The sequence below is a fragment of the Eleutherodactylus coqui genome, chromosome 4, assembly GCF_035609145.1.
Source record: "Eleutherodactylus coqui strain aEleCoq1 chromosome 4, aEleCoq1.hap1, whole genome shotgun sequence".
In the NCBI taxonomy this organism is placed as follows: Eukaryota; Metazoa; Chordata; class Amphibia; order Anura; family Eleutherodactylidae; genus Eleutherodactylus; species Eleutherodactylus coqui.
The window spans coordinates 1,673,231-1,961,588 of NC_089840.1; positions in this window are offsets into that span (position 1 = coordinate 1,673,231).

Here is a 288,358-nt window from a genome sequence, read left to right on the forward strand (position 1 = left end):
AGACCTCAGAGAGGTGGCGGCGGGTTGCCACTCAGCTGGTAAGTCATTGGCGCAGCCAGGATTTATTTTTTACCAGCCATATTATTGATAAATAAAAAATAATTGCCAGCTGCGAGACATTCCAGCAGCAACCCTGTAGGGGCCCGAACCCTATATATCTGGCCCCTCCATAATTGTCATACATGTCATGTCTTCAATGTGGATGCGCTGTGCAAAGTGTCCTGCCTGCTGTTATGTGTATTGCACAGCTGCAGCATGTAAGAGGTTAATGTCTGAAAGTGGCTGGGATATGTCTGGAAATGTATCAATATCTGTCTAGTCATGTGATGTCTGTACCCTATTAATGTGAGTGATTGGGGTGTGGTGCGGTAGTGAGAGAAGTGCTGGCCACTTGGAGGTACCTTTAACCCTCATGTGGGGAAGTGATGGAAGAAGAGAAGTGGTATCCTGATGTCCCCATCCCAGGAACCTTCATCTGAAAAACGAGTGAAGTAAGGAGCCCACCGTGCAGAGTGTCTACAAATGCTGAGTGAGTGTCTGTGGAGTGATCCTACCCCCATCCTCCTCCGGAGTGTTCCCCTTCCAGAAGCGGTACCTTACAGATAACATGGACTGTAGGACTGGTGTCACCCTTTGTCTCCTCCCTGACCTCAAGCCTACGGTCCTGCCTGCACTGGTGTGTAATAGGCTGTATGCTGTCAAGCTTCAAGTAAAGTTCACCAGTCATTGCTGTCCCAGCGTTGCCTGGAAGATGCCAAGCGGTACTTGGGCCGAGGTTGTGTGCATCCCTCTGGGGAGCAGCCTAGTAAGAGCCATCGTGACAAGTGCCAATTCTACCCTCCCAGCTCCTCAGCGCCAGCACTGTGTATAGGTGGCTGCTGGGATGCTGCAACCCAACAAGCATTTCATTCACGGGGTCTGTAGCTACGCTCTGGCTGCCACTGCTGTCATCATTCTGTGACTCCTGACCTTCCCAGTGTTTGCAGCACAGAGGCCATGGGGAAAGGTCAGGGGTCACAGATGGAACAAGGCTACAGATGAAGCGTGTGAAATGCCTCTCAGGCTGCTGCCCATCTGGAGGTCTACTGCAGTGCACTGCTGGAGCCAGTATTAATGTTACTATTACTTACCTGGGTGACAGGTGATCATCACCAACCTGCGACGTTCACCACCCAGGAACAGACTGCAGGGTCAACTTATTTCTGGCCAAGATGGGCCCATATTGCAGGCTGCACAGCCTAGCATGTCCAACACCCCTCGCAACCACCACTGACCATTTTAGACAGGTAGGTCAGCCACCTCGACTCCACCAGCATACAAAAGGTTAATTCACTTTTGAGTTATGAATCCCTAAAAGGACGACTAATAAACTTTTGTCACCAGTCAAACCGAGGAAGGAGTGCAGAGATGCTGTATAAAGATTACAATAGACAACTCACCGAGTCCCGTTGGCTACACCCCCGGGCTCTAAGGGAAGGAATTAAGTAATGTGATACACAGACACTTTCTTATATTTAAAGGGGTTGTCCAGCGAAACCAAGTGGGTCTATACACTTCTGTATGGCCATATTAATGCACTTTGTAATATACATCGTGCATTAATTATGAGCCATACAGAAGTTATTCACTTACCTGCTCCGTTGCTGGCGTCCCCGTCTCCATGGTGCCGTCTAATCTTCAGCGTCTAATCGCCCGATTAGACGCGCTTGCGCAGTCCGGTCTTCTCCCTTCTGAATGGGGCCGCTCGTGCCAGAGAGCGGCTCCTCGTAGCTCCGCCCCGTCACGTGTGCCGATTCCAGCCAATCAGGAGGCTGGAATCGGCAATGGAACGCACAGAAGACCTGCGGTCCACCGAGGGTGAAGATCCCGGCGGCCATCTTCACAAGGTAAGTAAGAAGTCACCGGAGCGCGGGGATTCGGGTAAGTACTATCCGTTTTGTTTTTTTTTTATCCCTGCATCGGGTTTGTCTCGCGCCGAACGGGGGGGCTATTGAAAAAAAAAACAAAAAAACGTTTCGGCGCGGGACAACCCCTTTAAGGACTCTATAGTGACAGGGTCTGTTCTCCCCGGTCCAATCTAGTACTTACCTCCTCGTAGAAGCTGATCAGGTCATGTGACGGAGATATACATCTATTTTCCTTGAGATCCTCCAAGATAGCATCTCTTAGACACCCTTCAAGCATTGTACCCACAATAGAAGTCAGACTTGGAGGGGTCACCACTTCACACTCAATGGAAAACTACTGGGGACACCGACATGGAGAAGAACTTGGGGGTTTATAACTGTAAGCTTAACTGGAGCAACCAGTGTCAGGCAGCTGCTGCCAAGGCAGATAGGAAAATGGGGGCATCAGAGGAGGTCTAGGGGCGCAAGACAAGAACATTGTTCTTCCTCTTTACAAGATGGGTCAGGAGCACTCTAAAAACTATGTATAGATATATCAGGTGTCAGTACAGAGATCTCTCCCATCATCTTTTATACACAGGACTGTAACAAGGGGGTTCTCTAATAACTATGTATAGATATATCAGAGGTCAGTACAGAGATCTCTCCCATCATCTATTATACCCAGGACTGTAACAAGGGGGCGCTCTAATAACTATGTATAGATATATCAGGGGTCAGTACAGGGATCTCTCTCATCATCTATTATACCCAGGACTGTAACAAGGGGGCACTCTAATAACTATGTATAATATAGCGGGGGTCAGTACAGAAATCACCCATCATCTATTATACCCAAAGATGTAACAAGGGGGCACTCTAATAACTATGTGTAGATATATCAGGGGTCAGTACAGAGATCTCACCCATCATCTATTATACCCAGGAGTGTAACAAGGGGGCGCTCTAATAACTATGTGTAGATATATCAGGGGTCAGTACAGAGATCTCTCCCATCATCTATTATACCCAGGACTGTAACAAGGGGGCGCTCTAATAACTATGTATAGCTATATCCGGGGTCAGTACAGAGATCTCCCATCATCTATTATACCCAGGACTGTAACAAGGGGGCACTCTAATAACTATGTATAATATATCAGGGGTCAGTGCAGAGATCTCTCCCATCATCTATTATACCCAGGACTGTAACAAGGGGGCGCTCTAATAACTGTGTATAGCTATATCCGGGGTCAGTACAGAGATCTCCCATCATCTATTATACCCAAAGATGTAACAAGGGGGCGCTCTAATAACTATGTATAATATATCAGGGGTCAGTACAGAGATCTCTCCCATCATCTATTATACCCAGGACTGTAACAAGGGGGCACTCTAATAACTATGTATAATATATCAGGGGTCAGTACAGAGATCTCTCCCATCATCTATTATACCCAGTACTGTAACAAGGAGGCGATCTAATAGCAATGTATAATATATCAGGGGTCAGTACAGAGATCTCTCCCATCATCTATTGTACCCAGGACTGTAACAAGGGGGTGCTCTAATAACTATGTATAATATATCAGGGATCAGTACAGAGATCTCTCCCATCATGTATTGTACCCAGGACAGTAACAAGGGGGCCCTCTAATAACTATGTATAATATATCAGGGGACAGTACAGAGATCTATCCCATCATCTATTATACCCAGGAGTTTAACAAGGGGGTGCTCTAATAACTATGTATAGATATATCAGGGACCAGTACAGAGATCTCTCTAATCATCTATTATACCCAGGACTGTAACAGGGGGGCGCTCTAATAACTATGTATAGATATATCAGGGGTCAGTACAGAGATCTCTCCCATCATCTATTATACCCAGGACTGTAACAAGGTGGTGCTCTAATAACTATGTATAGATATATCAGGGGCCAGTACAGAGATCTCTCCATCATCTACTATACCCAGGACTGTAACAAGGGGGCGCTGTAATGACTATGTATAATATATGATGGGGTCAGTACAGAGATCTCCCATCATCTATTATACCCAGGACTGTAACAAGGGGGCGCTCTAATAACTATGTACACATATATCAGGGATCAGTACAGAGATCTCCCTCATCATCTACTATACCCAGAACTGTAACAAGGGGGCGCTCTAATAACTGTGTATAGCTATATCCGGGGTCAGTACAGAGATCTCTCCCATCATCTATTATACCCAGGACTGTAACAAGGGGGCACTCTAATTACTATGTATAATATATCAGGGGTCAGTACAGAGATCTCTCCCATCATCTATTATACCCAGGAGTGTAACAAGGGAGTGCTCTAATAACTATGTATAGATATATCAGGGGTCAGTACAGAGATCTCTTCCATCATCTATTATACCCAGAGCTGTAACAAGGGGGCGCTCTAATAACTGTGTATAGCTATATCCGGGGTCAGTACAGAGATCTCCCATCATCTATTATACCCAGGACAGTAACAAGGGGGCGCTCTAATAACTATGTATAATATATCAGGGGTCAGTACAGAGATCTCTCCCATCATCTATTATACCCAGGAGTGTAACAAGGGAGTGCTCTAATAACTATGTATAGATATATCAGGGGTCAGTACAGAGATCTCTCTCATCATCTATTATACCCAGGACTGTAACAAGGGGGCACTCTAATAACTATGTATAATATATCAGGGGTCAGTACAGAGATCTCTCCCATCATCTATTATACCCAGGAGTGTAACAAGGGAGTGCTCTAATAACTATGTATAGATATATCAGGGGTCAGTACAGAGATCTCTCTCATCATCTATTATACCCAGGACTGTAACAAGGGGGCGCTCTAATAACTATGTATAGATATATCAGGGGTCAGTACAGAGATCTCTCCTATCATCTATTATACCCAGGACCGTAACAAGGGGGCGCTCTAATAACTATGTATAGATATATCAGGGGTCAGTACAGAGATCTCCCATCATCTATTATACCCAGGACTGTAACAAGGGGGCACTCTAATAACTATGTATAATATATCAGGGGTCAGTACAGAGATCTCTCCCATCATCTATTATACCCAGGAGTGTAACAAGGGAGTGCTCTAATAACTATGTATAGATATATCAGGGGTCAGTACAGAGATCTCTCCCATCATCTATTATACCCAGAGCTGTAACAAGGGGGCGCTCTAATAACTGTGTATAGCTATATCCGGGGTCAGTACAGAGATCTCCCATCATCTATTATACCCAGGACAGTAACAAGGGGGCGCTCTAATAACTGTGTATAGCTATATCCGGGGTCAGTACAGAGATCTCCCATCATCTATTATACCCAAAGATGTAACAAGGGGGCACACTAATAACTATGTATAATATATCAGGGGTCAGTACAGAGATCTCTCCCATCATCTATTATACCCAGGACTGTAACAAGGAGGCGCTCTAATAACTATGCATAATATATCAGGGGTCAGTACAGAGATCTCTGCCATCATCTATTCTACCCAGGACTGTAACAAGGGGGCTCTCTAATAACTATGCATAATATATCGGGTCAGTACAGAGATCTCTCCCATCATCTATTGTACCAAGGACTGTAACAAGGTGGCGCTCTAATACCTATGTATAGATATATCAGGGGCCATTACAGAGATCTCCCATCATCTATTATACCCAGGACTGTAACAAGGGGGTGCTCTAATAACTGTGTATAGCTATATCCGGGGTCAGTACAGAGATCTCTCTCATCATCTATTATACCCAAAGATGTAACAAGGGGGCACACTAATAACTATGTATAATATAACAGGGGTCAGTACAGAGATCTCTCCCATCATCTATTATACCCAGGACTATAACATGGGTGCGCTCTAATAACTATGTATAGATATATCAGGGGTCAGTACAGAGATCTCTCCCATCATCTATTCTACCCAGGAGTGCAACAAGGGGGCTGGAGTAGGTTCGGAGTAGGTGGAGCCTTGCAGTCTGAGCTACTGAGCAGACGTGTCTGGAGCCCTTTCCCTCTCCCTGGAGAGGTGAGGGCGCCTCCATGAGTGTGCAACCTAGCACATCCTCCACCGTTCCCCGGGTGAGACCAGCGGGGAATGACGGTGTGTTAGTGGTCTCAGGAGGAGAGAGACTTGGAAGATCCCAAAGGCTGATGCAGCAAGACTCCATGGAGAGTGCAGGCCAACCTGGAAAGAAAGGTGAGTCTTCCCAAGGACGGGATGGTGGCGATTCCCTTATCCAGTACAAGGGGTGGGGTGGGCGCCGTCCCGGGGAGACCACCAACAAGTATAGTACCAGAATTCATCTATGTACTAATGAATTTGAGGCATGCGGTCAGAAGCTTAAGGAGCTGCAGATGGAGCTGAAATCTTTGAAGGCTCGGGCAGAGAGATTGGACAGCATGAGGAACCTCTCTGGGAAGGAGTTGGCAGTGACCTCTGTGTCTGACAGTGAGGAGGATGAGGCAGGTGTAATGGCATCTCCAGGTGTGATGTCCTGCAGGGCGTCTCCAGATCTATCACCTGTGGAGATTAACCAGCCCAAGGCTGAGTGCTTCTTACTCCTCAGATGAGGAGGAAAGGGAGGGAGAAGGTGGTTATTTAATGGCAGAAATTAAAAGAATGGAATCCCCTACTAATATGTCCAATCTTTCTTTTGGGGACGACCTACCTGAGGAGGGCAAAGAAAGATCAGGAAAAGGCAAGCAGAAGAAAAACAAGAAGAAGAAGCAATTACAGGTCGTATGCACCCGTTTTGTACCATTTCCTAGCCCCTCTGGTCAAACAGACTCGGCATCTGTGGTGGTCCCGGGAATGGATCAGAGGGAGAGAATCTTTCCCAGCGGCACCCAGGGGGAGGATGGGAAAGACCCCCCTGCTCAGCCGACCCCAGTACCAGTAATGGTGTTGGATGCTGAGCAGGGAGGGAAAGGTATGGCATCCGTTTTTAGTCAGGCACCTGCGGTGGGTGTTGAGACTCCCATGGACTGCACGCTCGTGGGTGGCGTGCCGTCTTCCGAGATAGACCCCGCCCCCGGGGCACGCAGGCATCCGGGGAGGGGGTGCAGGCTATCACCTTGATGAATCCTGATGCCCAGAGCAGGCATACATCAGCGGCGGTGTCAGAGTCTGGGCGCGGGATCGCAGCTGCTCCGGCAGCACGGGACACCAGGGCATCGGCGGCGGTGTTGGCATCTAGGAAGGGGGCGGAGCCTAGTGACGTTACAGTGGCAAAATCGGTGACATCAGGTCATGGAGGTCAAATAGCAGTTGGAGTGAAGAAGGCTTCTCCTGTTTCAGGGGTACCAGTGTCAATAGGGATGCAGGTGGTGGGACGTGAAAGTGCGAAGGAGGTCCCGAGGAAGGGGCTATTTAAGGGTGGGTGTAGCATATCTACTGTGGTTGCAGAGGAGGAGGGTGGTAGTAGGAATGCTGGTAGGAGCACTGAGGATGGTAGTGAATCCGGAGTCACAGGAGGGGAGGAGAGGATGTCTGGGATAGTAGTGGCAGATGCAGTGGGAAGGGAAACCGTGAGTGATGTAAAGAGTGTGAGTGATGTTGAGAGTGTTTCTTCTGGATTAGGAAAGTCAGGAGGGTGTCCGGCTGTGCAGGCTAGCCCGGCCATTATAATGGTGACCGGGGGGTCCATGCAGGGTGTAGTTGGTCCTAGATTGTGGGGAGAGACTCAAAACCGGGTCACCTCCTCTGCCGATGTACAACAGCAGGAGTCTAGGGATGGGAGGGCGGTGTGGGGATGATGGCCCACCCATCTGGTGCTATGGTTAGTGGTGCTGCATCTTCAGATGGTTTTGGTGGAGATGCTGCATTATCTACAGATAATAGGACTGGTGCCCAGGAACAGGCCAGGGCTGATGTTGCCGTGGTGGGGGGGTGCGGTGGGGGAAAGGGTCTGACCCATCTCTCCTCCCGGTGGTGCCTGGCCCCAAAAGTTTTGCTGGAGCGGTTACCGGGGGGGCAGAGAGGCCTTTTTCCCGTGGGGCTGGACAGAAAAAATTACAGCGGTGTCTCTTGGAGGCCCTGAGGCGGGGAGAAAAGACGGCCAATATAGAGGGTGAGCAGGTTAACCTCGAGTTCTGGATCCAGCGGCATGGATTTGGGGCCTTCCGAGAGAATAGAGGGAATTGGTCGCTCCCAACAGGCAGGCCATCGGGGGCCAGAAGGAATGTAGTCCGTCTTCGGCATATAGGTAGCAGAGATACATGCCCAAAACGGGGAAGGTGGTTGAGCTCCTGCTGAATATGGGCTTCAGGGCATATGACATCTTTGCCCTGATCCATCCGTTTGGCACCTCGGAGTTTGATATCAGCTTTGTTCGGTCAGAAGGTCTTGAACTTTTCTGGTCGAATTATAAGCTGGTTCAGACTAGGCCCGACTGGCGGGAGTTCGAGGTGATTCCTGTTTCCCGCCAGGACACGGTGAAGTTAGTGACCGTTTTAACCCGTAATGAGTCACTGTCCTTCATTGACATCATGACCTGGATATCTCGTTACAGGGAGGTGCAGGGCAACCCCACAAAAAACTGTGATGAGTACGGCATCTGGTCTGGAGCCTGGACTTTCCTGGTGAAATTGAGGTGGTCCGGAAACTCTGTCACCCACATTCCCTCCTCTGCTTTCTTGGGAAGAGATAGGATCCTGGCCTTTTACCAGGGGCAGCCGAAGGTCTGTCACAAGTGCGGTGACCCCACACATTTCAGTGCGGCATGTACCAAAGTGATGTGTACATTGTGTGGGGGAGAGGGTCACCATGCCGCCTTGTGTACAAACATTCGCTGCAACCTGTGTGGTGTCCTAGGACACCCCTTCAGTCGCTGTCCTCAGCATGCCCGTACTGATGTTGCTCCTGATCCGACTGGGGTACCTCGAGGCAGCGGGGCCTCAGCTGGAGAGGGGGAGGGCGGAAGTTGGGGGTCTGGAGGTCCGGTAATGGAAAAAGGTGGAAGAGTAAGACCAGACAGCAGATGTCCCGAAAGGAGGCAGGGGAAAGGGGGGAATCAAGTAGGATGACCCTGGTCCCTGTTTCCCAAGGGCCAGTGACCACCTCTGAGGACATAAGGGGCAGCGATTTGGAGGAAGAGGTCAGGAGACTGGCGAGAGAGGAGGAGGAAAGGTCCAGTTCCCTATCAAGTTCTCATCCAGAAGACAGTTTGGATGAGGAGAGTAGGGAATGGCAAAAGGAAAAACATAAGAAGGGTAAACAGAATAAAAAAGAAGCGGAAAAAGAAATCTTCTCCCCCTCCAGGTCAGATGCTAAAGGAGGGCCAAACCGGCTCCCCTCTGGTCATCTTAACAAACCGCTTTCAGACTCTGGAAGGGGGCGACCCTGAATCCACCTCATTAGAGGAGGAGAAGGAGGGGGAGCCAAGGAATAGAGTAGTGCCAGTGGGGGACGTCGCTCCCCGCCCTCCTGGGGGGCCACAAGTTCTTCCGGGGGTTAGGGGAGACTCAGTGCCACGGGACAAAGGTGAATCATGTAAAAAATATAAATATTGTAGAAATGGATATGTCGGAGTGTTTAAAAAGGGGTGGTAGGGATTCTGGTGGGGAATCGGGTAATGTAAAGAAGAGAGCTGTCCAACTCTATCACCCTTGATGGCGGCACTCACCCCGTTGACGTTGGCGACCATTAATGTCGCTAGCATTAAGTCTGATATGGCTCGCTTTATGGCCTTTGATTTTTTCAGCCGGAATGAAGCTGATATTTTGTTTTTGCAAGAGACCAGGCTAACAGACCTGGCCAGTATCCATAAAGCAAAGAGGGAGTGGACTCATGGGCCCTCCTATTGGTCTCTTGCGGCCGAACCATATAGCGGGGTGGCGGTTCTTTTTAAAACCACAGCAGTTGAATGCAGACAGGTAATCGAGGTGGAAATGGGGAGGTGCTTGGTCTTGAACATCCTTATGAGAGGTCAAGAGCTTCGGCTCATAAATATTTATGGTCCTCAGAGCAAGAACGAGAGGAAGGGCCTCTTCATAAGGATCAAGCCCTTTCTTTTTACGAGTCGACTGCTGATCTTTGGCGGAGACTTCAATAATGTCTCGAGGCTCTGTGATAGGGGAGGTGCCAGAGACAAGTTGGCTTACGACAGCGTCGCTTTGAATAATATAGTGAGTGAGGCTCGCCTGGTGGATGTCCACGTTCGGCACACCACAGGCGACACGGGGTTCACTTTTTATCGAGGTAGTTGTAGATCTAGAATAGATAGGTTTTATTTAAAGGAGGAGGCTGTCTCCTCACCAATTCTGGTGGTGGAGGTGGAATTCTCCGATCACTGTTTAATTATGTTTTCTCTGAATGCTTCAGAAACCCCTCGGATGGGAAGAGGTTTATGGAAGTTAAATTCGGCACTCCTGGAGGAGGAGGAAATAAGACAGTCCCTTGAGGATTTTCTGCAGAGCCAGCTTCCACTAATGGGCCTTTGTAACAGTAAGTCAGAGTGGTGGGAGATCTTCAAGAAACGGGTTGCAAAATATTTCCGTGAGCTCTCAAACCTCAGAAGTTTGACCTAGTACCGTTTATATCAAGCTTTGAGGAGGAAACTCGAGCAAATTGTCTCGACTGGGGGCAGCCGTGAGGAGGCCTCCAGGGTGAAAGCCTTGCTGAAGGGATGTCAGTATGATAGGCACACATCTTTAGTTTTTGAGAGGGATTTCGGGATATTCAGCTCGCCCGACCCCTACAGAAACTGTAAGTTGTCAGTGAATAGTACAGTTGGTAGCGGGTCTGGTTGATAGTACAGGATCTCTGAAAAGGTCCAGTTCAGGGATCCTGGAGGTCATCAGATCTTTCTACTCGCACCTTTTGGCAAGGAAGGATCTAGATCGAGTCAAGATGTTGGCTTTCCTGGCTGATACCATCCCTGAGCAGGGGGCGGCATCGTCGCTTGACGTTTTGACGGAACCAATCAGGGAAGAGGAAGTGAGACTGGCCTTTGATGGGCTTGCGCTCAAGAAAACGCCAGGTCCGGATGGCCTAACATCCGAGTTTTATAAGACCTTTAAGGAGCTGTTGGCTCCCCTGTTGACCGAGATAGTTAATGAATGTCTATCCTCGGGCATTCTGCCAGAGTCAATGAGGAGGTAAAGATTAGAGATGAGCGAGCGTACTCATCCGAGCTTGATACTCGTTCGAGTATTAGGGTGTTCGAGATGCTTTTTTACTAGAGGCGAGTACAACGCGATGTTCAAGTTACTTTCACTTTCATCTCTGAGACGTTAGCGCGCTTTTCTGGCCAATAGAAAGACAGGGAAGGCATTACAACTTCCTCCTGTGACGTTCCAGCCCTATACCACCCCCCTGCTGTGAGTGGCTGGCGAGATCAGGTGTCACCCGAGTATATAAATCGGCCCCTCCCGCGGCTCGCCACAGATGCATTCTGACAGAGATCAGGGAAAGTGCTGCTGATGCTGCTGCTGCTATAGGGAGAGCGTTAGGAGTTATTTTAGGCTTCAAGAACCCCAAGGGGTCCTTCTTAGGGCCACATCTGACCGTGTGCAGTACTGTTGAGGCTGCTTTTAGCAGTGTTGCACAATTTTTTTTTTTGTATATCGGGCGTGCAGACCATTGCGTCCTCAGTCTGCAGTCATTGTACAGAGTATAGGGCCAGTACTGGTGAGGCAAGGACAGTGGGAAAGGTGAAAGAGATATACTGTCTATAGGCAGTGGGCATTTTCAAAAAAATTGGGGAAAAATACTATATTTGGGCTGCCTGTGACCGTCTTCAGTGTACTGCGTGTCTGCTGGGGGTAGTAGTCCTAATTAATACGCAGCAAAGCGTTACAGCAGGCTTGCGCAAAATTGTTTCCTGGCTCTGCTGTGCCTGTTACATTACCGCCGTCATAGCGCCAGAGGGAAACAGTATACATAATATACGCTGCATACAGTATCTGTTGGCTGTTTTTAGCTCACCATTTAAAAAAATTGAAGCAAATTACTTAAGGCGTACCACTGCCCTTTGGCGACTTGACTGGTTCTGCGCTGTGAATTCCACTAGCTGAGTCATACGCACCTACGTCTCACTACAGGCGTGTGCATAATTGTTTCCTGGCTCTGCTGTGTGTTCTGTAAGCGAAGTCAGCCACCAACCACAGGCCAATAAGCGGCATATTTAATTACAGCGTTCTGTTTCTGCTCTACTGGTAATCCACCATGCTGAGGGGTAGGGGTAGGCCTAGAGGACGTGGACGCGGGCGAGGACGCGGAGGCCCAAGTCAGGGTGTGGGCACAGGCCGAGCTCCTGATCCAGGTGTATCACAGCCGACTGCTGCGGGATTAGGAGAAAGGAAAGTTTCAGGGGTCCCCAGATTCATCTCACAATTAATGGGTCCACGCGGGAGACCTTTATTAGAAAATGAGCAGCGTGAGCAGGTCCTGTCGTGGATGGCAGAAAGTGCATCCAGCAATCTATCGACCACCCAGTCTTCTACGCCGTCCACAGCTGCAACTCTGAATCCTCTGGCTGCTGCTCCTCCTTCCTGCCAGCCTCCTCACTTCATGAAAATGACACATTCTGAGGAGCAGGCAGACTCCCAGGAACTGTTCTCGGGCCCCTGCCCAGAGTGGGCAGCAATGGTTCCTCTCCCACCAGAGGAGTTTATCGTGACCGATGCCGAACCTTTGGAAAGTTCCCGGGGTCCGGGGGATGAGGCTGGGGACTTCCGGCAACTGTCTCAAGAGCTTTCAGTGGTGAGGAGATCGATGACGATGAGACACAGTTGTCTATCAGTGAGGTAGTAGTAAGGGCAGTAAGTCCGAGGGAGGAGCGCACAGAGGATTCGGAGGAAGAGCAGCTGGACGATGAGGTGACTGACCCCACCTGGTTTGCTAAGCCTACTGAGGACAGGTCTTCAGAGGGGGAGGCAAATGCAGCAGCAGGGCAGGTTGGAAGAGGCAGTGCGGTGGCCAGGGGTAGAGGCAGGGCCAGACCGAATAATCCACCAACTGTTTCCCAAGGCGCGGAACTGTGGTGTGCAAGATTTGTCGCGCCAAGATCAGCCGGGGAGCCACCACCACCAGCCTCACCACCACCAGCATGCGCAGGCATATGATGGCCAAGCACCCCACAAGGTGGGACGAAGGCTGTTCACCATCTCCGGTTTGCACCACTGACTCTCCCCCTGTGCCCAAACCTTCCACTGAGATCCAACCCCCCTCTGAGGACACAGACACTACCGTCTCCCGGCCTGCACCAACACCCTCACCTCCGCTGTCCTCAGCCCCATCCAGCAATGTCTCTCAGCGCAGCGTCCAGCCGTCGATAGCGCAACTGTTTGAGCGCAAGCGCAAGTACGCCACCACGCACCCGCACGCTCAAGCGTTAAACGTGCACATAGCCGAATTGATCAGCCTGGAGATGCTGCCATATAGGCTTGTGGAAACGGAGGCTTTCAAAATCATGATGGCGGCGGCGGCCCCGCGCTACTCGGTCCCCAGTCGCCACTACTTTTCCCGATGTGCCGTCCCAGCCCTGCACGACCACGTCTCCCGCAACATTGTACGCGCCCTCACCAACGCGGTTACTGCCAAGGTCCACTTAACAACAGACACGTGGACAAGCACAGGCGGGCAGGACCACTATATCTCCCTGACGGCACATTGGGTGAATTTAGTGGAGGCTGGGACCGAGTCAGAGCCTTGGACCGCTCACGTCCTACCCACCCCCAGAATTGCGGGCCCCAGCTCGGTGGTGGTATCTGCGGCGGTGTATGCTTCCTCCACTAAACCACCCTCCTCCTCCAACGCAACCTCTGTCTCGCAATCAAGATGTGTCAGCAGCAGCACGTCGCCAGCAGTCGGTGTCGCGCGGCGTGGCAGCACAGCGGTGAGCAAGCGTCAGCAGGCCATGCTGAAACTACTCAGCTTAGGAGAGAAGAGGCACACGGCCCACGAACTGCTGCAGGGTCTGACAGAGCAGACCGACCGCTGGCTTTCGCCGCTGAGCCTCCAACCGGGCATGGTCGTGTGTGACAACGGCCGTAACCTGGTGGCGGCTCTGCAGCTCGGCAGCCTCACGCACGTGCCATGCCTGGCCCACGTCTTTAATTTGGTGGTTCAGCGATTTCTGAAAAGCTACCCTCGCTTGTCAGACCTGCTCGGAAAGGTGCGCCGGCTCAGCGCACATTTCTGCAAGTCCAAGACTGACGCTGCCACCCTGCGGACCCTGCAACATTGGTTTAATCTGCCAGTGCACCGACTGCTGTGCGGCGTGCCCACACGGTGGAACTCTACGCTCCACATGTTGGCCCGGCTGTATGAGCAGCGTAGAGCTATAGTGGAATGCCAACTCCAACATGGGTGGCGTAGTGGGAGTCAGCCTCCTCAATTCTTTACAGAAGAGTGGGCCTGGTTGGCAGACATCAGCCAGGTTCTTGGAAACTTTGAGAAGTCTACCCAGATGGTGAGCGGCGAAGCTGCAATCATTAGCGTCACCATTCCTCTGCTATGCCTCTTGAGAAGTTCCCAGCAAAGCATAAAGGCAGACGCTTTGTGCTCGGAAACGGAGGCGGGGGAAGACAGTATGTTGCTGGATAGTCAGAGCACCCTCATGTCTATATCTCAGCGCGTTGAGGAGGAGGAGGGGGAAGAGACAGCTTGGCCCACTGCTGAGGGTACCCATGCTGCTTGCCTGTCATCCTTTCAGCGTGTATGGCCTGAGGAGGAGGAGGAGGAGGAGGATCTTGAAAGTGATATTCCTAATGAGGACAGCCATGTGTTGCGTACAGGTACCCTGGCACACATGGCTGACTTCATGTTAGGATGCATTTCTCGTGACCCTCGCGTTACACGCATTCTGGCCACTACGGATTACTGGGTGTACACACTGCTCGACCCACGGTATAAGGAGAACCTTTCCACTCTCATACCTGAAGAGGAAAGGGCTTCGAGAGTGATGCTATACCACAGGACCCTGGTGGACAAACTGATGGTAAAATTCCCATCCGACAGCGCTAGTGGCAGAAGGCGCAGTTCTGAGGGCCAGGTAGCAGGGGAGACGCAAAGATCAGGCAGCATGTACAGCGCAGGCAGGAGAACATTCTCCAAGGCCTTTGCCAGCTTTATGGCTCCCCAGCAAGACTGTGTCACCACTCCCCAGTCAAGGCTGAGTCAGCGGGAGCACTGTAAAAGGATGGTGAGGGAGTATGTAGCCGATCGCACGACCGTCCTCCGTGACGCCTCTGCCCCCTACAACTACTGGGTGTTGAAGCTGGACACGTGGCCTGAACTCGCGCTGTATGCCCTGGAGGTGCTTGCTTGTCCTGCGGCTATCGTCTTGTCAGAGAGGGTGTTTAGTGCGGCTGGGGGAATCATCACGGATAAGCGTACCCGCCTGTCAACCGACAGCGCCGACAGGCTTACACTCATCAAGATGAACAAAGCCTGGATTTCCCCAGACTTCTCTTCTCCACCAGCAGACAGCAGCGATACGTAAGCAATACGTAGGCTGCACCCGCGGATGGAAGCATCGTTCTCTCTCACCATCCAAAACGGGGACCTTTTAGCTTCATCAATCTGTGTATAATATTCCTCCTCCTCCTCCTCCTGCTCCTCCTCCTGAAACCTCACGTAATCACGCTGAACGGGCAATTTTTCTTAGGCCCACAAGGCTCAGTCATATAACTTTAGTAAACAATGTTTATACGTTTCAATTCTCATTAAAGCGTTGAAACTTTCACCTCAACCAATTTTTATTTTAACTGGGCTGCCTCCAGGCCTAGTTACAAATTAAGCCACATTAACCAAAGCAATTAATGGGTTTCACCTGTCCTCTTGGTTGGGCATGGGCAATTTTTCTGAGGTACATTAGTACTGTTGGTACACCAATTTTTTGGGTCCCTCGCCTACAGTGTAATCCTAGTCATTTTTATGGGCTTCACCTGCACTCATGGTACAGCAAGGTGTGTGGGGTTGGCCTACACTTTTGCTACATATATGTAACTGGGGCCTTGTCTATACTGCAACTACTGAAATGTGCAAGAGACTGTTATCTCCCTAAACTGCTGCAACGGGAATTGTTACTGGGGCCTGTCCAGACTGCTACTACTACTGAAATGGAACTAATACTGTGCTCCCCCTAAATTGCTGCTAGTGATATGTTACTGGGGCCTGTCCCTAATGCTACCGCTGAAATGTTACTAATTCTGGGCTCTGCCTATACCGCTGCTAATGCTATGTCACTGGGGTGTGGAAACGGAGGCTTCCCAAAGACGTGATGGTGGCGAGGCCATTTCCCACCAACGCGGTTACTGTTAAGGTGCATATAACCACGGACACGTGGAGAGGACACGTAGTGCCTCAAAAACATCCCCCTTCTCCTCCAACAATGAAAACATTCTTGGCAAATGCCTTTGCATTGGTCCGTCTGGTGGCAGTCCACGAATTTCACCTTTACCGACACAACAAGAGAGACCCCCCCCCCACCATCCCCCCGCCACGGCCCACTTAATCCTGGCCACATTCCGAAAACCAACTAAGTAAAACCGCGCTACTAGGTCCGCAGTCGCAACCACATTCCCACCAACGCGGTTACTGATGAGGTACATATTACCACTCTGACTGGGGCATGCACTGTGGACCGAAGCCCACCTGTATTGTATGTGACGTTAGCTCTGCAATGGGATACATTTATGTACCACCGATCGGTTTCAGGGAGCCACCCATGCTGTGGGTCCACAGGGACTTCACATTAGGGATTTGTACCTGCCAGTGTCTATGTATTAAAAACCCCGGTCAGACTGGGGCATGCAGTGTGGGCGGAAGACCACCTGCATTTAATCGGGCGTAACCTCAGCTGTGATGGGCGCTGCAATGGGTCCACAGGGAGTTGTAACTGCATGTGTCCACTTCTAAAGAACCCCGGTCTGACTGGGGCATGCAGTGTGGGCCGAAGCCCACCTGCATTTAATCTGACGTTAGCTCTGCTGTCCAGGGCACTGCAATGGGATACATTTATGTACAGCCAGTGGGTTCCAGGGAGCCACCCATGCTGTGGGTGCACACGGAATTCCCATTGCGGAGTTGTACCTGCCTGTGACTATTTATAAAAAACCGCGGTCTGACTGGGGCATGCAGACACCTTGACAGAATGAATGGTGTGTGGCACATAGGTTCCCCATTGCTATGCCCACGTGTGCAGCTCCTGATGGAGGTGGCACAGGATTGGATTTCTCATTGCTTCTGTACAGCATTGTTGGCTATCGCCCCGCCCCTTTTAAAGAGGGTCGCTGCCTAGCCGTGCCAACCTCTGCAGTGTGTGCCTGCGGTTCCTCTGGCAGACGCACTTATAAATAGACATGAGGGTGGTGTGGCATGAGGGCAGCTGAGGGCTGCGCAGGGACACTTTGCTGTGCGCTGTGGACACTGGGTTGTGCGGGGGAGGGGCAGCATGTTACCCAGGAGAAGTGGCAGCGGAGTGTCATGCAGGCAGTGATTGTGCTTTGTTGGAGGTAGTGTGGTGCTTAGCTAAGGTATGCCATGCTAATGAGGGCTTTTCAAAAGTAGAAATTGTTGGGAGGGGGGGGGGCACTCTTGCCGCTATTGTGGCTTAATAGTGGGACCTGGGAACTTGAGATGCAGCCCAACATGTAGCCCCTCGCCTGCCCTATCCGTTGCTGTGTCGTTTCCAGCACTTTCTTGGGTTTTGCAGATTTTCACAAATGAAAACCTTAGCGAGCATCGGCGATATACAAAAATGCTCGGGTCGCCCATTGACTTCAATGGGGTTCGTTACTCGAAACGAACCCTCGAGCATCACGAAAAGTTCGTCTCGAGTAACGAGCACCCGAGCATTTTGGTGCTCGCTCATCTCTAGTAAAGATCCATCCCGGATTGAGAATTGGCGTCCCATAGCGCTTCTCAATAAGGACCGGAAGGTTCTTGCAAAGATCATTTTTAACAGGCTGGTGCATTTTGCACCCGAACTACTTTCGGGGGACCAGCACTGCTCTGTTCCTGGCCGAAGTACTTTCAGTGCTGTACTGAGTGTCCGGGAGGCTGTGGAACAGGGTAGGGCCGGTAATTGGAAAGGGTTCTTGCTGTCCTTGGATCAGGCCAAGGCCTTTGATAGGGTTGACCATGAGTACCTCTGGTCAGTCCTTCTGAGATACGGTTTACCAATAGGGTTTATTGATTGGCTTAAAGTTTTGTATGCAGGGGCTGAGAGTTTCCCGCTGGTGAACGGTTGGGTCGGGCGCCCCTTTGGTGTGGGGTCCGGTGTCCGCCAGGGTTGTCCTTTGAGCACGTTGCTATATGTGTTCGCAATTGACCCCTTTTTAAGGCGGTTGAGTGGCGGACAATTGGCGGGGGTCGGGATGGGCCTGGAGGGGCCGGAGTCTGCACTTAGGGCGGTGGCCTACGCTGACAATGTCACTGTCTTTGTCTCGTCCAAGGAGGAGGCTGGATGGGTGATGTCGGAGGTGGTTAGGTATTCGGAGGCTTCCGGATCCTGAGTCAATTGGGACAAGTATGAAAGTCTCTGGCTGGGGGGAGGAGATCCTGATTTCAGTCTCCTGGACACTCTCCCGGAGCCTCAAGAATTTGCAAAAGTTTTAGGCATCCAATTTGGCCAGGGTGATTACCCAGGGAGAAATTGGGACGGTAAACTGAAAGATGCCAGTCAGAAGGTTGACCAGTGGAAGGGATGGTCTTTGTCCCTGAGAGAAAGGGTTAGCCTTATCAAGACTTTCCTGCTCCCGTTGTTAATCTATTTGGGCAGTGTATGTATCTTGCCGGAGCCTCTCTGGACACGGGTCTATAGTCTGTTCTTCCAGCTGTTGTGGGGGAACCGACTAAACCTAGTAAAGCGGGAGGTCACATACCGCACAAGGAGACTAGGGGGGTTGTGTATGGTCAACCCCGTGGTATTGCTAGTGAATACCTTTCTTAAAACCAATATAGCAAACTTCTGGAATACAGGAAGGGCTCCTTTGTGGGTAGTCTCCTCTAAGGCATGGTTTCAGCCTTTCTTCCAGGAATGGGAGACAGGAGGGCGTGTGAAAGATTTTCGTTCAACCCATGGACATCTCCCGGCTTACGTAGCGCCGGTTCTGAAGGTTATCCGTCGCTGGGGCTTGGGGGCTGAGGAGATTAGGACTCTGTCAAGGAGGTTCCTTGACAATAGGGTTCTGGTTACCTGCTTCCAAAATCCAATGGCCCTCAGGGACTGCCCAGGTCAGGACCTAGAGGTAGGGTTAGTTTTGTTAAATTCAGTAAGGGTCCCATTAAAGTTTTGGGATTTGGCCTGGCGCTCCTTCCATGGTAAGTTGTATGTGAGGGATAACTTGAAGTACAGAAAGGTGGAAGAGAGGGACTGTCCCCGGGAGGAGTGTGGCTCTGTAGTGGAAACTATGGAGCATTTCTTACTTCAGTGTCCCTTTAATACAGAGGTCTACAGAAGGGTAGGGGCTTCCATTGGTTGGCCTAGGCTGGCTGTCCTCTCCTATCCTGAGTGGGCCTATGGGGCATTCAGAGATCTGGGTGGACGGGACAGGTGCACATTATATCTAGTTAGTCTAGTGGTTAGGTACTACACGTGGCACGCGCGGTGTTTAGTTTCGACGCGTCAAAAAATCCTCCCTGTGGAAGTGGTGTGTAGGGACATCCTCGGTGACCTGGTGAAGGTGCGTTCTTTGGAGTTCAACAGGTTGGGTCCACTCAGGGCCTCTCGCCTATGGAGGGGTCTTTCGTTTGGAGTGCCCTAGCCTGGGGTCTCCTTTCCCGGTGATGGGCTAATTTTATTCTATTCACTTGATAGCTTTTTGTTTTAGTAAATAGAGGAAGAAAAGAGGGCTTGTAAGCACTGAACTTGGGCTTCTTAATGGCATAAGGTGTGTGGTATGTAGGGTATAAGGTGTGTGGTATGTAGGGTATAAGGTGTGCGGTATGTAGGGTATAAGGTGTATGGTATGTAGGGTATAAGGTGTATGGTATGTAGGGTATAAGGTGTATGGTATGTAGGGTATAAGGTGTGCGGTATGTAGGGTATAAGGTGTATGGTATGTAGGGTATCAGCTGTGCGGTATGTAGGGTATAAGGTGTGCGGTATGTAGGGTATAAGGTGTATGGTATGTAGGGTATAAGGTGTGTGGTGTGTAGGGTATAAGGTGTGTGGTATGTAGGGTATAAGGTGTGTGGTGTGTAGGGTATAAGGTGTGTGGTATGTAGGGTATAAGGTGTGCGGTATGTAGGGTATAAGGTGTGTGGTATGTAGGGTATAAGGTGTGTGGTATGTAGGGTATAAGATGTGTGGTATGTAGGGTATAAGATGTGTGGTATGTAGGGTATAAGGTGTGTGGTATGTAGGGTATAAGGTGTGCGGTATGTAGGGTATAAGGTGTGCGGTATGTAGGGTATAAGGTGTGCGGTATGTAGAGTATAAGGTGTGTGGTGTGTAGGGTATAAGGTGTATGGTATGTAGGGTATAAGGTGTGTGGTATGTAGGGTATAAGGTGTGTGGTATGTAGGGTATAAGGTGTGTGGTGTGTAGGGTATAAGGTGTACGGTATGTAGGGTATAAGGTGTGTGGTATGTAGGGTATAAGGTGTGTGGTATGTAGGGTATAAGGTGTGTGGTATGTAGGGTATAAGGTGTGCGGTATGTAGGGTATAAGGTGTGTGGTGTGTAGGGTATAAGGTGTGCGGTATGTAGGGTATAAGGTGTGCGGTATGTAGGGTATAAGGTGTGCGGTATGTAGGGTATAAGGTGTGTGGTATGTAGGGTATAAGGTGTATGGTATGTAGGGTATAAGGTGTGTGGTATGTAGGGTATAAGGTGTGTGGTATGTAGGGTATAAGGTGTGCGGTATGTAGGGTATAAGGTGTGTGGTGTGTAGGGTATAAGGTGTGTGGTATGTAGGGTATAAGGTGTATGGTATGTAGGGTATAAGGTGTGCGGTATGTAGGGTATAAGGTGTGCGGTATGTAGGGTATAAGGTGTATGGTATGTAGGGTATAAGGTGTGTGGTATGTAGGGTATAAGGTGTATGGTATGTAGGGTATAAGGTGTGCGGTATGTAGGGTATAAGGTGTGCGGTGTGTAGGGTATATGGTGTGTGGTATGTAGGGTATAAGGTGTATGGTATGTAGGGTATAAGGTGTGTGGTATGTAGGGTATAAGGTGTGTGGTATGTAGGGTATAAGGTGTATGGTATGTAGGGTATAAGGTGTGCGGTATGTAGGGTATAAGGTGTGTGGTATGTAGGGTATAAGGTGTGTGGTATGTAGGGTATAAGGTGTATGGTATGTAGGGTATAAGGTGTGTGGTATGTAGGGTATAATGCGCGGTATGTAGGGTATAAGGTGTGTGGTATGTAGGGTATAAGGTGTGCGGTATGTAGGGTATAAGGTGTATGGTATGTAGGGTATAAGGTGTGTGGTGTGTAGGGTATAAGGTGTGTGGTATGTAGGGTATAAGGTGTGTGGTATGTAGGGTATAAGGTGTGCGGTATGTAGGGTATAAGGTGTGTGGTATGTAGGGTATAAGGTGTGTGGTGTGTAGGGTATAAGGTGTGTGGTGTGTAGGGTATAAGGTGTATGGTATGTAGGGTATAAGGTGTGTGGTGTGTAGGGTATAAGGTGTATGGTATGTAGGGTATAAGGTGTATGGTATGTAGGGTATAAGGTGTGTGGTATGTAGGGTATAAGGTGTGTGGTATGTAGGGTATAAGGTGTGCGGTATGTAGGGTATAAGGTGTGCGGTATGTAGGGTATAAGGTGTGCGGTATGTAGGGTATAAGGTGTGCGGTATGTAGGGTATAAGGTGTGTGGTATGTAGGATATAAGGTGTGTGGTATGTAGGGTATAAGGTGTGCGGTATGTAGGGTATAAGGTGTGTGGTATGTAGCATATAAGGTGTATGGTGTGTAGGGTATAAGGTGTGTGGTATGTAGGGTATAAGCTGTGTGGTATGTAGGGTATAAGGTGTGTGGTATGTAGAGTATAAGGTGTATGGTATGTAGGGTATAAGGTGTGTGGTGTGTAGGGTATAAGGTGTGTGGTATGTAGGGTATAAGGTGTGCGGTATGTAGGGTATAAGGTGTGCGGTATGTAGGGTATAAGGTGTATGGTATGTAGGGTATAAGGTGTGCGGTATGTAGGGTATAAGGTGTGTGGTATGTAGGGTATAAGGTGTGTGGTATGTAGGGTATAAGGTGTGCGGTATGTAGGGTATAAGGTGTGTGGTATGTAGCATATAAGGTGTATGGTGTGTAGGGTATAAGGTGTGTGGTATGTAGGGTATAAGGTGTGCGGTATGTAGGGTATAAGGTGTGTGGTATGTAGGGTATAAGGTGTGCGGTATGTAGGGTATAAGGTGTGTGGTATGTAGGATATAAGGTGTGTGGTATGTAGGGTATAAGGTGTGCGGTATGTAGGGTATAAGGTGTGTGGTATGTAGCATATAAGGTGTATGGTGTGTAGGGTATAAGGTGTGTGGTATGTAGGGTATAAGGTGTGTGGTATGTAGGGTATAAGGTGTGCGGTATGTAGGGTATAAGGTGTGCGGTATGTAGGGTATAAGGTGGGTGGTATGTAGGGTATAAGGTGTATGGTATGTAGGGTATAAGGTGTGCGGTATGTAGGGTATAAGGTGTGCGGTATGTAGGGTATAAGGTGTGTGGTATGTAGGGTATAAGGTGTGTGGTATGTAGGGTATAAGGTGGGTGGTATGTAGGGTATAAGGTGTATGGTATGTAGGGTATAAGGTGTGCGGTATGTAGGGTATAAGGTGTGCGGTATGTAGGGTATAAGGTGTGTGGTATGTAGGGTATAAGGTGTGTGGTATGTAGGGTATAAGGTGTGTGGTATGTAGGGTATAAGGTCTGTGGTATGTAGGGTATAAGGTGTGTGGTATGTAGGGTATAAGGTGTGCGGTATGTAGGGTATAAGGTGTGTGGTATGTAGGGTATAAGGTGTATGGTATGTAGGGTATAAGGTGTATGGTGTGTAGGGTATAAGGTGTATGGTGTGTAGGGTATAAGGTGTGCGGTATGTAGGGTATAAGGTGTGCGGTGTGTAGGGTATATGGTGTGCGGTATGTAGGGTATAAGGTGTGTGGTATGTAGGGTATAAGGTGTGTGGTATGTAGGGTATAAGGTGTATGGTGTGTAGGGTATAAGGTGTGTGGTGTGTAGGGTATAAGGTGTGTGGTGTGTAGGGTATAAGGTGTGCGGTATGTAGGGTATAAGGTGTATGGTATGTAGGGTATAAGGTGTGTGGTATGTAGGGTATAAGGTGTGTGGTATGTAGGGTATAAGGTGTGTGGTGTGTAGGGTATAAGGTGTGCGGTATGTAGGGTATAAGGTGTATGGTATGTAGGGTATAAGGTGTGTGGTATGTAGGGTATAAGGTCTGTGGTATGTAGGGTATAAGGTGTGCGGTATGTAGGGTATAAGGCGTGTGGTATGTAGGGTATAAGGCGTATGGTATGTAGGGTATAAGGTGTGCGGTATGTAGGGTATAAGGTGTGCGGTATGTAGGGTATAAGGCGTATGGTATGTAGGGTATAAGGTGTGTGGTATGTAGGGTATAAGGTGTGCGGTGTAGGGTATAAGGTGTGCGGTATGTAGGGTATAAGGTGTGCGGTATGTAGGGTATAAGGTGTGCGGTATGTAGGGTATAAGGTGTGCGGTATGTAGGGTATAAGGTGTGTAGTATGTAGGGTATAAGGTGTGTGGTATGTAGGGTATAAGGTGTGTGGTATGTAGGGTATAAGGCGTATGGTATGTAGGGTATAAGGTGTGTGGTGTGTAGGGTATAAGGTCTGTGGTGTGTAGGGTATAAGGTGTGCGGTATGTAGGGTATAAGGTGTGCGGTATGTAGGGTATAAGGTGTGTGGTATGTAGGGTATAAGGTGTGTGGTGTGTAGGGTATAAGGTGTGTGGTATGTAGGGTATAAGGTGTGTGGTATGTAGGGTATAAGGTGTGTGGTATGTAGGGTATAAGGTGTGTGGTATGTAGGGTATAAGGTGTGTGGTATGTAGGGTATAAGGTGTGTGGTATGTAGGGTATAAGGTGTGTGGTATGTAGGGTATAAGGTGTGTGGTATGTAGGGTATAAGGTGTATGGTATGTAGGGTATAAGGTGTGTGGTATGTAGGGTATAAGGTGTATGGTATGTAGGGTATAAGGTGTGTGGTATGTAGGGTATAAGGTGTGTGGTGTGTAGGGTATAAGGTGTGTGGTGTGTAGGGTATAAGTTGTGTGGTGTGTAGGGTATAAGGTGTGTGGTATGTAGGGTATAAGGCGTATGGTATGTAGGGTATAAGGTGTGCGGTATGTAGGGTATAAGGTGTGTGGTATGTAGGGTATAAGGTGTGTGGTGTGTAGGGTATAAGGTGTGTGGTATGTAGGGTATAAGGTGTGCGGTGTGTAGGGTATAAGGTGTGTGGTGTGTAGGGTATAAGGTGTGTGGTATGTAGGGTATAAGGTGTGCGGTATGTAGGGTATAAGGTGTATGGTATGTAGGGTATAAGGTGTGTGGTATGTAGTGTATAAGGTGTGCGGTATGTAGGGTATAAGGTGTGCGGTATGTAGGGTATAAGGTGTGTGGTATGTAGGGTATAAGGTGTATGGTATGTAGGGTATAAGGTGTATGGTATGTAGGGTATAAGGTGTGTGGTATGTAGGGTATAAGGTGTGTGGTATGTAGGGTATAAGGTGTGCGGTATGTAGGGTATAAGGTGTGTGGTATGTAGGGTATAAGGTGTGTGGTGTGTAGGGTATAAGGTGTATGGTATGTACGGTATAAGGTGTGTGGTATGTAGGGTATAAGGTGTATGGTATGTAGGGTATAAGGTGTATGGTATGTAGGGTATAAGGTGTATGGTATGTACGGTATAAGGTGTGTGGTATGTAGGGTATAAGGTGTATAGTATGTAGGGTATAAGGTGTGCGGTATGTAGGGTATAAGGTGTGTGGTATGTAGGGTATAAGGTGTGTGGTATGTAGGGTATAAGGTGTGCGGTATGTAGGGTATAAGGTGTGTGGTATGTAGGGTATAAGGTGTGTGGTATGTAGGTTATAAGGTGTGCGGTATGTAGGGTATAAGGTGTGTGGTGTGTAGGGTATAAGGTGTGTGGTATGTAGGGTATAAGGTGTGTGGTGTGTAGGGTATAAGGTCTGTGGTATGTAGGGTATAAGGTGTGTGGTATGTAGGGTATAAGGCGTATGGTATGTAGGGTATAAGGTGTGTGGTGTGTAGGGTATAAGGTCTGTGGTATGTAGGGTATAAGGTGTGTGGTATGTAGGGTATAAGGCGTATGGTATGTAGGGTATAAGGTGTGTGGTATGTAGTGTATAAGGTGTGTGGTATGTAGGGTATAAGGTGTGTGGTGTGTAGGGTATAAGGTGTGTGGTATGTAGGGTATAAGGTGTGCGGTATGTAGGGTATAAGGTGTGTGGTGTGTAGGGTATAAGGTGTGTGGTATGTAGGGTATAAGGTGTGCGGTATGTAGGGTATAAGGTGCGGTATGTAGGGTATAAGGTGTGTGGTGTGTAGGGTATAAGGTGTGTGGTGTGTAGGGTATAAGGTGTGCGGTATGTAGGGTATAAGGTGTGCGGTATGTAGGGTATAAGGTGTGCGGTATGTAGGGTATAAGGTGTATGGTATGTAGGGTATAAGGTGTGTGGTGTGTAGGGTATAAGGTGTGTGGTATGTAGTGTATAAGGTGTGTGGTATGTAGGGTATAAGGTGTGTGGTATGTAGGGTATAAGGTGTGCGGTATGTAGGGTATAAGGTGTGCGGTATGTAGGGTATAAGGTGTGTGGTGTGTAGGGTATAAGGTGTGCGGTATGTAGGGTATAAGGTGTGTGGTGTGTAGGGTATAAGGTGTGTGGTATGTAGGGTATAATGCGCGGTATGTAGGGTATAAGGTGTGCGGTATGTAGGGTATAAGGTGTGTGGTATGTAGGGTATAATGCGCGGTATGTAGGGTATAAGGTGTGTGGTATGTAGGGTATAAGGTGTGTGGTATGTAGGGTATAAGGTGTATGGTATGTAGGGTATAAGGTGTGTGGTATGTAGGGTATAATGCGCGGTATGTAGGGTATAAGGTGTGTGGTATGTAGGGTATAAGGTGTGCGGTATGTAGGGTATAAGGTGTGCGGTATGTAGGGTATAAGGTGTGTGGTGTGTAGGGTATAAGGTGTGTGGTATGTAGGGTATAAGGTGTGTGGTATGTAGGGTATAAGGTGTGCGGTATGTAGGGTATAAGGTGTGCGGTATGTAGGGTATAAGGTGTGTGGTATGTAGGGTATACGGTGTGTGGTATGTAGGGTATAAGGTGTGTGGTATGTAGGGTATAAGGTGTGCGGTATGTAGGGTATAAGGTGCGGTATGTAGGGTATAAGGTGTGTGGTATGTAGGGTATAAGGTGTGTGGTATGTAGGGTATAAGGTGTGCGGTATGTAGGGTATAAGGTGTGTGGTATGTAGGGTATAAGGTGTGTGGTATGTAGGGTATAAGGTGTGTGGTATGTAGGGTATAAGGTGTATGGTGTGTAGGGTATAAGGTGTGTGGTATGTAGGGTATAAGGTGTGTGGTATGTAGGGTATAAGATGTGTGGTATGTAGGGTATAAGATGTGTGGTATGTAGGGTATAAGGTGTGCGGTATGTAGGGTATAAGGTGTGCGGTATGTAGGGTATAAGGTGTGCGGTATGTAGGGTATACGGTGTGTGGTATGTAGGGTATAAGGTGTGTGGTATGTAGGGTATAAGGTGTGCGGTATGTAGGGTATAAGGTGCGGTATGTAGGGTATAAGGTGTGTGGTATGTAGGGTATAAGGTGTGTGGTATGTAGGGTATAAGGTGTGCGGTATGTAGGGTATAAGGTGTGTGGTATGTAGGGTATAAGGTGTGTGGTATGTAGGGTATAAGGTGTATGGTGTGTAGGGTATAAGGTGTGTGCTATGTAGGGTATAAGGTGTGTGGTATGTAGGGTATAAGATGTGTGGTATGTAGGGTATAAGGTGTGTGGTATGTAGGGTATAAGGTGTGCGGTATGTAGGGTATAAGGTGTGTGGTGTGTAGGGTATAAGGTGTGTGGTATGTAGTGTATAAGGTGTGTGGTATGTAGGGTATAAGGTGTGTGGTATGTAGGGTATAAGGTGTGCGGTGTGTAGGGTATAAGGTGTATGGTATGTAGGGTATAAGGTGTGTGGTATGTAGGGTATAAGGTGTGCGGTATGTAGGGTATAAGGTGCGGTATGTAGGGTATAAGGTGTGTGGTGTGTAGGGTATAAGGTGTGTGGTATGTAGGGTATAAGGTGTGTGGTATGTAGGGTATAAGGTGTGCGGTATGTAGGGTATAAGGTGTGCGGTATGTAGGGTATAAGGTGTGCGGTATGTAGGGTATAAGGTGTGCGGTATGTAGGGTATAAGGTGTGTGGTATGTAGGGTATAAGGTGTGTGGTATGTAGGGTATAAGGTGTGTGGTATGTAGGGTATAAGGTGTATGGTGTGTAGGGTATAAGGTGTGTGCTATGTAGGGTATAAGGTGTGTGGTATGTAGGGTATAAGATGTGTGGTATGTAGGGTATAAGGTGTGTGGTATGTAGGGTATAAGGTGTGCGGTATGTAGGGTATAAGGTGTGCGGTGTGTAGGGTATAAGGTGTGTGGTATGTAGGGTATAAGGTGTGTGGTATGTAGGGTATAAGGTGTGTGGTATGTAGGGTATAAGGTGTGTGGTATGTAGGGTATAAGGTGTGCGGTATGTAGGGTATAAGGTGTGTGGTATGTAGGGTATAAGGTGTGCGGTATGTAGGGTATAAGGTCCGGTATGTAGGGTATAAGGTGTGTGGTATGTAGGGTATAAGGTGTGCGGTATGTAGGGTATAAGGTGTATGGTGTGTAGAATATAAGGTGTGTGGTATGTAGGGTATAAGGTGTGTGGTGTGTAGGGTATAAGGTGTGTGGTATGTAGGGTATAAGGTGTATGGTGTGTAGGGTATAAGGTGTGTGGTATGTAGGGTATAAGGTGTATGGTGTGTAGGGTATAAGGTGTGTGGTATGTAGGGTATAAGGTGTGTGGTATGTAGGGTATAAGGTGTGTGGTATGTAGGGTATAAGGTGTGCGGTATGTAGGGTATAAGGTGTGCGGTATGTAGGGTATAAGGTGTGTGGTATGTAGGGTATAAGGTGTGTGGTGTGTAGGGTATAAGGTGTATGGTATGTAGGGTATAAGGTGTGTGGTATGTAGGGTATAAGGTGTGTGGTATGTAGGGTATAAGGTGTGCGGTATGTAGGGTATAAGGTGTGTGGTATGTAGGGTATAAGGTGTATGGTATGTAGGGTATAAGGTGTGTGGTATGTAGGGTATAAGGTGTATGGTATGTAGGGTATAAGGTGTGTGGTATGTAGGGTATAAGGTGTGTGGTATGTAGGGTATAAGGTGTGTGGTATGTAGGGTATAAGGTGTGCGGTATGTAGGGTATAAGGTGTGTGGTATGTAGGATATAAGGTGTGTGGTATGTAGGGTATAAGGTGTGCGGTATGTAGGGTATAAGGTGTGCGGTATGTAGGGTATAAGGTGTGCGGTATGTAGGGTATAAGGTGTGTGGTATGTAGGGTATAAGGTGTGTGGTATGTAGGGTATACGGTGTGTGGTGTGTAGGGTATAAGGTGTGCGGTATGTAGGGTATAAGGTGTGTGGTATGTAGGGTATAAGGTGTATGGTGTGTAGGGTATAAGGTGTGTGGTATGTAGGGTATAAGGTGTGCGGTATGTAGGGTATACGGTGTGTGGTATGTAGGGTATAAGGTGTGTGGTATGTAGGGTATAAGGTGTGCGGTATGTAGGGTATAAGGTGTATGGTATGTAGGGTATAAGGTGTGTGGTATGTAGGGTATAAGGTGTGTGGTATGTAGGGTATAAGGTGTGTGGTATGTAGGGTATAAGGTGTGCGGTATGTAGGGTATAAGGTGCGGTATGTAGGGTATAAGGTGTGTGGTATGTAGGGTATAAGGTGTGCGGTATGTAGGGTATAAGGTGTGGTATGTAGGGTATAAGGTGTGCGGTATGTAGGGTATAAGGTGTGTGGTATGTAGGGTATAAGGTGTATGGTGTGTAGGGTATAAGGTGTGTGGTATGTAGGGTATAAGGTGTGTGGTATGTAGGGTATAAGGTGTGTGGTATGTAGGGTATAAGGTGTGCGGTATGTAGGGTATAAGGTGCGGTATGTAGGGTATAAGGTGTGTGGTATGTAGGGTATAAGGTGTGCGGTATGTAGGGTATAAGGTGCGGTATGTAGGGTATAAGGTGTGTGGTATGTAGGGTATAAGGTGTGCGGTATGTAGGGTATAAGGTGTGCGGTATGTAGGGTATACGGTGTGTGGTGTGTAGGGTATAAGGTGTGCGGTATGTAGCGTATAAGGTGTGTGGTATGTAGGGTATAAGGTGTGCGGTATGTAGGGTATAAGGTGTGTGGTATGTAGGGTATAAGGTGTGTGGTATGTAGGGTATAAGGTGCGGTATGTAGGGTATAAGGTGTGCGGTATGTAGGGTATAAGGTGCGGTATGTAGGGTATAAGGTGTGTGGTATGTAGGGTATAAGGTGTGCGGTATGTAGGGTATAAGGCGTATGGTATGTAGGGTATAAGGTGTGTGGTGTGTAGGGTATAAGGTCTGTGGTATGTAGGGTATAAGGTGTGTGGTGTGTAGGGTATAAGGTCTGTGGTATGTAGGGTATAAGGCGTATGGTATGTAGGGTATAAGGTGTGTGGTGTGTAGGGTATAAGGTCTGTGGTATGTAGGGTATAAGGTGTGCGGTATGTAGGGTATAAGGTGTGTGGTATGTAGGGTATACGGTGTGTGGTATGTAGGGTATAAGGTGTGTGGTATGTAGGGTATAAGGTGTGCGGTATGTAGGGTATAAGGTGCGGTATGTAGGGTATAAGGTGTGTGGTATGTAGGGTATAAGGTGTGTGGTATGTAGGGTATAAGGTGTGCGGTATGTAGGGTATAAGGTGTGTGGTATGTAGGGTATAAGGTGTGTGGTATGTAGGGTATAAGGTGTGTGGTATGTAGGGTATAAGGTGTATGGTGTGTAGGGTATAAGGTGTGTGGTATGTAGGGTATAAGGTGTGTGGTATGTAGGGTATAAGATGTGTGGTATGTAGGGTATAAGGTGTGCGGTATGTAGGGTATAAGGTGTGCGGTATGTAGGGTATAAGGTGTGCGGTATGTAGGGTATAAGGTGTATGGTATGTAGGGTATAAGGTGTATGGTATGTAGGGTATAAGGTGTGTGGTGTGTAGGGTATAAGGTGTGTGGTGTGTAGGGTATAAGGTGTGTGGTATGTAGGGTATAAGGTGTGCGGTATGTAGGGTATAAGGTGCGGTATGTAGGGTATAAGGTGTGTGGTATGTAGGGTATAAGGTGTGCGGTATGTAGGGTATAAGGTGTATGGTGTGTAGAATATAAGGTGTGTGGTATGTAGGGTATAAGGTGTGTGGTGTGTAGGGTATAAGGTGTGTGGTATGTAGGGTATAAGGTGTATGGTGTGTAGGGTATAAGGTGTGTGGTATGTAGGGTATAAGGTGTATGGTGTGTAGGGTATAAGGTGTGTGGTATGTAGGGTATAAGGTGTGTGGTATGTAGGGTATAAGGTGTGTGGTATGTAGGGTATAAGGTGTGCGGTATGTAGGGTATAAGGTGTGCGGTATGTAGGGTATAAGGTGTGTGGTATGTAGGGTATAAGGTGTGCGGTATGTAGGGTATAAGGTGTGTGGTATGTAGGGTATAAGGTGTGTGGTGTGTAGGGTATAAGGTGTATGGTATGTAGGGTATAAGGTGTGTGGTATGTAGGGTATAAGGTGTGTGGTATGTAGGGTATAAGGTGTGCGGTATGTAGGGTATAAGGTGTGTGGTATGTAGGGTATAAGGTGTATGGTATGTAGGGTATAAGGTGTGTGGTATGTAGGGTATAAGGTGTATGGTATGTAGGGTATAAGGTGTGTGGTATGTAGGGTATAAGGTGTGTGGTATGTAGGGTATAAGGTGTGTGGTATGTAGGGTATAAGGTGTGCGGTATGTAGGGTATAAGGTGTGTGGTATGTAGGATATAAGGTGTGTGGTATGTAGGGTATAAGGTGTGCGGTATGTAGGGTATAAGGTGTGCGGTATGTAGGGTATAAGGTGTGCGGTATGTAGGGTATAAGGTGTGTGGTATGTAGGGTATAAGGTGTGTGGTATGTAGGGTATACGGTGTGTGGTGTGTAGGGTATAAGGTGTGCGGTATGTAGGGTATAAGGTGTGTGGTATGTAGGGTATAAGGTGTATGGTGTGTAGGGTATAAGGTGTGTGGTATGTAGGGTATAAGGTGTGCGGTATGTAGGGTATACGGTGTGTGGTATGTAGGGTATAAGGTGTGTGGTATGTAGGGTATAAGGTGTGCGGTATGTAGGGTATAAGGTGTATGGTATGTAGGGTATAAGGTGTGTGGTATGTAGGGTATAAGGTGTGTGGTATGTAGGGTATAAGGTGTGTGGTATGTAGGGTATAAGGTGTGCGGTATGTAGGGTATAAGGTGCGGTATGTAGGGTATAAGGTGTGTGGTATGTAGGGTATAAGGTGTGCGGTATGTAGGGTATAAGGTGTGGTATGTAGGGTATAAGGTGTGCGGTATGTAGGGTATAAGGTGTGTGGTATGTAGGGTATAAGGTGTATGGTGTGTAGGGTATAAGGTGTGTGGTATGTAGGGTATAAGGTGTGTGGTATGTAGGGTATAAGGTGTGTGGTATGTAGGGTATAAGGTGTGCGGTATGTAGGGTATAAGGTGCGGTATGTAGGGTATAAGGTGTGTGGTATGTAGGGTATAAGGTGTGCGGTATGTAGGGTATAAGGTGCGGTATGTAGGGTATAAGGTGTGTGGTATGTAGGGTATAAGGTGTGCGGTATGTAGGGTATAAGGTGTGCGGTATGTAGGGTATACGGTGTGTGGTGTGTAGGGTATAAGGTGTGCGGTATGTAGCGTTTAAGGTGTGTGGTATGTAGGGTATAAGGTGTGCGGTATGTAGGGTATAAGGTGTGTGGTATGTAGGGTATAAGGTGTGTGGTATGTAGGGTATAAGGTGCGGTATGTAGGGTATAAGGTGTGCGGTATGTAGGGTATAAGGTGCGGTATGTAGGGTATAAGGTGTGTGGTATGTAGGGTATAAGGTGTGCGGTATGTAGGGTATAAGGCGTATGGTATGTAGGGTATAAGGTGTGTGGTGTGTAGGGTATAAGGTCTGTGGTATGTAGGGTATAAGGTGTGTGGTGTGTAGGGTATAAGGTCTGTGGTATGTAGGGTATAAGGCGTATGGTATGTAGGGTATAAGGTGTGTGGTGTGTAGGGTATAAGGTCTGTGGTATGTAGGGTATAAGGTGTGTGGTGTGTAGGGTATAAGGTGTGTGGTATGTAGGGTATAAGGTGTGCGGTATGTAGGGTATAAGGTGTATGGTATGTAGGGTATAAGGTGTGCGGTATGTAGGGTATAAGGTGTGCGGTATGTAGGGTATAAGGTGTGCGGTATGTAGGATATAAGGTGTATGGTATGTAGGGTATAAGGTGTGTGGTATGTAGGGTATAAGGTGTGCGGTATGTAGGATATAAGGTGTATGGTATGTAGGGTATAAGGTGTGTGGTATGTAGGGTATAAGGTGTGTGGTATGTAGGGTATAAGGTGTGCGGTATGTAGGGTATAAGGTCTGTGGTATGTAGGGTATAAGGCGTATGGTATGTAGGGTATAAGGTGTGTGGTGTGTAGGGTATAAGGTCTGTGGTATGTAGGGTATAAGGTGTGGTATGTAGGGTATAAGGTGTGTGGTATGTAGGGTATAAGGTGTGCGGTATGTAGGGTATAAGGTGTATGGTATGTAGGGTATAAGGTGTGCGGTATGTAGGGTATAAGGTGTGCGGTGTGTAGGGTATAAGGTGTGCGGTATGTAGGGTATAAGGTGTGCGGTATGTAGGGTATAAGGTGTGGTATGTAGGGTATAAGGTGTGTGGTATGTAGGGTATAAGGTGTGCGGTATGTAGGGTATAAGGTGTGCGGTATGTAGGGTATAAGGTGTATGGTATGTAGGGTATAAGGTGTGCGGTATGTAGGGTATAAGGTGTGCGGTATGTAGGGTATAAGGTGTGCGGTATGTAGGGTATAAGGTGTGTGGTATGTAGTGTATAAGGTGTATGGTATGTGGGGTATAAGGTGTATGGTATGTAGGGTATAAGGTGTGTGGTATGTAGGGTATAAGGTGTGTGGTATGTAGGGTATAAGGTGTGCGGTATGTAGGGTATAAGGTGTGCGGTATGCAGGGTATAAGGTGTGCGGTATGTAGGGTATAAGGTGTGTGGTATGTAGGGTATAAGGTGTGTGGTATGTAGGGTATAAGGTGTGCGGTATGTAGGGTATAAGGTGTATGGTGTGTAGGGTATAAGGTGTGTGGTATGTAGGGTATAAGGTGTATGGTATGTAGGGTATAAGGTGTATGGTGTGTAGGGTATAAGGTGTGTGGTATGTAGGGTGTAAGGTGTGTGGTATGTAGGGTATAAGGTGTGTGGTATGTAGGGTATAAGGTGTGCGGTATGTAGGGTATAAGGTGTGCGGTATGTAGGGTATAAGGTGTGTGGTATGTAGGGTATAAGGTGTGCGGTATGTAGGGTATAAGGTGTGCGGTATGTAGGGTATAAGGTGTATGGTATGTAGGGTATAAGGTGTGCGGTATGTAGGGTATAAGGTGTGTGGTATGTAGTGTATAAGGTGTATGGTATGTGGGGTATAAGGTGTATGGTATGTAGGGTATAAGGTGTGTGGTATGTAGGGTATAAGGTGTGTGGTATGTAGGGTATAAGGTGTGCGGTATGTAGGGTATAAGGTGTGCGGTATGCAGGGTATAAGGTGTGCGGTATGTAGGGTATAAGGTGTGTGGTATGTAGGGTATAAGGTGTGTGGTATGTAGGGTATAAGGTGTGTGGTATGTAGGGTATAAGGTGTGCGGTATGTAGGGTATAAGGTGTGTGGTATGTAGGGTATAAGGTGTGTGGTATGTAGGGTATAAGGTGTGTGGTATGTAGGGTATAAGGTGTGTGGTATGTAGGGTATAAGGTGTGTGGTATGTAGGGTATAAGGTGTGTGGTATGTAGGGTATAAGGTGTGTGGTGTGTAGGGTATAAGGTGTGTGGTATGTAGGGTATAAGGTGTGTGGTATGTAGGGTATAAGGTGTGTGGTGTGTAGGGTATAAGGTGTATGGTATGTAGGGTATAAGGTGTGTGGTATGTAGGGTATAAGGTGTGTGGTATGTAGGGTATAAGGTGTGCGGTATGTAGGGTATAAGGTGTGTGGTATGTAGGGTATAAGGTGTGTGGTGTGTAGGGTATAAGGTGTATGGTATGTAGGGTATAAGGTGTGTGGTGTGTAGGGTATAAGGTGTGCGGTATGTAGGGTATAAGGTGTGTGGTATGTAGGGTATAAGGTGTGTGGTATGTAGGGTATAAGGTGTGTGGTATGTAGGGTATAAGGTGTGTGGTGTGTAGGGTATAAGGTGTATGGTATGTAGGGTATAAGGTGTGCGGTATGTAGGGTATAAGGTGTGTGGTATGTAGGGTATAAGGTGTGTGGTGTGTAGGGTATAAGGTGTGCGGTGTGTAGGGTATAAGGTGTGCGGTATGTAGGGTATAAGGTGTGCGGTATGTAGGGTATAAGGTGTGTGGTATGTAGGGTATAAGGTGTGTGGTATGTAGGGTATAAGGTGTATGGTATGTAGGGTATAAGGTGTATGGTATGTAGGGTATAAGGTGTGTGGTATGTAGGGTATAAGGTGTGTGGTATGTAGGGTATAAGGTGTGTGGTATGTAGGGTATAAGGTGTGTGGTATGTAGGGTATAAGGTGTGTGGTATGTAGGGTATAAGGTGTGTGGTATGTAGGGTATAAGGTGTATGGTATGTAGGGTATAAGGTGTGTGGTGTGTAGGGTATAAGGTGTGCGGTGTGTAGGGTATAAGGTGTGCGGTATGTAGGGTATAAGGTGTGCGGTATGTAGGGTATAAGGTGTGTGGTATGTAGGGTATAAGGTGTGTGGTATGTAGGGTATAAGGTGTATGGTATGTAGGGTATAAGGTGTATGGTATGTAGGGTATAAGGTGTGTGGTATGTAGGGTATAAGGTGTGTGGTATGTAGGGTATAAGGTGTGTGGTATGTAGGGTATAAGGTGTGTGGTATGTAGGGTATAAGGTGTGTGGTATGTAGGGTATAAGGTGTGTGGTATGTAGGGTATAAGGTGTGTGGTATGTAGGGTATAAGGTGTGTGGTATGTAGGGTATAAGGTGTATGGTATGTAGGGTATAAGGTGTATGGTATGTAGGGTATAAGGTGTGTGGTATGTAGGGTATAAGGTGTGTGGTATGTAGGGTATAAGGTGTGCTATTAGTATAAACAAAGAAGAAAGAAAAATAAATAAATAAAAAATAAAATAAATAAAAGAGGGGAAAAAAAGGTTTATATTTCTGCCCATTATTTCTGTAGACGGGTATTTGGGTTGTTTTCTTCTTGAGATATGGTTTTGTTTTTAGGTTTTATATTTGGGCTACATGGGGGAGAGAGCGGGGGGGGGGGGGGGGAAGAGGGGAAAAAATAAATAAATAAAAAAAATCTATATATATAGTGTATGGTAAACTGTATTATGGAGAGTATAATGATCACAAATGATGTATATATTCACGGTGTAAGAGAGATGGGTCGGTGCAGCTTCTGCCGTGGCTTCTGCTACAATTTCTGTAACACATCTTTGTGCAGCATCGGTCTTGGTGGGGTATGACCTCGTTAGTAATTGCATCCTTCTCTATTCTGTTTCCGGACGGACGGTAAATACCTGAGGAACACCTGGAGTCCGAACAAAAGGTCTCTAACCGGAAAAGATCTGGCTTACAAGGAAGTCTGAAGGGCGCATACTGGAGGTCCCATGGATACCTGTTTATGTTGTCTTGGACATTTCTGTTGTTTTCTTGGCTTAGTCCAAAAGGCTTGTTTTGTTATGTTTTTCATTTTTCTAATAAAATAGTGTTACAGAGATCTCTCCCATCATCTATTATACCCAGGACTGTAACAAGGGAGCGCTCTAATAACTATGTATAGATATATCAGGGGCCAGTACAGAGATCTCTCCCATCATCTATTATACCCAGGACTGTAACAAGGGGGCGCTCTAATAACTATGTATAGATATATCAGGGGATACTATAGAGATCTCTCCCATCATCTATTATACTCTGGACTGTAACACGGGGGCACTCTAATAACCATGTATAGATATATCAGCGGTCAGTACAGAGATCCCTCCAATCGTGCATTATATCCAGGACTTTAACAAGGGGGGGTTCCAATAGCTACGTGTATCATCTGAGGGGTCAGTACAGAGATCACTCCCATCATCACTTTTTTATGCCCAAGACTGTAACAAGGGGGTGCTCTAATGACTATGTATAATATATCCGGGTTCAGTACAGAGATCTCACCCAACAAGTATTATACCCAGGACAGTAGCAAGGGGGCGCTCTAATAACTCTGTATGGATATATCAGGGGTCAGTACAGATATCTCTCCCATCATCTATTTATACCCAGGACTGCAGCAAGGGGGCGCTCTAATAACATTGTAAAATATATCAGGGGTCAGTACAGAGATCTCTCCCATCATCTATTATGCTCAGGACTGCAACAGGGGGGTGTTTTGATAACTATATGTATCATCTGAGGGGTCAGAACAGAGATCTCTACCATCATTTATTTATACCCAGGACTGTAACAAGGAGGCCCTCTAATAACTATGTATAATATATCAGAGGTCAGTACAGAGATCTCTCCCATCATCTATTATACCCGGGACTGTAACAAGGGGGCGCTCTAATAACTATGTGTAATATATCAGGGGTCAATACAGAGATCGCTCCCATCATCTGTTATACCCGGGACTGTAACAAGGGGGTGCTCTAATAACTATGTGTAATATATCACGGGTCAGTACAGAGATCTCCCATCACCTATTACACCCAGGACTGTAACAAAGGGCGCTCTAATAACTACGTATACATATATCAGGGATCAGTACAGAGATCTCTCCCATCATCTATTATACCCAGGACTGTAACAAGAGGGCACTCTAATAACTATGTGTAGATATATCAGGGGTCAGTACAGAGATCTCTCCTATCATCTATTAAACTCAGTACTGTAACAAGAGGGCGCTCTAATAACTATGTGTAGATATATCAGGGGTCAGTACAGAGATCTCTCCTATCATCTATTAAACTCAGTACTGTAACAAGAGGGCGCTCTAATAACTATGTATAGATATATCAGGGGTCAGTACAGAGATCTCTCCCATCATCTATTATACCCAGGACTGTAACAAGGGAGCGCTCTAATAACTATGTATAATATATCAGAGGTCAGTACAGAGATCTCTCCCATCATCTATTATACCCGGGACTGTAACAAGGGGGCGCTCTAATAACTATGTGTAATATATCAGGGGTCAATACAGAGATCGCTCCCATCATCTGTTATACCCGGGACTGTAACAAGGGGGTGCTCTAATAACTATGTGTAATATATCACGGGTCAGTACAGAGATCTCCCATCACCTATTACACCCAGGACTGTAACAAGGGGGCGCTCTAATAACTATGTATAGATATATCAGGGGTCAGTACAGAGATCTCTCCCATCATCTATTATACCCAGGACTGTAACAAGGGAGCGCTCTAATAACTATGTATAATATATCAGAGGTCAGTACAGAGATCTCTCCCATCATCTATTATACCCGGGACTGTAACAAGGGGGCGCTCTAATAACTATGTGTAATATATCAGGGGTCAATACAGAGATCGCTCCCATCATCTGTTATACCCGGGACTGTAACAAGGGGGCGCTCTAATAACTATGTATAGATATATCAGGGGTCAGTACAGAGATCTCTCCCATCATCTATTATACCCAGGACTGTAACAAGGGGGTGCTCCAATAACTATATATAGATATATCAGGGGTCAGTACAGAGATCTCTTCCATCATCTATTATACCCAGGACTGTAACAAGGGGGTGCTCTAATAGCTATGTATAATATATCAGGGGTCAGTACAGAGATCTCTCCCATCATCTCTTATACCCAGGACTGTAACAAGGTGGCGCTCTAATTACTATGTAGGATATATCAGGGGTCAGTACAGAGATCTCTCTCAACATCTATTATACCCAGAACTGTAACAAAGGGGTGCTCTAATAACTACGTATAGATCTATCCGGGAACAGTACAGAGATCTCTCCCATCATCTATTTTACCAAGGACTGTAACAAGGGGTGCTCTAATAACTATGTATAATATATCAGGGTTCAGTACAGAGATCTCTGCCATCATCTTTTATACCCAAGACTGTAACAAGGGGGGGGGGGGCGCTCTAATAACTATGTTTACATATATCACGGGTCAGTACAGAGATCTCTGCCATCATGTATTATACCCAGGACTGTAACAAGGAGGCGCTCTAATAACTATGTGTAATATATCAGGGGTCAGTACAGAGATCTCTCCTATCATCTCTTATACCCAGGACTGTAACAGGGGGGGGGGGGGGGGGGGGTGTCTAATAACTATGCACAATATATATGGAGTAGATACAGAGATCTCTACCATCACCTATTATACTCAAGACTATGACAAGGGGGCATTCTAATACCTTTGTATGGATATATCAGGGGTCAGTAGAGAGATCTCTCCCGTCATCTGTTATACCCATGACAGTATCAAGGGGCACTCTAATAACTATGTATGGATTTATCAGAGGACAATACAGAGATCTCTCCCATCATCTATTATACCCAGGACTGTAACAAGGGGGCGCTCTAATAACTATGTATAATATATCAGGGGTCAGTACAGAGATCTCTCCCATCATCTTTTCCACCCAGGACTTTAACAAGAGGGCGCTCTAATATCTATGTATAATTAACCAGGGGTCAGTACAAAGATCTCTGCCTTCATCTATTATTCCCCAGACAGTAACAATGGGTCGCTCTAATAACTATGTATAGATATATCAGAGGTCAGTACAGAGATCTCTCCCATCATCTATTATACCCAGGATTGTAACAAGTGGGCGCTCTAAAAACAATGCATAGATATATCAGGAGTCAGTACAGAGATCTCTACCATCATCTATTTTACCCAGGACTGTAACGAAGGGGTGCTCTAATAACTATGTATTATATATCAGGGTTCAGTACAGAGATCTCACCCAACAAGTATTATACCCAGGACTGTAGCAAGGGGGCACTCTAATAACTCTTTATTGATATATCAGGGGTCAGTGCAGAGATCTCTCCCATCATCTATTTATACCCAGGACTGTAGCAAGGGGGCGCTCTAATAACATTGTATAATATATCAGAGGTCAGTACAGAGATCTCTCCCATCATCTATTATACTCAGGACTGCAACAAGGGGGTGTTTTGATTACTATATGTGTCATCTGAGGGGTCAGAACAGAGATCTCTACCATCATCTATTATACCCAGGACTGTAACAAGGGGGTGCTCTAATAACTATGTATAATATATCAGGGGGCCAGTACAGAGATCTCTCCCATCATCTATTATACCCAGGACTGTAACAAGAGGGTGCTCTAATGACTATGTATAATATATCAGAGGTCAGTACAGAGATCTCACCCAACAAGTATTATACTCAGGACTGTAGCAAGGGGGCGTTCTAATAACTTTGTATAATATATCAGGGGTCAGTACAGAGATCTCTCCCATCATCTATTAGAATTGTAACAAGGGGGTGTTTTGATAAATCTATGTATCATCTGAGGGGTCAGAACAGAGATCTCTACCATCATTTTTTTATACCCAGGACTGTAAGAAGGAGGCCCTCTAATAACTATGTATATTATATCAGGGGTCAATACAGAGATCTCTTTAATCATCTATTATACCCGGGACTTTAAAAAGTGGGTGCTCTCATAACTATGTGTAATATATCAGGGGTCAGTACAGAGCTCTCTCCCATCATCTATTATAATCAGGACTGTAACAAGGGGGTGTTTTGATTACTATATGTCTCATCTGAGGGGTCAGAACAGAGATCTCTATCAAGGGGGCATTCTAATAACTATGTATGGATATATCAGGGGTCAGTAGAGAGATCTCTCCCATCATCTGTTATACCCATAACAGTATCAAGGGGGCACTTTAATAACTATGTATGGATTTATCAGAGGACAATACAGAGATCTCTACCAGCATCTATTATACCCAGGACTGTAACAAGGGGGTGCTCTAATAACTATGTATAATATATCAGGGGGCCAGTACAGAGATCTCTCCCATCATCTATTGTACCCAGGACTGTAACAAGGGGGTGCTCTAATAACTATGTATAAATATATCAGGGGTCAGTACAGAGATCTCCCATCACCTATTATACCCAGGAGTGTAACAAGGGGGCGCTCTAATAACTATTTATAATATATCAGAGGTCAGTACAGAGATCTCTCCCATCATCTATTATACCCAGGACTGTAACAAGGGGGTGCTCTACTAACTATGTATAATATATCAGAGGTCAGTACAGAGATCTCTACCATCATCTATTATACCCAGGACTGTAACAAGGGGGTGCTCTAATAACTATGTATAATATATCAGAGGTCAGTACAGAGATCTCTCCCATCATCTATTATACCCAGGACTGTAACAAGGGGGTGCTCTAATAACTATGTATAATATATCAGAGGTCAGTACAGAGATCTCTCCCATCATCTATTATACCCAGGACTGTAACAAGGGGCGCTCTAATAACTATGTATTATATATCAGAGGTCAGTACAGAGATCTCTCCCATCATCTATTATACCCAGGACTGTAACAAGGGGCGCTCTAATAACTATGTATTATATATCAGGGGTCACCTTTAAACTTCTTTACCATTTGATATTGTCATTCTGTCACGGTATGAGTTGTGTCCAGTGAGACTGATGAAGAGGCCCACGTCCCCTGAAGCACTTGACATTTTATGCAGGTTTTTACCAAATAAAAATATATTCTTTTTTAAAGCCAGACATACTCATCTAACAGGTCGCGCCAAAGTATCCGTGTTTTTTATTTCCTATCCGCGCATTCCAAGAAGAGCTAGCAGTGATTAGATAAAAATATACAAAGGTGATAATTACAGAAGGGGGAGGAGCTACAAATATACACAAAAGGGATACATTAATAGAAGATTGCAGTCTATGAAGTTGTTTCACAGAATCATGTGAGCAGGCGGGGCAGGGAACAGAGCCCTATTAGATGGCACTCCAGGGTCTGACTATTTTGGGAGAGGACCACCCATCATTTTAAAGCCCTCTTTGAACCCCAGCTTCGCCATCTTCCTTTTTGACATCATTAGTGGGCGGGCTCAGTAAATGCGCAGATTTTCTGGATGAAACCCCACTTAAACATTTTGCCATCCTTCCCCTGGGACGCTCCACCAGGGCTGCTGTATCTCATGCATTGTTAGCCGACAGCCCATATTTATCAGTCTTTTTGCAGCAGCAGGTGTGGCCCTAAATACTGGGGGAGCCCAGGGTGCCAGTGTGGCTCATTGTTAAGGTGCAGGGTAACCCACCAGGCGGAATTATATGTGGCATCACTAATAGGCTGGCATGGCACCCTGTTTATCTATCTATATATATAAAGCTGAAAGCCCTCACTGACTGACTGACTGACTGACTCGCCAAAAATTCTCCAACTTCCCGATGTCGTAGAAACATGAAATTTGGCACGAGCATAGATTATGTCCAAAATAGGAAAAGTAAATGGGTCCCAACTGGATTATTCAATTCTATGCGCAAAAGAATTAGCGTCCAAATTTTACGTACGGAATCTAATTCTCTCATTTCCGATTTCGTAGAAATATGAAATTTGGCACAAGCATTGATTATGTCAGAAATAGAAAAAATTAATAGGTCCCAACTCGATTATTCAATTCTAAGCGCCAAAGAATTAGCGTCCAAATTTTACGTATGGAATCTAATTCTCTCACTTTCCAATGTCATAGAAACTTGAAATTTGGCACAGGCGTTGACTATGTCATAAATAGGAAAAGCTAATGTGTGCCAACTCAATTATTTAATTCTAGCGCAAAAGAATAAGCGTCCAAATTTTACGTACGGAATCTAATTCTCTCACTTCCCGATGTCATAGAAACTTGAAATTTGGAACGAGCATTTATTATGTCATAAATAGGAAAAGCTAATGGGTCCCAACTCGAATATTCAATTCTAAGCGCAAAAGAATTAGCCTCCAAATTTTACGTACGTAATCTAATTCTCTCACTTCCTGATGTCCTTTTATATAAAGGAAACATCGTATGGTTACCTCCACGTGGTGTTTCCTGGGTAACGCAAAGAACCATGCAAAATGGTGAACATATTTTTTTCCTCGGTATCTCTAAAGTAACCACGACTTAATAAGATTTTGCGTATGAACACCAGATAAACACCAGTACCAAATTAACTCGGGCGAAGCCGGGTATATCAGCTACTCTATATATATAAAGACGAAAGCCCTCACTGATTCACTGACTGACTGACTCGCCAAAAATTCTCCAACTTCTCGATGTCGTAGAAACATGAAATTTGGTAAGAGCATAGATTATGTCCAAAATAGGAAAAGTGAATGGGTCCCAGCTCGATTATTCAATTCTAAGGGCAAAATAATTAGTGTCCAAATCTTACGTACATAATCTAAATCTCTCACTTCCCAATGTCATAGAAACTTAAAATTTGGCACGAGCATCGATTATGTCATAAATAGGAAAAGTTAATGGGTCCTAACTCGATTATTCAATTCTAGCACAAAAGAATTAGCGTCCAAATTTTACGTGTTGAATGTAATTCTCTCACTTTCCGGTGTCATAGAAACGTGAAATTTTGCATGGGCATTGATTATGTCATAAATAGGAAAAGTTAATGGGTCCCAACTCGACTATTCAATTCTAAGTGCAAAAGAATTAGCATCCACATTTTACGTACGAAATCTAATTCTCTGAATTCTTGGTGTAATAGAAACTTAAGATTTGGCACGGGCATTGATTATGTCATAAATAGAAAAAGCTAATGGGTCCCAACTCGATTATTCAATTCTATGCGCAAAAGAATTAGCGTCCAAATTTTATGTAGATAATCTAATTCTCTCACTTCCTGATGTCATTTAGTATAAAGGAAACGTCGCATGGTTACCTCCACATGGTGTTTTCTGGGTAACGCAAAGAACCATGCAAAATGGTGAACATATGTTTTTCCTCGGTATCTCTAAAGTAACGACGACTTCATAAGATTTTCCGTGTGAACACCAGATAAACACCAGTACCAAATTAACTCGGGCGAAGCCGGGTATATCACCTAGTATATATATAAAGACGAAAGCCCTCACTGACTGACTGACTGGCCAATAATTCTCCAACTTGCCGATGTCATAGAAACATGAAATTTGGCACAAGTATAGATTATGTCCAAAATAGGAAGAGTAAATGGTCCCAACTCGATGAATCAATTCTAGCGCATAAGAATTAGCATCCAAATTTTATGTATGCAATCTAATTCTCTCACTTCCCAATGTCAAAAAACTTGAAATTTAGCAAGAGCGTTGATTATGTCATAAATAGGAAAAGCTAATGGGTCCCAACTCCATTATTCAATTCTAAGTGCCAAAGAATTAGCGTCCAAATTTTACGTACGAAATCTAATTTTCTCACTTCCCAATGTCATAGAAACTTGAAATTTGGCACAAGCATTGATTATGTCATAAATATTAAAAGCTAATGGGTCCCAACTCGATTATTCAATTTTAAGCGCAAAAGAATTAGCGTCCAAATTTTACGTACGGAATCTAATTCTCTCACTTCCTGATGTCATTCTATATAAAGGTAGCGTTGCATGGTTACCTCCACATAGTGTTCCCCGAGTAACCCAAAGAAACATGCAAAATGGTGAACATATTTTTTCTCGGTATCTCTAAAGTAACCCCGACTTCATAAGATTTTCCGTGTGAACACCAGATGAACACCAATACCATATTACCATATGCGGTGGTATATCAGAGCCCTCACCTGTGCAGTGGCTCATCAGTACCATCAGTGCCCTCACCTGTGCAGTGGCTCATCAGTGCCCTCACATGTGCAGTGGCTCATCAGTACCCTCAGTGCCCTCACCTATGCGGTGGCTCGTCAGTGCCTCACCTGTGCGGTGGCTCGTCAGTACCCCCACCTGTGCAGTGGCTCATTAGTACCCCCACCTGTGCGGTGGCTCTTCCGTCCCCTCACCTGTGCAGTGGCTCATCAATGCCCTCAGTGCCCTCACCTGTGCAGTGGGTCATCAGTGCCCTCAACTGTGCGGTGGTATATCAGTACCCTCAGTGCCCTCACCTGTGCAATGGCTCATCAATACCCTCACCTGTGCAGTGGCTCATCAGTACCCTCAGTGCCCTCACCTATGTGGTGGTTCGTCAGTGCCTCACCTATGCGGTGGCTCGTCAGTGCCCTCACCTGTGCAGTGGCTCATCAGTACCCCCACCTGTGTGGTGGCTCATTAGTACCCTCAATGCCCTCACCTGTGCGGTGGCTCATCAGTACCCTCACCTGTGCATTGGCTCATCAGTGCCCTCACATGTGCAGTGGCTCATGACTACCATCAGTGCCCTCACCTGTGCAGTGGCTCATCAGTGCCCTCACATGTGCAGTGGCTCATCAGTACCCTCAGTGCCCTCACCTATGTGGTGACTCGTCAGTGCCTCACCTGTGCAGTGGCTCATCAGTGCCCTCACCTGTGCGGTGGTATATCATTGCCCTCACCTGTGCGGTGGTTTATCAGTACCCTCAGTGCCCTCACCTGTGCAGTGGCTCATCAGTGCCCTCACCTGTGCAGTGGCTCATCAGTACCCTCACCTGTGCAGTGGTTCATCAGTCCCCCCAGTGCCCTCACCTATGCGGTGGCTCGTCAGTGCCTCACTTATGCAGTGGCTCGTCAGTGCCCTCACCTGTGCAGTGGCTCGTCAGTGCCCTCACCTGTGCGGTGGCTCGTCAGTGCCCTCACCTGTGTGGTGGCTCGTCAGTACCCCCACCTGTGCGGTGGCTCATCAGTACCCTCACCTGTGCGGTGGCTCATCAGTACCCTCACCTGTGTGGTGGCTTGTCAGTGCCCTCTCTTGTGCAGTGGCTCATCAGTACCCCCACCTGTGCGGTGGCTCATCAGTACCCCCACCTGTGTGGTGGCTCATTAGTACCCTCAATGCCCTCACCTGTCCGGTGGCTCATCAGTACCCTCACCTGTGCATTGGCTCATCAGTACCCTCAGTGCTCTCACCTTTGTGGTGGCTCATCAGTATCCTCACCTGTGTGGTGGCTCATCAGTATCCTCACCCGTGCGGTGGCTCATCAGTACCCTCACCTGTGTAGTGGCTCGTCAGTACCCCCACCTGTGCGGTGGCTCATCACTACCCCCACCTGTGCGGTGGCTCATCAATGCCCTCACCTGTGCAGTGGCTCTTCAGTACCCTCACCTGTGCGGTGGCTTGTCAGCGCCCTCAGTGCCTTCACCTGTGCGGTAGCTCGTCAATATCCTCACCTGTGCAGTGGCATTTCAGTACCCCCACCTGTTCAGTGGCTCATCAATGCCCTCACCTGTGCAGTGGCTCATCAGTACCCTCACCTGTGCGGTGGCTTGTCAGTGCCCTCAGTGCCTTCACCTGTGCGGTAGCTCGTCAATATCCTCACCTGTGCGGTGGCTCTTCAGTACCCCCACCTGTTCAGTGGCTCATCAATGCCCTCACCTGTGCAGTGGCTCATCAGTACCCTCACCTGTGCGGTGACTTGTCAGTGCCCTCTCCTGTGCAATGGCTCATCAGTACCCTCAGTACCCCCACCTGTGCGGTGGCTTATCTCTACCAGTTAGCAATTTGGCCATCTGCATGCTTCTACCTCTCCCTCTATTTTTACTAGTGTTTGATGAGTATATGGCCTTCTTGTGATTCTTCTGTAAGGTCTCTTTTTTGGCTTTGTGTATACAGGATGGGATGAGGGAGGGGGACAGATGGTTGGGGGGAGGGGGGCTGGGTGTAACGACTGGCATCTCGTTACTTACTTGGCGATCCCAGAAAGAGCAAGTGACATCAAAGACCCCTCTGAGGCCGGTGTGAGCGGAGGGGGAACATTGAGCTCTGTTGTCCAAACATCCACTTCCGTCTATCTAAATTCACTCAGCTTTTCCCGGACCAGAAAGATGGGTGCCGATCTACCAGTATCTTCACATCACAACTACGGTGGACGCGATGACCACTGGTGTCACTATGGGGGTCATTATTCCTACTAAGGCCGTTGTGTGCGGTCCTTTCAGTGCCCGTAAAATCTGTGGGTTTTTTTTAGGGAGGATGGGAGAAGGTGGGGCGCCATCTCACACAGCAGAGAGACTTGGGGTGCCCTGCCTCTGGTCTATATGTGACGGTGGAAGATCTATGCATTATATGGACAGCCCAAGAGCAGTGTAATGCTTCCATTCTCCTGCGGACAAGAGCCCCATGGAAAGAAGAGGAAGTCTTTCTATTGTTATGAGCGGTTTTACCTAAAGTGGATTTGACCTCAGGTCGGGAGCTGGAGCCCCGATGATGATTTGTCCTCGGGTCAGGGAGCTGGAGCCCCGCTGATGATTTGTCCTCGGGTCAGGAGCTGGAGCCCCGCTGATGATTTGTCCTCGGGTCGGGAGCTGGAGCCCCGCTGATGATTTGTCCTCGGGTTGGTAGCTGGAGCCCCGCTGATGATTTGACCTCAGGTCGGGAGCTGGAGCCCCGATGATGATTTGTCCTCGGGTCAGGGAGCTGGAGCCCCGCTGATGATTTGTCCTCGGGTCAGGAGCTGGAGCCCCGCTGATGATTTGTCCTCGGGTTGGTAGCTGGAGCCCCGCTGATGATTTGTCCTCGGGTCGGGAGCTGGAGCCCCGCTGATGATTTGTCCTCGGGTCGGGAGCTGGAGCCCCGCTGATGATTTGTCCTCGGGTCAGGAGCTGGAGCCCTGCTGATGATTTGTCCTCGGGTTGGTAGCTGGAGCCCCGCTGATGATTTGTCCTCGGGTTGGTAGCTGGAGCCCCGCTGATGATTTGTCCTCGGGTCAGGAGCTGGAGCCCTGCTGATGATTTGTCCTCGGGTCGGGAGCTGGAGCCCCGCTGAAGATTTGACCTCGGGTCGGGAGCTGGAGCCCCGCTGAAGATTTGACCTCGGGTCGGGAGCTGGAGCCCCACTGACTACACAGCAGCTTGTCTGGTTTCTCTACCTCGATCGTCCATTGTTGGTTCTAGAGCCCAAAGCTGTGAATATGTCAAGTGGGCGGTGTCCTCAGCTAATTGTCAATGAGTGGAAAGGGACCTGCCTAAGTTGTGAGCAAGAAGCCGAAAGAGGTTAACCCCATGCCTGCCGGGGAAGAGGAGGAAGAAGGTTAACCCCGCGCCTGCCAGGGAAGAGGCGGAAGGAGGTTAACTCCGCGCCTGCCGCGGAAGAGGCGGAAAGAGGTTAACCCCGCACCTGCCAGGGAAGAGGTGGAAGGAGGTTAACCCCGCGCCTGCCGAGGAAAAAAGAAGGAGGTTAACCCTGCACCTGCCTAGGAAAGGCGGAAGGAGGTTAATCCTGTGCCTGCCGGGGAAGAGACGGAAGGAGATTAACCCCACGCCTGTCAGGGAAAAGGTGGAAGGAGATTAACCTTGCGCCTGCCACGGAAGAAGAGGAAGAAGGTTAACCCCGCGCCTGCCAGGGAAGAGGCGGAAGGAGGTTAACCCAGTGCCTGCCGGGGAAGAGGCGGAAGGAGGTTAACCCAGCGCCTGCCATGGAAGAGGAGGAAGAAGGTTAATCCCGCGCCTGCCAGGGAAGAGGGGGAAGGAGGTTAACCCCATGCCTGCCGGGGAAGAGGCGGAAGGAGGTTAACCCAGCGCCTGCCGGGGAAGAAGGGAAGGAGGTTAACCCCGTGCCTGCCAGGGAAGAGGCGTTAGGAGGTTAACCCCGTGCCTGCCAGGGAAGAGGCGGAAGGAGGTTAACTCTGCGCCTGCTGAGGAAAAAAGAAGGAAGTTAACCATGTGCCTGCCACGGAAGAGGAGGAAGTAGGTTAACCCCGCACCTGCTGGGGAAGAGGTGGAAGGAGGTTAACCCCGTGCCTGCCAGGGAAGAGGCAGAAGGAGGTTAAACCTGCGCCTGCCGAGGAAGAGGAGGAAGAAGGTTAACCCCGCGCCTGCCGGGGAAGAGGAGGAAGAAGGTTAACCCTGCGCCTGCCAGGGAAGAGGTCGAAGAAGGTTAATCCTGCACCTGCCAGGGAAGAGGTGGAAGAAGGGTAACCCCGCGCCTGCCGGGGAAGAGGAGGAAGAAGGTTAACCCTGCGCCTGCGAGGGAAGAGGTGGAAGAAGGTTAATCCTGCACCTGCCAGGGAAGAGGCGGAAGAAGGGTAACCCTGCGCCTGCCAGGGAAGAGGCGGAAGGAGGTTAACCCTGCGCCTGCCGTGGAAAGGCGGAAGGAGGTTAAGCCCCCATGCCTGCCAGGGAAGAGGCGGAAGGGAGTTAACCCTGCGCCTGCCGGGGAAGAGGAGCAGGGGGGCTATCTCTGTGCCTGCTGGAGAGGAGGAGGAGGGTTAACTCCACATCTGCCGGGGAGGAGTAGGCAGGGGGTTAACCCCGTGTCTGCCGGAGAAGAGGAGGAAGGAGGTTAACCCTCTGTCTATGTAAAGCCTGTCTTGCTTTCAGTTGTAATTAAACATTGTATCCCTCCATATGCAGGGCGACCAAAAAGTCTGAACATTATTGCACAAACACGACTTATAGATGGCACACATACAGCGCTTATAGAAATCCTGGCTGACAAGAGCAATAGCAAGCAAGGTAGGATCTGCAAGTTGGAGTATGTGAATGAGCGGGCCCTGAGGGAAAGGTCCTGCCCTCCATACAGTCCCATCCATTCAAGAAGTAAACCTTTGAGTCTTGTTTTTTGACCCTCTTAGGCCTCTATAGTTTTTACAAATAACGTGGCTGATTGCTGCGAGCAGTAGCAGGCAAGGTAGGGTCTATATATGTATTTGTAGATCTGTGACGTTACTTGATTAGTACCTCCCGAGCTCCATATACCCGGTCTGTATATAAAGTTATGATCCTGGGAAGAAGCTGCCACTGCGATGATCTGTGTGCTGCTGATGGGGGTAGGTGTCCTTGCATGAAGCATCTGAGAAGTTGTAGTAGGTTGGTGTCTCCTGACACAATGTATCAAGCTGCTTCCAATTCTTAAATCAAGGAGTTGTATGAACGCGTATGCTGCTTGTAAAGTGCATGAGGGGATAGAGGAAGCGATGTTTTGCAGGTAATGGCGCCTTTTGCATTTAGGATAATATCTATTATGACAGTGTGGGGGATGGGGAGGAGAGGAAGCCACTATTACAGGGGGCTGTATGACAGTGCGGGGGATGGGGAGGAGAGGAAGCTACTATTACAGGGGGCTGTATGACAGTGCGGGGGATGGGGAGGAGAGGAAGCCACTATTACAGGGGGCTGTATGACAGTGCGGGGGATGGGGAGGAGAGGAAGCAACTATTACAGGGGGCTGTATGACAGTGTGGGGGATGGGGGAGAGGAAGCTGCTATTACAGGGGGCTGTATGACAGTGTGGGGGATGGGGGAGAGGAAGCTACTATTACAGGGGGCTATATGACAGTGCGGGGGATGGGAGGAGAGGAAGCTACTATTACAGGGGGCTGTATGACAGTGTGGGGGATGGGGGAGAGGAAGCTGCTATTACAGGGGGCTGTATGACAGTGCGGGGGATGGGAGGAGAGGAAGCTACTATTACAGGGGGCTGTATGACAGTGTGGGGGATGGGGAGGAGAGGAAGCTACTATTACAGGGGGCTGTATGACAGTGTGGGGGATGGGGAGGAGAGGAAGCTACTATTACAGGGGGCTGTATGACAGTGCGGGGGATGGGGGAGAGGAAGCTGCTATTACAGGGGGCTGTATGACAGTGTGGGGTATGGGGGAGAGGAAGCTGCTATTACAGGGGGCTGTATGACAGTGCGGGGGATGGGAGGAGAGGAAGCTACTATTACAGGGGGCTGTATGTCAGTGTGGGGAATGGGGAGGAGAGGAAGCTACTATTACAGGGGGCTGTATGACAGTGCGGGGGATGGGAGGAGAGGAAGCTACTATTACAGGGGCTATATGACAGTGCGGGGGATGGGAGGAGAGGAAACTACTATTACAGGGGGCTGTATGACAGTGCGGGGGATGGGGAGGAGAGGAAGCTACTATTACAGGGGGCTGTATGACAGTGCGGGGGATAAGGAGGAGAGGAAGCTACTATTACAGGGGCTATATGACAGTGCGGGGGATGGGAGGAGAGGAAACTACTATTACAGGGGGCTGTATGACAGTGCGGGGGATGGGGAGGAGAGGAAGCTACTATTACAGGGGGCTGTATGACAGTGCGGGGGATAAGGAGGAGAGGAAGCTACTATTACAGCGGGCTATATGACAGTGCGGGGGATGGGAGGAGAGGAAACTACTATTACAGGGGGCTGTATGACAGTGTGGGGAATGGGGAGGAGAGGAAGCTACTATTACACAGGCTGTATGACAGTGCGGGGGATGGGGAGGAGAGGAAGCTACTATTACAGGGGGCTGTATGACAGTGCGGGGGATAGGGAGGAGAGGAAGCTACTATTGCAGGGGGCTATATGACAGTGTGGGGAATGGGGAGGAGAGGAAGCTACTATTACACAGGCTGTATGACAGTGCGGGGGATGGGGAGGAGAGGAAGCTACTATTACAGGGGGCTGTATGACAGTGCGGGGGATGGGGAGGAGAGGAAGCTACTATTACACAGGCTGTATGACAGTGCGGGGGATGGGGAGGAGAGGAAGCTACTATTACAGGGGGCTGTATGACAGTGTGGGGGATGGGGAGGAGAGGAAGCTACTATTACACAGGCTGTATGACAGTGCGGGGGATGGGGAGGAGAGGAAGCTACTATTACAGGGGGCTGTATGACAGTGCGGGGATGGGGAGGATCGGAAGCTACTATTACACAGGCTGTATGACAGTGCGGGGGATGGGGAAGAGAGGAAGCTACTATTACAGGGGGCTGTATGAGAGTGCTGGGATGAGGAGGAGAGGAAGCTACTATTACAGGGGGCTGTATGACAGTGCGGGGGATGGGGAGGAGAGGAAGCTACTATTACAGGGGGCTGTATGACAGTGCGGGGATGGGGAGGAGAGGAAGCTACTATTACACAGGCTGTATGACAGTGCGGGGGATGGGGAAGAGAGGAAGCTACTATTACAGGGGGCTGTATGAGAGTGCTGGGATGAGGAGGAGAGGAAGCTACTATTACAGGGGGCTGTATGACAGTGCGGGGGATGGGGAGGAGAGGAAGCTACTATTACAGAGGGCTGTATGACAGTGCGGGGGATGGGGAGGAGAGGAAGCTACTATTACAGGGGGCTGTATGACAGTGCGGGGGATGGGGGAGAGGAAGCTGCTATTAAAGGGGGCTGTATGAAAGTGGGGGGATGGGAGGAGAGGAAGCTATTATTACAGGGGGCTGTATGATAGTGTGGGGGATGGGGAGGAGAGGAAGCTACTATTACAGGGGGCTGTATGACAGTGTGGGGGATGGGAGGAGAGGAAGCTACTATTACAGAGGGCTGTATGACAGTGCGGGGGATGGGGGAGAGGAAGCTGCTATTACAGGGGGCTGTATGACAGTGTGGGGGATGGGGGAGAGGAAGCTGCTATTACAGGGGGCTGTATGACAGTGTGGGGGATGGGGGAGAGGAAGCTGCTATTACAGGGGGCTGTATGACAGTGTGGGGGATGGGGGAGAGGAAGCTACTATTACAGGGGGCTATATGACAGTGCGGGGGATGGGAGGAGAGGAAGCTACTATTACAGGGGGCTGTATGACAGTGTGGGGGAAGGGGGAGAGGAAGCTGCTATTACAGGGGGCTGTATGACAGTGCGGGGGATGGGAGGAGAGGAAGCTACTATTACAGGGGGCTGTATGTCAGTGTGGGGAATGGGGAGGAGAGGAAGCTACTATTACAGGGGGCTGTATTACAGTGCGGGGGATGGGGAGGAGAGGAAGCTACTATTACAGGGGGCTGTATGAGAGTGCGGGGGATGGGAGGAGAGGAAGCTACTATTACAGGGGCTGTATGACAGTGGCGGGATGGGGAGGAGAGGAAGCTACTATTACAGGGGGCTGTATGACAGTGCGGGGGATGGGGAGGAGAGGAAGCTACTATTACAGGGGGCTGTATGACAGTGTGGGGGATGGGGAGGAGAGGAAGCTACTATTACAGGGGGCTGTATGTCAGTGTGGGGAATGGGGAGGAGAGGAAGCTACTATTACAAGGGGCTGTATGTCACTGTGGGGAATGGGGAGGAGAGGAAGCTACTATTACAGGGGGCTGTATGACAGTGCGGGGGATGGGAGGAGAGGAAACTACTATTACAGGGGGCTGTATGACAGTGCGGGGGATGGGGAGGAGAGGAAGCTACTATTACAGGGGGCTGTATGACAGTGCGGGGGATAAGGAGGAGAGGAAGCTACTATTACAGGGGCTATATGACAGTGCGGGGGATGGGAGGAGAGGAAACTACTATTACAGGGGGCTGTATGACAGTGCGGGGGATGGGGAGGAGAGGAAGCTACTATTACATGGTGCTGTATGACAGTGCGGGGGATAAGGAGGAGAGGAAGTTACTATTACAGGGGCTATATGACAGTGCGGGGGATGGGAGGAGAGGAAACTACTATTACAGGGGGCTGTATGACAGTGCGGGGGATGGGGAGGAGAGGAAGCTACTATTACACAGGCTGTATGACAGTGCGGGGGATGGGGAGGAGAGGAAGCTACTATTACAGGGGGCTGTATGACAGTGCGGGGATGGGGAGGAGAGGAAGCTACTATTACACAGGCTGTATGACAGTGCGGGGGATGGGGAGGAGAGGAAGCTACTATTACAGGGGGCTGTATGAGAGTGCTGGGATGGGGAGGAGAGGAAGCTACTATTACACAGGCTGTATGACAGTGCGGGGGATGGGGAGGAGAGGAAGCTACTATTATAGAGGGCTGTATGACAGTGCGGGGATGGGGAGGAGAGGAAGCTACTATTACACAGGCTGTATGACAGTGCGGGGGATGGGGAGGAGAGGAAGCTACTATTACAGGGGGCTGTATGAGAGTGCTGGGATGGGGAGGAGAGGAAGCTACTATTACAGGGGGCTGTATGATAGTGTGGGGGATGGGAAGGAGAGGAAGCTACTATTACAGGGGGCTGTATGACAGTGTGGGGGATGGGAGGAGAGGAAGCTACTATTACAGGGGCTGTATGACAGTGTGGGGGATGGGGAGAAGAGGAAGCTACTATTACAGGGGGCTGTATGACAGTGGCGGGATGGGGAGGAGAGGAAGCTACTATTACAGGGGGCTGTATGACATTGTGGGGGATGGGGAGGAGAGGAAGCTACTATTACAGGGGCTGTATGTCAGTGTGGGGAATGGGGAGGAGAGGAAGCTACTATTACAGGGGGCTGTATGTCACTGTGGGGAATGGGGAGGAGAGGAAGCTACTATTACAGGGGGCTGTATGACAGTGCGGGGGATGGGGAGGAGAGGAAGCTACTATTACAGGGGGCTGTATGACAGTGCGGGGATGGGGAGGAGAGGAAGCTACTATTACAGGGGGCTGTATGACAGTGTGGGGGATGGGGAGGAGAGGAAGCTACTATTACAGGGGGCTGTATGACAGTGTGGGGGATGGGGAGGAGAGGAAGCTACTATTACAGGGGGCTGTATGACAGTGCGGGGGATGGGGGAGGGGAAGCTGCTATTACAGGGGGCTGTATGACAGTGTGGGGGATGGGGGAGAGGAAGCTGCTATTACAGGGGGCTGTATGACAGTGCGGGGGATGGGAGGAGAGGAAGCTACTATTACAGGGGGCTGTATGTCAGTGTGGGGAATGGGGAGGAGAGGAAGCTACTATTACAGGGGGCTGTATGTCACTGTGGGGGATGGGGAGGAGAGGAAGCTACTATTACAGAGGGCTGTATGACAGTGGCGGGATGGGGAGTAGAGGAAGCTACTATTACAAGGGGCTGTATGACAGTGGGGGGGATGGGAGGAGAGGAAACTACTATTACAGGGGGCTGTATGACAGTGCGGGGGATGGGGAGGAGAGGAAGCTACTATTACAGGGGGCTTTATGACAGTGCGGGGGATAAGGAGGAGAGGAAGCTACTATTACAGGGGCTATATGACAGTGCGGGGGATGGGAGGAGAGGAAACTACTATTACAGGGGGCTGTATGACAGTGCGGGGGATGGGGAGGAGAGGAAGCTACTATTACAGGGGGCTGTATGACAGTGCGGGGGATAAGGAGGAGAGGAAGCTACTATTACAGGGGCTATATGACAGTGCGGGGGATGGGAGGAGAGGAAACTACTATTACAGGGGGCTGTATGACAGTGCGGGGGATGGGGAGGAGAGGAAGCTACTATTGCAGGGGGCTATATGACAGTGTGGGGAATGGGGAGGAGAGGAAGCTACTATTACACAGGCTGTATGACAGTGCGGGGGATGGGGAGGAGAGGAAGCTACTATTACAGGGGGCTGTATGACAGTGCGGGGATGGGGAGGAGAGGAAGCTACTATTACACAGGCTGTATGACAGTGCGGGGGATGGGGAGGAGAGGAAGCTACTATTACAGGGGGCTGTATGAGAGTGCTGGGATGGGGAGGAGAGGAAGCTACTATTACAGGGGGCTGTATGATAGTGTGGGGGATGGGAAGGAGAGGAAGCTACTATTACAGGGGGCTGTATGACAGTGTGGGGGATGGGAGGAGAGGAAGCTACTATTACAGGGGCTGTATGACAGTGTGGTGGATGGGGAGAAGAGGAAGCTACTATTACAGGGGGCTGTATGACAGTGGCGGGATGGGGAGGAGAGGAAGCTACTATTACAGGGGGCTGTATGACATTGTGGGGGATGGGGAGGAGAGGAAGCTACTATTACAGGGGCTGTATGTCAGTGTGGGGAATGGGGAGGAGAGGAAGCTACTATTACAGGGGGCTGCATGTCACTGTGGGGAATGGGGAGGAGAGGAAGCTACTATTACAGGGGGCTGTATGACAGTGCGGGGGATGGGGAGGAGAGGAAGCTACTATTACAGGGGGCTGTATGACAGTGCGGGGATGGGGAGGAGAGGAAGCTACTATTACAGGGGGCTGTATGACAGTGTGGGGGAAGGGGAGGAGAGGAAGCTACTATTACAGGGGGCTGTATGACAGTGTGGGGGATGGGGAGGAATGGAAGCTACTATTACAGGGGGCTGTATGACAGTGCGGGGGATGGGGGAGGGGAAGCTGCTATTACAGGGGGCTGTATGACAGTGTGGGGGATGGGGGAGAGGAAGCTGCTATTACAGGGGGCTGTATGACAGTGCGGGGGATGGGAGGAGAGGAAGCTACTATTACAGGGGGCTGTATGTCAGTGTGGGGAATGGGGAGGAGAGGAAGCTACTATTACAGGGGGCTGTATGTCACTGTGGGGGATGGGGAGGAGAGGAAGCTACTATTACAGAGGGCTGTATGACAGTGGCGGGATGGGGAGTAGAGGAAGCTACTATTACAAGGGGCTATATGACAGTGGGGGGGATGGGAGGAGAGGAAACTACTATTACAGGGGGCTGTATGACAGTGCGGGGGATGGGGAGGAGAGGAAGCTACTATTACAGGGGGCTTTATGACAGTGCGGGGGATAAGGAGGAGAGGAAGCTACTATTACAGGGGCTATATGACAGTGCGGGGGATGGGAGGAGAGGAAACTACTATTACAGGGGGCTGTATGACAGTGCGGGGGATGGGGAGGAGAGGAGGCTACTATTACAGGGGGCTGTATGACAGTGCGGGGGATAAGGAGGAGAGGAAGCTACTATTACAGGGGCTATATGACAGTGCGGGGGATGGGAGGAGAGGAAACTACTATTACAGGGGGCTGTATGACAGTGCGGGGGATGGGGAGGAGAGGAAGCTACTATTGCAGGGGGCTATATGACAGTGTGGGGAATGGGGAGGAGAGGAAGCTACTATTACACAGGCTGTATGACAGTGCGGGGGATGGGGAGGAGAGGAAGCTACTATTACAGGGGGCTGTATGACAGTGCGGGGATGGGGAGGAGAGGAAGCTACTATTACACAGGCTGTATGACAGTGCGGGGGATGGGGAGGAGAGGAAGCTACTATTACAGGGGGCTGTATGACAGTGTGGGGGATGGGAAGGAGAGGAAGCTACTATTACAGGGGGCTGTATGACAGTGTGGGGGATGGGAGGAGAGGAAGCTACTATTACAGGGGCTGTATGACAGTGTGGGGGATGGGGAGAAGAGGAAGCTACTATTACAGGGGGCTGTATGACAGTGGCGGGATGGGGAGGAGAGGAAGCTACTATTACAGGGGGCTGTATGACATTGTGGGGGATGGGGAGGAGAGGAAGCTACTATTACAGGGGCTGTATGTCAGTGTGGGGAATGGGGAGAAGAGGAAGCTACTATTACAGGGGGCTGTATGTCACTGTGGGGAATGGGGAGGAGAGGAAGCTACTATTACAGGGGGCTGTATGACAGTGCGGGGGATGGGGAGGAGAGGAAGCTACTATTACAGGGGGCTGTATGACAGTGCGGGGATGGGGAGGAGAGGAAGCTACTATTACAGGGGGCTGTATGAAAGTGTGGGGGATGGGGAGGAGAGGAAGCTACTATTACAGGGGGCTGTATGACAGTGTGGGGGATGGGGAGGAGAGGAAGCTACTATTACAGGGGGCTGTATGACAGTGCGGGGGATGGGGGAGGGGAAGCTGCTATTACAGGGGGCTGTATGACAGTGTGGGGGATGGGGGAGAGGAAGCTGCTATTACAGGGGGCTGTATGACAGTGCGGGGGATGGGAGGAGAGGAAGCTACTATTACAGGGGGCTGTATGTCAGTGTGGGGAATGTGGAGGAGAGGAAGCTACTATTACAGGGGGCTGTATGTCACTGTGGTGGATGGGGAGGAGAGGAAGCTACTATTACAGGGGTCTATATGACAGTGTGGGGGATGGGGGAGAGGAAGCTGCTATTACAGGGGGCTGTATGACAGTGCGGGGGATGGGAGGAGAGGAAGCTACTATTACAGGGGGCTGTATGTCAGTGTGGGGAATGGGGAGGAGAGGAAGCTACTATTACAGGGGGCTGTTTGTCACTGTAGGGGATGGGGAGGAGAGGAAGCTACTATTACAGAGGGCTGTATGACAGTGGCGGGATGGGGAGTAGAGGAAGCTACTATTACAAGGGGCTATATGACAGTGGGGGGGATGGGAGGAGAGGAAACTACTATTACAGGGGGCTGTATGACAGTGCGGGGGATGGGGAGGAGAGGAAGCTACTATTACAGGGGGCTTTATGACAGTGCGGGGGATAAGGAGGAGAGGAAGCTACTATTACAGGGGCTATATGACAGTGCGGGGGATGGGAGGAGAGGAAACTACTATTACAGGGGGCTGTATGACAGTGCGGGGGATGGGGAGGAGAGGAAGCTACTATTACAGGGGGCTGTATGACAGTGCGGGGGATAAGGAGGAGAGGAAGCTACTATTACAGGGGCTATATGACAGTGCGGGGGATGGGAGGAGAGGAAACTACTATTACAGGGGGCTGTATGACAGTGCGGGGGATGGGGAGGAGAGGAAGCTACTATTGCAGGGGGCTATATGACAGTGTGGGGAATGGGGAGGAGAGGAAGCTACTATTACACAGGCTGTATGACAGTGCGGGGGATGGGGAGGAGAGGAAGCTACTATTACAGGGGGCTGTATGACAGTGCGGGGATGGGGAGGAGAGGAAGCTACTATTACACAGGCTGTATGACAGTGCGGGGGATGGGGAGGAGAGGAAGCTACTATTACAGGGGGCTGTATGAGAGTGCTGGGATGGGGAGGAGAGGAAGCTACTATTACAGGGGGCTGTATGATAGTGTGGGGGATGGGAAGGAGAGGAAGCTACTATTACAGGGGGCTGTATGACAGTGTGGGGGATGGGAGGAGAGGAAGCTACTATTACAGGGGCTGTATGACAGTGTGGGGGATGGGGAGAAGAGGAAGCTACTATTACAGGGGGCTGTATGACAGTGGCGGGATGGGGAGGAGAGGAAGCTACTATTACAGGGGGCTGTATGACATTGTGGGGGATGGGGAGGAGAGGAAGCTACTATTACAGGGGCTGTATGTCAGTGTGGGGAATGGGGAGGAGAGGAAGCTATTATTACAGGGGGCTGTATGTCACTGTGGGGAATGGGGAGGAGAGGAAGCTACTATTACAGGGGGCTGTATGACAGTGCGGGGGACGGGGAGGAGAGGAAGCTACTATTACAGGGGGCTGTATGACAGTGCGGGGATGGGGAGGAGAGGAAGCTACTATTACAGGGGGCTGTATGACAGTGTGAGGGATGGGGAGGAGAGGAAGCTACTATTACAGGGGGCTGTATGACAGTGTGGGGGATGGGGAGGAGAGGAAGCTACTATTACAGGGGGCTGTATGACAGTGCGGGGGATGGGGGAGGGGAAGCTGCTATTACAGGGGGCTGTATGACAGTGTGGGGGATGGGGGAGAGGAAGCTGCTATTACAGAGGGCTGTATGACAGTGGCGGGATGGGGAGTAGAGGAAGCTACTATTACAGGGGGCTGTATGACAGTGCGGGGGATGGGAGGAGAGGAAGCTACTATTACAGGGGCTATATGACAGTGCGGGGGATGGGAGGAGAGGAAACTACTATTACAGGGGGCTGTATGACAGTGCGTGGGATGGGGAGAAGAGGAAGCTACTATTACAGGGGGCTGTATGACAGTGCGGGGGATAAGGAGGAGAGGAAGCTACTATTACAGGGGCTATATGACAGTGCGGGGGATGGGAGGAGAGGAAACTACTATTACAGGGGGCTGTATGACAGTGCGGGGGATGGGGAGGAGAGGAAGCTACTATTACAGGGGGCTGTATGACAGTGCGGGGGATAAGGAGGAGAGGAAGCTACTATTACAGGGGCTATATGACAGTGCGGGGGATGGGGAGGAGAGGAAGCTACTATTACAGGGGGCTGTATGACAGTGCGGGGGATGGGGGAGAGGAAGCTGCTATTACAGGGGGCTGTATGACAGTGTGGGGGATGGGGGAGAGGAAGCTGCTATTACAGGGGGCTGTATGACAGTGCGGGGGATGGGAGGAGAGGAAGCTACTATTACAGGGGGCTGTATGACAGTGCGGGGGATGGGAGGAGAGGAAGCTACTATTACAGGGGCTATATGACAGTGCGGGGGATGGGGAGGAGAGGAAGCTACTATTATACAGGCTGTATGACAGTGCGGGGGATGGGGAGGAGAGGAAGCTACTATTACAGGGGGCTGTATGACAGTGCGGGGATGGGGAGGAGAGGAAGCTACTATTACACAGGCTGTATGACAGTGCGGGGGATGGGGAGGAGAGGAAGCTACTATTACAGGGGGCTGTATGAGAGTGCTGGGATGGGGAGGAGAGGAAGCTACTATTACAGAGGGCTGTATGACAGTGCGGGGGATGGGGAGGAGAGGAAGCTACTATTACAGGGGCTGAATGACAGTGTGGGGATGGGGAGGAGAGGAAGCTACTATTACAGGGGGCTGTATGACAGTGCGGGGGATGGGGGAGAGGAAGCTACTATTACACAGGCTGTATGACAGTGCGGGGGATGGGGAGGAGAGGAAGCTACTATTACAGGGGGCTGTATGACAGTGCGGGGATGGGGAGGAGAGGAAGCTACTATTACACAGGCTGTATGACAGTGCGGGGGATGGGGAGGAGAGGAAGCTACTATTACAGAGGGCTGTATGACAGTGCGGGGATGGGGAGGAGAGGAAGCTACTATTACACAGGCTGTATGACAGTGCGGGGGATGGGGAGGAGAGGAAGCTACTATTACAGGGGGCTGTATGAGAGTGCTGGGATGGGGAGGAGAGGAAGCTACTATTACAGGGGGCTGTATGATAGTGTGGGGGATGGGAAGGAGAGGAAGCTACTATTACAGGGGGCTGTATGACAGTGTGGGGGATGGGAGGAGAGGAAGCTACTATTACAGGGGCTGTATGACAGTGTGGGGGATGGGGAGAAGAGGAAGCTACTATTACAGGGGGCTGTATGACAGTGGCGGGATGGGGAGGAGAGGAAGCTACTATTACAGGGGGCTGTATGACATTGTGGGGGATGGGGAGGAGAGGAAGCTACTATTACAGGGGCTGTATGTCAGTGTGGGGAATGGGGAGGAGAGGAAGCTACTATTACAGGGGGCTGTATGACAGTGTGGGGGATGGGAGGAGAGGAAGCTACTATTACAGGGGCTGTATTACAGTGCGGGGGATGGGGAGGAGAGGAAGCTACTATTACAGGGGGCTGTATGACAGTGCGGGGGATGGGGAGGAGAGGAAGCTACTATTACAGGGGGCTGTATGACAGTGCGGGGATGGGGAGGAGAGGAAGCTACTATTACAGGGGGCTGTATGACAGTGTGGGGGATGGGGAGGAGAGGAAGCTACTATTACAGGGGGCTGTATGACAGTGTGGGGGATGGGGAGGAGAGGAAGCTACTATTACAGGGGGCTGTATGACAGTGCGGGGGATGGGGGAGGGGAAGCTGCTATTACAGGGGGCTGTATGACAGTGTGGGGGATGGGGGAGAGGAAGCTGCTATTACAGGGGGCTGTATGACAGTGCGGGGGATGGGAGGAGAGGAAGCTACTATTACAGGGGGCTGTATGTCAGTGTGGGGAATGTGGAGGAGAGGAAGCTACTATTACAGGGGGCTGTATGTCACTGTGGTGGATGGGGAGGAGAGGAAGCTACTATTACAGGGGTCTATATGACAGTGTGGGGGATGGGGGAGAGGAAGCTGCTATTACAGGGGGCTGTATGACAGTGCGGGGGATGGGAGGAGAGGAAGCTACTATTACAGGGGGCTGTATGTCAGTGTGGGGAATGGGGAGGAGAGGAAGCTACTATTACAGGGGGCTGTTTGTCACTGTGGGGGATAAGGAGGAGAGGAAGCTACTATTACAGGGGCTATATGACAGTGCGGGGGATGGGAGGAGAGGAAACTACTATTACAGGGGGCTGTATGACAGTGCGGGGGATGGGGAGGAGAGGAAGCTACTATTGCAGGGGGCTATATGACAGTGTGGGGAATGGGGAGGAGAGGAAGCTACTATTACACAGGCTGTATGACAGTGCGGGGGATGGGGAGGAGAGGAAGCTACTATTACAGGGGGCTGTATGACAGTGCGGGGATGGGGAGGAGAGGAAGCTACTATTACACAGGCTGTATGACAGTGCGGGGGATGGGGAGGAGAGGAAGCTACTATTACAGGGGGCTGTATGAGAGTGCTGGGATGGGGAGGAGAGGAAGCTACTATTACAGGGGGCTGTATGATAGTGTGGGGGATGGGAAGGAGAGGAAGCTACTATTACAGGGGGCTGTATGACAGTGTGGGGGATGGGAGGAGAGGAAGCTACTATTACAGGGGCTGTATGACAGTGTGGGGGATGGGGAGAAGAGGAAGCTACTATTACAGGGGGCTGTATGACAGTGGCGGGATGGGGAGGAGAGGAAGCTACTATTACAGGGGGCTGTATGACATTGTGGGGGATGGGGAGGAGAGGAAGCTACTATTACAGGGGCTGTATGTCAGTGTGGGGAATGGGGAGGAGAGGAAGCTATTATTACAGGGGGCTGTATGTCACTGTGGGGAATGGGGAGGAGAGGAAGCTACTATTACAGGGGGCTGTATGACAGTGCGGGGGACGGGGAGGAGAGGAAGCTACTATTACAGGGGGCTGTATGACAGTGCGGGGATGGGGAGGAGAGGAAGCTACTATTACAGGGGGCTGTATGACAGTGCGGGGATGGGGAGGAGAGGAAGCTACTATTACACAGGCTGTATGACAGTGCGGGGGATGGGGAGGAGAGGAAGCTACTATTACAGAGGGCTGTATGACAGTGCGGGGATGGGGAGGAGAGGAAGCTACTATTACACAGGCTGTATGACAGTGCGGGGGATGGGGAGGAGAGGAAGCTACTATTACAGGGGGCTGTATGAGAGTGCTGGGATGGGGAGGAGAGGAAGCTACTATTACAGGGGGCTGTATGATAGTGTGGGGGATGGGAAGGAGAGGAAGCTACTATTACAGGGGGCTGTATGACAGTGTGGGGGATGGGAGGAGAGGAAGCTACTATTACAGGGGCTGTATGACAGTGTGGGGGATGGGGAGAAGAGGAAGCTACTATTACAGGGGGCTGTATGACAGTGGCGGGATGGGGAGGAGAGGAAGCTACTATTACAGGGGGCTGTATGACATTGTGGGGGATGGGGAGGAGAGGAAGCTACTATTACAGGGACTGTATGTCAGTGTGGGGAATGGGGAGAAGAGGAAGCTACTATTACAGGGGGCTGTATGTCACTGTGGGGAATGGGGAGGAGAGGAAGCTACTATTACAGGGGGCTGTATGACAGTGCGGGGGATGGGGAGGAGAGGAAGCTACTATTACAGGGGGCTGTATGACAGTGCGGGGATGGGGAGGAGAGGAAGCTACTATTACAGGGGGCTGTATGACAGTGTGGGGGATGGGGAGGAGAGGAAGCTACTATTACAGGGGGCTGTATGACAGTGTGGGGGATGGGGAGGAGAGGAAGCTACTATTACAGGGGGCTGTATGACAGTGCGGGGGATGGGGGAGGGGAAGCTGCTATTACAGGGGGCTGTATGACAGTGTGGGGGATGGGGGAGAGGAAGCTGCTATTACAGGGGGCTGTATGACAGTGCGGGGGATGGGAGGAGAGGAAGCTACTATTACAGGGGGCTGTATGTCAGTGTGGGGAATGTGGAGGAGAGGAAGCTACTATTACAGGGGGCTGTATGTCACTGTGGTGGATGGGGAGGAGAGGAAGCTACTATTACAGGGGTCTATATGACAGTGTGGGGGATGGGGGAGAGGAAGCTGCTATTACAGGGGGCTGTATGACAGTGCGGGGGATGGGAGGAGAGGAAGCTACTATTACAGGGGGCTGTATGTCAGTGTGGGGAATGGGGAGGAGAGGAAGCTACTATTACAGGGGGCTGTTTGTCACTGTGGGGGATAAGGAGGAGAGGAAGCTACTATTACAGGGGCTATATGACAGTGCGGGGGATGGGAGAAGAGGAAACTACTATTACAGGGGGCTGTATGACAGTGCGGGGGATGGGGAGGAGAGGAAGCTACTATTGCAGGGGGCTATATGACAGTGTGGGGAATGGGGAGGAGAGGAAGCTACTATTACACAGGCTGTATGACAGTGCGGGGGATGGGGAGGAGAGGAAGCTACTATTACAGGGGGCTGTATGACAGTGCGGGGATGGGGAGGAGAGGAAGCTACTATTACACAGGCTGTATGACAGTGCGGGGGATGGGGAGGAGAGGAAGCTACTATTACAGGGGGCTGTATGAGAGTGCTGGGATGGGGAGGAGAGGAAGCTACTATTACAGGGGGCTGTATGATAGTGTGGGGGATGGGAAGGAGAGGAAGCTACTATTACAGGGGGCTGTATGACAGTGTGGGGGATGGGAGGAGAGGAAGCTACTATTACAGGGGCTGTATGACAGTGTGGGGGATGGGGAGAAGAGGAAGCTACTATTACAGGGGGCTGTATGACAGTGGCGGGATGGGGAGGAGAGGAAGCTACTATTACAGGGGGCTGTATGACATTGTGGGGGATGGGGAGGAGAGGAAGCTACTATTACAGGGGCTGTATGTCAGTGTGGGGAATGGGGAGGAGAGGAAGCTATTATTACAGGGGGCTGTATGTCACTGTGGGGAATGGGGAGGAGAGGAAGCTACTATTACAGGGGGCTGTATGACAGTGCGGGGGACGGGGAGGAGAGGAAGCTACTATTACAGGGGGCTGTATGACAGTGCGGGGATGGGGAGGAGAGGAAGCTACTATTACAGGGGGCTGTATGACAGTGTGGGGGATGGGGAGGAGAGGAAGCTACTATTACAGGGGGCTGTATGACAGTGTGGGGGATGGGGAGGAGAGGAAGCTACCATTACAGGGGGCTGTATGACAGTGCGGGGGATGGGGGAGGGGAAGCTGCTATTACAGGGGGCTGTATGACAGTGTGGGGGATGGGGGAGAGGAAGCTGCTATTACAGGGGGCTGTATGACAGTGCGGGGGATGGGAGGAGAGGAAGCTACTATTACAGGGGGCTGTATGTCAGTGTGGGGAATGGGGAGGAGAGGAAGCTACTATTACAGGGGGCTGTATGTCACTGTGGGGGATGGGGAGGAGAGGAAGCTACTATTACAGAGGGCTGTATGACAGTGGCGGGATGGGGAGTAGAGGAAGCTACTATTACAAGGGGCTATATGACAGTGGGGGGGATGGGAGGAGAGGAAACTACTATTACAGGGGGCTGTATGACAGTGCGGGGGATGGGGAGGAGAGGAAGCTACTATTACAGGGGGCTTTATGACAGTGCGGGGGATAAGGAGGAGAGGAAGCTACTATTACAGGGGCTATATGACAGTGCGGGGGATGGGAGGAGAGGAAACTACTATTACAGGGGGCTGTATGACAGTGCGGGGGATGGGGAGGAGAGGAAGCTACTATTACAGGGGGCTGCATGACAGTGCGGGGGATAAGGAGGAGAGGAAGCTACTATTACAGGGGCTATATGACAGTGCGGGGGATGGGAGGAGAGGAAACTACTATTACAGGGGGCTGTATGACAGTGCGGGGGATGGGGAGGAGAGGAAGCTACTATTACAGGGGGCTGTATGACAGTGTGGGGAATGGGGAGGAGAGGAAGCTACTATTACACAGGCTGTATGACAGTGCGGGGGATGGGGAGGAGAGGAAGCTACTATTACAGGGGGCTGTATGACAGTGCGGGGATGGGGAGGAGAGGAAGCTACTATTACACAGGCTGTATGACAGTGCGGGGGATGGGGAGGAGAGGAAGCTACTATTACAGGGGGCTGTATGACAGTGCGGGGGATGGGGGAGAGGAAGCTGCTATTACAGGGGGCTGTATGACAGTGTGGGGGATGGGGGAGAGGAAGCTGCTATTACAGGGGGCTGTATGACAGTGCGGGGGATGGGAGGAGAGGAAGCTACTATTACAGGGGGCTGTATGTCACTGTGGGGGATGGGGAGGAGAGGAAGCTACTATTACAGAGGGCTGTATGACAGTGGCGGGATGGGGAGTAGAGGAAGCTACTATTACAGGGGGCTGTATGACAGTGCGGGGGATGGGAGGAGAGGAAGCTACTATTACAGGGGCTATATGACAGTGCGGGGGATGGGGAGGAGAGGAAGCTACTATTATACAGGCTGTATGACAGTGCGGGGGATGGGGAGGAGAGGAAGCTACTATTACAGGGGGCTGTATGACAGTGCGGGGATGGGGAGGAGAGGAAGCTACTATTACACAGGCTGTATGACAGTGCGGGGGATGGGGAGGAGAGGAAGCTACTATTACAGAGGGCTGTATGACAGTGCGGGGATGGGGAGGAGAGGAAGCTACTATTACACAGGCTGTATGACAGTGCGGGGGATGGGGAGGAGAGGAAGCTACTATTACAGGGGGCTGTATGAGAGTGCTGGGATGGGGAGGAGAGGAAGCTACTATTACAGAGGGCTGTATGACAGTGCGGGGGATGGGGAGGAGAGGAAGCTACTATTACAGGGGCTGAATGACAGTGTGGGGATGGGGAGGAGAGGAAGCTACTATTACAGGGGGCTGTATGACAGTGCGGGGGATGGGGGAGAGGAAGCTGCTATTAAAGGGGGCTGTATGAAAGTGGGGGGATGGGAGGAGAGGAAGCTACTATTACAGGGGGCTGTATGATAGTGTGGGGGATGGGGAGGAGAGGAAGCTGCTATTACAGGGGGCTGTATGACAGTGTGGGGGATGGGAGGAGAGGAAGCTACTATTACAGGGGCTGTATGACAGTGTGGGGGATGGGGAGAAGAGGAAGCTACTATTACAGGGGGCTGTATGACAGTGGCGGGATGGGGAGGAGAGGAAGCTACTATTACAGGGGGCTGTATGACAGTGTGGGGGATGGGGAGGAGAGGAAGCTACTATTACAGGGGGCTGTATGTCAGTGTGGGGAATGGGGAGGAGAGGAAGCTACTATTACAGGGGGCTGTATGTCACTGTGGGGAATGGGGAGGAGAGGAAGCTACTATTGCAGGGGGCTATATGACAGTGTGGGGAATGGGGAGGAGAGGAAGCTACTATTACACAGGCTGTATGACAGTGCGGGGGATGGGGAGGAGAGGAAGCTACTATTACAGGGGGCTGTATGACAGTGCGGGGATGGGGAGGAGAGGAAGCTACTATTACACAGGCTGTATGACAGTGCGGGGGATGGGGAGGAGAGGAAGCTACTATTACAGGGGGCTGTATGACAGTGCGGGGGATGGGGTAGAGGAAGCTGCTATTACAGGGGGCTGTATGACAGTGTGGGGGATGGGGGAGAGGAAGCTGCTATTACAGGGGGCTGTATGACAGTGCGGGGGATGGGAGGAGAGGAAGCTACTATTACAGGGGGCTGTATGTCAGTGTGGGGAATGGGGAGGAGAGGAAGCTACTATTACAGGGGGCTGTATGTCACTGTGGGGGATGGGGAGGAGAGGAAGCTACTATTACAGAGGGCTGTATGACAGTGGCGGGATGGGGAGTAGAGGAAGCTACTATTACAGGGGGCTGTATGACAGTGCGGGGGATGGGAGGAGAGGAAGCTACTATTACAGGGGCTATATGACAGTGCGGGGGATGGGAGGAGAGGAAACTACTATTACAGGGGGCTGTATGACAGTGCGGAAGATGGGGAGGAGAGGAAGCTACTATTACAGGGGGCTGTATGACAGTGCGGGGATGGGGAGGAGAGGAAGCTACTATTACAGGGGGCTGTATGACAGTTCGGGGGATGGGGAGGAGAGGAAGCTACTATTACACAGGCTGTATGACAGTGCGGGGGATGGGGAGGAGAGGAAGCTACTACTACAGGGGGCTGTATGACAGTGCGGGGGATGGGGGAGAGGAAGCTGCTATTACAGGGGGCTGTATGACAGTGTGGGGGATGGAGGAGAGGAAGCTACTATTACAGGGGGCTGTATGACAGTGCGGGGGATGGGAGGAGAGGAAGCTACTATTACAGCGGGCTGTATGTCACTGTGGGGGATGGGGAGGAGAGGAAGCTACTATTACAGAGGGCTGTATGACAGTGGCGGGATGGGGAGTAGAGGAAGCTACTATTACAGGGGGCTGTATGACAGTGCGGGGGATGGGAGGAGAGGAAGCTACTATTACAGGGGCTATATGACAGTGCGGGGGATGGGAGGAGAGGAAACTACTATTACAGGGGGCTGTATGACAGTGCGGGGGATGGGGAGGAGAGGAAGCTACTATTACAGGGGGCTGTATGACAGTGCGGGGGATGGGGGAGAGGAAGCTGCTATTACAGGGGGCTGTATGACAGTGTGGGGGATGGGGGAGAGGAAGCTACTATTACAGGGGGCTGTATGACAGTGCGGGGGATGGGGAGGAGAGGAAGCTACTATTACAGGGGGCTGTATGACAGTGTGGGGGATGGGGAGGAGAGGAAGCTACTATTACAGGGGGCTGTATGACAGTGTGGGGGATGGGGAGGAGAGGAAGCTACTATTACAGAGGGCTGTATGACAGTGGCGGGATGGGGAGTAGAGGAAGCTACTATTACAGGGGGCTGTATGACAGTGCGGGGGATGGGAGGAGAGGAAGCTACTATTACAGGGGCTATATGACAGTGCGGGGGATGGGAGGAGAGGAAACTACTATTACAGGGGGCTGTATGACAGTGCGTGGGATGGGGAGAAGAGGAAGCTACTATTACAGGGGGCTGTATGACAGTGCGGGGGATAAGGAGGAGAGGAAGCTACTATTACAGGGGCTATATGACAGTGCGGGGGATGGGAGGAGAGGAAACTACTATTACAGGGGGCTGTATGACAGTGCGGGGGATGGGGAGGAGAGGAAGCTACTATTACAGGGGGCTGTATGACAGTGCGGGGGATAAGGAGGAGAGGAAGCTACTATTACAGGGGCTATATGACAGTGCGGGGGATGGGGAGGAGAGGAAGCTACTATTACAGGGGGCTGTATGACAGTGCGGGGATGGGGAGGAGAGGAAGCTACTATTACACAGGCTGTATGACAGTGCGGGGGATGGGGAGGAGAGGAAGCTACTATTACAGGGGGCTGTATGACCGTGTGGGGGATGGGGGAGAGGAAGCTGCTATTACAGGGGGCTGTATGACAGTGCGGGGGATGGGGAGGAGAGGAAGCTACTATTACAGGGGGCTGTATGACAGTGTGGAGATGGGAAGGAGAGGAAGCTACTATTACAGGGGCTATATGACAGTGCGGGGGATGGGAGGAGAGGAAACTACTATTACAGGGGGCTGTATGACAGTGCGGGGGATGGGGAGGAGAGGAAGCTACTATTGCAGGGGGCTATATGACAGTGTGGGGAATGGGGAGGAGAGGAAGCTACTATTACACAGGCTGTATGACAGTGCGGGGGATGGGGAGGAGAGGAAGCTACTATTACAGGGGGCTGTATGACAGTGCGGGGATGGGGAGGAGAGGAAGCTACTATTACACAGGCTGTATGACAGTGCGGGGGATGGGGAGGAGAGGAAGCTACTATTACAGGGGGCTGTATGACAGTGCGGGGGATGGGGAGGAGAGGAAGCTACTATTACAGGGGCTGAATGACAGTGTGGGGATGGGGAGGAGAGGAAGCTACTATTACAGGGGGCTGTATGACAGTGCGGGGGATGGGGGAGAGGAAGCTGCTATTAAAGGGGGCTGTATGAAAGTGGGGGGATGGGAGGAGAGGAAGCTACTATTACAGGGGGCTGTATGATAGTGTGGGGGATGGGGAGGAGAGGAAGCTACTATTACAGGGGGCTGTATGACAGTGTGGGGGATTGGAGGAGAGGAAGCTACTATTACAGGGGCTGTATGACAGTGCGGGGGATGGGAGGAGAGGAAGCTACTATTACAGGGGCTATATGACAGTGCGGGGGATGGGAGGAGAGGAAACTACTATTACAGGGGGCTGTATGACAGTGCGGGGGATGGGGAGGAGAGGAAGCTACTATTACAGGGGGCTGTATGACAGTGCGGGGGATGGGGGAGAGGAAGCTGCTATTACAGGGGGCTGTATGACAGTGTGGGGGATGGGGGAGAGGAAGCTACTATTACAGGGGGCTGTATGACAGTGCGGGGGATGGGAGGAGAGGAAGCTACTATTACAGCGGGCTGTATGTCACTGTGGGGGATGGGGAGGAGAGGAAGCTACTATTACAGAGGGCTGTATGACAGTGGCGGGATGGGGAGTAGAGCAAGCTACTATTACAGGGGGCTGTATGACAGTGCGGGGGATGGGAGGAGAAGAAGCTACTATTACAGGGGCTATATGACAGTGCGGGGGATGGGAGGAGAGGAAACTACTATTACAGGGGGCTGTATGACAGTGCGTGGGATGGGGAGAAGAGGAAGCTACTATTACAGGGGGCTGTATGACAGTGCGGGGGATAAGGAGGAGAGGAAGCTACTATTACAGGGGCTATATGACAGTGCGGGGGATGGGAGGAGAGGAAACTACTATTACAGGGGGCTGTATGACAGTGCGGGGGATGGGGAGGAGAGGAAGCTACTATTACAGGGGGCTGTATGACAGTGCGTGGGATGGGGAGAAGAGGAAGCTACTATTACAGGGGGCTGTATGACAGTGCGGGGGATGGGGAGGAGAGGAAGCTACTATTACAGGGGGCTGTATGACCGTGTGGGGGATGGGGGAGAGGAAGCTGCTATTACAGGGGGCTGTATGACAGTGCGGGGGATGGGGAGGAGAGGAAGCTACTATTACAGGGGGCTGTATGACAGTGTGGAGATGGGAAGGAGAGGAAGCTACTATTACAGGGGCTATATGACAGTGCGGGGGATGGGAGGAGAGGAAACTACTATTACAGGGGGCTGTATGACAGTGCGGGGGATGGGGAGGAGAGGAAGCTACTATTGCAGGGGGCTATATGACAGTGCGGGGGATGGGGAGGAGAGGAAGCTACTATTACAGGGGGCTGTATGACAGTGCGGGGATGGGGAGGAGAGGAAGCTACTATTACACAGGCTGTATGACAGTGCGGGGGATGGGGAGGAGAGGAAGCTACTATTACAGGGGGCTGTATGACAGTGCGGGGGATGGGGAGGAGAGGAAGCTACTATTACAGGGGCTGAATGACAGTGTGGGGATGGGGAGGAGAGGAAGCTACTATTACAGGGGGCTGTATGACAGTGCGGGGGATGGGGGAGAGGAAGCTGCTATTAAAGGGGGCTGTATGAAAGTGGGGCGATGGGAGGAGAGGAAGCTACTATTACAGGGGGCTGTATGATAGTGTGGGGGATGGGGAGGAGAGGAAGCTACTATTACAGGGGGCTGTATGACAGTGCGGGGGATGGGGGAGAGGAAGCTGCTATTAAAGGGGGCTGTATGAAAGTGGGGGGATGGGAGGAGAGGAAGCTACTATTACAGGGGGCTGTATGATAGTGTGGGGGATGGGGAGGAGAGGAAGCTACTATTACAGGGGGCTGTATGACAGTGTGGGGGATTGGAGGAGAGGAAGCTACTATTACAGGGGCTGTATGACAGTGCGGGGGATGGGAGGAGAGGAAGCTACTATTACAGGGGCTATATGACAGTGCGGGGGATGGGAGGAGAGGAAACTACTATTACAGGGGGCTGTATGACAGTGCGGGGGATGGGGAGGAGAGGAAGCTACTATTACAGGGGGCTGTATGACAGTGCGGGGGATGGGGGAGAGGAAGCTGCTATTACAGGGGGCTGTATGACAGTGTGGGGGATGGGGGAGAGGAAGCTACTATTACAGGGGGCTGTATGACAGTGCGGGGGATGGGAGGAGAGGAAGCTACTATTACAGCGGGCTGTATGTCACTGTGGGGGATGGGGAGGAGAGGAAGCTACTATTACAGAGGGCTGTATGACAGTGGCGGGATGGGGAGTAGAGGAAGCTACTATTACAGGGGGCTGTATGACAGTGCGGGGGATGGGAGGAGAGGAAGCTACTATTACAGGGGCTATATGACAGTGCGGGGGATGGGAGGAGAGGAAACTACTATTACAGGGGGCTGTATGACAGTGCGGGGGATGGGGAGGAGAGGAAACTACTATTACAGAGGGCTGTATGACAGTGCGTGGGATGGGGAGAAGAGGAAGCTACTATTACAGGGGGCTGTATGACAGTGCGGGGGATGGGGAGGAGAGGAAGCTACTATTGCAGGGGGCTATATGACAGTGTGGGGAATGGGGAGGAGAGGAAGCTACTATTACACAGGCTGTATGACAGTGCGGGGGATGGGGAGGAGAGGAAGCTACTATTACAGGGGGCTGTATGACAGTGCGGGGATGGGGAGGAGAGGAAGCTACTATTACACAGGCTGTATGACAGTGCGGGGGATGGGGAGGAGAGGAAGCTACTATTACAGGGGGCTGTATGACAGTGCGGGGGATGGGGAGGAGAGGAAGCTACTATTACAGGGGCTGAATGACAGTGTGGGGATGGGGAGGAGAGGAAGCTACTATTACAGGGGGCTGTATGACAGTGCGGGGGATGGGGGAGAGGAAGCTGCTATTAAAGGGGGCTGTATGAAAGTGGGGGGATGGGAGGAGAGGAAACTACTATTACAGGGGGCTGTATGATAGTGTGGGGGATGGGGAGGAGAGGAAGCTACTATTACAGGGGGCTGTATGACAGTGTGGGGGATTGGAGGAGAGGAAGCTACTATTACAGGGGCTGTATGACAGTGCGGGGGATGGGAGGAGAGGAAGCTACTATTACAGGGGCTATATGACAGTGCGGGGGATGGGAGGAGAGGAAACTACTATTACAGGGGGCTGTATGACAGTGCGGGGGATGGGGAGGAGAGGAAGCTACTATTACAGGGGGCTGTATGACAGTGCGGGGGATGGGGGAGAGGAAGCTGCTATTACAGGGGGCTGTATGACAGTGTGGGGGATGGGGGAGAGGAAGCTACTATTACAGGGGGCTGTATGACAGTGCGGGGGATGAGAGGAGAGGAAGCTACTATTACAGCGGGCTGTATGTCACTGTGGGGGATGGGGAGGAGAGGAAGCTACTATTACAGAGGGCTGTATGACAGTGGCGGGATGGGGAGTAGAGGAAGCTACTATTACAGGGGGCTGTATGACAGTGCGGGGGATGGGAGGAGAGGAAGCTACTATTACAGGGGCTATATGACAGTGCGGGGGATGGGAGGAGAGGAAACTACTATTACAGGGGGCTGTATGACAGTGCGTGGGATGGGGAGAAGAGGAAGCTACTATTACAGGGGCTATATGACAGTGCGGGGGATGGGAGGAGAGGAAACTACTATTACAGGGGGCTGTATGACAGTGCGGGGGATGGGGAGGAGAGGAAGCTACTATTACAGGGGGCTGTATGACAGTGCGTGGGATGGGGAGAAGAGGAAGCTACTATTACAGGGGGCTGTATGACAGTGCGGGGGATAAGGAGGAGAGGAAGCTACTATTACAGGGGCTATATGACAGTGCGGGGGATGGGAGGAGAGGAAACTACTATTACAGGGGGCTGTATGACAGTGCGGGGGATAAGGAGGAGAGGAAGCTACTATTACAGGGGCTATATGACAGTGCGGGGGATGGGAGGAGAGGAAACTACTATTACAGGGGGCTGTATGACAGTGCGGGGGATGGGGAGGAGAGGAAGCTACTATTGCAGGGGGCTATATGACAGTGTGGGGAATGGGGAGGAGAGGAAGCTACTATTACACAGGCTGTATGACAGTGCGGGGGATGGGGAGGAGAGGAAGCTACTATTACAGGGGGCTGTATGACAGTGCGGGGATGGGGAGGAGAGGAAGCTACTATTACACAGGCTGTTTGACAGTGCGGGGGATGGGGAGGAGAGGAAGCTACTATTACAGGGGGCTGTATGACCGTGTGGGGGATGGGGGAGAGGAAGCTGCTATTACAGGGGGCTGTATGACAGTGCGGGGGATGGGGAGGAGAGGAAGCTACTATTACAGGGGGCTGTATGACAGTGTGGAGATGGGAAGGAGAGGAAGCTACTATTACAGGGGCTATATGACAGTGCGGGGGATGGGAGGAGAGGAAACTACTATTACAGGGGGCTGTATGACAGTGCGGGGGATGGGGAGGAGAGGAAGCTACTATTACAGGGGGCTGTATGACAGTGCGGGGGATGGGGGAGAGGAAGCTGCTATTACAGGGGGCTGTATGACAGTGTGGGGGATGGGGGAGAGATAGCTACTATTACAGGGGGCTGTATGACAGTGCGGGGGATGGGAGGAGAGGAAGCTACTATTACAGCGGGCTGTATGTCACTGTGGGGGATGGGGAGGAGAGGAAGCTACTATTACAGAGGGCTGTATGACAGTGGCGGGATGGGGAGTAGAGCAAGCTACTATTACAGGGGGCTGTATGACAGTGCGGGGGATGGGAGGAGAAGAAGCTACTATTACAGGGGCTATATGACAGTGCGGGGGATGGGAGGAGAGGAAACTACTATTACAGGGGGCTGTATGACAGTGCGTGGGATGGGGAGAAGAGGAAGCTACTATTACAGGGGGCTGTATGACAGTGCGGGGGATAAGGAGGAGAGGAAGCTACTATTACAGGGGCTATATGACAGTGCGGGGGATGGGAGGAGAGGAAACTACTATTACAGGGGGCTGTATGACAGTGCGGGGGATGGGGAGGAGAGGAAGCTACTATTACAGGGGGCTGTATGACAGTGCGTGGGATGGGGAGAAGAGGAAGCTACTATTACAGGGGGCTGTATGACAGTGCGGGGGATGGGGAGGAGAGGAAGCTACTATTACAGGGGGCTGTATGACCGTGTGGGGGATGGGGGAGAGGAAGCTGCTATTACAGGGGGCTGTATGACAGTGCGGGGGATGGGGAGGAGAGGAAGCTACTATTACAGGGGGCTGTATGACAGTGTGGAGATGGGAAGGAGAGGAAGCTACTATTACAGGGGCTATATGACAGTGCGGGGGATGGGAGGAGAGGAAACTACTATTACAGGGGGCTGTATGACAGTGCGGGGGATGGGGAGGAGAGGAAGCTACTATTGCAGGGGGCTATATGACAGTGCGGGGGATGGGGAGGAGAGGAAGCTACTATTACAGGGGGCTGTATGACAGTGCGGGGATGGGGAGGAGAGGAAGCTACTATTACACAGGCTGTATGACAGTGCGGGGGATGGGGAGGAGAGGAAGCTACTATTACAGGGGGCTGTATGACAGTGCGGGGGATGGGGAGGAGAGGAAGCTACTATTACAGGGGCTGAATGACAGTGTGGGGATGGGGAGGAGAGGAAGCTACTATTACAGGGGGCTGTATGACAGTGCGGGGGATGGGGGAGAGGAAGCTGCTATTAAAGGGGGCTGTATGAAAGTGGGGGGATGGGAGGAGAGGAAGCTACTATTACAGGGGGCTGTATGATAGTGTGGGGGATGGGGAGGAGAGGAAGCTACTATTACAGGGGGCTGTATGACAGTGCGGGGGATGGGGGAGAGGAAGCTGCTATTAAAGGGGGCTGTATGAAAGTGGGGGGATGGGAGGAGAGGAAGCTACTATTACAGGGGGCTGTATGATAGTGTGGGGGATGGGGAGGAGAGGAAGCTACTATTACAGGGGGCTGTATGACAGTGTGGGGGATTGGAGGAGAGGAAGCTACTATTACAGGGGCTGTATGACAGTGCGGGGGATGGGAGGAGAGGAAGCTACTATTACAGGGGCTATATGACAGTGCGGGGGATGGGAGGAGAGGAAACTACTATTACAGGGGGCTGTATGACAGTGCGGGGGATGGGGAGGAGAGGAAGCTACTATTACAGGGGGCTGTATGACAGTGCGGGGGATGGGGGAGAGGAAGCTGCTATTACAGGGGGCTGTATGACAGTGTAGGGGATGGGGGAGAGGAAGCTACTATTACAGGGGGCTGTATGACAGTGCGGGGGATGGGAGGAGAGGAAGCTACTATTACAGCGGGCTGTATGTCACTGTGGGGGATGGGGAGGAGAGGAAGCTACTATTACAGAGGGCTGTATGACAGTGGCGGGATGGGGAGTAGAGGAAGCTACTATTACAGGGGGCTGTATGACAGTGCGGGGGATGGGAGGAGAGGAAGCTACTATTACAGGGGCTATATGACAGTGCGGGGGATGGGAGGAGAGGAAACTACTATTACAGGGGGCTGTATGACAGTGCGTGGGATGGGGAGAAGAGGAAGCTACTATTACAGGGGGCTGTATGACAGTGCGGGGGATGGGGAGGAGAGGAAGCTACTATTGCAGGGGGCTATATGACAGTGTGGGGAATGGGGAGGAGAGGAAGCTACTATTACACAGGCTGTATGACAGTGCGGGGGATGGGGAGGAGAGGAAGCTACTATTACAGGGGGCTGTATGACAGTGCGGGGATGGGGAGGAGAGGAAGCTACTATTACACAGGCTGTATGACAGTGCGGGGGATGGGGAGGAGAGGAAGCTACTATTACAGGGGGCTGTATGACAGTGCGGGGGATGGGGAGGAGAGGAAGCTACTATTACAGGGGCTGAATGACAGTGTGGGGATGGGGAGGAGAGGAAGCTACTATTACAGGGGGCTGTATGACAGTGCGGGGGATGGGGGAGAGGAAGCTGCTATTAAAGGGGGCTGTATGAAAGTGGGGGGATGGGAGGAGAGGAAACTACTATTACAGGGGGCTGTATGATAGTGTGGGGGATGGGGAGGAGAGGAAGCTACTATTACAGGGGGCTGTATGACAGTGTGGGGGATTGGAGGAGAGGAAGCTACTATTACAGGGGCTGTATGACAGTGCGGGGGATGGGAGGAGAGGAAGCTACTATTACAGGGGCTATATGACAGTGCGGGGGATGGGAGGAGAGGAAACTACTATTACAGGGGGCTGTATGACAGTGCGGGGGATGGGGAGGAGAGGAAGCTACTATTACAGGGGGCTGTATGACAGTGCGGGGGATGGGGGAGAGGAAGCTGCTATTACAGGGGGCTGTATGACAGTGTGGGGGATGGGGGAGAGGAAGCTACTATTACAGGGGGCTGTATGACAGTGCGGGGGATGAGAGGAGAGGAAGCTACTATTACAGCGGGCTGTATGTCACTGTGGGGGATGGGGAGGAGAGGAAGCTACTATTACAGAGGGCTGTATGACAGTGGCGGGATGGGGAGTAGAGGAAGCTACTATTACAGGGGGCTGTATGACAGTGCGGGGGATGGGAGGAGAGGAAGCTACTATTACAGGGGCTATATGACAGTGCGGGGGATGGGAGGAGAGGAAACTACTATTACAGGGGGCTGTATGACAGTGCGTGGGATGGGGAGAAGAGGAAGCTACTATTACAGGGGCTATATGACAGTGCGGGGGATGGGAGGAGAGGAAACTACTATTACAGGGGGCTGTATGACAGTGCGGGGGATGGGGAGGAGAGGAAGCTACTATTACAGGGGGCTGTATGACAGTGCGTGGGATGGGGAGAAGAGGAAGCTACTATTACAGGGGGCTGTATGACAGTGCGGGGGATAAGGAGGAGAGGAAGCTACTATTACAGGGGGCTATATGACAGTGCGGGGGATGGGAGGAGAGGAAACTACTATTACAGGGGGCTGTATGACAGTGCGGGGGATAAGGAGGAGAGGAAGCTACTATTACAGGGGCTATATGACAGTGCGGGGGATGGGAGGAGAGGAAACTACTATTACAGGGGGCTGTATGACAGTGCGGGGGATGGGGAGGAGAGGAAGCTACTATTGCAGGGGGCTATATGACAGTGTGGGGAATGGGGAGGAGAGGAAGCTACTATTACACAGGCTGTATGACAGTGCGGGGGATGGGGAGGAGAGGAAGCTACTATTACAGGGGGCTGTATGACAGTGCGGGGATGGGGAGGAGAGGAAGCTACTATTACACAGGCTGTTTGACAGTGCGGGGGATGGGGAGGAGAGGAAGCTACTATTACAGGGGGCTGTATGACCGTGTGGGGGATGGGGGAGAGGAAGCTGCTATTACAGGGGGCTGTATGACAGTGCGGGGGATGGGGAGGAGAGGAAGCTACTATTACAGGGGGCTGTATGACAGTGTGGAGATGGGAAGGAGAGGAAGCTACTATTACAGGGGCTATATGACAGTGCGGGGGATGGGAGGAGAGGAAACTACTATTACAGGGGGCTGTATGACAGTGCGGGGGATGGGGAGGAGAGGAAGCTACTATTGCAGGGGGCTATATGACAGTGCGGGGGATGGGGAGGAGAGGAAGCTACTATTACTGGGGGCTGTATGACAGTGCGGGGATGGGGAGGAGAGGAAGCTACTATTACACAGGCTGTATGACAGTGCGGGGGATGGGGAGGAGAGGAAGCTACTATTACAGGGGGCTGTATGACAGTGCGGGGGATGGGGAGGAGAGGAAGCTACTATTACAGGGGCTGAATGACAGTGTGGGGATGGGGAGGAGAGGAAGCTACTATTACAGGGGGCTGTATGACAGTGCGGGGGATGGGGGAGAGGAAGCTGCTATTAAAGGGGGCTGTATGAAAGTGGGGGGATGGGAGGAGAGGAAGCTACTATTACAGGGGGCTGTATGATAGTGTGGGGGATGGGGAGGAGAGGAAGCTACTATTACAGGGGGCTGTATGACAGTGTGGGGGATTGGAGGAGAGGAAGCTACTATTACAGGGGCTGTATGACAGTGTGGGGGATGGGGAGAAGAGGAAGCTACTATTACAGGGGGCTGTATGACAGTGCGGGGGATGGGGAGGAGAGGAAGCTACTATTACAGGGGGCTGTATGACAGTGTGGGGGATGGGGGAGAGGAAGCTGCTATTACAGGGGGCTGTATGACAGTGCGGGGGATGGGGAGGAGAGGAAGCTACTATTACAGGGGGCTGTATGACAGTGTGGAGATGGGAAGGAGAGGAAGCTACTATTACAGGGGGCTGTATGACAGTGTGGGGGATGGGGAGGAGAGGAAGCTACTATTACAGGGGGCTGTATGACAGTGCAGGGGATAAGGAGGAGAGGAAGCTACTATTACAGGGGCTATATGACAGTGCGGGGGATGGGAGGAGAGGAAACTACTATTACAGGGGGCTGTATGACAGTGCGGGGGATGGGGAGGAGAGGAAGCTACTATTACAGGGGGCTGTATGACAGTACGGGGGATAAGGAGGAGAGGAAGCTACTATTACAGGGGCTATATGACAGTGCGGGGGATGGGAGGAGAGGAAACTACTATTACAGGGGGCTGTATGACAGTGCGGGGGATGGGGAGGAGAGGAAGCTACTATTGCAGGGGGCTATATGACAGTGTGGGGAATGGGGAGGAGAGGAAGCTACTATTACATGGGCTGTATTACAGTACGGGGGATGGGGAGGAGAGGAAGCTACTATTACAGAGGGCTGTATGACAGTGTGAGGGATGGGAGGAGAGGAAGCTACTATTACAGGTGACTGTATGACAGTGTGGGGGATGGGGAGGAGAGGAAGCTACTATTACAGGGGGCTGAATGACAGTGTGGGGGATGGGAGGAGAGGAAGCTACTATTACAGGGGGCTGTATGACAGTGTGGGGGATGGGGAGGAGAGGAAGCTACTATTACAGGGACTGTATGACAGTGCGGGGGATCGGGAGAGGAAACTACTTTTACAGGGGGCTGTATGACAGTGGGGGGATGGGGAGAGGAAGCTACTATTACAGGGGGCTGTATGACAGTGTGGGGGATGGTGGAGAGGAAGCTGCTATTACAGGGGGCTGTATGACAGTGCGGGGGATGGGGAGAAGAGGAGGCTACTATTACAGGGGGCTGTATGTCAGTGTGGGGGAAGGGGAGGAGAGGAAGCTACTATTACAGGGGCTGTATTACAGTGCGGGGGATGGGGAGGAGAGGAAGCTACTATTACAGGGGGCTATATGACAGTGCGGGGGATGGGGAGGAGAGGAAGCTACTATTACAGTGGGCTAAATGACAGTGGGTGGGATGGGGTGGAGAGGAAGCTACTATTACAGGGGCCTGTATGACAGTGTGGGGGATGGGGAGGAGAGGAAGCTACTATTACAGGGGGCTAAATGACAGTGCGGGGGATGGGGAGGAGAGGAGGCTACTATTACAGGGGGCTGTATGACAGTGCAGGGGATGGGGAGGACAGGAAGCTACGATTACAGGGGCTGTATGACAGTGCGGGGGATGGGAGGAGAGGAAGCTACTATTACAGGGGACTGTATGACAGTGTGGGGGATGGGGAGGAGAGGAAGCTACTATTACAGGGGCCTGTATGATAGTGAGGGGGATGGGGAGGAGAGGAAGCGACTGTTACAGGGGGCTGTATGACAGTGTGGGGGATGGGGAGGGGAGGAAGCTACTATTACAGGGGGCTGTATGACAGTGCGGGGGATGGGGAAGAGAGGAAGCTACTATTACAGGTGGCTGTATGACAGTGTGGGGGATGGGGAAAAGAGGAAGCTACTATTACAGGGGGCTGTATGACAGTGTGGGGGATGGGAGGAGAGGAAGCTACTATTACAGGGGGCTATATGACAGTGTGGGGGATGGGGAGGAGAGGAAGCTCCTATTACAGGGGGCTGTATGACAGTGCGGGGGGATGGGGGGGAGAGGAAGCTACTATAACAGGGGGCTGTATGACAGTGCGGGGGGATGGGGGGGAGAGGAAGCTACTATTACAGGGGGCTGTATGACAGTGTGGGGGATGGGGAGGAGAGGAAGCTACTATTATAGGGGGCTGTATGACAGTGTGGGGGATGGGAAGGAGAGGAAGCTACTATTACAGGGGCCTGTATGACAGTGTGGGGTATGGGTAGGAGAGGAAGCTACTATTACAGGGGGCTGTATGACAGTGTGGGGTATGGGGAGGAGAGGAAGCTACTATTATAGGGGGCTGTATGACAGTGTGGGGGATGGGAAGGAGAGGAAGCTACTATTACAGGGGCCTGTATGACAGTGTGGGGTATGGGTAGGAGAGGAAGCTACTATTACAGGGGGCTGTATGACAGTGTGGGGTATGGGGAGGAGAGGAAGCTACTATTACAGGGGGCTGTATGACAGTGTGGGGGATGGGGGGGAGAGGAAACTACTATTACAGGGGCTGCATTACAGTGTGGGGGATGGGGAGAAGAGGAGGCTACTATTACAGGGGGCTGTATGACAGTGCGGGGGATGGGAAGGAGAGGAAGCTACTATTACAGGGGGCTGTATGACAGTGTGGGGTATGGGGAGGAGAGGAAGCTACTATTACAGGGGGCTGTATGACAGTGTGGGGGATGGGGGGGAGAGGAAGCTACTATTACAGGGGGCTGTATGACAGTGCGGGGGGATGGGGGGGAGAGGAAGCTAGTATTACAGGGGGCTGCATTACAGTGTGGGGGATGGGGAGAAGAGGAGGCTACTATTACAGGGGGCTGTATGACAGTGCGGGGGATGGGGAGGAGAGGAAGCTACTATTACAGGGGGCTGTATGACAGTGTGGGGTATGGGGAGGAGAGGAAACTACTATTACAGGGGCTGCATTACAGTGTGGGGGATGGGGAGAAAAGGAAGCTACTATTATAGGGGGCTGTATGACAGTGCGGGGGATGGGGGGGGGGGAAGCTACTATTACAGGGGGCAGTATGACAGTGCGGAGGATAGGAAGTACAGCAGGCTACTATTACAGGGGGCTGTATGTTAGTGTGGGGGATGGGGAGGAGAGGAAGGTACTATTACAGAGGGCTGTATGACAGTGTGGGGGATGGGAGGAGAGGAAGCTACTATTACAGGGGGCTGTATGTCAGTGTGGAGGATGGGGAGGGGAGGAAGATACTATTACAGGGGGCTATATGACAGTGCGGGGGATGGGGAGGAGAGGAAGCTACTATTTCAGGGGGCTGTATGACAGTGTGGGGGATGGGGAGGAGAGGAAGCTACTATTACAGGGGGCTGTATGACAGTGCGGGGGATGGGGAAAAGAGGAAGCTACTATTACAGGGGGCTGTATGACAGTGTGGGGGATGGGAGGAGAGGAAGCTACTATTACAGGGGGCTATATGACAGTGTGGGGGATGGGGAGGAGAGGAAGCTCCTATTACAGGGGGCTGTATGACAGTGCGGTTGGATGGGGGGGAGAGGAAGCTACTATTACAGGGGGCTGTATGACAGTGCGGGGGGATGGGGGGGAGAGGAAGCTACTATTACAGGGGGCTGTATGACTGTGCAGGGGGATGGGGGGAGAGGAAGCTACTATTACAGGGGCTGCATTACAGTGTGGGGGATGGGGAGAAGAGGAGGCTACTATTACAGGGGGCTGTATGACAGTGCGGGGGATGGGAAGGAGAGGAAGCTACTATTACAGGGGGCTGTATGACAGTGTGGGGTATGGGGAGGAGAGGAAGCTACTATTACAGGGGGCTGTATGACAGTGTGGGGGATGGGGGGAGAGGAAGCTACTATTACAGGGGGCTGTATGACAGTGCGGGGGGATGGGGGGGAGAGGAAGCTACTATTACAGGGGGCTGCATTACAGTGTGGGGGATGGGGAGAAGAGGAGGCTACTATTACAGGGGGCTGTATGACAGTGCGGGGGATGGGGAGGAGAGGAAGCTACTATTACAGGGGGCTGTATGACAGTGTGGAGTATGGGGAGGAGAGGAAACTACTATTACAGGGGCTGCATTACAGTGTGGGGGATGGGGAGAAGAGGAAGCTACTATTATAGGGGGCTGTATGACAGTGCGGGGGATGGGGGGGAGAGGAAGCTACTATTACAGGGGGCAGTATGACAGTGCGGAGGATAGGAAGGACAGCAGGCTACTATTACAGGGGGCTGTATGTTAGTGTGGGGGATGGGGAGGAGAGGAAGGTACTATTACAGGGGGCTGTATGACAGTGTGGGGGATGGGAGGAGAGGAAGCTACTATTACAGGGGGCTGTATGTCAGTGTGGAGGATGGGGAGGGGAGGAAGATACTATTACAGGGGGCTATATGATAGTGCGGGGGATGGGGAGGAGAGGAAGCTACTATTTCAGGGGGCTGTATGACAGTGTGGGGGATGGGGAGGAGAGGAAGCTACTATTACAGGGGGCTGTATGACAGTGCGGGGGATGGGGAAAAGAGGAAGCTACTATTACAGGTGGCTGTATGACAGTGTGGGGGATGGGAGGAGAGGAAGCTACTATTACAGGGGGCTGTATGTCAGTGTGGGGGATGGGGTGGAGAGGAAGCTACTATTACACGTGCTGTATGACAGTGCGGGGGATGGGGAGAGGAAACTACTATTACAGGGGGCTGTATGACAGTGCAGGGGGTGGGGAGAGGGAGCTACTATTACAGGGGCTGTATGACAGTGGGGGAGATGGGGAGGAGAGGAAGCTACTATTAGAGGGGGCTGTATGACAGTGCGGGGGATGGGGAGGAGAGGAAGCTACTATTACTGGGGCTGTATGACAGTGGGGGGATGGGGTGGAGAGGAGGCTACTACTACAGGGGGCAGTATGACAGTGCGGGGGATGGGGAGCAGAGGAAGCTACTATTACATTGGGCTGTATCACAGTGCGGGGGATGCGGGGGAGAGGAAGCTACTACTACAGGGGGCAGTATGACAGTGCGGGGGATGGGGAGCAGAGGAAGCTACTATTACATTGGGCTGTATCACAGTGCGGGGGATGCGGGGGAGAGGAAGCTATTATTACAGGGGCTGTATTACAGTGTGGGGGATGGGGAGCAGAGAAAGCTACTATTACAAAGGCTGTATTACAGTGTGGGGGATGGGGAGGAGAGGAAGCTACTATTACAGGGGGCTGTATGACGGGGGGGATGGGGAGGAGAGGAAGCTACTATTACAGGGGTCTGTTTGACAGTGTGGGAGATGGGGTGGAGAGGAAGCTACTATTACAGGGGGCTGTATGACAGTACGGGGGATGCGGAAAAGAGGAAGCTACTATTACAGGGGGCTGTATGACAGTGTGGGGGATGGGAGGAGAGGAAGCTACTATTACAGGGGACTGTATGATAGTGCGGGGGATGGGGAGGAGAGGAAGCTCCTATTACAGGGGCTGTATGACAGTGCAGGGGGATGGGGATGATAGGAAGCTACTATTACGGGGGCTGTATGACATTGCGGGGGATGGGGAGGAGAGGAAGCTACTATTACAGGGGACTGTATGACAGTGCGGGGGATGGGGATGATAGGAAGCTACTATTACGGGGGCTGTATGACATTGCGGGGGATGGGGAGGAGAGGAAGCTACTATTACAGGGGGCTGTATGACAGTGTGGAGATGGGAAGGAGAGGAAGCTACTATTACAGGGGACTGTATGACAGTGCGGGGGATGGGGATGATAGGAAGCTACTATTACGGGGGCTGGGGGAGAGGAAGCTACTATTACAGGGGCTGTATGACAGTGCGGGGGATGGGGAGAGGAAACTACTATTACAGCGGGCTGTATGATCGTTGGGGGATGGGAGGAGAGGATGCTACTATTACAGGGGGCTGTATGACAGTGCGGGGGATGGGGAGGAGAGGAAGCTACTATTACAGGGGGCTGTATGACAGTGCGGGGGATGGGGAGGAGAGGAAGCTACTATTACAGGGGGCTGTATGTCAGTGTGGGGGAAGGGGAGGAGAGGAAGCTACTATTACAGGGGGCTGTATGACAGTACGGGGGATGCGGAAAAGAGGAAGCTACTATTACAGGGGGCTGTATGACAGTGTGGGGGATGGGAGGAGAGGAAGCTACTATTACAGGGGACTGTATGATAGTGCGGGGGATGGGGAGGAGAGGAAGCTACTATTACAGGGGCTGTATGACAGTGCAGGGGGATTGGGATGATAGGAAGCTACTATTACGGGGGCTGTATGACATTGCGGGGGATGGGGAGGAGAGGAAGCTACTATTACAGGGGACTGTATGACAGTGCGGGGGATGGGGATGATAGGAAGCTACTATTACGGGGGCTGTATGACATTGCGGGGGATGGGGAGGAGAGGAAGCTACTATTACAGGGGGCTGTATGACAGTGTGGAGATGGGAAGGAGAGGAAGCTACTATTACAGGGGCTGTATGACAGTGCGGGGGATGGGGAGAGGAAACTACTATTACAGCGGGCTGTATGATCGTTGGGGGATGGGAGGAGAGGACGCTACTATTACAGGGGGCTGTATGACAGTGCGGGGGATGGGGAGGAGAGGAAGCTACTATTACAGGGGGCTGTATGACAGTACGGGGGATGGGGAGGAGGGGAAGCTACTATTACAGGGGGCTGTATGTCAGTGTGGGGGAAGGGGAGGAGAGGAAGCTACTATTACAGGGGGCTGTATGACAGTACGGGGGATGCGGAAAAGAGGAAGCTACTATTACAGGGGGCTGTATGACAGTGTGGGGGATGGGAGGAGAGGAAGCTACTATTACAGGGGACTGTATGATAGTGCGGGGGATGGGGAGGAGAGGAAGCTACTATTACAGGGGCTGTATGACAGTGCAGGGGGATGGGGATGATAGGAAGCTACTATTACGGGGGCTGTATGACATTGCGGGGGATGGGGAGGAGAGGAAGCTACTATTACAGGGGGCTGTATGTCAGTGTGGGGGAAGGGGAGGAGAGGAAGCTACTATTACAGGGGCTGTATGACAGTGCGGGGGATGGGGAGGTGAGGAAGCTACTATTACAGGGGGCTGTATGATAGTGTGGGGGATGGGGGAGAGGAAGCTACTATTACAGGAGCTGTATGACAGTGTGGGGGATGGGGAAGAGAGGAAGCTACTATTACAGGGACTGTATGACAGTGTGGGGGATCGGGAGAGGAAACTACTATTACAGGGGGCTGTATGATAGTGGGGGGATGGGAGGAGAGGAAGCTACTATTACAGGGGGCTGTATGACAGTGTGGGGGATGGGGAAAAGAGGAAGCTACTATTACAGGGGGCTGTATGACAGTGTGGGGGATGGGAGGAGAGGAAGCTACTATTACAGGGGGCTATATGACAGTGTGGGGGATGGGGAGGAGAGGAAGCTCCTATTACAGGGGGCTGTATGACAGTGCGGGGGGATGGGGGGGAGAGGAAGCTACTATTACAGGGGGCTGTATGACAGTGCAGGGGGATGGGGGGGAGAGGAAGCTACTATTACAGCGGGCTGTATGACAGTGTGGGGGATGGGGAGGAGAGGAAGCTACTATTATAGGGGGCTGTATGACAGTGTGGGGGATGGGAAGGAGAGGAAGCTACTATTACAGGGGGCTGTATGACAGTGCGGGGGATGGGGAGAGGAAACTACTATTACAGCGGGCTGTATGATCGTTGGGGGATGGGAGGAGAGGATGCTACTATTACAGGGGGCTGTATGACAGTGCGGGGGATGGGGAGGAGAGGAAGCTACTATTACAGGGGGCTGTATGACAGTGCGGGGGATGGGGAGGAGAGGAAGCTACTATTACAGGGGGCTGTATGTCAGTGTGGGGGAAGGGGAGGAGAGGAAGCTACTATTACAGGGGCTGTATGACAGTGCGGGGGATGGGGAGGTGAGGAAGCTACTATTACAGGGGGCTGTATGATAGTGTGGGGGATGGGGGAGAGGAAGCTACTATTACAGGGGCTGTATGACAGTGTGGGGGATGGGGGAGAGGAAGCTACTATTACAGGGGCTGTATGACAGTGTGGGGGATGGGGAAGAGAGGAAGCTACTATTACAGGGACTGTATGACAGTGTGGGGGATCGGGAGAGGAAACTACTATTACAGGGGGCTGTATGATAGTGGGGGGATGGGAGGAGAGGAAGCTACTATTACAGGGGGCTGTATGACAGTGTGGGGGATGGGGGAGAGGAAGCTACTATTACAGGGGCTGTATGACAGTGTGGGGGATGGGGAAGAGAGGAAGCTACTATTACAGGGACTGTATGACAGTGTGGGGGATGGGGAAAGGAAACTACTATTACAGGGGGCTGTATGATAGTGCGGGGGATGGGGAGGAGAGGAAGCTACTATTACAGGGGACTGTATGACAGTGCGGGGGATGGGGAGGAGAGGAAGCTACTATTACAGGGGGCTGTATGACAGTGTGGGGGATGGGGTAGAGAGGAAGCTACTATTACAGTGACTGTATGACAGTGCGGGGGATGGGGAGAGGAAACTACTATTACAGGGGCCTGTATGACAGTGGGGGGAAGGGAGGAGAGGAAGCTACTATTACAGGGGGCTGTATGACAGTGCGGGGGATGGGGAGAAGAGGAGGCTACTGTTACAGGGGGCTGTACGACAGTGCGGGGGATGGGGTAGAGAGGAAGCTACTATTACAGGGGGCTGTATGACAGTGGGGGGATGGGGAGAGGAAACTACTATTACAGGGGGCTGTATGACAGTGTGGGGGATAGGGAGGAGAGGAAGCTACTATTACAGGGGGCTGTATGACAGTGCGTTGGATGGGGAGGAGAGATAGCTACTATTGCAGGGGGCTGTATGACAGTGCGGGGGATGGGGAGGGGAGGAAGCTACTATTACAGGGGGCTGTATGACATTGCGGGGATGGGGAGGGGAGGTAGCTACTATTACAGGGGGCTGTATGGCAGTGCGGGGGATGGGGAGGAGAGGAAGCTACTATTACAGAGGGCTGTATGACAGTGTGGGGGATGGGGAGGAGAGGAAACTACTATTACAGGGGACTGTATGACAGTGTGGGGGATGGGGAGGAGAGGAAGCTACTATTACAGGGGCCTGTATGATAGTGTGGGGGATGGGAGGAGAGGAAGCTACTATTACAGGGGGCTGTATGACAGTGCAGGGGGATGGGGGGGAGAGGAAGCTACTATTACAGCGGGCTGTATGACAGTGTGGGGGATGGGGAGGAGAGGAAGCTACTATTATAGGGGGCTGTATGACAGTGTGGGGGATGGGAAGGAGAGGAAGCTCCTATTACAGGGGGCTGTATGACAGTGCGGGGGGATGGGGGGGAGAGGAAGCTACTATTACAGGGGGCTGTATGACAGTGCAGGGGGATGGGGGGGAGAGGAAGCTACTATTACAGCGGGCTGTATGACAGTGTGGGGGATGGGGAGGAGAGGAAGCTACTATTATAGGGGGCTGTATGACAGTGTGGGGGATGGGGAAAAGAGGAAGCTACTATTACAGGGGGCTGTATGACAGTGTGGGGGATGGGAGGAGAGGAAGCTACTATTACAGGGGGCTATATGACAGTGTGGGGGATGGGGAGGAGAGGAAGCTCCTATTACAGGGGGCTGTATGACAGTGCGGGGGGATGGGGGGGAGAGGAAGCTACTATTACAGGGGGCTGTATGACAGTGCAGGGGGATGGGGGGGAGAGGAAGCTACTATTACAGCGGGCTGTATGACAGTGTGGGGGATGGGGAGGAGAGGAAGCTACTATTATAGGGGGCTGTATGACAGTGTGGGGGATGGGAAGGAGAGGAAGCTACTATTACAGGGGGCTGTATGACAGTGCGGGGGATGGGGAGAGGAAACTACTATTACAGCGGGCTGTATGATCGTTGGGGGATGGGAGGAGAGGATGCTACTATTACAGGGGGCTGTATGACAGTGCGGGGGATGGGGAGGAGAGGAAGCTACTATTACAGGGGGCTGTATGACAGTGCGGGGGATGGGGAGGAGAGGAAGCTACTATTACAGGGGGCTGTATGTCAGTGTGGGGGAAGGGGAGGAGAGGAAGCTACTATTACAGGGGCTGTATGACAGTGCGGGGGATGGGGAGGTGAGGAAGCTACTATTACAGGGGGCTGTATGATAGTGTGGGGGATGGGGGAGAGGAAGCTACTATTACAGGGGCTGTATGACAGTGTGGGGGATGGGGGAGAGGAAGCTACTATTACAGGGGCTGTATGACAGTGTGGGGGATGGGGAAGAGAGGAAGCTACTATTACAGGGACTGTATGACAGTGTGGGGGATCGGGAGAGGAAACTACTATTACAGGGGGCTGTATGATAGTGGGGGGATGGGAGGAGAGGAAGCTACTATTACAGGGGGCTGTATGACAGTGTGGGGGATGGGGGAGAGGAAGCTACTATTACAGGGGCTGTATGACAGTGTGGGGGATGGGGAAGAGAGGAAGCTACTATTACAGGGACTGTATGACAGTGTGGGGGATGGGGAAAGGAAACTACTATTACAGGGGGCTGTATGATAGTGCGGGGGATGGGGAGGAGAGGAAGCTACTATTACAGGGGACTGTATGACAGTGCGGGGGATGGGGAGGAGAGGAAGCTACTATTACAGGGGGCTGTATGACAGTGTGGGGGATGGGGTAGAGAGGAAGCTACTATTACAGTGACTGTATGACAGTGCGGGGGATGGGGAGAGGAAACTACTATTACAGGGGCCTGTATGACAGTGGGGGGAAGGGAGGAGAGGAAGCTACTATTACAGGGGGCTGTATGACAGTGCGGGGGATGGGGAGAAGAGGAGGCTACTGTTACAGGGGGCTGTACGACAGTGCGGGGGATGGGGTAGAGAGGAAGCTACTATTACAGGGGGCTGTATGACAGTGGGGGGATGGGGAGAGGAAACTACTATTACAGGGGGTTGTATGACAGTGTGGGGGATAGGGAGGAGAGGAAGCTACTATTACAGGGGGCTGTATGACAGTGCGTTGGATGGGGAGGAGAGATAGCTACTATTGCAGGGGGCTGTATGACAGTGCGGGGGATGGGGAGGGGAGGAAGCTACTATTACAGGGGGCTGTATGACATTGCGGGGATGGGGAGGGGAGGTAGCTACTATTACAGGGGGCTGTATGGCAGTGCGGGGGATGGGGAGGAGAGGAAGCTACTATTACAGAGGGCTGTATGACAGTGTGGGGGATGGGGAGGAGAGGAAACTACTATTACAGGGGACTGTATGACAGTGTGGGGGATGGGGAGGAGAGGAAGCTACTATTACAGGGGCCTGTATGATAGTGTGGGGGATGGGGAGGAGAGGAAGCTACTGTTATAGGGGGCTGTATGACAGTGTGGGGGATGGGGAGGGGAGGAAGCTACTACTACAGGGGGCTGTATGACAGTGCGGGGGATGGGGAAGAGAGGAAGCTACTATTACAGGTGGCTGTATGACAGTGTGGGGGATGGGGAAAAGAGGAAGCTACTATTACAGGGGGCTGTATGACAGTGTGGGGGATGGGAGGAGAGGAAGCTACTATTACAGGGGGCTATATGACAGTGTGGGGGATGGGGAGAAGAGGAAGCTCCTATTACAGGGGGCTGTATGACAGTGCGGGGGATGCGGGGGAGAGGAAGCTACTACTACAGGGGGCAGTATGACAGTGCGGGGGATGGGGAGCAGAGGAAGCTACTATTACATTGGGCTGTATCACAGTGCGGGGGATGCGGGGGAGAGGAAGCTATTATTACAGGGGCTGTATTACAGTGTGGGGGATGGGGAGCAGAGAAAGCTACTATTACAAAGGCTGTATTACAGTGTGGGGGATGGGGAGGAGAGGAAGCTACTATTACAGGGGGCTGTATGACAGTGTGGGGGATGGGGGGGAGAGGAAACTACTATTACAGGGGCTGCATTAGAGTGTGGGGGATGGGGAGAAGAGGAGGCTACTATTACAGGGGGCTGTATGACAGTGCGGGGGATGGGAAGGAGAGGAAGCTACTATTACAGGGGGCTGTATGACAGTGTGGGGTATGGGGAGGAGAGGAAGCTACTATTACAGGGGGCTGTATGACAGTGTGGGGGATGGGGGGGGAGAGGAAGCTACTATTACAGGGGGCTGTATGACAGTGCGGGGGGATGGGGGGGAGAGGAAGCTACTATTACCGCGGGCTGTATGACAGTGCGGTGGGATGGGGGGGAGAGGAAGCTACTATTACAGGGGGCTGCATTACAGTGTGGGGGATGGGGAGAAGAGGAGGCTACTATTACAGGGGGCTGTATGACAGTGCGGGGGATGGGGAGGAGAGGAAGCTACTATTACAGGGGGCTGTATGACAGTGTGGGGTATGGGGAGGAGAGGAAACTACTATTACAGGGGCTGCATTACAGTGTGGGGGATGGGGAGAAGAGGAAGCTACTATTATAGGGGGCTGTATGACAGTGCGGGGGATGGGGGGGAGAGGAAGCTACTATTACAGGGGGCTGTATGACAGTGTGGGGGATGGGGGAGAGGAAGCTACTATTACAGGGGGCTGTATGACAGTGTGGGGGATGGGAGGAGTGGAAGCTACTATTACAGGGGGCTGTATGACAGTGCGGAGGATAGGAAGGACAGCAGGCTACTATTACAGGGGGCTGTATGTTAGTGTGGGGGATGGGGAGGAGAGGAAGGTACTATTACAGGGGGCTGTATGATAGTGTGGGGGATGGGAGGAGAGGAAGCTACTATTACAGGGGGCTGTATGACAGTGCGGGGGATGGGAAGGACAGGAGGCTACTATTACAGGGGGCTGTATGACAGTGCGGGGGATGGGAGGAGGGGAAGCTACTATTACAGGGGGCTATATGACAGTGCGGGGATGGGAAGGACAGGAGGCTACTATTACAGGGGGCTGTATGACAGTGCGGGGGATGGGGAAAAGAGGAAGCTACTATTACAGGTGGCTGTATGACAGTGTGGGGAATGGGAAGCTACTATTACAGGGGGCTGTATGTCAGTGTGGGGGATGGGGAGGGGAGGAAGATACTATTACAGGGGGCTGTATGACAGTGCGGGGGATGGGGAAAAGAGGAAGCTACTATTACAGGGGGCTGTATGTCAGTGTGGGGAATGGGGTGGAGAGGAAGCTACTATTACACGGGCTGTATGACAGTGCGGGGGATGGGGTTGAGAGGAAGCTACTATTACAGGGGGCTGTATGACAGTGCGGGGGATGGGAAGAAAGAGGAAGCTACTATTACATTGGGCTGTATCACAGTGCGGGGGATGCGGGGGAGAGGAAGCTATTATTACAGGGGCTGTATTACAGTGTGGGGGATGGGGAGCAGAGGAAGCTACTATTACAAAGGCTGTATTACAGTGTGGGGGATGGGGAGGAGAGGAAGCTACTATTACAGGGGTCTGTTTGACAGTGTGGGGGATGGGGTGGAGAGGAAGCTACTATTACAGGGGGCTGTATGACAGTGCGGGGGATGCGGAAAAGAGGAAGCTACTATTACAGGGGGCTGTATGACAGTGCGGGGGATGGGGAGGAGAGGAAGCTACTATTACAGGGGCTGTATGACAGTGCAGGGGGATGGGGATGATAGGAAGCTACTATTACGGGGGCTGTATGACATTGCGGGGGATGGGGAGGAGAGGAAGCTACTATTACAGGGGGCTGTATGACAGTGTGGAGATGGGAAGGAGAGGAAGCTACTATTACAGGGGGCTGTATGACAGTGCGGGGGATGGGGGAGAGGAAGCTACTATTACAGGGGCTGTATGACAGTGCGGGGGATGGGGAGAGGAAACTACTATTACAGGGGGCTGTATGATAGTGGGGGCATGGGAGGAGAGGAAGCTACTATTACAGGGGGCTGTATGACAGTGCGGGGGATGGGGAGGAGAGGAAGCTACTATTACAGGGGGCTGTATGACAATGCGGGGGATGGGGAGGAGAGGAAGCTACTATTACAGGGGGCTGTATGTCAGTGTGGGGGAAGGGGAGGAGAGGAAGCTACTATTACAGGGGCTGTATGACAGTGCGGGGGATGGGGAGGTGAGGAAGCTACTATTACAGGGGGCTGTATGATAGTGTGGGGGATGGGGGAGAGGAAGCTACTATTACAGGGGCTGTATGACAGTGTGGGGGATGGGGGAGAGGAAGCTACTATTACAGGGGCTGTATGACAGTATGGGGGATGGGGAAGAGAGGAAGCTACTATTACAGGGACTGTATGACAGTGTGGGGGATGGGGAGAGGAAACTACTATTACAGGGGGCTGTATGATAGTGGGGGGATGGGAGGAGAGGAAGCTACTACTACAGGGGGCTGTATGACAGTGTGGGGGATGGGGGAGAGGAAGCTACTATTACAGGGGCTGTATGACAGTGTGGGGGATGGGGAGAGGAAACTACTATTAAAGGGGGCTGTATGATAGTGGGGGGATGGGAGGAGAGGAAGCTACTATTACAGGGGGCTGAATGACAGTGCGGGGGATGGGCAGGAGAGGAAGCTACTATTACAGGGGGCTGTATGACAGTGCGGGGCATGGGGAGGAGAGGAAGCTACTATTACAGGGGCTGTATGACAGTGCGGGGGATGGGGAGAGGAAACTACTATTACAGGGGGCTGTATGACAGTGGAGGGAAGGGAGGAGAGGAAGCTACTATTACAGGGGGCTGTACGACAGTGCGGGGATGGGGTAGAGAGGAAGCTACTATTACAAGGGGCTGTATGACAGTGGGGGGATGGGGAGAGGAAACTACTATTACAGGGGGCTGTATGACAGTGTGGGGGATAGGGAGGAGAGGAAGCTACTATTACAGGGGGCTGTATGACAGTGCGGGGGATGGGGAGGAGAGGAAGCTACTATTACAGGGGGCTGTATGACAGTGCGGGGGATAAGGAGGAGAGGAAGCTACTATTACACGGGCTGTATGACAGTGTGGGGGATGGGGAGGAGAGGAAGCTACTATTACAGGGGGCTGTATGACAGTGTGGGGGATGGGGAGGAGAGGAAGCTACTATTACAGGGGACTGTATGACAGTGTGGGGGATGGGGAGGAGAGGAAGCTACTATTACAGGGGGCTGTATGACAGTGCGGGGCATGGGGAGGAGAGGAAGCTACTATTACAGGGGCTGTATGACAGTGCGGGGGATGGGGAGAGGAAACTACTATTACAGGGGGCTGTATGACAGTGGAGGGAAGGGAGGAGAGGAAGCTACTATTACAGGGGGCTGTACGACAGTGCGGGGATGGGGTAGAGAGGAAGCTACTATTACAAGGGGCTGTATGACAGTGGGGGGATGGGGAGAGGAAACTACTATTACAGGGGGCTGTATGACAGTGTGGGGGATAGGGAGGAGAGGAAGCTACTATTACAGGGGGCTGTATGACAGTGCGGGGGATGGGGAGGAGAGGAAGCTACTATTACAGGGGGCTGTATGACAGTGCGGGGGATAAGGAGGAGAGGAAGCTACTATTACACGGGCTGTATGACAGTGTGGGGGATGGGGAGGAGAGGAAGCTACTATTACAGGGGGCTGTATGACAGTGTGGGGGATGGGGAGGAGAGGAAGCTACTATTACAGGGGACTGTATGACAGTGTGGGGGATGGGGAGGAGAGGAAGCTACTATTACAGGGGGCTGTATGACAGTGCGGGGGATGGGGAGAAGAGGAGGCTACTATTACAGGGGGCTGTACGACAGTGCGGGGGATGGGGAGGAGAGGAAACTACTATTACAGGGGGCTATATGACAGTGTGGAGATGGGAAGGAGAGGAAGCTACTATTACAGGGGGCTGTATTTCAGTGTGGGGGATGGGGAAGAGAGGAAGCTACTATTACAGGGACTGTATGACAGTGCGGGGGATGGGGAGAGGAAAATACTATTACAGGGGGCTGTATGACAGTGGGGGGATGGGAGGAGAGGAAGCTACTATTACAGGGGGCTGTATGACAGTGCGGGGGATGGGGAGAAGAGGAAGCTATTATTACAGGGGCTGTAAGACAGTGGGGGGATGGGGAGGAGAGGAAGCTACTATTACAGGGGGCTGTATGACAGTGTGGGGGATGGGGAGGAGAGGAAGCTACTATTACAGGGGGCTGTATGACAGTGTGGGGGATGGGGAGGAGAGGAATCTACTATTAGAGGGGCTTTATGACAGTGCGGGGGATGGGAGGAGAGGAAGCTACTATTACAGGGGGCTGTATGACTGCGGGGGATGGGGAGGAGAGGAATCTACTATTAGAGGGGCTTTATGACAGTGCGGGGGATGGGGAGAAGAGGAGGCTACTATTACAGGGGGCTGTATGTCAGTGTGGGGGAAGGGGAGGAGAGGAAGCTACAATTACAGGGGGCTGTATGACAGTGTGGGGGATGGGGAGGAGAGGAAGCTACTATTACAGGGGGCTGTATTTCAGTGTGGGGGATGGGGAGGAGAGGAAGCTACTATTACAGGGGACTGTATGACAGTGTGGGGGATGGGGAGAAGAGGAAGCTACTATTACAGGGGGCTGTATGACTGCGGGGGATGGGGAGAAGAGGAGGCTACTATTACAGGGGGCTGTATGACAGTGTGGGGGATGGGGAGGAGAGGAAGCTACTATTACAGGGGGCTGTATGACAGTGTGGGGGATGGGGAGGAGAGGAATCTACTATTAGAGGGGCTTTATGACAGTGCGGGGGATGGGGAGAAGAGGAGGCTACTATTACAGGGGGCTGTATGTCAGTGTGGGGGAAGGGGAGGAGAGGAAGCTACTATTACAGGGGGCTGTATGACAGTGTGGGGGATGGGGAGGAGAGGAAGCTACTATTACAGGGGGCTGTATTTCAGTGTGGGGGATGGGGAGGAGAGGAAGCTACTATTACAGGGGACTGTATGACAGTGTGGGGGATGGGGAGAAGAGGAAGCTACTATTACAGGGGGCTGTATGACTGCGGGGGATGGGGAGAAGAGGAGGCTACTATTACAGGGGGCTGTATGTTAGTGTGGTGGAAGGGGAGGAGAGGAAGCTACTATTACAGGGGCTGTAAAACAATGCGGGGGGATGGGGAGGAGAGGAAGCTATTATTACAGGGGGCTATATGACAGTGTGGGGGATGGGGAGGAGAGGAAGCTACTATTACAGGGGGCTGTATGACGGTGCGGGGGATGGGAGGAGAAGAAGCTACTATTACAGGGGGCTAAATGACAGTGCAGGGGATGGGGAGGAGAGGAAGCTACTATTACAGGGCCGGTATGACAGTGGGGGGGATGGGGAGGAGAGGAAGCTACTATTACAGGGGGCTGTATGACAGTGCGGGGGATGGGGAGGAGAGGAAGCTACTATTACCGGGGCTGTATGACAGTGGGGGGATGGGGTGGAGAGGAAGCTACTATTACAGGGGGCTGTATGACAGTGTGGGGGATGGGGTGGAGAGGAAGCTACTATTACAGGGGGCTGTATGACAGTGCGGGGGATGCGGAAAAGAGGAAGCCACTATTACAGGGGGCTGTATGACAGTGTGGGGGATGGGGAGGAGAGGAAGCTACTATTACATGGGGCTGTATGATAGTGTGGGGGATGGGGATGATAGGTATCTACTATTACGGGGGCTGTATGACAGTGCGGGGGATGGGGAGCAGAGGAAGCTACTATTACAAAGGCTGTATTACAGTGTGGGGGATGGGGAGGAGAGGAAGCTATTATTACAGGGGCTGTATTACAGTGTGGGGGATGGGGAGCAGAGGAAGCTACTATTACAAAGGCTGTATTACAGTGTGGGGGATGGGGAGGAGAGGAAGCTACTATTACAGGGGTCTGTATGACAGTGTGGGGGATGGGGTGGAGAGGAAGCTACTATTACAGGGGGCTGTATGACAGTGCGGGGGATGCGGAAAAGAGGAAGCCACTATTACAGGGGGCTGTATGACAGTGCGGGGCATGGGGAGGAGAGGAAGCTACTATTACAGGGGCTGTATGACAGTGCGGGGGATGGGGAGAGGAAACTACTATTACAGGGGGCTGTATGACAGTGGAGGGAAGGGAGGAGAGGAAGCTACTATTACAGGGGGCTGTACGACAGTGCGGGGATGGGGTAGAGAGGAAGCTACTATTACAAGGGGCTGTATGACAGTGGGGGGATGGGGAGAGGAAACTACTATTACAGGGGGCTGTATGACAGTGTGGGGGATAGGGAGGAGAGGAAGCTACTATTACAGGGGGCTGTATGACAGTGCGGGGGATGGGGAGGAGAGGAAGCTACTATTACAGGGGGCTGTATGGCAGTGCGGGGGATGGGGAGGAGAGGAAGCTACTATTACAGAGGGCTGTATGACAGTGCGGGGGATGGGGAGGAGAGGAAACTGCTATTACAGGGGGCTGTATGACAGTGTGGGGGATGGGGAGGAGAGGAAGCTGCTATTACAGGGGGCTGTATGACAGTGTGGGGGATGGGGAGGAGAGGAAGCTACTATTACAGGGGGCTGTATTACAGTGCGGGGGATGGGGAGGAGAGGAAGCTACTATTACAGGGGCCTGTATGACGGTGTGGGGGATGGGGAGGAGAGGAAGCTACTATTACAGGGGTCTAAATGACAGTGCAGGGGATGGGGAGGAGAGGAAGCTACTATTACAGGGGGCTGTATGACAGTGCGGGGGATGGGAGGAGAGGAAGCTACTATTACAGGGGCTGTATGACAGTGTGGGGGAAGGGGAGGAGAGGAAGCTACTATTACAGGGGCCTGTATGATAGTGTGGGGGTTGGGGAGGAGAGGAAGCTACTATTACAGGGGGCTGTATGACAGTGTGGGGGATGGGAGGAGAGGAAGCTACTATTACAGAGGGCTGTATGACAGTGCGGGGGGATGGGGGGGAGAGGAAGCTACTATTACAGGGGGCTGTATGACAGTGCGGGGGGATGGGGGGGAGAGGAAGCTACTATTACAGCGGGCTGTATGACAGTGCGGGGGATGGGGAGAAGAGGAGGCTACAATTACAGGGGGCTGTATGACAGTGTGGGGGATGGGGAGGAGAGGAAGCTACTATTACAGGGGGCTGTATGACAGTGCGGGGGGATGGGGAGGAGAGGAAGCTACTATTACAGGGGACTATATGACAGTGCGGGGGGATGGGGAGGAGAGGAAGCTACTATTACAGGGGCTGTATGACAGTGCAGGGGATGGGGAGGAGAGGAAGCTACTATTACAGGGGCTGTATGACAGTGTGGGGGATGGGGAGGAGAGAAAGGTACTATTACAGGTGGCTGTATGACAGTGCGGGGGATGGGGAGGAGAGGAAGCTACTATTACAGGGGACTGTATGACAGTGTGGGGGATGGGAGGAGAGGAAGCTACTATTACAGGGGGCTGTATGACAGTGCGGGGGATTATAAGGACAGCAGGCTCCTATTACAGGGGGCTGTATGTTAGTGTGGGGGATGGGGAGGAGAGGAAGGTACTATTACAGGGGGCTGTATGACAGTGCGGGGGATGGGAAGTACAGGAGGCTACTATTACAGGGGGCTGTATGACAGTGCGGGGGATGGCAGGAGAGGAAGCTACTATTACAGGGGGCTGTATGACAGTGTGGGGGATGGGGAGGAGAGGACGCTACTATTACAGGGGGCTGTATGACAGTGCGGGGATGGGAAGGAGAGGAAGCTACTATTACAGGGGGCTGTATGACAGTGTGGGGGATGGGGAGGAGAGGACGCTACTATTACAGGGGGCTGTATGACAGTGCGGGGGATGGGGAGGAGAGGACGCTACTATTACAGGGGGCTGTATGACAGTGTGGAGATGGGAAGAAGAGGAAGCTACTATTACAGGGGGCTGTATGACAGTGTGGGGGATGGGGAGGAGAGGAAGCTACTATTACAGGGGGCTGTACGACAGTGTGGGGGATGGGGTAGAGAGGAAGCTACTATTACAGGGACTGTATGACAGAGCGGGGGATCGGGAGAGGAAACTACTATTACAGGGGGCTGTATGACAGTGCGGGGGATGGGGAGGAGAGGAAGCTACTATTACAGGGGGCTGTATGACAGTGTGGGGGATGGGGAGGAGAGGAAGCTGCTATTACAGGGGGCTGTATGACAGTGTGGGGGATGGGGAGGAGAGGAAGCTACTTTTACAGGGGGCTGTATGACAGTGGGGGGATGGGGAGGAGAGGAAGCTACTATTACAGGGGGCTGTATTACAGTGCGGGGGATGGGGAGGAGAGGAAGCTACTATTACAGGGGCCTGTATGACGGTGTGGGGGATGGGGAGGAGAGGAAGCTACTATTACAGGGGCCTGTATGATAGTGTGGGGGTTGGGGAGGAGAGGAAGCTACTGATACAGGGGGCTGTATGACAGTGTGGGGGATGGGGAGGGGAGGAAGCTACTATTACAGGGGCCTGTATGACAGTGCGGGGGATGGGGAAGAGAGGAAGCTACTATTACAGGTGGCTGTATGACAGTGGGGGGGGGGTAGGGGAAAAGAGGAAGCTACAATTACAGGGGGCTGTATGACAGTGTGGGGGATGGGAGGAGAGGAAGCTACTATTAGAGAGGGCTGTATGACAGTGCGGGGGGATGGGGGGAGAGGAAGCTACTATTACAGGGGGCTGTATGACAGTGCCGGGGGATGGGGGGGAGAGGAAGCTACTATTACAGCGGGCTGTATGACAGTGCGGGGGATGGGGAGAAGAGGAGGCTACTATTACAGGGGGCTGTATTACAGTGCGGGGGATGGGGAGGAGAGGAAGCTACTATTACAGGGGCCTGTATGACAGTGCGGGGGATGGGGAAGAGAGGAAGCTACTATTACAGGTGGCTGTATGACAGTGGGGGGGGGGTAGGGGAAAAGAGGAAGCTACTATTACAGGGGGCTGTATGACAGTGTGGGGGATGGGAGGAGAGGACGCTACTATTAGAGAGGGCTGTATGACAGTGCGGGGGGATGGGGGGAGAGGAAGCTACTATTACAGGGGGCTGTATGACAGTGCCGGGGGATGGGGGGGAGAGGAAGCTACTATTACAGCGGGCTGTATGACAGTGCGGGGGATGGGGAGAAGAGGAGGCTACTATTACAGGGGGCTGTATGACAGTGTGGGGGATGGGGAGGAGAGGAAGCTACTATTACAGGGGGCTGTATGACAGTGCGGGGGGATGGGGAGGAGAGGAAGCTACTATTACAGGGGACTATATGACAGTGCGGGGGGATGGGGAGGAGAGGAAGCTACTATTACAGGGGCTGTATGACAGTGCGGGGGATGGGGAGGAGAGGAAGCTACTATTACAGGGGCTGTATGACAGTGTGGGGGATGGGGAGGAGAGAAAGGTACTATTACAGGTGGCTGTATGACAGTGCGGGGGATGGGGAGGAGAGGAAGCTACTATTACAGGGGACTGTATGACAGTGTGGGGGATGGGAGGAGAGGAAGCTACTATTACAGGGGGCTGTATGACATTGCGGGGGATGGGAAGGACAGCAGGCTACTATTACAGGGGGCTGTATGTTAGTGTGGGGGATGGGGAGGAGAGGAAGGTACTATTACAGGGGGCTGTATGACAGTGTGGGGGATGGGAGGAGAGGAAGCTACTATTACAGGGGGCTGTATGACAGTGCGGGGGATGGGAAGGACAGGAGGCTACTATTACAGGGGGCTGTATGTTAGTGTGGGGGATGGGGAGGAGAGGAAGGTACTATTACAGGGGGCTGTATGACAGTGTGGGGGATGGGAGGAGAGGAAGCTACTATTACAGGGGGCTGTATGACAGTGCGGGGGATGGGAAGGACAGGAGGCTACTATTACAGGGGGCTGTATGTTAGTGTGGGGGATGGGGAGGAGAGGAAGGTACTATTACAGGGGGCTGTATGACAGTGTGGGGGATGGGAGGAGAGGAAGCTACTATTACAGGGGGCTGTATGACATTGCGGGGGATGGGAAGGACAGCAGGCTACTATTACAGGGGGCTGTATGTTAGTGTGGGGGATGGGGAGGAGAGGAAGGTACTATTACAGGGGGCTGTATGACAGTGTGGGGGATGGGAGGAGAGGAAGCTACTATTACAGGGGGCTGTATGACAGTGCGGGGGATGGGAAGGACAGGAGGCTACTATTACAGGGGGCTGTATGACAGTGCGGGGGATGGCAGGAGAGGAAGCTACTGTTACAGGTGGCTGTATGACAGTGCGGGGGATGGGAAGGACAGGAGGCTACTTTTACAGGGGGCTGTATGACAGTGTGGGGGATGGGAGGAGAGGAAGCTACTATTACAGGGGGCTGTATGTTAGTGTGGGGGATGGGGAGGGGAGGAAGCTACTATTACAGGGGGCTGTATGACAGTGCGGGGGATGGGGAAGAGAGGAAGCTACTATTACAGGTGGCTGTATGACAGTCGGGGGGATGGGGAAAAGAGGAAGCTACTATTACAGGGGGCTGTATGACAGTGTGGGGGATGGGAGGAGAGGAAGCTACTATTACAGAGGCCTGTATGACAGTGCGGGGGGATGGGGGGGGAGAGGAAGCTACTATTACAGGGGGCTGTATGACAGTGCGGGGGGATGGGGGGGAGAGGAAGCTACTATCACAGGGGGCTGTATGACAGTGCGGGGGATGGGAAGGACAGGAGGCTACTATTACAGGGGGCTGTATGACAGTGCGGGGGATGGCAGGAGAGGAAGCTACTGTTACAGGTGGCTGTATGACAGTGCGGGGGATGGGAAGGACAGGAGGCTACTATTACAGGGGGCTGTATGACAGTGTGGGGGATGGGAGGAGAGGAAGCTACTATTACAGGGGGCTGTATGTTAGTGTGGGGGATGGGGAGGGGAGGAAGCTACTATTACAGGTGGCTGTATGACAGTGCGGGGGATGGCAGGAGAGGAAGCTACTATTACAGGTGGCTGTATGACAGTGGGGGGGATGGGGAAAAGAGGAAGCTACTATTACAGGGGGCTGTATGACAGTGTGGGGGATGGGAGGAGAGGAAGCTACTATTACAGAGGGCTGTATGACAGTGCGGGGGGATGGGGGGGAGAGGAAGCTACTATTACAGGGGGCTGTATGACAGTGCGGGGGGATGGGGGGGAGAGGAAGCTACTATTACAGCGGGCTGTATGACAGTGCAGGGGATGGGGAGAAGAGGAGGCTACTATTTCAGGGGGCTGTATGACAGTGTGGGGGATGGGGAGGAGAGGAAGCTACTATTACAGGGGGCTGTATGACAGTGCGGGGGATGGGGAAGAGAGGAAGCTACTATTACAGTTGGCTGTATGACAGTGTAGGGGGTGGGAGGAGAGGAAGCTACTATTACAGGGGGCTGTATGTCAGTGTGGGGGATGGGGTGGAGAGGAAGCTACTATTACACGGGCTGTATGACAGTGCGGGGGATGGGGAGAGGAAACTACTATTACAGGGGGCTGTATGACAGTGCAGTGGGTGGGGAAGAGAGGGAGCTACTATTACAGGGGGCTATATGACAGTGCGGAGGATGGGAGGAGAGGAAGCTACTATTACAGGGGGCTGTATGACAGTGTGGGGGATGGGGAGGAGAGGAAGCTACTATTACAGGGGCTGTATGACAGTGTGGGGGATGGGGAGGAGAGGAAGCTACTATTACAGGGGCTGTATGACAGTGGGGGGATGGGGAGGAGAGGAAGGTACTATTACAGGGGGCTGTATGACAGTGCGGGGGATGGGGAGGAGAGGGAGCTACTATTACAGGGGCTGTATGACAGTGTGGGGGATGGGGAGGAGAGGAAGCTACTATTACAGGGGGCTGTATTACAGTGTGGGGGATGGGGAGCAGAGGAAGCTACTATTACAAAGGCTGTATTACAGTGTGGGGGATGGGGGGAGAGGAAGCTACTATTACAGGGGGCTATATTACAGTGTGGGGGATGGGGAGCAGAGGAAGCTACTATTACAAAGGCTGTATTACAGTGTGGGGGATGGGGAGGAGAGGAAGCTACTATTACAGGGGGCTGTATTACAGTGTGGGGGATGGGGAGGAGAGGAAGCTACTATTACAGGGGTCTGTATGACAGTGTGGGGGATGGGGTGGAGAGGAAGCTACTATTACAGGGGGCTGTATGACAGTGCGGGGGATGGGGAAAAGAGGAAGCTACTATTACAGGGGGCTGTATGACAGTGCGGGGGATGGGGAGGAGAGGAAACTACTATTACAGGGGACTATATGACAGTGCAGGGGATGGGGAGGAGAGGAAGGTACTATTACAGGGGGCTGTATGACAGTGTGGGGGATGGGGGAGAGGAAGCTACTATTACAGGGCGCTGTATGACAGTGTGGGGGATGGGGAGGAGAGGAAGCTACTATTACAGGGGGCTGTATGACAGTGCGGGGGATGGGGAGGAGAGGAAGCTACTATTACAGGTGGCTGTATGACAGTGTGGGGGATGGGGAGGAGAGGAAGCTACTATTACAGGGACTGTATGACAGAGCGGGGGATGGGGAGGAGAGGAAGCTGCTATTACAGGGGGCTGTATGACAGTGGGGGGATGGGGAGGAGAGGAAGCTACTATTACAGGGGGCTGTATTACAGTGCGGGGGATGGGGAGGAGAGGAAGCTACTATTACAGGGGCCTGTATGACGGTGTGGGGGATGGGGAGGAGAGGAAGCTACTATTACAGGGGGCTAAATCACAGTGCAGGGGATGGGGAGGAGAGGAAGCTACTATTACAGGGGGCTGTATGACAGTGCGAGGGATGGGAGGAGAGGAAGCTACTATTACAGGGGCTGTATGACAGTGTGGGGGAAGGGGAGGAGAGGAAGCTACTATTACAGGGGCTGTATTACAGTGCGGGGGATGGGGAGGAGAGGAAGCTACTATTACAGGGGCCTGTATGATAGTGTGGGGGTTGGGGAGGAGAGGAAGCTACTGATACAGGGGGCTGTATGACAATGTGGGGGATGGGGAGGGGAGGAAGCTACTATTACAGGGGCTATATGACAGTGCGGGGGATGGGAGGAGAGGAAACTACTATTACAGGGGGCTGTATGACAGTGCGGGGGATGGGGAGGAGAGGAAGCTACTATTGCAGGGGGCTATATGACAGTGTGGGGAATGGGGAGGAGAGGAAGCTACTATTACAGAGGGCTGTATGACAGTGCGGGGGGATGGGGGGGAGAGGAAGCTACTATTAAAGGGGGCAGTATGACAGTGTGGGGGATGGGGAGGGGAGGAAGCTTTTATTACAGGGGGCTGTATGACAGTGCGGGGGATGGGGAGAGGAAGCTACTATTACAGGGGCCTGTATGACAGTGGGGGGATGGGAGGAGAGGAAGCTACTATTACAGGAGGCTGTATGACAGTGCGGGGGATGGGGAGAAGAAGAAGCTATTATTACAGGGGCTGTAAGACAGTGGGGGGATGGGAGGAGAGGAAGCTACTATTACAGGGGGCTGTATGACAGTGCGGGGGATGGGGAGAAGAGGAGGCTACTATTACAGGGGGCTGTATGTCAGTGTGGGTGAAGGGGAGGAGAGGAAGCAACTATTACAGGGGCTGTATTACAGTGTGGGGGATGGGGAGGAGAGGAAGCTACTATTACAGGGGGCTGTATGACAGTGTGGGGGATGGGGAGGAAAGGAAGCTACTATTACAGGGGGCTGTATGTCAGTGTGGGGGATGGGGAGGAGAGGAAGCTACTATTACAGGGGACTGTATGACAGTGTGGGGGATGGGGAGGAGAGGAAGCTACTATTACAGGGAGCTGTATGACAGTGCGGGGGATGGGGAGAAGAGGAGGCTACTATTACAGGGGGCTGTATGACAGTTCGGGGGGATGGAAGGAGAGGAAACTACTATTACAGGGGGCTGTATAACAGTGTGGGGGATGGAGAGGAGAGGAAGCTACTATTACAGGTGGCTGTATGACAGTGTGGGGGATGGGAGGAGAGGAAGCTACTATTACAGGGGGCTATATGACAGTGTGGGGGATGGGAGGAGAGGAAGCTACTTTTACAGAGGGCTGTATGACAGTGCGGGGGATGGGGAGGAGAGGAAGCTACTATTACAGGGGGCTGTATGACAGTGCGGGGGATGGGGTGGAGAGGAAGCTCCTATTATAGGGGGCTGTATGACAGTGCGGGGGGATGGGGGGGAGAGGAAGCTACTATTACAGGGGGCTGTATGACAGTGTGGAGATGGGAAGGAGAGGAAGCTACTATTACAGGGGGCTGTATGACAGTGTGGGGGATGGGGAGAGGAAACTACTATTACAGGGGCTGCATTACAGTGTGGGGGATGGGGAGGGGAGGAAGCTACTATTACAGGGGGCTGTATGACAGTGTGGGGGATGGGGAGGGGAGGAAGATACTATTACAGGGGGCTGTATGACAGTGTGGGGGATGGGGAGGGGAGGAAGATACTATTACAGGGGGCTGTATGACAGTGCGGGGGATGGGGAAGAGAGGAAGCTACTATTACAGGTGGCTGTATGACAGTGTGGGGGATGGGGAAAAGAGGAAGCTACTATTACAGGGGGCTGTATGAAAGTGTGGGGGATGGGAGTAGAGGAAGCTACTATTACAGGGGGCTGTATGACATTGCGGGGGATGGGGATGATAGGAAGCTACTATTACAGGGGCCTGTATGACAGTGTGGGGGATGGGGAGGAAAGGAAGCTACTATTACAGGGGGCTGTATGTCAGTGTGGGGGATGGGGAGGAGAGGAAGCTACTATTACAGGGGACTGTATGACAGTGTGGGGGATGGGGAGGAGAGGAAGCTACTATTACAGGGGGCTGTATGACAGTGCGGGGGATGGGGAGAAGAGGAGGCTACTATTACAGGGGGCTGTATGACAGTTCGGGTGAAGGGGAGGAGAGGAAGCAACTATTACAGGGGCTGTATTACAGTGCGGGGGATGGGGAGGAGAGGAAGCTACTATTACAGGGGGCTGTATGACAGTGTGGGGGATGGGGAGGAAAGGAAGCTACTATTACAGGGGGCTGTATGTCAGTGTGGGGGATGGGGAGGAGAGGAAGCTACTATTACAGGGGACTGTATGACAGTGTGGGGGATGGGGAGGAGAGGAAGCTACTATTACAGGGGGCTGTATGACAGTGTGGAGATGGGAAGGAGAGGAAGCTACTATTACAGGGGGCTGTATGACAGTGTGGGGGATGGGGAGAGGAAACTACTATTACAGGGGCTGCATTACAGTGTGGGGGATGGGGAGGGGAGGAAGCTACTATTACAGGGGGCTGTATGACAGTGTGGGGGATGGGGAGGGGAGGAAGATACTATTACAGGGGGCTGTATGACAGTGTGGGGGATGGGGAGGGGAGGAAGATACTATTACAGGGGGCTGTATGACAGTGCGGGGGATGGGGAAGAGAGGAAGCTACTATTACAGGTGGCTGTATGACAGTGTGGGGGATGGGGAAAAGAGGAAGCTACTATTACAGGGGGCTGTATGAAAGTGTGGGGGATGGGAGTAGAGGAAGCTACTATTACAGGGGGCTGTATGACATTGCGGGGGATGGGGATGATAGGAAGCTACTATTACAGGGGCCTGTATGACAGTGTGGGGGATGGGGAGGAAAGGAAGCTACTATTACAGGGGGCTGTATGTCAGTGTGGGGGATGGGGAGGAGAGGAAGCTACTATTACAGGGGACTGTATGACAGTGTGGGGGATGGGGAGGAGAGGAAGCTACTATTACAGGGGGCTGTATGACAGTGCGGGGGATGGGGAGAAGAGGAGGCTACTATTACAGGGGGCTGTATGACAGTTCGGGTGAAGGGGAGGAGAGGAAGCAACTATTACAGGGGCTGTATTACAGTGCGGGGGATGGGGAGGAGAGGAAGCTACTATTACAGGGGGCTGTATGACAGTGTGGGGGATGGGGAGGAAAGGAAGCTACTATTACAGGGGGCTGTATGTCAGTGTGGGGGATGGGGAGGAGAGGAAGCTACTATTACAGGGGACTGTATGACAGTGTGGGGGATGGGGAGGAGAGGAAGCTACTATTACAGGGGGCTGTATGACAGTGCGGGGGATGGGGAGAAGAGGAGGCTACTATTACAGGGGGCTGTATGACAGTTCGGGGGGATGGAAGGAGAGGAAACTACTATTACAGGGGGCTGTATAACAGTGTGGGGGATGGGGAGGAGAGGAAGCTACTATTACAGGTGGCTGTATGACAGTGTGGGGGATGGGAGGAGAGGAAGCTACTATTAAAGGGGGCTATATGACAGTGTGGTGGATGGGAGGAGAGGAAGCTACTTTTACAGAGGGCTGTATGACAGTGCGGGGGATGGGGAGGAGAGGAACCTCCTATTACAGGGGGCTGTATGACAGTGCGGGGGGATGGGGGGGAGAGGAAGCTACTATTACAGGGGGCTGTATGACAGTGCGGAGGGATGGGGGGAGAGGAAGCTACTATTACAGCGGGCTGTATGACAGTGCGGGGGGATGGGGGGGAGAGGAAGCTACTATTACAGGGGGCTGTATGACAGTGTGGGGGATGGGGAGAGGAAACTACTATTACAGGTGGCTGTATGACAGTGTGGGGGATGGGGAGGGGAGGAAGATACTATTACACAGGCTGTATGACAGTGTGGGGGATGGGGAGGGGAGGAAGATATTATTACAGGGGGCTGTATGACAGTGCGGGGGATGGGGAAGAGAGGAAGCTACTATTACAGGTGGCTGTATGACAGTGTGGGGGATGGGGAAAAGAGGAAGCTACTATTACAGGGGGCTGTATGACAGTGTGGGGGATGGGAGGAGAGGAAGCTACTATTACAGGGGGCTGTATGACAGTGCGGGGGATGGGAAGGACAGGAGGCTACTATTACAGGGGGCTGTATGACAGTGCGGTGGATAGCAGGAGAGGAAGCTACTGTTACAGGGGCTGTATGACAGTGCGGGGGATGGGGAGAGGAAACTACTATTACAGGGGCTGTATGACAGTGGAGGGATGGGAGGAGAGGAAGCTACTATTCCAGGGGCTGTATGACAGTGCGGGGGATGGGGAGGAGAGGAAGCTACTATTACAGGGGCTGTATGACAGTGCAAGGGATGGGAGGAGAGGAAGCTACTATTACAGGGGGCTGTATGACAGCGGGGGGATGGGGAGGAGAGGAAGCTACTATTACAGGGGGCTGTATGACAGTGTGGGGGATGGGGGAGAGGAAGCTTCTATTACAGGGGACTGTATGACAGTGCGGGGGATGGGAGGAGAGGAAGGTACTATTACTGGGGGCTGTATGACAGTGTGGGGGATGGGAAGGACAGGAGGTTACTATTACACGGGCTGTATGACAGTGCGGGGGATGGGGAGGAGAGGAAGCTACTATTACAGGGGGCTGTATGACAGTGTGGGGGATGGGGAGAGGAAGCTACTATTACAGGGGGTGTATGACAATGCGGGGGATGGGAGGAGAGGAAGGTACTATTCCAGGGGCTGTATGACAGTGCGGGGGTTGGGAGGAGAGGAAGCTACTATTACAGGGGGTGTATGACAATGCGGGGGATGGGAGGAGAGGAAGCTACTATTCCAGGGGCTGTATGACAGTGCGGGGGTTGGGAGGAGAGGAAGCTACTATTACAGGGGGCTGTATGACAGTTGGGGGATGGGAGGAGAGGAAGCTACTATTACAGGCGGCTGTATGACAGTGTGGGGGATGGGGAGAGGAAGCTACTATTACAGGGGGCTGTATGACAGTGCGGGGGATGGGGAGGAGAGGAAGCTACTATTACAGGGGGCTGTATGTTAGTGTGGGGGATGGGGAGGAGAGGAAGGTACTATTACAGGGGGCTGTATGACAGTGTGGGGGATGGGAGGAGAGGAAGCTACTATTACAGGGGGCTGTATGACAGTGGGGGGGATTGGGAGAGGAAGCTACTATTACAGGGGGCTGTATGACAGTGCGGGGGATGGGGAGGAGAGGAAGCTACTATTACAGGCGGCTGTATGACAGTATGGGGGGATGGGGAGAGGAAGCTACTATTACAGGGGGCTGTATGACAGTGCGGGGGATGGGGAGGAGAGGAAGCTACTATTACAGGGGGCTGTATGTTAGTGTGGGGGATGGGGAGGAGAGGAAGCTGCTATTACAGGGTGCTGTATGACAGTGTGGGGGATGGGAGGAGAGGAAGCTACTATTACAGGCGGCTGTATGACAGTGTGGGGGGATGGGGAGAGGAAGCTACTATTACAGGGGGCTGTATGACAGTGCGGGGGATGGGGAGGAGAGGAAGCTACTATTACAGGGGGCTGTATGTTAGTGTGGGGGATGGGGAGGAGAGGAAGCTGCTATTACAGGGTGCTGTATGACAGTGTGGGGGATGGGAGGAGAGGAAGCTACTATTACAGGGGGCTGTATGACAGTGTGGGGGATGGGAGGAGAGGAAGCTACTATTACAGGGGGCTGTATGACAGTGTGGGGGATGGGAGGAGAGGAAGCTACTATTACAGGCGGCTGTATGACAGTGTGGGGGATGGGGAGAGGAAGCTACTATTAGAGGGGGCTGTATGACTGTGTGGGGGATGGGGAGGAGAGGAAGCTACTATTACGGGCGGCTGTATGACAGTGGGGGGATGGGGAGGAGAGGAAGCTACTATTACACGGGCTGTATGACAGTGTGGGGGATGGGGAGGAGAGGAAGCTACTATTACATTGGCTGTATGACAGTGGGGGGATGGGAGGAGAGGAAGCTACTATTCCAGGGGCTGTATGACAGTGGGGGGATGGGGAGGAGAGGAAGCTACTATTACACGGGCTGTATGACAGTGTGGGGGATGGGGAGGAGAGGAAGCTACTATTACACGGGCTGTATGACAGTGGGGGGATGGGAGGAGAGGAAGCTACTATTACAGGGGCTGTATTACAGTGCGGGGGATGGGGAGGAGAGGAAGCTACTATTACAGGGGGCTGTATGACAGTGTGGGGGATGGGGAGGAGAGGAAGGTACTATTCTAGGGGCTGTATGACAGTGGGGGGGGATGGGGAGGAGAGGAAGCTACTATTACAGGGGCTGTATGATAGTGTGGGGGATGGGAGGAGAGGAAGCTACTATTACAGGTGGCTGTATGACAGTGGGGGGATGGGGAGGGGAGGAAGCTACTATTACAGGGGGCTATATGACAGTGTGGGGGATGGGGAGGAGAGGAAGCTACTATTACAGGGGGCTATATGACAGTGTGGGGGATGGGGGAGAGGAAGCTTCTATTACAGGGGACTGTATGACAGTGCGGGGGATGGGAGGAGAGGAAGGTACTATTACTGGGGGCTGTATGACAGTGCGGGGGATGGGGAGGAGAGGAAGCTACTATTACAGGGGGCTGTATGACAGTGTGGGGGATGGGGAGAGGAAGCTACTATTACAGGGGGTGTATGACAATGCGGGGGATGGGAGGAGAGGAAGGTACTATTCCAGGGGCTGTATGACAGTGCGGGGGTTGGGAGGAGAGGAAACTACTATTACAGGGGGCTGTATGACAGTGCGGGGGATGGGAGGAGAGGAAGCTACTATTACAGGCGGCTGTATGACAGTGCGGGGGATGGGGAGGAGAGGAAGCTACTATTACAGAGGGCTGTATGACAGTGGGGGGATGGGGAGGAGAGGAAGCTACTATTACACGGGCTGTATGACAGTGTGGGGGATGGGGAGGAGAGGAAGCTACTATTACACGGGCTGTATGACAGTGGGGGGATGGGAGGAGAGGAAGCTACTATTACAGGGGCTGTATTACAGTGCGGGGGATGGGGAGGAGAGGAAGCTGCTATTACAGGGGGCTGTATGACAGTGTGGGGGATGGGGAGGAGAGGAAGGTACTATTCTAGGGGCTGTATGACAGTGGGGGGGGATGGGGAGGAGAGGAAGCTACTATTACAGGGGCTGTATGATAGTGTGGGGGATGGGAGGAGAGGAAGCTACTATTACAGGTGGCTGTATGACAGTGGGGGGATGGGGAGGGGAGGAAGCTACTATTACAGGGGGCTATATGACAGTGTGGGGGATGGGGAGGAGAGGAAGCTACTATTACAGGGGGCTATATGACAGTGTGGGGGATGGGGGAGAGGAAGCTTCTATTACAGGGGACTGTATGACAGTGCGGGGGATGGGAGGAGAGGAAGGTACTATTACTGGGGGCTGTATGACAGTGCGGGGGATGGGGAGGAGAGGAAGCTACTATTACAGGGGGCTGTATGACAGTGTGGGGGATGGGGAGAGGAAGCTACTATTACAGGGGGTGTATGACAATGCGGGGGATGGGAGGAGAGGAAGGTACTATTCCAGGGGCTGTATGACAGTGCGGGGGTTGGGAGGAGAGGAAACTACTATTACAGGGGGCTGTATGACAGTGCGGGGGATGGGAGGAGAGGAAGCTACTATTACAGGCGGCTGTATGACAGTGCGGGGGATGGGGAGGAGAGGAAGCTACTATTACAGAGGGCTGTATGACAGTGGGGGGATGGGGAGGAGAGGAAGCTACTATTACAGAGGGCTGTATGTCAGTGTGGGGGATGGGGAAGAGAGGAAGCTACTATTACAGGGGGCTGTATGACAGTGTGGGGGTTGGGGAGGAGAGTAGAGCTGGGAATGCTGTACATTTTCTGCTCTTATTAGCAGTTAGGGAGAATAGACCAGAATCTAGTCAGAGAGGATGAGGTAGAGAGCTAGCTGTGTAGTATTACGTGGGTATGGTTATGCTACACAGCCTCTAATAGAGGAAAGGGGAGGGGCAGCTGAGCTCATGCATGTGACATACCACCTGGTCAGCGCCGGGACACCCCCAGCTACAACTTTTAACGTTGGAAAACCTGCAAAGCAAATGTGAGGCTTCCTAAATCCTTTGTGTCTGCAGGAACGTAGTGGGATGTGTGCATTCATTTGCTTTCCCGCCGGGTACTTCCTGCTCAGTATTTACTGTGGTAAGCAACGTGCCAAATGGTTACAAGTGGAGGCTGTTTTATCCTTGCCATTTCAGAAGTGCAGCCGTCACCCCAGCTGATGAGCATGCCCACTGTGCCCGCACCGTGCCCGCTGTGCCCATTTATAGCGCTCTGCATTAATGCTTTACATGCAGGAAGGACTTCATCTAACTCCATCTTTTTACAGAAAAATCCATAATGCTTTATCTGCTGCTTCCCGTTTCTATTGTCGTGGCCATACATTTATATTCCAATCAGGCGGCCGCCAAGTAATGTAGTCAGCGCTGCGCTCCTCAGGGACATCTCTGAATATCAAAAACTACAAGCAGATACAGGATAAACAAAGGGAGCCAAAGTTCTGCAAGGTCATGTCAGCCGTGCGCAGGCGAATGTCGCCCCCCCCCCCCCCCCCCCAAAGCTATAATCCTTTATAATAGATTATGGTCTCCTCGACTCCATTCTGGGTGACAGTGATTAATGTGTGTGTGTGTGTATATATATATATAATATATATATATATATATATATATATATATATATATATATATATACTGTGCGCAGACGCCACATACAGCGGACTGCACCGAGCACCGATCACAGAATAGAGACTCTCTTATAGCCAGTTAGACCCACAGGCAGTCCGAGGGTTCATGGACAATCCCACTACACTAGAAGGGCCCCCGACAATAAACTGATCACAATTTATCCTGCTGCCGGACCCCAGGGCAATCAGCTGTAATCTCTGGCAGAACAGGACAGCAAGTACTTAAACAGTGCCCCCACAGGAGACGTCCTGTATTGCACAGTTTTTATTAAAGGGACCCTCCAACTCTTGTATAAAGAACAACTGCAAATGTTGTAGAAGAATAAAGGTGCTGCTGGTCTCTCATATCCCTCAGGGGTCCAGCGCTGCAGCGGACACAGTCCCCCCGCCCTACAGCCAATCACTTATGTGCTGCATTCCTGGCATCACCACTCTGATGCCGAGAGCCATGATGCCAGGTCTATGACACTTGACTGGGAGAGCAGGAGGATTGCCAGAGCTGCAGGCTGGATAGCAGGGGAGAACTCGCTTAACGTCAATAGCTGTTAGTGTCAGACCCCCGAGACCCTCTTCCTGGTCACTCTCTAGGCTGATGCAGTATACCTCATTCTGGTAGGAACATGTAACACGTATGAACAGAAGTGCTGCAAGGATAGCTGGATGTTCGGCTTCTCTCCTTGCTGGAAAACACAGGAGGACCAAGAGAGTTGCGGTTTTATGTCGCCATCTATATAAATTCTATCTTAAACCATCTGGAGGGTGGGGGGTATGCCTGCAGGTCTTATCACAGTCCTGGAGGGTGGGGGTATACCTGCAGGTCTTATCACAGTCCTGGAGGGTGGGGGGTATACCTGCAGGTCTTATCACAGTCCTGGAGGGTGGGGGGTATACCCGCAGGTCTTATCACAGTCCTGGAGGGTGGGGGTATACCTGCAGGTCTTATCACAGTCCTGGAGGGTGGGGGGTATACCTGCAGGTCTTATCACAGTCCTGGAGGGTGGGGGTATACCTGCAGGTCTTATCACAGTCCTGGAGGGTGGGGGGTATACCTGCAGGTCTTATCACAGTCCTGGAGGGTGGGGGGTATACCCGCAGGTCTTATCACAGTCCTGGAGGGTGGGGGTATACCTGCAGGTCTTATCACAGTCCTGGAGGGTGGGGGGTATACCTGCAGGTCTTATCACAGTCCTGGAGGGTGGGGGGTATACCTGCAGGTCTTATCACAGTCCTGGAGGGTGGGGGGTATGCCTGCAGGTCTTATCACAGTCCTGGAGGGTGGGGGTATATCTGCAGGTCTTATCGCAGTCCTGGAGGGTAGAAGGTATACCTGCAGGTTTTATCGCAGTCCTGGAGGGGGGTATACATGCAGGTCTTATCAGAGTCCTGGAGGGTGGGGGGTATACCCGAAGGTCTTATCACAGTCCTGGAGGGTGGGGGGCATACCTGCAGGTCTTATCACAGTCCTGGAGGGTGGGAGGTATACCTGCAGGTCTTATCACAGTTATGGAGGGTGGGGGGTATACCTGCAGGTCTTATCACAGTCCTGGAGGGTGGGAGGTATACCTGCAGGTCTTATCACAGTCCTGGAGGGTGGGGGGTATACCTGCAGGTTTTATCACAGTCCTGGAGGGTGGGGGGTATACCTGCAGGTCTTATCAGAGTCCTGGAGAGTGGAGGGTATACCTGCAGATCTTATCGCAGTCCTGGAGGGTAGGAGGTATACCCGCAGGTCTTATCGCAGTCCTGGAGGGTAGGAGGTATACCCGCAGGTCTTATCGCAGTCCTGGAGGGTGGGGGGTATACATGCAGGTCTTATCAGAGTCCTGGAGGGTGAGGGGTATACCCAAAGGTCTTATCACAGTCCTGGAGGGTGGGGGATATACCCGAAGGTCTTATCACAGTCCTGGAGGGTGGGGGGTATACCTGCAGGTCTTATCACAGTCCTGGAGGGTGGGGGGTATACCTGCAGGTCTTATCACAGTCCTGGAGGGTGGGGGGTATACCTGCAGGTCTTATCACAGTCCTGGAGGGTGGGGGGTATACGTGCAGGTCTTATCATCGTCCTGGAGGGTGGGGGGTATATCTACAGGTCTTATCGCAGTCCTGGAGGGTAGGAGGTATAGCCGCAGGTCTTATCGCAGTCCTGGAGGGTAGGAGGTATGCCCGCAGGTCTTATCGCAGTCCTGGAGGGTGGGGGGTATACCTGCAGGTTTTATCACAGTCCTGGAGGGTGGGGGACCTGCAGGTCTTATCACAGTCCTGGAGGGTGGGGTGTATACTTGCAGGTCTTATCACAGTTCTGGAGGGTGGGGGGTATACCTGCAGGTTTTATCACAGTCCTGGAGGGTGGGGGGTATACCTGCAGATCTTATCGCTGTCCTGGAGGGTAGGAGGTATACCCGCAGGTCTTATCGCAGTCCTGGAGGGGGGGTATACATGCAGGTCTTATCAGAGTCCTGGAGGGTGGGGGGTATACCCGAAGGTCTTATCACAGTCCTGGATGGTGGGAGATATACCCGCAGGTCTTATCACAGTTCTGGAGGGTGGGAGGTATACTTGCAGGTCTTATCACAGTTCTGGAGGGTGGGGGGTATACCTGCAGGTCTTATCGCCATCCTGGAGGGTAGGAGGTATAGCCGCAGGTCTTATCGCAGTCCTGGAGGGTAGGAAGTATACCCGCAGGTCCTATCGCAGTCCTGGAGGGTGGGGGTTATACCTGCAGGTCTTATCACAGTCCTGGAGGGGGGGGGGGGGTATACCTGCAGGTCTTATCAGAGTCCTGGAGGGTGGGGGGTATACCTGCAGGTCTTATCACAGTTATGGAGGGTGGGGGGTATACCTGCAGGTTTTATCACAGTCCTGGAGGGTGGGGGGTATACCTGCAGGTCTTATCAGAGTCCTGGAGGGTGGAGGGTATACCTGCAGATCTTATCGCAGTCCTGGAGGGTAGGAGGTATACCCGCAGGTCTTATCGCAGTCCTGGAGGGTAGGAGGTATACCCGCAGGTCTTATCGCAGTCCTGGAGGGTGGGGGGTATACATGCAGGTCTTATCAGAGTCCTGGAGGGTGAGGGGTATACCCAAAGGTCTTATCACAGTCCTGGAGGGTGGGGGATATACCCGAAGGTCTTATCACAGTCCTGGAGGGTGGGGGGTATACCTGCAGGGCTTATCACAGTCCTGGAGGGTGGGGGGTATACCTGCAGGTCTTATCACAGTCCTGGAGGGCGGGGGGTATACCTGCAGGTCTTATCACAGTTCTGGAGGGTGGGGGGTATACCTGCAGATCTTATCACAGTCCTGGAGGGTGGGGGATATACCTGCAGGTCTTATCACAGTCCTGGAGGGTGGGGGGTATACGTGCAGGTCTTATCATCGTCCTGGAGGGTGGGGGGTATATCTACAGGTCTTATCGCAGTCCTGGAGGGTAGGAGGTATAGCCGCAGGTCTTATCGCAGTCCTGGAGGGTAGGAGGTATGCCCGCAGGTCTTATCGCAGTCCTGGAGGGTGGGGGGTATACCTGCAGGTTTTATCACAGTCCTGGAGGGTGGGGGACCTGCAGGTCTTATCACAGTCCTGGAGGGTGGGGTGTATACTTGCAGGTCTTATCACAGTTCTGGAGGGTGGGGGGTATACCTGCAGGTTTTATCACAGTCCTGGAGGGTGGGGGGTATACCTGCAGGTCTTATCACTGTCCAGGAGGGTGGGGGGTATACCTGCAGATCTTATCGCTGTCCTGGAGGGTAGGAGGTATACCCGCAGGTCTTATCGCAGTCCTGGAGGGGGGGTATACATGCAGGTCTTATCAGAGTCCTGGAGGGTGGGGGGTATACCCGAAGGTCTTATCACAGTCCTGGATGGTGGGAGATATACCCGCAAGTCTTATCACAGTTCTGGAGGGTAGGAGGTATACCCGCAGGTCTTATCGCAGTCCTGGAGGGGGGGTATACATGCAGGTCTTATCAGAGTCCTGGAGGGTGGGGGGTATACCCGAAGGTTTTATCACAGTCCTGGATGGTGGGAGATATACCCGCAGGTCTTATCACAGTTCTGGAGGGTGGGAGTTATACTTGCAGGTCTTATCACAGTTCTGGAGGGTGGGGGGTATACCTGCAGGTCTTATCGCCGTCCTGGAGGGTAGGAGGTATAGCCGCAGGTCTTATCGCAGTCCTGGAGGGTAGGAAGTATACCCGCAGGTCCTATCGCAGTCCTGGAGGGTGGGGGTTATACCTGCTGGTCTTATCACAGTCCTGGAGGGGGGGGGTATACCTGCAGGTCTTATCAGAGTCCTGGAGGGTGGGGGGTATACCTGCAGGTCTTATCAGAGTCCTGGAGGGTGGGGGGTATACCTGCAGGTCTTATCGCAGTCCTGGAGGGTAGGAGGTATACCCGCAGGTCTTATCGCAGTCCTGGAGGGTGGCCCCTGACAATGTGGCCCCTGCTGTATTGACAAGTTTCAGTCCAGTCGTCTCCACAATGTCCTCCAGCTGCTGTGACTTCTCTTGACCTTCATCATCATCTACTACTGCGCACAACTCCATTGGACATCCCACACTTTATGGCTTCATCCTCCATACAGATCTGTGGACTGCAGTTCTCCTTCCTTTAACCTGTTTAGGACCAGGCACTGTAAGATTACGGCAGTGCTTTAAGGCCTCGTGTCCACGGGGAAAGTCAGGCCTGCACGGATTCTCTATGCCGAATCTCGCTGTGGGTCCCTCCTTTCCCGCAGACATGAGGCCACAAAATCAGAAATACTCACCTGTCCGGACGCTGTGGATCTCCCCTCCATCTTGCCTGGATTTTCTTTCTTCGTCCCGGCGGATGTGCTCGGCATGCTGGAAGCATGCTGCGCGCATGTGCCGTGCACACTTTTGTTTTTTTTCTGAATGCCTGCTCTATAGCGGTCCCGCAGCACAGCAGAAATACAGCTGCGGGTATGCGGCAGGACCGGACGGCTTCCATAGGCTTCAATAGAAGCCGCGGGAGACCCGTACTAAAATGGAGCATGCTGTGGGTGATTTCCCGCACATCCAATCCGCGCCTCAGGGGAAAATGACATCCGCAGGTATTTAATTACCTGCGGGTGTCCAATGCATCCCTATGGGGCTCAGATCACGCGTCCGGGTGATCCGCTGTGGATATTTCCCTGTGGACATGAGGCCTAAGCCTCCTGCTTCTGCAATCAATCAGAGAGCAGGTTGGGTTGTCAGCTGTTAGTGACCGCTGATAACATGGGGAGAAGGCAGCAGGAGTTTTTAACCCTTTCTGTCTTCTTCTTCCCCGAGTACACAGCGCTCAATGAGCACTGTGTACTGAAAGTGAAAGCGGAAGTGTAACTTCCACTCCGGGAGTCCAGGGGTCATGTGACTGCTGGGAGTCCCTGCTATAGCAGAGCTGCAGGGTCATACTAGACCTAGACCAGCTCTGCCAGTGACTAATATCACTACAGGGGATGTCTCCCTGTAACTGGGGCTCCTGTGGACACCTGAGCTGCAGTAGGAAAGGGTCAAAAAAAAAAAAAAACAATATGTGACTGTCCCCCAGAGGTCTTGTCAGGAAAATTCTGTGTACAGCACCAATCAGGTCCACCCCAATGCCCCATTGCCGTCGGTAAAGAAAAAACACCACACAAGGATTGCCTCCTCCATTGCCTTTTTGTATCTTAAATTTCAGGGTAGCGTTCATGCTTTCTACTTTCCCCCTACTCCGTGGATGGTAGAGTGTGTGAAAGGCCTGGGATATACCCAGAGCAGACATGATGTGTTACATTATTTCACCTGTGAAGTGTGTACCTTTGTTTGACTCAATCACTTCCGGTACCCCGTATCTGCAGATTACCTCGTTCATGAGCTTCTTTGCGGTTACCTACTTGTTTGCCTTGGTAACAGGGTAGGTCTCCAACCTGAAAAACAACAACAAGCACATATTCATACTTCCCAACAAGTGGGAGATGAATGTAGTCAATTTGCAATCCCTGAAATGGGTAGAGTGCCCCGGCAAGTGTTATGTGGCAATTTTACTTCTGCCCTGTTGCATATGGCATAGATCATCCAAGATTGGACAAATAATGCAGCAGCTGCAGAGAACCCAGGAGCCACCTGTCCTTGTTCAAGTGCCGACATCATTGCTGCTTTGATAGGTGTGTCTTTCCGTGCATCAACTGGGCCATCATGGGGCATAGTGACCGTGTAAGGCAAGTTCTGTTGACTATTCGCCATACGCCGTCCTGTTCTGTTGCTCCCATTTTTAGTCTATTTTTTTCCTTTTCTTTGCTGGCTTGTAACTGTAAAGTCCTTAGCATATCAATGTCCAAAGTTTTGTCAATGTCCAAAGTTTTTGTCAATGTCTTCTTTTCTTCCACGGCTTGAGACCCGCTGCCTTTGCTGTGTGATCTGTGAGGGTGTCGCCTCTTACTTCTCCAGTGTAGGAATTGGTGTGAGCTCTCCACTTTTTCAGGTAGAAGTAGGACCTCCATGAGACTCTGCACCGCTGCACCATTCTTAAAGGGGTTGTCCCGCGAAAGCAAGTGGGTCTATGCACTTCTGTATGGCCATATTAATGCACTTTGTAATGTACATTGTGCATTAATTATGAGCCATACAGAAGTTATAAAAATGTTTCACTTACCTGCTCCGTTGCTAGCGTCCTCGTTTCCATGGAGCCGCCTAATTTTCAGCGTCTAAGCTCCAAATTAGACGCGCTTGCGCAGTCCGGGTCTTCTTCTTTTCTCAATGGGGCCGCTCGTGCCGGAGATCAGCTCCGTGTAGCTCCGCCCCGTCACGTGCCGATTCCAGCCAATCAGGAGGCTGGAATCGGCAATGGACCGCACAGAAGCCCTGCGGTCCACCGAGGGAGAAGATCCCGGCGGCCATCTTCAGCAGGTAAGTAAGAAGTCACCGGAGCGCGGGGATTCAGGTAAGCGCTGTCCGGTGTTCTTGTTTAACTCCTGCATCGGGGTTGTCTCGCGCCGAACGGGGGGGCTGTTGAAAAAATAAAAACCCGTTTCGGCGCGGGACAACCCCTTTAATTGGCTGTCCTGCTGAGGTAAGAAACTGTCTGGCCTTCCATATTGGGCCGTACTTATGAGCTATGCCATATACATACCGGGAATCGGTGTAAATGTTTGCTGTCTTACCTTCTACCACTCTACATGCCTCAGTGAGGGCCTTTAGTTCCGCTTCTTATACTGAGACATGCGGAGGCATTCTGCTTTTAGGACATTTGTTGTGTGACCACTGCATATCCGGTGTGGAGTCGTCAATCTTCACCCTGGTACCATCTGCAAAAAGCTCAAAATATGCATTGTTAACAAGGGGTTTCAGTAACTGTTTTTAAAACCTGAATTTTCTTGTTGCATCAATGTTAGACAGTCTGTGATAAACATAATGATTAGTTAGTATAAAATGTCTATCGCTTTGTATAAACTAAATGTATTATGCTGTTGTAATGACTTTTAGCCCTGTGGAGTTTAATGGACACACAATCTAATCATGGTATTTGCTCTGATTACACAAGTTGCACAACCAGCCTCTAAGAGTTAAAGGTTATAGGATTATATATATATATATATACTTGTCCAATACTGAGTGTTTTCCTAGCACTTTACCACCCCTCCCATCCTGAAGTTAGTTAAACAATGATTTATCACTACACAGAAATGACTTCAGCTAGGACAGAGTCCACGCCACATCAACACTTGGAGAGGGTGGGCAGAGAGGCGGGAGATTCTCTATGATCCGACAAATGAGAATCCTATATGTTACTGATGTAACCTGTTGCACGCCCATTGTATGTCTTTACAATAAAAGGGGCTGTCTGGCTGTTTCTGAGCAGAGAGCCATTTTGGATATGAGACTGATCGCTTGTGTCTAATCTGCTCGATGATGTGTGCACACTATACAATTAGGAAGCTACAAAATACCCCGAAACCTGCTGGAGAAAACAATAATCCAGATCAGTGGCGTCCTTGTGGGTGGACCGAGTTAGAGATTTTGATTTCTTTCATTCTGGAAAAATACAGAGATCGGCAGATAGCACGCAGAACTCAGGGGCCCGAAAATCTACAGAGCACGGTAAGATTGCTTTATGAAAATCTACCGATGTGAGATGATTTCTAACTTGCTATTCTGCCTGTTTCTGATCCAGAGTGATAAATCAATGAAAGGCAGGTAATATAGTTCTTTCTTACTCGGAAAAAAAGACCACAGTTTTAACCTGCTTAAGGGGTATTTTGTATGCTGTGGCTGCTATGTCTGAGACGGTTAAAAATTGTGTATACAAGACCAAGAGATAAATTCTGTGAGGGTTAATGTGTCAGAAGGGCGGACTCGGCTGTTTAAGTCTGAGGGAGCACGCCGGAGAGAGACACTTACTCCTAGGCAACTAGTGTGAGGTTAGGAAGATTTATGATACGCATATTTACCTTTATGATTGAGCGTGTTATGTTCTCATATGTGAAAAGGTATATACGCGGGAAGTATAGCCGTGCTTTGTGACGGCCGATGTCTCCAGAATATTGTTGAAGTTTTGGTCATTGAAAATAATCGTCAGTCTCTGTGTATAGCTAAAATGTCCTGTCCAGATGGATTACTAGTAGAGGGTGGGTTGTTATAAAGGTAGATGAGATATATACCTTGAGCCATTGTGGGTATTCTCCAGTAATCCCGTCTGTTTGGTATTATAGAAAAAATGTGCAGTGTTTATTATTGGGGAGGGTTGCTGATAAGAGAGTGGACTGAAAGCTTTTCTCAATTAACCCTTCCGTTCCCGTTGTCTTGTGTTTTGTAGAATTAATGTGCATTGTAATCTGAGTGGGAAAGAGAGGTTATATTGGAAGGATTTGAAGAAAGCAGATTTTACAAGAGGAGTTTTATTGTGTCCAGAAACTTCGGATAGGATAGAATAAACAGGCAGAATAGAATGAGGGATCAGTACAGGATGTTTTGGAATATGCAAAACATGTAGAAACGTTTTACAAAGAAATGTCAGGTTATGGACAGATAAGCAGAAATGAGAATGGTAAGATAGATTGTAGAAAGTTTTCAGAAGATGAGCAGGAAGCCTAGCAGAAAGAAAGGTGTTTTTAGCTAGCTTTTTGGTATAACGTAGTTAAGAGATTCAAGAGGGGAAAGCATGTAGGGGGGTATGTGTATTGCTTATGAACAATGTAATGCCTTTGTGTTGACTACAGCCCCTCCCTGTAATGGCAGCCGCACTTGCAATGTTTATAACCCCACATAGTGTGACTCTGCAGTAAATGTGGTGAGCCCTGCCCCCATCCTGAAGTTACTTCCCCCCATGTGCTCACTTTCCGGGTGTGTGATGTTACTTCCGGTCCCTCCCCATCCGGGACAGGACCTGGCCCTGCCCCTTCCTCCTCCAGCGGCCATTTTGCCTCACCTGGGAGATTTGTAGCCCCGCCCCTTTCTGCCTCTGGCGGCCATTTTGCTGCACTTGGGAGGCCTATATTCCCCAATGCCACTGTATCCAGTGCTAACATCATGATTGTCTGAAGAAAGGTTTTGTTTGACCGGACTTTGTTACGCTCCAAGATGTGGCCACTTTGGATGTGTGATAAGTTCAGGGAAACAAACCTTTGTGAAGATGCAGCTTGGGACATAGTAGACGACTAAGCTGGTTTATAGTGCATGGAAGATTGGAGTTGATGCATGGGGGGCAGAGGCCAGAAATACATGACAGGGGACGCTCTCTCATGTTCCCAGGGGCTCTGTTTTCCACTGCCCGCTTCTCCAATGGATGCTCAGACAGATGATGTTATGGAAGGCTCCTACAGATGGAATAATTTCCCTATAGTCACCCAGCAAACTTTTTCACGCAATTTGATGAAATAATTTTACTTTTTATGTGAAGAAAGAGGGACTGAATTGCCCAGAGTAGGATGTTAATTCGTCCGTATTCTTTAGTTTTTTCCTTTAGTCTTTTGTATATTCTAGTGTCAGTCTACACTGAAGCTATAATTATATTCCACAGGAGAGTAAAAGCTAAACGCTGGACTTTCCCTGAAATACTATTACACTGGGTGACTAAAATTTTACTTGTGTTGCGCCCCCTTGTGCTAAAAAATGCTAACTGCGACCTGAAGGAAAAAAAAAAAAAAAATCTAAAGGATATTTTCGCTCAGACTTCGCTGCATACAATGTCACCTTGACCTACAAAGTGCTTGTTTTTGTGCCTCTTGGTTTACTAGTTTGAACGCAATTACTCTTTTTTCCATTGAGTATTCCGGTTCAAAAGGGGGGAGGCATAGGTGATCTGGGTCATAGATGATCTAGGTGTTGTAGATCAGCTATTGGGTTTAAAAAAAATAAATAAATGAAATAAGATAAAAAGGAAATAAATGATTTTCTGCTAGAAGGTTCCGAGCCATGTGAAATAGAACATCAGCACGATTATTTAGTACTAATTCAGTAAGAAACTGCAGGTATGCAAACAGTTACCAGAACCTCTGTTGATAATGCATATGTTGAGCTTTTTGCAGATGGTACCAGGGTGAGGATTGATGACTCCACATCGGATATGCAGTGGTCACACAACAAGATGTCCTAGAAGCAGAAAATCTGCATCCACATGTCTCAGCACAAGAAGCGGAATGGAAGGCCCTCACTGAGGCGAGTAGAGTGGCGAGAGGTAAGACGGCAACCATTTACACTGACTCCTGGTATGCATTTGGCATAGCTCATGATTACGGCCCAATATGGAAGGCCAGACAGTTTTTTACCTTAGCAGGACAACCAATTGTGAATAGTGCAGCGGTACAGAGTCGCATGGAGGCCCTACTTCTACCTGACAAAGTTGAGAGTTCGCACCGATTCCTACACTGGAGAGGCGAGAGACGACACCCTCGCTGACAGCATAGCAAAGGCAGCGGCCCTCAAGCCGTGGAAGAAAGAAGAAAGATACTGACAGCATGAGTCAGTGGTAAAAACTTTGGAAATTGACAAAATTTGGACTTTGATATGCTAAAGACTTTTACAGTTACAAGCCAGCAAGGAAGGAAAGGATAAATGGACTAATATGGGAGCAGCAGAAACAGGACAGCGTGTGGTGAACAGTCAACAGCACTTGCCCACCACAGTTCCTGTATCCCATGATGGCCCAGCTGATGGATGGAAAGACCCACCTAGTAAAGCAGCAATGACGACGACGCTTGAAAGAGGATGGGCGACTTCTGGGTTCTCTGTAGCTGCTGCATCATTTGTCCAGTTTAGCATGATCTATGCCATGGGTAAGTCAGGGCAGAAGTAAATTTACCACATCACACTTGCCGGGACCACCCTACCCATTTCAGGGATTGCAAATTGACTACGTTCAGCTCCCACTTGTTGGGAAGTATGAATACGTGCTTGTTGTTGTTGATGTCTTTTCAGGTTGGAGGCTGACCCTGTTACCAAGGCAAACAAGTAGGTAACCGCAAAGAAGCTCATGAATGAGGTAAACTGTGAATATGGGGTACCAGAAGTGATTCAGAGTCAGATAGAGGTATAAACTTCACAGGTGAATGTAACATGTCATGTCTGCTCTGGGTGTATCCCAGGCCTTTTACATACTCTACCATCTTTAGAGTAGTGGAAAGGTGGAGAGACTTAGTGGCACGCTAAAAAGTAAGATACTTAAAAATGATGCCACTTTGGAAAGATTGTCATCCAATAGCCCTATTCAGTGTTAGATATGAACCCAGGGGGGATCATACATTATCTCCCTACGAGATTGTTTGGGCTAGCCCCAAGACTAGGTCGTTACTATCCTCAGTAGTTACAATTACAATCTGATGTGTTGACTAAGTATGTGATTTCCCTTGTTAAAGCACTAACCAAAGCCTATGCACAGGTGTTCTCTTTCAGACTTAGAGGCAGACACTGGGACACATATCTTGCAGCCTGGGGATTGGGTGTGCGTCAAGAAGCTCCCCAGGAAGCACCCTCCTGAGCCCCGATTTGATGGCCCCTACCAGGTGCTTCTGACTACTGCCACAGCTGTGAAACTAGCCGAAAGACTTACATGGATCCATGCTTCATACTGTAAGAAAGCTTCAGATCCGGGAGACCAGTCTTAGTTGTGCCAAAGACATTACTCTGGTTAGGGCTAGTGAGAGAGGAGGGTGGCAACTGGAATCCTTAGTCGGAAGAATATGAGGGTATGGTTACCTTCTAGTATAACTCGTCCAATGCTCAAGTAGCTGCATATTCCTTCGACTATTGTACTGTGGCCCCGTGTCTAGGCGCAAGATCCCACCGCAGGCCAGATTTAGCCCAGTCCAGCTGGTTATATGACTTATATACCCGGGGAATACAATATGTTTGCGCCACTGATAATGTCTGGGGAGAAGACTGCCGTTATTGGGGATTAGTGGGATGTAACGCAGGAATAGACTGGTCCTATAAACCGCAAAGTGCCTTAAATAAGAAAGATAAGAGCGGGAAATCCCTAATCAGTCGTATAACCCTCCTCGAGAATAATAAGGACAGCAGGTATTGGAAGGCTGAACTTAGTATGTTGCTTGGTTTTAATGCGGTTTTTACATTAACTATGGGAGATCCAAGCCCAGGGGGGGGGGGAAGGGGATGGGGGGGAGGGGGGACTTACAGTCTGGGGACATACCGGTACGGGAGGACAGATCCCTTAGGGAAGTTTAAAATAAGGGATATGGTAGATGCACCCGAATGGAAGCCTTCACTTAGTCCCGTGCCCATAATTAACCCCCTCCGTCGTAAGATAAAGACCTTGACGAACATGATGATCATAGCCGACCCTACCTTTGAGGATACCTTGACAGTAGCGACTGGCTACTCTGACCAGAATCTCTGGTTGGAGTTGATGAGGTACAATGCTAACGGGAGCAACAAGTCTAACTGTTGCGTGTGCGGTAGTGCCCGACTACACTCGGGGATGGTCCCCCTAAATCTCCCTGTAGATGCTTAGTCTCTTCACGAACATTTCCGCTAATTACACTGTCCGTGAGAAGTGGAAGAAGGAATACTCTATAACTACTTAAGTGTTTGCACCGGAGAGAGTATTACTGACTACCCTGGAAACTACACCTGCCAGGCAAATAGGCAGGGTGGAGGGAGATTTTTGGGGAACTCACCAACGGGTATTGCTCCTCCTACAGTACGATAGGAGGGGAATGGATCCAGAATCAGGTCCACTCCTTTGGAGACGTTTACTGGCTTTGTAGTGACATGAGGTAGAGGACCCGCCTGGAGGGTAATTGGACAGGGGAGTGTGCCTTAGTAAAGCCCTTATGCTCCTCCACACCCTTTCGGACAACATTGAGGATAATGAGGTTACCCCCAATAGTTAATTTATCTCGATCCAACTCAGTCTGTGTTTTGTGGTTATCCTGTCATGTTGGTCTATCCTTGTTTTCCGCATAGGTACGGCGGTTCCTTCCAGTCTTGTCACTAGGTAGTGTAGGGTCAGGGTGAGGCGACCTGGACGTGTTCACCATTAGGACTATCTCCAGGAGGGACATTGGTGTGGGTGAAGATTAGGGAGTCCCAGGCCGTGCGTACCTGTGCACACTACTAGTATTGTAACATTATACTAGAGCGAGAAGAGAGACCCCTGGTGGTAGTTTTGATCTACACGTATACATTGACGTCATAGGATAGCCAAGGGGGGTACCTGACGAGTTTAAAAAAAAATAGAGACCAAGTTAAAACTAGATTCGAGTCCATTTTCCTGATCATTATGGTAAATAAACGTTGATTGGATTAATTATGTTTATTATAATTAGCAGTGGTTTATAAATTATACTAGAGACGCCTTATAGGGACTAGTCGACTAATAGGACCTACCTCGACTATGACTTTTCAAAATAGAATGGCCTTAGATATGACTTTAACTAAAAAAGGGAGTGTCTGTAAGATGATAGGGGAGACTTGTTGTACCTACATCCCAGACGACACGTGACCCGCGGGTAAAGACGCACTTGCCATTAAGAAGCTGACCGCACTAACTAAAAAGAGCTAACCTTTGGGACCAGCACTCGTCATGGATGAGTGGGTGGTAAAGGATCCTGGCACAGACGGGCGTCGCTGTTGTATGTGAACTGATGGTTACCTTCTCTGTTCTAGTCTGCTGTGTTAGCCCCTGTGTCAGAAAGACCTGTGAAACTGATGCTGGAAAAGCTACTCCCACAATGAGTTCGCTGGATGCATCCCCAGAAGGAGTGGACAAGTCCTACACCCCCCTTGAAGACTCTAAATGAACCTTCAACGCGCTCCAGTTATAGGCTCACACGCAGAGAACTGTGAAAATCAGATAGAGAGTTAGAGGATAGACATTTTAAGGGGGGATTGTGATAGACATGATGATTAGTTAGTATAAAATGTCTATCGATTTGTATAAACCAAATGTATTATGCTGTTGTAATGACTTTTAGCCCTGTGGAGTTTAATGGACACACAATCTAATCATGGTATTTGCTCTGATTACACAAGTTGCACAACCAGCCTCTAAGAGTTAAAGGTTATAGGATTATATATATATATATATATATATATATATATATATATATATATATATATACTTGTGCAATACTGAGTGTTTTCCTAGCACTTTACCACCCCTCCCATCCTGAAGTTAGTTAAACAATGATTTATCACTACACAGAAATGACTTCAGCTAGGACAGAGTCCACGCCACATCAACACTTGGAGAGGGTGGGCAGAGAGGCGGGAGATTCTCTATGATCCGACAAATGAGAATCCTATATGTTACTGATGTAACCTGTTGCACGCCCATTGTATGTCTTTACAATAAAAGGGGCTGTCTGGCTGTTTCTGAGCAGAGAGCCATTTTGGATATGAGACTGATCGCTTGTGTCTAATCTGCTCGATGATGTGTGCACACTATACAATTAGGAAGCTACAAAATACCCCGAAACCTGCTGGAGAAAACAATAATCCAGATCAGTGGCGTCCTTGTGGGTGGACCGAGTTAGAGATTTTGATTTCTTTCATTCTGGAAAAATACAGAGATCGGCAGATAGCACGCAGAACTCAGGGGCCCGAAAATCTACAGAGCACGGTAAGATTGCTTTATGAAAATCTACCGATGTGAGATGATTTCTAACTTGCTATTCTGCCTGTTTCGGATCCAGAGTGATAAATCAATGAAAGGCAGGTAATATAGTTCTTTCTTACTCGGAAAAAAGTCCACCGTTTTAACCTGCTTAAGGGGTATTTTGTATGCTGTGGCTGCTATGTCTGAGACGGTTAAAAATTGTGTATACAAGACCAAGAGATAAATTCTGTGAGGGTTAATGTGTCAGAAGGGCGGACTCGGCTGTTTAAGTCTGAGGGAGCACGCCGGAGAGAGACACTTACTCCTAGGCAACTAGTGTGAGGTTAGGAAGATTTATGATACGCATATTTACCTTTATGATTGAGCGTGTTATGTTCTCATATGTGAAAAGGTATATACGCGGGAAGTATAGCCGTGCTTTGTGACGGCCGATGTCTCCAGAATATTGTTGAAGTTTTGGTCATTGAAAATAATCGTCAGTCTCTGTGTATAGCTAAAATGTCCTGTCCAGATGGATTACTAGTAGAGGGTGGGTTGTTATAAAGGTAGATGAGATATATACCTTGAGCCATTGTGGGTATTCTCCAGTAATCCCGTCTGTTTGGTATTATAGAAAAAATGTGCAGTGTTTATTATTGGGGAGGGTTGCTGATAAGAGAGTGGACTGAAAGCTTTTCTCAATTAACCCTTCCGTTCCCGTTGTCTTGTGTTTTGTAGAATTAATGTGCATTGTAATCTGAGTGGGAAAGAGAGGTTATATTGGAAGGATTTGAAGAAAGCAGATTTTACAAGAGGAGTTTTATTGTGTCCAGAAACTTCGGATAGGATAGAATAAACAGGCAGAATAGAATGAGGGATCAGTACAGGATGTTTTGGAATATGCAAAACATGTAGAAACGTTTTACAAAGAAATGTCAGGTTATGGACAGATAAGCAGAAATGAGAATGGTAAGATAGATTGTAGAAAGTTTTCAGAAGATGAGCAGGAAACTCAGCAGAAAGAAAGGTGTTTTTAGCTAGTTTTTTGGTATAACGTAGTTAAGAGATTCAAGAGGGGAAAGCATGTAGGGGGGTATGTGTATTGCTTATGAACAATGTAATGCCTTTGTGTTGACTACAGCCCCTCCCTGTAATGGCAGCCGCACTTGCAATGTTTATAACCCCACATAGTGTGACTCTGCAGTAAATGTGGTGAGCCCTGCCCCCATCCTGAAGTTACTTCCCCCCATGTGCTCACTTTCCGGGTGTATGATGTTACTTCCGGTCCCTCCCCATCCGGGACAGGACCTGGCCCTGCCCCTTCCTCCTCCAGCGGCCATTTTGCCTCACCTGGGAGATTTGTAGCCCCGCCCCTTTCTGCCTCTGGCGGCCATTTTGCTGCACTTGGGAGGCCTATATTCCCCAATGCCACTGTATCCAGTGCTAACATCATGATTGTCTGAAGAAAGGTTTTGTTTGACCGGACTTTGTTACGCTCCAAGATGTGGCCACTTTGGATGTGTGATAAGTTCAGGGAAACAAACCTTTGTGAAGATGCAGCTTGGGACATAGTAGACGACTAAGCTGGTTTATAGTGCATGGAAGATTGGAGTTGATGCATGGGGGGCAGAGGCCAGGAATACATGACAGGGGACGCTCTCTCATGTTCCCAGGGGCTCTGTTTTCCACTGCCCGCTTCTCCAATGGATGCTCAGACAGATGATGTTATGGAAGGCTCCTACAGATGGAATAATTTCCCTATAGTCACCCAGCAAACTTTTTCACGCAATTTGATGAAATAATTTTACTTTTTATGTGAAGAAAGAGTGATGAATTGCCCAGAGTAGGATGTTAATTCGTCCGTATTCTTTAGTTTTTTCCTTTAGTCTTTTGTATATTCTAGTGTCAGTCTACACTGAAGCTATAATTATATTCCACAGGAGAGTAAAAGCTAAACGCTGGACTTTCCCTGAAATACTATTACACTGGGTGACTAAAATTTTACTTGTGTTGCGCCCCCTTGTGCTAAAAAATGCTAACTGCGACCTGAAGGAAAAAAAAAAAAAAAATCTAAAGGATATTTTCGCTCAGACTTCGCTGCATACAATGTCACCTTGACCTACAAAGTGCTTGTTTTTGTGCCTCTTGGTTTACTAGTTTGAACGCAATTACTCTTTTTTCCATTGAGTATTCCGGTTCAAAAGGGGGGAGGCATAGGTGATCTGGGTCATAGATGATCTAGGTGTTGTAGATCAGCTATTGGGTTTAAAAAAAATAAATAAATGAAATAAGATAAAAAGGAAATAAATGATTTTCTGCTAGAAGGTTCCGAGCCATGTGAAATAGAACATCAGCACGATTATTTAGTACTAATTCAGTAAGAAACTGCAGGTATGCAAACAGTTATCAGAACCTCTGTTGATAATGCATATGTTGAGCTTTTTGCAGATGGTACCAGGGTGAGGATTGATGACTCCACATCGGATATGCAGTGGTCACACAACAAGATGTCCTAGAAGCAGAAAATCTGCATCCACATGACTCAGCACAAGAAGCGGAATGGAAGGCCCTCACTGAGGCGAGTAGAGTGGCGAGAGGTAAGACGGCAACCATTTACACTGACTCCTGGTATGCATTTGGCATAGCTCATGATTACGGCCCAATATGGAAGGCCAGACAGTTTTTTACCTTAGCAGGACAACCAATTGAGAATAGTGCAGCGGTACAGAGTCGCATGGAGGCCCTACTTCTACCTGACAAAGTTGAGAGTTCGCACCGATTCCTACACTGGAGAGGCGAGAGACGACACCCTCGCTGACAGCATAGCAAAGGCAGCGGCCCTCAAGCCGTGGAAGAAAGAAGAAAGATACTGACAGCATGAGTCAGTGGTAAAAACTTTGGAAATTGACAAAATTTGGACTTTGATATGCTAAAGACTTTTACAGTTACAAGCCAGCAAGGAAGGAAAGGATAAATGGACTAATATGGGAGCAGCAGAAACAGGACAGCGTGTGGTGAACAGTCAACAGCACTTGCCCACCACAGTTCCTGTATCCCATGATGGCCCAGCTGATGGATGGAAAGACCCACCTAGTAAAGCAGCAATGACGACGACGCTTGAAAGAGGATGGGCGACTTCTGGGTTCTCTGTAGCTGCTGCATCATTTGTCCGGTTTAGCATGATCTATGCCATGGGTAAGTCAGGGCAGAAGTAAATTTACCACATCACACTTGCCGGGACCACCCTACCCATTTCAGGGATTGCAAATTGACTACGTTCAGCTCCCACTTGTTGGGAAGTATGAATACGTGCTTGTTGTTGTTGATGTCTTTTCAGGTTGGAGGCTGACCCTGTTACCAAGGCAAACAAGTAGGTAACCGCAAAGAAGCTCATGAATGAGGTAAACTGTGAATATAGGGTACCAGAAGTGATTCAGAGTCAGACAGAGGTATAAACTTCGCAGGTGAATGTAACATGTCATGTCTGCTCTGGGTGTATCCCAGGCCTTTTACATACTCTACCATCTTTAGAGTAGTGGAAAGGTGGAGAGACTTAGTGGCACGCTAAAAAGTAAGATACTTAAAAATGATGCCACTTTGGAAAGATTGTCATCCAATAGCCCTATTCAGTGTTAGATATGAACCCAGGGGGGATCATGCATTATCTCCCTACGAGATTGTTTGGGCTAGCCCCAAGGCTAGGTTGTTACTATCCTCAGTGGTTACAATTACAATCTGATGTGTTGACTAAGTATGTGATTTCCCTTGTTAAAGCACTAACCAAAGCCTATGCACAGGTGTTCTCTTTCAGACTTAGAGGCAGACACTGGGACACATATCTTGCAGCCTGGGGATTGGGTGTGCGTCAAGAAGCTCCCCAGGAAGCACCCTCCTGAGCCCCGATTTGATGGCCCCTACCAGGTGCTTCTGACTACTGCCACAGCTGTGAAACTAGCCGAAAGACTTACATGGATCCATGCTTCATACTGTAAGAAAGCTTCAGATCCGGGAGACCAGTCTTAGTTGTGCCGATGACATTACTCTGGTCAGGGCTAGTGAGAGAGGAGGGTGGCAACTGGAATCCTTAGTCGGAAGAATATGAGGGTATGGTTACCTTCTAGTATAACTCGTCCAATGCTCAAGTAGCCGCATATTCCTTCGACTATTGTACTGTGGTCCCGTGTCTAGGCGCAAGATCCCACCGCAGGCCAGATTTAGCTCAGTCCAGCTGGTTATATGACTTATATACCCGGGGAATACAATATGTTTGCGCCACTGATAATGTCTGGGGAGAAGACTGCCGTTATTGGGGATTAGTGGGATGTAACGCAGGAATAGACTGGTCCTATAAACCGCAAAGTGCCTTAAATAAGAAAGATAAGAGCGGGAAATCCCTAATCAGTCGTATAACCCTCCTCGAGAATAATAAGGACAGCAGGTATTGGAAGGCTGAACTTAGTATGTTGCTTGGTTTTAATGCGGTTTTTACATTAACTATGGGAGATTCAAGCCCAGGGGGGGGGGGGGGGGGGAAGGGGATGGGGGGGGGGGAAGGGGATGGGGGGGGGGGGGACTTACAGTCTGGGGACATACCGGTACGGGAGGACAGATCCCTTAGGGAAGTTTAAAATAAGGGATATGGTAGATGCACCCGAATGGAAGCCTTCACTTAGTCCCGTGCCCATAATTAACCCCCTCCGCCGTAAGATAAAGACCTTGACGAACATGATGATCATAGCCGACCCTACCTTTTGTGGACACCTTGACAGTAGCGACTGGCTACTCTGACCAGAATCTCTGGTTGGAGTTGATGAGGTACAATGCTAACAGGAGCAACAAGTCTAACTGTTGCGTGTGCGGTAGTGCCCGACTACACTCGGGGATGGTCCCCCTAAATCTCCCTGTAGATGCTGAAGAGTGGTTTATTAGTCTCTTCACGGACATTTCCGCTAATTACACTGTCCGTGAGAAGTGGAAGAAGGAATACTCTATAACTACTTAAGTGTTTGCACCGGAGAGAGTATTACTGACTACCCTGGAAACTACACCTGCCAGGCAAATAGGCAGGGTGGAGGGAGATTTTTGGGGAACTCACCAACGGGTATTGCTCCTCCTACAGTACGATAGGAGGGGAATGGATCCAGAATCAGGTCCACTCCTTTGGAGACGTTTACTGGCTTTGTAGTGACATGAGGTAGAGGACCCGCCTGGAGGGTAATTGGACAGGGGAGTGTGCCTTAGTAAAGCCCTTATGCTCCTCCACACCCTTTCGGACAACATTGAGGATAATGAGGTTACCCCCAATAGTTAATTTATCTCGATCCAACTCAGTCTGTGTTTTGTGGTTATCCTGTCATGTTGGTCTATCCTTGTTTTCCGCATAGGTACGGCGGTTCCTTCCAGTCTTGTCACTAGGTAGTGTAGGGTCAGGGTGAGGCGACCTGGACGTGTTCACCATTAGGACTATCTCCAGGAGGGACATTGGTGTGGGTGAAGATTAGGGAGTCCCAGGCCGTGCGTACCTGTGCACACTACTAGTATTGTAACATTATACTAGAGCGAGAAGAGAGACCCCTGGTGGTAGTTTTGATCTACACGTATACATTGACGTCATAGGATAGCCAAGGGGGGTACCTGACGAGTTTAAAAAAAAATAGAGACCAAGTTAAAACTAGATTCGAGTCCATTTTCCTGATCATTATGGTAAATAAACGTTGATTGGATTAATTATGTTTATTATAATTAGCAGTGGTTTATAAATTATACTAGAGACGCCTTATAGGGACTAGTCGACCAATAGGACCTACCTCGACTATGACTTTTCAAAATAGAATGGCCTTAGATATGACTTTAACTAAAAAAGGGAGTGTCTGTAAGATGATAGGGGAGACTTGTTGTACCTACATCCCAGACGACACGTGACCCGCGGGTAAAGACGCACTTGCCATTAAGAAGCTGACCGCACTAACTAAAAAGAGCTAACCTTTGGGACCAGCACTCGTCATGGATGAGTGGGTGGTAAAGGATCCTGGCACAGACGGGCGTCGCTGTTGTATGTGAACTGATGGTTACCTTCTCTGTTCTAGTCTGCTGTGTTATCCCCTGTGTCAGAAAGACCTGTGAAACTGATGCTGGAAAAGGTACTCCCACAATGAGTTCGCTGGATGCATCCCCAGAAGGAGTGGACAAGTCCTACACCCCCCTTGAAGACTCTAAATGAACCTTCAATGCGCTCCAGTTATAGGCTCACACGCAGAGAACTGTGAAAATCAGATAGAGAGTTAGAGGATAGACATTTTAAGGGGGGATTGTGATAGACATGATGATTAGTTAGTATAAAATGTCTATCGATTTGTATAAACCAAATGTATTATGCTGTTGTAATGACTTTTAGCCCTGTGGAGTTTAATGGACACACAATCTAATCATGGTATTTGCTCTGATTACACAAGTTGCACAACCAGCCTCTAAGAGTTAAAGGTTATAGGATTATATATATATATATACTTGTCCAATACTGAGTGTTTTCCTAGCACTTTACCACCCCTCCCATCCTGAAGTTAGTTAAACAATGATTTATCACTACACAGAAATGACTTCAGCTAGGACAGAGTCCACGCCACATCAACACTTGGAGAGGGTGGGCAGAGAGGCGGGAGATTCTATATGATCCGACAAATGAGAATCCTATATGTTACTGATGTAACCTGTTGCACGCCCATTGTATGTCTTTACAATAAAAGGGGCTGTCTGGCTGTTTCTGAGCAGAGAGCCATTTTGGATATGAGACTGATCGCTTGTGTCTAATCTGCTCGATGATGTGTGCACACTATACAATTAGGAAGCTACAAAATACCCCGAAACCTGCTGGAGAAAACCATAATCCAGATCAAGTCATGCAGATATTCTATTTCATATAGATCAGAATCTTGTTGCAAAAAATTTAAAAATAGCTGATCTGTAATACCTAGATCACCTATTCCTTCTCCTCTCACATTTGAACCAGGATACTTAATTGGAAGAAGAGTAGCCGGGTTCAAAGTAGTACAACATTGGAAAAAAATGCTATGAGCCATGAAGAGGGCTGGATCTGACAGGCCAGAGATAAGTGCTTGGGTTGCACTTGCATGCATATACTCTGGATGTCATGAGGGGTGAGGACCACTAGGGATTAGTCCAGAACCGTAACCTTGTTCCCCTCGCAGAGGCTTTGGACCATGCGGTAGGTGTCCACATGGACACCTCTTTGTGCATTTTCTTGACTGGAAAAGAAAGTTTTTTGCTGGAGGACATATCTTGCGCTAAACCCCATTGGAACCAAGTCTCCCACTTGTCCCCTATCAACAGTTCTTGTGGGAAACTAAAAGGATACTGTTTGACCCAGGGGTGTGTATCCTGGTTTCAAACATACCATCATAGGGGGTACAATCAATTTCCCTATGTCTGTCTTGGAGGTGGCCAACAATTTGTCAGGACTTGCGGAAAACTGAGTTTCTGCAGCAGCAGTCAGGACAAACACGTGAGTCGGATCCACCAAGAGAGCAGTTAGTTTACAAATCTCTTCTGAACTGGCATCTGAGGTCTCAACCCGTACCGATCCATCTGGTGAGAATTTGATGGATGGAGATAAGGCTTGTAAGATGTTAGCGCCAATAACAGAGACATGAGTTACATCGGGGCAGAAAAATCTACAAACCTCTATCCATATTTGAAATGTGATATCCTTTAAGCAAATTCATTATTTATCTGATCCGGCCTGCAACGTCTCCTTAAATTTGAGAAGAAAAAAAACTTACTGGCTGCTCAAGATTCTCACGCCCTCCTTGTGGACAAGAGAAGGATGACCCATTACGTTCTTTTATATCATCTAGCTCCACCCCTTCGATTGTGGCTGTTTGCATGTTTCTTCATGCTTTCATTTAAATTTTACTTATTTGTGATGTGGATGTGCTGATTGCAAAGTCTTATGCAGAGGGGGGAGGAACACTTTTATCCCCAGTCAATATCTGCATCACACATTTTACATTCATCACAGTCTGAACATGGGTCATTAACTCTCATCCATCCCTGCGGTCAAGTCTGCCCCGTCACCCCCCCTCATTTGAAGGTGTACCAGGACATACAGATACACTAGGAAAAAAGTGTGACAAAAAAAACATACATCAGTTGAAAAACATTGAGGTGAGTGCTATAATCTTATAATATCACTCATAAGTACATGATTCTATTGAAATGAGATTTTGAATGAGTACTATTTTGGACAATTTGTGTGAAAAAGACATTCTATCTTTCTTATTAACTGAAGCTGTTATATGCTATATTAAACTCTGGTGTCTTTTAGAATGCGTGGATATCTTTCAGCCCCCCCTGTCTTTACTTCTCTGTCTGTGACCCTGAGCAAAGTGTGGAGTCCGAAAGCGACAGCCCCCACTTTTGCAAAATAACTGACTGTTATCTCTCTGTGAATATGAAACACAGACTGAACAAAATTGTTTTAATTTAACTATTCCCTGCATTTAAACGCATAAAGAATACATAACACAACATGTTCTGCATTTTCAACCCCTGTATTTTTAAAAGCCCCTCACAGGATGTGAGTGGGATATAATTTTCTTATACTTGTATGAAAGAGACCAAGACGTGTCCATCTGTGACCTTAGACCCCGGCAAGAATGTACCCTAAAATTCCTATCTTTCCTGGCTTCTAAGACAGTATAATTCATTAGATTCATTACAAGCTTCTATTCCATTAAAGCAAACAAAGCTACTTTCCAAGGTATCACATTCTCTCCACTCTTATCTCTTGGCCTTGAGACAAAAGCTTCTGCAGCTTCAATTAAACAATCTTTCTCTCACTAAAAGCAAGCTCAGTTAACCATTTGTGTGTGTGTGTATATATATATACATGCACACATACATCCATATCTATCTACCTAATATTATACACCTTTTCCTATATATCTATAGGTGACACAATCACATATTGATTCTCTCTCTCTGCCACCAAATCACAAGCCTTGTAACCTTTCTCTCCACTATGCTTGTTCCCCATATTTCTCTTGTCATGGATTTCCTTTTATATCTTATGACAGGTTCTATTGAGTGATCGAGACTTGAAATACCTGTCGTGCGGATCCAAAGCGATCGGCCTTGACATGGCACATAGGCAAGCCTGGAGTCAGCCACACAGGTATAGATAATTAATTTATCTTACCGTGTTCTGATGATTTGTTGGGCCCGCCAAGTCCAAGGTTGCCTATGTCCACGCCTTGCGTCCGATCTTTTTGGAGCCTATCGACCACTCCCCGTACGGGCCACCAACTGTCGTGGATTTCCTTTTGCGTCCAACGACTTACTCAATTAGGAATGTTTACACCCTTCCAGATTAATTCTGAATTGACTATGCGCATAAGAAGATTTCACACTGACACAGGTTCAGCATGTATAAGCTTCCTCAATTCTGCTTTTAATGTTGGGCGCGCAGCCTCTTTTAAAGAGTTTAACATATCTGCCCATCTGGGCAGGCCAAAGATTACATAGATACAACGTACTGTTTGATTGTTGGATAAGCATCTTGCAATTCTTCCATCCTCCGGTCATCTGTGATTGGCCATCAGGTGGTGGACGAGATGAGTGGGTTGTCTCGGACCCACGTGTGGTTCCTTCGATATGATTGGATACTACAGCTTGAACTATTAATTACATAAATTTCCCGTGTTATTTGCATATGTTTCCAGTAAAATTGCTTGGGTTATTATTGCGGTATTCTAAAAGCGGTACTTGCTTAACCTGCGGTTATCTGTCTGATCTTTACTTCTTCTAAAGTTACAAAACAGATGGAAAACTATAGCGTGTTCATGTTAAATATCATCTTTGTCAGCAGAGTTTAGGAAAAAGATGTTTCATTAAAGGAAGTAGAAATATTGCATAAATGTAAGAACATATATCTATATTTGTATCAGAACAGAAGGGAAACATGTAATTTGTTATACAGAATGTTAAACGTACAAATACAGGTTCACTGTCCACTACCAAAGGTCCACAGTCCAGAATATAGATATATTAGGTTTCCACTACACTCTCACTACCTGGCCATCAATGTAACATTTAGTAGACACTCTCCCGATGCCGGGCACAATATATCACATACTGTACTTTCCAACATTTCACTTACAGATACTTTCTTAATACGTGTACACACTTAACTTTCCCTGACTGTCCCTCTGCTCCTCATTTCAGCTCTTTCTAGTAAACCTTTGTCTTTCAAGGCGCCCTTCTTGATCCTAAGAACCTCCTCCCAGTCACCATACTGTAATCTACCATGCGGGTCCATGTCACACATTTTCATAAGGGTTTTCTTACATTTTACAAACTGGGACTCTTGTCTCTCCGCCACCAATTCATCCACCCGATGACGGCCCTTAAGGGGCTCCGTCCTTTTAAACACAGACTTAAACATATTAAAACAACACTAAAACTACATGTCTCACAGAGTACTTCCTTCTAGCCCAAATTATCTGCTCTCTGTGGCAAGATAACCGAAGGTACCTGCTTCCGTGAGACAAAAACTTCTGCAGATACAACAAACAACCCCTGCTACTGCTGAAACACTACAGAATTCAGAGTACAAATAGACTAGTCCTTGGGTGGGCGATTGCTGCGCTTATCCCGGTCAGTGGTCCGTGATGGCAAACCTGAAGCCCACGAGTTACCGTGTAGAACTCTTAACCCAACCCATCCGGTCACAAAGCACAGATAGTCCCTCCTGCTGCAAGACTCCAAGCGTAAAACTCAACATAAAAAAATATGCTGGTCTTACCTTGAGTTCTGTGAGTTGACAGGCTCGAATGCAGCAGGACAGCTACTCTGTGGCGTGGAATCGGGCGGTCTGGGCTGTACGGCTCTGATTTTGCCGCCCCACAGTGTTGGGGGCCAACTGTCAGGGAAATTCTGTGTACAGCACCAATCAGGCCCACCCCAATGCCCCGTTGCTGGTGGTAAAGAAAAAAACCCACACACGGAGGTCTGGTATAGTTCGTCACACGGGGAAATAACTGCACACTTTATTACAGATTACATGGGGTCTTATACCCTTGGTCACGTCACTAGGAATGTGTAATGGTCTCATTGGCTCAAATCCATCGCATAACCATATATGTAATGTCCGCAGTTCCGCCTGAGGCAGAGTTAGTCACATAAGTCGTTATCTTAGATAAGGCGCTTCTGGGAAAACATCCAAGCCCTTTGCATCTTGTTCCTTCTTGCGGTTTTCAAGATACATTTTTCTTCGCCTTGCAAAGCCTTGGCATATCTGATCTGATTTTTAAGGCTACATATTAAGTTTTTGTACTATAGCATAGAATTAGTAAGTATAGAAAAATAGAATTAGTATACATATAAAAAGAAAGACACATAACGATATATATATATTCGTATTTTCCACCTACAAATGTATATATTTCCCTCTCAGTCTTACATGACCTCATGGGGGACATAGATAGTAAACATACATAATTACAGAATAAAACAACAATGTATACATAAGAAAGAAAATAACCCAAAGCCGTCGCCGTATGCGCCCTGTAATCTAAAACCGTACATATTATATATCAAAACGTCCGAAGGAAAAAAAAGGAACCCGTTCCCGTACTTTATGTTAGCATAAATATACTTATTAGGAAAAAAATAACTAGAAATGTTAAAATAATTTTTTTAGCTTTACCCCCAATAAAATTAAAAAACGGGAAAAAAAGTCAGTGAAAAATATATTTTAAAAATCGCCCTATATGTCTCGGAAAAAAAAACGCAGCAAAAATAATTTTGGTAGCTGAAGGAAAAAAAATAGGGAAGTAAAACTACCAGATGGGTAAAATCCCTAAAGTGTCTAGTCCTTAAGCTACAAAACAGCCGGGTCCTTAAGGGGTTAAGGCTGAAGTTGATGGGGAGGTCAAGTTGTCCTCTAGAGTCATTATGAAGTGCAGCGACTGACTGATAAAGAGGAGCCGAAATACAACTTTCTCATGAACAACCTGGAAAAGTCCCAGAAGACCTGTGAGCTGCAACTGAGCGTCCTAGCAGTATAGATGGGATGTACTAACCATGTCCACCAAAAGCAAAGGACATCCAGATTATTGTAGTGGGGGCAAAACGTCCGAAGTAAGGGTGGCCGGGACCTTGTTGGATAACAAGGGGAGGAAGACCTGAGAAGACTCAGACCTCAAGGTTGGATTTCAGAAAGGGAGATTTCACTGAACTCAGAAAGAGGAAGAATCCAATGGCTGGATGATCTTAAGGACAGAAATGTCCAAGAAGGGAAGTATTGTGGAATGAGATTCTCAAAGCACAATCGTTACCAATCCCTAAAAGAAGGAAGAATGGGAAGCATTTAAAGAGACCAGGATGGATGAACACAGAACTTGTACACATGTTAAAGAGGAAGAAACATATGTTTATCAAATGGGAAGAGGGGGGAATATCTAAAGAAGAATGTAATGGGGTCTGCAGAAACTGTAGGGCAAGTGTCAGAAAAGCTAAAGCTGATTGTTACAGTATACTACCCTTAATACACCAGTCCGGGTGCCTTAGATCTAACCCTCAACCCCTGTCCCTGCCTGCTTGCCTCGACTCCTGGCTAACCCCAGACGGGCAACTGGGTGTTGATCCCTACTCACTCTCACCGAAGGGACAAATGTTTCAGTAATGACTTATGAAAAACCCTATGAACCCTCCATGTAGCAAATCAAGTTCATAAGCAAGCGGATTTACTACCCACGTGATGACAAAGGGCCCCACGTAACGCGGCGCCAGTTTCAAAGACGGAACCTTCAATTTGAGATTTCTAGAAGACAAATATACCTTCTATCCCATCCTATAAGGTTCAGATACTGACAGACTCCTCCCATTACGCAACTGCATACGAGCCCCGCTGCTTCCAGGTTCTTCCGTACTTCTTTCTATACCGCCTGCAGCGCATCTGTGGTGACATCAGCTGCAGGACAGGCAGATGGAGTAGGCATCGCTGTAAGGAAGCGAGGATGCTGACTATATACGCAAAGGAATGGTGATACCCCAGTGGAGGAACAAGTACGGTCGTTTAGTGCAAACTCTGCCAGCGGCAGGAACTCTGCCCACCGATGAGCCTTTTCGCTAGCAAACAACCGTATATATTGCACTAAATCCTGGTTCTTCCGCTCAGTCTGACCATTAGTCTGCGGGTGGAATGCTGACGAGAAGGAAAGCGACATTCCCAGGTTCCTACAGAAGGCTCACAAAAACTGCAACAAACTGAACCCCGCGATCAGATACGATGTTCTCGGGAACCCCATGTAGGCAAATTATTTCTTTTACAAAAATCTTGGCAAATTCTATCGCAGAAGGAAGCTTCTTTAACGCCACAAAATGTGCCATCTGTGAGCAACGGTCAACAACAACCAGGATCGTGGTGAACTTCTGAGACTCACGTAGATCGGTGATAAAATCTACCGATAACTCGACCATGGACGACAAGGCACCTGTAACAGTCTCAGAGGCCCTTCCAGATGCCGCCGACTTTTACAGCGTGCACAGCCAGAGCATCCCTTAACAAAGTTGCGGATCTTCCGAGACATGCCTGGCCACCAGTAGAGTCTAGTACAAAGATCCAGAGTCCCCTGAGCCCCCGGATGACCTGCGAGAACAGATGAGTGAGACTTTTCAATGACTCTGAGACGTAAGGTCTCTGGCACAAACCATCTGCCCTCCGGCACCCCCGAAGGAGCGTCCTGCTGACAATTTTGTAGATGAGGAACGAGATCAGATTCTACAGCTGCCACCACCACCCCAGGTGCCAAGATATTCTCGGAAGCCACTGTCTCACTTTCCGGCAAACCGAAACTCCGTGAGAGGGTGTCTGTCTTCACATTCTTCTCCCCTGGAATATATGTAATGGCGAGGTTAAACCTGGCGAAAAACAACGCCCACCTGGCCTGACGCGCTGTGAGTCTCTTAGCATTGGTGAGATATACCAAGTTTTTATTATCAGTATGCACGGTAATGGGATACCTTAGCCCCTCAAGATGGTGACACCACTCTTCTAGAAACCACTTAATCACCAATAACTCACGATTACCCACGTTGTAGTTACGTTCCGCTGAACTGAACCTCCGTGAGAAGAACGCACATGGACTATACCCAGGTCTACCGCTGACTTCCTGAGACAATACAGCCCCCGTCCCCACCTCAGATGCATCGACCTTAATGAAGAACGGGCGCCGCGCGTCAGGCTGTACTAGCACCGGGGCAGCAGTAAACGCCCTTTTAAGCCGACTAAAAGCCTCTACAGCCTCTGGCGACCATCTTACCAAGTTGGCCCCCTTCTTGGTACGATCGGTCAGGGGGTGAGCAATAACAGAATAATTCTTAATGAATTGATGGCAGAAATTTGCAAAACCTAAAAACTGCTGGAGAGCTTTATGATTGTCTGGTCTGACCCATTGGGAGATTGCTGCCACTTTATCAGACTCCATTTGAATCTCCATGAGTGAAATCACATAACCCAGGAAAGACACTTGTTTAGTACCAACTTGTCAAAAGTTTGTACTCACGCAAACGGGTCAGAACCAGCCTTAGGTGCCGCACATGTGAGTCCTAGTCTGGGGAGTACACCAGAATGTCATTGAGATATATGACCAAAAATACCCCCAGGAAGTCGTGGAAGACTGCGTTCATAAATCCCTGGAACACAGCGGGGGCATTACAAAGTCCAAAGGGCATGACAAGACATTCAAAATGTCCAAACGAGGTGTTGAACGTGGTCTTCCACTCATCTCCCTTTCAGATGCAAATTAAATTGTAAGCCCCCCTTAAGTCCAATTTGGAAAACCAGTGGGCCCCTACCCCCTGATTCAATAAATCAGGAATCAGGGGCAAGGAGCACTGGTTCTTCATTACCATTACCAGGAGCGACAGATTCTCAGAATGAAGAACACCCACAGTGAACTGTAACATGGGAGTCCTCCATTGTACAACCACTGCAGACAGAGTGGCAGAATCAATACTAGTGAAGCATATGGGAATCTTTAATGCCGAGAATTCAGTCATCAGACGTCTGAAAAAAATTAAAATAATCAAATTGGCAGCACCCGAATCAATAAAAGCTTGATCGGACGAAGTGAAATTCTGGAAGCCAATCTGACAAGGAACCAACAACTTAGGGAGTACCTGTGATCCTAGGCAACCCTCCCGACAGTCGCCTAGGATCTGAAGTTCTTCCGTTGGTTTAGGCAGAAGAACATCTGAGGACAGGTCGCTACACGGATGTCCGGCTTTCCCACAATAGAGGCAGAGGCGATGAGTCATCCGAAACCATCGCCATTTCTCGGGACTTAGGTGATCCACTTCCATAGGCTCGGTACCAGAAGTTGGCATGGGAGAAGAGGGAGCGGGTCTGCCGGATTCCCTAGCCTTACGGGCCTGACGTTCCTCTTTTCTAGATCTCAGCCTCCTGTCAGCTTTGACCGCCAAGTCCATCGCATCATTGAGTGTCACGGGAGCGGGATGAGAAATGAGTAGATCCTTGACAGCATCAGAAAGACCCAACAAGAACACATCTTTAAGGGCGCTATCGTTCCAAGAGGTTTCACCTGCATATAGTCTAAATTTAGAGCAATAGTCCTCGACCCACTGCTGCCCCTGAGGTAGAGACATAAGATGGGATACCGCCAACCCCGCATGGTCCGGCTCATCAAAAATACCTCCAAGTTCCCGAAAAAACAAATCAACTGACTGCAGGCAAGCCAAACTCTTGGGCAAGGAGTAGGCCCATGTCTGGGGGGGCCCCGAAGTAAGGACATAATCAATCCAACTTTCTGGGATTCTGAGCCGGAGGAGCGGGGCCGCATCCGAAAATACAATCTACCTGCCTGCTGAAAAACAAAAAACTTGCTCCTCTCCACTGAAAATACCTCAGGAAGTGGACACTTGGGCGCAGGACTAGAAGGGGCGGTAGAAACATGCATTAACCCCCACTGCTCCTAGGCCACCATACGACCAGACAGGTCTTAGATCACGACCACTAAATCCTGCAACTGACTTGCGAGGGTACTCATAGGCTCCATTGGAGAGCAATTTAAAGGGCCAGTTATTATGTTACGGTATACTACCCTTGATACGCCAGCCCGGGTGCCCTAGATCTCACCCACAACCCCTGTCCCTGCCTGCTTGCCTCCACTCCTGGCTAACCCCAGGCGGGCAACTGGGCGGCGGTCCCTACTCTCACTAGGGACCGAAAAGGGACGCTGGCGTACCTGATGGAAAGGGTAGAACACCGACAGGAAAGGCAGATGTAAATAATAGGGATGAGCGAGTATACTCGCTAAAGCACTACTCACTCGAGTAATGTGCCTTAGCCGAGTATCTCCCAGCTCGTCTCTAAAGATTCGGGGGCTGGCGCGGGGCGGGGAGCTGCGGGGGAGAGCGGGGAGGAACGGAGGGGAGATCTCTCTCTTCCTCTCTCCCGCCGGCTCTCCCCTGCTCCCCATCGCAACTCACCTGTCAGCTGCGGCGGCCCACGAATCTCTATGGACGAGCAGGGAGATACTCGGCTAAGGCACATTACTCGAGCGAGTAGTGCCTTAGCGAGTATACTCGCTCATCCCTAGTAAATAACCAACACGAACAATACTAAGCAGAACTGAGGCAAATGGAAAAACCAGGTGGATAATAGCAAAGTATAGCAGACAAGATGACAGAGGCAGGAGACCAACAGAGGCAGACTAGCTAGCACACTGAGAGAAACCAATAACTGGCAGCGATTGTCAGTCTTTGCCTGACCTTTAAACAAAAGCCTCCGCCCAGGGGTGGAGAGAGGGATGCAGCCAGCTCCCAACACAACATATTAAAAGGGAGCTTATGCACGGCAGCTGCATCCACAGGTGTGCACACAAATGGCGGCGCGCCACCAGCACCACGCCAGCTAGGCTACAGCACCCCCGGCAGCCGGACAAGAAGCCAGGGGGATGCGCCCCGACCACGGGACCCCGCACACCGCCACCCCAGGAGGACCAGCAACCGCCGCATGGTAACACTGATAATGAATTGATGCTTTGCAACTGAGGCCAAAAGCAATAAAAAAGGATTTGGGGGTCAAAAGCAAAAGAAAAGTCAAAGCTGCTATTGGATGCTTACAAGATGAAAATGGTGAATTGGTTAATAGAGATGAGCGAGCACCAAAATGCTCGGGTGCTCGTTGCTCGAGTCGAGCTTTCCGCGATGCTCGAGGGTTCGTTTCGAGTAACGAACCGCATTGAAGTCAATGGGCGACTCGAGCATTTTTGTATATCACCCATGCTCCGCTAAGGTTTTCATTTGTGAAAATCTGGAAAACCTACGAAAGTGATGGAAACGACACAGAAACAGATAGGGCAGGCGAGGGGCAACATGCTGGGCTGCATCTCAGGCTCCCAGGTCCCACTATTAAGCCACAATAGCGACAAGAGTGCCCCCCCCTAACAACTTTTACTTTGGACAAACCCTCATTAGTAAGGCACACCTTAGCTAAGCACCACACTACCTCCAACCAAGCACAATCACTGCCTGCGGGTGACACTGCTGCCTCTTCTCCTGGGTTACATGCTGCCCAATCCCCCCGCATGACCCAGTGTCCACAGCGCACACAAGTGTCCCTGCGCAGCCTTCAGCTGTCCTCATGCCACACGCTGGCCTCATAGCCACACCACCCTTATGTCTATTTATAAGTGCATCTGCCATGAGGAGGAACCGCAGGCACACACTGCAGAGGGATGGCAGGGCCAGGCAGTGACCCTCTATAAAAAGGGGGGGGGGGCGATAGCCCACAATGCTGTAGAGAATCGATGAGAAATTGACGTTCGATCTTAATTCCAACCCTGTGCCACCTCCATCAGGAGCTGCAAATGTGGGCATAAAGGGGACTCAGCTGCAATCCCAGCACTTCTACACATCTCCACAATGCAGCAATACTCGGTGTGGGAAGTATGTGAGCGGGCCCTGGGTCAGCCTCTGTCCCAGCAAACACCTTGTGTGGCCCAAGGTGCTGCGAGTGACATAGCAATGGGGACTCCATGTGTCCACACACTACTCATTCTGTTTGGGTGTCGGATACCACATCGACAACGCAAGGGGTAAACCATCTGCACTCTGCACCCTATCCAAGTCTGTCAGTGTTTTGGGGACAGACAGGTAAAACACCGCTATGGGAAGTCTGTGTGGACCCACAGCATGGGTGGCTCCCAGGAACCCACAGACGCTACATAAAGAAATCCCATTGCAGTGCCCGGATAGCTGAGGTTACGTGAGAGGAAATACATGTTGGCTTCGGCCCACACTCCATGGCCTAGTCAGTCTGGGGTTTTTGGGGGGCCAGATAGGTACAACACTGTGATGGGAAGACTTAGTGCACCCATAGTATACAAAGACCCCTGTAATATTCCTGTAGCAAAGGTATAAGCTGACCCCAGTAACAGTTATGTTGCAGAAGTCTAGGGAGACCCCAGTACCATTTATGTAGTAACAGTATAGACAGACCCCAGCAACATTTCATTAGCAGAAGTATAGGCAGACCCCTGTAACATTTATGTGCAGAAGTATAGGCAGACCCCAGTGACATTTGTGTAGCAGCATTATAGGCAGACCCCTGTAACACTTGTGTAGCAGCAGTATAGGCAGACCCCTGTAACATTTGTGTAGCAGCAGTATAGGCAGACCCCTGTAACATTTGTGTAGCAGCAGTATAGGCAGACCCCTGTAACATTTATGTAGCAGCAGTATAGGCAGACCCCTGTAACATTTCAGTAACAGAAGTATAGGCGGACCCCTGTAACATTTCAGTAGCAGCAGTATATGCAGACACCTGTAACATTTCAGTAGTAACAGTATAGACAGACCCCAGTAACATTTGTGTTGAAGCAGTATAGACAGGCCCCTGTAACATTGCAGTAGCAGGAGTATAGGCAGACCACTGTAACGTTTCAGTAGCAGCAGTATAGGCAGAGCCCAGTATTACTAACATTTCAGTAGTAACAGTGTAGACAGATCCCAGTAACATTTCAGTAGCAGAAATATAGGCAGACCCCTGTAACATTTATGTGGCAGCAGTATAGGCAGACCCCAGTAACATCCTTGTGGCAGCAGTATAGGCAAACCCCTGTAAAATTTCTGTGGCAGCAGTATAGGCAGACCCCAGTAACATTTACGTGGCAGCAGTATAGGTAGACCCCAGTAACATGCTTGTGGCAGCAGTATAGGCAGACCCCTGTAACATTTAAGTGGCAGCAGTATAGGCAGACCCCAGTAACATCCTTGTAGCAGCAGTATAGGCAAACCCCTGTAAAATTTACGTTGCAGCAGTATAGGCAGACCCCAGTAACATTTTTGTAGCAGAAGTATACGCAGACCCCTGTAACATTTACGTGGCAGCAGTATAGGCAGACCCCAATTACATCCTTGTGGCAGCAGTATAGGCAGACCCCTGTAACATTTAAGTGGCAGCAGTATAGGCAGACCCCAGTAACATCCTTATGTCAGCAGTATACGCAGACCCCTGTAAAATGTACGTGGCAGCAGTATTGGCAGACCCCTGTAACATTTATGTTGCAGAAGTATACGCAGACCCCTGTAACATTTACGTAGTAACAGTATAGACAGATTCCAGTAACATTTCTGTAGCAGAAGTATGGGCAGACCCCTGTAACATTTACATGGCAGCAGTATAGGCAGACCCTAGTAGCATCCTTGTGGCAGCAGTATAGACAGACCCCTGTAACATTTACGTGGCAGAAGTATAGGCAGACCCCTGTAACATTTAAGTGGCAGCAGTATAGGCAGACCCCTGTAACTTTCTTGTAGCACAAGTATGGGCAGGCAGACCCTAGTAAAATTTCTGTAGTAATAGTATAGCCCAACCTCTGAAACATTGGGGTACAATGAGCGTAGGCGAAGGCTGAAAAAATTAGTTGGATAAGAGTGTAGGCGTGGGCCCGAAAAATAAGTGTACCAACAGTACAAGAGTACCTCTGAAAAATGTATCAATTGAGAGGGCAGGTGAAACCCATAACATTTTTTTGAAAGCTACAGCTCACTGTTGCTTAAAGGGGTTGTCCCGCGCCGAAACGTTTTTTTTTTTTTTTTAACCCCCCCCCCCCCCCGTTCGGCGCGAGACAACCCTGATGCAGGGGTTAAAAAAACAACCCGCACAGCGCTTACCTGAATCCCGGCGGTCCGGCGTCTTCATACTTACCTGCTGAAGATGGCCGCCGGGATCCTCTGTCTCCGTGGACCGCAGGGCTTCTGTGCGGTCCATTGCCGATTCCAGCCTCCTGATTGGCTGGAATCGGCACGTGACGGGGCGGAGCTACACGGAGCCGGCATTCTACACGAGCGGCCCCATAGAAGACTGCAGAATACCCGGACTGCGCAAGTGCGGCTAATTTGGCCATCGGAGGGCGAAAATTAGTCGGCTCCATGGGAACGAGGACGCCAGCAACGGAGCAGGTAAGTATAAAACTTTTTATAACTTCTGTATGGCTCATAATTAATGCACAATGTATATTACAAAGTGCATTATTATGGCCATACAGAAGTGTATAGACCCACTTGCTGCCGCGGGACAACCCCTTTAATTTGTAACAGAGCCTGGAGGCAGCCCTGTTGAAATAATTGGTTCATGTTAAAGTATCAATACTTTTGAAACTTTGAAAAATTGTAAAAACATTGGTAGATGTAGATGAGCCTTTTGGGCCGCAGAAAAATTGGCCGTTCAACGCGATGACATGTTGTTTCTGGAGGAGGAGTAGCAGGAGGAGGACTAATGTCAGAGACAGATTGACAAAGAGAAATGCCCCGTTTTCCCGGTGACATAGAAGAGTGCTTTTATCTGCGGTTGCAGCGATAAGAATCTTTAGGTTCCGCTGCTCTCTGCCGGTGGAGAAGAGAAGTCTGGGGAAATCCAGGCTTTGTTCATCTTTATGAGTGTAAGCCTGTCGGCACTGGCAGTTGACAGGCGGGTACGCTTATCTGTGATGATTCCCCCAGCTGCACTAAACACCCTCTCCGACAAGACGCTAGCAGCAGGGCAATCCAGCACCTCCATACAGCGTAAGTTCGTGCCACGTGTCCAGCTTTGACACCCAATAGTTGTATAGAGCTGAGGCATCACTGAGGACGGTTGTGCGATCGGCTACGTACTCCCTCACCATCTTTTTACAGTGCTCCCTCCGACTTAGCCTTGACTGGGGAGCGGTGACACAGTCTTGCTGGGGAGCCAGAAAGCTGGCAAAGGCCTTGGAGAGTGTTCCCCTGCCGGCGCTGAACATGCTGCCTGATCTCCGTGCCTCCCCTGCTACTTGGCCCTCAGAACTGCGCCTTCTGCCGCTAGCGCTGTCAGATGGGAAGTTTAACATCAGTTTGTCCACCAGGGCCCTGTGGTATTGCAGCACTCTCGAACCCCTTTCCTCTTCGGGAATGAGAGTAGAAAGGTTCTCCTTATACCGTGGGTCGAGAAGGGTGTACACCCAGTAATCTGTAGTGGCCAGAATGCGTCTAATGCGAGGGTCACAAGAAAGGCAGCCTAACATTAAGGCAGCCATGTGTGCCAGGGTACCAGTATGCAACACATCGCTGTCCTCACTAGGAAGATCACTTTCAGGATCCTCCTTCTCCTCCTCCTCCTCCACAGGCCATACACGCTGAACAGATGAGAGGCAAGCAGCATGGGTACCCTCTGCAGTGTGTCCAGCTGTCTCTTCCCCCTCCTCCTCCTGCTCCTCCCCCCTCCTCCTCCTCCTCCTCCAAAACGGGCTGAGATATAGACATGAGGGTGCTCAAACTATCAAGCGACATACTCTCTTCCCCCGTCTCCTGTTCCGAGCACAAAGCGTCAGCCTTTATGCTTTTTAGCGAACTTCTCAGCAGGCATAGCAGAGGAATGGTGACGCTAATGATTGCAGCATCGCCGCTCACCATCTGGGTAGACTCCTCAAAGTTTCCAAGGACCTGGCAGATGTCTGCCATCCAGGGCCACTCCTCGGTAAAGAATTGAGGAGGCTGACTCCCACTACGCCGCCCATGTTGGAGTTGGTATTCCACTATTGCTCTATGCTGCTCATAGAGCCTGGCCAACATGTGCAGCGTAGAATTCCACCGTGTGGGCACGTCGCACAGCAGTCGGGGCTCTGGCAGCTGAAACCGACGTTGCAGGGTCCTCAGGGTGGCAGCGTCCGTGGTGGACTTGCGGAAATGTGCGCAGACACGGCACACCTTGCCGAGCAGGTCAGACAAGTGCGGGTAGTTTTTCATTTTAGTTTTTTTTTTTTTTAGCATCCTTGACTTTTCTTTTGACCCCTTTTTTATTGCTTTTGGCCTCTCTTACAAGCCTCAATTCGTTATTAGCTTTATCTTTTCTGACATTTGCCCTACAGTTTCTGCAGACCCTATTATATTCTTCTTTAGATATTCCCCCCTCTTTCCATTTGATAAGCATATTTTTCTCCCTCTTTAACATGTGTAAAAGTTCTGTGTTCATCCATCCGGGTCTCTTTAAATGCTTCCCATTCTTCCTTCTTTTAGGGATTGGTAACGATTGTGCTTTGAGAATCTCATTTCACAATATTTCCCAACCTTCTTGGACATTTCTGTCCTTAAGAACATCCAGCCATTGGATTCTTCCTCTCCTCTTTCTGAGTTCACTGAAATCTGCCTTTCTGAAATCCAACCTTGAGGTCTGAGTCTTCTCAGGTCTTCCTCCCCTTGTTATCCAACATCCAAGGATATCATGATCACTGCCTCCTAAGGTCCCAGCCACCCTTACTTCCTCAACCATTCCCTCCCTGTTGGTGAGAATTAGGGCCAAGATAGCAGATCCCCTTGTTTTCTCTTCTACCTTCTGGAAGATAAAGTTGTCAGCGAGAGCGGATAAGAATCTGTTGGATCCATTACTTTTACCTGAGAGATTCCCAACAAATGTCTGGATGGGTAAAATCTCCCATGATCACTATGTTGGGCTTCTTTGAGAGCTTGGCCATCTGATGTAGAAAGAGTTCCTCCATATCTTCTGCTTGTCCCGGCGGCCTATAGTAAATGCCTACAATGGTGTCCTTTCTGTTGTTCTCTCCTTGTATTCTTACCCAAACAGTTTCTACAGAACTCCCAGCTCTGAAGCTTGAATCTCTGTGGAGATGAATGTTCTCCTAACATACAATCCAACACCTCCTCCCCTTTTATTAGGTCTGTTTCTTATAAATACATTGTATCCTTCAAGCCTTGGATCGGATCCATCAGGGCAGTTGAAAATGCTCACCTGCCTTCTCCGCGCTGCCCCCGATGAATCTGGTCCTCCTGGACCTGCTGGCGGTCTTCTGCGCATGTGCGCCAGACGATGACGTCACGCGCAGAAGCCCGGGTGCCCCCGGCAAATGTAAAATCTCCTGGCTCCTGAAGGTAGCCGGGAGCCAGGAGGTGTTACCGGGGACCGCGGTATATTGGATAGCGGAGATCGCGAAAAAGTTAAAAAAGTTTTTAAAAAGTGTCCGTTTCACCTCCCCTCATGGATTGGATCCATGAGGGGAGGTGAAAATACTCACCCCCGGTCATCAGCGGTGTCCCGATGTTCCGGGACCCGAAGTCCCCCTCTGTGCATACGCGCCCGATGATTGGCATCGGGCGCGTGCACAGAGGGGCTCGAGCCCCGGGAAATTTAAAATTCCTCTGCTCCTGGCTGCCATGTGTAGCCAGGAGCAGAGGGATGTCACCAGGGACATGATCACTGTCATCCAATGGATGACAGTGATCATGTAAAGTAAAAAAAAAGTGTAAAAAGTAAAAAAAAAAAAAAAGGTATAAAAAAGTTTAAAAAAAAGTTAAAAAACCTTACGTCTCAACACCCCCCACGGATCATATCCGTGAGGGAGGATAAAATGACGTAGCTAAGGCCCACGGATTTATCCGCGGACCTTACCCCAGCTTCTGCACACGCGCCCGTCGCCAAAGTCGCGGACGCATGCGCAAAAGCTGTAGATTGCCAGCGTAATTTAAAATCTCCCTGCTCCTGGCTACAAAATTTAGCCGAGAGCCTGGAGATTTCACAGGGGGTTGCGGTGAGCGGTTCCTGGTCACGTGTTCGCCGTTATCCAATGGATAATAGCGATCACGTAAAGGTAAAAAAAAGGTGAAGGTTCATCTCCCCTCACCGATGCGATCGGTGAGAGGAGATGAAACTTTTTAACGTAGGCCTCCGTATTTGCACCCCGACGCGAACTTTCCCGGATTATGCGCATGCGTCCGCCGGCAAAATACCGGACACATGCACAGGAGTCGGGGAGCCCAGGAAACTTAAAATCTCCTTGCTCCCAGCGGACCAATGGTGGCCGAGAGCCTGGAGCAGTGACGGGTGGCCTCGTTGAGCAGTCCCCGGTCACGTGATAAAAAGGTAGCGATCTACCTTTGGCCGGTCTCACATGACCGGATAGGAATTACGGATTCCGCATGCGTCTGATCTGCGGTAATACGCAGAACAATCGCATTGGATTACACAATGCCGCTCATATTAGTGGGTTGGAATTGCGTAATCCACTCGCAGAAAAGAGAACGCATCAGGTTCTATTTTACCGCAGTAATCCGCAGAATAGAGCCCATTGTGCTCCGTGGTCGTGGATATACCCGCTGCCAATACAACTACATTGTATACTGGCTGCGGGTACCCACGTCATCGCTAACCGACGGTGCGGGAAATACAAACAAAAAAAAAAATACTGCGCATGACCGCCTGTGTGAGTAGGCAGTTATGCGCAGTACATTACGCGGTCGTACGCAGGGTCACAGCCGGGCTCACAGCTGGGATCAGCTGCCGGCCTCCACAAGCAGATCCCACATCCGGCCGTGTGAGCCCGGCGTTATCAGACCGCTACCTGTAATCCGTAATTTACAAGAAGCCCCGGGAACGCTCGCCTTCCTGCAGTTCCAGGAGCAGCTTGTTGAGCGCCTTCTGTGTGAGACCGCCGCACCGCAGCGAGATTACGGAGACTCACAGAGTGCCACTTTATACCCCATCCCTGCCGCTGAGGGCAAGAAATACCCCCAAAAAGCATGAGAGGAAGGGGAATACCCGGTTTTATTACCCCATGTGCCCATCCCAACCAGCCTCCGTAGTTACTAGAGATGAGCGAGCGTACTCGTCCGAGCTTGATGCTCGTTCGAGTATTAGCGTGTTCGAGATGCTCGTTACTCGTGACGAGTACCACGCGATGTTCGAGTTACTTTCATTTTCTTCCCTGAGAAATTTGCGCGCTTTTCTGGCCAATAGAAAGACAGGGAAGGCATTACAACTTCCCCCTGCGACGTTCAAGCCCTATACCACCACCCTGCAGTGAGTGGCTGGCGAGATCAGGTGTCACCCGAGTATTAAAATCGGCCCCTCCCGCGGGTCGCCACAGATGCATTCTGACATAGAGGAGGGAAAGTGCTGTTGGTGCCGGAGCTGCTATAGGGAGAGCGTTAGGAGTTATTGTAGGCTTCAAGAACCCCAACGGTCCTTCTTAAGGCCATAAATCTTCTCTACATGCGCTCAATGGGGCCGGCGGCAGCAGCGCCGACCCCATTGAGAACATATAGAAGACAAATCATTTTTCTCTGCCACAGCTGTAGCAGCTGTGGCAGAGAAGAACGATGTTTGCCCATTGAATTCAATGGAGCCGGCAATACAGCAGGTTCCACTGAAAGCAATGGGCTGCCAGTGATCGCGGGATGAATTGTCGGGAAGGGCTTAAATATATAAGCCCTTCCCTGCAATTCATCCAGAAATGTGTTACAATGAAAATATATACCGGCGTATAAGGCGACGGGGCGTATAAGATGACCCCCCAACTGTCACCTTATACGCCGGGAATACAGCGGAGCAAAGAATAAAAAGCATTACTCACTTCTTCTGACATTCTGCGGCGCTGCTGCAGGCTGTCGCTCCCTCCTGGTCCCCGGCAGAGCATTGCTTTCTGGATGCAGGGCTTGAAATCCCCGCCTCCAGAAACACAGCCAATCACAGACATTCAATGACATCATTGTCATTGGCTGTGATTGGCTGAAGGCACGTGTGTTTCTGGAGGCCCGTCGCCTTATACGCCGGTATATATTTTTATTGTAACACATTTCTGGATGATTTTCAGGTAAGGGTTTATATATTTAAGCCCTTCCTGACAATTCATCCCGCGATCGCCGGCAGCCCATTGCTTTCAGTGGAACCTGCTGTATTGCCGGCTCCGTTGAATTCAATGGGCAAACATCGTTCTTCTCTGCCACAGCTGTTACAGCTATGGCAGAGGAGAACGATCTTTACGCTGACAGTGCGGGGGGGGGGGGCACTCTTGCCGCTATTGTGGCTTAATAGTGGGACCCGGGAACCTGAGATGCAGCCCAACATGTAGCCCCTCGCCTGCCCTATCCGTTTCTGTGTCGTTCCCATCACTTTCTTGAATTGCCCAGATTTTCACAAACGAAAACCTTAGCGGAGCATCGGCGATATACAAAAATGCTCGGGTCGCCCATTGACTTCAATGGGGTTCGTTACTCGAAACAAACCCACGAGCATCGCGAAAATTTCGTCCCAAGTAACGAGCCCCCGAGCATTTTGGTGCTCGCTCATCTCTAGTAGTTACCCCTGTCTTCGGAAATACCACACAGTTCACATTATTACTTTAAAGGGCGCGGAGGGAAGGGGGGGGGGATATTTTTAGGGAGTCAATTTTTATTCTGTACAAATGAGCAATGGGGCCTGGGATTTATTCAGTTGTGCCCTGCAATCCAACGGGTGTTCCCTCCATTATAGGCCTTGCTATGGGTCCTATAAGTAGATTAGGGCCACAATAGGTATCTTTCTGAACACGGGACAAACCCCCTATCCATTTTGGGGTGAAAGTCTTCATTCCTATGTACACTCTACAAAAAAACTGTTTTTAAATGACATAATTGCCAAAAAAATGAGAATTGTATTTATTTTCCTTCTGCTTTGCTTAGATTCATTCAAATACTGTGGGGTCAAAATACACAGTACACCCCTAGAGGAATTCGTTATGGGGTCTAGTTTTTTAAAATGGGGTCATTTGAGGGGGTTCTTTATCGTTTTGGCTGCTCAATGGCTCTACAAGTGGGCAATGGGGCCTGGAATTTATCTCGTTGTACCCTGAAATAAAACGAGTGCTCCTTCCATTATAGGCCTAGCCATGTGTCCTTTAAGTAGATTAGGGCCACAAGGGGTATGGTTCTGAACACGGAACAAATAGGGGGATCCATTTTGGGGTGAAAGTCTTCATTCCTATGTGTGCTGTACAAAAAAAACTGTTTTTAAATTGATACAACTGCCAAAAAATGAAAATTGTAATTTTTTTCCTACTGCTTTTCTTAGATTTATTGAAAAATTGTAGGGTAAAAATACACAGTACACCCCTAGATAAATTCGTTAAGGGGTCTAATTTTCAAAATGGGATCATTTGCGGGGGTTCTCTGTCGTTTTGGCCGCTCAAGGGCTCTACAAGTGGGCAATGGGGCCTAAATCATCTTCATGCTAAATTTCAGTTCAGAAAGCCACCGATTACTCCTTTCATTTTGGGCCCCGTTGTGCATATAGACATAAGATTAGGGCCACTATGGGTATGTCTCTGAACACGGGAGAAACAGGGGTATCCATTTTGGGGTGCAAGTCTTCATTCATGTGTGTGCTGTCCAAAAAAAGCTGTTTTTAAAATGATTGAATTGGCAAAAAAACGAAAATCACATTTTTTCCCCCTTTGCTTTGCTTGAATTCATTCAAAAACTGTGGGGTCAAAATGGTCAGTAAACACCTAGATAAATTCGTTAAGGGGTCTAGTTTTCAAAATAGGGTCACTGGTGGGGGTTCTCTTTGGTTTTGGCCGCTCAAGAGCTCTACAAATGTGCCATGGGGCCTAAAACGCCTTCAAGGAAAATTTATGTTCTGAAAACCACCGACGACTCCTTTCATTTTGGGCCCCATTGTGCATCCAGACATAAGATTAGGGCCACAATGGGTATGTCTCTGAACACTGGACAAACAGGGGATCCATTTTGGGGTGTAAATCCTCATTTTCATGTAAACTATAGAAAAAAAAATATATCTTTAAAATGACATATTTGCAAAAATATGACATTTTATTTTTTCTCCTCTAAATTTAATTAATTCCTGAAAAAAAACGGTGGGGTCAAAATCCTCCTGACCCATTCGGTGGATATATTAAGGGGTGTAGTTTTTAAAATGGGGTCATTTGTGGGTGTATCTATTATTCTGACACTCATGAGCCTTTGCAAACTTGGCTTGGTGCAGGAAAGCAAAGTGTTCCTCAAAATGCTGAAAAGTAATGTTACATTTGTACGTCATCTAAATGGTTAAAAAAACACAAGTTTTTCAAATGTGCATCTAGAATAAAGTAAACAGATGGAAATATATATCTTATCAAATATTTGTACAGTATGTTTGGTCATATTTGAGATATTACAGTTGAAAATGTGAAAAAAATGACAATTTTTTCAAAATTTTCCCAATATTGGTACTTTTAATAAATATACACAAATTATATCGGTCTATTTTTACAACCAAAATGAAGAACAACATGTGGCGAAAAAACAATGTCAGAATCACTGGGATATGTAAAGCCTTTACGGAGTTATGCCACGTTGAACGACGCATGTCAGATTTCCAAAATTTGGCTCCGTCACTAAGGCGCAAACAGGCTTCGTCACTAAGGGGTTAATTAGCTGTATATTTTTGCCTTTCACTTCCCTTCCCATATTGTTCCATTGTAAAGCTCTCCAAATAAGTGAAGTAAGGCGCCCACCAAATATATGCTTACCTGTCTGTAAGGTACAACCCGTCTCTAGCAAGCAGTCCATCATATAGGTAATTCTCTCCATGGTCTAGGAATCCAAATCTTTGCTGACGGCACCATCGACGTAGCCAGTTGTTCACCTCTAGAATCCTGTTCCATCTTCATATTCCATACATCCCCCATAACCGGAGCATCCCATATAACAGACATCACCATTAATTTGTCCTAAAATCCTCATTTTCCTGTTTTTCTGTATTTTTCACTGTTAGGTTTAGCGTTTAGCAAACTGTCTATTTTCTACTTGCTAGAGAGACAGGAGGGCGCAGCTCAGAATCATCCTCATATATCAAAGTCCAGAAATAATACAAGACCTGAAACCGGATGGTTATTGCGTTTGCGGTCTCAGTACTGTCGCACGAACGATTCCTCTTAAAGGGCGGATTGGAATAAAGAGATTTTTCTCTTATTACAGTAAAAAAAAACAGCTATCCAATATTAACGACCGCCTTCCCAAGACCGTCGGCCTGAAAGATGACAAGGCCAAGGCAACAGTGCGTCCATAGGGTCGCAATGTGATGGGTTGCATCATTCAATCACTGACACTACATTAGCAAGATGTTGAACAATGGCGGCAGGTCATGAGAAAGGAAGCTTATAGGCTGCATTTACTGTGAAGGTCGGTGGATCTCTCACTAGGGGCCATCTACTTCTCAGATGTGCTTACTCTCATTGCTTCAATGCATGCAAAGTTAAAAATATATATATTAATCAACCAGGTAAATTACTACAATTAATGGCATTACTATAGTTGTGTGTGCAGCTCCTCTGGAAATGTAGAACTTCACGTGGTTGCAGACTGCAGACAAACTAATCTCCAGGTCTGCATCCATTCATGATACACAAAACCGAAGGACACATCAACCAAATGACAAGTATTTACAGAGTTTCATCATTTTCTTTCAGATTCGTAAAAGCAAAAGATGAAAACAATTGCTGAAAAAAAACACAAATCCTTTACAGACATTTTGGCCATTTGAAAAGAAATCACACACTGTTGTTAATTAGCCAAAATAAAAATAAGATTCTGCTTCCGTGGCAAATAACACGGGGAAGAATAGCGATTTCATTAACAATCACAGGGCTAAAGCCAAGTTTACTGCAACAGATGGAAAAACATGAGAGGCACAGAGAACAAATCATTATGTACATTGTAACTCTCATACCACAGCAAGAAAGAGTAACACAATAGTGGAACAATCAGCAGAGAAATACTGCACAAAAGTGCAAAAAGAGAACTACTATAATCCTGCCCCCTATGTACAAGAATATAACTACTATAATACTGCCCCCTATGTACAAGAATATAACTACTATAATACTGCCCCTATGTACAAGAATATAACTACTATAATACTGCCCCTATGTACAAGAATATAACTACTATAATACTGCCCCCTGTGCACAAGAATATAACTACTATAATACTGCCCCCTGTGTACAAGAATATAACTACTATAATGCTGCCCCCTATGTACAAGAATATAACTACTATAATACTGCTCCCTATGTACAAGAATATAACTACTATAATACTGCCCCCTATGTACAAGAATATAACTACTATAATACTGCCCCCTATGTACAAGAATATAACTATTATAATACTGCCACCTATGTACAAGAATATAACTACTATAATACTGCCTCCTATATACAAGAATATAACTACTATAATACTGCTCCCTATGTACAAGAATACTACTACTATAATCCTGCCCCCTATGTACAAGAATATAACTACTATAATACTGCCCCCTATGTATAAGAATATAACTACTATAATACTGCCCCCTATGTACAAGAATATAACTACTATAATACTGCCTCCTATATACAAGAATATAACTACTATAATACTGTCCCCTATGTACAAGAATATAACTACTATAATACTGTCCCTATGTACAAGAATATAACTACTATAATACTGCCCCCTGTGTACAAGAATATAACTACTATAATACTGCCCCCTGTGTACAAGAATATAACTACTATAATAATGCTCCCTATGTACAAGAATATAACTACTATAATACTGCTCCCTATGTACAAGAATATAACTACTATAATACTGCCCCCTATGTACAAGAATATAACTACTATAATACTGCCCCCTATGTACAAGAATATAACTACTATAATACTGCCACCTATGTACAAGAATATAACTACTATAATACTGCTCCTATGTACAAGAATATAACTACTATAATACTGCCTCCTATGTACAAGAATATAACTACTATAATACTGCCCCCTATGTAGAAGAATACTACTACTATAATCCTGCCCCCTATGTATAAGAATATAACTACTATAATACTGCCTCCTATATACAAGAATATAACTACTATAATCCTGGGCCCTATGTACAAGAATACTACTACTATAATCCTGCCCCCTATGTATAAGAATATAACTACTATAATACTGCCTCCTATGTACAAGAATACTACTACTATAATCCTGCCCCCTATGTATAAGAATATAATTACTATAATACTGCCTCCTATGTACAAGAATATAACTACTATAATACTGCCCCCTATGTATAAGAATATAACTACTATAATACTGCCCCCTATGTACAAGAATATAACTACTATAATACTGCCTCCTATATACAAGAATATAACTACTATAATACTGTCCCCTATGTACAAGAATATAACTACTATAATACTGTCCCTATGTACAAGAATATAACTACTATAATACTGCCCCCTGTGTACAAGAATATAACTACTATAATACTGCCCCCTGTGTACAAGAATATAACTACTATAATACTGCTCCCTATGTACAAGAATATAACTACTATAATACTGCTCCCTATGTACAAGAATATAACTACTATAATACTGCCCCCTATGTACAAGAATATAACTACTATAATACTGCCCCCTATGTACAAGAATATAACTACTATAATACTGCCACCTATGTACAAGAATATAACTACTATAATACTGCTCCTATGTACAAGAATATAACTACTATAATACTGCCTCCTATGTACAAGAATATAACTACTATAATACTGCCCCCTATGTAGAAGAATACTACTACTATAATCCTGCCCCCTATGTATAAGAATATAACTACTATAATACTGCCTCCTATATACAAGAATATAACTACTATAATCCTGGGCCCTATGTACAAGAATACTACTACTATAATCCTGCCCCCTATGTATAAGAATATAACTACTATAATACTGCCTCCTATGTACAAGAATATAACTACTATTATACTGCCCCCTATGTATAAGAATATAACTACTATAATACTGCCCCCCTATGTACAAGAATATAACTGCTATAATACTGCCCCTATGTACAAGAATATAACTACTATAATACTGCCTCCTATATACAAGAATATAACTACTATAATACTGTCCCCTATGTACAAGAATATAACTACTATAATACTGCCTCCTATATACAAGAATATAACTACTATAATACTGCCTCCTATGTACAAGAATATAACTATTATAATACTGCGTCCTATGTACAAGAATATAACTACTATAATCCTGCCCCCTATGTACAAGAATACTACTACTATAATCCTGCCCCCTATGTATAAGAATATAACTACTATAATACTGCCTCCTATGTACAAGAATGTAACTACTATAATACTGCCCCCTATGTATAAGAATATAACTACTATAATACAGCCCCTATGTACAAGAATATAACTACTATAATACTGCCCCCCATGTACAAGAATATAACTACTATAATACTGCCTCCTATGTACAAGAATATAACTATTATAATACTGCGTCCTATGTACAAGAATATAACTACTATAATCCTGCCCCCTACGTACAAGAATACTACTAATATAATCCTGCCCCCTATGTATAAGAATATATCTACTATAATACTGCCTCCTATGTACAAGAATATAACTACTATAATACTGCCCCCTATGTATAAGAATATAACTACTATAATACTGCCCCTATGTACAAGAATATAACTACTATAATACTGCCCCCCATGTGCAAGAATATAACTACTATAATACTGTCCCTTATGTACAAGAATATAACTACTATAATACTGCTCCCTATGTACAAGAATATAACTACTATAATACTGCCCCCTATGTACAAGAATATAACTACTATAATACTGCCTCCTATGTACAAGAATATAACTACTATAATACTGCCCCCTATGTAGAAGAATATAACTACTATAATACTGCCCCTATGTACAAGAATATAACTACTATAATACTGCCCCCCATGTACAAGAATATAACTACTATAATACTGTCCCCTATGTACAAGAATATAACTACTATAATACTGCTCCCTATGTACAAGAATATAACTACTATAATACTGCCCCTATGTACAAGAATATAACTACTATAATACTGCTCCCTATGTACAAGAATATAACTACTATAATACTGCCCCCTATGTACAAGAATATAACTACTATAATACTGCCTCCTATGTACAAGAATATAACTACTATAATACTGTCCCCTATGTACAAGAATATAACTACTATAATACTGCCCCCTATGTACAAGAATATAACTACTATAATACTGCCCCCTATGTACAAGAATATAACTGCTATAATACTGCCTCCTATGTACAAGAATATAACTTCTATAATACTGCCCCCTATGTACAAGAATATAACTACTATAATACTGCCCCCTATGTACAAGAATATAACTACTATAACACTGCCCCCTATGTACAAGAATATAACTACTATAATACTGCTCCTATGTACAGGAATATAACTACTATAATATTGCCTCCTATGTACAAGAATATAACTACTATAATACTGCCCCCTATGTACAAGAAAATAACTACTATAATACTGTCCCCTATGTACAAGAATATAACTACTATAATACTGTCCCCTATGTACAAAAATATAATTACTATAATACTGCTCCCTCTGTACAAGAATATAACTACTATAATACTGCCCCCTATGTACAAGAATATAACTACTATAATACTGCCCCCTATGTACAAGAATATAACTACTATACTACTGCCTCCTATGTACAGGAATATAACTACCATAATACTGCCGCCTATGTACAAGAATATAACCACTATAATACTGCCCCCTATGTACAAGAATATAACTACTATAATACTGCCGCCTATGTACAAGAATATAACTACTATAACACTGCCCCTATGTATAAGAATATAACTACTATAATACTGCTCCCATGTACAAGAATATAACAACTATAATACTGCCCCTATGTACAAGAATATAACTACTATAATACTGCCCCCTATGTACAAGAATATAACTACTATAATACTGCCCCCTATGTACAAGAATATAACTACTATAATACTGCCCCCTATGTACAAGAATATAACTACTATAATACTGCTCCTATGTACAGGAATATAACTACTATAATACTGCCTACTATGTACAAGAATATAACTACTATAATACTGCCCCCTATGTACAAGAATATAACTACTATAATACTGTCCCCTATGTACAAGAATATAACTACTATAATACTGCTCCTATTTACAAGAATATAACTACTATAATACTGCCTCCTATGTACAAGAATATAACTACTATAATACTGCCGCCTATGTACAAGAATATAACTACTGTAATACTGCCCCCTATGTACAAGAATATAACTACTATAATACTGTCCCCCTATGTACAAGAATATAACTACTATAACACTGCCCCCATGTACAAGAATATAACTACTATAATACTGCCCCCATGTTCAAGAATATAACTACTATAATACTGCCCCCATGTACAAGAATATAACTACTATAATACTGCCCCCTATGTACAAGAATATAACTACTATAATACTGCCCCTATGTACAAGAATATAACTACTATAATAGTGCCCCCTATGTACAAGAATATAACTACTATAATACTGCCCCCTATGTACAAGAATATAACTACTATAATACTGCCCGCATGTACAAGAATATAACTACTATAATACTGCCCCTATGTACAAGAATATAACTACTATAATACTGCCCCATGTACAAGAATATAACTACTATAATACTGCCCCCTATGTACAAGAATATACCTACTATAATACTGCCCCCTATGTTCAAGAATATAACTACTATAATACTGCCCTTATGTACTAGCATATAACTATTATAATACTGCCCCATATGTACAAGAATATTTCTACTATAATACGGCTCCCATGTACAAGAATATAACTACTATAATACTGCCCCCTATGTACAAGAATATAACTACTATAATCCTGCTCCCTATGTACAAGAATATAACTACTATAATACTGCCCCCTAAGTACAAGAATATAACTACTATAATACTGCCTCCTATGTACAAGAATATAACTACTATAATACTGCCCCCTATGCACAAGAATATAACTGCTATAATTCTGCCCCCTATGTACAAGAATATAAGTACTATAATACTGCCCCCTATGTACAAGAATATAACTACTATAATGCTGCCCCCTATGTACAAGAATATAACTACTATAATACTGCCCCCTATGTACAAGAATATAACTACTATAATACTGCCCCCTACGTACAAGAATATAACTACTATAATACTGCCCCTATGTACAAGAATATAACTACTATAATACTGCTCCCTATGCACAACAATATAACTTCTGTAATACTGCCCCCTATGTACAAGAATATAACTACTATAATACTGCCTCCTTTGTACAAGAATATAACTACTATAATACTGCCTGATGTACTAGAATATAACTACTATAATACTGCCGCCTATGTACAAGAATATAACCACTATAATACTGCCCCCTATGTACAAGAATATAACTACTATAATACTGCCGCCTATGTACAAGAATATAACTACTATAACACTGCCCCTATGTATAAGAATATAACTACTATAATACTGCCCCCATGTACAAGAATATAACAACTATAATACTGCCCCTATGTACAAGAATATAACTACTATAATACTGCCCCCTATGTACAAGAATATAACTACTATAATACTGCCCCCTATGTACAAGAATATAACTACTATAATACTGCCCCCTATGTACAAGAATATAACTACTATAATACTGCTCCTATGTACAGGAATATAACTACTATAATACTGCCTACTATGTACAAGAATATAACTACTATAATACTGCCCCCTATGTACAAGAATATAACTACTATAATACTGTCCCCTATGTACAAGAATATAACTACTATAATACTGCTCCTATTTACAAGAATATAACTACTATAATACTGCCTCCTATGTACAAGAATATAACTACTATAATACTGCCGCCTATGTACAAGAATATAACTACTGTAATACTGCCCCCTATGTACAAGAATATAACTACTATAATACTGTCCCCCTATGTACAAGAATATAACTACTATAACACTGCCCCCATGTACAAGAATATAACTACTATAATACTGCCCCCATGTTCAAGAATATAACTACTATAATACTGCCCCCTATGTACAAGAATATAACTACTATAATACTGCCCCTATGTACAAGAATATAACTACTATAATAGTGCCCCCTATGTACAAGAATATAACTACTATAATACTGCCCCCTATGTACAAGAATATAACTACTATAATACTGCCCGCATGTACAAGAATATAACTACTATAATACTGCCCCTATGTACAAGAATATAACTACTATAATACTGCCCCATGTACAAGAATATAACTACTATAATACTGCCCCCTATGTACAAGAATATACCTACTATAATACTGCCCCCTATGTTCAAGAATATAACTACTATAATACTGCCCTTATGTACTAGCATATAACTATTATAATACTGCCCCATATGTACAAGAATATTTCTACTATAATACGGCTCCCATGTACAAGAATATAACTACTATAATACTGCCCCCTATGTACAAGAATATAACTACTATAATCCTGCTCCCTATGTACAAGAATATAACTACTATAATACTGCCCCCTAAGTACAAGAATATAACTACTATAATACTGCCTCCTATGTACAAGAATATAACTACTATAATACTGCCCCCTATGCACAAGAATATAACTGCTATAATTCTGCCCCCTATGTACAAGAATATAAGTACTATAATACTGCCCCCTATGTACAAGAATATAACTACTATAATGCTGCCCCCTATGTACAAGAATATAACTACTATAATACTGCCCCCTATGTACAAGAATATAACTACTATAATACTGCCCCCTACGTACAAGAATATAACTACTATAATACTGCCCCTATGTACAAGAATATAACTACTATAATACTGCTCCCTATGCACAACAATATAACTTCTGTAATACTGCTCCCATGTACAAGAATATAACTACTATAATACTGCCCCCTATGTTCAAGAATATAACTACTATAATGCTGCCCCCTATGTACAAGAATATAACTACTATAATACTGCTCCCTATGTACAAGAATATAACTACTATAATACTGCCCCTATGTACAAGAATATAACTACTATAATACTGACCCCTATGTACAAGAATATAACTATTATAATACTGTCTCCTATGTACAAGAATATAACTACTATAATACTGCCCCTATGTACAAGAATATAACTACTATAATACTGCCCCCCCTTTGTACAAGAATATAACTACTATAATGCTGCCCCCTATGTACAAGAATATAACTACTATAATACTACACCTATGTACAAGAATATAACTACTATAATGCTGCCCCCTACGTACAAGAATATAACTACTATAATACTGCCCCCTACGTACAAGAATATAACTACTATAATACTGCCTCTATGTACAAGAATATAACTACTATAATACTGCCTCCTATGTACAAGAATATAACTGCTATAATACTGCCCCCTATGTACAAGAATACTACTACTATAATCCTGCTCCCTATGTACAAGAATACTAATACTATAATCCTACTCACTATGCACAAGAATATAACTGCTATAATTCTGCCCCCTATGTACAAGAATATAAGTAGTATAATACTGCCCCCTATGTACAAGAATATAACTACTATAATGCTGCCCCCTATGTAAAAGAATATAACTAATATAATAATGCCCCCTATGTGCAAGAATATAACTACTATAATACTGCCCCCTACGTACAAGAATATAACTACTATAATACTGCCCCATGTACAAGAATATAACTACTATAATACTGCCCCCTATGTACAAGAATATAACTACTATAATACTGCCCCCTATGTACAAGAATATAACTAATATATTACTGCACCCTATGTACAAGAATATACCTACTATAATACTGCCCCCTATGTTCAAGAATATAACTACTATAATACTGCCCTTATGTACTAGAATATAACTACTATAATACTGCCCCCTATGTTCAAGAACATAACTACTATAATACTGCCCCCTATGTACAAGAATATAACTACTATAATACTGCCCCCTAAGTACAAGAATATAACTACTATAATACTGCCTCCTATGTACAAGAATATAACTACTATAATACTGACCCTATGTACAAGAAAATAACTACTATAATGCTGCCCCCTATGTACAAGAATATAACTACTATAATACTGCACCTATGTACAAGCATATAATGACTATAATACTGCCTCCTATGTACAAGAATATAACTACTATAATACTGCCCCCTATGTAAAAAGAATATAAGTACTATAATACTGCCCCTATGTACAAGAATATAACTACTATAATACTGCCCCCTACGTACAAGAATATAACTACTATAATACTGCCCCTATGTACAAGAATATAACTACTATAATACTGCCTCCTATGTACAAGAATATAACTGCTATAATACTGCCCCCTATGTACAAGAATACTACTACTATAATCCTGCTCCCTATGTACAAGAATACTAATACTATAATCCTGCTCCCTATGCACAAGAATATAACTGCTATAATTCTGCCCCCTATGTACAAGAATATAAGTGCTATAATACTGCCCCCTATGTACAAGAATATAACTACTATAATGCTGCCCCCTATGTACAAGAATATAACTACTATAATACTGCCTCCTATATACAAGAATATAACTACTATAATACTGCCCCCTATGTACAAGAATATAACTACTATAATACTGCCCCCTATGTACAAGAATATAACTACTATAATACTGCCCCTATGTACAAGAATATAACTACTATAATACTGCTCCCTATGCACAAGAATATAACTTCTGTAATACTGCCCCCTATGTTCAAGTATATAACTAATATAATACTGCCCCTATGTACTAGTATATAACTACTATAATACTGCCCTCTATGTACAAGAATATAACTAATATATTACTGCTCCCTATGTACAAGAATATAACTTCTGTAATACTGGCCCCTATGTTCAAGAATATAACTAATATAATACTGCCCCCTATGTACAAGAATATAACTACTATAATACTGCCTCCTATGTACAAGAATATAACTGCTATAATACTGCCCCCTATGTACAAGAATACTACTACTATAATACTGCCTCCTATGTACAAGAATATAACTACTATAATACTGCCTCCTATGTACAAGAATATAACTGCTATAATACTGCCCCCTATGTACAAGAATACTACTACTATAATCCTGCTCCCTATGTACAAGAATACTACTACTATAAACCTGCTCCCTATGCACAAGAATACAACTGCTATAATACTGCCCCCTATGTACAAGAATATAACTACTACAATACTGCCCCTTATGTACAAGAATATAACTACTATAATACTGCCCCCTACGTACCAGAATATAACTACTATAATACTGCCCCCTACGTACAAGAATATAACTACTATAATACTGACCCCTATGTACAAGAATATAACTACTATAATACTGCCCCCTACGTACAAGAATATAACTACTATAATACTGCCCCTATGTACAAGAATATAACTACTATAATACTGCCCCTATGTACTAGAATATAACTACTATAATACTGCCCCATATGTACAAGAATATAACTATTATAATACTGCCCCCCTATGTTCAAGAATATAACTACTATAATACTGCCCCTATGTACAAGAATATAACTACTATAATACTGCCTCCTATGTACAAGAATATAACTACTATAATACTGTCCCCTATGTACAAGAATATGACTACTATAATACTGCTCCCATGTACAAGAATATAACTACTTTAATACTGCCCCCTATGTACAAGAATATAACTATTATAATACTGCCCCCTATGTAGAAGAATATAACTAATATATTACTGCCCCCTATGTACAAGAATATAACTACTATAATACTGCCCCTATGTACTAGAATATAACTACTATAATACTGCCCCATATGTACAAGAATATAACTACTATAATACTGCCCCCCTATGTTCAAGAATATAACTACTATAATACTGCCCCTATGTACAAGAATATAACTACTATAATACTGCCTCCTATGTACAAGAATATAACTACTATAATACTGTCCCCTATGTACAAGAATATGACTACTATAATACTGCTCCCATGTACAAGAATATAACTACTATAATACTGCCTCCTATGTACAAGAATATAACTACTATAATACTGCTCCCATGTACAAGAAAATAACTACTATAATACTGCCCCCTATGTTCAAGAATATAACTACTACAATACTGCCCCCTATTTACAAGAATATAACTACTATAATACAGCCCCCTATGTACAAGAATATAACTACTATAATACTGCCCTCTATGTACAAGAATATAACTACTATAATACTGCCCCTATGTACAAGAATATAACTGCTATAATACTGCCCCCTATGTACAAGAATACTACTACTATAATCCTGCTCCCTATGTACAAGAATACTAGTACTATAAACCAGCTCCCTATGCACAAGAATATAACTGCTCTAATACTGCCCCCTATGTACTAGAATATAACTACTATAATACTGCCCCCTATGTACAATAATATAACTACTATAATACTGCCCCCTATGTACAAGAATATAACTACTATAATCCTGTCCCCATGTACAAGAATATAAGTACTATAATCCTGCCCCCTATGTTCAAGAATATAAGTACTATAATACTGCCCCCTATGTACAAGAATATAACTACTATAATACTGCCTCCTATGTACAAGAATATAACTACTATAATACTGCCCCCTATGTACAAGAATATAACTACTATAATATTGCCCTTATGTACAAGAATATAACTACTATAATACTGCCTCCTATGTACAAGAATATAACTACTATAATACTACCCCCTATGTACAAGAATATAACTACTATAATACTGCCCCCTATCTACAAAAATATTACTATAATACTGCCCCCTATGTACAAGAATATAACTACTATAATACTGCCCCCTATGTACAAGAATATAACTAATACATTACTGCCCCCTATGTACAAGAATATAACTACTATAATACTGCCCCTATGTACTAGTATATAACTACTATAATACTGCCCTCTATGTACAAGAATATAACTAATATATTACTGCTCCCTATGTACAAGAATATAACTTCTGTAATACTGGCCCCTATGTTCAAGAATATAACTAATATAATACTGCCCCCTATGTACAAGAATATAACTACTATAATACTGCCTCCTATGTACAAGAATATAACTGCTATAATACTGCCCCCTATGTACAAGAATACTACTACTATAATACTGCCTCCTATGTACAAGAATATAACTACTATAATACTGCCTCCTATGTACAAGAATATAACTGCTATAATACTGCCCCCTATGTACAAGAATACTACTACTATAATCCTGCTCCCTATGTACAAGAATACTACTACTATAAACCTGCTCCCTATGCACAAGAATACAACTGCTATAATACTGCCCCCTATGTACAAGAATATAACTACTACAATACTGCCCCTTATGTACAAGAATATAACTACTATAATACTGCCCCCTACGTACCAGAATATAACTACTATAATACTGCCCCCTACGTACAAGAATATAACTACTATAATACTGACCCCTATGTACAAGAATATAACTACTATAATACTGCCCCCTACGTACAAGAATATAACTACTATAATACTGCCCCTATGTACAAGAATATAACTACTATAATACTGCCCCTATGTACTAGAATATAACTACTATAATACTGCCCCATATGTACAAGAATATAACTATTATAATACTGCCCCCCTATGTTCAAGAATATAACTACTATAATACTGCCCCTATGTACAAGAATATAACTACTATAATACTGCCTCCTATGTACAAGAATATAACTACTATAATACTGTCCCCTATGTACAAGAATATGACTACTATAATACTGCTCCCATGTACAAGAATATAACTACTTTAATACTGCCCCCTATGTACAAGAATATAACTATTATAATACTGCCCCCTATGTAGAAGAATATAACTAATATATTACTGCCCCCTATGTACAAGAATATAACTACTATAATACTGCCCCTATGTACTAGAATATAACTACTATAATACTGCCCCATATGTACAAGAATATAACTACTATAATACTGCCCCCCTATGTTCAAGAATATAACTACTATAATACTGCCCCTATGTACAAGAATATAACTACTATAATACTGCCTCCTATGTACAAGAATATAACTACTATAATACTGTCCCCTATGTACAAGAATATGACTACTATAATACTGCTCCCATGTACAAGAATATAACTACTATAATACTGCCTCCTATGTACAAGAATATAACTACTATAATACTGCTCCCATGTACAAGAAAATAACTACTATAATACTGCCCCCTATGTTCAAGAATATAACTACTACAATACTGCCCCCTATTTACAAGAATATAACTACTATAATACAGCCCCCTATGTACAAGAATATAACTACTATAATACTGCCCTCTATGTACAAGAATATAACTACTATAATACTGCCCCTATGTACAAGAATATAACTGCTATAATACTGCCCCCTATGTACAAGAATACTACTACTATAATCCTGCTCCCTATGTACAAGAATACTAGTACTATAAACCTGCTCCCTATGCACAAGAATATAACTGCTCTAATACTGCCCCCTATGTACTAGAATATAACTACTATAATACTGCCCCCTATGTACAATAATATAACTACTATAATACTGCCCCCTATGTACAAGAATATAACTACTATAATCCTGTCCCCATGTACAAGAATATAAGTACTATAATCCTGCCCCCTATGTTCAAGAATATAAGTACTATAATACTGCCCCCTATGTACAAGAATATAACTACTATAATACTGCCTCCTATGTACAAGAATATAACTACTATAATACTGCCCCCTATGTACAAGAATATAACTACTATAATATTGCCCTTATGTACAAGAATATAACTACTATAATACTGCCTCCTATGTACAAGAATATAACTACTATAATACTACCCCCTATGTACAAGAATATAACTACTATAATACTGCCCCCTATCTACAAAAATATTACTATAATACTGCCCCCTATGTACAAGAATATAACTACTATAATACTGCCCCCTATGTACAAGAATATAACTAATACATTACTGCCCCCTATGTACAAGAATATAACTACTATAATACTGCCCCTATGTACTAGAATATAACTACTATAATACTGCCCCATATGTACAAGAATATAACTACTATAATACTGCCCCTGTGTACGAGAATATAACTACTATAATACTGCCCCATATGTACTAGAATATAACTACTATAATACTGCCCCCTATGTACAAGAATATAACTACTATAATACTGCCCACTATGTACAAGAATATAACTAATATAATACTGCCCCCTATGTACAAGAATATAACTACTATAATGCTGCCCCTATGTACAAGAATATAACTACTTTAATACTGCCTCCTATGTAGAAGAATATAACTACTATAATACTGTCCCCTATGTACAAGAATATAACTACTATAATACTGCCCCTATGTACTAGAATATAACTACTATAATACTGACCCTATGTACAAGAATATAACTACTATAATACTGCCCCCTATGTACAAGAATATAACTACTATAATACTGTCCCCTATGTACAAGAATATAACTACTATAATACTGCCCCTATGTACTAGAATATAACTACTATAATACTGCCCCCTATGTACAAGAATATAACTACTATAATACTGCCTCCTATGTACAAGAATATAACTACTATAATACTGCCTCCTATGTACAAGAATATAACTGCTATAATACTGCCCTATGTACAAGAATATAGCTACTATAATACTGCCCCCTATGTACAGGAATATAACTACTATAATACTGCAGCCTATGTACAAGAATATAAGTACTATAATACTGCCCCCCATGTACAAGAATATAACTACTATAATACTGCCCCTATGTACAAGAATATAACTACTATAATACTGCCCCCTATGTACAAGAATATAACTACTATAATACTGCCCCCAATGTACAAGAATATAACTACTATAATACTGCCCCCTATGTACAAGAATATAACTACTATAATACTGCCTCCTATGTACAAGAATATAACTACTATAATACTGTCCCGTATGTACAAGAATATGACTACTATAATACTGCTCCCATGTACAATAATATAACTACTATAATACTGCCTCCTATGTACAAGAATATAACTACTATAATACTGCCCCATATGTACAAGAATATTTCTACTATAATACGGCTCCCATGTACAAGAATATAACTACTATAATACTGCCCCCTATGTACAAGAATATAACTACTATAATCCTGCTCCCTATGTACAAGAATATAACTACTATAATACTGCCCCCTAAGTACAAGAATATAACTACTATAATACTGCCTCCTATGTACAAGAATATAACTACTATAATACTGCCCCCTATGCACAAGAATATAACTGCTATAATTCTGCCCCCTATGTACAAGAATATAAGTACTATAATACTGCCCCCTATGTACAAGAATATAACTACTATAATGCTGCCCCCTATGTACAAGAATATAACTACTATGATACTGCCCCCTATGTACAAGAATATAACTACTATAATACTGCCCCCTACGTACAAGAATATAACTACTATAATACTGCCCCTATGTACAAGAATATAACTACTATAATACTGCTCCCTATGCACAACAATATAACTTCTGTAATACTGCCCCCTATGTACAAGAATATAACTACTATAATACTGCCTCCTTTGTACAAGAATATAACTACTATAATACTGCCTGATGTACTAGAATATAACTACTATAATACTGCCGCCTATGTACAAGAATATAACCACTATAATACTGCCCCCTATGTACAAGAATATAACTACTATAATACTGCCGCCTATGTACAAGAATATAACTACTATAACACTGCCCCTATGTATAAGAATATAACTACTATAATACTGCCCCCATGTACAAGAATATAACAACTATAATACTGCCCCTATGTACAAGAATATAACTACTATAATACTGCCCCCTATGTACAAGAATATAACTACTATAATACTGCCCCCTATGTACAAGAATATAACTACTATAATACTGCCCCCTATGTACAAGAATATAACTACTATAATACTGCTCCTATGTACAGGAATATAACTACTATAATACTGCCTACTATGTACAAGAATATAACTACTATAATACTGCCCCCTATGTACAAGAATATAACTACTATAATACTGTCCCCTATGTACAAGAATATAACTACTATAATACTGCTCCTATTTACAAGAATATAACTACTATAATACTGCCTCCTATGTACAAGAATATAACTACTATAATACTGCCGCCTATGTACAAGAATATAACTACTGTAATACTGCCCCCTATGTACAAGAATATAACTACTATAATACTGTCCCCCTATGTACAAGAATATAACTACTATAACACTGCCCCCATGTACAAGAATATAACTACTATAATACTGCCCCCATGTTCAAGAATATAACTACTATAATACTGCCCCCATGTACAAGAATATAACTACTATAATACTGCCCCCTATGTACAAGAATATAACTACTATAATACTGCCCCTATGTACAAGAATATAACTACTATAATAGTGCCCCCTATGTACAAGAATATAACTACTATAATACTGCCCCCTATGTACAAGAATATAACTACTATAATACTGCCCGCATGTACAAGAATATAACTACTATAATACTGCCCCTATGTACAAGAATATAACTACTATAATACTGCCCCATGTACAAGAATATAACTACTATAATACTGCCCCCTATGTACAAGAATATACCTACTATAATACTGCCCCCTATGTTCAAGAATATAACTACTATAATACTGCCCTTATGTACTAGCATATAACTATTATAATACTGCCCCATATGTACAAGAATATTTCTACTATAATACGGCTCCCATGTACAAGAATATAACTACTATAATACTGCCCCCTATGTACAAGAATATAACTACTATAATCCTGCTCCCTATGTACAAGAATATAACTACTATAATACTGCCCCCTAAGTACAAGAATATAACTACTATAATACTGCCTCCTATGTACAAGAATATAACTACTATAATACTGCCCCCTATGCACAAGAATATAACTGCTATAATTCTGCCCCCTATGTACAAGTATATAACTACTATAATACTGCTCCTATGTACAAAAATATAACTACTATAATACTGCCCCCTATGTACAAGAATATAAGTACTATAATACTGCCCCCTATGTACAAGAATATAACTACTATAATGCTGCCCCCTATGTACAAGAATATAACTACTATAATACTGCCCCTATGTACAAGAATATAACTACTATAATACTGCCCCCTATGTACAAGAATATAACTACTATAATACTGCCTCCTATGTACAAGAATATAACTACTATAATACTGCCTCCTATGTACAAGAATATAACTGCTATAATACTGCCCTATGTACAAGAATATAGCTACTATAATACTGCCCCCTATGTACAGGAATATAACTACTATAATACTGCAGCCTATGTACAAGAATATAAGTACTATAATACTGCCCCCCATGTACAAGAATATAACTACTATAATACTGCCCCTATGTACAAGAATATAACTACTATAATACTGCCCCCTATGTACAAGAATATAACTACTATAATACTGCCCCCAATGTACAAGAATATAACTACTATAATACTGCCCCCTATGTACAAGAATATAACTACTATAATACTGCCTCCTATGTACAAGAATATAACTACTATAATACTGTCCCGTATGTACAAGAATATGACTACTATAATACTGCTCCCATGTACAATAATATAACTACTATAATACTGCCTCCTATGTACAAGAATATAACTACTATAATACTGCCCCATATGTACAAGAATATTTCTACTATAATACGGCTCCCATGTACAAGAATATAACTACTATAATACTGCCCCCTATGTACAAGAATATAACTACTATAATCCTGCTCCCTATGTACAAGAATATAACTACTATAATACTGCCCCCTAAGTACAAGAATATAACTACTATAATACTGCCTCCTATGTACAAGAATATAACTACTATAATACTGCCCCCTATGCACAAGAATATAACTGCTATAATTCTGCCCCCTATGTACAAGAATATAAGTACTATAATACTGCCCCCTATGTACAAGAATATAACTACTATAATGCTGCCCCCTATGTACAAGAATATAACTACTATGATACTGCCCCCTATGTACAAGAATATAACTACTATAATACTGCCCCCTACGTACAAGAATATAACTACTATAATACTGCCCCTATGTACAAGAATATAACTACTATAATACTGCTCCCTATGCACAACAATATAACTTCTGTAATACTGCCCCCTATGTACAAGAATATAACTACTATAATACTGCCTCCTTTGTACAAGAATATAACTACTATAATACTGCCTGATGTACTAGAATATAACTACTATAATACTGCCGCCTATGTACAAGAATATAACCACTATAATACTGCCCCCTATGTACAAGAATATAACTACTATAATACTGCCGCCTATGTACAAGAATATAACTACTATAACACTGCCCCTATGTATAAGAATATAACTACTATAATACTGCCCCCATGTACAAGAATATAACAACTATAATACTGCCCCTATGTACAAGAATATAACTACTATAATACTGCCCCCTATGTACAAGAATATAACTACTATAATACTGCCCCCTATGTACAAGAATATAACTACTATAATACTGCCCCCTATGTACAAGAATATAACTACTATAATACTGCTCCTATGTACAGGAATATAACTACTATAATACTGCCTACTATGTACAAGAATATAACTACTATAATACTGCCCCTATGTACAAGAATATAACTACTATAATACTGTCCCTATGTACAAGAATATAACTACTATAATACTGCTCCTATTTACAAGAATATAACTACTATAATACTGCCTCCTATGTACAAGAATATAACTACTATAATACTGCCGCCTATGTACAAGAATATAACTACTGTAATACTGCCCCCTATGTACAAGAATATAACTACTATAATACTGTCCCCCTATGTACAAGAATATAACTACTATAACACTGCCCCCATGTACAAGAATATAACTACTATAATACTGCCCCCATGTTCAAGAATATAACTACTATAATACTGCCCCCATGTACAAGAATATAACTACTATAATACTGCCCCCTATGTACAAGAATATAACTACTATAATACTGCCCCTATGTACAAGAATATAACTACTATAATAGTGCCCCCTATGTACAAGAATATAACTACTATAATACTGCCCCCTATGTACAAGAATATAACTACTATAATACTGCCCGCATGTACAAGAATATAACTACTATAATACTGCCCCTATGTACAAGAATATAACTACTATAATACTGCCCCATGTACAAGAATATAACTACTATAATACTGCCCCCTATGTACAAGAATATACCTACTATAATACTGCCCCCTATGTTCAAGAATATAACTACTATAATACTGCCCTTATGTACTAGCATATAACTATTATAATACTGCCCCATATGTACAAGAATATTTCTACTATAATACGGCTCCCATGTACAAGAATATAACTACTATAATACTGCCCCCTATGTACAAGAATATAACTACTATAATCCTGCTCCCTATGTACAAGAATATAACTACTATAATACTGCCCCTAAGTACAAGAATATAACTACTATAATACTGCCTCCTATGTACAAGAATATAACTACTATAATACTGCCCCCTATGCACAAGAATATAACTGCTATAATTCTGCCCCCTATGTACAAGTATATAACTACTATAATACTGCTCCTATGTACAAAAATATAACTACTATAATACTGCCCCCTATGTACAAGAATATAAGTACTATAATACTGCCCCCTATGTACAAGAATATAACTACTATAATGCTGCCCCCTATGTACAAGAATATAACTACTATAATACTGCCCCCTATGTACAAGAATATAACTACTATAATACTGCCCCCTACGTACAAGAATATAACTACTATAATACTGCCCCTATGTACAAGAATATAACTACTATAATACTGCTCCCTATGCACAACAATATAACTTCTGTAATACTGCCCCCTATGTACAAGAATATAACTACTATAATACTGCCTCCTTTGTACAAGAATATAACTACTATAATACTGCCTGATGTACTAGAATATAACTACTATAATATGGCTCCCATGTACAAGAATATAACTACTATAATACTGCCCCCTATGTTCAAGAATATAACTACTATAATGCTGCCCCCTATGTACAAGAATATAACTACTATAATACTGCTCCCTATGTACAAGAATATAACTACTATAATACTGCCCCTATGTACAAGAATATAACTACTATAATACTGACCCCTATGTACAAGAATATAACTATTATAATACTGTCTCCTATGTACAAGAATATAACTACTATAATACTGCCCCTATGTACAAGAATATAACTACTATAATACTGCCCCCCCCTTTGTACAAGAATATAACTACTATAATGCTGCCCCCTATGTACAAGAATATAACTACTATAATACTACACCTATGTACAAGAATATAACTACTATAATGCTGCCCCCTACGTACAAGAATATAACTACTATAATACTGCCTCTATGTACAAGAATATAACTACTATAATACTGCCTCCTATGTACAAGAATATAACTGCTATAATACTGCCCCCTATGTACAAGAATACTACTACTATAATCCTGCTCCCTATGTACAAGAATACTAATACTATAATCCTACTCACTATGCACAAGAATATAACTGCTATAATTCTGCCCCCTATGTACAAGAATATAAGTAGTATAATACTGCCCCCTATGTACAAGAATATAACTACTATAATGCTGCCCCCTATGTAAAAGAATATAACTAATATAATAATGCCCCCTATGTGCAAGAATATAACTACTATAATACTGCCCCCTACGTACAAGAATATAACTACTATAATACTGCCCCATGTACAAGAATATAACTACTATAATACTGCCCCCTATGTACAAGAATATAACTACTATAATACTGCCCCCTATGTACAAGAATATAACTAATATATTACTGCACCCTATGTACAAGAATATACCTACTATAATACTGCCCCCTATGTTCAAGAATATAACTACTATAATACTGCCCTTATGTACTAGAATATAACTACTATAATACTGCCCCCTATGTTCAAGAACATAACTACTATAATACTGCCCCCTATGTACAAGAATATAACTACTATAATACTGCCCCCTAAGTACAAGAATATAACTACTATAATACTGCCTCCTATGTACAAGAATATAACTACTATAATACTGACCCTATGTACAAGAAAATAACTACTATAATGCTGCCCCCTATGTACAAGAATATAACTACTATAATACTGCACCTATGTACAAGCATATAATGACTATAATACTGCCTCCTATGTACAAGAATATAACTACTATAATACTGCCCCCTATGTAAAAAGAATATAAGTACTATAATACTGCCCCTATGTACAAGAATATAACTACTATAATACTGCCCCCTACGTACAAGAATATAACTACTATAATACTGCCCCTATGTACAAGAATATAACTACTATAATACTGCCTCCTATGTACAAGAATATAACTGCTATAATACTGCCCCCTATGTACAAGAATACTACTACTATAATCCTGCTCCCTATGTACAAGAATACTAATACTATAATCCTGCTCCCTATGCACAAGAATATAACTGCTATAATTCTGCCCCCTATGTACAAGAATATAAGTGCTATAATACTGCCCCCTATGTACAAGAATATAACTACTATAATGCTGCCCCCTATGTACAAGAATATAACTACTATAATACTGCCTCCTATATACAAGAATATAACTACTATAATACTGCCCCCTATGTACAAGAATATAACTACTATAATACTGCCCCCTATGTACAAGAATATAACTACTATAATACTGCCCCTATGTACAAGAATATAACTACTATAATACTGCTCCCTATGCACAAGAATATAACTTCTGTAATACTGCCCCCTATGTTCAAGTATATAACTAATATAATACTGCCCCTATGTACTAGTATATAACTACTATAATACTGCCCTCTATGTACAAGAATATAACTAATATATTACTGCTCCCTATGTACAAGAATATAACTTCTGTAATACTGGCCCCTATGTTCAAGAATATAACTAATATAATACTGCCCCCTATGTACAAGAATATAACTACTATAATACTGCCTCCTATGTACAAGAATATAACTGCTATAATACTGCCCCCTATGTACAAGAATACTACTACTATAATACTGCCTCCTATGTACAAGAATATAACTACTATAATACTGCCTCCTATGTACAAGAATATAACTGCTATAATACTGCCCCCTATGTACAAGAATACTACTACTATAATCCTGCTCCCTATGTACAAGAATACTACTACTATAAACCTGCTCCCTATGCACAAGAATACAACTGCTATAATACTGCCCCCTATGTACAAGAATATAACTACTACAATACTGCCCCTTATGTACAAGAATATAACTACTATAATACTGCCCCCTACGTACCAGAATATAACTACTATAATACTGCCCCCTACGTACAAGAATATAACTACTATAATACTGACCCCTATGTACAAGAATATAACTACTATAATACTGCCCCCTACGTACAAGAATATAACTACTATAATACTGCCCCTATGTACAAGAATATAACTACTATAATACTGCCCCTATGTACTAGAATATAACTACTATAATACTGCCCCATATGTACAAGAATATAACTATTATAATACTGCCCCCCTATGTTCAAGAATATAACTACTATAATACTGCCCCTATGTACAAGAATATAACTACTATAATACTGCCTCCTATGTACAAGAATATAACTACTATAATACTGTCCCCTATGTACAAGAATATGACTACTATAATACTGCTCCCATGTACAAGAATATAACTACTTTAATACTGCCCCCTATGTACAAGAATATAACTATTATAATACTGCCCCCTATGTAGAAGAATATAACTAATATATTACTGCCCCCTATGTACAAGAATATAACTACTATAATACTGCCCCTATGTACTAGAATATAACTACTATAATACTGCCCCATATGTACAAGAATATAACTACTATAATACTGCCCCCCTATGTTCAAGAATATAACTACTATAATACTGCCCCTATGTACAAGAATATAACTACTATAATACTGCCTCCTATGTACAAGAATATAACTACTATAATACTGTCCCCTATGTACAAGAATATGACTACTATAATACTGCTCCCATGTACAAGAATATAACTACTATAATACTGCCTCCTATGTACAAGAATATAACTACTATAATACTGCTCCCATGTACAAGAAAATAACTACTATAATACTGCCCCCTATGTTCAAGAATATAACTACTACAATACTGCCCCCTATTTACAAGAATATAACTACTATAATACAGCCCCCTATGTACAAGAATATAACTACTATAATACTGCCCTCTATGTACAAGAATATAACTACTATAATACTGCCCCTATGTACAAGAATATAACTGCTATAATACTGCCCCCTATGTACAAGAATACTACTACTATAATCCTGCTCCCTATGTACAAGAATACTAGTACTATAAACCTGCTCCCTATGCACAAGAATATAACTGCTCTAATACTGCCCCCTATGTACTAGAATATAACTACTATAATACTGCCCCCTATGTACAATAATATAACTACTATAATACTGCCCCCTATGTACAAGAATATAACTACTATAATCCTGTCCCCATGTACAAGAATATAAGTACTATAATCCTGCCCCCTATGTTCAAGAATATAAGTACTATAATACTGCCCCCTATGTACAAGAATATAACTACTATAATACTGCCTCCTATGTACAAGAATATAACTACTATAATACTGCCCCCTATGTACAAGAATATAACTACTATAATATTGCCCTTATGTACAAGAATATAACTACTATAATACTGCCTCCTATGTACAAGAATATAACTACTATAATACTACCCCCTATGTACAAGAATATAACTACTATAATACTGCCCCCTATCTACAAAAATATTACTATAATACTGCCCCCTATGTACAAGAATATAACTACTATAATACTGCCCCCTATGTACAAGAATATAACTAATACATTACTGCCCCCTATGTACAAGAATATAACTACTATAATACTGCCCCTATGTACTAGTATATAACTACTATAATACTGCCCTCTATGTACAAGAATATAACTAATATATTACTGCTCCCTATGTACAAGAATATAACTTCTGTAATACTGGCCCCTATGTTCAAGAATATAACTAATATAATACTGCCCCCTATGTACAAGAATATAACTACTATAATACTGCCTCCTATGTACAAGAATATAACTGCTATAATACTGCCCCCTATGTACAAGAATACTACTACTATAATACTGCCTCCTATGTACAAGAATATAACTACTATAATACTGCCTCCTATGTACAAGAATATAACTGCTATAATACTGCCCCCTATGTACAAGAATACTACTACTATAATCCTGCTCCCTATGTACAAGAATACTACTACTATAAACCTGCTCCCTATGCACAAGAATACAACTGCTATAATACTGCCCCCTATGTACAAGAATATAACTACTACAATACTGCCCCTTATGTACAAGAATATAACTACTATAATACTGCCCCCTACGTACCAGAATATAACTACTATAATACTGCCCCCTACGTACAAGAATATAACTACTATAATACTGACCCCTATGTACAAGAATATAACTACTATAATACTGCCCCCTACGTACAAGAATATAACTACTATAATACTGCCCCTATGTACAAGAATATAACTACTATAATACTGCCCCTATGTACTAGAATATAACTACTATAATACTGCCCCATATGTACAAGAATATAACTATTATAATACTGCCCCCCTATGTTCAAGAATATAACTACTATAATACTGCCCCTATGTACAAGAATATAACTACTATAATACTGCCTCCTATGTACAAGAATATAACTACTATAATACTGTCCCCTATGTACAAGAATATGACTACTATAATACTGCTCCCATGTACAAGAATATAACTACTTTAATACTGCCCCCTATGTACAAGAATATAACTATTATAATACTGCCCCCTATGTAGAAGAATATAACTAATATATTACTGCCCCCTATGTACAAGAATATAACTACTATAATACTGCCCCTATGTACTAGAATATAACTACTATAATACTGCCCCATATGTACAAGAATATAACTACTATAATACTGCCCCCCTATGTTCAAGAATATAACTACTATAATACTGCCCCTATGTACAAGAATATAACTACTATAATACTGCCTCCTATGTACAAGAATATAACTACTATAATACTGTCCCCTATGTACAAGAATATGACTACTATAATACTGCTCCCATGTACAAGAATATAACTACTATAATACTGCCTCCTATGTACAAGAATATAACTACTATAATACTGCTCCCATGTACAAGAAAATAACTACTATAATACTGCCCCCTATGTTCAAGAATATAACTACTACAATACTGCCCCCTATTTACAAGAATATAACTACTATAATACAGCCCCCTATGTACAAGAATATAACTACTATAATACTGCCCTCTATGTACAAGAATATAACTACTATAATACTGCCCCCATGTACAAGAATATAACTGCTATAATACTGCCCCCTATGTACAAGAATACTACTACTATAATCCTGCTCCCTATGTACAAGAATACTAGTACTATAAACCTGCTCCCTATGCACAAGAATATAACTGCTCTAATACTGCCCCCTATGTACTAGAATATAACTACTATAATACTGCCCCCTATGTACAATAATATAACTACTATAATACTGCCCCCTATGTACAAGAATATAACTACTATAATCCTGTCCCCATGTACAAGAATATAAGTACTATAATCCTGCCCCCTATGTTCAAGAATATAAGTACTATAATACTGCCCCCTATGTACAAGAATATAACTACTATAATACTGCCTCCTATGTACAAGAATATAACTACTATAATACTGCCCCCTATGTACAAGAATATAACTACTATAATATTGCCCTTATGTACAAGAATATAACTACTATAATACTGCCTCCTATGTACAAGAATATAACTACTATAATACTACCCCCTATGTACAAGAATATAACTACTATAATACTGCCCCCTATCTACAAAAATATTACTATAATACTGCCCCCTATGTACAAGAATATAACTACTATAATACTGCCCCCTATGTACAAGAATATAACTAATACATTACTGCCCCCTATGTACAAGAATATAACTACTATAATACTGCCCCTATGTACTAGAATATAACTACTATAATACTGCCCCTATGTACTAGAATATAACTACTATAATACTGCCCCTGTGTACGAGAATATAACTACTCTAATACTGCCCCATATGTACTAGAATATAACTACTATAATACTGCCCCCTATGTACAAGAATATAACTACTATAATACTGCCCACTATGTACAAGAATATAACTAATATAATACTGCCCCCTATGTACAAGAATATAACTACTATAATGCTGCCCCTATGTACAAGAATATAACTACTTTAATACTGCCTCCTATGTAGAAGAATATAACTACTATAATACTGACCCTATGTACAAGAATATAACTACTATAATACTGCCCCCTATGTACAAGAATATAACTACTATAATACTGTCCCCTATGTACAAGAATATAACTACTATAATACTGCCCCTATGTACTAGAATATAACTACTATAATACTGCCCCCTATGTACAAGAATATAACTACTATAATACTGCCTCCTATGTACAAGAATATAACTACTATAATACTGCCTCCTATGTACAAGAATATAACTGCTATAATACTGCCCTATGTACAAGAATATAGCTACTATAATACTGCCCCCTATGTACAGGAATATAACTACTATAATACTGCAGCCTATGTACAAGAATATAAGTACTATAATACTGCCCCCTATGTACAAGAATATAACTACTATAATACTGCCCCTATGTACAAGAATATAACTACTATAATACTGCCCCCTATGTACAAGAATATAACTACTATAATACTGCCCCCAATGTACAAGAATATAACTACTATAATACTGCCCCCTATGTACAAGAATATAACTACTATAATACTGCCTCCTATGTACAAGAATATAACTACTATAATACTGTCCCGTATGTACAAGAATATGACTACTATAATACTGCTCCCATGTACAATAATATAACTACTATAATACTGCCTCCTATGTACAAGAATATAACTACTATAATACTGCCCCATATGTACAAGAATATTTCTACTATAATACGGCTCCCATGTACAAGAATATAACTACTATAATACTGCCCCCTATGTACAAGAATATAACTACTATAATCCTGCTCCCTATGTACAAGAATATAACTACTATAATACTGCCCCCTAAGTACAAGAATATAACTACTATAATACTGCCTCCTATGTACAAGAATATAACTACTATAATACTGCCCCCTATGCACAAGAATATAACTGCTATAATTCTGCCCCCTATGTACAAGAATATAAGTACTATAATACTGCCCCCTATGTACAAGAATATAACTACTATAATGCTGCCCCCTATGTACAAGAATATAACTACTATAATACTGCCCCCTATGTACAAGAATATAACTACTATAATACTGCCCCCTACGTACAAGAATATAACTACTATAATACTGCCCCTATGTACAAGAATATAACTACTATAATACTGCTCCCTATGCACAACAATATAACTTCTGTAATACTGCCCCCTATGTACAAGAATATAACTACTATAATACTGCCTCCTTTGTACAAGAATATAACTACTATAATACTGCCTGATGTACTAGAATATAACTACTATAATACTGCCGCCTATGTACAAGAATATAACCACTATAATACTGCCCCCTATGTACAAGAATATAACTACTATAATACTGCCGCCTATGTACAAGAATATAACTACTATAACACTGCCCCTATGTATAAGAATATTACTACTATAATACTGCCCCCATGTACAAGAATATAACAACTATAATACTGCCCCTATGTACAAGAATATAACTACTATAATACTGCCCCCTATGTACAAGAATATAACTACTATAATACTGCCCCCTATGTACAAGAATATAACTACTATAATACTGCCCCCTATGTACAAGAATATAACTACTATAATACTGCTCCTATGTACAGGAATATAACTACTATAATACTGCCTACTATGTACAAGAATATAACTACTATAATACTGCCCCCTATGTACAAGAATATAACTACTATAATACTGTCCCCTATGTACAAGAATATAACTACTATAATACTGCTCCTATTTACAAGAATATAACTACTATAATACTGCCTCCTATGTACAAGAATATAACTACTATAATACTGCCGCCTATGTACAAGAATATAACTACTGTAATACTGCCCCCTATGTACAAGAATATAACTACTATAATACTGTCCCCCTATGTACAAGAATATAACTACTATAACACTGCCCCCATGTACAAGAATATAACTACTATAATACTGCCCCCATGTTCAAGAATATAACTACTATAATACTGCCCCCATGTACAAGAATATAACTACTATAATACTGCCCCCTATGTACAAGAATATAACTACTATAATACTGCCCCTATGTACAAGAATATAACTACTATAATAGTGCCCCCTATGTACAAGAATATAACTACTATAATACTGCCCCCTATGTACAAGAATATAACTACTATAATACTGCCCGCATGTACAAGAATATAACTACTATAATACTGCCCCTATGTACAAGAATATAACTACTATAATACTGCCCCATGTACAAGAATATAACTACTATAATACTGCCCCCTATGTACAAGAATATACCTACTATAATACTGCCCCCTATGTTCAAGAATATAACTACTATAATACTGCCCTTATGTACTAGCATATAACTATTATAATACTGCCCCATATGTACAAGAATATTTCTACTATAATACGGCTCCCATGTACAAGAATATAACTACTATAATACTGCCCCCTATGTACAAGAATATAACTACTATAATCCTGCTCCCTATGTACAAGAATATAACTACTATAATACTGCCCCCTAAGTACAAGAATATAACTACTATAATACTGCCTCCTATGTACAAGAATATAACTACTATAATACTGCCCCCTATGCACAAGAATATAACTGCTATAATTCTGCCCCCTATGTACAAGAATATAAGTACTATAATACTGCCCCCTATGTACAAGAATATAACTACTATAATGCTGCCCCCTATGTACAAGAATATAACTACTATAATACTGCCCCCTATGTACAAGAATATAACTACTATAATACTGCCCCCTACGTACAAGAATATAACTACTATAATACTGCCCCTATGTACAAGAATATAACTACTATAATACTGCTCCCTATGCACAACAATATAACTTCTGTAATACTGCCCCCTATGTACAAGAATATAACTACTATAATACTGCCTCCTTTGTACAAAAATTTAACTACTATAATACTGCCTGATGTACTAGAATATAACTACTATAATATGGCTCCCATGTACAAGAATATAACTACTATAATACTGCCCCCTATGTTCAAGAATATAACTACTATAATGCTGCCCCCTATGTACAAGAATATAACTACTATAATACTGCTCCCTATGTACAAGAATATAACTACTATAATACTGCCCCTATGTACAAGAATATAACTACTATAATACTGACCCCTATGTACAAGAATATAACTATTATAATACTGTCTCCTATGTACAAGAATATAACTACTATAGTACTGCCCCTATGTACAAGAATATAACTACTATAATACTGCCCCCCCTTTGTACAAGAATATAACTACTATAATGCTGCCCCCTATGTACAAGAATATAACTACTATAATACTACACCTATGTACAAGAATATAACTACTATAATGCTGCCCCCTACGTACAAGAATATAACTACTATAATACTGCCCCCTACGTACAAGAATATAACTACTATAATACTGCCTCTATGTACAAGAATATAACTACTATAATACTGCCTCCTATGTACAAGAATATAACTGCTATAATACTGCCCCCTATGTACAAGAATACTACTACTATAATCCTGCTCCCTATGTACAAGAATACTAATACTATAATCCTACTCACTATGCACAAGAATATAACTGCTATAATTCTGCCCCCTATGTACAAGAATATAAGTAGTATAATACTGCCCCCTATGTACAAGAATATAACTACTATAATGCTGCCCCCTATGTAAAAGAATATAACTAATATAATAATGCCCCCTATGTGCAAGAATATAACTACTATAATACTGCCCCCTACGTACAAGAATATAACTACTATAATACTGCCCCATGTACAAGAATATAACTACTATAATACTGCCCCCTATGTACAAGAATATAACTACTATAATACTGCCCCCTATGTACAAGAATATAACTAATATATTACTGCACCCTATGTACAAGAATATACCTACTATAATACTGCCCCCTATGTTCAAGAATATAACTACTATAATACTGCCCTTATGTACTAGAATATAACTACTATAATACTGCCCCCTATGTTCAAGAACATAACTACTATAATACTGCCCCCTATGTACAAGAATATAACTACTATAATACTGCCCCCTAAGTACAAGAATATAACTACTATAATACTGCCTCCTATGTACAAGAATATAACTACTATAATACTGACCCTATGTACAAGAAAATAACTACTATAATGCTGCCCCCTATGTACAAGAATATAACTACTATAATACTGCACCTATGTACAAGCATATAATGACTATAATACTGCCTCCTATGTACAAGAATATAACTACTATAATACTGCCCCCTATGTAAAAAGAATATAAGTACTATAATACTGCCCCTATGTACAAGAATATAACTACTATAATACTGCCCCCTACGTACAAGAATATAACTACTATAATACTGCCCCTATGTACAAGAATATAACTACTATAATACTGCCTCCTATGTACAAGAATATAACTGCTATAATACTGCCCCCTATGTACAAGAATACTACTACTATAATCCTGCTCCCTATGTACAAGAATACTAATACTATAATCCTGCTCCCTATGCACAAGAATATAACTGCTATAATTCTGCCCCCTATGTACAAGAATATAAGTGCTATAATACTGCCCCCTATGTACAAGAATATAACTACTATAATGCTGCCCCCTATGTACAAGAATATAACTACTATAATACTGCCTCCTATATACAAGAATATAACTACTATAATACTGCCCCCTATGTACAAGAATATAACTACTATAATACTGCCCCCTATGTACAAGAATATAACTACTATAATACTGCCCCTATGTACAAGAATATAACTACTATAATACTGCTCCCTATGCACAAGAATATAACTTCTGTAATACTGCCCCCTATGTTCAAGTATATAACTAATATAATACTGCCCCTATGTACTAGTATATAACTACTATAATACTGCCCTCTATGTACAAGAATATAACTAATATATTACTGCTCCCTATGTACAAGAATATAACTTCTGTAATACTGGCCCCTATGTTCAAGAATATAACTAATATAATACTGCCCCCTATGTACAAGAATATAACTACTATAATACTGCCTCCTATGTACAAGAATATAACTGCTATAATACTGCCCCCTATGTACAAGAATACTACTACTATAATACTGCCTCCTATGTACAAGAATATAACTACTATAATACTGCCTCCTATGTACAAGAATATAACTGCTATAATACTGCCCCCTATGTACAAGAATACTACTACTATAATCCTGCTCCCTATGTACAAGAATACTACTACTATAAACCTGCTCCCTATGCACAAGAATACAACTGCTATAATACTGCCCCCTATGTACAAGAATATAACTACTACAATACTGCCCCTTATGTACAAGAATATAACTACTATAATACTGCCCCCTACGTACCAGAATATAACTACTATAATACTGCCCCCTACGTACAAGAATATAACTACTATAATACTGACCCCTATGTACAAGAATATAACTACTATAATACTGCCCCCTACGTACAAGAATATAACTACTATAATACTGCCCCTATGTACAAGAATATAACTACTATAATACTGCCCCTATGTACTAGAATATAACTACTATAATACTGCCCCATATGTACAAGAATATAACTATTATAATACTGCCCCCCTATGTTCAAGAATATAACTACTATAATACTGCCCCTATGTACAAGAATATAACTACTATAATACTGCCTCCTATGTACAAGAATATAACTACTATAATACTGTCCCCTATGTACAAGAATATGACTACTATAATACTGCTCCCATGTACAAGAATATAACTACTTTAATACTGCCCCCTATGTACAAGAATATAACTATTATAATACTGCCCCCTATGTAGAAGAATATAACTAATATATTACTGCCCCCTATGTACAAGAATATAACTACTATAATACTGCCCCTATGTACTAGAATATAACTACTATAATACTGCCCCATATGTACAAGAATATAACTACTATAATACTGCCCCCCTATGTTCAAGAATATAACTACTATAATACTGCCCCTATGTACAAGAATATAACTACTATAATACTGCCTCCTATGTACAAGAATATAACTACTATAATACTGTCCCCTATGTACAAGAATATGACTACTATAATACTGCTCCCATGTACAAGAATATAACTACTATAATACTGCCTCCTATGTACAAGAATATAACTACTATAATACTGCTCCCATGTACAAGAAAATAACTACTATAATACTGCCCCCTATGTTCAAGAATATAACTACTACAATACTGCCCCCTATTTACAAGAATATAACTACTATAATACAGCCCCCTATGTACAAGAATATAACTACTATAATACTGCCCTCTATGTACAAGAATATAACTACTATAATACTGCCCCTATGTACAAGAATATAACTGCTATAATACTGCCCCCTATGTACAAGAATACTACTACTATAATCCTGCTCCCTATGTACAAGAATACTAGTACTATAAACCTGCTCCCTATGCACAAGAATATAACTGCTCTAATACTGCCCCCTATGTACTAGAATATAACTACTATAATACTGCCCCCTATGTACAATAATATAACTACTATAATACTGCCCCCTATGTACAAGAATATAACTACTATAATCCTGTCCCCATGTACAAGAATATAAGTACTATAATCCTGCCCCCTATGTTCAAGAATATAAGTACTATAATACTGCCCCCTATGTACAAGAATATAACTACTATAATACTGCCTCCTATGTACAAGAATATAACTACTATAATACTGCCCCCTATGTACAAGAATATAACTACTATAATATTGCCCTTATGTACAAGAATATAACTACTATAATACTGCCTCCTATGTACAAGAATATAACTACTATAATACTACCCCCTATGTACAAGAATATAACTACTATAATACTGCCCCCTATCTACAAAAATATTACTATAATACTGCCCCCTATGTACAAGAATATAACTACTATAATACTGCCCCCTATGTACAAGAATATAACTAATACATTACTGCCCCCTATGTACAAGAATATAACTACTATAATACTGCCCCTATGTACTAGAATATAACTACTATAATACTGCCCCATATGTACAAGAATATAACTACTATAATACTGCCCCTGTGTACGAGAATATAACTACTATAATACTGCCCCATATGTACTAGAATATAACTACTATAATACTGCCCCCTATGTACAAGAATATAACTACTATAATACTGCCCACTATGTACAAGAATATAACTAATATAATACTGCCCCCTATGTACAAGAATATAACTACTATAATGCTGCCCCTATGTACAAGAATATAACTACTTTAATACTGCCTCCTATGTAGAAGAATATAACTACTATAATACTGACCCTATGTACAAGAATATAACTACTATAATACTGCCCCCTATGTACAAGAATATAACTACTATAATACTGTCCCCTATGTACAAGAATATAACTACTATAATACTGCCCCTATGTACTAGAATATAACTACTATAATACTGCCCCCTATGTACAAGAATATAACTACTATAATACTGCCTCCTATGTACAAGAATATAACTACTATAATACTGCCTCCTATGTACAAGAATATAACTGCTATAATACTGCCCTATGTACAAGAATATAGCTACTATAATACTGCCCCCTATGTACAGGAATATAACTACTATAATACTGCAGCCTATGTACAAGAATATAAGTACTATAATACTGCCCCCTATGTACAAGAATATAACTACTATAATACTGCCCCTATGTACAAGAATATAACTACTATAATACTGCCCCCTATGTACAAGAATATAACTACTATAATACTGCCCCCAATGTACAAGAATATAACTACTATAATACTGCCCCCTATGTACAAGAATATAACTACTATAATACTGCCTCCTATGTACAAGAATATAACTACTATAATACTGTCCCGTATGTACAAGAATATGACTACTATAATACTGCTCCCATGTACAATAATATAACTACTATAATACTGCCTCCTATGTACAAGAATATAACTACTATAATACTGCCCCATATGTACAAGAATATTTCTACTATAATACGGCTCCCATGTACAAGAATATAACTACTATAATACTGCCCCCTATGTACAAGAATATAACTACTATAATCCTGCTCCCTATGTACAAGAATATAACTACTATAATACTGCCCCCTAAGTACAAGAATATAACTACTATAATACTGCCTCCTATGTACAAGAATATAACTACTATAATACTGCCCCCTATGCACAAGAATATAACTGCTATAATTCTGCCCCCTATGTACAAGAATATAAGTACTATAATACTGCCCCCTATGTACAAGAATATAACTACTATAATGCTGCCCCCTATGTACAAGAATATAACTACTATAATACTGCCCCCTATGTACAAGAATATAACTACTATAATACTGCCCCCTACGTACAAGAATATAACTACTATAATACTGCCCCTATGTACAAGAATATAACTACTATAATACTGCTCCCTATGCACAACAATATAACTTCTGTAATACTGCCCCCTATGTACAAGAATATAACTACTATAATACTGCCTCCTTTGTACAAGAATATAACTACTATAATACTGCCTGATGTACTAGAATATAACTACTATAATACTGCCGTCTATGTACAAGAATATAACCACTATAATACTGCCCCCTATGTACAAGAATATAACTACTATAATACTGCCGCCTATGTACAAGAATATAACTACTATAACACTGCCCCTATGTATAAGAATATAACTACTATAATACTGCCCCCATGTACAAGAATATAACAACTATAATACTGCCCCTATGTACAAGAATATAACTACTATAATACTGCCCCCTATGTACAAGAATATAACTACTATAATACTGCCCCCTATGTACAAGAATATAACTACTATAATACTGCCCCCTATGTACAAGAATATAACTACTATAATACTGCTCCTATGTACAGGAATATAACTACTATAATACTGCCTACTATGTACAAGAATATAACTACTATAATACTGCCCCCTATGTACAAGAATATAACTACTATAATACTGTCCCCTATGTACAAGAATATAACTACTATAATACTGCTCCTATTTACAAGAATATAACTACTATAATACTGCCTCCTATGTACAAGAATATAACTACTATAATACTGCCGCCTATGTACAAGAATATAACTACTGTAATACTGCCCCCTATGTACAAGAATATAACTACTATAATACTGTCCCCCTATGTACAAGAATATAACTACTATAACACTGCCCCCATGTACAAGAATATAACTACTATAATACTGCCCCCATGTTCAAGAATATAACTACTATAATACTGCCCCCATGTACAAGAATATAACTACTATAATACTGCCCCCTATGTACAAGAATATAACTACTATAATACTGCCCCTATGTACAAGAATATAACTACTATAATAGTGCCCCCTATGTACAAGAATATAACTACTATAATACTGCCCCCTATGTACAAGAATATAACTACTATAATACTGCCCGCATGTACAAGAATATAACTACTATAATACTGCCCCTATGTACAAGAATATAACTACTATAATACTGCCCCATGTACAAGAATATAACTACTATAATACTGCCCCCTATGTACAAGAATATACCTACTATAATACTGCCCCCTATGTTCAAGAATATAACTACTATAATACTGCCCTTATGTACTAGCATATAACTATTATAATACTGCCCCATATGTACAAGAATATTTCTACTATAATACGGCTCCCATGTACAAGAATATAACTACTATAATACTGCCCCCTATGTACAAGAATATAACTACTATAATCCTGCTCCCTATGTACAAGAATATAACTACTATAATACTGCCCCCTAAGTACAAGAATATAACTACTATAATACTGCCTCCTATGTACAAGAATATAACTACTATAATACTGCCCCCTATGCACAAGAATATAACTGCTATAATTCTGCCCCCTATGTACAAGAATATAAGTACTATAATACTGCCCCCTATGTACAAGAATATAACTACTATAATGCTGCCCCCTATGTACAAGAATATAACTACTATAATACTGCCCCCTATGTACAAGAATATAACTACTATAATACTGCCCCCTACGTACAAGAATATAACTACTATAATACTGCCCCTATGTACAAGAATATAACTACTATAATACTGCTCCCTATGCACAACAATATAACTTCTGTAATACTGCCCCCTATGTACAAGAATATAACTACTATAATACTGCCTCCTTTGTACAAGAATATAACTACTATAATACTGCCTGATGTACTAGAATATAACTACTATAATATGGCTCCCATGTACAAGAATATAACTACTATAATACTGCCCCCTATGTTCAAGAATATAACTACTATAATGCTGCCCCCTATGTACAAGAATATAACTACTATAATACTGCTCCCTATGTACAAGAATATAACTACTATAATACTGCCCCTATGTACAAGAATATAACTACTATAATACTGACCCCTATGTACAAGAATATAACTATTATAATACTGTCTCCTATGTACAAGAATATAACTACTATAATACTGCCCCTATGTACAAGAATATAACTACTATAATACTGCCCCCCCTTTGTACAAGAATATAACTACTATAATGCTGCCCCCTATGTACAAGAATATAACTACTATAATACTACACCTATGTACAAGAATATAACTACTATAATGCTGCCCCCTACGTACAAGAATATAACTACTATAATACTGCCCCCTACGTACAAGAATATAACTACTATAATACTGCCTCTATGTACAAGAATATAACTACTATAATACTGCCTCCTATGTACAAGAATATAACTGCTATAATACTGCCCCCTATGTACAAGAATACTACTACTATAATCCTGCTCCCTATGTACAAGAATACTAATACTATAATCCTACTCACTATGCACAAGAATATAACTGCTATAATTCTGCCCCCTATGTACAAGAATATAAGTAGTATAATACTGCCCCCTATGTACAAGAATATAACTACTATAATGCTGCCCCCTATGTAAAAGAATATAACTAATATAATAATGCCCCCTATGTGCAAGAATATAACTACTATAATACTGCCCCCTACGTACAAGAATATAACTACTATAATACTGCCCCATGTACAAGAATATAACTACTATAATACTGCCCCCTATGTACAAGAATATAACTACTATAATACTGCCCCCTATGTACAAGAATATAACTAATATATTACTGCACCCTATGTACAAGAATATACCTACTATAATACTGCCCCCTATGTTCAAGAATATAACTACTATAATACTGCCCTTATGTACTAGAATATAACTACTATAATACTGCCCCCTATGTTCAAGAACATAACTACTATAATACTGCCCCCTATGTACAAGAATATAACTACTATAATACTGCCCCCTAAGTACAAGAATATAACTACTATAATACTGCCTCCTATGTACAAGAATATAACTACTATAATACTGACCCTATGTACAAGAAAATAACTACTATAATGCTGCCCCCTATGTACAAGAATATAACTACTATAATACTGCACCTATGTACAAGCATATAATGACTATAATACTGCCTCCTATGTACAAGAATATAACTACTATAATACTGCCCCCTATGTAAAAAGAATATAAGTACTATAATACTGCCCCTATGTACAAGAATATAACTACTATAATACTGCCCCCTACGTACAAGAATATAACTACTATAATACTGCCCCTATGTACAAGAATATAACTACTATAATACTGCCTCCTATGTACAAGAATATAACTGCTATAATACTGCCCCCTATGTACAAGAATACTACTACTATAATCCTGCTCCCTATGTACAAGAATACTAATACTATAATCCTGCTCCCTATGCACAAGAATATAACTGCTATAATTCTGCCCCCTATGTACAAGAATATAAGTGCTATAATACTGCCCCCTATGTACAAGAATATAACTACTATAATGCTGCCCCCTATGTACAAGAATATAACTACTATAATACTGCCTCCTATATACAAGAATATAACTACTATAATACTGCCCCCTATGTACAAGAATATAACTACTATAATACTGCCCCCTATGTACAAGAATATAACTACTATAATACTGCCCCTATGTACAAGAATATAACTACTATAATACTGCTCCCTATGCACAAGAATATAACTTCTGTAATACTGCCCCCTATGTTCAAGTATATAACTAATATAATACTGCCCCTATGTACTAGTATATAACTACTATAATACTGCCCTCTATGTACAAGAATATAACTAATATATTACTGCTCCCTATGTACAAGAATATAACTTCTGTAATACTGGCCCCTATGTTCAAGAATATAACTAATATAATACTGCCCCCTATGTACAAGAATATAACTACTATAATACTGCCTCCTATGTACAAGAATATAACTGCTATAATACTGCCCCCTATGTACAAGAATACTACTACTATAATACTGCCTCCTATGTACAAGAATATAACTACTATAATACTGCCTCCTATGTACAAGAATATAACTGCTATAATACTGCCCCCTATGTACAAGAATACTACTACTATAATCCTGCTCCCTATGTACAAGAATACTACTACTATAAACCTGCTCCCTATGCACAAGAATACAACTGCTATAATACTGCCCCCTATGTACAAGAATATAACTACTACAATACTGCCCCTTATGTACAAGAATATAACTACTATAATACTGCCCCCTACGTACCAGAATATAACTACTATAATACTGCCCCCTACGTACAAGAATATAACTACTATAATACTGACCCCTATGTACAAGAATATAACTACTATAATACTGCCCCCTACGTACAAGAATATAACTACTATAATACTGCCCCTATGTACAAGAATATAACTACTATAATACTGCCCCTATGTACTAGAATATAACTACTATAATACTGCCCCATATGTACAAGAATATAACTATTATAATACTGCCCCCCTATGTTCAAGAATATAACTACTATAATACTGCCCCTATGTACAAGAATATAACTACTATAATACTGCCTCCTATGTACAAGAATATAACTACTATAATACTGTCCCCTATGTACAAGAATATGACTACTATAATACTGCTCCCATGTACAAGAATATAACTACTTTAATACTGCCCCCTATGTACAAGAATATAACTATTATAATACTGCCCCCTATGTAGAAGAATATAACTAATATATTACTGCCCCCTATGTACAAGAATATAACTACTATAATACTGCCCCTATGTACTAGAATATAACTACTATAATACTGCCCCATATGTACAAGAATATAACTACTATAATACTGCCCCCCTATGTTCAAGAATATAACTACTATAATACTGCCCCTATGTACAAGAATATAACTACTATAATACTGCCTCCTATGTACAAGAATATAACTACTATAATACTGTCCCCTATGTACAAGAATATGACTACTATAATACTGCTCCCATGTACAAGAATATAACTACTATAATACTGCCTCCTATGTACAAGAATATAACTACTATAATACTGCTCCCATGTACAAGAAAATAACTACTATAATACTGCCCCCTATGTTCAAGAATATAACTACTACAATACTGCCCCCTATTTACAAGAATATAACTACTATAATACAGCCCCCTATGTACAAGAATATAACTACTATAATACTGCCCTCTATGTACAAGAATATAACTACTATAATACTGCCCCTATGTACAAGAATATAACTGCTATAATACTGCCCCCTATGTACAAGAATACTACTACTATAATCCTGCTCCCTATGTACAAGAATACTAGTACTATAAACCTGCTCCCTATGCACAAGAATATAACTGCTCTAATACTGCCCCCTATGTACTAGAATATAACTACTATAATACTGCCCCCTATGTACAATAATATAACTACTATAATACTGCCCCCTATGTACAAGAATATAACTACTATAATCCTGTCCCCATGTACAAGAATATAAGTACTATAATCCTGCCCCCTATGTTCAAGAATATAAGTACTATAATACTGCCCCCTATGTACAAGAATATAACTACTATAATACTGCCTCCTATGTACAAGAATATAACTACTATAATACTGCCCCCTATGTACAAGAATATAACTACTATAATATTGCCCTTATGTACAAGAATATAACTACTATAATACTGCCTCCTATGTACAAGAATATAACTACTATAATACTACCCCCTATGTACAAGAATATAACTACTATAATACTGCCCCCTATCTACAAAAATATTACTATAATACTGCCCCCTATGTACAAGAATATAACTACTATAATACTGCCCCCTATGTACAAGAATATAACTAATACATTACTGCCCCCTATGTACAAGAATATAACTACTATAATACTGCCCCTATGTACTAGAATATAACTACTATAATACTGCCCCATATGTACAAGAATATAACTACTATAATACTGCCCCTGTGTACGAGAATATAACTACTATAATACTGCCCCATATGTACTAGAATATAACTACTATAATACTGCCCCCTATGTACAAGAATATAACTACTATAATACTGCCCACTATGTACAAGAATATAACTAATATAATACTGCCCCCTATGTACAAGAATATAACTACTATAATGCTGCCCCTATGTACAAGAATATAACTACTTTAATACTGCCTCCTATGTAGAAGAATATAACTACTATAATACTGACCCTATGTACAAGAATATAACTACTATAATACTGCCCCCTATGTACAAGAATATAACTACTATAATACTGTCCCCTATGTACAAGAATATAACTACTATAATACTGCCCCTATGTACTAGAATATAACTACTATAATACTGCCCCCTATGTACAAGAATATAACTACTATAATACTGCCTCCTATGTACAAGAATATAACTACTATAATACTGCCTCCTATGTACAAGAATATAACTGCTATAATACTGCCCTATGTACAAGAATATAGCTACTATAATACTGCCCCCTATGTACAGGAATATAACTACTATAATACTGCAGCCTATGTACAAGAATATAAGTACTATAATACTGCCCCCTATGTACAAGAATATAACTACTATAATACTGCCCCTATGTACAAGAATATAACTACTATAATACTGCCCCCTATGTACAAGAATATAACTACTATAATACTGCCCCCAATGTACAAGAATATAACTACTATAATACTGCCCCCTATGTACAAGAATATAACTACTATAATACTGCCTCCTATGTACAAGAATATAACTACTATAATACTGTCCCGTATGTACAAGAATATGACTACTATAATACTGCTCCCATGTACAATAATATAACTACTATAATACTGCCTCCTATGTACAAGAATATAACTACTATAATACTGCCCCCTATGTACAAGAATATAACTACTATCATACTGTCCCTATGTACAAGACTATAGCTACTATAATACTGCCCCTATGTACAAGAATATAATAACTATAATACTGCCCCCTATGTACAAGAATATAACTACTATTATACTGCCCCCTATGTACAATAATATAACTACTATAATACTGCCCCCTATGTACAAGAATATAACTACTATAATACTGCCTCTATGTACAAGAATATAACTACTATAATACTGCCCCCTATGTACAAGAATATAACTACTATAATACTGCCCCCTATGTACAAGAATATAACTACTATAATACTGCCCCCAATGTACAAGAATATAACTACTATAATACTGCCCCCTATGTACAAGAATATAACTACTATAATACTGTCCCGTATGTACAAGAATATGACTACTATAATACTGCTCCCATGTACAATAATATAACTACTATAATACTGCCTCCTATGTACAAGAATATAACTACTATAATACTGCCCCCTATGTACAAGAATATAACTACTATCATACTGTCCCTATGTACAAGAATATAACTACTATAATACTGCCCCTATGTACAAGAATATAATAACTATAATACTGCCCCCTATGTACAAGAATATAACTACTATTATACTGCCCCCTATGTACAATAATATAACTACTATAATATTGCCCCCTATGTACCAGAATATAACTACTATAATACTGCCCCCTATGTACAAGAATATAACTACTATAATACTGCCCCCTTTGTACAAGAATATAACTACTATAATACTGCTCCTATGTACAAGAATATAACTACTATAATACTGCCTCCTATGTACAAGAATATAACTACTATAATACTGCCTCTATGTACAATAATATAACTACTATAATGCTGCCCCCTATGTACAAGAATATAACTACTATAATACAGCGCGAGTTCAGGCCTCGTGACCCAGTAGTTGTAGGGGGCAAAGTCGTCACCGAGGACGTTCGTGCGTTCGGCTACGTACTCCCTCACCATCCTTTTACAGTGCTCCCGCCGACTCAGCCTTGACTGGGGAGCCGTGACACAGTCTTGCTGGGGAGCCAGAAAGCTGTCAAAGGCCTTAGAGAGTGTTCCCCTGCCTGCGCTGTACATGCTGCCTGATCTCCGCGCCTCCCCTGCTACCTGGGCCGCGGAAATGCGCCTTCGGCCACTAGCGCTGTCGGATGGGAAGTTTACCAACAGTTTGTCCACCAGGGCCCTGTGGTATAGCATCATTCTTGAACCCCTTTCCTCTTCGGGTATGAGAGTGGGCAGGTTCTCCTTATACCGTGGGTCGAGCAGTGTGTACACCCAGTAATCCGTAGTGGCCAGAATGCGTGTAACGCGAGGGTCACGAGAAAGGCATCCTAACATGAAGTCAGCCATGTGTGTCAGGGTACCTGTACGCAACACATGGCTGTCCTCACTAGGAAGATCACTTTCAGGATTCTCCTCCTCCTCTGGCCATACACGCTGAAAGGATGACAGCCAAGCAGCATGGGTACCCTCAGCAGTGGGCCAAGCTGTCTCTTCCCCCTCCTCCTCATGCTCCTCCCCCTCCTCCTCAACGCGCTGAGATATAGACATGAGGTTGCTCTGACTATCGAGCGGCATACTGTCTTCCCCCGGCTCTGTTTCTGATTCCAAAGCGTCTGCCTTTATGCTTTGTAGGGAACTTCTCAAGAGGCATAGCAGAGGAATGGTGACGCTAATGATTGCAGCATCGCCGCTCACCACCTGGGTAGACTCCTCAAAGTTTCCAAGGACCTGGCAGATGTCTGCCAACCAGGCCCACTCTTCTGTAAAGAATTGAGGAGGCTGACTCCCACTGCGCCGCCCATGTTGGAGTTGGTATTCCACTATAGCTCTACGCTGCTCATAGAGTCTGGCCAACATGTGGAGCGTAGAGTTCCACCGTGTGGGCACGTCGCACAGCAGTCGGTGCACTGGCAGATTAAACCGATGTTGCAGTGTCCGCAGGGTGGCAGCGTGCGTGTGGGATTTGCGGAAATGTGCGCAGAGCTGGCGTACCTTTCCGAGCAGGTATGACAAGTGGGGGTAGCTTTTCAGAAAGCGCTGAACCACCAAATTAAAGACATGGGCCAGGCATGGCACGTGCGTGAGGCTGCCGAGCTGCAGAGCCTCCACCAGTTTACGGCCGTTGTCACACACGACCATGCCCGGTTGGAGGCTCAGCGGCGCAAGCCAGCGGTCGGTCTGCTCTGTCTGACCCTGCAGCAGTTCGTGGGCCGTGTGCCTCTTATCTCCTAAGCTGAGTAGTTTCAGCACGGCCTGCTGACGCTTGCCCACCCCTGTGCTGCCGTGCCGCGCGACACCGACTGCTGGTGACGTGCTGCTGCTGCTGACACATCTTGATTGCGAGACAGAGGTTGAGGAGGAGGAGGAGGAGGGTGGTTTAGTGGAGGAAGCATACACCGCCGCAGATACCACCACCGAGCTGGGGCCCGCAATTCTTGGGGTGGGTAGGACGTGAGCGGTCCAAGGCTCTGACTCTGTCCCAGCCTCCACTAAATTCACCCAATGTGCCGTCAGGGAGAAATAGTGGCCCTGCCCGCCTGTGCTTGTCCACGTGTCTGTTGTTAAGTGGACCTTGGCAGTAACCGCGTTGGTGAGGGCGCGTACAATGTTGTGGGAGACGTGGTCGTGCAGGGCTGGGACTGCACATCGGGAAAAGTAGTGGCGACTGGGAACCGAGTAGCGCGGGGCCGCCGCCATCATGCTTTTGAAAGCCTCCGTTTCCACAAGCCTATACGGCAGCATCTCCAGGCTGATCAATTGTGCAATGTGCACGTTTACCGCTTGAGCGTGCGGGTGCGTGGCGGCGTACTTGCGCTTGCGCTCAAACAGTGGGGCTAGCGACTTCTGGACGCTGCGCTGAGAGACATTGCTGGATTGGGCCGAGGACAGCGGAGGTGAGGGTGTGGGTGCAGGCCAGGAGACGGTAGTGCCTGTGTCCTTAGAGGGGGGGTGGATCTCAGTGGCAGGTTGGTGCACAGGGGGAGAGGCAGTGGTGCAAACCGGAGGCGCTGAACGGGCATCGTCCCACCTTGTGGGGTGCTTGGCCATCATATGCCTGCGCATGCTGGTGGTGGTGCCTCCCCAGCTGATCTTGGCGCGACAAAGGTTGCACACCACTGTTCGTCGGTCATCAGGCGTCTCTGTAAAAAACTGCCACACCGTAGAGCACCTTGACCTCTGCAGGGTGGCATGGCGCGAGTGTGCGCTTTGGGAACCAGTTGGTGTATTATTCGGTCTGGCCCTGCCTCTACCCCTGGCCACCGCACTGGCTCGGCCTGTGCCCACACCCTGACTTGGGCCTCCGCGTCCTCGCCCGCGTCCACGTCCTCTAGGCCCACCCCTAACCCTCAGCATGGTGTATTACCAGTAGTGCAGAAACAGAACGCTGTAATTAAATGTGCCGCTTATTGGCCTGTGGTTGGAGGCTGACTTCGCTTACGGAACGCCAGGAAATAATTTGGCGCACGCCTGCTTTAACACTTAGCTGGCTGCGTATTTATTTGTAGAACTACTACACCCAGCACAGACGGACCCAGAACACTGAGCACAGTCACAGGCAGGCCAAATAGATTTTTTGCCCAATATTTTCTTGAAAAGGCACACTGCCTATATTCAATCAATAATATATGTCTTCTGGCCCTGGAGTATTACTGCAGGGCGCAATGCTCTGCACGGCCGATATACCAAAAAAAAAAAAAGTGCAACACTGCAAAAAGCAGCCTCCACAGTACTGCACACGGTTAGATGTGGCCCTAAGAAGGACCGTTGGGGTTCTTGAAGCCTACAATAACTCCTAACGCTCTCCCTATAGCAGCTCCAGCATCAGCAGCACTGTCCCTCAGCTATGTCACAACTAGAGACGAGCGAACGTGTTCGTCCGAGCTTGATATCCGTGCGAATATTAGGGTGTTCGGGATGTTCGTTATTCGTAACGAACACCACGCGGTGTTCGGGTTACTTTCACTTCCTTCCCTGAGACGTTAGCGCGCTTTTCTGGCCAATTGAAAGACAGGGAAGGCATTACAACTTCCCCCTGTGACGTTCCAGCCCTATACCACCCCCCTGCAGTGAGTGGCTGGGGCGATCAGATGTCACCCGAGTATAAAAGTCGGCCCCTCCCGCGGCTCGCCTCAGATGCCTTGTGAGTTAGATGAGGGACAGTGCTGCTGGTACCGGAGCTGCTGTAGGGAGAGAAATAGCAGTTAGTGTAGGCTTCAAGACCCCCAAAGGTCCTTATTAGGGCCACTGATAGCTGTGTGTTGGCTGCTGTTAGCAGTGCCTTTTTTTTTCTTTCTCAAAATCGCCTCTGCAGAGCGTTGCACCCGGCATTAGGGACAGAAGTGGTGTATAGGCAGGGAGAGTGTTAGGAGTGAGTGTAGCCTTCAAGAACCTCAACGGTCCTTTCTAGGGCCATATTTATCCGTGTGCAGTACTGTGCTGGCTGCTGTTAGCTGTGCTGCATATATTTTTTTTTTCTCAAAATCGCCTCTGCAGAGCATTGCACCCTCCATTGATACTACAGGGAAAGAATTGTGTAGGCAGGGCCACAACACAGTTATTATTCATTGAATATACGCAGTGCGGCCTTTTGGTGTAAAAAAAGGGAAACAAAATCTATTTGTCCTGCCTCTGTCCGTCCTAACGCCGGTGGACACGTGTCGGCTGCGTGTACAACGTTAAAAAAATCAGACGCACCCAGCTATGTTTTACTCCTGGCTTCGCCATTTGCTTTCCTTAATTGGGAAAAAAATACCTGCTCTGCCAGAGTTAATAACTCTGCTACCCTCAAGTTCTGTGACACATTAGCAGGGACACAGCACAGTTATTAAACTTAGATTATTCATTCACTAGAGGCAGTGGGGCCTTTCGTTTTCAAAAAAGGGAAAAAATTATATTTGGCCTGCAGGCTTGCGCCAATTTATTTCCTGCCTGTGAAATCAAATCACTGGTAATACAGCATGCTGAGGGGTAGGGGTAGGCCTAGAGGACGTGGACGCGGCCGAGGACGCGGAGGGCCAAGTCAGGGTGTGGGCACAGGCCAAGGTCCTGATCCAGGTGTGTCGCAGCCGACTGCTGCGCGATTAGGAGAGAGGCACGTTTCTGGCGTCCCCACATTCATCGCCCAATTAATGGGTCCACCTTTATTAGAAAATGAGCAGTGTGAGCAGGTCCTGTCCTGGATGGCAGAAAGTGCTTCGAGCAACCTATCGTCCACCCGCAGTTCTGCGCCGTCCACTGCTGCAAATCCGAATCCTCTGTCTGCTGCTCCTCCTTCCTCCCAGCCTCCTCACTCCACTACAATAACACCTGCTCAGGAGCGGGAACACTCCCAGGAACTGTTCTCGGGCCCCTGCTTAGATTGGGCAGCAGTGGTTCCTCTCCCACCAGAGGAGTTTATCGTCACTGATGCCCAACCATTCGAAAGTTCCCGGGGTCCGGGGGAAGAGGCTGGGGACTTCCGGCAACTGTCTCAAGAACTTTCTGTGTGTGAGGAGGACGATGACGATGAGACACAGTTTTCTTGCAGTGAGGTAGTAGTAAGGGCAGTAAGTCCGAGGGAGCAGCGCACAGAGGATTCGGAGGAAGAGCAGCTGGACGATGAGGTGACTGACCCCACCTGGTGTGCAACGCCTACACAGGACAGGTCTTCAGAGGGGGAGGCACAGGCAGCAGCAGGGCAGGTTGCAAGAGGCAGTGCGGTGGCCAGGGGTAGAGGCAGGGCCAGACCGAATAATCCACCAACTGTTTCCCAAAGCGCCCCCTCGCGCCATGCCACCCTGCAGAGGCCGAGGTGCTCTAAGGTCTGGCAGTTTTTCACAGAGACGCCTGACGACCGACGAACAGTGGTGTGCAACCTTTGTTGCGCAAAGCCCAGCCGGGGAGCCAACACCAACAGCCTCACCACCACCACCATGCGCAGACATATGATGGCCAAGCACCCCACAAGGTGGGACGAAGGCCGTTCACCGCCTCCAGTTTGCACCCCTGCCTCTCCCCCTGTGCCCCAACCTGCCACTGAGATGCAACCCCCCTCTCAGGACACAGGCACTACCGCCTCATGGCCTGCACCCACACCCTCACCTCCGCTGTCCTCTGCCCCATCCACCAGTGTAGTTCAGCGCACCGTCCAGCCGTCGCTTGCGCAACTGTTGGAGCGCAAGCGCAAGTACGCCGCCACGCACCCGCACGCTCAAGCGTTAACCGTCCGCATAGCAAAATTCATCAGCCTTGAGATGCTGCCGTATAGGGTTGTGGAAACGGAGTCCTTCAAAAGTATCATGGAGGCGGCAGCCCCGCGCTACTCAGTTCCCAGTCGCCACTACTTTTCCAGATGTGCCGTCCCAGCCCTGCACGACCACGTCTCCCGCAACATTGTACGCGCCCTCACCAACGCGGTTACTGCCATGGTCCACTTAACAACGGACACGTGGACAAGCACAGGCGGGCAGGGCCACTATATCTCCCAGACGGCACATTGGGTGAATTTAGTGGAGGCTGGGACAGAGTCAGAGCCCGGGACCGCTCACGTCCTACCCACCCCCAGAATTGCGGGCCCCAGCTCGGTGCTGGTATCTGCGGCGGTGTATGCTTCCTCCACTAAACCACCCTCCTCCTCCTCCGCAACCTCTGTCTCGCAATCAAGATGTGTTAGCAGCAGCATGTCGCCAGCAGTCGGTGTCGCGCGGTGTGGCAGCACAGCGGTGGGCAAGCGTCAGCAGGCTGTGCTGAAACTACTCAGCTTAGGCGATAAGAGGCACACGGCCCACGAACTGCTGCAGGGTCTGACAGAGCAGACCGACCGCTGGCTTGCGCCGCTGAGCCTCCAACCGGGCATGGTCGTGTGTGACAACGGGCGTAACCTGGTGGCGGCTCTGCAGCTCGGCAGCCTCACGCACGTGCCATGCCTGGCCCACGTCTTTAATTTGGTTGTTCAGCGTTTTCTGAAAAGCTACCCACGCTTGTCAGACCTGCTCGTAAAGGCGCGCCGGCTCTGCGCACATTTCCGCAAGTCCCACACGGACGCTGCCACCCTGCGCACCCTGCAACATCGCTTTAAGCTGCCAGTGCACCGACTGCTGTGCGACGTGCCCACACGGTGGAACTCTATGCTCCACATGTTGGCCAGGCTCTATGAGCAGCGTAGAGCTATAGTGGAATGCCAACTCCAACATGGGCGGCGCAGTGGGAGTCAGCCTCCTCAATTCTTTACAGAAGAGTGGGCCTGGTTGGCAGACATCTGCCATGTCCTTGGTAATTTTGAGGAGTCTACCCAGATGGTGAGTGGCGATGCTACAATCATTAGCGTCACCATTCCTCTGCTATGCCTCTTGAGAAATTCCCTGCAAAGCATAAAGGCAGACGCTTTGGAATCAGAAACAGAGCCGGGGGAAGACAGTATGTCGCTGGATAGTCAGAGCACCCTCATGTCTATATCTCAGCGCGTTGAGGAGGAGGAGGAGGAGGAAGATGAGGAGGAGGGGGAAGGGACAGCTAGGCCCGCTGCTGACGGTACACCGGCTGATTGCCTGTCATCCTTTCAGCGTGTATGGCCTGAGGAGGAGGAGGAGGAGGAGGATCCTGAAAGTGATCTTCCTAGTGAAGACAGCCATGTGTTGCGTACAGGTACCCTGGCACACATGGCTGACTTCATGTTAGGATGCCTTTCTCGTGATCCTTGCGTTAGACGCATTCTGGCCACTACGGATTACTGGGTGTACACACTGCTCGATCCACGCTATAAGGAGAACCTGCCCACTCTGATTCCCGAAGAGGAAAGGGGTTCGAGAGTGTTGCTATACCACAGGACCCTTGCGGACAAGCTGATGGTAAAATTCCCAGCCGACAGCGCTAGTGGCAGAAGGCGCAGTACCGAGGGCAAGGTAGCAGGGGATGTGCGTAGATCGAGCAGCATGTACAGCGCAGGCAGGGGAACAGTCTTTAAGGGCCTGGCCAGCTTTATGGCTCCCCACCAAGACTGTGTCACCGCTCCCCAGTCACGGCTGAGTCGGCGGGAGCACTGTAAAAGGATGGTGAGGGAGTACGTAGCCGATCGCACGACCATCCTCCGTGACGCCTCTGCCCCCTACAACTACTGGGTGTCGAAGCTGGACATGTGGCCTGAACTCACGCTGTATGCCCTGGAGGTGCTTGCTTGTCCTGCGGCTAGCGTCTTGTCAGAGAGGGTGTTTAGTCCGGCTGGGGGAATCATCACAGATAAGCGTAGCCGCCTGTCAACCGACAGTGCCGACAGGCTAACACTCATCAAGATGAACAAAGCCTGGATTTCCCCAGACTTCTGTTCTCCACCAGCGGACAGCAGCGATACCTAAGCAATACGTAGGCTGCACCCGCGGATGGAAGCGTTGTTCTCTATCACCATCAAAAACGGGGACATTTCTGCTTCATCAATCTGTGTATAATATTCCTCCTCCTCCTCCTGCTCCTCCTCCTGAAACCTCACGTAATCACGCTGAACGGGCAATTTTTCTTAGGGCCACAAGGCTCACTCAAATAATTTTTCTGAACAATTTTTATAAGTTTCAATGCGCTTAAAAGCGTTGGAACTTTAACTTGAACCAATTTTTCGTTACACTGGGCTGCCTCCAGGCCTAGTTACCACTTAAGCCACATTAACCAAAGCGATTAATGGGTTTCACCTGCCCTCTTGGCTGGCCATGGCCAATTTTTTGGGATGTACATTAGTACTGTTGATACATCAATTTTTGGGGGCCCTCGCCTACAGTGTAATCAAATTAATTTTTAGCCCACCTGCATTAAGCACGACATTGCTACCTCAGCTGTGTTGGGCAATGCAATGGGATATTTTTGTGTACCGCCGGTGGGTTCCAGGGAGCCACCCATGCTGTGGGTCGACAGGGACTTCACAATAGGGAGTTGTACCTGCCTGTGTCTATGAATTAAAAAGCCCGGTCTGACTGGGGCATGCAGACACCTTGACAGAATGAATAGTGTGTGGCACATGGGTTCCCCATTGCTATGCCCACGTGTGCAGCTCCTGATGGCGGTGGCACAGGATTCTATTTCTCATTGCTTCTGTACAGCATTGTGGGCTATCGCCCCGCCCCTTTTAAAGAGGGGCGCTGCCTAGCCGTGCCAACCCTGTGCAGTGTGTGCCTGCGGTCCCTCGTCATGGCAGACGCACTTCTAAATAGACATGAGGGTGGTGTGGCATGAGGGCAGCTGAAGGCTGCGCAGGGACACTTTGGTGTGCGCTGTGGGGGGGGGGGGGGTTGGGCAGCATGTAACCCAGGAGAAGTGGCAGCGGAGTGTCATGCAGGCAGTGATTGTGCTTTGTTGGAGGTAGTGTGGTGCTTAGCTAAGTTATGCATTGCTAATGAGGGCTTTTCAGAAGTAAAAGTTGTTGGGGGGGGGGGGCCACTCTCTTGCCGCTATTGTGGCTTAATAGTGGGACCTGTGAACTTGAGATGCAGCCCAACATGTAGCCCCTCGCCTGCCCTATCCGTTGCTGTGTCGTTCCCATCACTTTCTTGAATTGCCCAGATTTTCACACATGAAAACCTTAGCGAGCATCGGCGAAATACAAAAATGCTCCGGTTGCCCATTGACTTCAATGGGGTTCGTTATTCGAAACGAACCCTCGAGCATCGCGGGAAGTTCGTTTCGAATAATGAACACCCGAGCATTTTGGTGTTCGCTTATCTCTAGTCACAACGCATCTGAGGCGAGCCGCGGGAGGGGCCGATTTATATACTCGGGTGACACCTGATCTCGCCAGCCACTCACTGCAGGGGGGTGGTATAGGGCTTGAACGTTGCAGGGGGAAGTTGTAATGCCTTCCCTGTCTTTCAATTGGCCAGAAAAGCGCGCAAATGTCTCAGAGATGAAAGTGAAAGTAACTCGAACATCGCGTGGTGCTCGCCTCTAGTAACGAGCATCTCGAACACGCTAATACTCGAACGAGCATCAAGCTCGGACGAGTATGCTCGCTCATCTCTAACAAGTAGTATACATGAGGATATGTGATGTATATTTGCTGTTTCTGGTTTTCTATGTCTATCACGTTATATTCATACTTACCTTTTATTAGGCACAGAATGGCACTGCACTCCTGATGGGGGTAACCCCTATCAATTAGAGGCCGGCACTCCACATTATTCATTACATACAGTCTCCTATGGTAGTAGTGCCAAGCTTTAAGTGGTTTACTCTTAAATGTAACCCTCCCTCCAGGTCCCGACTTGGGTAGTTCTTGAGCGCCAGGGGCTTCTGGAAATGGGTCAACAGGACTCTTTCGTCGAGGAGCCTCCTCGTCAGAGTCCTGATCTCCCACATCCCCAGACCCCACTGGCGTATCACCTTTAGAGTCAAGGTTGGGTAAGCCGGGAGAAATCCGTGTTGCGTGCGAAGGTCCTTCACTCGCCCTTCTGTCTCCCATTCCTGGAAGAAAGGCCCAAAACCATCCCTGGCAGGAGTAGACCAACAGAGGAGCCCTTTCCTGCTAGAGGTTACCTATGTTGATCTTAAAATAGGTGTCTACAAGAAACACCACAGGGTTGACCATAGATAACCCCCTTAGTCTCCTTGTGCAGTTCGTGACATCTTCCTGATGTTGTGGGGGAATGGGTTGAACCGGATCAGGAGAGAACAGGTTGTAGACCCGGGTCCAGAGAGGCTCTGGCAAAATGCATACGCTGCCCAGGTAGATGAATAAAGGGAGCAGGTATGTTTTGATCAGGCTAACTCTTTCCCGAAGGGTCAAAGACCAACCCTTCCACTGATTAACCTTGTGAGTGGCACCGTCTAGCCTGTCTACCCAATTTTGCATGGGGTAATCCCCCTGGCCAAATTTGATGCTGAGAACATTTGATGAAGACTGGGGCACTGGAGATCAAACATAGGATCCTTCCCTCCTAATCCGAGACTCTCGCACTTATCCCAGTTGACCCTGGACCCAGATGCCTCTGAGTAGTAATCCACTTCTGAAACCACAAGCTCCGCCTCCCCTCTTTAGGACACCACGAGCATGACATAAGGAAGGGATCTATAGATCGGAGCCCCAGCAGCACATAAAATATACCACACCTGTAGTTGGATCCTCTTAACAGATGCAACAGCCACACACGCACTCAGACCAATTCCGTGTCGTTGGATCATGTATTGAAGAAGCGTGGAAGCATTAGCGGGTGTAGAAAAAATAGCAATACATTTTGTTTTCCCAGGGAACCCTGAAAGCGACGTTTCGGTCCCCTTCACTTTCAGTGCACTATGGAGAATAAATTGAATTGCTCTTTTTTCTAAACCTGCTAATGCTTCCACGCTTCTTCAATGCATGATATAAGGAAGGGATCTATCACAAACACATAGAAGAGGGGACTTAAAGGACAACCCTGCCAGACGCCGGAACCCACCCCAAAAGTGTGACCAAGCTAACCATTAACCTGCGGAAATAACTCAGCCGCTGTGTACAATGTTAGAAGCCAAACAAACCACCCCATGAAGGTCGTATCTCAGAAGGACAGACCAGAGGTACTCGTGGTTAACCCGATCAAACGCTTTGGCCTGATCCAAGGATAGCAAGTACCCCTCCCAGTGACCAGCCCTACCCTGCTCCACTGCCTCCCGGACACCGAGAACAGCGCTAAAGGTGCTACGGCCTGGAACAGAGCAATGCTGGGCGCCCGAGAGGAGCCGGGGTGCAAACTTGACCAACCGATTAAACAGCACTTTTGCCAGAACCTTCCTGTCCGTATTGAGAAGCGCTATGGGACGCCAGTTCTCAATACGGCTCGAGTCTTTACCCTTTGACAGAAGGATCAAAGCTGACCTCCTTATTGACTTTGGCAGAGTGCCCGAGGAAAGACACTCATTGAAAACCTCAGTCAAGAGGGGACTAGACATGAGCGAGCACACTAGTCCGAGCTTGATGCTCGTTACTCGAGACGAACACCACGCGGTACTCGAGTCAATTCCATTTCCTTCCCCACATGTTTAGCGCCATTTTCTAGCCAATAGACATGCAGGGAAGGCATTACCACTTCCTGCTGTGACGTGCCAGCCCTATCCCACCCCACAGCAGTGAGTGGCTGGGCCGATCAGGTGACCGCCAAGTTCTTAAACTGGTCCCGCCCGCGGCTCGCCTCAGACACATGCTGGCAGAGGTTAGGGAAAGTGCTGCTGCTGATATAGGGAAAGTGTTAGAGTAGGATCCTGTCTTCAAGAACCCCCAACTGTCCTTCTTAGGGCTACTCACTCTTCATAGTGTGCATTACTGTTGTGGCTGGCTGGGAGCAGTAGTGCACCATTTTTTAAAAATTCATCTCGGGCTGTGCAGGCCATTTTATCTATAGCGTTCTCAGTCTGCAGTCTATTATACAGAGTTTAGGGAAAGTGCTGCTGCTGAGATACGGAAAGTGTTAGAGTAGAATCCTGTCTTCAAGAACCCCAACAGTCCTTCTTAGAGCTACATATGACCGTGTGTATTACAGTTGGGGCCTGCTGGGAGTTGTAGTGCATCCATTTTTGTATTACGCATCTAGGCCTGTTCGCAGCCTTTCAGTAATAGTTTTTTCTGGCTGCTGTGCCGTACAACCAGCCCTCACTGTGAAACTGCACTCTAATAATTCCTAGCCGGCTGCAAACGACTTCGTTTATACCGTTCTGTGTCTGCAGTGAATTGACACAGAGTGTTGGGGCACAGCCACTTCTATAGGGAAAGTTATATACACAATACAGTCCGTATCCTCCGTGCAAAAACCCCAGAGCTCCTTCTTAGGGCTACATCTGACCATGTGCATGATAGTTGTGGCTGGCTGGGAGTTGTAGTGCATCCATTTTTGTATTACGCATCTAGGCCTGTTCCTAGCCTGTCAGTAATAGCGTTCTCAGCCTGCAGTGCCGTACAACCAGCTCTCACCATGAATCTGCTCTCTAACATTTCCTAGCCTGCTGCGAATGACTCCAGTTATACCGTTGTGTGTCTGCAGTGCATTAGACAGAGGTCTCACCACTAAACAGTACTGTAATATTACCGGGGCCACTGCAAAGTATTTCAGCTCTGCCGCTGTGCAGAGCGTCTCACAATACCCTTTCCTTGGTGGGGCTGAGATCGCCGCAGTTACCAGCACTATCCACTGGCTTTAGAGTCTTCTCCCACTCCACTCAGCCTCTATTATCTACAAGTCTCTGCGAGCAGTAAATTACCCCTAGGTATCAGCGCAAGACAGCGGTCACAGCATAGAGCCTCCGCTATCTACAAGTCTCTGCGAGCGGTAAACTACCCCTAGGTATCAGCGCAAGACAACGTCACAGCATAGAGCCTCCGCTATCTACAAGTCACTGCGAGAGGTAAATTACCCCTAGGTATCAGCGCAAGACACAAGTCACAGCATAGAGCCTCCGCTATCTACAAGTCTCTGTGTGCGGTGAATTAAGCCACAGTTGTCAGTGCTGTACAGTGGGGTAATTTATTTGGGCCCTGCTCTATTCTTAATCCGCCATGATGAGGAGTAGCGGTAAGGGTCGAGGACGCGGAGGTCCAAGTGAGGGTGTGGGCACAGGCTGAGTTCCTGGTCCAGGTGAATCACAGCCGGCTGCTGCAGGATTAGGAGAGAGGCAAGTTTCTGGGGTCCCCAGCTTCATATCACAATTTACGGGTCCGCGTGGTAGACCCTTATTACAAAGAGAGCAGTGTGAGCAGGTCCTGTCGTGGATGGCAGAAAATGCATCCAGCAATTTATCGACCACCCAGTCTTCTACGCAGTCCACTACTCCCAGCCTAGGGACTGCAACTCTGAATCCTCTGGCTGCTCCTCCTTCCTCCCAGCCTCCTCACTCCATGAAAATGACATATTCTGATGAGCAGGCAGACTCCGAGGAGTTGTTCTCGGGTCCCTGCCACGAGTGGGAAAAACTGGTTCCTCTCTCACCTGAGGAGTTTGTCGTGACCGATGCCCAATCTTTGGAAAGTTCCAGGAGCCCGGGTGATGAGGCTGGGGACTTCCGGCAACTGTCTCAAGAGTTTTTATGGGTGCCACCACTACCAGCCTCACCACCACCAGCATGCACAGGCATATGATGGCCAAGCACCCCACAAGGTGGGACGAAGGCCATTCACCACCTCCGGGTCACACCACTGCCTCTTCCCCTGTGCCCCAACCTGCCACACAGAGCCAATCAACGTCACAGAACACAGGCACGAGTGTCTCCCGGCCTGCACCCTCACTTCCACGGTCCACCACTCCATCCATCAATGTCTCTCAGCGCAGCGTTCAGCTGTTGCTAACACAAGCGTTGGAGCGAAAGCGCAAATATGCCGCCTCCCACCCGCATGCACAAGCTTTAAACGTGCACATTACCAAATTAACCAGCCTGGAGATGCTGCCGTACAGGGTTGTGGAAGCGGAGGCTTTCAAAAACATGATGGCGGCGGCCCCGCGCTACTTGGTCCACAGTTGCCACTATTTTTCCAGGTGTGCCGTCTCAGCCCTACACCAGCACGTCTCCCACAACATCAATCGTGCCATCACCAACGCGGTTACTGGGAAGCTCCACTTAACAACGGACACGTGGACAAGTACTGGGGGGCAGGGCCACTATATCGCCCTGACGGCACATTGGGTGAATTTGGTGGAGGCTGGGACCGCTCACGTCCTACCCACACCCAGAATAGCGGGTCCTACCTTGGTGCTGTTATCTGCGGCGTTTTATGCCACCTCCTCCAAACCCTCCCCCTTCTCATCCTCCGCTACGTCTACCTCTTAATTAAGAAGTGTGAGCACGTCGCCAACAGTCGGTAGCGCGCGGCAGCACAGCGGTGGGCAAGCGTCAGCAGGCCGTGCTGAAACTACTCAGCTTAGGAGAGAAGAGGCACACGGCCCACGAACTGCTGCAGGGTCTGACAGAGCAGACCGACCACTGGCTTTCACCGCTGAGCCTCCAACTGGGCATGGTCGTGTGTGACAACGGCCGTAACCTGGTGGCGGCTCTGCAGCTCGGCAGCCTCACACACGTGCCATGCCTGGCCCACATCTTCAATCTGGTGGTTCAGCGGTTTCTGAAAAACTACCCCCACTTGTCTGGCCTGCTTGGCAAGGTGCGCCACATCTGCGCACATTTCCGCAAGTCCACCACGACGCTGCCACCCTGAGGACCCTGCAACGTCGGATTCAGCTGCCTGAGCATCGACTGCTGTGCGACATGCCCACACGCTGGAATTCTACGCTGCACATGTTGGCCAGGTTGTACGAGCAGCATAAAGCAATAGTGGAAAACCAGCTGCAACATGGGCGACGGAGTGGTAGTCAGCCTCTGCAATTCTTTACTGAGGAGTGGGCATGGATGGCAGACATCTGCCAGGTCCTCGGAAACTTTGAGAAGTCTACCCAGATGGTGAGCGGCAATGCTGCCATCATTAGCATTACCATCCCGCTGCTTTGCCTGCTGAGAAGTTCGCTGCTAAGCATAAAGGCTGACACTTTGCGGTTGGAACAGGAGACAAAGGATGACAGTATGTCGCTTGATAGCCAGACCACCCTCATGTCTATATCTCAGCACGTTTTGGAGAAGGAGGACGAGGGGGGTGAGGAGGAGGGGGGAGGGGGAAGAGACAGCTGGCCACACTGCAGAGGGTACCCATGCTGCTTGCCTTTCATTTGTTCAGTGTGTATGAGCTGAAGAGGAGGAGGAGGATCCTGAAAGTCATCTTCCTAGTGAGGATAGCGATGTGTTGTGTACTGGTACCCTGGCACACATGGCTGACTTCATGTTAGGCTGCCTTTCCCATGACCCTCGCATTAGACGCATTCTGGCCGACATGGATTACTGGGTGTACACTCTTCTAGACCTATGATATAAGGAGAACCTTTCCACTCTCATTCCTGAAGAGGAAAGGGGTACGAGAGTGATGCAATACCACAGGGCCCTGGTGGAAAAAGTGATGCTAAAGTTCCCATCTGACAGCGCTAGTGGCAGAAGACGCAGTTCCGAGGGCCAAGTAGCAGAGGAGGCGCGGAGATCAGGCAGCATGTACAGCGCAGGCAGGGGAACATTCTCCAAGGCTTTTGCCAGCTTTATGCCTCCCCAGCAAGACTGTGTCACCACTCCCCAGTCAAGGCTGAGTCAGAGGGAGCACTGTAAAAAGATGGTGAGGGAGTACGTAGCGGATCGTACCACCGTCCTCCGTGATGCCTCTGCTCCATACAACTATTGGGTGTCAAAGCTGGACACGTGGCACGAACTTGCGCTGTACGCCCTGGAGGTACTGGCCTGCCCTGCCGCTAATGTCTTGTCAGAGAGGGTGTTTAGTGCCGCTGGAGGAATCATCAAGGATAAGCGTACCCGCCTGTCAACTGCCAGGGCCGACAGGCTTACACTCATAAAGATGAACAAATCACTGTGACAGTAGGGTTCTTTTTGAACTTAATTATTTACACTGGAACATAACTTTTATTCAATAAAAAAATAAAAATAATTCTGAATCTCAAAATCCAAAATTCTAGACACACGAACAAAATATATATATAAAACCTGACCCCTATCCTAAAGAGGGGAAAGCAATATATGAACTGCCTAGGCAACAAGGTATTTCGTATCAAAGATACCAATTTTCTATCCCTGTGTTCAGCCGTATATAGCTTATGGATAGAGAAAGAATACATGTCAGTTCGCTAAATTGATGTTCCCAACTTAGTTGTATTGCTGCGGCTATTCAATAGGTAGGGAATAGAGATGAGCGAGCACCAAAATGCTCGGGTGCTCGTTACTCGGGACGAAATTTTCGCAATGCTCGAGGGTTCGTTTCGAGTAACGAACCCCATTGAAGTCAATGGGCGACCCGAGCATTTTTGTATTTCGCCGATGCTCGCTAAGGTTTTCATGTGTGAAAATCTGGGCAATTCAAGAAAGTGATGGGAACGACACAGAAACGGATAGGGCAGGTGAGGGGCTACATGTTGGGCTGCATCTCAAGTTCACAGGTCCCACTATTAAGCCACAATACCGGCAAGAGTGCCCCCCCCCCCAACAACTTTTACTTCTGAAAAGCCCTCATTAGCATGGCATACCTTAGCTAAGCACCACACTACCTACAACAAAGCACAATCACTGCCTGCATGACACTCCGCTGCCACTTCTCCTGGGTTACATGCTGCCCAACCCCCCTCCCCCCTGCACGACGCAGTGTCCGCAGCGCACACCAAACTGTCCCTGCGCAGCCTTCAGCTGCCCTCATGCCACGCCACCCTCATGTCTATTTATAAGTGCGTCTGCCATGAGGAGGAACTGCAGGCACACACTGCAGAGGGTTGGCACGGCTAGACAGCGACCCTCTTTAAAAGTGGTGGGGCGATAGCCCACAATGCGGTACAGAAGCAATGAGAAATATAATCCTGTGCCACCGCCATCAGGAGCTGCACACGTGGGCATAGCAATGGGGAACCTATGTGCCACACACTATTCATTCTGTCAAGGTGTCTGCATGCCCCAGTCAGACTGGTAATATGTACCTTAACAGTAACCGCGTTGGTGGTAATGTGGTGGTGACTGCGGACCTAGTAGCGCGGTTGTATTTTGTTGGTTTTCGGAATATGGCCAGGATTAAGTGGGCCGTGGCGGGGGGATGGTGTGGGGGCTCTCGTTGTGTCGGTAAAGGTGAAATTCTTGGACTGCCACCAGACGAACCAATGCAAAGGCATTTGCCAAGAATGTTTTCATTGTTGGAGGAGGAGGGGGATGTTTTTGAGGCACTACGTGTCCTCTCCACATGTCCGTGGTTATATGCACCTTAACAGTAACCGCGTTGGTGGGAAATGGCCTCGCCGCCATCATGTCTTTGGGAAGCCTCCGTTTCCACACCCCAGTGACATAGCATTAGCAGCGGTATAGGCAGAGCCCAGAATTAGTAACATTTCAGCCGTAGCATTAGGACAGGCCCCACTAACATATCACTAGCAGCATTATAGGGGGAGCACAGTATTAGTTCCATTTCAGTAAAAGTAGCACTCAAGACAGGCCCCAGTAACAATTCCGAAGCAGCATTATAGCGGGAGCGCAGTCTTCGTTCCATGTCAGTAATAGTAGCACTCAAGACAGGCCCCAGTAACAATTCCGAAGCAGCAGTATAGGAGGAGCATAGTCTAAGTTCCATTTAAGTAATAGTAGCAGCCTACACAGGCCCCAGGAACAATTCCGAAGCAGCAGTATAGTGGGAGCGCAGTCTTAGTTCCATTTCAGTAGCTGCAGTATAGCCAAGGCCCAAGTTACATTTATGTAGCTAAAGTGTAGGCCAACCCCACACACCTTTCTGTACCATGAGTGCAGGCGAAGAACATAGAAATTGCTATGATTACACTGTAGGTGAGGGCCCAAAAAAATTGGTGTACCAACAGTACTAATGTACCTCAGTAAAAATTGGCCATGCCCAACCAAGATGGCAGGTGAAACCCATTAATCGCTTTGGTTAATGTGGCTTAAGTGGTAACTAGGCCTGGAGGCAGCCCAGTTTAACGAAAAATTGTTTCAAGTTAAAGTTCCAACGCTTTTAAGAGCATTGAAACATATAAAAATTGTTTAGATAAATTATATGAGTGAGCCTTGTGGCCCTAAGACAAATTGCCCGTTCAGCGTGATTACGTGAGGTTTCAGGAGGAGGAGCAGGAGGAGGAGGAGGAGGAATATTAGACACAGATTGATGAAGCAGAAATGTCCCCGTTTTGTATGGTGATAGAGAACGTAGCTTCCATCCGCGGGTGCAGCCTACGTATTGCTTAGGTATCGCTGCTGTCCGCTGGTGGAGAAGAGAAGTCTGGGGAAATCCAGGCTTTGTTCATCTTGATGAGTGTAAGCCTGTCGGCACTGTCGGTTGACAGGTGGGTACGCTTATCTGTGATAATTCCCGCAGCCGCACTAAACACCCTCTCCGACAAGACGCTAGCCGCAGGACAAGCAAGCCCCTCCACGGCATACAGCGCAAGTTCAGGCCACGTGTCCAGCTTCGACACCCAGTAGTTGTAGGGGGCAGAGGCGTCACGGAGGACGGTCGTGCGATCGGCTACATACTCCCTCACCATCCTTTTACAGTGCTCCCGCCGACTCAGCCTTGACTGGGGAGCGGTGACACAGTCTTGCTGGGGAGCCAGAAAGCTGTCCAGGCCCTTAAAGACTGTTGCACTGCCTGGGCTGTACATGCTGCTCGATCTCCGCACCTCCCCTGCTACCTTGCCCTCGGAATGCGCCTTCTGCCACTAGCGCTGTCGGATGGGAAATTTACCATCAGTTTGTCCGCCAGGGTCCTGTGGTATAGCAACACTCTCGAACCCCTTTCCTCTTCGGGAATGAGACTGGGAAGGTACTCCTTATAGCGTGGGTCGAGCAGTGTGTACACCCAGTAATCCGTAGTGGCCAGAATGCGTGTAACGCGAGGGTCACGAGAAAGGCATCCTAACATGAAGTCAGCCATGTGTGCCAGGGTACCTGTACGCAACACATGGCTGTCCTCACTAGGAAGATCACTTTCAGGATCCTCCTCCTCCTCCTCTGGCCATACACGCTGAAAGGATGACAGGCAAGCAGCATGGTACCCTCTGCAGTGGGCCAAGCTGTCTCTTCCCCCTCCTCCTCATCCTCCTCATGCTCCTCCCCCTCCTCCTGAACGCGCTGAGATATAGACAGGAGGGTGCTCTGACTATCCAGCGACATACTGTCTTCCCCCGGCTCTGTTTCCGAGCGCAAAGCGTCTGCCTTTATGCTTTGCAGGGAACTTCTCAAGATGCATAGCAGAGGAATGGTGACGCTAATGATTGCAGCATCGCCGCTCACCACCTAGGTAGACTGCTCAAAGTTTCGAAGGACCTGGCAGATGTCTGCCAACCAGGCCCACTCTTCTGTAAAGAATTGAGGAGGCTGACTCCCACTGCGCCGCCCATGTTGGAGTTGGTATTCCACTATAGCTCTACGCTGCTCATAGAGCCTGGCCAACATGTGGAGCGTAGAGTTCCACCGTGTGGGCACGTCGCACAGCAGTCGGTGCACTGGCAGATTAAACCCATGTTGCAGGGTGAGCAGGGTGGCAGCGTCCGTGTGGGACTTGCGGAAATGTGCACAGAGCTGGCGCACCTTTACGAGCAGGTCTGACAAGCGTGGGTAGCTTTTCAGAAAGCGCTGAACCACCAAATTAAAGACGTGGGCCAGGCATGGCACGTGCGTGAGGCTGCCGAGCTGCAGAGCCGCCACCAGGTTACGGCCATTGTCACACACGGCCATGCCCGGTTGGAGGCTCAGCGGCGCAAGCCAGCGGTCGGTCTGCTCTGTCAGACCCTGCAGCAGTTCGTGGGCCGTGTGCCTCTTATCTTCTAAGCTGAGTAGTTTCAGCACGGCCTGCTGACGCTTGCCCACCGCTGTGCTGCCACGCCGCGCGACACCAACTGCTGGCGACGTGCTGCTGCTGCTGACACATCTTGATTGCGAGACAGAGGTTGCAGAGGAGGAGGAGGAGGAGGAGGAGGGTGCTTTAGTGGAGGAAGCATACACAACGCCGAACATACCACCACCGAGCTGGGGCCCGCAATTCTGGGGGTGGGTAGGACGTGAGCGGTCCCAGGCTCTGACTCTGTCCCAGCCTCCACTAAATTCACCCAATGTGCCGTCAGGGAGATGTAGTGGCCCTGCCCGCCTGTGCTTGTCCACGTGTCCGTTGTTAAGTGGACCTTGACAGTAACCGCGTTGGTGAGGGCGCGTACAATATTGCGGGAGACGTGGTCGTGCAGGGCTGGGACGGCACATCGGGAAAAGTAGTGGCGACTGGGAACCGAGTAGCGCGGGGCCGCCGCCGCCATCATACTTTTGAAGGACTCCGTTTCCACAACCCTATACGGCAGCATCTCAAGGCTGATAAATTTGGCTATGTGGACGGTTAACGCTTGAGCGTGCGGGTGCGTGGTGGCGTACTTGCGCTTGCGCTCAAACACTTGCGCTAGCGACGGCTGGACGGTGCGGTGCGAGACATTGGTGGATGGGGCCGAGGACAGCGGAGGTGAGGGTGTGGGTGCAGGCCAGGAGACGGTAGTGCCTGTGTCCTGAGAGGGGGGTTGGATCTCAGTGGCAGGTTGGGGCACAGGGGGAGAGGCAGCGGTGCAAACCGGAGGCGGTGAACGGCCTTCGTCCCACCTTGTGGGGTGCTTGGCCATCATATGTCTGCGCATGCTGGTGGTGGTGAGGCTGTTGGTGGTGGCTCCCCGGCTGATCTTGGCGCGACAAAGGTTGCACACCACTGTTCGTCGGTCGTCAGGCGTCTCTGTGAAAAACTGGCAGACCTTTGAGCACCTCGGCCTCTGCAGGGTGGCATGGCGCGAGGGTGCGCTTTGGGAAACAGTTGGTGGATTATTCGGTCTGGCCCTGCCTCTACCCCTGGCCACCGCACTGCCTCTTGCAACCTGCCCTGCTGATGCCCTTGCCTCCCCATCTGAAGACCTGTCCTGAGTAGGCGTTGCACACCAGGTGGGGTCAGTCACCTCATCGTCCAGCTGCTCTTCCTCAGAATCCTCTGTGCGCTGCTCCCTCGGACTTACTGCCCTTACTACTACCTCACTGCAAGACAACTGTGTCTCATCGTCATCGTCCTCCTCACCCACTGAAAGGTCTTGAGACAGTTGCCGGAAGTCCCCAGCCTCATCCCCCGGACCCCGGGAACTTTCGAATGGTTGGGCATCAGTGACGATAAACTCCTCTGCTTGGAGAGGAACCACTGCTGCCCAATCTGAGCAGGGGCCCGAGAACAGTTCCTGGGAGTCTGCCCGCTCCTGAGCAGGTGTCATTGTAGTGGAGTGAGGAGGCTGGGAGGAAGGAGGAGTAGCAGACAGAGGATTTGGATTTGCAGCACTGGACGGCGCAGAACTGTGGGTGGATGATAGCTTGCTCGAAGCACTTTCTGCCATCCACGACAGGACCTGCTCACACTGCTCATTTTCTAATAAAGGTCTCCCGCGTGGACCCATTAATTGGGCGATGAATGTGGGGACGCCAGAAACGTGCCTCTCTCCTAATCGCGCAGCAGTCGGCTGCGATACACCTTGATCAGGAGCTCGCCCTGTGCCCACACCCTCACTTGGGCCTACGCGTCCTCGGCCACGTCCTCTAGGCCTACCCCTACCCCTCAGCATGCTGTATTACCAGTGATTTCCCAGGCAGGAAATAAATTGGCGCAAGCCTGCAGGACAAATAGAATGTTTCCCTTTTTGGGAAACGGAGGGCCCACTGACTATATTCAATCAGATAAGATATGTGTTGCACAGAAATGCAGTTATATGAAGTGCAGCAGAGCAGTTACTTTTCACAGGCAGGAAATAAATTGGCGCAAGACTGCAGGACAAATACAATTTTTTCCTTTTTTGGAAACGGAGGGCCCACTGACTATATTCAATCAATAATATATGTCTTCTGGCCCTGCCTACACAATTCTCTCCCTGTAGTATTACTGCTGGGCGCAATGCTCTGCAGACAGCCGATTTTGAAAAGAAAAAAATATGCAACACTGCTAACAGCAGCCTCCACAGTACTGCACACGGTCAGATGTGGCCCTAAGAAGGACCGTTGGGGTTCTTGAAGCCTACACTCACTCCTAACACTCTCCCTGCCTAACCACCCCCTCTGTCCCTGGACTATTACTGCAGGGCGCAATGCTCTGCAGACTGCCGATTTTGAAAAAAAAAAAATTTGTGCAACACTGCTAACAGCACCCTCCACAGTACTGCACACGGTTAGATGTGGCCCTGAGAAGGACCGTTGGGGTTCTTGAAGCCTACACTCACTCCTAACACTCTCCCTACAGCAGCACCAGCAGCAGCACTTTCCCTCAGCTAACTCACAAGGCATGTGTGGCGAGCCGCGGGAGGGGCCGACTTTTATACTCGGGTGACATCTGATCGCCCCAGCCACTCACAGCAGGGGGGTGGTATAGGGCTTGAACGTCACAGGGGGAAGTTGTAATGCCTTCCGTCTTTCAATTGGCCAGAAAAGCGCGCTAACGTCTCAGAGAGGAAACTGAAAGTAACCGGAACACCGTGTGGTACTCGTTACGAGTAACGAGCATCCCAAACACCCTAATATTCGCACGAATATCAAGCTCGGACGAGTACGTTCGCTCATCTCTAGTAGGGAACATATAAAGCCTCCGTCTTTATGGTAGGTGCGTTGTTCCTCCCATTATTATACGCTGCCTAACGTCTCAGAAAGCCGTAAGTATGAAAGCAAACACGCTTTCTACGGTTGATCCAGGATTTGAATAGAATCAAATGGCTTGCTGACCTCTTAAGTATAGCTAAAGCTCCACACAATTTTTCGTGAGCTATAGCCAACAAGAGCAAAAGATGCAGTACACCAAACTGCCAAGATCAATTCTGCCGTGGGTTCAACGCGTTTCCGCTACAATGGCGTAGCCTCATCAGGAACCACTAAACTTGTAATCAGATAAGTCAGCTCTCGCTATTAAGTCAATCCCAAAATAGGGAAAATGACTTCAAATAATTGAAGGAGATAGACGATCCTATCACTAGGTAAGACAACTAGACCAACCCAGTTCCCCCAGCCTTAAATTGCAGGAACAAAATAATAAAATGGCACCACCAGCCTCTGTGGTAGGCTGGCAGCTATGAATGAACTCTGTGTCTTGTTGAGTTTATATAGTCATGTAGGTCCTCCCATAAAGAAGGTATGTAGCCTATCAGCCAATAACAGGTACTAGCTTCTATAACCCCGCCCCTTTTGGGCGGAGAGTCCCCCGAATAGAAGAAATTCATATTTGAGTGAACTCCAAGGTGTATCTCTCATATCCTTAATAATGGAAGATGTTGGCTCTAACTCTGCAATCTGAAAATGGCTTAACCCGCCATCCGATCTTACAGCGGAGCATAGAACACTGCTTGTTGGTATATAAGGCTGATCATGTGATCCTTCCCGGTCATGTGACCGGATAATAGTATAGAGAGAAGCGGCGTTAGGCTAAAAGGAATGGGCTATACCGGGGAATATATGAGTGCGTACCTCAAGAACAACTTAATGGTCGCATCGATATTTCGCCTATCCAAGTATTTGTTTAGGATCGTGCCGTCCTTGGCTATTGGGGGCGTGATTTCGTTGGTGACGTGCAGGGTCACGTGACATCCCCGAGTCATGTGACTCCGTGATGATGTCAGTGCGTCTGACGTACAGTTGTAGTTTTTTAGCGTCCCGCCGGCTCCCAGTCATACAGATACTTATGTAGAGATCATGAAGAGATATGTGGTCTCTACCAATGAGGGGTAAACTCACTAGTGACGTGAGTTCAAGGGGCGGAGCTATGCTAGCGAGGATTACAGCGGGTGTTTGTAGTAATGCCTAATATAATAAATCTTATAGGCCCAATAAAGGTATAGAGACTAAGGATGCCAATTTCCATGTATCCATTAGGGGCCAGAACCCAGCACTGTATTGTTCAGATAAGCATATATTAGATGATGCCAATGAATGATGTAGCGAACGGCATCTTTATAGTATAAATAAATATAATGCTATTTGATATGTCACAACCGAGGGGGGCCCTTCCTATATAGCAAGAAGTAGGAGGATTATGCCCGATGTTTGTACAGATGCTTACAGTCTGGATAATACAGTACCTGGCTAATAGCGCCAATTGTCATGTATATAGTAGGCGCCATCGTCCCCAAAGTTTTTTTATGCTATTACTTAATGACACGCTTTAAGATAAACTCGTATAAGTATGCATTGATGCAATAGTGGCTAATGAGCCATATTCCAAGATAAATGAGAGATGAATGGTCAGGAGTATACCCCAGATGTTTTAAATTATGTTGGGAGAAATAAGCACAAGAAAAGAGAATGTCATTTATTGAAAAAAAACCGAATGCTTGTACTTAATGAAGTATTTTTAACCCCTTAGTGACGAAGCCAAATTTTGGAAATCTGACATGCGTCGTTCAACGTGGCATAACTCCGTAAAGGCTTTACATATCCCAGTGATTCTGACATTGTTTTTTCGCCACATGTTGTACTTCATTTAGATTGTAAAAATAGACTGATATAATTTGTGTTTATTTATTAAAAGTACCAATATTGGAAAAATTTTGAAAAAATTGTCATTTTTTCATATTTTCAACCGTAATATCTCAAATATGACCAAACATACTGTACAAATTTTTGATAAGATATGTATTTCCATCTGTTTACTTTATTCTGAATGCACACTTGAAAAACGTTTGTGTTTTTTTTAACCATTTAGAGGATGTACAAATTTAACATTACTTTTCAGCATTTTGAGGAGCGCTTTGTTTTCCTGCACCAAGCCAAGTTTGCAAAGGCTCATGAGTGTCAGAATAATAGATACACCCACAAATGACCCAATTTTAAAAACTACACCCCTTAGTGTATTCACTGGGGGGGGTCATGAGTATTTTGACCCCACCAGTTTTTTTCAGGAATTAGTTCAATTTAGGGGAGAAAAAATAAAATTTCATATTTTTGCAAATATGTCATTTTAAAGACATATTTTTTCCTATAGAGCCCATGAAAATGAGGATTTACACACCAAAATGGATACCCCCGTTTCTCCCGTGTTCAGAAACATACCCATTGTGGCCCTAATCTTATGTCTGGATGCATAACGGGAGCCAAAATGAAAGGAGTAGTCGGTGGCTTTCAGAACATAAATTTTGCTTGAAGGCGTTTTAGGCCCCACAGCACTTTTGTAGAGCTCTTGAGTGGCCAAAACCAAAGAGAACCCCCACAAGTGACCCCATTTTGAAAACTAGACCCCTTAACGAATTTATCTAGGGGTGTACTGACCATTCTGACCCCACAGTTTTTGAATGAATTCAATCAAAGCAAAAGGAAAAAAATTGTGATTTTCGTTTTTTTGTCAATTCTGTCATTTTAAAAACAGCTTTTTTTGTAAAGCACACGCATGAATGAAGCCTTTCACCCCAAAATGGATACCCCTGTTTCTCCCGTCTTCAGAGACATACCCATTGTGGCCCTAATCTCATGTCTGGATGCACGATGGGGCCCAAAACGAAAGGAGTAGTCGGTGGCTTTCAGAACATAGATTTTCCTTGAAGGCGTTTTAGGCCCCATAGCACATTTGTAGAGCTCTTGAGCGGCCAAAATCAAAGAGAACCCCCACAAGTGACCCCATTTTGAAAACTAGACCCCTTAACGAATTTATCTAGGGGTGTACTGACCATTTTGACCCCACAGTTTTTGAATGAATTGAAGCAAAGCAAAAGGAAAAAATTGTGATTCTCGTTTTTTTGGCAATTCTGTCGTTTTAAAAACTGCTTTTTTGGTACAGCACACACATGAATGAAGACTTGCACCCCAAAGTGGATACCCCTGTTTCTCCCGTGTTCAGAGACATACCCATTGTGGCCCTAATCTTTTGTCTGGATGCACAACGGGGCCCAAAATGAAAGGAGTAGTCGGTGGCTTTCAGAACAGAAATTTAGCATGAAGGTGATTTAGGCCCCATTGCCCACTTGTAGAGCCCTTGAGCGGCCAAAACGACAGAGAACCCCCACAAATGATCCCATTTTGAAAATTAGACCCCCTAACGAATTTATCTAGGGGTGTACTGTGTATTTCTACCCTACAATTTTTGAATAAATCTAAGCAAAGCAGTAGGAAAAAAAATAGAATTTTCATTTTTTTGGCAGTTGTATCAATTTAAAAACTGTTTTTTTTTGTACAGCACACATAGGAATGAAGATTTTCACCCCAAAATGGATACCCCTGTTTGTCCCGTGTTCAGAACCATACCCCTTGTGGCCCTAATCTACTTAAAGGAAGCATGGCTAGGCCTATAATGGAAGGAGCACTCGTTGGATTTTAGGGTACAATGGAATAAATTCCAGGCCCCATTGCCCACTTATAGAGCCATTGAGTGTTCAAAACGATAAAGAACCCCCACAAATGTCCCCATTTTAAAAACTAGACCCCTTAACAAATTGATCTAGGGGTGTACTGTGTATTTTGACGCCACAGTATTTGAATAAATTTCAGCAAAGCAGAAGGAAAAAAATTACGATTTTCATTTTTTTGGCAATTTTGTCAATTTAAAAACTTTTTTTTTTGTACAGTGCACATAGGAATGAAGACCTTCACCCCAAAATGGATCCCCCCATTTGTCCCGTGTTCAAAAACATACCCATTGTGGCCCTAATCTACTTACAGGAAACATGGCAAGGCCTGTAATGGAGGGAACACCCGTTGGATTGCAGGTCACAACTGAATAAATCCCAGGCCCCGTTGCTCATTTGTACGGAATAAAAATTGACTCTCTAAAATCCCCCTCCCCCCCCTCCGTGCCCTTTTCGGCGTTCCCCAAATCTTAGATAAAAGTAATAATGTGAACCGTGTAGTATTTCCAAAGACGGGTAATTATGGAGGCTGGTTGGGATGGGCACATAGGGCAATAAAATCGGGTATCCCCCCTCCTCTCATGCTTTTTGGGGGTCATTTTTTGACCTCAGTGGCGGGTATGGGGTGTAAAAAGTGGCGTTCCGTGAGTCTCCGTAAGCTTGATGAGGTGCGGCGGTCTCACACAGAAGGCGCTCAACAAGGTGCTCATGGAACTGCAGGAAGGCGAGCGTTCCCGGGGCTTCTTGTAAATTGCGTATTACAGGTAGCGGTCTGAATAACGCCGGGCTTACGCAGCCGTAGGTGGATCCCAGCTGTGAGCCCGGCTGTGACCCTGCGTACTGCCGCGTAATGTACTGTGCATAACTGCGTACTCACACAGGCGGTCATGCGCAGTACACTTTTTTTGTTGTTGTTTGTATTTCCCGCACCGTCGCTTAGCGATGACGCGGGTACCCGCAGCCGTATACAACGTAGTTGCGTATGGGCTGCAGGTATATCCACGACCACGGAGCACAATGGGCTCTATGTTGCCGATATCCGCGGTAAAATAGAACCTGCTGCGTTCTCTTTTCTGCGAGTGGATTACACAATTCCGACCCGCTAATGTGAGCGGCATTGTGTAATCCAATGCGATTGATCTGCGTATTACCGCGGATCAGACGCATGCGGAATCCGTAATTCCTATCCGGTCATGTGAGACCGGCCAAAGGTAGATTGCTACCATTTTTTCACGTGACCGGGGACCGCTCAACGAGGCCACCCGTCACTGCTCCTGGCTCTCGGCGACCGTTGGTCGCCGAGAGCAAGGAGATATTAAGTTTCCTGGGCTCCCCGACTCCTGCGCATGTGTCCGGTGTTTTGCCGGCGGTCGCATGCGCAGAATACGGGAAAGTTCACGGAAGAAGATTGCGTCGGGGTGCAAATATGGAGGCCTCCGCTAAAAAGTTTCATCTCCTCTCACCGATCGCATCAGTGAGGGGAGATGAACCTTCCCCTTTTTTTAACTTTTACGTGATCGCCATTATTCTTTGGATAACGGCGAACATGTGATCAGGAACCGCTCACCGCGGCTCTCCGTGAAATCTCCAGGCTCTCAGCTAAGTTTTGTAGCCAGGAGCAGGGAGATTTTAAAAAACCACGGCTTTTGCGCATGCGCCTGCCACATTGGTGACGGGCGCGTGCGCAGAAGCTGGGGTGAGGTCCGCAGATAAATCCGCAGGCCTTAGGTACGTCATTTCATCCTCCCTCATGGATATGCTCTTTGGGGGGAGACGAAACGCAAGGTTTTTTTAAACTTTTTAAAACTTTTTTTTTACTTTTTGCACTTTTTTTTTTTTTACCTTTTACCCCTTTTTTTATTTTTATTTTTTTACTTTTTGCACTTCTTTTTTTACTTTACATGATCACTGTCATCCATTGGATGACAGTGATCATGTCCCTGGTGACATCCCTCTGCTCTTGGCTACACATGGCAGCCAGGAGCAGAGCAATTTTGAATTTCCCGGGGCTCGAGCCCCTCTGCACACGCGCCCGATGTCAATCATCGGGCGCGCATGCGCAGACGGGGATTTCGGGTCCCGGGACATCGGGACATCGCAGAGGACCGGGGGTGAGTATCTTCACCTCCCCTCATGGATCCAATCCATGAGGGGAGGTGAAACTTTACTTTTGTTTTAGTTTTTCAACTTTTTCGCGATCACCGCTATCGCAATGGATAGCGGTGATCGCGGGCCCGGGGACCGCTCACAGTGGTCCCCGGTAACACCTCCTAGTTCCCGGCTACCTTCAGGAGCCGGGAGCCAGGAGATTTTAAATTTGCCGGGGACACCCGGGCTTCTGCGCGTGCGCGTGACGTCATCGCTTGGCGCGCATGCGCAGAAGGCCGCCGGCGGGTCCGGGAGGACCAGATCTCCGGGGGACACCGCCGACAAGCCGTGTGAGTATTTTCAGCTGCCGTGATGGATCCGATCCATCAGAGCAGCTGAATTACTACTTTTTTACACAGTTTTGTTTACTTTTTTGCGATCGGCGCTATGGATTGGATAGCGCCGATCGCAATGCCGGGGGGACTGCCCGCATCCTGGGATGACAGCTCCATGCTGTCGGCTACCTGCGGGCACCGACAGCATGGAGCTGTCATGTCCTCAGGCCAGTGGGCATCAATCCAAAGAGGATGCATAAAACTATGTCCTCTAGGATTAAAGCCCACTTACTGAGGACGTAGTTTCCTGATGGGGCGGTCGTTAAGGGGTTAAAGATGTAGAAGCATAGGCTACAATGATATGAAAGGGAGGATGACATGCCTAGGGCAAAGAATTAGTGGGCTGCATAATATTGAAAATTGGCAAAGGGAATCCCCAAGGGATCCTAGTGCCTGTGAACTCCGAGTATGATTCTAGGGCGGCCAAGGAACGCTCATTCAAATGAAACTGGAAAAAGATACTATTTCATTGAGCCCTTTGGGCTGTACACAATCTATACGAAGTGTCCATTGTCCTTCCTTATGCAGTAATCTTTTGTTAAGATCACCGCGTCGTCCAAAGCTCTTTATGGACTCGACCCCTGAAATGTTAATAGGTCCGGATTTCCCTGGTGAAATTCCCTCATGTGGTTAGCGGCGGGTTGAATGAATGTTTGTCGTTTGCTCCTTTCATTTAAGTGTTAATAGATGAATATAATGTGAGGACCCAAAATACATATGGTTGGATAACACACAGGTTATAACAGCAACGAATGATCAAAGAAAAATCTAAAACCTTATTGGTGTAACAGTCTTTTTATGGAAACACTCATCTTGTTCAGCAGTTCATCTGCTGTTAGCTTGAGCTGCAATTAAAAGATACGACTCCAAATAAATATCAGCGCCGCACAAATCCTAGAAATGACACGCCAGCCGCTCTGTTGGTTATTGCTCATAATGGTTTGCTAGGTAGTGTGATCATAAACAACAGGATCGCCTATTAATACATCATTCATATAATAAAACAGTCCGTTAAAAGTGAGCGATTTCCAACTAATAAGGGGACAGTGAGCCGGGGCGCTGAGCAAGCAGACAGCGAGTGAGACATCAACAACAAACTGTCAAGACAGCGGGACTCAGGATATAACGCTGAATGTCTGCAATAGTTAAGGACCTGTGTGGCACCTCGTGAGTTAATAGGTCACATGACACCCGCAGCCACATGATTTGAGTCATGGGACACTAGTGGTCACATGATTGCAGCAGATGGGAACACCCACTTCAGGGCTGGACGCCTTGTGATAGGTGCAGACAGAGACGAGCCCCCAATGAGAGGGGAGGAGTTTGGTATACTTAAACCCTGACAAACCAGAGGATAGCAGGTCTGTCAGTTTATTGTGGGACATTGATCCCCGCGGTTGCACATGCTGTGCTGTGTGGGGGAAGGGTTGGAGGGTGCTATCAGATATCACATCCGATCCCAGTACTATGTTACAGCTCGCTTTAGTGATCTGGGCAGCAAACTAAGTCAGCTTTAGTGTTCAGTCACTGCAATTGAGCCAAAGTATCTAGCTCTTCTGACTTAGACTAACCTAAAGCTGCACTAAGGACACTAATGATAACACAGTTTATCAATGGGCTCATAATATGGAGCCCCAACTGTGTTTATGACCGCCTATATAAAAACATTTCAAGTATCTGTGTAACATCTGTTAGCTACTGATGGTTTATGAATAGAGATGAGCGAACGTACTCGGATAAGCACTACTCGTCCGAGTAATGTGCCTTATCCGAGTACCTCTCCGCTCGTCCTGAAAGATTCGGGGCGCTCCGCTGCTGACAGGTGAGTTGCGGCGGGGAGCAGGGGAGAGCGGGCGGGAGAGAAGGAGAGAAAGATCTCCCCTCCGTTCCTCCCCGCTCTCCCCTGCAGCTCCCCGCTCCGCGGCGCTCCCCGAATCTTTCAAGACGAGTACAGCGATACTCGGATAAAGCACATTACTCGGACGAGTAGTGCCTATCCGAGTACATTCGCTCATCTCTATTTATGAACAAACCTCAGGGACAGCTCCACAGACGTACCCCAGCAAGTTATCACACTGATGACCATTAGTCTAACAGTCACAGTGAAGATACATTCATCAGTTGGATGCCAGTCCGCGTATCATCGTAACCACATGATTCCTGAATGATATCATTACTGTGGTTAGAGATCTAGCTCGGATGGCATCCGTTAACCACGACTAAACTTAAATCAATCTGGGCTGGATACTGCAAGTACTGAGCTGAAACCAATTAATATCAGAATTCAGACCATTTGCAACACAAGTATCATCAAATTTTGGGGAAAACTCCCGTACTATATAAAAATCCCCAAGAAAGAAGGGAGTTTTTGATAAGTGATTAATACATCCTCACTATCCATCATCAGAGTGGACCTATCGCTGTAATGTACTGTGTCCCCATCCGGATGAATCAGTCACAGGTTGGACTGAAGAAACGCGTCGACTGGGGGAGAATAAATTAATTTCTGCCCGACACACAAAAACAAGCTGATCGTGCATAATCTATATACCACTAAGAGAATCCATTGATATTGGATCTACAGTGCTGATACTTTACTGATCGTTAATTGAGCGTTTAGATTGATAAATATCTGTGTATGTTTGTCAGGGAGCGAATGAAAGTTATATTTTATGTTTAAAATTAGTTAGTGGGCTCTTCCCAGTGTAAACATAAAGATGAACAAAGGCGGGATTTCCCCAGACTTCTCTTCTCCACCGGCGGAGAGCAGCGGAACCTAAAGATTCTTTTTGCTGAAACAGGAGAAAAATGCATCCTCTGTCACCACAAAAAAAGGGGGAATTAGCTTTGTCAATCACTCTCGGATATTATTACTCCTCCTCCTACAACAGCATGTCATCACGAGGAACTGCTAATTTTTCTGCGGCCCAAAAGGCTCTGTTTAAAAGTTTTTTTCAAAGTTTCAAAAGTATTTATACTTTAACAGAAACCAATATTTTCACAGGGCTGCCTCCAGGCTCTGTTACAAATTAAGCAACAGCGAGCTGTATCTTTAAAAAATGTTTCTGGGTTTCACCTGCCCTCGAGGTTGAGCAATTTTTCAGGGGTAAACTTGTACTCTCGCCTGTACTGTTATCTAACTAATTTTTCCGGCCTTCGCCTACACTCATGGTACACCATTGTTTCAGGGGTCCGCCTATACTCTCAGTACACAAATGTTACAGGGGTCTGCCTATACTTCTACTACAGAAATGTTACTGGGGTCCACCTATACTTTTGTCAGAGAAATGTTACTGGGGTCTGCCTATACTTTTGTCAGAGAAATGTTACTGGGGTCCGCCTATACTCTTGCTACAGAAATGTTACTGGGGTCCGCCTATACTCTTGCTACAGAAATGTTACTGGGGTCCGCCTATACTCTTGCTACAGAAATGTTACTGGGGTCCGCCTATACTCTTGCTACAGAAATGTTACAGGGGTCTTCCTATACTCTTGCTACAGAAATGTTACAGGGGTCTTCCTATACTTCTACTACAGAAATGTTACAGGGGTCTTCCTATACTTCTACTACAGAAATGTTACAGGGGTCTTCCTATACTTCTACTACAGAAATGTTACAGGGGTCTGCCTATACTCTTGCTACAGAAATGTTACAGGGGTCTGCCTATACTTCTGCTACAGAAATGTTACTGGGGTCTGCCTATACTTCTGCAACATAAATGTTACAGGGGTCTGCCTATACTTCTACTACAGAAATGTTACTGGGGTCTGCCTATACTTTTGTCAGAGAAATGTTACTGGGGTCCGCCTATACTCTTGCTACAGTAATGTTATTGGGGTCCGCCTATACGCTTGCTACAGAAATGTTACAGGGGTCTGCCTATACTCTTGCTACAGAAATGTTACTAGGGTCCGCCTATACTCTTGGTACACAAATATTACAGGGGTCTGCCTATACTTTTATCAGAGAAATGTTACTGGGGTCCGCCTATACTTCTGCTACAGAAATGTTACAGGGGTCTTCCTATACTTCTGCTACAGAAATGTTACAGGGGTCTTCCTATACTTCTACTACAGAAATGTTACTGGGGTCTACCTATACTTTTGTCAGAGAAATGTTACTGGGGTCCGCCTATACTTTTGTCAGAGAAATGTTACTGGGGTCTGCCTATACTCTTGCTACAGAAATGTTACAGGGGTCTGCCTATACTCTTGCTACAGAAATGTTACTGGGGTCCACCTATACTTCTGCTACAGACATGTTACAGGGGTCTGCCTATACTCTTGCTACAGAAATGTTACAGGGGTCTGCCTATACTCTGGCTACAGAAATGTTACTGGGGGCCGCCTATACTCTGGCTACAGAAATGTTACAGGGGTCTGCCTATACTCTGGCTACAGAAATGTTACTGGGGGCCGCCTATACTCTTGCTACAGAAATGTTACTGGGGTCCACCTATACTCTTGCCAGAGAAACGTTACTGGGGTTCACCTATACTTCTGCTACAGAAATGTTATTGGGGTCTTCTAATACTTCTGCTACAGAAATGTTACTGGGGTCCGCCTATACTCTTGCTACAGAAATGTTACTGGGGTTCACCTATACTCTAGCTACATAAATGTTACTGAGGTCCGCCTATACTCTTGCTACAGACATGTTACAGGGGGCCACCTGTATTTTTGCTACAGAAATGTTACTGGGGTCCGCCTATACTCTTGCTACAGAAATGTTACTGGGGTCCGCCTATACTGTTACTACTGAAATGTTACTGGGGTCCACCTATACTCTTGCTACATAAATGTTACTGGGGTCCGCCTATACTCTTGCTACAGAAATGTTACTGGGGTCCACCTATACTCTTGCTACAGAAATGTTACTGGGGTCCACCTATACTCTTGCTACAGAGATGTTACAGGGGTCCGCCTATACTCTTGCTACATAAATGTTACTGGGGTCCGCCTATACTCTTGCTACAGAGATGTTACAGGGGTCCGCCTATACTCTTGCTACATAAATGTTATTTGGGTCCATCTATACTCTTGCTACAGAAATGTTACAGGGGTCAGCCTATACTCTTCCTACAGAAATGTTACTGGGGTCCGTCTATACTTTTGCTACAGACATGTTACTGGGGTCCGCCTGTACTCTTGCTACATAAATGTTATTGGGGTCCGCCTATACTCTTGCTACAGACATGTTACAGGGGTCCGCCTATACTCTTGATATATCAATGGTTCAGGGGTCCGCCTATACTCTTGCTACAGAAATATTACTGGGGTCCACTGATCTGGAATATGATTTCTCCAGCAGGCTTTGGGGTATTTTGTCGCTTTCCGAATTGAGTATCGTGTGCACACATCGACCAGAATCAGACACAAATGCTGGTCTAAGACCGGGAGAGTCTCTAACATGTGTAGAGGCTCAGGCTTTTTATTATAACACATGACAACCGCCCTTCAATGGGCGTGCAACAGATTACATCAGTAACATATAAGATTCTCATTTGTCGGTTCATATAGAATCCCCCACCTCTCTGCCCACCCCCTCCAAGTGCTGAGGTGGTATGGACTTCGTCCTCTAGCTGAAGTCATCTCCGTGTAGTGATGACTCATTGTTTACCTAGCTTCAGGATGAGGAGTGGAAGGGGGCTAGACAAACACTCAGTATTAAACACAGGATATAAGGATATACACAGAGACTATGGCCCTTAACTCTTAGAAGCTGGTTGTGCAACTTGTGTAACTTCTATGTACTTAACTAACATTAGATCAGACATCCATTGTCTAGCAAATACTATGATTAGATTGTGTGTGTGTCCTTTAAACTCCTGAGCTAAAAGTCATTACAATAGCAAAATACATTTGGGTTATATTAAACGATAGACATTTTATAAATAATCATCATGTCTATCACAATCCCCCCTTAAAATGTCTATCCTCTAATTTTCTATCTAATTTTCACAGTTTTCTGCGCATGAGCCTATAACTGGAGCGCGTTGAAGGTTCGTTTTAGGGTCTTCAAGGGGGTGTAGGACTTGTCCACTCCTTCTGGGGATGCATCCAGCAAACTCATGGTGGGAGCGGCTTTTCCAGCATCAGTTTCACAGGTCTCTCTGACACAGGGGATAACACAGCGGACTAGAACAGAAAAGGTAACCATCAGTTCACATACAACAGCGACGCCCGTCTGTGCCAGGATCCTTTACCACCCGCTCATCCATGGCGAGTGCTGGTCCCAAAAGTTAGCTCTTTTTAGTCAGTGTGGTCAGCTTCTTAATGACAACTGCGTCTTTACCCGCGGGTCACGTGTCGTCTAGGATGTAGGTATGACAAGTCTCCCCTATCATCTTTCAGACACTCCCCTTTTTAGCTAAAGTCGTCTCTAAGGCCATTCTATTTTTACAAAAGTCATAGTCGAGGTAGGTCCTATTGGTCGACTAGTCCCTATAAGGCGTCTCTAGTATAATTTATAAACCACTGCTAATTATAATAAACATAATTAATCCAGTCAACGTTTATTTACCATAATGATCAGGAAAATGGACTCGAATCTAGTTTTAACTTGGTCTATAATTTTTAAAACTTGTCAGGTACCCCCCTTGGCTATCCTATGACGTCAATGTACACGTGTAGATCAAAACTACCACCAGGGGTCTCTCTTCTCGCTCTAGCATAATGTTACAATACTAGTAGCGTACACAGGTACGCACGGCGTGGGACTCCCTAATCTTCACCCACACCAGTGTCCCTCCTGGAGATAGTCCTAATGGTGAACACGTCCAAGTCGCCTCACCCTTGCGTCAGGGTTTTCCCACTGCCCGTAAGTCCCTACTCCTAGGAGGGGGGGGGGGGATCCCTACCTTACCTCAGAGGGAGGCCATGGATTCCCTGGGCTCATTTCCGGGCATCCATACCCTCTATCTGTACAAGTTAACACCCCACAGGGTGTGCCCTCGCCGGAACCTAAGGTCTTCTGCACTATCCCTAGGCAAATGGGAATTCCACTGACAATCCATCTTAGGAGATCGGGGCAGGCACAGTACTAGTACATTTCTCCTTTTTCTTTGGTAGCGCATGTGGTTGGCATTATCGGAACTGGCTCTTCATCTTTTTCAAACAAGGGAAACGTTGGTGTCTGACAGGATGTGGAGGAGCATAAGGGCTTTACTAAGGCACACTCCCCTGTCCAATTACCCTCCAGGCGGGTCCTCTACCTTATGTCTCCACAAAGCCAGTAAACGTCTCCTAAGGACTGGACCTGATTCTGCATCTATTCCCCTCCTATCATACTGTAGGAGGAGCAATACCCGTTGGCGAGTTCCCCAAAAATCTCCCTCCACCCTGCCTATTTGCCTGGCAGGTGTAGTTTCCAGGGTAGTCAGTAATACTCTCTCCGGTGCAAAACACTTAAGTAGTTATAGAGTATTCCTTCTTCCATTTCTCACGGACAGTGAAATTAGCGGAAATGTTCGTGAAGAGACTAATAAACCACTCTTCAGCATCTACAGGGAGATTTAGGGGGACCATCCCCGAGTGTAGTCGGGCACTACCGCACACGCAACAGTTAGACTTGTTGCTCCTGTTAGCATTGTACCTCATCAACTCCAACCAGAGATTCTGGTCAGAGTAGCCAGTCGCTACTGTCAAGGTGTCCTCAAAGGTAGGGTCGGCTATGATCATCATGTTCGTCAAGGTCTTTATCTTACGGCGGAGGGGGTTAATTATGGGCACGGGACTAAGTGAAGGCTTCCATTCGGCTGCATCTACCATACCCCTTATTTTAAACTTCCCTAAGGGATCTGTCCTCCCGTACCGGTATGTCCCCAGACTATAAGTCTCCCCCGTCCCCCGGGCTTGGATCTCCCATGGTTAATGTAAAAACCGCATTAAAACCAAGCAACATACTAAGTTCAGCCTTCCAATACCTGCTGTCCTTATTATTCTCAAGGAGGGTTATACGACTAATTAGGGATTTCCCGCTCCTATTTTTCTTATTTAAGGCACTTCGCGGTTTATAGGACTAGTCTGTTCCTGCGTTCCATCCCACTAATCCCCAATAACGGCAGTCTTCTCCCCAGACGTTATCAGTGGCGCAAACATATTGTATTCCCCGGGTATATAAGTCATATAACCAGCTGGACTGAGCTAAATCTGGCCTGCGGTGGGATCTTGCGCCTAGACACGGGACCACAGTACAATAGTCGAAGGAATATGCAGCTACTTGAGCATTGGACGAGTTATACCAGAAGGTAACCATACCCCCATATTCTTCCGACTAAGGATTCCAGTTGCCACCCTCCTCTCTCACTAGCCTTAACCAGAGTAATGTCTTTGGCACAACTAAGACTGGTCTCCCGGATCTGAAGCTTTCTTACAGTATGAAGCGTGGATCCATGTAAGTCTTTCGGCTAGTTTCACAGCTGTGGCAGTAGTCAGAAGCACCTGGTAGGGGCCATCAAATCGGGGCTCAGGAGGGTGCTTCCTGGGGAACTTCTTGATGCACACCCAATCCCCAGGCTGCAAGATATGTGTCCCAGTGTCTGCCTCTGAGTCTGGAAGAGAACACCTGTGCATAGGCTTTAGTTAGTTCTTTAACAACGGAAATCACATACTCAGTCAACACATCAGATTGTAATTGTAACCACTGAGGATAGTAACGACCTAGCCTTGGAGCTAGCCCAAACAATCTCATAGGGAGATAATGTATAATCCCCCCTGGGTTCATATCTAACACTGTATAAGGCTATTGGAGGACAGTCTTTCCAAAGTGGCGTCATTTTTTTAAGTATCTTACTTTTTAGCGTGCCACTACGTCTCTCCACCTTTCCACTACTCTAAAGATGGTAGAGTATGTAAAAGGCCTGGGATACACCCAGAGCAGACATGACATGTTACATTCACCTGCGAAGTTTATACCTCTGTCTGACTCTGAATCACTTCTGGTACCCCATATTCACAGTTTACCTCGTTCATGAGCTTCTTTGCGGTTACCTACTTGTTTACCTTGGTAACAGGGTCGGCCTCCAACCTGCAAAGACATCAACAACAACAAGCACGTATTCATACTTCCCAACAAGTGGGAGCTGAACGTAGTCAATTTGCAATCCCTGAAATGGGTAGAGTGGTCCCGGCAAGTGTGATGTGGCAAATTTACTTCTGCCCTGACTTACCCATGGCATAGATCATGCTAAACCGGACAAATGATGCAGCAGCTACAGAGAACCTAGAAGTCGCCCAACCTCTTTCAAGCGTCGTCGTCATTACTGCTTTACTAGGTGGGTCTTTCCGTCCATCAGCTGGGCCATCATGGGATACAGGAACTGTGGTGGGCAAGTGCTGTTGACCGTTCACCACACTCTGTCCTGTTTCTGTTGCTCCCATATTAGTCCATTTATTCTTTCCTTCCTTGCTGGCTGGTAACTGTAAAAGTCTTTTAGCATATCAAAGTCCAAATTTTTGTCAATGTCCAAAGTTTTTTTACCACTGACTCATGCTGTCAGTATCTTTCTTCTTTCTTCCACGGCTTGAGGGCCGCTGCCTTTGCTATGCTGTCAGCGAGGGTGTCGTCTCTCGCCTCTCCAGTGTAGGAATCGGTGCGAACTCTCAACTTTGTCAGGTAGAAGCAGGGCCTCCATGCGACTCTGTACCGCTGCACCATTCTCAATTGGTTGTCCTGCTGAGGTAAAAACTGTCTGGCCTTCCATATTGGGCCGTAATCATGAGCTATGCCAAATACATACCAGGAGTCAGTGTAAAGGGTTGCCGGTCTTACCTCTCGCCACTCTACACGCCTCAGTGAGGGCCTTCCATTCCGCTTATTGTACTGTGACATGCGGAGGCAGAGCTTCTGCTTCTAGGACATCTTGTTGTGTGACCACTGCATATCCGATGTGGAGTCATCAATCCTCACCCTGGTACCATCTGCAAAAAGCTCAACATATGCATTATCTACAGGGGTTCTGGTAACTGTTTGCATATCTGCAGTTTCTTACTGAATTAGTACTAAATAATCGTGCTGATGTTCTATTTCACATGGCTCAGAATCTTGTAGCACAAAATCATTTATTTATTTTTTTTTTCCAAACCCAATAGCTGATCTACAACACCTAGATCATCTATGACCCAGATCACCTATGCCTCCCCCCTTTTGAACCGCAATACTCAATGGAAAAAGAGTCATTGCGTTCAAACTAGTAAACCAAGAGGCACAAAAACAAGCACTTTGTAGGTCAAGGTGACATTGTATGCAGCGAAGTCTGAGCGAAAATCTCCTTAAAAAAAATTTTTTTTTAAATTTCCCTTCAGGTCGCAGTTAGCATTTTTTAACACAAGGGGGCGCCACACGATTCAAATTTTACGTCACCCAGTGTAATAGTATTTCAGGGTATGGCCAGCGTTTAGCTTTTACTCTCCTGTCGGAATATAATTATAGCTTCAGTGTAGACTGACACTAGAATATACAAAAGACTTAAAGAAAAAATTAAAGAATACGGATGAATTAACATCCTACTCTGGGCAATTCAGTCCCTCTTTCTTCACATAAAAAGTAAAATTACTTCACCAAATTGCATGAAAAAGTTTGCTGGGTGACTATATGGAAATTATTCCATCTGTAGGAGCCTTCCATAACATCATCGGTCTGAGTATCCATTGGAGAAGCGGGCAGTGGAAAACAGAGCCCCTGGGAACATGAGAGAGCGTCCCCTGTCATGTATTCCCGGCCTCTGCCCCCCATGCATCAACTCCAATCTTCCATGCACTATAAACCAGCTTAGTCATCTACTATGTCCCAAGCTGCATCTTCATGAAGGTTTGTTTCCCTGAACTTATCACACATCCAAAGTGGCCACATCTTGGAGCGTAACAAAGTCTGGTCAAACAAAACCTTACTTCAGACAATCATGATGTCAGCACTGGATACAGTGGCATTGGGAAATATAGGCTTCCCAAATGCAGCAAAATGGCCGCCAGAGGCAGAAAGGGGCGGGGCTACAAATCTCCCAGGTGAGGCAAAATGGCCGCCGGAGGAACGGGCGGGGCCAGGGGCAGCAGCACTTCCAGGTGAGGCAAAATGGCTGCTGAGTAGCAGCACTTCCAGGTGAGGCAAGATGGCTGCTGGAAGAGGAAGGGGCGGGGCCAGGTCCTGTCCCGGATGGGGAGGGACCGGAAGTAACATCACACACCCTGAAAGTGAGCACATGGGGGGAAGTAACTTCAGGGTGGGGGCAGGCCTCACTACATTTACTGCAGAGTCACACTATGTTGGATTGTAAACATTGCAAGCACGGCCGCCATTACAGGGAGGGGCCGCAGTCAACACAAAGACATTACATTGTTCATAAGCAATACACATACCCCCCCTACATGCTTTCTCCTCTTCAATCTCTTAACTACATTATACCTCCTTCTAGCAATCTAAAAACACATTTCTTTCTGCTAGGCTTCCTGCTCATCTTCTGAAAACTTTCTACAGCCTATCTTATCTGTCTATAACCTGGCATTTCTTTCTGCAACTTTTCCTGGTCCTTCTCTTTGTATAACATTTCTACATGTTCAGTAAACTCTGCTGCCTTCAGCAACCAGATGACAAGCTCTATGACCTTTGTCCTTGCTCACTTTGCTCAACTCTATGCTACCTGCTTATTCTATTCTATTCAAAGTTTCTGGACACAATAGTGTTCCTCTTGTAAAATCTGCTTTCTTCAAATCCTTCCCATATAACCTCTTTCCCACTCAGAATTATAATGCACATTAATTCTACAAAACACAGGGAACGACAAAGTAAACAGAAAGGGTTAATTGGAAAAAGCTTTCAGCTCACTCTTATCAGCAGCCCTCCCCCCAACAATAAACACTGCACATTCTTTCTATAATACCAGACAGACGGGATTACTGGAGAATACCCACAACGGCTCAAGGTATATATATATCTCATCCACCTTTATATCAACCAACCTCTACTAGTAATCCCCAAGAGCACTCCTTGTACACGATCTAGACAGGACATTTAGCTATACACAGAGACTGACGATTATTTTCAATGACCAAAACCTCAATAATATTCTGGAGAAATCAGCCGTCACAAAGCACGACTATACTTCATACGTATATACCTTTCCACATATGAGAACATAACACGCTCAATCATAAAGTTAAGTATACGTATCATAAATCTTCCTAACCTCACACTAGTTTTACCTAGGAGCACGTGTCACTGGCGTGTTCCCTCAGACTTAAACAGCCGAGTCCGCCCTCCCGACACATTAACCCTCACAGAATTTATCTCTTGGTCTTGTATACACAATTTTTAACCGTCTCAGACATAACAGCATACACAGCGTACAAAATACCCCTAGACAGGTAACGTGGTGATTTTCCGAGTGGACAGACCTGTCTTTCAGTGAAGGTCCAGTCTGGATCAGATACAGGCAGATTTAGCAGTCAGAACCCAGATCACATCGGTAGATTTACATAAAGCAATCTTACCGTGTTCTGTAGATTTTCGGGCCCCTGAGTTCTGCGTGCTATCTGCCGGTCTCCATACGTTCCAGGCTGTAACCTCACAGATCCACTCGCACACCCAGGAACGACACTGATCTGGAATATGATTTCTCCAGCAGGCTTTGGGGTATTTTGTCGCTTTCCGAATTGAGTATCGTGTGCACACATCGACCAGAATCAGACACAAATGCTGGTCTAAGACCGGGAGAGTCTCTAACATGTGTAGAGGCTCAGGCTTTTTATTATAACACATGACAACCGCCCTTCAATGGGCGTGCAACAGATTACATCAGTAACATATAAGATTCTCATTTGTCGGTTCATATAGAATCCCCCACCTCTCTGCCCACCCCCTCCAAGTGCTGAGGTGGTATGGACTTCGTCCTCTAGCTGAAGTCATCTCCGTGTAGTGATGACTCATTGTTTACCTAGCTTCAGGATGAGGAGTGGAAGGGGGCTAGACAAACACTCAGTATTAAACACAGGATATAAGGATATACACAGAGACTATGGCCCTTAACTCTTAGAAGCTGGTTGTGCAACTTGTGTAACTTCTATGTACTTAACTAACATTAGATCAGACATCCATTGTCTAGCAAATACTATGATTAGATTGTGTGTGTGTCCTTTAAACTCCTGAGCTAAAAGTCATTACAATAGCAAAATACATTTGGGTTATATTAAACGATAGACATTTTATAAATAATCATCATGTCTATCACACCACCTGTACTTTTGCTACAGAAATGTTACTGGGGTCTGCCTATACTTTTACTACATAAATGTTACTGGGGTCCGCCTATACTTTTACTACATAAATGTTACTGGGGTCCGCCTATACTCTTGCTACAGAAATGTTACTGGGGTCCGCCTATACTCTTGCTACAGAAATGTTACTGGGGTCCGCCTATACTCTTGCTACAGAAATGTTACTGGGGTCCGCCTATACTCTTGCTACAGAAATGTTACTGGGGTCCGCCTATACTCTTGCTACAGAGATGTTACAGGGGTCCGCCTATACTCTTGCTACATAAATGTCATTTGGGTCCATCTATACTCTTGCTACAGAAATGTTACTGGGGTCCGTCTATACTCTTGCTACAGACATGTTACTGGGGTCCGTCTATACTCTTGCTACAGACATGTTACTGGGGTCCACCTATACTCTTGCTACAGACATGTTACAGGGGTCCGCCTATACTCTTGATATATCAATGGTTCAGGGGTTTGCCTACACTCTTGCTACAGAAATATTACTGGGGTCCACCTGTACTTTTGCTACAGAAATGTTACTGGGGTCTGCCTATACTTTTACTACATAAATGTTACTGGGGTCCGCCTATACTCTTGCTACAGAAATGTTACTGGGGTCCGCCTATACTCTTGCTACAGAAATGTTACTGGGGTCCGCCTATACTCTTGCTACAGAAATGTTACAGGGGTCCGCCTATACTCTTGCTACAGACATGTTACTCGGGTCCGTCTATACTCTTGCTACAGAAATGTTATTGGGGTCCACCTATACTCTTGCTACAGACATGTTCCTGGGGTCTGCCTATACTCTTGCAACATAAATGTTATTGGGGTCCAACTATACTCTTGCTACAGAAATGTTAGAGGTCGACCTATACTCTTGCTGCAGAAATGTTACTGGGGTCTGCCCATACTGTGGGTGCACAAAGGTTTCCCATTGCGGTGTTCAGCTGCCTGACACATACACAGAATGAAGTGTGTGGGGACACATGGATTTCCCATAGCTATTTAACTCATGGCACCTTGGGTCACACAAGGTGGAAGCTGGGACCGAGCCTGACCCAGGGCCCGATCACGTACTTCCCCCACAGAGTATTGCAGGTCCTACCTCGGTCATGGTTTCTCGGCCTTATTATGCCGCCTCCTCCTGCTTTGGATCTAGGGATCAGCGGTAGGCCACATGTAGCATCCGAGTCCCCTTGAGGCCCACGATTACTGAGAGTGTGGGCAGAGGCCAAGTTCCTGGGGGGGGGGGGGGGGAAGAATCAACCATGCCAGGTATGGCCTGTGGAACTTCTTTGTGGTTCATCCAGTCTTTGGAGCGATGAAAGCAACCATTACTGATTTAAAGTGACGTTCACAGCTGTACTAGCATCCGAGTCCGCTTTATACCCTCGATTACTGAGGGTGTGAGCCGAGGCCAAGGTACTTGGCGGGGTGAAACTGCCTTGTTTCTGGGCTCTGATTTCTTTATGTGAGTTTCATGGGCTTGCCTATGCTGTGGGTGCACAAAGACTTCCCATTGTGTGGTTTTACCTGTCTGGCAGAAATACACTGACTGACTTGGCAGAAGTGTGTGCTGAGGTCCTGGGTGGGCTGAAACTCTGCCATGTGTGGGCACTCTCTTTTCTTCATGTTTGATAGTGTCTTTGAGTTTCATGGGCTCACCTATGCTGTGTGTGCACAAAGGCTTTCCCATTGCATTGTTCAGCTATCTAACACATACGAAGAATGAATTGGGCAGAAATGTTAGCTGAGGCTGAGATCCTGGGCGTGGTGAAACTCTGCCATGTTTGGGCACTCTGTTTTCTTCATCTGTAATTCCTGTCAGGACAGTGTCCGGGATATGGGGGTCCCTGAGATATCCCGCAACCCCTGTCCCTGCCTACTTGCCCCCCTGGGCTAACCCCCAGGGCGACAACTGGGCGACGGTCCCTACCCTCACTAGGGAAGCGGGACACGGGAGACAAACAGACACTGAGACAAGCAACGGTAGAATGGTCAGACAATCCGGGTCGGCAACAAGAGGGTACGCAGTACGGAGGGGTCAGGCAAAAACGTAGTCAAGTCCAAAAGCAGGTGTCAGAAAAGCCGAGGTCACAAGAGCAGTCAGGATAAACGCGGGTGCAGCTGGAGAACCAAACTAACACTGGCGAGGCCTGAGAGGAAAACACACCTATTTAAATGCTGTCAGCGCTCCCGCCCCAGAAGCTGATTGGGGCGGGGAGCCTGACAGCAGCAGGGCTAATCAGGGCGGTGCTGGGGACACGCCCCCAGTCTAGCTGCACAGACAGTTACTAGGGAAGCCAGCCTGGTAGTCAGGACACTAGAAGCACCAGCTGCCTCCCTAGTAACCCGGCGGCGACCAGTCTTACAGCGGCCCGGGGAGATCACAAGAACCGGGGTACCTCTGCGCCGCGCTCCTGCACCCCGGGTGGCCGGCCCGGTGGTGCGGGCACGGCGGCCCCGAGAGTTGCCGGTTCTGACAGTACCCCCCCTTCTACGGGGGTACACCGGACCCCCATGGCCAGGTGCGGGCTTAAGCGGGAAAGCCCTGTGGAATGCCTGGACTAGGCGTGGCGCATGAACGTCCCTGGCAGGGACCCACGTCCTATCCTCAGGGCCAAATCCTCTCCAGTGGACCAGGTACTGCAGCCCACCTCTAACCCGTCGGGCATCCACAAGCCTTTCTACTTCATACTCCAGTTCCCCCTGTACCAGAGAGGGAGGAGGCGGGTTCTGGGTGGGGAGAACTGGAGTCACATACTTCTTAAGCAAGTTCTTGTGAAAAACCTTGTGGACCTTCCAGGGGTCAGGAAGTGCCAACTTATATGACACCGGGTTGATAACCTGAGAAACCGTAAATGGGCCAATGAACCGAGGAGCAAGTTTCAGGGAGGGAACCTTAAGTCTCAGATTCTTAGATGATAATAAAACCTGCTCCCCGACCACAAAAGGTGCAGAGATAGTACGTCTTTTATTTGCGTATTTACGCAGTTTCTCTTGGGAACCCTGAAGGTTCTTACGAACCTGGGCCCAAACTGTGCACAGTTCTTCGGCGGATATGTCGGCGGCCGGATTGTTCGAGACCAAAGGAGTAGAAAGCGAGAACCGGGGATGGAACCCATAGTTACAAAAAAAAGGTGACAGTTGGGTCGACGAGTTACCATGGTTGTTAATAGCAAATTCGGCGAGAGGTAAGTAGTTGGCCCACTGATGCTGGTTATCAGAGACAAACAGTCGCAGATACTGGATAAGTTCTTGGTTCATCCGTTCCGTTTGTCCGTTACTCTCGGGATGGAAAGCAGAGGAAAAGGACAAATTAACGTTTAGATTTTTACAGAAGGCTCGCCAGAAGCGAGCGACGAACTGAACCCCTCTATCAGACACAATATCCTCGGGGATCCCATGTAACCGAACAATCTCCTTGATGAACATCTCAGACAAAAGTTTGGCGTTAGGCAACTTGCCAAGTGGAACAAAATGAGACATTTTGGAGAAACGGTCAACTATTACCCAAATGACCGTATTCCCCAGTGAGGATGGCAGATCAGTAATAAAATCCATGGACAACTGGGACCATGGCCTGGACGGAATGGGCAAGGGCAGAAGAGGCCCCTCAGGACGTCTCCTGAGGTTCTTCCCCCTTGCGCAAACCGGGCACGCGGACACAAATACCCGTACATCCTTGGCCATGTGCGGCCACCAATAGAGTCTGGCCGCTAACTCCAGAGTACCCCTGATACCGGGGTGTCCAGCTAGGACTGAAGCATGTGTCTCCTCTAACACTTTCAATCTCAGTGACAACGGGACAAATAATTTGCCTTCCGGAAGGGCTTCAGGAGCAGATTGTTGAGCGGCGTGAATGAGAGGTGAAAGGTCGGAGGAGACAGCAGCGAGGACCACCCCAGGGGAGAGAATGCTCTCAGGCTCCGGCTCGGAAGGTTCCGGAGAACCAAAACTCCTAGACAGGGCATCAGCCTTGACATTCTTAGAACCGGGTCTATAGGTAACAACAAAATTGAACCGAGAGAAAAACAAGGCCCAGCGGGCTTGCCGAGCATTTAACCTCTTAGCGGAATCTAGATAAGTGAGGTTTTTATGGTCAGTGAGTACCGTAATCTGGTGATGGGCTCCTTCCAAAAAATGCCTCCACTCTTCAAAAGCCCACTTAATCGCCAGCAATTCCCGGTTGCCTATATCATAGTTCCGTTCGGTGGACGAAAACTTCCTAGAAAAATAGGCACACGGTCTAAGGTTGGTGAGAGTGGAGGGACCTTGGGACAGTACCGCTCCCACACCAAACTCAGAGGCATCTACCTCCACCACAAAAGGACTGGACAGATCCGGTTGTACTAGGACAGGTGCAGACGAGAACGCCGCCTTTAGGGTATTGAAGGCCCTCAGAGCCTCAGAAGACCAGGTCCTCACATCTGCCCCCTTTCTGGTGAGGTCCGTTAGAGGTTTAGCCACCACGGAGAAGTCTTTAATGAATTTGCGATAGTAGTTGGCGAAGCCGAGGAAGCGTTGAAGGGCTTTCAACGACCCTGGCTGGGCCCACTCCGTGATGGCCTTCACCTTTTCAGGATCCATCTGGAAGTCGCATGGCGTGATGATATACCCCAAAAATGATATCCTTTGTACCCCGAAAACACATTTCTCGAGTTTAGCAAACAGCTTGTTATGTCTGAGTCGAGCTAGCACAGTCTGAACGTGAGTATGGTGACTCGGCAAGTCGGAGGAAAAAATCAAAATGTCGTCTAGATATACAACCACGAACACCCCCATGATATCCTGAAACACTGAGTTCATGTACCCCTGAAAAATGGCGGGGGCGTTACACAATCCAAAAGGCATAACTAGGTATTCAAAATGCCCGAGGGGCGTATTGAAGGCGGTTTTCCACTCATCCCCCTCCCGAATGCGGATGAGGTTGTATGCTCCCCTGAGATCAAGTTTGGAAAACCATCGGGCACCAGCGACCTGGTTGAGGAGGTCAGGAATGAGTGGAAGAGCATACTGGTTTCGGACTGTGATTTTATTTAGCTCTCTATAGTCAATACAGGGCCGGAGACCCCCATCCTTCTTCTCAACGAAGAAAAACCCGGCACCCACCGGGGATTCTGAGGGCCGGATGTGCCCCTTGGCCAGGCTGTCCTGGATGTAGTCCCTCATGGATTCTCTCTCTGGAACCGTAACGTTATAAATGCGGCCCTTAGGAAGTTTGGCCCCAGGAATCAAGTCTATTTTACAGTCCCATTCCCTATGAGGGGGCAGAGCTTCAGATAATTGTTTGGAGAACACGTCAGAAAACTCGGAGAGGTATTCTGGTAGGGGGCTCCCCTCGCAGGTGGAGATTCCCACCTTCACCGCACGAAGGTGGTTGGCACAGCGGGGACCCCACTTTACCAGTTCCAACGTGTCCCAATTTACTACCGGGTTGTGCTCCCGGAGCCAGGGGAGGCCTAGGACGACGTCCACAGACAAATCTCTCATCACTAGAAAGGTGCAGGTTTCCACGTGTAAGGCTCCTATAGTAAACCTTACTTCAGGGGTCACCAGGTTAACCACCCCTGCTTGCAAAGGAGTGGAGTCCACTCCTGAAACCAGAATCGGAGTTTCTAAACGTAACAAAACCCCGGACAGTTGAGCAACGAAATTAAAGTTAACGAAATTAGCCGCAGCCCCCGAATCGACAAAAGCTTGTCCAGTACGGTGGAAAGCATGAAATTCTAGGGTGCAAGGCACTAACATTTTGGACAACACAGGGAGTACCTTGGCTCCTAGACAGTCCCCCCGACAACTGCCTAGGAGCGGGAGTTCTTCCTGCCGTGGCTTCTTAGCGCAGGTAGCAATGCGGTGACCCGGCTCCCCACAGTAGAAGCAGAGGTTCTTCTTCAGGCGGTGTTCCCGTCGTTGCTTGGGGTTCACGGCTCCCAGCTCCATGGCCTCGGTGGTGGGAGGGTAATAGGTCGGGTCAGTCGAAGAAGTAGACGTGGGGAGTGGGGTGGTCCGAGCGGCGTGTCTGGCCCTCAAACGTCGGTCGGCTCGAATAGCCAGCGACATGGCTTGCTCCAGGGTTTTAGGCTCTGGGTGGGCCACAAGTAGGTCCTTGAGACCCTCAGACAGACCGGTCAAAAATAAGTCTTTTAGGGCGGCATCGTTCCACCGGGATTCCGTACAATGTTGACGGAATTGGGAACAGTAGTCCTCCGCCATCTTACAACCCTGGCGCAGAGCCAGAAGTTTGGAGACTGCGTAGCCCGCCCGGTCGGGTTCGTCATAAATTTGACCCAGGGCGGAAAAAAAGGCGTCAAGGGATAGTCGGGCTGGAGAGCCAGCTGGTAGCGAGAAAGCCCAATTTTGGGGCTCTCCCCTCAGGCGGGTAATTACGATTCCCACTTTCTGGTATTCAGTACCAGAGGAGTGGGGGCGGAGATCAAAGTAGAGCTTGCAGCTCTCTCTAAATGCAAAAAACTGATCTCTCTCTCCGGAGAAGCAATCCGGAAGCGTGGCTCGAGGTTCTGACATCGTTCCTGGAGCGGACGAGGGCTGCATGGGACCTGCAGCTGCCACTTGTTCCCGTGGCTGCAAGCGGGCTGTTAGGTCCTGGGCAAGGGTCGTAAGGACCTGGACCTGGTTCGCTACAGCCGCCACGGCCTCCATCGAGGGGCTCAAAGTTGCCGGGCGGATGCAAGGGTCTGACCTTAGTTCGGCCAGTGTTACTGTCAGGACAGTGTCCGGGATATGGGGGTCCCTGAGATATCCCGCAACCCCTGTCCCTGCCTACTTGCCCCCCTGGGCTAACCCCCAGGGCGACAACTGGGCGACGGTCCCTACCCTCACTAGGGAAGCGGGACACGGGAGACAAACAGACACTGAGACAAGCAACGGTAGAATGGTCAGACAATCCGGGTCGGCAACAAGAGGGTACGCAGTACGGAGGGGTCAGGCAAAAACGTAGTCAAGTCCAAAAGCAGGTGTCAGAAAAGCCGAGGTCACAAGAGCAGTCAGGATAAACGCGGGTGCAGCTGGAGAACCAAACTAACACTGGCGAGGCCTGAGAGGAAAACACACCTATTTAAATGCTGTCAGCGCTCCCGCCCCAGAAGCTGATTGGGGCGGGGAGCCTGACAGCAGCAGGGCTAATCAGGGCGGTGCTGGGGACACGCCCCCAGTCTAGCTGCACAGACAGTTACTAGGGAAGCCAGCCTGGTAGTCAGGACACTAGAAGCACCAGCTGCCTCCCTAGTAACCCGGCGGCGACCAGTCTTACAGCGGCCCGGGGAGATCACAAGAACCGGGGTACCTCTGCGCCGCGCTCCTGCACCCCGGGTGGCCGGCCCGGTGGTGCGGGCACGGCGGCCCCGAGAGTTGCCGGTTCTGACAATTCCATGTTTGAGTTCCTTGGGCTCACCTATGCTGTGGGTGTACAAAGACTTCCCATTGCGGTGTTTTACCTGTCTGGCACAAATACACTGACTGAATAGGGTAGAAATGTGGGCCGAGGTCCTTGGTGGGGTGAAACTCTGCCATGTTTGGGCGCTCTGATTTCTTCTTGTGTAATACCATCTTTGTGCACTGACAGCATAGGCGAGCCCAAGGAACTCAAATACTTCCAATTGCGGTGTTGAGCTGTCTGACACCTACACAGAATGAATTGTGTGGTTACACATGGATTTCCCATTGCTATGTAACTCAGGGAACCTTGGGTCACACAAGGTGTTTGCTGGGACCGAGCCTGACCCTGGGCCCGCTCACGTGCTTCCCACACAGAGTATTACTGCTGTGGAGATATGTAGAGGTGCTGGCACCTGAGTCCCCTTTATGCCCACGTTTGCGGCTCCTGACAATTTTGTGACGGAGGTGGCACGGGATTGAAATGATGATCGTACGTCAATTTATCATCAATTCTCAACAGCATTGTGGGCTATCGCCACACTTTCAAAGAGGGTCGCTGCCTGGCCCTGCCAACCCTCTGCAGTGTGTGCCTCTGGTTCCTCCTCATGGCAGACGCACTTATAAATAGACATGAGGGTGGTGTGGCTATGAGGCCAGCGTGTGGCATGAGGGCAGCTGAAGGCTGCGCAGGGACACTTTTGTGTGTGCTGCGGGCGCATGGTCATGCGGGGGGGGGGGGGGGTTGGGCAGCATGTAACCCAGGAGAAGAGGCAGCGGTGTGTCCCACAGGCAGTGCTTGTGCTTGGTTGGAGGTAGTGTGGTGCTTAGCTAAGGTGTGCCTTGCTAATGAGGGTTTGTTGGGGGGGGGGGGGGAAACTCTTGCCCTATTGTGGCTTAATAGTGAGATAGTGAGACCTGGGAACCTGAGATGCAGCCCTGCATGCTGCCCTGCCCTTTCCTATCCGTTTCTGTGGTGCTTCCATGACTTTCGGATGTTTTCCAGAGTTTCACAAGTGAAGACCTATGCGGAGCATCGGTCATATACAAAAATGCTCGAGTCGCCAATTGACTTCAATGGGGTTCGTTACTCGAAACGAGCTCTCAAGCATTACGAAGAGTTCGACTCGAGCAGTAAGCACCCGAGCATTTTGGTGCTCGCTCATCTCTACCCAGTATCATAGGCGTAGTGTCAAGGGGTGTTGGGGTCGCCATGGCGACCCAGCCCCTGCGCTCAGGGGGCCCCGAGGCCGCCATCCGCCATGCCCACATGCACATTCAGTGCATTAATAGCTTGCCGTTCTATCTGCAGCATGATTCCCATCATGTGGCAGCAATGACGGCCAGCCTGAGAGGAAGAGCAGTGAGGAGGAAGTCACATGGGACGGCAGGGCACAATGATCCTGTGATCATGTGCTGCCCCTTGCTTCCTGTTGCACGGAAGCCTCTGAGTTTACCTCTCCTGCTGCTGCTGTCACATGGAGGAGAAGTGGACCGGGTCCTGGGGTAAGTATACATATGTGTGTGTCTGTTTGTCTGTCTCCCTCCTTTATCTATCCATCTATCCATCTATCTATTGCATATCTATCTATCTATCTATCTATCTCATATTTATCTATCTATCATCTATCTCTCTCCTATATATCTCTCTATCTATCTATCTATCTATCTCCTATCTATCTATTAGAGATGAGCGAGCACCAAAATGCTCGGGTGCTCGTTACTCGAGTCAAACTTTTCGCGATGCTCGAGGGTTCGTTTCGAGTACCGAACCCCATTGAAGTCAATGGGCGACTCGAGCATTTTTGTATTTCGCCGATGCTCGCTAAGGTTTTCATTTGTGAAAATCTGGGCAATTCAAGAAAGTGATGGGAACGACACAGAAACGGATAGGGTAGGCGAGGGGCTACATGTTGGGCTGCATCTCAAGTTCCCAGGTCCCACTATTAAGCCACAATAGCGGCAAGAGTCTGCTCCCCCCCCTCCCAACAATTTTTTACTTCTGAAAAACCCTCATTAGCAAGGCATACCTTAGCTAAGCACCACACTACCTCCAACAAAGCACAATCACTGCCTGCATGACACTCCGCTGCCACTTCTCCTGGGTTACATGCTGCCCAACCCCCCCGCACGACCCTGCGTCCACAGAGCACACCAAAGTGTCCCTGCGCAGCCCTCAGCTGCCCTCATACCACACGCTGGCCTCATAGCCACACCAACCTCATGTCTATTTATAAGTGCGTCTGCCATGAGGAGGAACTGCAGGCACACACTACAGAGGGTTGGCACGGCCAGGCAGCGACCCTCTTTAAAAGGTGCGGGGCAATAGCCCACAGTGCTGTACAGAAGCAATGAGAAATCCAATCCTGTGCCACCTCCATCAGGAGCTGCAAACGTGGGCATAGCAATGGGGAACCCATGTGCCCCACACTATTCATTCTGTCAAGGTGTCTGCATGCCCCAGTCAGACCGCAGTTTTTTATAAATAGTCACAGGCAGGTACAACTCCGCAATGGGAATTCCGTGTGCACCCACAGCATGGGTGGCTCCCTGGAACCCACCGGCTGTACATAAATGTATCCCATTGCAGTGCCCAGCACAGCTGAGGTAACGTCAGGTTTAATGCAGGTGGGCTTCGGCCCACACTGCATGCCCCAGTCAGACTGGGGTTCTTTAGAAGTGGACACATGGAGTTACAATTCCGTGTGGACCGACAGCATGGGTAGGTCCCAGGAAGCCACCGGCGGTACATAAATATATCCCATTGCATTGCCCATCACAGCTGAGGTAACGTCAAGTTTAATGCAGGTGGTCTTCGGCCCACACTGCATGCCCCAGTCTGACCGGGGTTTTTAATACATAGACACTGGCAGGTACAAATCCCTAATGTGAAGTCCCTGTGGACCCACAGCATGGGTGGCTCCCTGGAACCCACCAGGGGTACATAAATATATCCCATTGCCGTGCCCAGCACAGCTGAGGTAACGTCAGCTGTAATGCAGGTGGGCAAAAAATTACTAGGATTACACTGTAGGCGAGGGCCCAAAAAAATTGGTGTACCAACAGTACTAATGTACCTGAGAAAAATTGGCCATGGCCAACCAAGAGGGCAGGTGAAACCCATTAATCGCTTTGGTTAATGTGGCTTAATTGGTAACTAGGCCTGGAGGCAGCCCAGTTAAAATAAAAATTGGTTCAGGTGAAAGTTTCAACGCTTTAATGAGAATTGAAACGTATAAAAATTGTTTACTAAAGTAATATGACTAAGCCTTGTGGGCCTAAGAAAAATTCCCCGTTCGGCGTGATTACGTGAGGTTTCAGGAGGAGGAGCCGGAGGAGGAGGATGAATATAATACACAGATTGATGAAGCTAAAAGGTCCCCGTTTTGGATGGTGATAGAGAACGATGCTTCCATCCGCGGGTGCAGCCTACGTATTGCTTAGGTACCGCTGCTGTCCGCTGGTGGAGAAGAGAAGTCTGGGGAAATCCAGGCTTTGTTCATCTTGATGAGTGTAAGCCTGTCGGCACTGTCGGTTGACAGGCGGGTACGCTTATCTGTGATGATTCCCCCAGCCGCACTAAACACACTCTCTGACAAGACGCTAGCCGCAGGACAAGCAAGCACCTACAGGGCATACAGCGCGAGTTCAGGCCACGTGTCCAGCTTCGACACCCAGTAGTTGTAGAGGGCAGAGGCGTCACGGAGGACGGTCGTGCGATCGGCTACGTACTCCCTCACCATCCTTTTACAGTGCTCCCGCCGACTCAGCCTTGACTGGGGAGCGGTGACACAGTCTTGCTGGAGAGCCATAAAGCTGTCAAAGGCCTTGGACAGTGTTCCCCTGCCTGCGCTGTACATGCTGCCTGATCTCCGCGCCTCCCCTGCTACCTGGCCGTCGGAACTGCGCCTTCTGCCACTAGCGCTGTCGGATGGGAATTTTACCATCAGTTTGTCCGCCGGGGTCCTGTGGTATAGCAACACTCTCAAACCCCTTTCCTCTTCGGGAATAAGAGTGGAAAGGTTCTGCTTATACCATGGGTCGAGCAGTGTGTACACCCAGTAATCCGTAGTGGCCAGAATGCGTGTAACGCGAGGGTCACGAGAAAGGCATCCTAACATGAAGTCAGCCATGTGTGCCAGGGTACCTGTACGCAACACATGGCTATCCTCACTAGGAAGATCACTTTCAGGATCCTCCTCCTCCTCCTCAGGCCATACACGCTGAAAGGATGACAGGCAAGCAGCATGGGTACCCTCAGCAGTGGGCCAAGCTGTCTCTTCCCCCTCCTCCTCATGCTCCTCCTCCTCCTCCTGAACGCGCTGAGATATAGACATGAGGGTGCTCTGACTATCCAGCGACATACTGTCTTCCCCCGCCTCCGTTTCCGAGCGCAAAGCGTCTGCCTTTATGCTTTGTAGGGAACTTCTCAACAGGCATAGCAGAGGATTGGTGACGCTAATGATTGCAGCATCGCCGCTCACCATCTAGGTAGACTCCTCAAAGTTTCCAAGGACCTGGCAGATGTCTGCCAACCAGGCCCACTCTTCTGTAAAGAATTGAGGAGGCTGACTCCCACTACGCCGCCCATGTTGGAGTTGGTATTCCACAATAGCTCTACACTGCTCATAGAACCTGGCAAACATGTGGAGCGTAGAGTTCCACCGTGTGGGCACGCCGCACAGCAGTCGGTGCACTGGCAGATTAAACCTATGTTGCAGGGTGCGCAGGGTGGCAGCGTCCGTCTTGGACTTGCGGAAATGTGCGCAGAGCCGGCGCACCTTTCCGAGCAGGTCTGACAAGCATGGGTAGCTTTTCAGAAAGCGCTGAACCACCAAATTAAAGACGTGGGCCAGGCATGGCACGTGCGTGAGGCTGCCGAGCTGCAGAGCCGCCACCAGGTTACGGTTGTTGTCACACACGACCATGCCCGGTTGGAGGCTCAGCGGCGCAAGCCAGCGGTTGGTCTGCTCTGTCAGACCCTGCAGCAGTTCGTGGGCCGTGTGCCTCTTCTCTCCTAAGCTGAGTAGTTTCAGCACGGCCTGCTGACGCTTGCCCACCGCTGTGCTGCCACGCCGCGCGACACTGACTGCTGGTGACGTGCTGCTGCTGACACATCTTGATTGCGAGACAGAGGTTGCGTGGGAGGAGGAGGAGGAGGAGGAGGAGAGTGGTTTAGTGGAGGAAGCATACACCGCCACAGATACCACCACCGAGCTGGGGCCCCCAATTCTGGGGGTGGGTAGGACGTGACGGTCCCAGGCTCTGACTCTGTCCCAGCCTCCACTAAATTCACCCAATGTGCCGTCAGGGAGATATAGTGGCCCTGCCCGCCTGTGCTTGTCCACGTGTCTGTTGTTTAGTGGACCTTGGCAGTAACCGCGTTGGTGAGGGCGCGTACAATGTTGCGGGAGACGTGGTCGTGCAGGGCTGGGACGGCACATCGGGAAAAGTAGTGGCGACTGGGAACCGAGTAGCGCAGGGCCGCCACCGCCATCATGTTTTTGAAAGCCTCCGTTTCCGCAACCCTATACGGCAACATCTCCAGGCAGATCAATTTGGCTATGTGCACGTTTAACGCTTGAGCGCGCGGGTGCGTGGCGGCATACTTGCGCTCAAACAGTTGTGTTATTGACGGCTGGATGCTGCGCTGAGAGACATTGCTGGATGGGGCCGAGGACAGCGGAGGTGAGGGTGTGGGTGCAGGCCTGGAGATGGTCGTGCCTGTGTCCTGAGAGGGGGGTTGGATCTCAGTGGCAGGTTGGAGTACAGGCGGAGAGGCAGCGGTGCAAACCGGAGGCGGTGAACGGCCTTCGTCCCACCTTGTGGGGTGCTTGGCCATCATATGCCTGCGCATGCTGGTGGTGGTAGCTCCCCGGCTGATCTTGGCACGACAAACCTTGCACACCACTGTTCGTCAGTCGTCTGCACTCAGTGAAAAACTGCCACACCTTTGAGCACCTTGGCCTCTGCAGGGTGGCATGGTGCGAGGGGGCGCTTTGGGAAACAGTTGGTGGATTATTCGGTCTGGCCCTGCCTCTACCCCTGGCCACCGCACTGCCTCTTCCAACCTGCCCTGCTGCTGCATTTGCCTCCCCCTCTGAAGACCTGTCCTCAGTAGGCTTAGCAAACTAGGTGGGGTCAGTCACCTCATCGTCCTGCTGCTCTTCCTCCGACTCCTCTGTGCGCTCCTCCCTCGGACTTACTGCAATTACTACTACCTGAGTGATAGACAACTGTGTCTCATCATCATCGTCCTCCTCACCCACTGAAAGCTCTTGAGACAGTTGCCGGAAGTCCCCAGCCTCATCCCCCGGACCCCGGGAACTTTCCAAAGATTGGGCATCGGTCACGACAAACTCCTCCAGTGGGAGAGGATTCGGAACCATTGCTGCCCATTCTGGGCAGGGGCCCGAGAACTGTTCCTGGGAGTCTGCCTGCTCCTCAGAATGTGTCATTGTAATGGAGTGAGGAGGCTGGGAGGAAGGAGGAGCAGCAGCCAGAGGATTCAGAGTTGCAGCAGTGGACGGCATAGAACTCTGGGTAGTCGATAGATTGCTGGATGCACTTTCTGCCATCCACGACAGGACCTGCTCACACTGCTCATTTTCTAATAAAGGTCTCCGCGTGGACCCATTAATTGTGAGATGAATGTGGGGACGCCAGAAACGTGCCTCTCTCCTAATCCCGCAGCAGTCGGCTGCGATACACCTGGATCAGGAGCTCGGCCTGTGCCCACACCCTGACTTGGGCCTCCGCGTCCTCGCCCGTGTCCACGTCCTCTAGGCCTACCCCTACCCCTCAACATGCTGTATTACCAGAAGAGCAGAAACAGAATGCTGTAATTAAATGTGCCGCTTATTGGCCTGTGGTTGGAGGCTGACTTCGCTTACGGAACGCCCAGCAGAGCCAGGAAATAATTTTGGGCAAGCCTGTAGTGAAACGTAGGTGCGTAGGACTGAGCTAGTGGAATTCACAGCGCAGAAGCAGTCAAGTGGCCAGACACCACTATTAGGCCTTAAGCATTTTACTTCTATTTTTTTAAAGGCTGAGCTGAGACAGCAGACAGATACTGTAGGCAGCGTATATATGTATGATGTAACGGGCAACGCAGAACCAGGAAACAATTTTGCGCAAACCTGCTGTAACACTTAGCTGCGTAATAATTAGGACTACAACCCCCAGCAGAGACGCAGTACACTGAGGACGGTCACAGGCAGCCCAAAGATAGTATTTTTCCCAAAATTGTTTGAAAAAGCCCACTGCCTATATAGACAGTATATCTCTTTCACCTTTCCCACTGTCCCTGCCTCACCAGTACTGGCCCTATACTATGTAAAATTACTGCAGACTGAGGACGCAATGCTCTGCACGCCCAATATACAAAAAAAAAAAAGTGCAACACTGCAAAAAGCAGCCTCAACAGTACTGCACACGGTCACATGTGGCCCTAAGAAGGACCGTTGGGGTTCTTGAAGCCTAAAATACTCCTAACGCTCTCCCTATAGCAGCTCCGGCACCAGCAGCACTGTCCCTGATCTCTGTCAGAATGCATCTGTGGCGAGCCGCGGGAGGGGCCGATTTATATACTCGGGTGACACCTGATCTCGCCAGCCACTCACAGCAGGGGGGTGGTATAGGGCTTGAACGTCACAGGGGGAAGTTGTAATGCCTTCCATGTCTTTCTATTGGCCAGAAAAGCGCGCTAACGTCTCAGAGATGAAAGTGAAAGTAACCCGAACATCGCGTGGTGCTCGTTAAGAGTAACGAGCATCTCGAACACCCTAATATTCGCACGAGTATCAAGCTCGGACGAGTACGCTCGCTCATCTCTACTATCTATCTATCTATCTATCTCCTATCTATCTATCTATCTATCTTTCTCCTATCTATCTCCTATCTATCTATCTATCTATCTATCTATCTCCTATCCATCCATCTCATGTCTATCTATCTATCTATCTATCTATCTCCTATCTCCTATCTATCTATCTCCATCTCCTCTCTCTCCATCTCCTATCTATCTATCTCCATCTCCTCTCTCTCCATCTCCTATCTCTCTATCCATCTATCTATCTATCTATCTATCTATCTATCCCCTATCTATCTCTCTCTCTGCTATAAGTTATACATCTCCCTGGATTTACTGTATGCACACTTTACACACAGATGCGGTTATTAATAGTGTCTGCAGCTCCTTTATACCGCACGCGGTCTTTATATACTGCCTGCAGGATTTTTATGTGTTTTTCTTAATTGTGGGTCTAAAGTACAACATAAACATGACCCCCCTCAGGCCGCTCTCACACACGTGTTCAGAAAACACAGCTCGAAATCGTGACATTTTGACCGGAATTTCAAGCAGCCTTTTCGAACACAGGTTACAGCGTCTGACGGCGCTTTTTAATGCACCCCATCATTGTGATGGGTGATGACGTGTGTTACAAACCACGAAAATGCAGAAACAGAACAGACAGCTCTCGAAAATCACAGCGTTAGGGACACCGCGTTCGAGCGCAGATTAGAGTAAGCTCATTAAAATCTCTGGGAGTGTTGTACCGCGGTTAGTACGGCGCTCGGGACACCGCGCTAATTGCGGTAAAAAGCGGTGTGTGTGAGAGCGGCCGGCGGGGCCACAAACAAATGTTCATGTGCAGGAAAGATTACGCCAAGGGGCGGATCATGTATGCAGCACGATCTAGGTATGGGTACGGGGGAGTGTAGGGGGGAGGCTCATGGGGGGGGCCCTCCGAGCTGAACTTTTGCACCCGGGCCCCTGAGCCTTTAGGTACGCCCCTGCCCAGTATATAAACGTGTTATACACAAGTATCTCCATTGTTGCAGATTGTATATAAATCACTGGTAATTCGTTGGAGATGTAATTTGTTACTTACTGTATGTTGAAGACAATGACCTCCTCTCCCTGTCTGACCTGATAATGACACTGTGCTTACTAGAAGGTAAGCAGAATCTCCGGCTCTGTGTTCAGCACCTCCCTACTCATTACTACCAGTCGTGCTGAAGGGCACTGGCGTCTCGAACTAAAAAAGAAAACACATCCTAATTACCCGCTAATAAGCCCACCATAGCCCTTAGTGGCATCTATGAACAGGGTTGAATCCTCTGTGACCTTATAACCACCACTGCAAGTGATCACATCGTCTAAATTGCCTGCAACGGCCATTTCAAATGTAAACGTCAGCCATTGTGGGTAGTACCTCTGCTTGAAGTCAATAACAGAAAATGTCAGATTCAAGTGACAATGAGCAGCAAAGCAGCATGGGAGCAAAGATCCCTACTCCATCCCCATAATGCCATTCACCATGCCATATTACCTGGGAGCCCCTTGGCTACCTTGATGTAATGGGAACAGTATCAGCTCAGCGAGTTCAAGCAGAAGATGAAGCGCTCTACCAGCTGAGCCCCCTCACTAATGTTCAATAGCTGGAGATGCTAGTGGGCCAACTAGAAGGTGCCGCAGCCAGAGAGGTCAAATCATGGCCCAGACAACATAGAAAGACGGTGGATCAGATGTTTGAGAGACTGCAGAACATCTTCGAGACCCGCGCCGCATCCGGAGTAAAACAACGCTTCTTTACCAGAAGATAAATCCCATGCAACGCTCTGAGAATACGGACTGAAGGCATGGAGGCCACGATCCACGCAGATCAGAGGCTGCGGGAACAATTTGTGGAAGGAGCCAAAAGACCTCTGCGCATGGTATCCGTCCAGAACACGAGTCTATCTTTCCTAAACTTTAAGGAACTGCCCATACAGGTGCGAGGCAGAGAAGTCCCAACAGGGACTGACGCAATGTCCGAGGCCTCTCCCTATAAGAGGAAAGAACATTTATATATAGAGTCCCCGAAGAATGTCTTCGTATTAGAAGCAGAGCCAGTGTGATCCTCGACATTGTAGAGAAGGATGCTGCAGCAGGAGCCCGTAATATATCCTCTCTCTCTAGTGGCCAGAAGTCTATGTTGCTGGTCTCTCTATAAGGGCCAATACCTATGGCCGGATTTCACACGGCGGAAATCCACAGCATTTCAACGCAGCTATTAGGGTCTATTAAACCTAATAGCTCAATGTTCACACTGCGGAATCCCGCAGCGTGAAATAACATGCAGCATGTCCTATTTGCTGCGGGAATACGCGCAGATGTCTTCCATTGTAGTCAATAGGAGCCGGCCGTCACACTATACTTCCGCTATAGCACAGCGGAAGTATAGTGTGAATACGCCCCCCACCCTCCGCCGGCTGCGTCACATGACACTGCTAGCATATCATGCGCTATACCGCGCATGCACACAGGCACGTCATGCGGGAGCTGCGCAGCGGATCCGGAGGTGGGTATAGGGTCTTTGGGGCGGGTGCTGTGATGGACTCCGCTGTCGTATTCCACTTGCGGAGCCCGTAACGGCCGTGTAAGTGTTATACATGTAGTGTTTTTTGTAGATGCGCTGTGCAAAACTGTCTTGTCGTTTGTTGTGTATTGGACAGCTGCAGCAAGTGAGAGGTTAATGTTCGCATGAGACTGGGAGATGGCTACAATGTATCAATGTTTGTCTGGTCCGTGATCTATGTTGTCTATAAATATGAGTGATTAGGGTGTGGAGAGATTCCATCATCTTCTGGGTTCCTGAGAGGGAGTGCCAGTCACATGGGGGTACCTTCAACCCTCATGTCGTGAAGAATGGAAATAGAAGAGAGGTTTCCTGAGTACTCGAAGGCCAGGAGCCAACAGTGAGTGAGGACAAGTAAAAGAGAGAGATTGAGTGAGCGAGGAGAAGAGACGGCCAAAGTATCATGCAGAGGTACAGTTCTGTGAGTGTCTGTGGAGTGACCCTACGCCTATCCTCTTCTGGAGAGTTCCCCTTGGTTCCTGCAGGACCGGTGTCATCCTGTGTTTCCTCCCTGACCTCTAATCTTCTGTTTACCTGCACCAGTGTATGCTTAAGTGCATCCTGATAAAGTTCCTAAGTAAAGTTTTGCCAGGCCGTGACCGTTCCCAGGGACCTGAGGTACATTACACAGTCTGCGTCTCCTTTATTTACTGTCGAGGATCATTCTCGTGGGTAACGGAACGGGGGCGTCACCCGTGACAACCTTTTTTCCTGTTCTTATGTTTATTGGCCATCCCTCTCCTAGGGGTGCCTGGAAGAGGCCCAGCGCTGCTCTGGCTGAGGCTACTTGTGTCCCTCCAGTAAGTGCCTGGTAAGTGCCATTGTGACAAGTGACCACTCTACCCTTTCAGCTCCTCAACATACGCCCTGTGTCTGGAGTCACCCTACGGAATGCTGCACCTCTGTAAGAAAATGGAAGAACTGGAGGCAAGATTAAACAAGCAAGAGGACTCAGTAGTCCTGCCACAGAAGAGTAAGTCCCATCCAGCTACTATGTCTACCAGAATATGACCGAGTAGACCAGGCCCAGTTATCTGCAGGCATTGCCAGAAGAGAGGGCACACCGAAAAAGACTGCTGGCAGTTAAAAAGATATCCCCCTGAGGCCAAGGACCATCCCTCAGGGAAACCAAGAGTAGGTCCTGAAATCCCCAGATGGTTCTTGAAGTATGTGGGACCCTGCCCGGAGGTTATCATCCACTTCGATGGCATACCTTTTCCAGCGCTACTGGATACAGGATCTCAGGTGACTACCATACGCAGAGCCATTGTTACGATCGTGTGAGCAACCTAATAACGGGGCCCACATGATCGTGACCAAAGGGACTCAATATGCATACAGGTTGCACCAGGGTCACACAGGATTCACACCGGTTTCAGGCAACTGACCCTGTTCTACAGGAGGGATGGCATGGCCCTACCCAAGCGGGGACATTGCCCCAATAAGGGCAGCCCAGCGGTCTTCGGATCTGGGCCCTAGCTAATCCTAGGAGCCACGCACCAGAACAGGATGTATTCACATGACACATAACAGGGACTTTACAACAGGATACACAGCATACAACATGCAACCACTAGTACCAGATTGGAAGCTGAATATAAATACCAGGTATTAGTTGACATGTTGTACAATATGTGGAAGCTAGCAGGCCACTTCACGGCTCCTGGTTATACCGCTAGTCCCTACACTAACCAGGAGTCCAGCAGAATCGGAGACCGTTCACACCGCACGCTGCAACAGGACAGGACACAGACTGCAGGTCACACAGCAAACTGACACAAAACTGACAGAATTTAAATGTACAAACGGACATAAACCAAGACACACTGCAAACCTCACCAGACAAGGATTCATGACTGCTCACCTGAGGGGCCATACAGAGACTGACCAGGAGCTGGGTTTATATGTGAGCACAGACCCAGGAGATTGGCTAGCAGGAAGAACCACACCCAGCTAGCTCAATCAATTAACCCTCCACCTCCTGGGGAGCTGTGCTGCTAGGAAGCCTAGAACAACAGATCCCACAGCAGCACACATAACAGCCATATTTCAGAAGTATTGGCCCCTAGAAGAATTAGTATAACCTCCTGAACAGTTTATAAATGTTGTCCCTACCAATGGACAAAATGTTGCCTTAGTAGGACACTGGGAGGCTACAGTTGTGACGGGAATTCTGAACTGCCTCATCAAGGAATGTTAGTCATTGATGTAGCAGAGAGAAATGCTCCAGCCATCATTTTGGGCATGAACATTCTTAGAAATTGCTATGAAGAAATGCTGGAAGCCTTACAAAACTTCATTCCTTCTGCTTCACAAGCCCAGGAACAAGCTTTACATCAGGCTATAAAAGTCTTGTCCGCCCACCAGAAGTTCATCAATGATAAAGGTCAAGTAGGACGTGCAAGAAGAAAAGACATAAGACTGATAACTTTAAAACCCGGGACTGAAACTATAATCTAGTGTCAAACTCCAACAGGTCTCCAAGGAAGGGATTACCATACCCTGGTAGAGCTGCTTCAATTGGAAGAACATCCAGGTATTATGGCAGCCCGGAGTGTAGTGAACATCTCAAGAGGAAGAGGGCCTGTCCGCCTACTTAAAGGGGTTGTCCCGCGGCAGCAAGTGGGTCTATACACTTCTGTATGGCCATATTAATGCACTTTGTAATGTACATTGTGCATTAATTATGAGCCATACAGAAGTTATAAGAAGTTATTCACTTACCTGTTCCGTTGCTAGCGTCCCCGTCTCCATGGTGCCGTCTAATTTTCAGCGTCTAATCGCTAGATTATACGCGCTTGCGCAGTCCGGGTCTTCTTCTTTTCTCAATGGGGCCGCTCGTGCCGGAGAGCGGCTCTGTGTAGCTCCGCCCCGTCACGTGCCGATTCCAGCCAATCAGGAGGCTGAAATCGGCAATGGACCGCACAGAAGCCCTGCGGTCCACCGAGGGAGAAGATCCCGGCGGCCATCTTCAACCGGTAAGTAAGAAGTCACCGGAGCGTGGGGATTCAGGTAAGCGCTGTGCGGATTTTTTTTTAGGTCCCTGCATCGGGTTTGTCTCGCGCCGAACAGGGGGGGGCTGTTGAAAAAAAAAAAAACGTTTCGGCGCGGGACAACCCCTTTAATATAGGAGAGTCTGCGGTACAGCTGAAGAAATATTACCCAGTGGCACAAATCTCACTATTATACGCAGACGATATCTTCACCCTCTCCAGAGCAGAGGTTCAACAGCATACACAGAGTCTCAACCACAGATATAGCCAACCTAGGATGCCTTGGTGGGCTGAATTACAAATTGGAAATGCTGACACCCTTGCTACCAAGAAAGAAGGAGTAGTCAGATTGGCTCAGAAATTTCAAGCCTTCAGTAAAAACCCGTTAGACTTTGGCTGAACTGAAGGTGTCAATTATATCCCAACAGGATCCCATCCACCCATTAGAGAAAAATACTGATCATACCACCAGCCCTGTACCAGCCTGTAAAGAAACTAATGAAAGACACCAAGGTGATATAGGAGAGCCATAGCCCATGGGCAGCCCAACTGGTACTAGTGAAGAAAAAAGATGGAGGTATTCGATTGTGTGTGGATAATAGAAAATTAAACAATATCATACATAAAGATGCCTATCCTTTGACTCGAAACAAAGAATCCCTCACCGCTTTAGGGTCAGCAGCTTACTTCGCTACCCTAGATTTGACTAGTGGATATTAGCAAGTACCAATGGCTCCAGAGGACAAAGAGAAAACAGCTTTTACTACCCCAATGGGGCTATACGAGTTCCATTCTGTGCCCTTCGGCCTATGTAATGCTCCTGGCCCTTTTCAAAGACTCATGGAAAGATGCTTTGGGCATAAGAATTTTGAAATGGTGCTGTTATATCTGGAAGATATCATCATATACTCCAAGACTTACGACAACCATCAGAAACACCTGGCTGAAGTGTTCGAGATACTAGTTCACCATCACCTGAAGGGGAAGCCATCCAAATGTCATCTGTTACAAACGCAAGTACGATACTTGGGGCACGTTGTGAGTGCAGAAGGAGTTAGACCCGATCCAGAGAAGATTGCAGCAGTACAAGAATGGCCAATACCCAAAACGGTTAAACAAGTGAGGAGTTTCTTGAGATTCGCAGGATAATGCCGAAGATTTATCACCAATTTCGCCAGAATTGCTGAACCATTGCACAAACTGATCCGGGGAACATCAAAACAAAACTTCAGAAAAACCATCTACATCACGTGGGGGAAAGAGCAACCAGAAGCTTTAGAAATCCTGAAAAATAAGTTAATATCCCCTCCTGTCCTGGGATATCCGGATTACAACAAACCCCTTCGAGTATACACTGATGCGAGTAAGCAAGGACTGGGTGCAGTATTAAGGCAAGTCCAAGGAGATAAAGAGAGAGTAATATCATTTGCAAGCCATTCTCTGAAAGGAGCAGAAAGAAACGACCACAGCTACAGCTCTCCTATGGGCTGTGACAGAAGTTCAAAGGCTATTTGAGCACATCCATATTCATTGCTTACTCAGATAACAACCCTCTTGCACATTTAAAGTCAGCAAAATTCAGAGCTCTTCAACAGAGGTGGGCTTCACAGCTAGGCAACTTCAACTTTATCATCAGATAAAGACTAATGCCAATGCTGATGGGCTATCCAGACAACCAACATCAGTAGATTACTCCATGGAAGAAGAAGATCAATGGGAGGAGATAGAGATGCCTGACTTTGGCTGTTACAACGTACAAGAGAACGTCATCCAAACCGCCGGTACTAATGAAGACAAACCTGTGGAAGAAAAACAGTGGATTGATCTTCAAACTGAAAGTCGCACCTTAGGAGAACTCAGTCTGGTTTTGACCCATGGTACTGTACCCGTCAGAGTGAGAAATGGGAAAACAGACCTAGAGTTTTACCAGTTGTGGCGGCAAAGAAAAAGACTCTTTTTAAAGAGAGGTCTCTTGTACAGAGGAACCATAGATTCTATCACCTATACGAAGATACACTAAACCCTCATTCTATAAAGAGATGCAGATCTTGTACTAACAGCGTACCATGACCAATCTGGGCACTCTAGAGTGCACAAAACAGAGAATACCATCTGGAGAAGATTCTACTGGGTAGGAATGAGAAGAGCTATAGAGACATGGTGTTCAGAGTGCCAAACGTGCTAAAGGAGGAACAACAAAGCTGACCAAAAAGCTCCTTAACACCAAATGGTGACAAAGAAACAGCTAGAACTACATTGCCCTTGACCACTTGAAGATTGAGCCAAGTAGGAGTGGCTATACCTGCTTGCTTACTATGATAGAACACTACACTAAGTTCACAGTAGCAATTCCTGTAAGAGACTTAACTGCCAAACAGAAGTCACAACACTTTGGAAATACTTCTTATTGCCTTATAGAACACCAGAAAAGATCCTCACCGATCAAGGAACAGCATTGAGTCTCAACTGTTTCAAGAACTGCGTGAACTGTATCAATGCACCAAGATCTGAACGACAGCATACTATCTTCAAGGAAATGCAATCTGTGAGAAAATGAACCAGACTATACTAAATCTATTATGTACCATACCAACCTCCCAGAGAAGTGATTGGCCAGGGTTACTACCTGAATTCATGTATGTATACAATAACACCATTTATTGTATAATGGGATATACGCCTTATTATCTCATGTTTGGGCGACAAGGGAAATTGCCTGCTGATTAGAGATGAGCGAACGTACTCGTCCGAGCTTGATACTCGTTCTAGTATTAGGGTGTTCGAGATGCTCGTTACTAGAGGCGAGCACCACGCGATGTTCGAGTTCCTTTCACTTTCAGCTCTGAGACGTTAGCGCGCTTTTCTGGCCAATAGAAAGACAGGGAAGGCATTACAACTTCCCCCTGCGACGTGCCAGCCCTATCCCACCCCCCTGCAGTGAGTGGCTGGCGAGATCAGGTGTCACCCGAGTATATAAATCGGCCCCTCCCGCGGCTCGCCTCAGATGCCTTGTGAGATAGCTGAGGGACAGTGCTGCTGATGCTGGAGCTGCTATAGGGAGAGTGTTAGGAGTTATTGTAGGCTTCAAGAACCCCAACGGTCCTTCTTAGGGCCACATCTGACCGTGTGCAGTACTGTGGAGGCTGCTTTTTGCAGTGTTGCACATTTTTTTTTTTTTGTATATCGTCCATGCAGAGCATTGCGCCCTGAAGTAATACTCCAGGGACAGAAGACATATATTTATTGAATATAGGCAGTGGGCCTTTTCAAAAACATTTGGGAAAAAAAATCTATTTGGGCTGCCTGTGACTGTCCTCAGTGTACTGGGTCTGTGCTGGGTGTAGTTGTCCTCCTAATTCATACGCAGCCAGCTAAGTGTTACAGCAGGCTTGCGCAAAATTATTTCCTGGCTCTGCTGTGCGTTCTGTAAGCGAAGTCAGCCTCCAACCACAGGCCAATAAGTGGCACATTTAATACAGGCCGAGCCAGTGCGGTGGCCAGGGGTAGAGGCAGGGCCAGACCGAAAAATCCACCAACTGTTTCCCAAAGTGCCCCTCGCGCCATGCCACCCTGCAGAGGTCAAGGTGCTCTACGGTGTGGCAGTTTTTCACAGAGACGCCTGACAACCGACGAACAGTGGTGTGCAACCTTTGTCGCGCCAAGATCAGCTGGGGAGCCACCACCACCAGCATGCGCAGGCATATGATGGCCAAGCACCCCACAAGGTGGGGCGAAGGCCGTTCACCGCCTCCGGTTTGCACCGCTGCCTCTCCCCCTGTGCCCCAACCTGCCACTGAGATCCAACCCCCCTCTCAGGACACAGGCACTACCGTCTCCCGGCCTGCACCCACACCCTCACCTCCGCTGTCCTCGGCCCCATCCAGCAATGTCTCTCAGCGCAGCACACAGACGTCGCTAGCGCCACTGTTTGAGCGCAAGCACAAGTACGCCGCCACGCACCCGCACGCTCAAGCGTTAAACGTGCACATTGCCAAATTGATCAGCCTGGAGATGCTGCCGTATAGGCTTGTGGAAACGGAGGCTTTCAAAAGCATGATGGCGGCGGCGGCCCCGCGCTACTCAGTTCCCAGTCGCCACTACTTTTCCCGATGTGCTGTCCCAGCCCTGCACGACCACGTCTCCCGCAACATTGTACGCGCCCTCACCAACGCGGTTACTGCCAAGGTCCACTTAACAACAGACACGGGGACAAGCACAGGCGGGCAGGGCCACTATATCTCCCTGACGGCACATTGGGTGAATTTAGTGGAGGCTGGGACAGAGTCAGAGCCTGGGACCGCTCACGTCCTACCCACCCCCAGAATTGCGGGCCCCAGCTCAGTGGTGGTATCTGCGGCGGTGTATGCTTCCTCCACTAAAGCACCTTCCTCCTCCTCCTCCTCCTCCAACGCAACCTCTGTCTCGCAATCAAGATGTGTCAGCAGCAGCAGCACGTCGCCAGCAGTCGGTGTCACGCGGCGTGGCAGCACAGCGGTGGGCAAGCGTCAGCAGGCCGTGCTGAAACTACTCAGCTTAGGAGAAAAGAGGCACACGGCCCACGAACTGCTGCAGGGTCTGACAGAGCAGATCGACCGCTGGCTTGCGCCGCTGAGCCTCCAACCAGGCATGGTCGTGTGTGACAACGTCCGTAACCTGGTGGCGGCTCTGCAGCTCGGCAGCCTCACGCACGTGCCATGCCTGGCCCATGTCTTTAATTTGGTGGTTCAGTGCTTTCTGAAAAGCTACCCACACTTGTCATACCTGCTCGGAAAGGTGCGCCGGGTCAGCGCACATTTCCGCAACTCCAAGACGGACGCTGCCACCCTGCAACATCGGTTTAATCTGCCAGTGCACCGACTGCTGTGCGACGTGCCCACACGGTGGAACTCTACGCTCCACATGTTGGCCAGGCTCTATGAGCAGCGTAGAGCTATAGTGGAATACCAACTCCAACATGGGCGGCGCAGTGGGAGTCAGCCTCCTCAATTCTTTACAGAAGAGTGGGCCTGGTTGGCTGACATCTGCCAGGTCCTTGGAAACTTTGAGGAGTCTACCCAGATGGTGAGCGGGGATGCTGCAATCATTAGCGTCACCATTCCTCTGCTATGCCTCTTGAGAAGTTCCCTGCAAAGCATAAAGGCAGACGCTTTGCACTCGGAAACGGAGGCGTGAGAATACAGTATGTCGCTGGATAGTCAGAGCACCCTCATGTCTATATCTCAGCGCGTTGAGGAGGAGGAGGAGGTGGAGGAGCATGAGGAGGAGGGGGAAGAGACAGCTTGGCCCACTGCTGAGGGTACACATGCTGCTTGCCTGTCATCCTTTCAGCATGTATGGCCGGAGGAGGATCCTGAAAGTGATCTTCCTAGTGAGGATAGCCATGTGTTGCGTACAGGTACCCTGGCACACATGGCTGACTTCATGTTAGGATGCCTTTCTCGTGACCCTCGCGTTACACGCATTCTGGCTACTATGGATTACACACTGCTCGACCCACGGTATAAGGAGAACCTTTCCACTCTCATACCAGAAGAGGAAAGGGGTTCCAGAATGATGCTATACCACAGGGCGCTGGTGGACAAACTGATGGTAAACTTCCCATCCGACAGCGCTAGTGGCAGAAGGCGCAGTTCCAAGGGCCAGGTAGCAGGGTAGGCGCGGAGATCAGCAGCATGTACAGCGCAGGCAGGGGAACATTCTCCAAGGCCTTTGCCAGCTTTATGGCTCCCCAGCAAGACTGTGTCACTGCTCCCCAGTCAAGGCTGAGTCGGCGGGAGCACTGTAAAAGGATGGTGAGGGAGTACGTAGCCGATCGCACAACCGTCCTCGGTGACGCTTCTGCCCCCTACAACTACTGGGTGTCGAAGCTGGACACGTGGCCTGAACTAGCGCTGTATGCCCTGGAGGTGCTGGCTTGTCCTGCGGCTAGCGTCTTGTCGGAGAGGGTGTTTAGTGCGGCTTGGGGAATCATCACAGATAAGCGTACCCGCCTGTCAACCGACAGTGCCGACAGGCTTACACTCATCAAGATGAACAAAGCCTGGATTTCCCCAGACTTCTCTTCTCCACCAGCGGACAGCAGCGATACCTAAACAATACGTAGGCTTCTCTATCACCATCAAAAACGGGGACCTTTTTGCTTCATCAATCTGTGTATAATATTCCTCCTCCTCCTGCTCCTCCTCCTGAAACCTCACATAATCACGCCGAACGGGCAATTTTTCTTAGGCCCACAAGGCTCACTCATATAATTTTTGTAAACAATTTTTATACGTTTCAATGCTCATTAAAGCGTTGGAACTTTAACCTCAACCAATTTTTATTTTAACTGGGCTGCCTCCAGGCCTAGTTACAAATTAAGCCACAGTAACCAAAGCGATTAATGGGTTTCACCTGCCCTCTTGGTTGGGTAAGGGCAATTTTTCTCAGGTACATTAGTACTGTTGGTACACCAATTTTTTGGGGGCCCTCGCCTACAGTGTAATCCAATTAATTTTTTGCCCACCTGCATTACAGCTGACGTTACATCCGCTGTACTGGGCACTGCAATGGGATATATTTATACCGCCGGTGGGTTCCAGGGACCCACCCATGCTGTCGGTCCACAGGGAGTTGTAACTGCATGTGTCTACTTCTAAAGAACCCCAGTCTGACTGGGGCATGCAGTGTGGGCCGAAGCCCACCTGTATTTAATCAGACATTAGCTCTGCTGTCCAGGGCACTGCAATGGCATATATTTATGTACCACCGGTGGGTTCCAGGGAGCCACCCATGCTGTCGGTCCACACGGACCTCACATTAGGGAGTTGTACCTGCCAGTGTCTATGTATTAAAAACCCCGGTCTGACTGGGGCATGCAGTGTGGGCCGAAGCCCACCTGTATTTTATCTGACGTTACCTCAGCTGTGCTGGGCAATGCAATGGGATATATTTATGTACCGCCGGTGGCTTCCTGGCCCCCACCCATGCTGTCGGTCCACACGGAGTTGTAACTGCATGTGTCCACTTCTAAAGAACCCCAGTCTGACTGGGGCATGCAGTGTGGGCCGAAGCCCACCTGCATTAAGCACGACATTACCTCAGCTGTGCTGGGCACTGCAATGGGATACATTAATGTACAGCCGGTGGGTTCCAGGGAGCCACCCATGCTGTGGGTGCACACGGAATTCCCATTGCGGAGTTGTACCTGCCTGTGACTATTTATAAAAAACCGTGGTCTGACTGGGGCATGCAGACACCTTGACAGAATGAATAGTGTGTGGCACATAGGTTCCCCATTGCTATGCCCACGTGTGCAGCTCCTGATGGCGGTGGCACAGGATTATATTTCTCATTGCTTCTGTACAGCATTGTGGGCTATCGCCCCGCCCCTTTTAAAAAGGGTCGCTGCCTGGCCGTGCCAACCCTCTGCAGTGTGTGCCTGCGGTTCCTCTGGCAGATGCACTTATAAATAGACATGAGGGTGGCGTGGCTATGAGGCCAGCGTGTGGCATGAGTGCAGCTGAAGGCTGCGCAGGGACACTTTGGTGTGCGCTGTGGACACTGCGTCATGCGGGGGGTGGGGGGGGGGTTGGGCAGCATGTAACCAGGAGAAGTGGCAGCGGAGTGTCATGCAGGCAGTGATTGTGCTTTGTTGGAGGTAGTGTGGTGCTTAGCTAAGGTGTGCCTTGCTAATGAGGGCTTTTCAGAAGTAAAAGTTGTTGGGGGGGGCCCACTCTTGCCGCTATTGTGGCTTAATAGTGGGACCTGGGAACTTGAGATGCAGCCCAACATGTCGCCCCTCGCCTGCCCTATCCGTTTCTGTGTCGTTTCCATCACTTTCTTGAATTGCCCAGATTTTCACAAATAGAAACCTTAGTGAGCATCGGCGATATACAAAAATGCTCGGGTCGCCCATTGACTTCAATGGGGTTCGTTACTCGAAACGAACCCTCGAGCATCGCGATAATTTCGTCCCGAGTAACGAGCACCCGAGCATTTTGGTGCTCGCTCATCTCTACTGCTGATCTGTCAATGGGAGTGTAAGTGCCTGAAGACCCAAATCCTTTACCCACCACTGAATGAATTCATATCTACAAAGACGTCAGAAAACAGCCCAAGAAATAGTGGACACTCGCATGGAGCAAGTCCATAAAAAACAAGAGCAAGATTTGAACTTGCAAGCCAAGGCTGAATCACTAACAAAAGGAACAAGAGTGTGGCTAAAGAAAGAGCATCCAACAGAAATGTTAGACGACAGATGGAAAGCCATGCCTCACACCATAATAGGAATACCCTTTTCAGAAAAAAGAGCTGTATCGTATTACTCAAGACAGAAGAGTCCCAAAAATGGTTCCCCAAAACAGGCTAAAACTTTGTCTACTAGACCCTACTTTGGTAGATATATCAGAAAAAGGTGAAACTACGCCAAACCCAATGAAGAGAACTGAAAGTATAAGAAACATTGGTGAATGTGACATAAACAACCCCCTAACATGGTACTTAAGTCCTGCAATGACTTTGGTTGGACCAAGCCTATTGGACTATATTCTAGCAGTATCTGTTGAATCACCCAATGTGAATGAAACTCCAGTGCCAGCAATGTGTAGGTTTCCTGATGTACGTAGTTCTAGCAAAGACTTGGAAAACGAGGCTGTCAACATCCCCACATGCTCAGAAAGGCGTAACTTTGGAAAGCCTCCAATTCGCTTTGAGGATGAGGACTACTAAAGACCCAGAAGCCATGTAAGACACTTCTACCTTGATTATTAATTGGTTAATTTATTCAAAACAAACAAAAAAACCATTGAAACCTCTTCAACCAAATGTTGTGCCTTAAGAGACGACTCAATGAAGTTTATATTAAGGTTTATTAGCCTGAAGAACTATCAGAGATTTGTTAACCCCAGCTCATAGTTCCTGTTTTTCATAAGACTTTCTCCCACATTCTGTATCTCATGACTTGTTACAGCCGGCACAAGCAACATGTTATGGACTGTGCGCCCCAAATGGTGCCTGGGGACAATACCCTTAGCTAGTGGTAGCGTGGCTGTCTGCCAGGGTTCTTAGATGGACCGCCTGAACCCTAGGTAGGTTTTGTTGTTCCAACTACAATTAGACAGACAAAGGCTCAAAGAAGCAGCGCCATCTGAATCAAGTATAAAGATTGTAACGTTTGGCTTACATGCCCGCATAACACCAATTTTTGCTCTCACCAGGTGAATCGTATCAAAAATGTCTAATTATGCAAAAATGTGGTTAAGCATAATATTGTTGTATGTGAAACTTCGGAAATGCACTGTTTGTTGACTTTGGGGAGAATACATGTAGGGGCCCCATAGCTCTTTTGAAGTAGGTGGTTTTGCCCCTCTTCAAATCCCTTGCTAGATTCTAGTCGACTTTAATATCTAGACAGTTTGTCATTTTCTCCTGCCATCCACCTGCTCCATCCTCAAAGCAAAAAAATGCCAAGGATGGCTGTTCTCAAATGAACTACAGAAAAAAGACTATAGACCTGCGCTACTTGATATACCAAATCAATTATGCATGTCTCAATAATCAGTATTTCCAATAGAGACAAACAAAACACTTTTTTTTATTTTATACAAATAAAAGAAAAGAGGTAGCAACCTCCTCAGTTTGATATATAAAAATACTTGCGGGATCCTTATGCATGCGACGCGTTTCGGCGCAATATACGCCTTTCTCAAGCATCAGAGAAAGGCGTATATTGCGCCGAAACGCGTCGCATGCATAAGGATCCCGCAAGTATTTTTATATATCAAACTGAGGAGGTTGCTACCTCTTTTCTTTTATTTGTATAAAATAAAAAAAAGTGTTTTGTTTGTCTCTATTGGAAATACTGATTATTGAGACATGCATAATTGATTTGGTATATCAAGTAGCGCAGGTCTATAGTCTTTTTTCTGTAGTTTCTTTGGATTCATCCGACCTCCTAGGAGGAACGGAGTTATACTGTGACCCGCAGCTCTCCAGAAAGTTGGATTTTTTCTGCTTATCTGTCTTTGGTATACCCTGGATAAAGTAATCTTTACAAGCACACCAGGATGTCAGGTGCAGGCATAATCACCTGAGTGTGATATGCCTTGCACCAGGTGAGTTACCACACGAGCATCATTGTGGTATATATACATAGTGTGTTGGCGCTCTCCGTGACCCCTATTTTCTATCTGTTCTCAAATGAGGGGGAGATGTAGTGGTCTGAAATAGGGCACTACATAGCGCTGTTTAGCCCTAGGGCTTTAATATGAGTCATTTTACACAGATGATGCAGGTAGCCTAGCAACCAGATAGGCTGTGATTGGCTGCAAACAGACTGGTCAGGTGATTGAGGTGATAAAGAGCTGCACACCGGTCGCAGGAGACAGAGGAAGAGAAAGAGCAGCAGAAGGAGAGAGAGAAGAGTGAAGCAGGACAGAAAGCGAAGAAACAAGAGAAAAATCAGAGAAACAGTGAGTAACAGAGAAGGAGAGTCAGCTGTGACAATGAGTGGAAAAGAAATAAAGAGATGTAAATATGAGGAGGGATGGAGAAAAGAAATCCAGAGTAAGCTCCCAGGATATGAACGTGTCACACAAGTAGCTTCATTGTTGCCAATTGTACATCATCTGTTACTGTGTGTGTTGAAGAATTACCTCATCAGCTTTATTGAACGATAGCACAGTGTTTCCAACAAGTTAGGCCCCCTGTCCATGGCAGTTTATTCACCGGCGGTAAACTGCCGGCGAATCACGCCGGCCGACGCTTCCAATAGCATTGCTTTGGAAAGTGCCGGCATCTGTCCACGAGTGGAGAATCATTAGAATTCTCTGCTCGCAGCGGGCAATTCGCAGCATGCTGCTAATTGCCCCAATTCTCCATGGTCAGCCTATCTATTAGATAGGGCTGGCCGGTGGAGATTCTCCAGCGGCTCCTGCTTCCGTGTGGCGGCTCCCGTGGCGGAGCTTCGCCATGGAATACTGCATCACCCGTGGACAGCCGGCCTTAAGCAGAATATGTGGCTCTGTGTATTATTCAGCACCTCACTACTACAAATCATGCCCAAGAGCACTAGCGTCCGAACTGAAAAAGAAAACAAATCCTAATTACCCACTAATAAGCGCACCATAGTAGGATCTGATGACCTTTAGAAGCCCTGATATGCATCGATCCTGTACTATCATTCAGTCCAGTGACCACTTTACTATTCACTGACATCCTACAGTTTCTGTAAGGGTCGGGCGAGCGGTAGTTCCTGAAATCCCTCTCAAAAACCAAGGATGCGTGTCTATCGTACTGGCACTTCTTGAGCAAAGATTTCACTCTGGAGATCTCCTCGCCGCTACCTCCAGACGAAACGAGATGTTCGAGTTTCCTCCTCAGGCCGTTGTACAGGCGGTACCTGTCCAGGCATCTGGGGTTGGAGAGCTCTCGGAAGAACCTCGCCGCCCTCCTCTTGAACATCTTCCACCACTCTAACTAGCGAACATCCACTAGGCGAGCCTCACTAGCTACGCTATTAAGTGCGACACTGTCAAAAGCCAACCGCCTGTCTCCAGAGCCTCCCCTATCGCGGGGTTTTGTGACTGTAATAAAGTCACATCCAAAGACAACTTGGCGGCTGGTAAAAAGGTAGGGCTTGATCCTCATAAAGAGACTCTTCCTGTATTTTTAGATTGTGGACAATAGATGTTGATAAGCCTTTGTTCTTGTCCCTTCATGAGGACATCTAAGATCAGACACCTTCCCTACATAAGAAGGAGACTCAGCGCCCCCCGTTGACCCTTTCTTTGCCTTAGGAACCTCGCCTTCTATCGTCCTCCTCAGAAGAGGAGGAAGAGATGTTTTGGAGTGCTTGGAACCCATTAGAGAGACCAAATGGAGGCGAGCAGGTCTTAAATTCCACTTTGGCACCTAGCTTACGCCGTTTCTCTAGCCACCTCTTGCCTTCCTCATCCACACTTTCATAGTGGGAGGAATCTACAGAGTTGGTCTCCTCCCTCTGGATCCTCCTGTCCTCCTCATCTAACTCGCTGTCCCTCAAAGCCTCAGTCGCGAGATTTGCTTCTAGAACAGGGGCCACCATCGACCCACCTGCTGTGGGCGCTCCCTGCTCCGTCTGTGTTTCTCCTGACGCCTCTGCTCAGCAGGCGTCTTTTGCTGGTTCTTCCCTGGCTCCTGAGCTCCTCCACCTCTGCTGGTCCCCTCACCCCCGGAGGCCACATCATGACCCCCATCCGTAGGGGCTGAGACTGCATTGGCAAAGGAACGTGGACAGCGACTGAATGGGTGACCGAGGTCACCACACAGGTTACACCTAATCTCCGCACAGGAGGCGGCTAGATGACCCACACCCCCACACAGAGCGCACTTCAAGGTCTTACAAGCGGCGCTCAAGTGTGAGGGGTCGCCGCTTTCTGCAAATTGCAGAAAGTGGGTAAATTTGGTAAATAAGCCTAATTTGTAATGGGGGTAAATCCTTTTCCTTGCACTATACATAATGATATCCTGTTCGTGTCCCTGGTAGACTGAGCTGTACATCCATACATTGCAGGGTGACTTCTAGGAGTCTGCTGAGTCTGTAGTGAACACACAGCTGCAGAAAGTGACCTTCCCAAGATCACAGCCCCTAAACTGGGCCGACATCCAAGGTTTAAGCTCGGACGCACTGGCCACTTTGTGTTAAAGGTAATACATTTGGTAGAGGCTGATGGTGGCTAGCGGGGGAGGTGCACTTACTGACAACGAGGGCCAGTAGGGAAGCTTAAAGGGGAACTCCAGTCAGGTATAAAAACACTTCTATCTGCTTATGTTCAGGATTCAGATTATTGCCACTAGGGGGCAGTATTCTAGAGTCAGGGTTGGTATGGTAGCAAATTAGTCTTGAATGGTGACCGCTGCTCTTCTGGGCTAGGAATATACTCATAGCAAATGTCACTTCCCGTTCCCTGCTTCTCTTGACAGCTTGTACTGAGTGAATGACCACCAGGGGGCGACAACTGTACAGTTCATTAACCCAATGGACACAGGGAAAAGTAGAGGGAGATGTAGCTGCAGTTTTTTCACATTATCCTATGTGTGAGATGGGAATGCTGTGAGAGGGGAGAGGGAGCAGCAACTCTGCAGTAATACAGGGGAAACGCCCCGGAACCTGCAGGTCACACAAGACTCCTGTCAGCATGTAATACACCCACGAGGGGGTGGAGTGTAGACACGGCATACAAGGTTGGGGTGACCTCGCTACATGACCAGGTGCTCCTGGAGGACAAGTTCTATTTCTCAAAGATACTAATAACGTAGCATGTAGTGAAAATGTAAGAGAAATCCTAAATGGCGTGCAATAGAAAAGAATGCCAATGTGCCGCTTGTGGGAGTCGTGTTCCTCCAGTGGGTCTGGTCGGGGGGCTGCACTCTCTACAATCACCGCCCCAATGGCTCCAGCTTTTGTTGTACTTCTTTTAAGACATAAGATAGTTTGTGGCCATCTGCTCGCTCCTCTGCCGCTGCGGCGACTCTTTGTGGCGCCGCCTGTACTTTCTATTGTAGTATTTTGGCAATATTTTGTATTCTTGGGGCTTTTTCCCGCTAGCGGTTTGTTTAGCGCTGCGATATCGCTGCGTTTTTTCAATGGGACTTTCTAATGTTAAAATCCCACATTTGCGCTTTTGTGATTTTCGTGCGATTTTAACATTAGAAAGTCCCATTAAAAAAAACGCAGCGCTAAAAAACCGCGAGCGGGTAAAAGCCTTAATAGTAGAGAACACCCTCCCCTTTTTTCAGTCCCCTCGTTGGACTTGTGAACGTTTGACAGTTTATACCATATTGTATTTCTGCAGGCATTAAAGGGGTTGTCCCGCGCCGAAACGGGTTTTTTTTTTTTTTTTCAAACCCCCCCCCCCCCTCGGCGCGAGACAACCCCGATGCAGGGACCTAAAGAAAAATCCGCACAGCGCTTACCCGAATCCCCGCGCTCCGGTGACTTCTTACTTACCGGCTGAAGATGGCCGCCGGGATCTTCTCCCTCGGTGGACCGCAGGGCTTCTGTGCGGTCCATTGCCGATTCCAGCCTCCTGATTGGCTGGAATCGGCACGTGACGGGGCGGAGCTACACAGAGCCGGCATCCTGCACGAGCGGCCCCATTGAGAAAAGAAGAAAACCCGGACTGCGCAAGCGCGGCTAATTTGGCCATTAGACGGCGAAAATTAGACGGAGCCATGGAAACGAGGACGCCAGCAACGGAGCAGGTAAGTGAATAACTTCTGTATGGCTCATAATTAATGCACGATGTACATTACAAAGTGCATTATTATGGCCATACAGAAGTGTATAGACCCACTTGCTGCCGCGGGACAACCCCTTTAAGCCAGGCCACAGGTAGAAATCCATGACTGCCGGGGCAGGTGATGCAAGGGGTTAAGCTGGCAGTAATGGAGATTCACCGCCAGACCCGGTGCCGCGGCAGCACAATCAGCATGAAGGAAGAGTCACTGTGGTGGAAGCAGACCGCGCCGACAAATTTCACCAACCAGTAGAAGGTTCCGGAGTCCCTCCGCCAGTAGCGGATTACTTGGTTCCGGAGCGCCTAGAACGCCGCTTGGAGTTGTCCGTTATTTTAGAGTCTTGTTTCCGGTCGGCGCTGTTTTGTGTGTGAACTGCAACTAGTCCAGAACACCAAATAAACCGCCACTAAATCTCCACATCCAGTTCCTTCCTCTAACAGTAATATGATGGAGGAGGAAGGTGAATCGCGTGCAGCGGGGGTGGGCTGTGGGCTGCGGGGGTGGGCTGTGGGCAGCGGGGGTGGGCTGTGGGCAGCGGGGGTGGACTGTGGGCTGTGGGGGTGGGCTGTGGGCAGCGGGGGTGGGCTGTGGGCTGTGGGGGTGGGCTGTGGGCAGCGGGGGTGGGCTGTGGGGGTGGGCTGTGGGCTGTGGGGGTGGGCTGTGGGCAGCGGGGGTGGGCTGTGGGCTGTGGGGGTGGGCTGTGGGCAGCGGGGGTGGGCTGTGGGCTGTGGGGGTGGGCTGTGGGCAGCGGGGGTGGGCTGTGGGCTGTGGGGGTGGGCTGTGGGCTGCGGGGGTGGGCTGTGGGCTGTGGGGGTGGGCTGTGGGCTGCGGGGGTGGGCTGTGGGCAGCGGGGGTGGGCTGTGGGCTGTGGGGGTGGGCTGTGGGCTCCTCTCTTCCGTCATCTGGATATCACTCTCTAAGTTCACACAGGGCAGATTTGGCGCGGTTTTGCTGCGGTTTTTCCGTTGCAGTTTTGCCGCAGAAGAACTGTTTCTGCGGCAAAACCGCTTTTTATGGTTAATTTTGGCTTGCGGATTTTCCTGCGGATTTTCTTGCGGAAAAATCCGCAAGCATTTTTTTCCGCAGCGGTTTTTACTTTTTGCCGCATATTTTGGTGCGGTTTTGGCTGCGTCCATAGAGGTCTATGGACAAAAAACGCCGTGGAAAAGACAGCAGAATGAACATGCTGCATCATTGAAAACCGCGCCGCAGTTGTATTTCCGCCCTGTGAGAACAGCTTTTTTGCAAATCTCATTTGTGCTGCATTGAACTGCAAACGCAGCGGTTTTGCCGCAGTGCGGATATGCAACAGCAATCCACGGCAAAACCGCAGCAAATCCACCCTGTGTGACCCCAGGCTAAATGTCTCCGCTGCTGCGCTGCGTGTTCCGCTGCCGGCTTCCCGTAGCCGGTTGGTGAAGGCATGACGTCGCTGTGAGAACCGGCAGCCCGTTGATGCGCACTGAACCTTTGGGTCCTATGAGATGACCGTCGGTGCAGAAGAGCCCAACAGCCGACCAAGTGATGATGGCTGCCTGGACGGAGGCGGAGCGCGCTGGGGGTCTCTTCCGGCCGCCTCCATTCAACATAAAGCGGCTGTTGTTGATAGACGACGGTTACCTTTGCGGTCCGGTGAATGCCGGAGCCGGTGCAGAGATGGCGCAGCAGACCGCCGACTGTCACGGGCAAGGCTATCCATACTGATGGGCAGCAGTGGGCGGGGGCGGTTCATCCTTATACTGCGGCCCCCAGTCATTATTACAAGGCTTGGTAAAAGGTCTGACACTGACTTGCAGAATGCTGCCTTCCAACAGGGGGCGCTGTAGAGGCCTTATTCCATGGACTATCATATGGCGTGGTTGTTGACAGGAGGCACCCCGCGGGCGTCATCCATAAAGGCGGGCGGTGCTCCACAATGCAATGCCCCATGACTGTTGGCCATTGTAGCTGCACTGCATGCTGGGAAAGCAGTTGTATGCCGCAGCGAACTATGCCATTGCCTTGGAGGCTTCGAGGAGCGACCAAAATGTATCATTAACCCTTCACTGCCCCACAGAACATAAAGCTGGGATGAATCATTCGCTCTCCACGGCGGCGTACGGAATCGTTATACAGCCAGAAATAGCGCAGCGAATTCTGAGCGCAGCGAACAGCGTGGAGCTGGAGCGCCACCTGCAGGTTGGGAGAACCACTAACTGTCCTTGTGTTTTACGGAATCCGCATTTTATTTAGATTGAATTGAAATACATCGATGTTCACAAAAAATGTTGCGGCCGTGCGAGTGTTAAATATAACGGGATGACTATTATCTACGCTGGATGGCTCGTCACTAGAGACACCCCCCCCCCCTCCCCTGTGCGCCCCTCGTCTTCTGCACGGCCCTGGCATCGAGAGCCAAGCTCGCCCCCCTGTGGCCACATGTGAGTATTACATCACAATTACCAATTGGGATTTCTCCTCTGAGAAGTCTATAAACCCCGGAGTGCGAACGTCCCGACCGTAAGAAGCGCGACTTACGATTCACGTCCTCCGTTGGTCTTGTAACATTTAAAGGGTCTGTCCGTCTTTCTGTCTTTGCAGCCAGTTTTCTTTTGTTGTTCCAACACCTTAGAAGTTGCAGAAATAATGATGAGCCCCAATTATAAATGTGCCTTCGTTTGGCGTCTGCAGCTCCCATGCAGAGGGGTATATTTGGCTGCACACTGCAGCGCCGCTGCAATCCAGTCCTCGGTCATCAGTCCTATCTACTACAGGCTGCAGGGAACGGATGGCCCTTACAGGGGTCCGAGGAGGACGGCAGCGCAGGGGCATGAAGGACATAAGCGCGACTGCTATGTACGGAGGGTCGTGTTAAATGACGCTGTGATGGGAGGAATCCTAGATTCTTGGGTGTCTTATTCCCTAAAGTACCTGTGCTCTACTTACTACCGAGAATACACAAATCACTGGATAATCCTCCAGGACGACCGATTGTGTCGGGACGGGGAACGGTTTTTGCCAATGCCGCTAAATTCTTGGACAGAGTACTTCGGCCGTATGCTGAAAAAGCTGAGGCACACATAAAGGACACGAGGGACTTCCTCTGTAGGCTTAATCAGGTTGATACTCCAGGTTCCCTCATACCAGTCACATTTGACGTAGTCTCTCTGTATACGTCCATCCGGCACCAAAAAGGACTGGCAGCAGCGAGCTACTATTTGGTGGGTTGTGACTGGGCCCGGGGTGTACTGATTTTGCCCTGTCGCTGCTTGAATTCATCCTCACCAGGAACTATTTTGCTTTTGGGTGGATCTTCTTTGAGCAGCGACAGGGCACCGCCATGGGGTCCATGTTGCGCCCCCTACGCTAATATATATATATATATGCGTTTGTTTGAAGAAACGTTCATATATACCTCTGACCTTTGGCCACAAGCTTTCGCTACATAGATGACGTCTTTGTGATATGGAGAGGCTCTACTGAGGAGCTGACTCAATTCCATAACAGTTTAAATTCAGGAACTTCAGTTTACGCTTAACTCATCTCCTCATTCCATCCAATTTCTTGACACATTGGTCAAGTTTGATGGCTTTAAGTTAATTACCGACCTATTTGTCAAAGCCGCTGATAGGAACAGCATCCTACACTATGAGAGCTTCCACCGAGGAACACTATTAACTCACTCCCATGGAGTCAACTCCTGCGGGTGAGGAGAATCACCAACGAGACCTTTGTGGACAATAGGCTTGAGCAGATGGCACCCAAGTTCCTTCGGAGGGGTTATCCAAGACCCCTTACTGATAAGGCTGTTGGTGGAGTTCGTGCAATTTAACGAGATGCACTCCTGATACCTAAAAACAAACCCACTAAGACCAAGAGGGTACCCTTCATTTCAACATATGGGGTACACAGTGGACAGAGTTGCTCTATTATCCATCAACATTGGCCACTGTTACCTAGAGGTCTCCCTGCTGTACCTGATTTCAAAGAGAAACCGATGATGGCTTACAGAAGGGCCCCTAATCTACGGGACCAACTAGTCAGGACGGTGACACCACATAAGAAGCAGACACAACTTCTATTGGCAGCAACCAAACATGGTAACTTCCCTGCCTCAACTGTGTGTGGGAGCCTTGTGAAGGGTGATCGTTTCCATCACCCCTACACAGGCCAAAAGTTTAAAATCCCGAAGAGGTATACTTGTAGCTCCTCTTACGTCATACACTTGATCACTTGTCCTTGTGGATTGGGATACGTGGGAGAAACCACGCTAGAAGCAAGAAGCCCAAACATAAAAGTACAAAGTGTTCAGATCTCCCCATTCCCAAACATTTCCATGAAAAACAACATAACATGAACCCATTTAGGCTCAGAGTTATAGAGGATGTCCCACCTCTCACCAGAGGGGGCGCTCCAGAGGCTCTCCTTAAAAAGAAAGGACTGTGGTGGATCCACCCTCTCCACACGTTCCATCCATGTGGCCTCAATATGGACTATGCGTGGGCTCCGTTTAAGCTCTCTTGCCTGTTTTTTCTTTTGTGTGGCTCTTATATACCCGGCTCCGCTGTTGGTCTTCTCCAAGTCTTCGTTTGTCTCTTGGGGGATTTTTGGCTCTGTGAATTGTTCACCATTAATTCGGTATTGATCACTTACCTGGTTGTAGTATTTAATAAAAGCATTTATTTCCACTATTATCGCACGTCATTCCTCCTTTTATTACTTTCTTCCTTTTTCTTTTCCTTGTTTGTATTAACGCACTTCAGTCTCTACTGTCTACACTTTTCCTTACTCCCCCTTTGTTCTTTTTCCCCCTCTTTCTCCTTTTCCTTTGCTCCCCTTCTTCCCTTCCTTCGTTTCCTTCCCTCCCTACTCATTGATGTCACATTTTTGTCCTCTCTCTTTGTTTTTACATTAGTGTTTTTCACGGTATTTTTTCACATTTTTTATTTTTCATCTTTATTTTTCTTTTTTTTTTAGCACTTTTTATTTTACTCTGCACTCTGTTCATCTCTTTTTTCTCACTTTTATCACACACCTTTCACAGGCTCTCATCTGGCTCATTTTTTCTGTTTATAACATACTACACAGCCTGTGGTTGGCGGTTTCTATAGCGATGTGTTGAGCTTGGCGCCATCTTGTGGTTGCCCAGGAAGCTCCCTCTCCTTATTGCTGTGCTCATTATGTCCCGGACGTCTCTCTTCTGCCGGCGCCATGTTTTGACTGGCTGAGACGGTCCGTCACCGCGGTTGGCGATTCGCACATGCGTAATGAGCTGATGACGCGATTTTGAGGTCACCCGCTGGTCCGCGCATGCGCGCTGTGATTATTGAGACGCTGTATACAGCGTGTACGTGTGGAGCGGCCCAACACATGGAGTCTTTACAGCTATTACAGAATCTGTTTGTGTTGTAAGGTGTTTGGTAAGTGTGCGTTAATCGCCTCCTTCTCGGGGCTGTCCTTGTGTCTTGTGATGTTACTTGCTATATAAACCTTGTACCTATGGCAATGTATCAGGCTTGATAAAGACTCACCCAGTCGAAACGTCGCCATTCCTTATCACCCCACTGATGCTGCCACTTTATTGTTGCTAAGGGAACATCCCTGAGGCTGAAGGTCCGCAGCCCCCCAGGGGGCTCTGCACGTGCGGTGCATTACTAAGGAGCGCTGCGGGACTTTCTCTATACGATATTGATGAGTCCCGCACGTATTTGGACACAGCTGGCTGGATGATCCCCATAACGTCCTGAACTGACAATTATTTCTGTCCGCGTCTACGACGAGCCGACGCGTCCTTACAGCCCTACACTAGAAAGACGAACTAACAGACTGGTCAGGGGACATTAGGCAAGAGAAGACATTGCATGAAGCTGAGAGCAACAAATCCCTGTGGCTCCTCTTCGGGGGTCTTCAAATCAGTGGCGACTCCAATCTGTAGATAGGGCAGATATATAAAGGACAATGTACTGCTGCCACATCAAGGCGCCGTCCGCCATCGCTGTGCAACATGTGTACAAGTTCTGTGTTCATCCATCCGGGTCTCTTTAAATGCTTCCCATTCTTACTTCTTTTAGTGATTGGTAACGATTGTGCTTTGAGAATCTCATTCCACAATATTTCCCAACCTTCTTGGACATTTCTGTCCTTAAGAACATCCAGCCATTGGATTCTTCCTATCCTCTTTCTGAAATCCAACCTTGAGGTCTGAGTTTTCTCAGGTCTTCCTCCCCTTGTTATCCAACATCCAAGGATATCATGATCACTGCCTCCTAAGGTCCCAGCCACCCTTACTTCCTCAACTATTCCCTCCCTGTTGGTAAGAATTAGGTCCAAGATAGCAGATCCCCTTGTTTTCTCTTCTACCTTCTGGAAGATAAAGTTGTCAGCAAGAGCGGATAAGAATCTGTTGGATCCATTACTTTTACCTGAGAGATTCCCAACAAATGTCTGGATGGGTAAAATCTCCCATGATCACTATGTTGGGCTTCTTTGAGAGCTTGGCCATCTGATGTAGAAAGAGTTCCTCCATATCTTCTGCTTGTCCAGGCGGCATATAGTAAATGCCTACAATGGTGTCCTTTCTGTTGTTCTCTCCTTGTATTCTTACCCAAACAGTTTCTACAGAACTCCCAGCTCTGAAGCTTGAATCTCAGTAGAGATGATGCTTTCCTAACATGCATTACAACACCTCCCATTTTCTTGGGTCTGTTCCTTATAAATACATTGTATCCTTCAAGCCTTGTATCCCAATCATGTGTATCATCCCACCAAGTTTTTGTGATGCCGATGACATCATATTTCTCTTCCTGTGTTCGGAGCTCCAATTCTCCTTGTTTGTTTCCCATGCTCTGGGCATTTGTGTAGAAACATGTTAGTTTGTGATCGGGGTCTCTTGCTCCTCTACTTGCCTTCTCAATGTTTTCTCTTTGTTCTTTCTTTCCACTTCTAATAACGAGATTCTCAGATGTATTAATTAGCTGTATATTTTTACCTTTCACTTCCCTTCCCATATTGTTCTAGTTTAAAGCTCTCCTAATGAGTGAAGCAAGGCGCCCACCAAATATATGCTTACCTGACTGTAAGGTGCAACCCGTCTCTAGAAGGCAGTGCATCATGTAGGTAATTGACTCCCAGCGTGGCGTCTTCACGTCAGGCTGGTGAGATCAGCAGGCGGTGCGGAGGGGGCAGCTTCTGATTAATGATTGCCGGTGGACAGATGACGACTCCGCCCCTCTCGTGGCATTAAGCGCGGGGGACGATGGGGATGAAATTCGCACCGTATTTTGTGAATTTATATGTTGGAGATACATTTTATCAGATCAGAAAGAAGATCATTCATTACAAACCATTATGGATGATCTCGTTTTACCTCTAGAGCCCAGAGTGGAAATCCACACAACTGTAACCTATCGGCCTCGGGCCGACCGCTGGTATCATTGAGTTTTTGGGTCTCCTCTTAGGCAATGAAGAAAGCAAAATCATCACAAAAACATTTCTTAAGTCCACTGATACAAATAGTCTTCTGGATTACAGTGGGAAACGAAGACCCCTTTGGCCAAGTAAAAAGATTACGGGGAATTGTTCACAGAATGAGGATTTTGTCTCACAAGTAACATCATTACAGAGAAACGACAACAACAAGGCTCGCGGCCGCATTACAGCGCCATTCACAAAGGCAAGAAATTACTCAACCGTCTCTAGCAAGCAGTCCATCTTATAGGCAATTCACATCATACTCTTGGAATCCAAATCTTTGCTGCCGGTACCATCAATATAGCCAGTTGTTCACCTCTAGAATCCTGTTCCTTCTTATTCCATGGCCATTTACTGGGAGGAGGGATGAGAAGACCACCTGAGCTCCTAGTTCATTCACTTTCTTTCCAAGGTCTTCAGAGTCTCTGCAGATGGTTGCAAGGTCTTTTTTTGCAGTGTCATTTGTCCCTACATGTATTACTAGGAATGGGTGGTGTTCTGTAGGACTGAAGAGTCTTGTCAGCCGATCAGACACATCTTTGATTTGTGCACCTGGAAGACAGCACCCCTCTCGTGAGATTGTGTCAGATCTCCAGACAGCGGCCTCTGTTCCTCTCAGTAGGGAATCCCCAACAATTAGCACTCTCCTCCTCTTCTTTTTCTCCATCCAAGAGGATTCTGGGTACTTACTAGACTGATCTTTGTGGGTAGAGTCATTTCTTTCTGTACCTCCTCGCTGTCCCCCTGCGTGAGAACCTCGTACCGGTTCCCAAGCAGTATGGGTGCTGGCTGACTCCTGATCCTCCTGCTTCTTTGGGTCACATGCTCCCATTCCTCGGCTTCTGCAGGTACACTGGACATTTTGTTACGGCACTCTGACCCCCCCGTGCGCCTGGTGGGGTGCCCTGAACTTACCGCACCCCACTGTCCCTGCCTACTTGCCTCGACCTGGCTAACCCCAGGCGGACAACTGGACGGCGGTCCCTACCCTGGCTAGGGACCTGGTGACAGCACTAGATGACCTAACTAACGGGGGACAGAGTACCGACAAGGAAAAGGCAGATGGAGTGACCCAACAGAAAATACTGAGCACAAGGCAAAGCTGGAAAGGAAGCTGACGAGCCAACTAGGGCACTGACTGAGGAGAACTGCAGACAGGACTGACTAGGAGCTGACAGAACCAATAACTGGCAGTGAGCTCAGGTCACTGCCAGCCTTATGACTACAAAACTCCGCCCAGGGGCGGAGGGTGGGAGGAGCCAACTCCCCCACTCTCGGTACAAGAGAGACGGAGGAGTGCGGCCGCCACCCTACGGGCGGACACGCCCACGCCGCTGCACGCCGGCCGCCCCACGTCGCCGGGGAAGCCCTGACGTCAGAGCTCCAGGACGCCGGAGCCGAAGCCGGGGCGGCGCGCTGACCGCGGGACCTTGCGCCACACTGCACGGTAACACATTTCTTCTTCTATATTCTGTAGACTGTCTTCTACTGTCAAGGAAATTCTCATCTTCCTTAATGAGTTAAGCTCCATTTAGACGGGACAAGTGTGGGCCAAACGATGCCCGCCCCTCGCCCCTGCACATACTGGCTGCAGTGCTGCTGCATGAGAGCTTGTATCGCTGGCTCACAGCGGGGCGGCTGCAGGAGATTTCTCTCTTCAAACCTCCTCCCCCTCCATTGACACAACATAGAGGCTGTTCAGTACTGACCGCTGCTATTTACACTGAGTGATCAGCTCATCGTCCAGCACCATATGCTGAATAAACGGCCACCCCACCCCTCTGCTGGACGCTCCATGAGCGAGCCAGCGATACTAGTTCCCATATAGAAGCACCGCAGCGAGGGCACACAGGGACGAGTGTCAAGCACTGCTTGCCCGATATTCATCCCATCTAAATGGAGCTTTACAATGTAGCTATTCTCTCCTGAAGACTCAACACCTTTTCCTCCAGTAGAGACAAAAGCTTTCATTTCTGGTCAGTGAAGTTTGGCTTTTTCTCTGGTCGGTCTGTAAACATACAGCATACGTTGCAGCTCACCCTATGGCTCCTCTCTCCTTCCATGTTGTCAGTTGATGTCCACATCCAAACTTCTAAGTCAAGAATTCTAGTGATGATATATAATCTATAAGATGCTACTATGCATCCGTAAAGCCCCCAGTGTGGTGGACGGACTCCTAAGCATGTGCAGTGCAGTCCTCTCCCGCCCGGCTGTTAGACCTGCCAATGGTCAGAAGCAGCGAAGAAGGGCTGCTGCACGGTCAGGACTCCTCCAGGACTTGTAGAAAAGGGGAAGGCTTCCCTCCGCTGCTTTGGATGGCGCTCCATTAGTGAGCTGAGAGGGCTAAACGCTCCACAGTGGTGGGGAGCGCTCTAAATTATGTTATTTACAGGGAAGTCTCCTCCTGCAGCGCTTCTAACAGCGGCTGATAGGAAGGCCTTTTTTTCCAAAAGGGTCGGTTTGTGTTACGCGCCCCATTAAGCACGAGTAAATGTAGAATTCAATGTGAATTAAGTGACTTTATTCAAAAGTTATTCAAATAAACCGGAATATTCCTGTTGTCTTGTATATAAATCAGCACAACGATCAGCTGGGTTATTGCACGAAGTGTTCCTTAGAGGTAGTAATAATGACAAGTTGTTTGGGGAACCGGAAGATGGATCTCTAAAATACGAAGTAAAAGAGGAAAATCGGATTTCCTAATAGATTCTCCATGACCTCCGCTGCAAGCTTCATCTAGAGCCATCGGGGCGGATGTCCAGCTTCTACATCCAGTCCGTCCGTCGGGGCTTCGAGGCTCTTCTGGCCATCAGTCCCCCTCGTTTCCCGTCTAGACACTTCTTGGTATTTGATCTGTGATTAGATATTCTGCATCTTACATATTGGGTTGTGCGACCTGCATGTTGATGCGGGCATTGAGTATGGATAGTATGATATCAGAGAATGATTACACTTCGTGGTCCTATTGGGGATGTTTGCACAATATTTGTAATTCCTTTTGTTGAATTTAAAGCCACCAATAATATTGGAAGGAAATGATGGTCCCTGCAGGGTCCTTCTGACGGCCCTCAATCTGCTCGCTGCCCGACAATTGTTTTGATGGGATTCACCTTGCCCGATGGGGCTTGTGTGGGAATGGGCCGATGTGTCCTGAATATTCTGCGGATGAACGGATCATTATAGGTGGTAATCAGACTCCAGCTGAATCTTTGGGGTCTTCTTGTCCGTCTTCTTTTCTCTTCAGGCAATCCAATTGAGTAATTTCTTGCCTTTGTGAATGGCGCTGTAATGCGGCCGCGAGCCTTCCTGTTGTCGTCTCTCCGTAATGATGTTACTTGTGAGACAAAATCCTCATTCTGTGAACAATTCCCCGTAATCTTTTTACTTGGCCAAAGGGGTCTTCGTTTCCCACTGTAATCCAGAAGACTATTTGTATCATTGGACTTAAAAATGTTTTTGTGATGATTTTGCTTTCTTCATTGCCTAAGAGGAGACCCAAAAACTCAATACCACCAGCGGTCGGCCCGAGGCCAATAGGTTACAGTTGTGTGGATTTCCACTCTGGGCTCTACAGGTAAAACGAGATCATCCATAATGGTTTGTAATAAATGATCTTCTTTCTGATCTGATAAAATGTATCTCCAACATATAAATTCACGAAACACGGTGCGAATTTCATCCCCATCGTCCCCCGCGCTTAATGCCACGAGAGGGGCGGAGTCGTCATCTGTCCACCGGCAATCATTAATCAGAAGCTGCCCCCTCCGCACCGCCTGCTGATCTCACCAGCCTGACGTGAAGACGCCACGCCGGGAGTTACTGTTCAAATTATTGAATTGCTTTGACCTTTAACCCCTTAGTGACGCGGCCTATTTTCGTCCTAAGGACACGATCATTTTTGTGGGGGGGATTCTCATCTCCATTTTTCTGAAACATAACTTTTGATTTTTCTGTGCACACAACCACATGAGGGCTTGTTTTTTGCGTGGCAAGCTGTAATTTTTATGGGTACCATTTTGGGGTACAAATGGCCTTTTTCTTCACCCTTATTATATTGTTTGGGGAGGCGAAATGAACAAAAAACAAATCATCTTGAAGCTTGTTGTTACAGTGTTGGCAGTGCCGCCATGTGAGCTGGTTGGAGCCGAACCCTCGCCCCTACAGTCACCATCAACTGAATACTATGTGATTGGAGTTTGTATTTATCCCCCCCCCCCCCCGGTATTGTAAGCGCTGCGGAATATGTTGGCGCTATAGAAATAAAGATTATTATTAGGTTTAATCTCTCTTTTATTAAATGTTCTAAATATTTCACAAACATTAGGAAATAGTAAGAGAATTAGAGATGAGCGAGCACCAAAATGCTCGGGTGCTCGTTACTCGGGACGAATTTTTTGCGATGCTCGAGGGTTCGTTTCGAATAACGAACCCCATTGAAGTCAATGGGCGACCCGAGCATTTTTGTATATCGCCGATGCTCGCTAAGGTTTTCATTTGTGAAAATCTGGGCAATTCAAAAAAAATGATGGGAACGACACAGCAACGGATAGGGCAGGCGAGGGGCTACATGTTGGGCTGCATCTCAAGTTCCCAGGTCCCACTATTAAGCCACAATAGCGGCAAGAGTGCCCCCCCCCCCCCCTCTAACAGCTTTTACTTCTGAAAAACCCTCATTAGCAATGCATACCTTAGCTAAGCACCACACTACCTCCAACAAAGCACAATCACTGCCTGCATGACACTCCGCTGCCACTTCTCCTGGGCTACATGCTGCCCAACCCCCCCTGCACGACCCAGTGTCCACAGCACACACCAAACTGTCCCTGCCCAGCCTTCAGCTGCACTCATGCCACACCACCCTCATGTCTATTTATAAGTGCGTACTGGATGAGGAGGAACCGCAGGCACACACTGCAGAGGGTTGGCACGGCTAGGCAGCAACCCTCTTTAAAAGGGGCGGGGCGATAGCCAACAATGCT